The following is a 288358-nucleotide window of genomic DNA, read 5'->3' on the forward strand; positions in this document are numbered from 1 at the left end:
ACAGTTGTTGGTGACTCCCGTTTTACATTGATTGAGTTGCACAGGCAGCCAAGTAATAGGACTCACATAGCAGCCTGAAGGAGAGACCAGGTCCAGAGCTGTAGCAGTACCCTGTACAATTAAAATGGTGCAGGAGTGTAGGGTGGGGGAGTGAGAGAGGGAGGCGAGGGACTTATGGGTGGGTCTCTGAAATAATGAAATCAGAGCATTTTAGAGCATTAGAGAATCTTAAGCTATGACATAGTCCAATATAGATGAATAAATGTGGTCAAAGGAATTTGAGTTTTCCCCAAAGTCTCAATGGTTAATAATTGACTTGAAATGAGAATTCTAGTCTCCTCCCCATGAGTCAAGTCATTTCTAGCATCAGACCATGTCGTCAACTTTTGTTCATTCTTATCCTTAGCTTCTTGATTGGTTTTAGCATACTCATGTGTCTGATTCCACCAGAGTACAAGCTGACCTCCTTATCAACTTCTTAAATAAGTTGTCAAGAAAATATGCTTCTGTAAAATGCTTTACATCCTATCTAAATTCCACTTAACTAACAGAAGATATTGGAAGGAAATGCATACAAAACAATACAATAAACCAAATATAGCTGGGCTCAGCAGAGAAAATAATTTTCTACTATTGAACCATAAAATAACACAGTAAGTCTCTGACAGTGGAGATCACTTGCCACAACTCAAAAATGGACACATTTATACAGCCTCATCTTATCTGATTCTTCCTGTCCTTTAAGAACTGCTACCTTTCCCTCTAAGTTCTACCTGTTTAAATCTAGGACATCAGCACTATTATTCATAGCTATACCAGCATATTCTGTTGGTTGGAAAACCATCCTTTGTCTTTTTCCACTAGGCTAGATGTGTAGCCATCTGAGTGACATTACTTGAGAATAACTTTATAATTTAAAGTGGAAGTCTTGAAAAACTAAAAGGAAATTGCCATATTTTTCAAAGCTGCTGAAATGGTAAATTTCACTTAAATGCATTATTTTGAATTTCTCTGCTATACATGATTGTTTTAAGAAATAAAGTATGAGATTTCATATACACAGCAGAGAAAGAGGTACCAACATAAACAACAAGTGAAGCTGATATGAGTCTGAACTTCTCTTGTTGGGTGAACAACTGAAGAGTGTATAATGATGATAACTGGACTACACTGGTCAAATATTCTTGAAACTTAAAACAACCCTGAGTATGTAAACCAAGGGATGGAGAAAATAATAATAGCTCATGTATGATATTAATAAGACCACAAGGAATCGATAATAAGTAGGTACATGAAGTTTTTTAATTGTGGGAAAAAAAACCCACATAACATAGGGATTTACCATCTTAACTATTTTTAAGTGTAAAATTTAGTAGTGTTAAGTGTATTCACATTGCTGTGCAACAGATCACCACCAAGTTTTTATCCTGAAAAACTGAAACCCTGTCCCCATTTAACAATAACTCCCCATGTCTCCCTCCCCTGGTCACTGGCAACCACCCTTCTATTTTCTGTCTCTATGAATTTGACTATATTATTTCATCTAACACAATATCCTTAAGATTTATCTATGTTTTAGCTTGTGTCAGGATTTCCTTCAATTTCAAGGCTGAAAATAATTTCATTGTATGGATGGACCATATTTTTTTCCATGGACACTAACGATGCTTTTACCTCTTTTTTCTTAAAAAAAAAATTTTTTTTTATGTTTCAATTACAGTTGATGTACAATATTAATTAGTTTCAGGTGTATAATCCAGTGATTAGACATTTGTATTACTTACAGAGTGATCACCCGATAAGTCTGGTACTCATCTGACACCATACATAATTATTACAATACTATTGACTATATTTCCTATGCTGTACTTCACATCCCCATGACTATCCTTTAACTACCAATTTGTAGTTCTTAATCCATTCATCTTCTTCACGCATCCCTCTGAGCCCCCTCCCATCTGGCAACCATCAAAATGTTCTCTGTATCTGCAAATCTGTTTCTGTTCTGCTTGTTCACTTATTTTGCTTTTTAGATTCCACATATAAGTAAAATCATATGGCATTTGTCTTTCTCTGCCTGGTTTATTTCCTCTAGATTCATCCGTGTTGTTGCAGATGGCAAGACTTCATTCTTCTTTATGGCTGAGTCATATTCCATTGTATATATGCACCACTTCTTTATTCATTCATCTATTGATGGACACTTAGATTGCTCCCGTACCTTGGCTATTGCAAATAATGCTGCAATGGACATATGGATGCATACGTTTTTTCAATTTAGTGTTTTGGGTTTCTTTGGATAAATATGCAGAGTGGAATTTCTGGGTCCTTCTTTGTCTCTTGTTATATAGCCTTTGTTTTAAAGTTTATTTTGTCTGGTATAAGTATTGCTTCCTCACCTTTTTTTCATTTTCATTTTCATGAAATATCTTTTTTCTATCCCTTTACTTTGTGTTTTTTTTTTAATCTGAAATGAGTCTCCGGTAGACAGCATATATAAGGATTTTGTTTTATTATCCATTCAGCCACTGTATGTCTTTTGATTGAAGCATTTAATCCATTTGCATTTAAAGTAATTGTTGATAGATATGAATTTACCGACATCTTATTATTCATATTATTTTATTCCTCCTCTCCCTCCTACACACCCTCCCCTTCCTCCTCTTTCTTCTTCAAGACCCTTGCCCTGGCCAGGTAGCTCAGTTGTTAGAGCGTCGTCCTGATACACCAAGGTTGCCGAGTCCAATCCCCAGTCAGGGCGCGTACGCGACTCAACCAATGAATGTGTAAATAAACAGAACAACAGATTGCTGTTTCTCTCTCTCTTTCTCCCTTCTTTTCTCTCTATAAAATTCATTTTGAAAAAGACCCTTTGTGTTTAACCTTTAGCATTATAATTACGATGTGTATCGGTGTGGGCCTCTCTTGGTTTATTTGTTTGGGACTCTCTGCACTTCCTGGACTTTACCAGGTTAGGGAAGTAGTCTGTCATTATTTTTTCAAGGAAGTTTTCAATTCCTTGCTCTCTCTCTTTTGGCGCCCCCATGATGTGAGCGTTGGTACACTTGAAGTAGTCCCAGAGTCTCCTTAAACTATACCCATTTTGAATTCTCTTTTCTTTTTGCTGTTCTGATGGGGTGTTTTCTGGTACTTTATCCTCCAAATTCCTGATTTGATTCCCTGCTTCACCTACTCTACTGTTGATTCCCTGTAATGTATCATTCATTTCTGACTGGTTCCTTTCCATGTTTTCTTTCTGCATTTTTGTGTTTTCTATCTTGTTGTTGAAGTTCTCTCTACGTTCATCTACTCTTCCCCTAAGCTCATTGTGCACCCTTATTACCAGTGTTTTGAACTCTGCATCTGGCAGGTTGTTTGTCTCCACTTCGTTCAGTTCTTTTTCTGGAGTTTTGTTCTGTTCTTTCATTTGGGATGTTTGTCTCCTCTATTTGGCTGCTCCTGTGTTTGTTTCTATGTACTAGGCAGAGCCGCTATGTCTCCCATACTTGGTAGACTGGCCTTATGTAGTAGGTGTCCTATAGGGCCCAGTGGCTCAGCCTTATGAATCACCAGAGCTGGGTGTTCAGGTGCACCCCTGTGCAGGTTGTGTCTACCTCCCGTTGAGCCTTCGTTGTTGTTGACATGTCAATGGGTGGAATGTACCCCCAGGCCAATATGCTCTGAGGACTGGCCGTGATCACAGTGGAGAATCTGCTATGCAGGGACCAGCCCTGCAGAGCAGGACTCGCTTCTGCAGGTTTCTGGTACCTGACCAGTCTGCACCTTGAATGTGTCCCTCCTGGAGGTGGTTGGGTGATGCTCCAGCATGGTTTGCACTGTCCACTGGGTGTTCTGGCTCTGGGGCCTCCTGGGAGGTTCAGGCCAAGGTCAGCTTCCACCTGTGCCCTGCTCAGGGTCACCGGTTGGAGATACAATCTGAACTGCAGATGGTGTTACTTGTGCTGGGCTTGGAGGTGCCAAGGAGAGGCCGATATTCGAACCAGGGCTGGCAGCCGCTGGTGCCATGCCTCGGGCCACTTAGTGAGGGGTATGGGCATGCTGTGGCCAGATGCTGCTTGTTTGGGATTTGTGAACTTTTGAGAGCCTTAGGGAAGTCCACAGCATGAGCCACGATAGACTGTTTGCATGAAAAACCTAATGGAAAGGGCTTGGATGGGCCCACAGTTGGGTGGAGTGGGGTCTCTGCAAATCAGCAGGGTGGAGAGGACACTGTTAGCAAGGTTGATGGAGTCTTAGACACTGTGCCTGCCTACTGATTCTGATGGGGGCAGGGCTCAGCAAAGGAACAATGGCCTCTGCCAGCACTTCTGTCTGAGAGAAAGCTGCCCCTCCAACCCTCACCCTGAAGCCAAACAATTCAGTTCCTCCCTGTATGTCCCCCTAGGGCATCTTTCAAGCTGCTGTGCCAGTGCTGGAACTCAGAGGGAGTGAGTCCTAGTAAGTCTGTGTGAAAACCTGAGACACCAGGAACCCTTAGTCTCACTTAGCCACAATCCCTACCTGTTTTCACAGCCAGAAGTTGTGGGGACTTCTCTTCCTGGCACTGGAACCCTGGGCTGGGGGTTCTGATGCAGGGCCGGGACTGTCGTTCCTTAGGGGGACCTCTACAGCCAAGATATCCCTCCCAATTTTTAAACCACCGCACTTGGGTATGGAACCAGACCATTCCCCATTTCTGCCCCTCCCACCAGTCTTGAAGTGGCTTCCTCTGTATGTCCTTAGTGATAGGACTTCTGTTTGGCTAGATTCCAGGTGGTCTGCATGATGGTTTTTCTGTAGTTTAGTTGTAATTTTGATGTGGTTGTGGAATAATTTGAATACTGTGTTTACCTACTTGACCCATGATAGCAGTATTTTAAAAGACTTATTTCTTTAATTTCTTCATGTATGTGTTTTGGTAGAGATTTACTTTTTAAAACATTACTTTTACTTTCTAATTTCTAAAATAAAACATATAGTCATGTGAATCTGGAAAACACAAAAAATATGTAAATCGCCATTTTCTGTTAACTTTTAATAGAGGACATTGTTAATATACTTGATTTTTTTTTCCCAGGATGTTCATTTGTGTACAAATGTTTTTTAACGGAACACTTAATGAATTTTCATATCATCTTGTGCAGGGTCCATGCTAATCTTTGCTGTACTATTTCAGTTGCTGCTGAAGCAAACACTCTATGCACATGTTTTTCTTTTAATATATTATTTTATTGATTGTTGTAATTAGATCTTCACAAAGTTGTTCTTTCACTGTTTGTGTTCTGTTAACGTGAAATGAAATTGTAGTTATAAGTAAGGGTTGGTTGCCTAGGGAACAATAATTGTATATTCAGTTTAACAGAAATGAAAAGAATATTTGTCTTAAAATGCAATGTTGTTTGTTACATAGCCTTTCACCATGCGATTACATTATAAAAAATTTTAATTTCAAAAGTGAAAAGTACTTGTGCTGTTTGAGCTTTAAGGATTGGAATGTTTAAGTGCCATATCAGCTCCTTAAGAAGAAAATGCGAAGTGATTTGTGATATGTCTCCCCTGCAAGAGGGAATTTAGATTCACAATTAGTATGAAAATTATGTATCAGACTTCTGAGGTGGATTCTTCAGCATACCTTATTATCCAGCTTTTATTCACAGTCCGCCCTGGCTAGTTTAGCTCAGTGGATTGAGCGTCGGCCTGCGAGCTAAGTGTCACTGGTTCGATCTTCCAGTCAGGGCACATCAGAGAAGGAAAACTCTGATTCCAAAAAACCTCCGCTGCCTTGCGGGATACCTCTTCAGGGGAAAGGTTAAGGGAGTAAACCCCGACAGAAAATCTGGAGCCGGAGTCCCTAAGGCGGTTTGATGTTGTAGTCAACACCGGCAACTCCTGCGGCGCACCTGAACCCAAGCTGTATCGACTCCGTCTTTCCCTTGGACCCTTCAGCTGCGAAGAGAGGGGGGGTCTGCTGCATGGGCAACAGCAGACCCTCCATATTACCCTGCCCAGGCTCTGTAGCTTCAGCATCATCGCAAGATGTCGATTCAACACGGGAGGAGACAGATACCATGTCACTCCCGAGTCGGATTGCACAGCCATTCTCGGCGGTGCAGATAGACTCTTAAGAAGCTACACCATCGTCTCTCGAGACGGACGGCTGCCGACGACGATTCACAGTCCTAATATATAGCTTTGAAGAGGCCTAGTAAGTATTTTCACCTGGGTAGCCTCACTTTCCCCTATAATGGAAGTACATGTTCGCATGTATACATTACATGATGATAGAAAATAAGATATAGTAATTAGATTTCTAAATTTGGGTTCTAAGTCTCCTTGTTGATACCAGTAGATAAGTATGCAAGCAGTAATACTACTTAAAGAAATGCAGATAGCAAAAAATATATTCAATGATTGTGGAGGTGGTTGAGAGAAAACAAAAGCACTGATCAGCGTTACTAGAATCAATAAGGCTGTTAGGCGGCCAACAACTAAACTGATGATTCGGACCACTGGTGCCGTAGGTCCTGGTAGGAAAGTCCTCCATTTTGGGGTTTCTTCATTCTCCCCAAAGTCACTCAAAACCAAGCCAGCATTGCTTCCTTAAGTCTCAGCTCCGGGGCTCCCCATGCGCCTGGTCACCGTTCACACGTAGCTGAACCCCAGGTGCGTCTGGGATATCCGGGCGGTGGTGGGCGCTCAGACCCGGGGTGCCATACTGCTCCGCTGAAGCCCTGCTCTGCTCTTCATTTTGAGCAGCTCGGCATCCCCAGCCGCCAGTATGCTGAGGAGGCCTGGCAGCCCTGGGGACCTCTGGTCCCGGGCCCACACCCGCGCTGGAATGCAGTACGGAGGCTCCGCGGCGCCCGCAAGAAAGAAATCTTTGCGGTTGACGAGAGCCGGCGCACGGTCCCGGCTGTACTACGAGTTCCCATTCTGATCTCCGGCCTGGACTCGCGGTCACTGTCGCTGTGTGTACATCTTTTGATAATATAATTGAGTTACTTTATTTGTATTTTATCTTTCTTTTAAATTTAATATTCTATTAGCACATTTTTACTCATTAAGATCTCTTAATAAACATTTCCCTCACTAGAAATGTTGAGTTACAAAACACTTCTGTTGCTGTTTACTCATTTGTAGGTTAAATAGTATACATATCTCTGGACAATTGTGTAAATTAAATGTGATAATGTAGCAGTGCCTAGCATGTGGATTGAAAAAAATATAGCCATAAATACCTCCCATCCCTGTGTGCATGCCTTTTATAGTGTGGCTTAGCTGCCACTCTGACCAAAATAGAGCCCATCTCTTCACTTCCTTGATCTTTGGTACAGCCTCCTGACTTGTTTTGAGCAATCAAAAGTGGCAAAATGAAGTTGTGTAGCTAATGACCAAAGTTTTCAAGATGCCTTGCAGCTTCTGCTTTCACTCTATCAGAATTCTGAGACTACGATTTGAAGAACACTAGACTGGCCTGTTAAAGACACATGGCCCGGCCAAGAGCCAGCAATATCACTAGACACACAGGTGAAGTTATCTTAGACTATTTGACCCCAACCCCTCAAAGTGAACTTTCAGATAACTACAGATACAGGAGAAAAACCTGTAGAGACTAGAAGAACTGTCTATGTTCCATATTTTTACAAACCAGGGGTATGGACTTGGGGGGGATTGCTGGGGGAGGGGGGTGCTGGGTGGAGGGGAACAAGGGGGAGAAAATTGGAACTGTTGTAACAATATAATCAATAGAAGAACTGTCTAGTTGAGTCTTGCCAAAATAAAGAAATGTTTTAAGCTTGTCTGTTTTTAGGTGTTTGTTATGCAGCAATAAAAAGAAAACCAATACAGCAATCAATAAATATTAACTCATTACCATATAAACCTGAAAGGTGAGAATATGACACTGCAGTTGTTCCTAAGCACTTGAATATTTTTAAATTTATTATTGATTTTATGAAAAAGAGAGATGATAGAGAGGAAAGGAGAGAGGGAGAGACAGAAAGAGAGAGGAAGAGAAAGAGAGGAACATTGATTTGTTGCTCCATTTATATATGCATTCATCAGTTGCTTCCTGTATGTGTTCTTTTTTTTTTAAGTATATTTTATTGATTATATTGTTACAATAGTTCCAATTTTTTCCCCTTTGCTCCCCTCCGCCCAGCAACCCCTTCCCCCAACAACCCCATCCCCAAGTCCATGCCCATGGGTCGTTCATACAAGCTCTCCTGCCTCACTCTTTCACATATTCTTCTTATTTTTTTTAAATAAATAAATAAATAAATTATTATTTTAACAATAAAAAATAACAATCCGTCCCTCTCAGACTTAAGACTCTTTATAATCTTATAAAGGACAATGGGCGAAGGTCTCGAGCTCCTCTAGCTGCTTCAAGCTGGACATGGTCGTCATCCTACCTACCCTTGGGTCCAGAAATCCCTAATAAGAGTGGGGGTGTGGAGGGGAGGGTGGCCTTCCCACATGGGGAAGGATCGTGCAGACTCCAGGTTGGTTGGCTGTCCCCGGACAACGGCATGCTTGACTTAACAGGCTGGCATCCTTGTTGTATTCTGGAGGCAACAGATTTGGCAACAGGGTTAAAGAACATCATTCAATCCGTAACCACTAGATGACAAAAGACAGGTATTAATTTTTCAATGTTCCACATTAGGGAAAAGAAGGGCTTCTTTGGGGGAAGGTGTGCCAGGTACATCCCACCTATCCAAAACCCTTTTGCCCATTATACTTAGTTTGGGCTGAGGGAAATATTTTAGGTTTCCCCCCTCTCAGGCATCTGGGCTCTTTCTATCCAAGCCTTTAGGACAGAAAAGAGAAACCAGTTTCAAAGTGAAGCCCACAGACCACCCCATTCTTCACGAACCCAGTCACTTAGTTCAGCCAAACCATTGAGTCTCAGGAAGCAGCAATGCAGACAGGACTAAGTGAGGCCTGTACGTACAGACAATCACCCAGGCAATGAGATCGTAGGCTTAAACCCTTTGAAAACAGAAAACACATAGTTAATTTATGTAACATAACCCACATACAAGTCTCTAAATCTGTAGGACTGTCTTATCAGAAAGACACCCAGTTGCAAGGCACTTGACATTCTTCTTGCCTGTAAATTAAACATCCTTGATAATGCCACAGACATAGCTCAACTTTCAAATGAAAACAAATTTTAAATGAAAAGAAACCTTAAAGACAGCTAGCTGCACTACTTTACAGTCCACCACTGAGCATTGTGATTTTCCTTGAATCGCAATTTTTCTCCCTAAGATTACCCTCCTTGTCATTAAAGGGACTGCATTAAGTCCATTTTTAATTTATCCTGTTCACTTGCATAAACACAACAAGAGCAGAAAATGATCACTTATGATCTTTAGTTCTGCGTTGCTGGAACTTACACAAGGAACATTTAGGGTGACCTTCAGTCTGCCCTTCAAGGCACAGAAGCAGAACCACATACCTGGCATTCAGCCTTGCCTGTAAACACCTGTCTTTTCCAAGTCCTTCTGGTTTTCCATTGTGCCTTAAGGTCTCTTCTACCCATCTTTCAAGAAAACAACCTTCATTCCTTCCCTGGAAAGATTGCCATGGACCCTGCATCCATCCAAGGTACCAGGCCTTTTATCTCGTGGACTTTTATTACCTTTGAAAGTCAATCCCAGTTCCTCAGGGCTTTTTGGTAACAACAAAAGCCCAAGCATGTCTCCTTCAGGTATGACATTCCAGTCAAAATCTTAGTTTAAAAAAAAAAATCCTCTATTAACAACTGGTCTTATTAGTTTTATGCAAAGAAACCTATGTCATTACTTACTTCTCTAGAATGCCAAACTCTGAAGGGATCAGATAGGGAGAAAAATATACAGTGTGAAGGAAAATCCTTGTCCTTCTAATATTCACTAAACTTGCATTTCTATTCTTTATATTTTCATTTTTTCCCCCACTAAAAATTTTGTTTGTTTGTTTTTCCATTACAGTTGTCCCATTTTTTCCCCCTCTTGCTTCCCTGCACCCTGCCTCCCCTTCTCCCACATTCAGTACCCACCCAGTTGTCCATGTCCATGGGTCATTTATACATGTTCTTTGACTTGACTCTTCCCCTTCTTAGCCCCTTCTCTCCCTCCCATCTCCCCCTTTGTTACTGTTAGTTTATTCCTTGTTTACATACCTCTGGTTCAATTTTGCTCATATGTTTGTGCTGTTCATTAGTTTCCTGTAATAGGTGATAGCATAAGGTATTTTTCTTTCGTTGCCTGGCTACTTTGCTAAGCATAATTCTCTCTAGTTCCAACCATGTTGTTGCAAATGGTAGAAGTTCCTCCTTTCTTTCAGTACTTATTCATTGTCATTTTCCCCCTTTGTACTCATGTTCCTCTCTGTCTCTCTCTGTTTCTTCATCTTCTTAAAGCAGACCCTTTAGCATCCTTTGCAATGCTGGTTTGGTGGAGATGTATTCTTTTAGCCTTCTTTTGTCTTGGAAACTCCTTATTTCACCTTCCATTTTGAATGAGAGCCTTGCTGGGTAGAGTATTCTTGGTTGTAGGCCTTTGTTTTTCATTGCTTGGACTATTTTTTGCCATTCCCTTCTGGCTTGTAGTGTTTCTGCTGAGAAATCTGGTGATAGCCTTATTGGCGTTCCCTTGTATGTTATTAGTTGTTTCTCTCTTGCTGCTTTTAGGATTCTCTCTTTGTCTTTGAATGTTGCCATTTTAATTTTGATGTGTCTTGAAGTGTGCCTGTTGGGGTTCATCCTCTTTGGGGCCCTCTGTGCTTGCTGGACTTGCGTGACTCTTTCTCTCCTCATTGTTAGGGAAGTTTTCTGTCATTAGTTTTTCAAAGGTTTTCTATCCCTTGCTCTTCTTCTTCTCCTTCTGGAATTCCTATGATATGGATATTATTACGTTTTATGTTATCCTGCAGCTGTCTTAGAGCCTCTTCAGTCTTGTTCAGTCTTTTTTCATTTTGTTGCACTGTCTGGGAGTTTTTGTCTACATTGTCCTCCAGCTCCCTGATCCGATCTTCTGCTTCCTCTAGCCTGCTTTTAATTCCTTCTACTGTGTTCTTCAATTCAGAGATCATATTCTTCATTTCCTCCTGGCTCTTATTGATAGCTTCCATGTTCTTTTTCATGATGGTGTAATTCTCAGTAAGTTCCTTGTAGTTTTTCTGGAGTTCTTTGTAGTTTCCGCTGAGCTCATTGAGCTTCTCCATAATACATGCTTTCAATTCCATATCTGATAGTTGGCTCCCCTCTATTTCATTTAGCACTCTTTCTGGGGATTCTACCTTTCCTTTCGATGGGGGGTTGTTTCTCTGTCTCCCCATTTTTGTGACTCCTATTGTTTGTTGGTGCTTCTTAGAATGATCTGCACTTCCTGGATCTGCCCCTGGTGTCATCAGATCCTGTACCAGTCTGGGCCTAGGCAGCCTGTTGGAGACTTCCAGGGATCTACTGCCTTTGTCTGACTTCTTTAGTTGTTAATCTATTCAATCTGTGATTAGCCTTCAGGCTTAAGGACCGTGGGTGTGGCAGTTTAATTCCTGTAGGCAGGGCTTTTGCTTCCCCTCAGGCCAATGCCACTTGGAGGGCAATGGTCTGCCTGCAGTACTGGGGCTGAGTCAGCACTGGGACCCAGCCAGCTGCTCCTCCAGTTCTCCCCTCAAAGCCACAGCGCCAAACTCTCCCCAAGTGTCTCCAGTCCTCTCTGCCTTCCCTCTCTGCTTGAGCCCAGGGTAAGTGGGGGCAAAATATTTTCGTATGTGATCCGCTTAAGAGCTTTTTTTCTCCAGCTGTTTCTCTCTGGCTACGAAGAAACCCTGTGGCTTTTTGCTTTTCTCAGCTGGATACTATTTTACTTTCCACTCTGTTGCTGTAGGCTGGGAAGCTCAACTGGGGGTTTAGACCCTGCTCTTCTCAGGGGGAATCCCCAGCTGCTAAGCTGTTTCTCAGTCCCTTCAGCTGCCACCCGTGTGTGCCCAGCCAGCCCTTCCGCGTCTCCACACTCCCAGCTGTTCACGTTGTGATGTAGCGGCCTTTTCTGTCTCTCCATGGTTATAAGACTTCTCTCCAGCTAGTGTTCAGTTGGTTATTCCAGATTATTTCTCCAAAATTAAGTTGTAAATCCAGACTAGTTCTGGGAGGACGTTAGTGTAGCTTCCACTTACTCCTCTGCCATCTTGTTTCTCCTGTATGTGTTCTGATGGGAGTTCAAACCTGCAACCCTGAGATCTCGGGACAATGCTCTAACCAACTGAGCTACCTGGTCAGGGCTGTTCCTAAGCACTTTAAAATGTTAATTGCTTAACATATATTTTATTGTCAGGTATATATTATATAAAGGAGGGCCTTTAATTTCATTCATGTCATGGTGGACATCAAAACCACAAAGTCATCTATTCACATACATTTCCTAATCCCAAAGAACTAATAAATTATTGGAGATCTTTCTTCATATACAAACTTAGAATCAGGGCCAGAAGAGCCATCCCAAGTCTCCTAAAAAAGTACCTCATACAGGACTTTCAGTCAAGATGGCAGTGTAGGTAAACATGATCATCCTGGCAGAACATCAAAATTACAACTATAGAACCACCATTATTCAGAACCATCAGAAATTAAGCTGACTGGAAGCCCTACAATTATGGAATTAAAGAAGTAACGACATTGAGACTGGTAGAAGGGATGTAGGCACGGAATGGGCTGGTCATACACCCAGGTGCAGTGGATAAAAATGGGAAGGGATATCTCAGGAGCGAAGGGTCTCAGCCCCACACCAGGCCCCCTAGCCCAGGGTTTCAGTGTCAGGAAGAGAAGTTCCTACAACTTCTGGCTAGTGGGAATTGAGGCTGTAGAAGACAGAAACTGCTTGACTCCCTGGCAGTTCCTCTTAAAGAGCCCATACACAGACTTAATCAGACTCACCCCATCTGTGCTCCAGTGTGGGGGCAGCAGATTGAAAGGCACCACAGACATATGGGAGGAACGGAAATGTCTGGCATCAATGTGAGAAGTGGGGGACAGCTTTTTCCCAGACAGAAGTGCTGGCATAGGTCACTGTCCCTATTCTGAGCCCTTCTCCCACAAAGTCACAGAGCCTGTAGGCAGGTTCCATATCTGAGACTCCATCAACCTGGCTCACACTGTTTGCCCCATCCTGGGGATTCCCTGAGGCCCAGCCCCACCCAAGTCTCAGACCCACCTAAACTGTTGCCTGTGGCTTTTCCATACCAATGACTTGTCTTGGCCCATGCTTTAGATTTTCCTAAATTCTCTCAAACGGGCAGCATCTGGATTCAGTGAGCCTGGATGTCTTGCTAAGTTAATTCAGGCCCAGCACTAGCAGCAGCTGGCCTTGGTTCACAGCGTGGCCTCACCTGGGTATCTTCAGGCCCAGCACAAGTAGCAATAATGTGCAGATCACTTTGTAGCTTATGCTGTGTGACCCTGGACAGAACACAGCTGGTGGTTGTCCTTGGGTATGCCAACAGCAATCAAGGCTCAACTAAAACAAAACAGGAGGTTATACACAGCCCACGTGGTGGGCGCACCTCGAGTACCCGCTTTATTTGATAGGAGAGGCTGTGCCACTGGACCCTATAAGACACCTACTACATTAGGCCATGCTACCAAGCCTGGGAGACATAGCAGCTCTACCTAATACATAGGAACAAACACAATGAGGCTGCAAAAATGAGGAGACAAAGAAACATGACCCAAATGAAAAAACAGAACAGAATTCCAGAAAAAGTACTAAACACAATGAAGACAAGTAAGATACTAGATACAGTTAAAAGCACTGGTCATAAGGATGCTCAAGGGACTTAGTGAGAATCTCAGTAGCATAAAGTTCCAGTCAGAAAGAAGGATACACTAAGTAAAATAGAAAACAATTTACAGGAAATCAATAGTAGAGTGGATGAAGCCAAGAATTAAATCAGTGATTTAGAATATAAGGAAGCAAAAAACAACCAATCAAGAACAACAAGAAGAAAAAGAATCCAAAAAGAAATGAGGATAGTGTAAGGAGACTCTAGGACAACTTTTAGCATAACAACATTCACATCATGATGGTGTCAGAAGGAGAAGAGAGACAGCAAGAGATTGAAAACCTATTTGAAAGAATGAGAAAAAAGTTCCCTAACTTTGGGGAGGAAATAGACATACAAGTCAAGAATAAGTCCCACACAAGATGAACCAAAAGAGACCCACACCAAGAAACATCATAATTAAAATGCCAAAGGTTAAAGACAAAGAGAGAATCTCATAAGCAGTAAGAGAAAAGCAGTTAGTTACTTACAAGGGAACCCCCCTGAGACTGTCAGCTGATTTCTCAAAAGAAACTTTGCAGAATAGAAGGGACTGGCAAGAAGTATTCAAAGTGATAAAAAGAGAGTACCTACAACCTAGATTACTCTATCCAGCAAAGTTATCATTTAGATAAAAGGACAGATAAAGAGTTTTCCAAAGAAAAAGCTAAAGGAGTATTATGTGAAATGTTAAATGGTCTTCTTTAAGAAGAAAAAGATAAAAAATATGAACAATTAAATGGCAATACATATATATCAACAATTGAATCTAAAAATCAAAATAAATAATCAAGCAGAACAGAAGCAGAATCATATAAACAGAAACAGATACAGAGAATGTTTTGATGGTTGCCAGATAATGAGAGAGTCAGGGGGATGGGTGAATAAGGTCAAGGGGTTAATAAGTACAAATTGGTAGTTACAAAATAGTTATGGGGATGTAAATTAAAGTATAGCATAGGAAATAGAATAACCAAAGAACATATATACATGCTCCATGGACATAGACAACAGTGTGGGGATTGCCTGAGGGAGTGGGGTTGGGTGGGTGGAGTAGGGCAAAGGGATAAAATTGGGACAACTATAATAGCATAATTAATAGAATTTAATTTTTAAAAAGTACTTCATACAGATTTGATGGTTAAATACCTAACCAAATAATTCCCAGAGCCACTTTTTAAAATTTATTTATTTATTTATTTGTTTGTTTGTTTAGTTATTTTTAGAGAGAGGGGAAAGGAGAAAGAGAGGGAGAGAAACATCACTGTGTGGTTGCCTCCTCTCACTTGTGCCCCCAACTGAGGTCCTGACGTGTAGTCTAGTCATGTGCCCTGACTGGCAATCGAACCATCGACCCTTTGCTCGCAGGCCGACGCTCAATCCACTGAGCCACAGCAGCCAGGCCCATAGCCACTTTTTTTTTTTAAATTATTTATTTGTTTGTTTGTGTAGAGGGGAGAGGAGAAAGAAAGGGAGAGAAACATCACTGTATGGTTGCCTCTCACTTGCGCCCCCAACTGGGACCTGACGTGCAACCTAGTAATGTGCCCTGACTGGGAATCGAACCAGCGACACTTGGCTCGCACGCCAACACTCAATCCACTGAGCCACAGCAGCAAGGCCCATAGCCACTTTTTAAAAAACTGAATAAACATGCTCTCAGTATTTTGCAGTGATTTAAGATTAGTACATCTTTATATGAATGCGCATAAGGAATTGAGAAAGATTTATAATTAAGTAATTATGACAGCAATGCTATTTTTTCCCATAAAGTTTTCATGGAATCAGCAATCCATGGGTAATTAGTCTCTTAATGTGCCCCCCTTACCTCAGTGCAAAAGGACGTGGAATCTACATAGCGATGATGATTACAATGGTTTGCTGAGTGCTTAGAACATTGCAGACACTAAGCCAACTATTTTAGATGCATTTATTTCTCATAATAGGCTATTTGGTATTTTATTATGATAAGTTATGCATCAGGAATCTGTGACTCAGAGCAGTTAAATGATTCAAGATTAACCAACTAGCAAATGACTAAGCTAAAGTTCAAATTTAAGGTCTATTTAACTTTACAGAGTAAACTTTTTAACCATTAGTTAAGTCTTTCAGTTGCCCTCTACGACTTGCTTCTTGTATGTTGTTGACACTCTGCAGACTCTTGAGGAAGAGGATGTGTTTCAAAACCATTTTAATCTAATCATTTAAGTGCTTAAAATAGGGGGTAAAGTGAGAGATATTTCAACTCTGTGACAAGTAAATGTAACTCCTCATTCTGTTCCACTGGCTTAAAATTTACCATAAAGAAGCTGGCTCTTGGAACAACCCAAGAAGTATAATACTCGTATCTGTGAATTGTAAAGAGAAAGAGGAAGGATGCATATACTTGTATAATTTGTGTTCAGAGCTAGACCTAAAAGGCCAAGTAGGTGGATTGAAGGATGCTGAAAAGCTACCTTAACTATTATGAAATATAGCTGCAATTTCAGTGCCACAAAAAAATTGGGAAATTCCATTTTGATCAGAGCTTGTTATTTGGAAAGGCCCCAAATAAGAGCTTATATCTAAGCGAGTAAACTTCCCAATAACACCAGTGAAAGATTGTTAGGTTTTCTATCTGCACAGTTCCAAGGTTTTCCCTTTAATTGATTATAGAGTGCCCTCACGTGGCTGTATATTTATACTATGGAGGTTCTTTTTTTTGTTTTGTTTTGTTTATCTGTATTTACTATGAAGGCTTTGAAAAGGATTTAATATTTGAATCATAGCACTGGGTCAGAAATTTAAATATCTTTTAAAAACCCTGACTATTGACTGCATTCAAGCTCCCATTCCTAAGAAGTTAAAAAAAAATTTTAAAACATTGGTCTAAATCACCCACACACAAGATTATCTAAAATGTATGGCTAAAAGTAGAGAATGAAAACCCACTCCCCTCTAGTGAGAAATACGTTAGTAGTATTTGAGAAGCACCCTGGATGCCCTTCATAAATTTTATCACTCCAGCTTACTCTCAAAGGTAACACCATCTTGAATTTTATTAATCACCCCCTTGCTTCTCTTTATATCTTTACAATTTGTGTTTGTTTCCCTAAACAGTATATCTTTTGGGGGGGGGCGGAGGTGTGTTTCTATTTTTGAACTCTGCATAAATTGAATCCTATCGTATGTATTTTCCTGTGACTTGCTTCTTTTTATTTTACCTTTTAAAAAAGCATATTGATTCATTCATTTACTTTCAAGTCTATGATATTCCATTTTCTAATTATATACTTGAGAGACATTTAGTTCCTATTTAGTTATTTGAACATTACTCAATATGTTGCCTGGTGCTCATGTTTAATAATTTCTCTGGGGTACATGCATAGGAGTGGAATCGCTGTCTTACCATGTACACACATCCAATCTTTTTAGGTAACACCAATTTTTCCAAAGTGGATTACAGTAGCCTATAAAATTTCTCTATTCTCCATCTTCTTGACAGCACTTGGTTACCAGACTTGACTCTTATATTTTGGCAAATCTAGTAGAGTGAACTGTTAGCTCATGGGATTTAAATGTGCATTTCTCTGATTATTCATGAGGTTGGGCATCTTTTCATATTTACATATGATTTGTGTTTTCTTTGAAAAGCCTATATGCCCTTGGCTCATTTTTCTGTTGGATAATTTGTCTTTTTCTTATCAATTTATAGGCATTCTTTTTTTCTTTGGGGGGCTATTTTTTTTAAAAGCAACATATAGCATCATACAGAATAGTATGTAAAACATTAATGTATTGTTTAAAGAAATATTTAAAGCCAAAGGCTGTGTAATCACCACGTAGTTAAAAAAAAATTGAATGTCACCAACTCTCCAGAAGCACCTTGTTTGCCCCTCCCTGATCACAATGCCCCCCCCCCTTTTCCCTCAGAGGTAATTACCATTCTGACTTTGTGGTAATCACTGCTTTTCTTTTTAAAGTTTTATCACCTGGGAATGCATCCTGAACAATATAGTATTGCCTGCTTTTAAATGTTATTAAAACAGATTCAAATAGTATATATTCTTTTGTCTTTGGCTTGTTACCCCTACCATTATGCTTGTGAAATTCAGGTAGCTGTAGTTTCTTCATTGTTCATGTATTATGTTCCATTTTCCAATGACGTTTGATAGTTTTGTTGCTGTATAGATACCACAATCTTTGAACTATTATAATGTTGATGCACACTTGGTTATTCCTGTTATGGTGCATTCGCGAGAATGGAGAGTCCAAGACAATTTGAATTTCAAATTGTGGCATTTATTTTAGCTGGCCAGCGACTGTCCACCCATCCACAAGCCGGACTTAGGTGAACAGCCCTGACCCTGGGGACTAGGGGGCTTATAAAGCATTTCAGGTGCATTCCTGTTCCTGCAGGTGCAAGAACTTGGACAGAAATACAGCTTGTATAAACAAAAAAATTTTCTACTATTCCCCAGATCATTGCTCAAAGGAACAGGTCACTGCATAAAGGAGTAACAGTTAGGTTAAGTTCCTTGTTCTGCTTGGTCAGAACATGCAACAGTGGGGGTCCGGTTTCCAGGACCCAAGTCCAGCTAATTACCCTACTGGCTGGACATCTGAAAAATACTCTCTAACAATTCCAACTTTCTGTTCTTATAAACAATACTGCTAAGAATATTCTTGTAATGTCTCTGGATACACCTGAGCAAGATTTTCTCTGGGATAAATACCAAAGAGTGAAATTGTTAGATCTAAAGTATATCTTCAATTTTACTAAACAATCCTAAACTATTTCCAAAATGGCATACTAGTTGACATTCTCACTACTCTAGAGAATTCCCATCAGTGTACCAAAAACTGTCAGTTTCTAATTTTTGCCAAGCTATTGCGTGTAGTTCCTTTAAAACTATTCAATGAAAGCCAAACCACTGTGATTTTAATGCATTTCCTGATTAGCAATGAGCTTCAGCACCATATATATTGGCCATTTGGATTTCTCCATTTTAAAAGTAACAGTTCAATAGTTTTACCCCCGTTTCTATTGGAATGTTTGTCTTTTGTTTTAGTTCTTATATATCCTGAACACTACTGTCGTCGGTCATATGCATCCATTACGATATATTTTGAAGGTCAGGTTAATGTAATCAAATCTGTCAATCTTTCTGATTAGTGCTTTTGTCACCTATCCCTATCCATTGGCTATGAAGATGGTCTATTATGTTATTTCCAAAAACTCTTGGTTTTGCGTTTTCCACTCAGGTTTTTTGATCCACCAAAAATTGTAAGTGTGCGGTGGGGTGCTGTGCAGGGTAGGGAAGGCAGGAAGAGTCTTTCCTTTCCTCAGTACAGATTACACTCATTGTCCGCTCAGCTTTGAGTGCTTCTCTGGTCACGACCCTCGGGGACCTCGTTCGGGTCCGTATCACAATATGCTATCCATCCTCCACCAAAGACATGTTTCTTGCTTATGTACTGTCCTTAAACGTCCTGCGTTAAGGTTTTAACATTTCGTGCGAAAACGCCTTTGTGAGCTTCCTTAGCCAACAGGTTCAACGTCGTCAAGGAACCGTCCCGCCGCAGGGCGGTAGCGCCCTCCTCCTCCAGGACGACACAACGCGCAGGCGCAGCCGGCCTGGACTTGCGTACGGCACAAAGAAGTGCGCCTGTGCGGAGCAACACCCCGCCCCTCCCCACTTCCGGTCCGCTGTAAAACCTGGAGCTTCTCGCGAGACGCTTGTTCTGCTCGCTGCCGTAGGTCGGAGGTCAGAGCCAGCATCCCGCGGGCCACAGGAGGAAGATGGCGGTGGAGTCGCGTGTCACCCAGGAGGAGATTAAGAAGGAGCCGGAGAAGCCAATCGACCGGGAGAAGGTGAGCAGTCGGGAAGAGATGGCGGAGGGCTGGCGGGGCGCAGAGCGGGGCCTGCGGGAGGCATAGACCCCGTGCTGGCTGTTTTGATTCAGCTCGTGCTTTTCCTCCCACTGGCAGACGTGCCCTCTGCTGCTGCGCGTTTTCACCACCAACAACGGGCGCCACCACCGCATGGATGAGTTCTCTCGCGGGAACGTGCCGTCCAGCGAGCTGCAGATCTACACCTGGTGAGCGGGCGCGCGCGCGGTCGGCGGAGGGCGGTCTCCGCGGAGGGGGATGGGGAGCTGCCGCGCACAGGAAGGGTCTGGGCAGCTGGGCAAAAGGATTGGCCCGCCTTGTAATTCTTCTGCGGTTAATGGTGAACACTTTGCATTGTGAAGGCTGGAGGCTGCTTGTTACGAAAATGATCTGTAGACCGTTAAAACGGGGTAGACGCCTTCAAGGGGCTCCTGGTCGAGTAAATGGGTGCTGGGATTACAGGCTCAGGCGGGGAAAGCAGGGTCAGGGAGCCATGCTGTCCAGGGATATCATCCTCAAGGAGCACCTCACGTGATGTTGAATCTTAGTTGCCGTAGCATTCAGAAAAACCAACACAACCCTAGTAATTAATGATTTGATGCCGAATGGAAAAGCCCCTGACAAGTGTTCAGTGAAGATCTACATGCCCTTCAATGTTTATCCATTGTGTACTTTACCTACCCCTGAGTCACACACTGCAGACTGCCTGGGATTCCTTGGTTCGACATCACAGTATTTTTTTTTAAACCTTCACATAAGAATGTTTGTTGATTTAGAGAGAGAGGAAGGGGGGGGGGAATTGATGAGAGAGTGAGAGATGGAGAGATAAAGAGAAAAATCGATTTGAGAAACATCCCTCGGTTATGAACCCAGCCATGTGCCCCAGCTGGGAATAAAACCAGCGACATTTTGGTGCATGGGGGTGACACTCCAACCAACTTAGCCACCTGGCCAGAGCCCATAGAGGCTTTTTAGTAACAAGAAAAGGTGTATGATGATTTAGAATTTATGTTTTGGTAACATTTGCCATTTTAACTGATATTAAGGGTGACATTAAATATAATCACATTGTGCAGCAATTACCTTTATCTGTTTCTAAAACCTTTTCCCTCCAACATGAATTCTGTACCCAATAAACAATACCTCCCCATTCTTCCCTTCCACCACCCCCAGTAGACACTAACCTGCTTTCTGTGTATGAATTTGCCTGTTTTAGGCATTTCATATAAGTGGACTTATATTTGTCCTTTTATGTCTGTCTTATTTCACTTACCATAATGTTTTCAAGGTTCATCTATGTTGTAGCATAAAACAGGACTGTATTCCTCTTTATGGCTGAATAATATTTCACTTATGGATGCACCACATTTTGTCCATTTATCTATTGATGGGAATTTGGGGGTTGTTTCTACCTTTCAGCTATTGCGAATGCTGCTGCTATAAACATGGGTGTACAAGTCTCTGAGTCTCTGCTTTCAGTTCTTTTGGGTATATACCCAGAAGTGGGATTGTTAGATCATGTGTTCATTCTGTGTTTAACTTTTTGAGGCTCTGCTGAATATTTTGCACAGTAGTTTTGTATTTCTCAATTTTAAACTGTAAGCCCAATGTACTAGAACTCAGTTCTTTGAAAATTGGGACCTTATTTGTCTTTTTGAAGGTTCTTGTTAAAATTATTTCAGTTTAGCATCATTCCAGAATAAAGTTCTGGGAGGGTTGATTTAACTTAACATACAGAGAAGAACTGTTATTAATGGTTAGATAAAAACCTCTGTTAAGAGATTAAAGTGTATACTTTCTCCAACAAATAAGATTTTCTGTTTGTCAGGTGCTATGCTTCAACCCTGAGGGTATAAATTAAAGAAGTAGTGTAAGTAAACTCAATCTAGTGAGTTTAGGAGAGCACATGTATACTAAGACTTTAGAGTGAAGATGATGGGTGAGGTTGTTTAACAGACCATTGACTCCCAATCAAGAAAAAAGATTACAAAAATTCTGTCCTAAACTATTCTCTCCATAAAATGCAATCAAACAAGGAAAGATATCCTTATTCTATACCTCAAAATGGTGCCCAAAGAAGGCAGATTCTGAAAGACTGGTTGGTATGGAGGTAGCACAGAGCTCTGCCCCCAATTCCAGAAGCAGTAATGAGGGAGATTAGTTAACAAAGCTTGGGAATTCTCATTTGTAGAAGTGGACTGAGGAAGTATAAACTAGGCAGCCCTAAGACAAGTCAAGGAAAAGGAGTGGAAGTCAAGAGGAACCCCACAGAAGCAAAGCTTGCCAAAGTCCAAGTCACCCTGTGGAGTTGGAACATGCCAGATACCACAGGAGTGATATCTTTCCTGTACTTGAATGATCATCAAACAGGTTATTGAAAGAGAATTACATAGGTCACTGTATCAGGATTCAACCAAAAAAAAATAAAAACCATTAGGAGCTATATATTATTTTTTTAATGTGTTTTATTGATTATATTACATTTGTCCCAATTTCCCTTCACTCTGCTCCCCTCCACTTTGTGGTCCCCCTCCCTCCAATTGTTCCCCCCTTTTAGACCATGTCCATTAGTTGTGCATATAGTTCTTCACAACCTCTCTCTGTCTATTCCATTCCCTCCTACCATGATCCTTAATTCCTATATCATCTCCCTCCCTCTCCCCGTTCCCCCTCCCTGTTGACCTCCCCCCAATATGTTCCCCGTACCTATAGTTCTTTTTCCAGTCTCGTTGCCTGTTTAGTTCGCCTTTGTTTCAATTCCCTAGCTTCTGTTGTTTCTTGTGATGCAGTTTTCATTTTAGATTTCATAGTTTTGATCCTCCTTTTTCTAAACCAGTCCCTTTAACATCTCATATAACAGTGGTTTGGATCTAATGAACTCTTTCAGTTTTATTTTGTCCTGGAAACACTTCCTCTGCCCTTCTATTCTGAATGACAATTTCGCTGGATAGAGTATTCGTGGTTGTAGGTTTTGGATTTTCATTACTTTGAATATTTCTTGCCAGTCCCTTCTTGCCTGCAGGGTCTCCCTTGAGAAGTCAGCTGATAGTCTAATTGGGACCCCTTTGTACATGATTCTTTTCTTCTCTCTTGCTGCTTTTAAGATTCTCTCTTTATCTTTAATTTTTGACATTTTGATTATAATGTGTCTTGGAGTGGTTCTCCCTGGGTCCAGTTTTTTTGGAATTCTCTGTGCTTCCTGGACCTGTAAGTCTATTTCCTTCCCCAAGTTTGGGAAGTTCTCCTTTATTATATTTTCACTCAATTTTTCAAGTTCTAGTTCGTCTTTTTCGTTCTCTGGCAAGCCAATGATTCTTATGTTGGGCCTTTTATGGCTGTCCCAGAGGTTTCTGATCCTCTCATCGTTGCTTCCCGTTCCTTCTCTATATTCTGGTTTGTTGAGATGAACTCTGGATTTTTTTTCCTCACAATCTGTCTCGTATGTGGTTTTGTTCCTTTCGTTATGAGTGTTTTTCGCTTCTTTCTCATCTTTTTCCAGATCTTTTGTTAATTCTGTAAGCCACCTGATAACAATGGCCCTGAACTGAGCCTCTGACAGGTTTCTTATTTGTTCATCTGTCAGATTCCTCATCTGTTGCCTGGTGAGCTGCGCCACCGGGATTTCTATAGTTGTCTGCCTCATTTTGACAGATGCGTTTTGTTTTCTTGGGCCGGCAATAGGGGGCAGTGCCTGCGTACTCATTACAACCCAGCGACCAGCGCCAATCCGCAACCTTTCTTGCTGCGCCGTGGTGCTTTGTTGTCACAACCCAGCGACAGGCGCCTGTCCGCAACCTATTTCGCAGCGCTGTGGCGCTTTCTTTGGGGGCGGGGGTCCAAGATGGATTCACACAGTTATTCCGCTAGGAGACCGGGATCCGTCCTCCCGCCCCCCTGGGCCTCACTGTTTAAGGCGATGTGGTGGCTGCTTCTCCCAGCGTTGGGGTCGCGAGCCGCCGGGGTTTGACTGCAGCCGGGATTGTCCTCCCTGCCGCTGGGATTGTTCTCCCTGCCACTGTCCCTGATGCGACCGCAAACAGCACCGCCCCCTTTCGCTCGTCCTACCTGCCCAAAGGGCACCGCTGGTTTATAACTTCATACGTTGGGCTTCCGTGTAGCTTTATTTTCTGGAATTTCTAGTTATCTTTTGTTTTGAAGTAGTTGTATTCCTCTCTAGTTGTGGAGGGAGACCGAGTGTGTCCGTCTAAACCTCCATCTTGGCCGGAAGTCCAGGAGCTATATATTATTAAGAGGTTTATTGCAACAAATTAGCTTAAACAATTGTGCCTAGCCAGGCACCTAAATTCCTAATCCGTGGGGCAGGTTATCAGGAAGGGCCAGTTGGAACTCTCAAACATGAGCTAAAAAGCTATAGTTGTGGCCTGATAAGGCCCTTCCAACTTGTTGACTCAGGTGTACTTAGATTATATAGAATAATCTATTTAAAGTCCAGCTGATTACAGACTTTAATCTCATCTACAAAATACAGATGTCCCTTGACCTGCCATGGAGTTATGTCCCAATAAACCCATTGTAAGTTGGAAATATAAATTGAAAATGCATTTAATATAAAAGATTGGTTGTTTACCCTTGTGGTCACATTTCATAACTCTGCGACCATTTCAGCCTTATACAGTACATGCATTAGTGTTTGAATAACGGAGCTTTGGCTTCATCAGAATGACATGTGAAAGTGACCCCAGCAAAGACTAAAGCCCCAAGGATGCTCTTGCAATCTTCTCCCCTATATGCAAGCTTTATTATTATTTTTTGTTACTTATTTTTTGAGAGAACAGCTCTTTCTTTTTTTAAAATCCTCACCCAAGGGTATGTGGATATGTTTATTGATTGAGAGAGAGAAGGGAGGGAGGGAGAGAACCATTGATTATTGCCTACTGTGCTGTAGTCTTTTTGTGTGTGGGGATGATGATGCTCCATCCAACTGAGCCACCCAGCCAGGGAGTTTTATTTTGTTCTGTTTTTCTTTATTTGTGTGTATCTTTGTCTCTTTTCTCTCCTTTTAAACTCTTGGGGTTTTTTTGTTTGTTTTGTATTCAAACTTTATAGACTAGCGATCAGAAAGCAATACTGGCCCTCCAGCTGTTATCTGGGAAGCCAGTCCTCAGCTTGTGGGAAGCTTGTAGAGAACTTACACTGTCAAGAGTTCATAAAAGGTGTAAACCAAATTCCTCATGTTCATTATGAACAAGATGACAATGTTGACAATGTTTTTAGAAAGGAAAACAGAGTCCTTCTGGTATACATTAAGTATGTACTGTATACCAGAGAATAATTGATTACAATAAACAGCATCAGAATATCAGGTTAGAGACTTCCGGCCAAGGTGGAGGCATAGGTAGACAGGCTGTGTCTCCCTCCACAACTAAAAAGTAGTACAGCTACCTCGAAACTGGAGACAACCAGAAGTTCCAGAAAATCAAGCTGCATGGAAGTCCGTCCAACAAACAAAGATATAAAGGAGAAATACTTGTCTAGACAGGTAGGAGAGACAGAGCCAGGGCAGAGAGGATGTGGTGTGGAGGGGGACGGTGGTGGCAGCGACAGCAGCTGTGGCTGGCCAGTGGAAAGTGCAATCACACATTAAAAAGGTAGGGAGAAACACCTGGGGAGTGATTCCAGCCCCAGATCTGCTGTGCAGCTCACAGTTCCATGCCAAGGAAAATAAAGCCTCATTCCTTCTGATTGAAAACAAATAGGGATTGGGACAGAGGAAGAAACACCTGGTTTCTCATCAGAGTCCATTTGTGTAGAGAGCCCCCACGGTCCTAGAACATCTGCTGACCCTCCCACTCTGAGAAACACGAAGAGGGAAACAGCTAGAGGCGCCAGTCCTGTATGGGAAGTGGGAAAAGTGCCTGGAAGAGGAATGAGAGCTGAGCAAGCGGCATTGTTCCCTCTTAGACGCCTCCCCTGCATACAGCACCACAAGGTGGTGAAACAGGTTACCCTGCACTGACGAATACCTAAGGCTCCACCCCTTACAACGCAACAGGTGCAGAAGCTCTGCCTAAGACACAGAGGCAAACAAACACAGGAGCCTGTCAATATGAGGAGACAAGAGAAGTATGGCCCAAAAGAGGGGGCAGATCAAGGCTCCAGTGGGAGAACTAAGCGATGAGGAAAGAGCCAACCTAACAGATACAGAGTTCAAAACTCTGGTGATAAAGATGCTCACAGACTTGACAGATATGCTTGAGTACGGCAAACACAGAAGGGAAGAAGTGAAGGGTATGCTAAATGAAACAAAGGAAAATCCACACAAAACCAATGGTCAAGGGAAGGAAATCGGGGTTCAAATCAACGATATGGAACATAAGGAAGAAAAAAATAGCCAGTACAGAATGAGGAAACAAGAATTGAAAAAAAACAAGGAGAGGATTAGGTACCTCTGGGGCAACTTTAAATGTGCCAACATCTGAATCATAGGTGTGCCAGAAGGAGAAGAAGAAGAGCAAGAAATTAAAAACTTATTTAAAAAAGTAATGAAGGAAAACTTCCCAAATTTGGTGAAGGAAATAGACATACAAGTCCAGGAAGCACAGAGTCCCAAATAAGCTAGGCTCGAAGAAGACCACACCAAGACACATCATAATTAAAATGTCAAAGATTAAAGATAAAGAGAGAATCTTAAAAGCAGCAAGAGAAGAGAGTTACCTACAAAGGGGTTCCTATGAGACTATCAGCTAATTTTTCAAAAGCAACTTTGCAGGCTAAAGGGACTGGCAAGAAATATTCGAAGTTATGAAAAGCAAGGACTTACAACGAAGATTACTCTATCCAGCAAGCCTATTATTTAGAATGGAAGGGCAGATAAGATGCTTCTCAGGGAGATGAAGCTAAAGGAGTTCATCATCACCAAGCCCTTATATGAAATATTAAAGGGACTTATTTAAGAAAAAAAGGATGAAAACTATGAACATTGAAATGACAACAAACTCACAACTATCAACAACAGAACCTAAAAAACAAAGCAAAAAAAAACTAAGCAAACAGCCAGAATAGGAACAGAATCATAGGTATGGGGATCATTTGGAGGGTTATCAGTTTGGAGGGGGAAGGAGAAAGGGGACAAATGAGGAAATGGTGCGGGGATTAAGAAGCATAATTGGTAGGTACAAAATAGGGGGAAGTTAAGAATAGTATAGGAAAGGGTGAAGCCAAAGAACTTATATGCACAATCCATGGACATGAACTAAGGGCGGTGGAATTGCTGGAGAGAAGGAACGTACTGGGCGTAGAGGAGCAAAAGGAAAAATAATTGGGACAACTGTAACAGCATAATCAATAAAATATACTCTAAAAAAAGATCAGGTTACAAAATGTTATCTCCAAGACATAAACAAATCACTGGCTTCAGACTTCATGCGACCACTGGAGACCACTGGTGACAGAGTTAAAATAACCAGGGTTGCAGAATAGAATATGAACCTCAACAAAGTAAAAATAAGCTGCAAAAATATTGAATGATGAGAAGAGTAACAAAATCTTTCTCTGAAGTTTTACAATTCCTTCGATTTGACCTCAGTTTTTTCTGTTAATTTCAAGTTAAACTTAATTTGCTTTGATGAGTTACATATTTGTGTTATCTCAGCATAAATAATAGGCTTGGTAATATTAAGAAATTCTCTCTCTGTAACATTGTGTAGCCCTGGCTGGTTTAGCTCAGTGGATTGAGCGTCGGCCTGCGAGCTAAGTGTCGCTGGTTCGATCTTCCAGTCAGGGTACATCAGAGAAGGAAAACTCTGACTCCAAAAAACCTCCGCTGCCTTGCGGCATAACTCTTCAGGGGAAAGGCTAAGTAAGGGAGTAAACCCCGACAGAAAATCCGGAGCCGGAGTCCCTAAGGCGGTTTGACGTTGTAGTCAACACCGGCAACTCCTGCGGCGCACCTGAAGCCAAGCTGTATTGACTCCGTCTTTCCCTTGGACCCTTCAGCTGCGAAGAGAGGGGGGGTCTGCTGCATGGGCAACAGCAGACCCTCCATATTACCCTGCCCAGGCTCTGTAGCTTCAGCGTCATCACAAGATGTCGATTCAACACGGGAGGAGACAGATACCATGTCACTCCCGAGTCGGACTGTACAGCCATTCTCGGCGGTGCAGATAGACTCTTAAGAAGCTACACCATTGTCTCTCGAGACGGACGGCTGCCAACAACATTGTGTATATACATAAAAAGATGCCTTCCGGGAATGATGTTAATTCACTATTTATGGTTGGTGAATCTGGGATACAATATATTGCATTTTTGCATGTGTCTCCCCCTCTACCCTTAAATAATGAACATGTATCGAGCTGGGAAAGGCAGTCTTGCCCAGCTTCTCACCCTTGCAGAGGCTGCGAAGAGTGGCCTTGGGCCCAGAGTATTTCCTGTAAAGAACTAGAGCCCTCACAGCCTGTGCTGGGCATATCTCTTTGGGAGTGTCTTTTCCTGTCTGGGCTTGGTGTGTTCTTTGTTCTGCTTAAGTGTTATATGGCACTTGACCAACCCCACTGCTGTATCCGGAATCTTCCACCTGCAGCACAAAAGGGATGCATGCAGATCACCTCTCTGCATTGGTTACAGGGTGAGACCTGCTGGCAGTGGGGGGACCTACACGCACTCACTATTGAAGTTGATCCTGCTTGTCTTTGTGCCCATAAAGTGTTGTCCATGTCTTTCTTGGCAACCTGGCACGTGCAAACCATGGAGTGGGGTGAAATCCTGAATGCTGCTTCTGGTGGTAGATGTTATATACTCTTTGCCACCCTCCACACAATGGCATTCCTCCCCAAAGATGGGAACAGGTGTTGCCTGCTTGATGTAAATGTTATACAAAAATAGCAGCTTTAAAAAACAGATGAGTTAAAGTCAGCATATAGAGTTAAATAATGAAAGATTGAAATAAAACAGTAATGGTAGGGAAAGAGAAAAAAATAAATATGACCTGTATTTAGGAGGTAGATACAATAGGATAGAGATGAGAAGAATTGAACAGTGCTTAGGTCTATGACCTGGGCAACTAAGTAGGTGATGGTAGTTTTGATGGTAATATGAGAGGAAGGGCTTTTTTTGAGGGGTGGGTACTGTTTTGATCTGTTAATGGGCATAAGAGAAGGAGTTAGTCTCAGAGAATGGAGATGCTATAGTCATCCTGGATGTCTTTAGACTCATGGTTTTACTTGAGTATGATGTAGAGATTTGTAAATAGGGTGCAAAGTTAAAATCAAATGACCTCTTGGGCAAATTACTCCTTGCTTGATGATGTATTTTAGAGTTCTTATGCCTGGTATCTTTGTGTCATTTTATAGTGCTCTATAGGCAATGCTGTTTCAAGTTCTAGGTCATTCGTTTCATTTTGCCAGTTACAAAAGAAAACAGCATTACAATTTATACTGATTTGTTACTGTTTCCAAGATGCTTATATTTTAAAAGATTTTTCTAGATTGTGTCATATTAAGTTTTGAGTTTCAAATAATGATGTACAGGGCAAGAACATACATTGTGAAAGCCTGTGCTTTATTGAGAAATAGTTGTGTTTCATTTGCTTTTGGACTTGATATCATAAAACACAACATAAGATGCCTTCTTAGGAAAAACTGCATATCTTTATGAAAATGCTTTCCTGTCACATTGTTCCAAGATGTATTCCAATTCCAGAGATGCTAAATGTGGGAAAGTATGCAATTTTTTTAAGTGTTTGGATTAATTTGGACTTGTTACCCTTAAAGGGGTAAATCACTAGTCCAATAAGGTGTTACAAAGCAGCAAAAGATAGCACATATAATTCTATTGGCACTAACAGTCTGGCTTTGATTCATCAAAATGTCAAACATTGAGGCTCATAAGGGGAGTTCTGGGGAGGCAAATAGTATTATTTGATGCTTTAAAATTAACTGAATTATAAAACCTTGAGAGATTTTTACACACAGTTCAGAGGCATGTAATTAACTTTGTCCATATCCTTTTTATATTATTGCTGATTAATCAAATGTCTTTTTAAAAAATTCAGGATGGATGCCACCTTGAAAGAACTGACTAGTTTAGTAAAAGAAGTCTACCCAGAAGCTAGGAAGAAGGGCACACACTTCAATTTTGCAATTGTTTTTACGGATATTAAAAGACCTGGCTATCGGTGGGTAACTTTTTATTTATAATTCCTATAATGTCTTTTTTGTTATTTAAAACAATTTTTTTTACTTATTTTTATTTTAGAGAGAAACATCGATTTTGTTGCTTCACCCATTTATGCATTTATTGGTTGACTCCTGTATGTGCCTTGACCGGGGATTGAACCTGCATTGGTTTTGATGTTTTAAGTGATAGGGGTAACACCTTTAGTGAATCTCATTTAGTGGGGCGGGGGGAGTATAGATTTGTACTGTTTTAATACCTAGTTTACTGTGCTCTTAAGATAATGGAGCAGATCCAGTCCCGTGTTCACTGTGTAGTATGTATAGAGCTGTATAACTTGTGCATTAACAGTCAGTTTCCTTCCTGCAGAGTAAAGGAGATTGGCAGCACAATGTCCGGGAGAAAGGGGACTGACGATTCCATGACCCTGCAGTCGCAGAAGTTTCAGATAGGAGATTATCTGGACATAGCAATCACCCCTCCAAATCGGGCACCACCTCCTTCAGGGCGCATGAGGCCATATTAAATTTTGTTGACTGTTTCTTGAGTTTATTTTTCATTCATTTATGTAAAATAAATTTATGCTTTCCCTCCCCCTCATTATTGCCATTAAGCCTTTAAACGCTAAACAAATTGCAAAGCATTTATTTAGGAGTTACATTTGGCTGTGTTGTGGTATGAATATTAATAGGAAATCCATGTTTCAAGTCCTTCTGTAAAATATGAAGTACTCTTAGCATTCTATGTAAAACTGTTGTTAAATATACATGTGCAGTCAACCTGAGTGTGAAAATTAATGCAGGCATGGGAATTGGGTTTGAGTATTTGGGATTCATACTGAGAAGTGGAGGTTGGTGTATTTATTGCAAAGTAGGCAGGGCAAGAAAGCCATGGGATTATAGTAACTAAATGGCATGAGTTTGTGGCCTAGACATGGTGTGGAGTTAGAAAAAGGACCTGTATAACTGAGCATGGCAACAGAGGCATTTTGGAATAGTTTGAGCTAAGGCAACTTGAAGAACCTATCTGTGATTGAAGAAATCAGCCTGCCTGAATCATGGTACAATCAAAATAAAACTCTCCAAAAAGTTATGAAAAAAGGAGAACCAGTGCCACAGTGAGGGCTTTTTATGATTTAAAGATGGTGAGGACAGGAAACAGTATAGAGGAAAAAAGGGCTAGCACTTAAGGTAAGGGTGAAAGGTTCACCTTGAAGATGATTTGAAAATGGATGGAGGGATAGAAGAGGAATCAAGGCCAAGGGAGAAGAGCCAGGAATGAGGTCAAGCTGAGTAAGTAGGGGATATTCACACATCCTGGTAAGTGCTTGTGTAAGTGAATACAGTCGTCCTCCCTTCTCTGTGGAGGACACTTTCCAAGACTCTGAAATAGCAGATAGTACTGGACGTTATAGTACTTGCCCTGGCTGGTTTAGCTCAGTGGATTGAGCGTTGGCCTGCGAGCTAAGTGTCGCTGGTTCGATCTTCCAGTCAGGGTACATCAGAGAAGGAAAACTCTGACTCCAAAAAACCTCCGCTGCCTTGCGGCATACCTCTTCAGGGGAAAGGCTAAGGGAGTAAACCCCGACAGAAAATCCGGAGCCGGAGTCCCTAAGGCGGTTTGACGTTGTAGTCAACACCGGCAACTCCTGCGGCGCACCTGAACCCAAGCTGTATCGACTCCGTCTTTCCCTTGGACCCTTCAGCTGCGAAGAGAGGGGGGGTCTGCTGCATGGGCAACAGCAGACCCTCCATATTACCCTGCCCAGGCTCTGTAGCTTCAGCGTCATCACAAGATGTCGATTCAACACGGGAGGAGACAGATACCATGTCACTCCCGAGTCGGACTGCACAGCCATTCTCGGCGGTGCAGATAGACTCTTAAGAAGCTACACCATCGTCTCTCGAGACGGACGGCTGCCGACGACTGGACGTTATGTATATGTACTGTCTTTTCCTAATTATTTGTACCTGTGATAAAGTTTAATTCATAAACTAGGGACAGTAAGAGGTTAGCAACCATAAAGTAGTCCATAGAACAGCTGTAATTCAATCTGACAACTAAGATGGCTATTAAGTAATTGACAAGTGGGTAGTGTAAACAGCATGGATATCCTGGACAAAGGGCAGTCTTTTATAATCTCATTATGTGGAATTGGTGTATTGCAGTCAGTCAACAGGTGGAAGAGGCAAGCTGAGAACTAGATCTAGTGCCTCTTCTAGTTTACCCCAAACCTTGGTTCTTGATTCATTCTGACTAGATAGATTTGAGTACTATGAGTTATACAATTAATGTCAACCTAATCTTTTGGAGAAGAGCCATGATTGCTTCCTATTTATGGGGAAGAAACTGATTTACTGTGCAGATGAAGGCAGGAACTAAGACCTTTGCAAGCCAGTTTTTCATAGTGGTATGAACTCCTACAATGAGGGCTCACCTGTTAACTCTTGGTTATTCTCCCACTTAGAATAATGTGGGTTATTTCCTTGGTTCCAATAAGGAATATTCCCTTTACAAATTTCAATTACTAAAAGTACAGTTAACACCTAGTGAAATTATGGACTATAATGCCAAGAATCCAAAGACTTGTGTTTAGTCTTCTATTTATCTCTGGCTTTGGTAGGCACATAGCTTTGAGTGACTGAACTGTTTCCTCAAATGTAAAGTTGGAAATTAATGGTCACTGTGAGTGCACCTTGTTCAGTGCTTTAGTGTCCTGGCTGTTCCATTTGCTCGTAAGGTATTTTGGAGTTTTTTTTTTCCCCCTTTGGAGTGTTGAGTTCTAACACATGCATTATCTGCAGTAGCTTCTCAAGTTCATGCATACATGAACTCAGATTTCCAGTATTAACCAGATCCTTCATGGGAAGTCTTGATGTTAGGTTTATAGTTAAGTTTTACAGAATGTAGCTGGGACTGTTACTTATATCCAGAGAAAGCATTAGCTCAGGTGATCTTTCATATATTTATTTTGTGTGTGTGCAAGTGAGGGGAAGAGAAAGTTATTAAACTGCTAGGTGAGGTTTAAAATTCTCTAAAATTTAAATTAATTCTTAAAAGCTGAACCCAGCCTACCTCTCCACTCAAACACAAATTTAAAACTTGGTCTTTGTGAAACTGGAGGCAACACCCTAAAACTAAGCTTAGCATAATTCTAAGCACTTAGTTTTGCCAGATTCTGTGCTAAGGAACTTAACTGTGCATTATCTCATTTATTTTCACTGAGCTACAGTGACTAGTTTCCACCTGCAGGTGAAATTAAGACCTACTTTAAACAACAGGCCAGCAATAGATTAGTTGAAACTACATTTCCAAAGTGTCGTTTCATAGTTTCTTTGCAATATGGCTCCCACCTGTCCCACTGCAGTGATACTGCTCCTGTTGGGAAGTTATTCTCTACATTCATTCTGAATTGCTGCCAAGGGACAGTCACCTGTAGTTGTGGACCTGTTTGTTTTTATATAAAATAGAACACCTGTTTTTAAAAAAATGATTTTTAGAGAGAAACTTCAATTTGTTGTTCCACTTAATTTATGCATTCACTGGTTGCTTCTTGTATGTGCGCCGACAGGAGATTGAACCCACCTTTTAAAGAAATGATATGGTCATAGTTCCCATTTGAGCAGCCAAATGAGGTCTGTGTTCTTCTATTTTATGCTTAGACATGGTAGTTTTGCCAATTGCTGTAATTTCTTGGGGTCTGTACTTGGACAGTTTGAAGGAAGAATGGTTATTCTGTTATAAAGGATTAGTCATGACTAGGCAGCTATTCTATGAAGACAAAGTCACGGATTCCCCCCACCCATAAACATCTGGGCAGAAGCATACTTACTAGAGGGAGAAATAACCTAAGTCAAACTAGGTGTTTCCTCACCCTGTTCTCTCTTTAGTCCCCAGCACACAATCAAAATTAGTGCCATCATATCATCCATTTTGCCAAGTCCAATGATCAGTTCTGTCTGCATTTTACTTGGATTCTCAGCAGTACCAACAAGACCTGACCACACTCCTTGAAATCCTTTCTTCCTACTTACTGACCTCTTCTCAGTCTCCTTCACTAGATGGTCTACAAGGGTTCAGTCCTAGGACATTGGACCCTCCACAGTGCACCCATCCTGTGCATTCCATGCAGCTGTGGTAAATAGTGAGGAGGTTGGTAGAAATTTACATCCTTAACAAAAATTACAGCTACACAGTAATTCCTGGAACACAGAACAAATGGTTTTAATGACAATTTTCTGACAAAATGGAGAGTGTACAATGTCTACATTTGACTTTCAAGGCAGTCATAGAAGAGGATACTCAACTGCATCAAATTCCCCATTGCTAAGCCTGTGAAGCCTCTTGTCATGATACTTGTCAGTTGTTCCTTATTGCCAAAGTACTTTCATGAACTTAATTAGATAAAATTACTCTTCGGTTGTACTTAAATGGAAAGATCTTGATGGGCAGCAGAGTGAAGCTATCAGATAGCTCTAGACACATTGTCTCCTGGTTCCTGTGGCTATAGCTGACAGTCCAGAGAAGGGCACAAGGTTCATGAAGAGGCATTAGAATCTTCCATTGAGAGGCCTCAGGGTCTGGGTAGCCACTGGAGGGGAACTTGGAGAGGACAGCAGCCATGTGTGGAAAGAGCTGACTTGAGGGGATGAAACTGAGACCAAGTAAAAAACTGGGAGTAAAAATAAAGAAATATACACATCCTGACAGCAGTGAGTCCTTGATTCCAATGTCTGAGACCTACTACAGTGCAGTTATGCTGGCCTATAAATTCTTTTCTTAAATTAAGCTTTTGTTTGTAAATGACTGTTTTAAAAGAGCAATGTTGAAATAAAAGGTGTAAGAGACTCTGGGACAGTCATGGGAGAGATGGGATAAGGGCAGTTAGGGTTAAGGGAGAAACCATGTCTAGTAGACAGCAGTCACACTATCCAGGTCAGAGAATAGCGGAAGTGACCTTATTTGAGTAGCAAACAATAACACAAATCTGCAAAATTATTGATCCTACTTCCTAGTATTATTACTTAACCCACTGTTAGATTAGCTATGGTAAATCTGAAAATGAAACAGTAAAGTTATTTAAAAACAATTACTGAGCTACATGTCAACAAGACCGAGATTAAATCAAAACTTAATAAAAAGCGTAACGTGACATCACATCAGTGTCCATACTCATCTTTGATATGGGTTGATTTTTAGGGAGACACAAGAATGTGAAAAAGTCCAGCTTTGCTTTCATCTCATTCTGTTCAGTTTCTATAATGGACAGATGGATCCATAAGAATTTCTGCAAAAGGATAAAAGTAAAAAATACCAGATAGGTATAATTAATAACCATCAACAAAACAAATGACAGAACATTGTGGTTATATATTTTTACACTTTCTATAAAAAAAATTGGAGGTAGATTCCCCATGATATTATCAATCAAACTTGCTACAATGGGATCAGATTTAAGGATCTGTATAGAGAGAGGCTGCTAACCCAAGCTGCCAGATTTCAACTAAAAATTTTTTACTACCATTCAAATGCTAATTTTCAGATGTTCTCAAAGGACAAATGTACTTTCTTTAGGATGGTAATACAGTATTCCCTCACTTATTGCAGGTATTACGTTCTAAAACCCCCCACAGTAGGTGAAAATCCGTGAAGTAGGAACCTTACATCTGTTTTAATATTTATATATATTTTAAGGCTTTATAAACCCTTCCCACACACTTATAAACCGTTCACAGTCCCTTATTAACCTTTTCCACACTTTTATAAACACTAGTGTTCTTAAACATATTCTACACTCTTAAACCTACGTAACTTTAACAACATACGTATACAGTACCGCAAAATCCCGCAATATAGCAAAAAAACCCGTGATAAATAATTAAATAATAACACAGTATTCCCTCACTTCAGAGAAGGAAAACTCTGACTCCAAAAAACCTCCGCTGCCTTGCGGCATACCTCTTCAGGGGAAAGGCTAAGGGAGTAAACCCCGACAGAAAATCCGGAGCCGGAGTCCCTAAGGCGGTTTGACGTTGTAGTCAACACCGGCAACTCCTGCGGCGCACCTGAAGCCAAGCTGTATTGACTCCGTCTTTCCCTTGGACCCTTCAGCTGCGAAGAGAGGGGGGGTCTGCTGCATGGGCAACAGCAGACCCTCCATATCACCCTGCCCAGGCTCTGTAGCTTCAGTAGAAGCTACACCATCGTCTCTCGAGACGGACGGATGCCGACGACGACGACGATTCCCTCACTTATCGCAGGTATTACATTCCAGACCCTTTTGCGAAGTAGGAACCTTACATTTCTTCTACACTTAAACCTACGTAACTTTAACAACATACATATACAGTACTGCAAAATCCCACGATATAGCAAAAAATCCACGATACATAATTACATATATATTTTAAAATCTCGCGATAAAGTGAGGCCACGATAGGTGAACCACGATATAGAGAGGGACTACTGTATACTCACTTTCATGGGATTTGTTGCCAACATCTCAGCTGTTTTGTCCTTTGCATCCAGTAAGGAACGCTTTGCTTGGAGACATGGCCTTAACTGCTGCTGGAGTAGTAGCTAGGTTTGGGTTGTATTTTGATAAAATCTAAAACCAAGCAAAATACTTTTTATTAAGTCACATGAACAACATAAATTTGGAAGGTGTTATAAAACATTCAAGAAACCCAAGGAAAATTTGAAGGCATGGTTATTTGAAACAGTAAGAATTTATTATCAGCACAGTTCAACACCACAGAAATGATGGCAGTATTAGAAATTTAACTTGACTGTGGAGGCTTGATTTCTAAAGCCTTCTAAAATGTACACTAGGGATAATGGAAATAAAGCAGCAGTGTGTCCCTGTGAACAAATTAAGCCTTTACAAAGATGTTAGGGAAAATATATGCTCAAAAGAAAGATTGTTATATAGATTATAAAGAGTCTTAACTATCAGTTATGATCATTTTCATACATAAAGAGGTAATGCATTAAATACAAGCTTTCCCTCCTTTAACATAAAAGGGAAGTGGGACTCTTTATAATGCCTATAGACAGAAGCTGCTCCTTTCTCACTCAACTTATTATGCCCCCCAAAACAGAAAAGACAGAGAAAGGAGGATAATAAAAACCCTTTACTGGTATCTTAGGACAAGTCTGTTCTAATGGCATTTGAGTCTTTTCCCAAGTAGTTTTATCTTTCTTATAGCTTTCCATAAGCTAGGAAGGTTACTAGAATGGCTATTATAATTGCCAAACACAAGAACTCCATGGGGGGCTGGGGGACGGGAGAAAATTGAAGAATCAGAATAGCGGTTATTTAGTAGATTTGGCAGTTGTTATAAATCAGTAGTTGACTAGTATTAAATGATCTTGTACTAAAGAATCAGAGATTCTAATATATTTAAATGAGCGTTTCTCAAACTGAGGTCTAAAGACAGCTGAAGTTCAAGAAACACTGATGTAAGTTACTCATGATACCCCCCTCCTTCAGGAGAACTGCAGGATAAATGACATTACTGACCGGACCAGCAGCACCTCCCATGGAAAGAAACAGTGATCAACATGGCCACCACAGCTGAACAACTATTAGAAAATATTATAAGGACACATTTCTGAATATGAAGTTAAAAGACAAAATGCCCCAAAGGCATAAAATATAAGGACAAAACCAGCTTTTGCTCAGCTCAGAAGAATCTTAGGGAGTTTAAGAAAGGTGTAGCAGCCCAAAATTTAGATTCTCTCAGTACCCAAACCAGTACATACCCCGATGATAACAGTTTACATTAGAGATTATATAAATATCTAACTTTGAAAAAAATATAAGAAAATAGCCTGGAAAATAACCTGGAGAACATCTTCTGGAATTGTAGTTACTTTTGGAGGTGTGGGTGTTCTGAGCAGATTCTCGTAAGAAGAAATAACAGGGGAAGAGGAAGCTGCACAATTCTCAAAGCACTTGTCTGAATTTGAAATTAACGATGTATAGTCTTTCATTTCCAAATCATTTGATGAACTATTTGTTTTTGATAATCGATAACCTGTGGATATCTAATGAAAAAATAGATCATTAAATTATGGTGGTATAAAATAATTAAATAGAAATTGTTAGTTCTGTTGGGGTTGCTAAATAGGCCAGAAATGACCCTGTCTTCCCTGATTGAGTACTAAATAAAATCAAGAAAACAAAGAAATGGTATATGGAGGGCAAAGAATCATTTCTATTACCAATAATGGCTGAGCTAGAGCTTAATATGAAAAATGGACTGAACCCCACATTTAGACAATTCACCCCCCTAGTCTCAGGCAACACTGAGTGGGCAAGATGACAATCACAGCATGAATGAGCAAGTTACCTCAGGCCCTCACCCCCAAGAAGAAGAAAGCATATTTCAGGGAAGCCCAGGATATCATTTCTCTACAGGTAGTGTCCAACACAGGAGCCACAGCCACCTGGGGTTGTTTAATTAAGAAAATAATTTTTTTAAAAAAGTTCTACAGATGCACTTGCCACACTTTATGTGCTCAATAGTTGGCTGTGACTAGTAGCTACCATACTGGGCACACCAAATACAGTATATCTCCATCATTGGAGAAAGTTGTTAGACAGCCTGGTCTACCACATGGGCTGTCTTAAGTGTTCATATCAAAATTTAAAAGGGGTTAGGTTTTGATTCTACTTTGTTCACTGGGGAAATTTGGAAAAAAAAAAAAAAGCATAAAATTCACCCATAACCACAGTTTGATTTGCTTCTATTCATTCTTTTTCCTTAAAATCCACAGGGGATATATTCCAAGACCCCCAGTAGATGCATGAAACCCCAGACAGTACTGACCCCTATATGTACTATGTTTTTTCCTATACATATATACCTGTAATAAAATTTAATTTATAAATTAGGCACAGTAAGAGATAAACAATAACTAATAATAAAATAGAGCAATTTTAACAATATACTGTAATAAAGGTTATGTGACTTGAATACAAGCACTGTGATACCTTGACAGTTGATCTGATAACAGATGGCTACTAAGTGACTAACAGGAGTGACTACAGTGTGGACATGCTAGATAAAGGACTGATTCATATCCCAGATGGGATGGAGCAGGAGGGTGAGAGATTTTCTCACTCTACTCAAAGGAGCATAATTGAAAACTTTTGACTTGTTTACTTCTCAAATTTTTAATTTAATATTTTCAAATTGTGGTTTACCACAGGTAAGTGAAACCACAGAAAGCAAAACCATGGATAAGAGGACTATTGCATATGGGTGCGGATGTGTACATACACATACTTGTCGTTTTCCATAAAATTAAATATTTCTTAAAAACATTCTTTTAATATGTTCTTACCTGTTTTTCAAAAACAGGTAACACTGGACTTTACTGACCTACCTTAATATATCTCACTTCTTCTCTAACATTTGATATTTAGACTGTTTCTATGTTTTGCTCTTAAAAATAACTTCCTTGCTATAATAAATCTGTCCCATTGAGCCTTAGAATAAATTCTGAGACATGGTTAAAGGGTATAAAAAAATTTAAAGCTCTTGATAAATGCTGCTAAATAACCCTCCATAAATATACATTAAATATACAATTAAATTATGCATTTTTCTAAGTTTTTAAACAGAGTCCAGAAATAGTGTATCTGAATCATTAGGAACAATATTAGAGCTTTCAATTTTGTGAAAATTTACCAAAGCTGTACTGCTCTCTGTAGAAGGAATTTTCAAACCAGGAGTATAGAATGTAGGTGCCAAGGGAGACTTCCTATATTCGCCATCTAAAAAGACATATACAACTACATGAAAATAAAGTTGAAACACAGACTTCAACTTCTAAGTTATAATTCTTGTCAATATAATTTGTGTATTTTATTTTTAATAAATTATAACTGATGTGTGCTTGGTTGTATAGGAAAAAGCAAAACTATCATATTCATATATCTAATTATCACTAGCACTAATAGAAATTCAGCAAGGTACAAGTGCCATACACAAAAACAAGCAGTTCTAACATAAGAGCAACAAACAAAAATGTAATTTTAAGAAAGATGATTTTCACAATAACAACAAGAACCCACAAATAAATCTATTAATTGTTTAAGATCTTTATGAAGAAAATCAAACTTCTAAAAAATAAAAAGGAGGAAGAGGGCCAGAAGGTCACTTCTCTTCCAAGGTATTAGGATGTACACTCTAAAGCTGTAATAATTAAAAAGTAGTGTAGTGTTAGCCAGGGGTGGGAAACTGACTATTAGAACAAAAAAGAGATCCTAGGACTAGAACTATGTATACACATACATTTGGTATCTTTAACACATAGTATCATGAAAGCAATCTTAAAAAAATAACAAAGAGAAACAGTGAACATGTTAGAAAAGTGATCAGACTAGCAAAATTTTATTAGGTCTAACAATCAGCAAGTGCTAGAAAAGAGGGAGAAACAGGAACCCAAACACTACCGGTAAGAATAAAGCACAACAGCCACCCTTGGGGCAATTTAGCATTTTCTAAAATAAGTGATGGTGTGCCTCCCCTTTGATCTAGAAATTCTGCAACTACAGTGAGAAACACAGGTGCACAGGGATAATTTTCATTATAGCACTGCCTATAATAGTAAAAAATCAAACCAATTCAACTGTCCCTTAATATATATATATGAATAAATAAAATGGCTTATTCATACAGTGGAATACTACTGAGCAATTAAAATGGATGAACTGGATTTTCATGGATTAACATAAAAAACATACTGTGAAATGACAAAAAATAGAAATTGGATGTCACCGCTTATATGAAAATTTTAAAACACAATTATGCTATAATCATTACTTTTGAAGAGAAAAGGAGAATAATGGACTGGGTGGGAGTAGGAGACTTAGCTTTATGTGTAACTTTTAACTTAAAGCTTTGAAGCAAGTATAGCAAGATATCAACATCTATTTAATCTGTATTTCCAAATGTACATCTACACACTGGGAGTTTTAAGACAAGGCAGTTAACCTAAAGCTTGTCTGCAACGGGTAGCCCATGGGGCCCTGGCAGGGTAAGCATGAAACAGAGCTTCACAGGGCACACAGAACTTCCACTGAAAGCAACTCCATTTGAAGATGAGTTCACAGTGAAAAATTAAAATCATACGAGGAAACAAGCCCCAAGAAAGACAGAGTGATAATAAAGAGAATGAATACCTTTAAAGAGTCTTTCAGATACTGTGTTTAAAATGTTCAAAGGATAAATGGTGGCATAGAAACCATAAGATAAGAGAACGATACAGAAGAAAATTAAAAGGAACAAGTCACATCTGAAAGAAAAAACTTTTAAAACAAAAAATGTACTCACTGGAGTAAAATTTCAAGTGATAGATTAACATAATAAATTAGACTCAGTGTAAGAGGGTAAGAGCAATTGAAAGGAAGTTCTAAAGCACAAAGCACAGAGAAAGGGAAGGAAGTTATCAAACTGTGGAAGCTAAAGGGTAAGGTTCTAAAATATATTTTACAGGAATTTCAGGAGAAAAAAATTGAGGAATTAGGGGAGAGGTAATATTAAAGAGATAATGTCAGAGTATTTTCCAGAACAGATGACATGAGTCCTTAATTTGAAAAATTATACCAAATTCTAAACGTAATAAACAAGAACTACAGAGAAATGAAGAACATCAAACATAAAGACAAAAATTTTACAGACTACCAAAAAGAAAAAACAGATTTTCTACAAAGAAAAGGTAATCAGACTAACAGCCCTCTGCTCATCAGCAACAGATACCAGGTCTTAAAGGAATAATTTCTTTAAAATATTGAAGACAGACAGCTGCCAATCTAGTCATCAATATCCAGCTAAATTATCATTCAAGAGTGGAAAAAATGTTTTCAGACATACAAGAGAGTACTTCACACAGTATAGAGCTAACACCTCTGAAAGAAATGCTAAAAACTGTACTTTAACCAGAAAACTAAACCCAGAAGAAATAAGTGACCTATAAGCAGCAGTGGCAAACACAAAAAAATGGTAAACAAATTACCAAGTTTTTAATAAGTACTGACTATAAAAGTTTTTTTTAATAAGGGTTTATTTTTAAAAAGATTTTATTTATTTTCAGAGGGGAAGGAAGGGAGAAAGAGAGGGAGAGAAACATTGACTGGTTGCTTCTCACATGTGCACCCCTACCAGGGACCAAACCCACAACGTAAGCATGTGCCCCAACCAGGAATCAAACTGGTGATCTTTCGCTTTGTGCAACGTTGCTCAACCAACTAAGCCACACTGGTCAGGATGCAGACTACAAAAGGTTTAACGATAGTACTTTTGTGGCATAAAAATAGGGCCAAACAAAAAATACAACAAAAACGCTCTTAACAAGTCTCTACTTAACCAAATTGCTAATGGATAAACATTAAACTTTCAATTCCTTTCATAAAAATACTGCTGAGGGCACCCTGAAGGATCTCAGTAAGTCATAAAAGAGAGTCTCCTTTATTATGGTCCACTGCGAAGTGATTTCTGATAGTGGGAGGTGGTGGTCCAATCTCCTTTTTTAAAAACTAGGCTACTCTTCAATATAGTCATGTTTTTTCTTATAAGTTGAGCTTTAAGCACACTATAAGTGAGTTGTATTTTTTTCAGACTTGTTTATGCCAGAGGTAGTTGTTAATTTAATAACAAGTCAGTGAAATCAGTACAAAGAGAATATTTCTGAAAATGTCCAAAACATTGGAAAGACCCGATAAAGACAAGTTACTTTAAAAGATTTGCCAATAAATTTGGTATAGATCAGAAAATTATAAATAATTATTCAAAGAAATGATAAAACTGTAGGATTTTTTATTTTATACTTTCAGTCTTTTCATGTTTGCTGGGATAAATGAAAAAAAATGCATGAAAATTTTATGTTCTCGCACTCTTTAAAAAAATAAAATCTGAATGGTAGCTGATGTATTCTGGGTGTGGTTCACGTAAGAAAACGTAGAACTCTAATCAACAGACTGAAGCAGAACTAAAAAAGGATGCTTTGGCTCTATCAAAGAATGGTGAATAAATATATATTTATATGCTTTAAGTTAAAATCTAAAAAACAAAAAACACCTGACAAATGCTGAATATAACCAGGAAGAGTATGAAGGCAAGTCAGAAGATTATACATATCTTTCTCCTGTATGCAATCATGCTGAATGTGAATGGAATGGTACTTGATAGAACTTGACGTTACCAACTGAGTGAGGCTGTTAGAATACCTATGGTGAGAGAATCATTTTTGTACAAAGACCATCTACAAAGAACATAGCTGAGAAGTAACTTGAAAATACTTACCATTTTTTTCCAATTGCTTGTTTATTAGGCCAGGAGTGGCACTATCACTGGACACTGGTTCTGTTTCTATGGCTTCCTCACTGGTATGATTAATAGGGAAATTATAAGGTTATTAAAAAGTTAATATTAAACCTCTGGGAAAATTTAATCTTATTATAAATCATCAAGTCTCGACAAACATTCAGTCCTATTTTATGGAACAGAAGGCCCATGGGACAATTTTTTTTAAATGTATAAACACGACTCAAAAAAGTTTAAAAACCATTTTGTATTGAATGTTTTGACTTAGAAGACTAAGAATCTCTGACTTAAAAAGAAAGCCGTAAGTTCAACTCATTATATAAAATATTAGTCTGTTTCTGGGCTATTTCGTTCCAGTTATAGGTTCGTTCTGTGACAGTTTTATACTGTTTTACTTACTATAGCTTTATATATTTCAATATATAGTAGATCAAGTCCACTCATTACTGTTATTTTTCATTTTCTTAGCTATTCTTTTTATTCTTCCAAATAAATTTTAGAATCCTATTGTGAAAAATCTATCTCCACCTTAAAAAATCCTATAGAGACTTTGTTGTAATTACATTACACCTATAAATTAATTTGATGATTAAACCTATTAACATTCATTCAATTCAGGGATATAATATGGTTTAAATCATATAGGCCTTTCACCTATAATTGGCATGGGTATTCTACGTTTTTGTTGTCAATTTGAATGGGTTTTTCCCACTATGTTTACCAAGTAATTATTAATAAAATATAGGAAAGCATATTATTTAAGTGGTTATTTTTCATTTATCTGAACTTCCCCGATTTCTCAATACCATATGCTGTATTATTTCTAATAGCTTAAAATATAAAAAGCATAGCTCTTAGTCCCTAAATTTGTCATTTGCACTTTTGTTTAAATAAGAACCAGTTCTGAGACTGATCGATTCTACCCTTCTAAAAATCTTACTAATCATTCCCAATCTCTTCAGGATGAAATTAATCACTGAATTTCAAACTCACATTAAAATACTCAAAATTTAAGAGCACCTCTACAGGCAACACACAATATCAACATGTATCATATTACCAGTCCCTCCAAGCTACATGTAATTACTTAGTTCTCTTCCCTAGTACCATCCCAGGCAACAAATTAGAAATCTGGGATTGACCCCAGATCCCTCTCTCTTCCCAAGTCTCCATACCAAACTGAAACAAATTCTTACTAATTTTACCCTTGCTTCTCTATCTCACCAAATACCATTTTTTTCAAGGCTGTGTCACTCCTTCTATAGCATCTTACCTAAAAAAACAAAACAAAACAAAGACAGTTCACACTGAACTGATAAAATTTGTGATTGAGGGAAGTTTGCAATAAGAAGTATCTGAAAACCTCATAGTGTGAAACATTGTATTCTAGGAAAAATCAATAAATACAAAAGATATAGAAAGTTAGATAAAATGTACCTTTTAAGAAAGTTGCTTACCTTTTATTCTTCACATTTTTAAGTCCCACTGTATAATCTTCATTCAAACACATAGAATATTCAGAGATACCAAAATGCTCTAATTTAGGAGTCACACACTCAAAATCGTCCATATTTGGTGCACATTTTGGAGTTTTTAGTACTTTAACTAGTGTTTTTTTGGAAGATGGAGTTAATGTTTTTTGTTCTTCCTTTTGGTTGTTTACTGCCTGTGGAAGATTTGGTAGAACATGAGATATTAGGTACCGTTCAAGTCCAAAATCTGAAAGTTGTGGACTACACGGAATCTTCTCAGAAACAGAGCTGCTTGGAACAGGATTAGGCATATCATCCTTCACATCAGGCTTTTGAAGATTTTCATCTCTAATGGACTCTGGTTTAGAGTCAATGACTTCTTGCTCATCCTCTGGGAGAAAAAAAAAGTCATATTCTATTTAAACATCAAGTCAGGAAATCTCAAGTACTAACACCATATAAAACAGTTTCATTTGAAATGTCCAAAATTAGCAGAAGTCCTGATTTTCTCCTTAAGTCTCTAAAACTTTATTTCACTTGTACCTTTAGTAAATTTCTGACACGCACCTCTCATCCAATCATATCCCATTGTGATGACATATTAGAAAAAGGAAGTTAAAGTGTTAAAATATGAAAAAATCAATACCCATGAATATAAATCTGATTTCTTTACTTCCCCAGTCAATGTAATTTAGGAGTTGTTCTTAATATATTACAAAACTATTTTGTCACTTAATGACAGTTTACACTGTGAGATTAACTACAATCTAAATCTAATATTAAGTATAAAAACATTTTAGATATTTAACTCACAAATGCCTAAAAAGTAAAGACTGTTATACAAAGATAAATTTTAATTCTGTCAGTTTAGAACAGAAGTATCAAAAGCCTAGTGAGAGAAATAATAGTTCAACCTTTAATAGGGTTATATCTTGACCTACAGCCTAATGCTTAACTACTACACTGTGCACTTCAGACTAAATAATTGACGAACAACTATACTTTTCCCCATAGTCCTTTTGTCATTTCCTGGGTACATTACTGGTGAATGAATTTGGCGTGGGACTGAAGTTGGAGTTAGAAGAACCAGGAGAGCACCTTCAATGCAATGTCCTGTTTTGTTTCTGTTTTCTCTATCTTTTAAAGGAAGGTTGGTCTATAGTTGAAATGAGGTCTATCAGATACTGTTGGAGATCCCTGTCAAAGTGTCATGGGTCCAAAAGAAAAGGGATAAATTTAGGCTGTACATTTACTTGACCACCTAAGAGAGCCAACAGACTGGAGGGAGTGAGGAGATACACACTTTGTTTTAATCAGCAACTGGAAATTAAGCAGGATAGGGTACTATTTCTGTACATAAACCAGGACACATTAAAAAAAGTTATAATAAACTTGATTTCATGGTTTTTAGCCTTTGGAAGAGCCGGCTGCTGATACACTGAGTTCTGACAGTGTGCTTTCTGTTAATTCTTAAAATATTACAACCACCAAAAAGCTTCAAAATCATCACCACGATCACTCCCATTTCACAAGTGAGGGAAAGCAATTTAGAGAAACTGTCCACGTCACATATGTATAATGTGTGTAGACGGTGGAGCCAGTCTGAATCCGTGGCTCGTGTATACCAAAATCAGCTGAATTGCTTTCATTACACCATGTGGACTGTTTACATACCTTCCACACATCCTCAGTACATATCTGTTGAAATTAAGTAATGTTTTATTCATGTAAAAGATTAATCTTATAATGGAAATGAAGACACTGAAGCTCACTGTAATTGGTCAACCAAAGTTAAGGGCACAACAATAACAATAGTTAACAACCTGGTGATTAACGTGCCAGGTACTGTTCTCACTAAATTTTATCTCATTTAATCTTAATACAACCTGAGAGGTAAAGACTATTACATCTCCACTTTACAAATTAGAAACTGAGGTAACAAGGTTAAGTAGCTGATCAAAAACAATGCATCTAGTAAGGTGGAATCAGATTTGAATTTAGGCAGTTTTGCTCTGAATTTAAAACCACCATGCTATACTACCCTTTGTTAGAATTTAAAACTGAAAATGACCTTAGCAATTTATATAGGCAAAAATAATCTCATTCTACAGAAGAGAAACTTGAAAATAAGAAAAATAAAACATGCCTAAAGATGACATCTCATTTATTAGCAAAGCTGACTAGAAACAAACTATACTGAAGTAGCATGCTGCCCTTTCTCTTTCATACTATAACAAATGCTCTAAAATGCAAGTTATTCACACCTGAATTTTTCTTGGCACATTGATTATATCCATACTTCTGGAAAAACACTTTTATTTTCATGATATCTGCTGAATTTTTTTTCATCAGTACTTTTGTTGCCTTTATGAAACCAATGCTTTCTTGACTTTCCACATTCGCTTTATCAAGAAGAATATTGACATTATCCTTTTAGAAAGAAAGAAAGTACATTAAAATTTTATTTAGATTTTTTAAATTACCACATAAAAATGATAATATGGTCGGAATGATACCTTTAAAGCCCGAACTTCTGAATGAAGGTCATGTAAAATTCTCAATGCGTAACCCTCAAAGTCTTCGATATGAATATTGAAAGAAAAAAGTGCAATAAAGGAAAGGAGGGAAAATAGAAAATATAATTTAGTATATTTTCTTAGAATTATAAAATCCTTGTAGACATTTATTTATAATTTATATTCTGTTAATCCCAAGGCCTTAACATTAAGGCCCTTCTTTAAAACTTTTATTAAACTGTAATATATACACAGAGTAGTACACAAATTTTAAGTACATAGCTTGATGAACTTTTATAGCAAACACTTCCTCAGGAGGAAGGGAGAAGAGATGGGAACGTGGAACAATTTTTTCCTTTATGGAGAGCACTTTTTGATTCGTTTTCTAAAAATCTTTGCCAATGACAAAACTTATGTTTTCTTCTAGAGGTTTACTGCTTTCTTTTGCATTTACAGAAAAAAATCCATCTGGAATTGATTTCTATGTATGACATGAGGTATGGATCAAGATCCACTTTTTTCCCTATGAGTGCACAATTGACCTGGCACCATTTACTGAAAATATATCCTTTACCCACTATACTGTCACCTGTCTTATTAATCAGGTGGTCATATATATAGGAGCAGTTTTTTTAAGGATTATATTTCTCTTTCCTAAAACATGCGTCCTTTGAAGACCTTCTCCTTCCACCTGTTAAAAGTCAACCAATTTTGATTAGGGGAATACAAACCCATATCACAGTGATTTTCTACCTTATACATACTAGGATGTCTCTAATCAAAAAGATAATAACAAATGTTGACGATGATGTGAAGAAAATGCAACCCCCATTCATTGCTGGGGGAACTATACAATGAAACAATTTGTCAGTTCCATAAGAAGTTAGACATAGGTTTACCCAGCAATTCACTTCCAAGCATATACCCAGAGAACCAAAAACATTATATTTACACAAAAATTTGCATATGAATATAAAATGAATTACTGATACACACTGATATGGATGACCCTTGCAGCATTATGCTAAGTGAAATAAGTCAGCCACAAAAGACCACATACTGTATGGTTTCATTTATATGAAATATCCAGAATAGGCATATCTATAAAGAAAGAAGGTAAATTAGTGTTTGCATAAGGCTAGTGTGGTAGATGGAGGTGGAACTGTGGACTGTTAACAGTGACAGGTGTTTCTTTTGGGGGTAATGAAAAATCTAAACCTAATGTGATGATGGTTGTACAACTCTGTAAATATACTAAAAGCCACTGTATTGCATCCTTTAAATGGCCAATTTTATGCTATGTGAATTACATCTCAATAAAGATGTTTAAAAGTCAACCAATTTAACGTCTCGTCACTGAGATCATAAAAGGTAGAAAATTTTTGTGATTTTCTCTAATTTTCACAGTTCTACATTTTCTGTAATACCTATGGGTACGAATTTGAAAAATTAATCCAACTTTTTCTTGTAAAACCAAAAGTAAACGCAGAATTTTTGTACACAGGTAATATGCTGGTAAGACGGTAAATTTGCACAAGCTTTGTGTAAAGCAATTCAGCTACATACCAAGAATTCAAAAATGCTAATACAATTTTCTATCTTATAGCATTATCTCAACAATGTAAACAAAATCAAAGAAAAACAAAGCAACTTTAAAAATAAGAATGGTAGAAAAGCTACGAAAACACAGAGTAGTGCCTTCTGATGGTGCAGTTATAGGACATTTCTTTTACTTTTCCGTATGTCAAAATTTTGCCATGCACACATACAGGGTGGGGCAAAAGTAGGTTTACAATTGTTCATATGGTAAAAATACAATAACTAATAAATAATAATACAAGAATAAACTTTCACGTTTTCACAACTGAAAACCTACTTTTGCTCCACTGTATTTTTTTTACAGTCACAAGAATAAACATTTTTAAATGGATGCATAACCAGTCATAAAATAAAAGGACTGTGTCTACAGGGTGTAATATTTTAAGGCACATTACAATGACATTTATGAAGTCTGAACTACTCCTGCAACCTTTAAAAATCCCTAATACAAAGGTTAGTGATGAAGAATTTTGTTTTACTTACAGAAAAAGAACAGTACTGAATCCTGGTGTTTGTGCTGGCCACACGGTTTGTTGGGAAAGAGACGTTTACTGCAACCGTGGACCATCTGGATGAGACAAGTCACTATACATGTGGAGGACAGCGCTGAACAGCTGCACTGTAAAGCGAGCTAATTTTGTTCCTATTGTGTCTTACAAGTACAGATTCTAGGCAACTAGCAAGCATATCAAGTGTAAATCAGGTGCGCCTGCTGACCTCAATGTGTCAACTTGGGTTTTACTGTACGTCCCCGTATTTCATGGCTACATAGTAATAGCTCTGCTTTCCTTTCCCGAGGACCCTGGGGGCGAAGGAGGGAGTCAGGGAGAGCACCCCGGCGCCCCACCCCTGGGCGCTGCGTTCCCGCCGCTGGCCCCTTCCCACAGCAGACAAACGGCCTACCCAACCTGCGTGGGGGTTTCTACGCCAGCCGTCTGCTCCACTCACCGCTCTCTTCCCCCTCCAGCGCCCGCTGCAGCCGCGTTGTCTCGCTGTCCAGGATGACCGCCAGAGACCGCAGCTTCGCAAAGAAGATCCGGATCGGGTCCATGGTGACCGCTCCGTACCACACAGCCAGCCATTCATTTGAATCTCCGGCTCCGGAAGCGTCTCTAGAGCCTCGCCTTGCGTACGAATCCTCTCTCGCGTCTCGCGAGAGGGAGGCAGACGCCTGGAAGAAAGGGCACTTCCGGCAGTTTGTCAGCCTACGTGTGAGGAACCCGGCTGAGCCGCGGTGCTGGTGAGTTCGTTGGCATTAGCGGGCGCCCGGGACCGTGGATGGGCGCCCACTTCCCCGGGGACGCCGCTATCCCGCGGCTGGGCCCATGACCAGTCCGTTCCCGATCTCTGTTCGCAGCAGGCGCCATGTTCCTGACCGCGCTCTTGCTCCGCAACCGCATCCCTGGCCGGCAGTGGATCGGGAAGCATCGGCGGCCGCGTTCCGTGTCCTTTCATGCGAAGCAGAACATGGTCCGCCGCCTGGAGACTGAGGCAGAGAACCACTACTGGCTGAGCACACCCTTCCTTAGCGCCGCGCAGGAGTTCGGGCACGCCGCGGCCCGCAGGGCGGCTGCCTTCCAGGCTATCAAAGCGGCGGGCGAGACTAAGTTCCCACAGCACAGGCTGCTGGTCGACCAGCTCAGCCACCTCAATGTCACCAAGAAGTGGTCGTAACCCTGAGCTGCCGCACCTCTTCACGGAAACCAGAGCTGCTAGGAAAATGCGACCTTTGGACCAGAGTTGTGAGCAGACCGCTCTCCGAGCAGAACACCCGGGCTCCAAGCTCCAGCTTCCTCTCTGTCCTGTAGTGCTTCTGTCTCTAAACCTGGGTCATGGTGATGTAAGATGTATTTTGGGTGATTGCTGTGATAAATATACAAAATGTGGTTTGGTCTGTGTATGTGACGCCGAATAACAGCCTAAGCGTAAATGAAAACGTGAGCTTTAGCAAACATATTCCTAAAAATAGCATTTTCTTCTGGGACTTGCCACTAACAGTGGACATTTTATTTTTAGATTTTATTTTTAGAAGGTAGGGAGAAAGGGAAACACCAATGTGTGGTTGCCTCTCGCGCGCCCCCAACCGGGGACCTGGCGGGCAACCCAGGCATGTGCCTGGAGCGACAATTGAACCAGCAGCCCTTTGGTTTGCAGGCCGGCGCTCAATCCATTTGAATGAAGTAAAATGTGTTTATCAGAATTGCTACATGAAGGAGTATTTTGTAAAAACTTGATTGGGATAAAGTTAACATACTACACAATTCATCAGTTGCAGCAGTTATGTTTCAAATACAGGTAACCTTTTTCTGAATAAAAGTAGTCAAGCACTTTACAGGTGTCACCACCAGAGGCAGTAATCTATTGAGGCAAGTTAGTAAAAAAACTAGGAAGAAAACTGAGACAAGGGGCACTGCTGAAAAATTAACAGCCAGTTGATAAATCACAAGATTCTATCCTCCCTAAGTAGATATATATAAGAGCAGGTGGTTTAAAATCACCTTAGGGAAATAGATAACCAACAGCCAAAAAATTAGAGCGAGATTAAACCAAGATAGAAGTAAAACTAACCAGAAAATGCCCCCAAACTCCATTATATTCATTTTAATACATCATCATACTAAAGGACACACCCCAAAGTTGAATGAATATTCTGTTGAGGGCCTCCCCTGGGACCTCCCTTGAAATTCCTCCCTATAGAAAATAGATGAAACCCTCAGGACTAGGGACAACACCTTGGCTCTTTGAGCACAACCCCCCCCCCTTTTCCTCTCGCATATACTTTGTTTCTATACTAAACTAAGGGTCCAGCCAAGACTTGCACCCAGGGGAGCAATGGGCAATGGCAGCTGTACGAGGCATACCCCCTGATCCTATCTCCAAGGGCCCTTCCTTTACATCACTGTCCCAAGCCTTAATAAACTTACTCTCACTTTCACCTGGACTCTGTCTTGACATTTTTCCTGTACATGCCAAAAACCTGGAAGTCTGACACAGGAACCAGGGCCAGACCCAGGGTGGAAGCCCCCTGGTAATACTATCATTTGGGACAATTTTACCTGTGAAGAAACATTTAAGGAACTCCAAAATTACACTCAGTAAATGACAGCGACTTGGATTTGAATTGCTGTTTTATCCAGAAATCTTAGCTACTATGTGTTTTAAAAAATTTTCAAAATGCATCGAAGAAAAAAAAATTTTACTGCCTTCTGCTCGCCTCCAACTCAGGAAACAAACGTGAATGTGAGTCTGAACTTTCAAACCTCTCAGTGGGATCACATAGTACGTGTTGTTATCTATTTTTTCACTTAATGTCTTTAAGATCTTTGCCATGGTGTTACTTCAATTTTTATGAATATAAAAATACAAAACTTTTGAATGGCTTTATTGCAGTTTCAATACAGTAACATAATCTATCCAATTTCCAAATGATAGAGATTGGTTTCCCTTATTTACTGATTTTTTAAAATTTAACTCTCAAATAGCCTTATGTCTCTGGCTGGTGTGGCTCAGTTGCTTGGAGCATCCTCCTGTACACTAAAAGGCTGCAGGTTCGATCCCCAGTCAGTGCATGTTCAGGAGGAAATTGACTAATATTTCTTTTTCTCTCTCCTTGCTTGGGTGAGGATAAAAAGCTAGCTTTACACGTAGGACACAGATCTTTTTTCTTTCCACATAGGGAAAAACCTAGTTCTTCCCTTGTGTTCTGTGTTTCTCTCCAGTGTGTCTCCTTTACTATTCACACAGAACACTTCACTTATGGTCACCAAATGTGGAGGTGTTTTCCCCCACCAAGCAATTCCTCTGCAACACCAGCTGGATATTCCTACCAAGTGGTTTGCTTAACTCAGTTTGACACTATCTACCTAGACATAGATCAAATGCCAGTTTAAGGTCTCAGTCCCACAAAACTGTCCCCCACCCTGTTTCAGACGACCCTTGCAAGTAGTAGGTCCCAGGTTACCCACAAACTGAAGGCTCCCACAACCCCCTCCTCAGTTTTGATCAATTTGCTAGAGGAGCTCACAGAACGCAGGGAAACACGTCATCAATTTATTAAAGGATATGATAAAGGACACAGATGAACAGCCAGACGAAGAGATACATACATAGGGCAAAATCTGGGATGGTCCCAAGCACAGGAACTTCTGTCCGCATGGAGTTAGGGTGCCAGCCTGGAAGCTCTCCAAAACCCCAATGACTGGGATTTCTATGGAGGCTTTCTCATGTGGGCAAGTAACTGTTTCCAGCCCCTCTCCTCTCTCTAAGCAATGAGGGGTAGGGCTGAAAATTCCAAGATCCTTTTTCTAGTCTTACTGATGACCAGCTTCCATCCAGGAGCCCACCCAGTCTTCTCTTCAGAGCAAGAGATGCTTTTATGTAGTGCTCTTATTTAGGAAATTACCGAAGGGTTCAGGAGCCCTGCCAGGAACTGGGGGCAAAGACCAATATATATTTTCTTTTTTATCTCACTCCTTATATACATATCTCTTATGAACTCTTTTTTTAAAAACGATTTTATTTACTGTTTTTTAGAGAGAGGAGAAGGGAGGGAGAAAGATAGGGAGAGAAACATAGATTGATGTACGATATAGATACATTTATAAATCTGTTGCCTCTCTCATGCCCTGGCTAGGGACCTGGTCTGCAACTCAGGCATACGCCCTGACTGGGAAAGGAACCAGTGAGCTTTTTGGTTTGCAGGCCTGTGCTCAACTGAGCCACACCAGCCAGGGCTCTGTATGAATTCCAGTGCAGTTGCCAGTAGAGATTACACTGAAACTTTGACACATATTACCGCATTTTTTTTCACAGTTAAGCCATTTTACACTCCCACCAAAAATGCTTCTTTGCCCTCATCCTCAGCAACCCTGGTGATTGACTGTTAGACAAAATAATCTTATTGCTGATTTCACTTGCATTTCTTTAATGACCACAACACCCTTTTCCATGCTGTTACTGATCAGCCTATTTCCTTTGTGAATTTCTTCTTGTCCTATCTCCAATTTTACCCATTAGTGCTAGTTTTTCTCTTAAATTTTGGTGTACTCAAATCTGTTTTTATGATAACCAAAGGTATGCCTGCATAGGAATACCTTTCCTATCCCCATTACAAAACACTTTACCCATCTTTTCCTGCAGTATCTTTCTGCTTTCATTTTCTAATCAAGTCCATGAGACATCTGGAATTTGTTTTGTTGTGAGGCAAACAGTAGAAGCATCATTACCTTTTCCCCAATGACTAGCACATTAGTCCAGCTTCATGTCAAATAACCTCTTTTCTCCACTTATCTATGGACCATCTAAGGCACCATTTTTCTTTTTTACACAATATTCATTGTGTCTCCTTTCAGATATCCTGCATATGCAACTGTAAAAGTGGGACATTTGTTTTTGGTCTTTTGTTGCTTCAAATAGAACTGCAACAAATATCCTTGTAACAACTGCTCATAATGCATCAGTAAATCTATAAAACTCCTGAAAGTATAACCTGATAGGTCAAAGAATATGGGCATTTGAAAACCTGTTATTGTCAAACTGCTCTCCAGAGATACTGCACCATAAATTTTTACCACCACTAAAATGTGTGAAAGATAGTTTGACTAATATTTTTCAAGTTTGGGATAATTTTTTTTGGCTCTGGTGCCCATTTTTCTTTGAAAACTTAGGCAGCACAGCAGTTAACAAATCTAACGGATATTAAATTCACTGCAATTGTTTTCTGAATTTGTTTCATTTTAGATAGTCAGTACAAAGAAAAAGTCCTCAAGAATTTATAATCTAGTGAGTTGACTTGCAAGTATTTATAATCAATATGTGGCTAAATGAAATTGGTACTAGATAGAAGAAGTATAGGATTCCAGGCAGCACAGAAATGTAAACTTGGTTTAAAGGCCAGGGAGAGTGTGATGAAGAATGCTACAGAGTCTGAAAGCCCAGACTAGAAGAATCATATTACATGGGGAACGGCAAGGAGGACACATTCTTGGTTGAAAAACAGGATGCTCTGAATTAGGGAGTAGAAACAGCACTTCAATAGTCTTGTGTCAAAAGGAAGGCACTGAAGGGTTAAAGACAATGACAGTAACTCCCAGGATGGTTAAGTTCACCCATAAAAAGCTGTTACACAGAAGAAACTATATGTTAGTTCTCATTCTAGATACTGGGCACAGGAGTGAGTAAAACAAGTACAAGAGGCAACATCACTCAACTTTCCCAGAGTGGGTCCAAAAAGGTAGCTTATGAGAAAGAATAAAAGTAAGGCCAAAGTGATACCATAATTCTCTTTAAGAAGAGTAAAAATTTGCTCATTTTGGCCAGTTAGTAGTTAATGCTCCTCACTACCACCAAATAGTGCTAAATTAGCACCCACCCCAGACCCCTTGCCAAAGGTTGCTTCATCTCTACTGGCTACTGTGGATTCCTAGGATTCAACTCTATCTCAAATCCTTCTAGTTTCATTCAGTAACTTCAACTATTAAACTGTCCCTTTGGAGGGAAATTGGAACACAAATGCCACAAAAAAATTCTACAAAGATAAAATCTATTATTTTGAATTTTGAAAACCATAATTTAATGACTTCTAGTATTTTCAATGTGCTTACAATCCAAAATTGACTTCTGAATTGAAAATTTATGTTCAGTAAAAGCTAGGTTAAAATTTTTTTGAATAAAGCAATCTACACCTCTGGCCTAGGTAAACAATTGTTGCATTCAAATAATACCTGTCTTAGATGTGATTACCCCAAATTATTAGCTAAATTTCTTTCTCTAACACTATTTTACCAGACCTTTGACCAAAATAACAGTTATTCTCTCATTTGGTAAATGCCTTTTTTATAACAACAAACTGTTCAAATACAGGACTTTGTTATTTATTAATAAAGTATATTATGATTTTTTAAAAAACAGTTAAAAATGTTCAGCCTTCATGTTAATGTAGGTTAGGCCATCCAAAAGACAAAGCAAAGAATGAACATTTAAATCAAGGTCCAGGGTTATACTTATGAGTAACAAATGGGATTTAATAAGTAAAGATAACCAAAGTAAACTGTATTTCAAATCTGTTCATATAAAAACATTAGCATTCACTTTAAAATAATGTCCATCTTTTCTTTTAAATGGGCATAGACTTATCTGCAATCATATACAAATATAAAAAACTTGACTAATAGCTTTCTCAAGCTTTTAATACAAATATTGAGTTGGCCAAAAATCTGTGTGGTTTTTTTCTGTAAAATAAAACACATTTTTCACTTTCACCAATAACTTTATTGATTTGGGTGTTTTGAGTATGTCAGCTATCTCCTGGGTGGTATAACATTAACTGTTCTCAGTTAATGTTTCAATTTGATCTCTGTCAACTTCAACTAGTTTACCCAACTGTGGAGCATCGTCCAAACAGAAATCTCCAGCATGGAATTTTGCAAACCACTTTTGACATGTTTGATCAGTCATGGCACCTTCTCCATATATTGCACAAATCTTTTTTCTGCATTTCAGTTGTGTTTACCTTTCTTGAAATAATAAAGCATAATATGCTGAAAATGTTGCATATTTTCTTCTATCTTCAATATTAAAATGGCTACACAAAAATTCACCAACTTTGATGTTTTTTTAAATGACAGTTGTCTAAACACAATCTAACAAAATTGTTTCAAATGAAGTTAAAGACAACTAAGCGCTACTAGAGCCATCTTACAGAAAAAAATTAGCTTTCTGGCCAACCCAATACAAATTCTTGTTCCTTTATGCAACACAACAAAATAATACAAAGTGAACTCGTTAGAAAAATATGGAACTTTCTGAATCTATATTGCATTTTAAATTTAAATTTGAAAATACAGTTCAGATTATATAAAACACAGGGATTTCAAGTTTACTATTACCTGTGTTTTACATAATAGATACGGTCTTTATGTTGGCTGAAATGTAAAAATATGATTAATTTTTTCATAACAGATTAAAAATACTTCCGTTGACAACAGTGGTAGTCCTAGAACAAAATGTAAGCTAAACATACTTGTTACTGTTTGTTCAGTGCACCAAATATGCAGATCCTAACACCAACTGCTTAACATACATTTGCTTTAAAGTTTACTGATGGAAATCTCACATGGCTGATAACCTTGAATTTAAACACTTGAGTAAACAGTCAAAATCTGCTTTCTAATACAAATAAAATTCAAGTAAACATTGTGTATTTGACTTAAACTAATCTTAGTCAAATTGATTTATGACACACTGAATCATAACCATTAAATATGTAAAAAGATTTTAAAAATAATCCATATGTAAAGATAAAACTAAACTCTGTAAACATGTTCCTGTTTCATAACTACTGCAGTTGCTCTTTGGTTTGGCAAAGTGATACTGGTCAGATGCCTCAGGGACTGAGTATTAGGTAAAATCAAGTCTCCTGTCTACCTTTTTAAAATTTAATTTAATCTTTTAAAAATAGTTTATTTATTTTTATAGCGAGGGGAAAGGAGGGACAAAGAGAGGAAGAGAAACATTGATGTGCGAGAGAAACTGATTGGTTGCCTCCTGTATGCCCCGCAACCGGGGACCTGGCCCACAACTTAGGCATGTGCCCTGATTTGGAATCAAACTAGTGTCCTTTTGGTCTGCAGGCCAGTGCTCAATCCACTGAGCCACACCAGCCAGGGCTATCTTTTCTTAAAAATGGCAATGGCAAGACCTGAAATTCAACTTAATTTTCCTTAAATATCATCACATTTGTTCAAGTCTTTGAAAGACAAAAAAAAACAGTACTAATAAATTTTCATAGGACTTCGTTTTGACTTTTCTCCCTAAAGAGTGAGAGCACTAATCAATACCAGATGAAATACCAAAGAGGTAGCCATTCCCTGATACGATACCATATCACTAGGCCATTGCTGAAGGGTCATTAATGTGTATGAATTTTAAAGTCAGCCACATATTCAGAATGTGGCAAAATGTTAGCCATGAATTAAACCAAAGATAATTAAAGTAAAAGGTTTTAATTGAAAATTTCTGAAAAGGTGTTTACTGTGCTATTAAAGACGATGTTAAATAACAGAACTGAGAAGAACCGAGAAAGACTGCACTACCACAAAAGTGCCTGAATACATAAAAGGGGAAAATTGTTTCCTCACTTGTTAATCAGGTGCATGCAAATCCTTTTACCTGAATGTAAAAATACTCAAAAAAGTGCCAGACCATTTCTGAAAGTAGTAAGTTTAAAACATTTACTATTTCCTTAAAATATGCAAATGTCAAAATGAAGTGATGATTTTGGTTAGTAAATGATATCCCTTAGCTCTCATAATTAAAAGTTTTCTGGAATCAAGATTAAGACTACAGAGTTGAAATAAAGGTGGAAGAATCCATATTATATTATTGGATTTCAAACTATGATATTTTCAAAGCTAGCGCATTCAAAGGGGAAAAATGTTACATCCTTTTAAAATCTAATATTAGTATTAGGCAATGGAATTAGACAAATCCTATAAAGTGTAAACCTGGAATAGTTGACTATAAAATTTGTGACATTAGAAAATTATAGAGCTTTCTCTAGTATATTGTTTGACATACAGAAGATACTCCAAAATGAAAAGTAAGGTTATTTGCAAAATCAGAAGTCTAGGAATGTTTGAGGTCATCCAGTCTAACACATTAGTAACACCCTCACCCCTCAATCTCATGCTACACATAGGAAAACTGTAACCCTAGATAATTATAGATGCTGGTTAAAATTTATTTCTAGGGATATACAAGATGGTGGAGCAGTAAGTGGAAGCTATGCTAACTTCCTCCCAGGACCAATCTGGAATTACAACTAAATTATAGAGAAATCATCCTGAATAACCAACTTAACACTAGCTGGAGAGAAGCCTTATAACTATGGACAGACAGAAGAAACCACTTCACCACAACAATACTGGTAGGGAGTTTACAGGAGGTGCAAGAGGGTTGGATGGGCAGCCATGGGTGGCAGCTGAAGTGCAGGAAGAATATTTCAGCAGCTAGGGGATTCTCACTGAGAAATGTGGGGTCAAAATCCCAAACTGGGCTCTGCAGCATACAGCACCAGAGCTGGAAAGGAATCCAGATAATATCCAGCTGTGAAAAGCAGCCTGGTTTCCATCTGCCAGGGAGAGACAGCTACAGATGCAGATAGACTCTTCAAGAGCCAATACATGAAATTTTGTTCACAGCTACTTACCACAGGCTCTGGCAGAGGAAGGGCAGAGTGAACTAGAGACACTTGAAGAGAGTCTGGGGTTGGTGGCTCAGGGGAGAGAACTGAAGGAATAGTTGCCAGGATCCCTGTGCTGAGTCATTCCCCATGCTACAGAAGCCATCTTTCTCAGGCAGAGTACTCCTCTTCAAGTGACATCAGCCTGAGGGAAAGCAATAGCTCCCCATGTGCAGGAATTACTCTGCCCCGCCCTGTGATGCTTAAGCTGGGCTGCTTATTATAGCTTGAGGCTATATCACTGATCAGTTTAACAACTAAACCGGAAAATACAAAGCAGCAGCCAAAATGGGAAGGCAAAGAAACAGACCCCAGATAAAAAAAAACAAGAGAATTCTCCAGAAGAACTAGATGAAATGGAGGCAAGCAATTTATCAGATAGAGTAATGATTATAACGATATTCAACAGCATGAAGAAAGACATAGAAACCAGAGAAAAAGGAACAGTCCAAAATAAAGAATACAGTATCTGAAATAAATAATACACTGGAAGGAATAAACAGTAGGATAGATGAAGCAGAGGAACAAATTAGTGATTTGGAAGACAAGGTAGAAAAAATATCCCAGCAGAGCAGCAAAAAGAAAAAAAGAATTTTAAAAAATGAGTAGAGCTTAAGAAACATTTTGGACAACATGAAGTGTAACAACATCTGCATCATGGGAATACCAGAAGGAGAAGAGAGCAAACAAGGAATCGAGAACTTATTTAAAGAAATAATGACCGAAAACTTCCCTAATCTGGTGAAGGAAAAAGACAGGAACCTCAGAGTCCCAAATATGTTGAACCCAAAAAGCCCTACACTGAGACACATTATAATTAAAATGACAAAGTTTAAAGACAAGGAGAGAATCCTAAAGACCGTAAGAGAAGAGCAGGTAGTTACATACATGGGAGCACCAATTAGACTGTCATCTGATTTCTCAACAAAAACATTTCAGACCAGAAGGGAGTGGTGTGAAATATTCAAGGTGATGAAAAGCGAGGACCTAAAATTAAGACTACTTTACTCAGCAAGGCTATATTTATAATCGAAGGAAAAATAGGAGGTTCCCAGACAAGAAAAAGCTAAAAGAGTCTGTTAAACACAAAATCAGTATTGCAACAAATGTTAAAGGGCTTGCTTTAAGAAGAAGAAAGAGAGAAAGAAAAAAACAACAACAGAGGAAAATAGTCTAACAATAAAATGGCACTACATACATATCTATCAATAATCACCCTAAGTGTAAATGGTTTAAATCCTCCAGCCAAAAGACAGCATAGCTGAATGGATAAGAAAACAAGATGCATATACATCCTGCTTCTAAGAAACCTATGTCAGATCGAAGATACACACAGACTAAAAGTAAAGAGATGGAAAAAGATAACTTCATGCAAATGGAAAGGGAAAAAAGCTGGGGTAGCTTACATCTTACAAAATAGACCTAAAACCAAGGCTATAGCAAGAGACAAAGGACACTACATAATGATAAAGGGAACAATCCAACAAGAGGATATAATGTTAGTAAATATTTATACACCCCAAACAGGAACACCTAAATATGTGAAGCAAATCTTGATGGACGTAAAGGGAGAGAAAAACAGAAACAGAGTCATAGCCAGTGATTTTAACACGCCGCTGACTTCAATGGATAGATCTTCCAGACAGAAAATCAACAAGGAGATGGCGGCCTTAAATGACACACTAGAGCAAATGAAGTTAATTGATATCCTCAGAGAACTTCATCCCAAAACGACAGTATATACATACTTTTCAAATGCACATAGAACATTTTCTAGAATAGACCACATGTTAGGACACAAAACAAAACTCAATAAATTTAAGACTGAAATCACCTCAAGCATCTTCTCTGACCACACTGTACTAAAACTAGAAATCAATCACAAGAAGAACACTGAAAAAGACACAAAGACATGGAAGCTAAAGAACATATTATTAAACAATGAATGGATCGACAATGAGATCAAGGATGAAATCAAGATACCTTGAAACAAATGAAAATGAGGATACAACAATCCAAAATCTGTGGGACACTGAGAAAGCAAACCTAAGAAGGAAATTCATAGCATTGAAGGCCTATCTAAAAATATAATAAAAAGCTCAAATAAACAATCTAACTTCACATTCAAAGGAAATTGAAAAGAACAACAAACAAAGCCCACCATGAGTAGGAAATAATAAAGATCAGAGCAGAAACAAACTAGAGTCTAAAAAAAGTACAAAAGATCAATGAATCCAAGAGCTGATTCTTTGAAAAGATAAACAAGATGATAAATATTTAACCAGATTCATCAAGAAAAAAAGAGAAAGGACCCAAATAAATAAAATCAGAAATGAAAGAGGAGAAATAACAACTGACGCCAAAAAAATACCTTTAAAGGATTGTAAGAAAATATGTACTATATACCAACAAACTGGATAATCTGGATGAAATGGATAAATTCCTAGAAACACATAATTTTCCAAAACTAAATCATGAAGAATGAGAGAACCTGAATAGACAGATTATACCTAATGAAATTAAAGCAATAATGAAAAAAACTCTTAACAAACAAAAGCCCTGGACTGGATGGCTTCACAGGTGAATTTTACCAAACACTTGAGAAGAATTAACATCTCTCCTTCTCAAGCTATTTCATAAAATTCAATCAAGAGTGAAGGATCCCAAACTCATTTTATGAAGCCAGCATTATCCTAATTCTAAAACTAGATAAAGATATTACAAAGAAAGAAATTATAGGCCAATATCCCTGAAAAACAAAGATGCTAAAATTCTAACAAAGTATTAGGAAACCAAATACAGCAATACAGCAAAAAGATTATACAACATGATCAAGTGGGACTTATTCCAGGAATGCAAGATTGGCACAACATTCTCAAATCAATAAATGTGACACATCCTATAAACAAAATGAAGGCTAAAAAACAAAATGATCATATCAAGAGATGCAGAAAAGATTTGATAAAATCCAGCACCCATTTATAATAAAAACTCATAGCAAAGTGGGATTAGAGGGAACACAGCTAAACATAATAAAGGCCATATATGACAAACCCACTGCCAGCATTATACTCAGTGGGCAAAAACTGCAAGTGTTCCCCTTAAGATCTGGAGCAAAGACAGGGATGTCCACTTTTACCTCTCTTATTCAATATGATACTGAAGTTCTAGCCACAGCAATCAGACAAGAAGAAATAAAGAACATCCAAATTACAAAGAAGTAAAACTGGCATTATTTGCAGATGACATGATACTGTACATAGAAAACATAAAAAACTCCACCAAGAGACTGATACACACATTCAGCATACAAAAGTAATATCCAGAAATCAGTTGCATATTTATACACCAATAACGAACAAAGAAATTGAAGAAGATACAAATAAATGGAAGCACATAATGGGTTCACAGATAGAAATAATTAACATTGAAATGTCCATACTACCCAAAGCAATCTATAGATTCAATGCAATTCCTATCAAGATTCCAATGATGTATTTCACAGAACTAAGAACAAATATTTCAAAAATTTATATGGAACCACAAAAAGCCCCACATAGCAACAGCGATCCTGAGAAAGAAAAACAAAGTTGGAGGACTCATGCCACCTAATATCAAACTATACTACTATAAGGCTGTAGCAATCACAACAGCATGGTACTGGCATAAAAACAGACACACAGATCAATGGAACACAATAGAGAGCCCAGAAATAAACCTATACCTTTTTTTGTCAATTAGTATTTGACAGAGGAAGCAAGCACATACAATGGGCTAAAGATAGTTTATTCAATAAATGGTGTTGAGAAAATTAAGATAGATATGTACAGAAAAATGAAACTAGACCACCAACTTACACCACACACAAGAATAAATTCTAAATGGATCAAACACTTAAATGTTAGACTTGAAACCATAAAACTAGAAGAAAACATAGGCAGCAAAATCTGATATTGTTCGTAGAAAGTTTTTATTGGGTATATCTCATCAGGCAAGAAAAACAAAAGAAAAAATAAACAAATGTGACTACATCAAACTAAAGTTTTTGTACAACAAAGGAAATCATCAACAAAAATAAAACGACAACCCACAGAATGGGAAAACATATTTGCTGATATATCTGATGAGGGGTTAATATCCAAAATTCATCAAAAACTTACAAAACTCAACATCAAAAAAAAAAAAAAAAGAAAAGAAAACCAAACAACTCAATTAAAAAATGGGCAAAGGATGTGAGTAGACACTTCTCCAAAGAGGACATACAGATCACCAACAGACATATGAAAAGATGCTCAATGTCACTAATCATCAGAGAAATATAAATTAAAACCACAATGAGGTATCATCTCATACCTGTCAGAATGGCTACCATCAATAAATCAACAAACAAGTGCTGTTGAGAATGTGGAGAAAGGGGAACGCTTTTGCCTTGTTGGTGAGACTCCAGACTGGTACAGCCACTGTGGAAAGTAGTATGGAAATACTTCAAAAAATTTAAAATGAATCTACCTTTTGATCCAGTGATCCCACTTCTGGGAATATATCCAAAGGAACACAAAACACTAATTCGAAAGAACATAAGCACCCCTGTGTTCACTGTAGTGTTATTTACAATTGCCAAGATACGGAAGCAGCCCAAGTGTCCATCAGTAGATGGGTAGATAAAACAACTATGGGACATTTACACAATGGAATATTACTGGGCCACGGAAAAGAAGAAAATTTTACCCTTTGCAACAGTATGGATGGACCTGGAGAATGTTATGCTAAGTGAAATAAGCCAGTGAGAGAAAGACAAATACCATATGATTTGTGGAATCTAATGAACAAACTGAACTAAGAAGAAAAATGGGGACAGACTCATAGATAAAGAGCAGGATGATAGCTAGCGGGTCTGTGGGGGTTAGGTGAGATGGTAGAGGGATTGAGCAAAAAGGAGAAAGGAATAGACACATGTCTATGGACATGGACAACAGTGTGGTGATTGCTGGGGGAGGGAGGTATAAGAGGACTAAATGGTAATGGAAAAAGATACAATAAAGATTACATTTAAAAACATTAAAAAAAAAAGAAAGAAAGAAAAATGATCAGAGCTTTTGTAGAAGATCTGACATTTTAGCTGAGTCATCAGGTGGATGGGGGAGAGAAATACAACCAGGACCCCACTGTGTAATGACAGAGGCATGAAAGAACATGTCAGATTCTTGTGCTGTTTGTATTTTCTTGCCCTCTTTTCTCCCATCTTTTGGTTAACGACCATCTCTATCAAGTAATTTAACTCCTCAGGGCCTATAAAAATGAGGCAGTTAGATTTTGTAATTGTGAAAATGTCTTCAAGGTTCTCTCATTCACTCCTTCTCTACCTTCAAAACTTTAAGTAGACATTAATAGGCAGTCTCACAACATTTCGTATATGGCTAGCAAAGGAGTTCTAGAGTTCTTTAATCTTACCCGCTCTATAAAAATAATTTCAAAACTATCTCAGGGAAGCAATGTGGTATCGTAGGCAGAGCATAAAACTGGGATCATGGATCTGAGTTTGAAGCCAAATTTTGTCATTTACTCGCTTATGACCTTGAGAAGACACTTAAGATCTTTATGCCTCAGCTTTCTCATCTGTAAAATGGAGATTGTGATATACATCTTGCATGGTTCTTTGGAAGACTTAGTGGTACCTGTTTTTAAACACGCAGCACAGTGCTGGATACTTATTAGGTTCTCAAATAATTCACAAATGAAAAAATAAAAATTGCCAACACACACACAAGACTGATTTCTATCCACTACTGGAAGTAATTAATTATTTTGGTTTGTGTGTATATATTTGACTAAACAGTATAAACAAGGATTAACATTTATAAGATACTGTGTTTTTATAAGTAATGCAACAATTCTTGTCACTTAGACTGGATTTCAAAAAGGAAAGAGGGTGTATGTCTAGGCAGAAAGACATTGCTGTTAGGAGTTCAGATTTAGTATTTTGCATTTAAGAGTGGAATCCACCTCTCAGAGACTGAAAGTTTCAAATGACTACTCAAGTTAAAATTTCTTTCCTGAGAGCAGTCTTATTGCTAAACAGCTTCACTCTAGTTGAAACTGCATTTTAAATCATTGTTTAAGCTGTTATAGGATTACTAAGAAGTTTCATAGTAATTTTCAATACCTAAATTGAAATTTGAAAGTCAATTCAATAGCATGTTGCATTCTACATACCTTAGAACAGAAAATATTTTAACAGCTTACAACAGCCTTTTTCTTTACTTTTAGCCACTTCTACCTATTCCTACTTTTTCCAATATTTCTACAGCCAATGTACCTTTGTGTTTGCCTGCATGTATACTAATAAAAATTCAACAAAAAGTAATTTTAAGGCAGAAACAAAAATATTTCTTATACTCCAAGTTTCCTTTAAGCCTTGAGCACAACACTATACAACACTGTTGTATTAATGCTTAGAACTAAGAAAAAATGTGCTCTATGTTTTAAATTATTATATTTAGATATCTTAATCCTTCTGAGTGTTACTGTATAGCCAACAATAAAAAATCTTTATTAAGAATGTTGAAACATATAAAACAATAATTATAAATTATCAAACACCCAATTTTCAAAAAGCAGTTATTGTCGTTTCCTTACATAGTACAAGCAACAATAATTTGGATATTATTAATCACTTTCAGCCACCAGTTAAGACCAGTTTTTAGCCTGTATTTCTAGATTGACAATTCACATGGACACTAAGAAACAACTGATAGTGTAATTTAGGTATTAAAAAATGCATATGCCATGTTAACATGTGATTGAATATACTATAACATCTTATAACAGGTAAGCATTATTTGCAAAGTAAAATTAAGTCACTCTTGTAGCTGTAAGTCAATTGAAATTATTTGAGATTAAGGCATCTTCCCACTCTGCAGTAGCGCTTCTGTGGATCCAGCGATCTCTACAAAGATTTCTTTGAAAAAATATATCGTCTGCTATACTTCAATTATTTCATCCCATTGCTAATTTTCTTGCAAATAATACTGAAAATAGCAGTCCATAATGTTTTTAAAAACCTATAAAACCAGAAACAACTGAGTTATTGGTTAAAACTTGATTTTACATGTCTGAATACGAGATTTAGTAAATGGTTCTAAGGGCTAAATTTTAAAGTTAATACAACAAAATAGGAAAGAAATGCTTTCATACTACTAAATAGGAAAGAAATACCTTAATACTACTATACTGTAATAATAGTAAGGATTTTTATAAGCAGTAAGTAAGAGAGCATTTTACAACAGGCAGATTCTCAATGTTCTTCCTTACTGTTAACTGGGACATGATCTGAGGAGATAATCTTATCCACACCTTCCCAAGACTGCTGTGGGGGTTAGGAAAGACCCTCAACAACCATTCTAGGAACTTCAGCTGTAGATTCTCCACCACCACTGGCAGTAGACACTATCCCACCTATAGTAAGAAGAAACAAAGCCAGGACTGAGGTCTCCCATCTGAGACCCACATGCTGTCAGTGGCACTGACCAGGGCTGTGACCACTACAAGCACTCCTGCTGTTTGCCTTCAGAACCCAGCCTGAGTGCCTGTGTTCTGATTCTGTCTGGGTCTCAGGCTTTGGCATAATTCTGGACCAGGGTCTAGGTTCTTGGTATGGAATAGAATGCTTGCAACAAATGCCATGCAAGGAAGCAGAGGGAGGCTTCCCTGAGAGTGCAGATGACAACCCTTTTAAAAAATGAGCTCATGGCAATGGGAACCATGGTAATGAATGTTAGTTGTCTGAAGCTGCTAGACTTGTGAGCATTCGTTACAGAGCAACAGGTAACCAAAAACACTCTATAAATAGGTTTATCAAAAATTGAACACCTTCACAAGATGCTTCTACACACTGAGCTCAGCTCCTCATTAAGTGCATACAGCTCTATCTTTGACTTTAGCAACAGAAGAGACTTCACTACTTCCTGGCAGTTCAACTTAATGTTAGCCATTACCCTCATTGCTCAGACCGCTGATCCACGGAGACTGCCCTTGACAGCTCCGGTCTCTGGACACACAGTAAAGAGTACTCATCCATGTGCTTGCCTATTGTAAATTGTTCTTTTGCTGTTTCTTTTACAAAGTAAATAACATCAACAAACTTCTTAAGTCATTTTATCAGCCTTTAATGTTAGTCACTTCTCTGGATCAAATTTCTTCAGTAATGGGCAAAAGTCACCTTTTTCCCTTAAACTAATTAATAATGTACTGTTTACTAAAAAGGTCAGTTGTCCATATACCAATCCTAGACAAATTTTACCAGTTTCTTCATTAATCTACCAATAATTATTTGCTAAAATTGTGCTAGGGTTGGTAAGTTAAATGAGATTTAGGCAGCTTTCTTTCGATTCCTCCTGAACTACATAATTCTGCTGATGTAACTGAAAGAGTAAAAATTTGAACTGCAAATTGTTTTAAGACCGTGAAATATGCAAATAAACTGCATTGTTCAAGGAAATCTCCTTTGTACTGTCTTACCTTCTTATTCAATCAGTTAGTAATGAGCATGTGGTACTCAATTTTCTATTGCCAATGTAACATGGTTCTTTGTCCCTGTAAGCACATAATTACACATGACATGATCAAAAAAACAATGTATTAAGATTATGGCTAAATAGCAAAATTGATGATTAAAGTAAAAGCAACTCTTATGTACGCACTAAACAGGCACGTAGTGCCAACCATTTGTCATCCTGTGGAACCCAGAAGAAAAGCTATGCTAAGAGCTAAAGGTCTGGTTTTATTTGTGTGTGTGTGAAAATGTCAATTGGCTTTAAAGACATTCACCAGTGCCCTGGCTGGTGTGGCTCAGTTGGTTGGACCATTGTCCCATAAATCAAAAGGCTGTGGGTTCGAGTCCTGTTCAGGGTACACGCCTAGGTTATGGGTTCAGTGCCTGGTTAGGGTTTTTACGAGAGGCAACCAATCAGTGTTTCTCTCTCACATCAACATCTCTCTCTCTCTCTCTCTCTCTCTCTCTCTCTCTTTCCCTCCCACCCCACCCCGACTCTAAAATCAATAAACATGCCCTTGGGTAAGGATGAAAAAAAAGTGAATCTTTCTCTTCTTATACAAGGAGTCTAATGATTCCAATGATAGTAGTTTTAGAGAATAATTTAAATGCTATGAAAATCCAAAAAGATAAAAAAATCAGAAAATGTGACAGCAAGTTTTGAAATTTTAGGTTATTTCTTGTAGTAAAAATTGATTTGAATGTTCAAATTTTTTCTGCAGTGCAAAGTGACAATGTTATTAAGAACTATCACAAATACATTTTAAGCTATAACATCAGTAAATGGCCAGATGATATTATAGACCTAGGCATGATGCAAAACTCCACTTCTTTTAAATTAGTTTATTTATTGATTGATTTAAGAGAGAAAGGGAGAGAGGGAGGAAGTGAGAAGAGGATGAGGAGGAGGGAGAAGGAGGGAGGGAGAGAGAGACAGACAGACATTGGTTTGGTTGCTTCTTGTATGTGCCTTGACCAGTGATCAAACCTGCAACCACAGTGAAATCGGGATGGTGCTCTAACCAACTGAGTGACCCAGCCAGGGCCCAAAAGCTTACTTCTATCCTTTCAACTGTTCTATAATGCATTCATCATTCATAAAATGATGGCGTCATCAAGAAAAGGTTAAAGTAGCCCTGACTGGTGTGGCTCAGTGGACTGAACGCTGGCCTGCGAACCGAAAGGTCATCAATTTGATTCCCTGTCAGGGTACAAGCCTGGACTGCAGGCCAGGTCCCAAGTTGGAGGTGTGTGAGAGGTAACCAATCCATGTTTCTCTCCCTCTCTTCCCCTCTCTCAAAAAATTAATAAAATCTTTTAAAAAAAGGTTAAAATACATTCAACTGCACTCTTTTCATAACAAGGCAGTGAGAGTATAATGATTTTTGAAAAACTTTTCAAATAGGCAAAAGCTAGGACCCTAAAGAATAACCTTGTTTAAGCAGGTTCAGGTGTACAACCCTACTGCTTCTCGGCCTTTTGGCTAAGATCAAGTGTAGTATCTGTTCTTATCAGGTGTACAACCCTGTGATTAGACATTTATATAACTTAAAAAATGATCACCCTAATAAATCTAGTACCTATCTGAAATAATATATAGTTACTAGAATATTATTGACTATATTAATTTATTGTACATCACTGTGACTATTCCATAACTACCAATCAATACATCACAATGCCTTCAACTTTTTCGCCTAGTTCCTCAACCCCTCTCCTATGTGACAACCGTCAAAATATTGTTATCTATGAGTCTGTTTCTGTTCTGCTTGTTCGTTTGATTTTTAGATTCCACATATAAGTAAAATCATATGGCATTTGTCTTTCTGACTTATTTCCCTCAGCACGATTCCCTCTAGTCCCACCCATGTTTCAGATGGCAATATTTCATTATTTTTTTATGGCTGAGTCATATTCCATTGTATATATGCATGACTTTTTGTTTGTTTGTTTTAGGATTTTACACCAGGTTTATTGAAGGAAAGGAGGAAAAGGGGTTAGAGGTAAGAGGGAAACTCCCGGTCCAACTCAAGGGCCCATAGGAGCAAGGGATGGGGGAAATAGGAAAGGGGGAAAGGAGAAAGAGGGAAGTGGGAAAAAAAGGGGAGAAGAGACTCCTGGCCCACCTCGAGGGCCCGTAGCAGTCCTCTTACACACCACTTTTTTATTCATTCATCTATTGATGGACACTTAGATTGCTTCCATACCTTGGCTAGTGCAAATAATGCTGCAATGAACATATGGTGCATATGTTTTTTCAATTTAGTCCTTTGCGTTTCTTCGAATAAATACCCAGAGTGGAATTTCTGGGTCCTTCTTTGTCTTGTTATAGCCTTTGTATTAAGAGTCTATTTTGTCTGCTGTAACTATTGCTACCCCACCTTTTTGTCTTGTTTTGTTTCCATTGTCAAGAAATACCTTTCTCCATACCTTTACTTTCAGTCTGTGTGTACCTTTCAATCTGAAGTCAGTCTTTTCTAGACAGCATGTGTAAGGGTCTTGTTTTGTTATCCATTCAGTAACTGTATGTCTTTTGATTGGAGCACTTAATCCATTTGGATTTAAAGTAATTGTTGAAAGATAGGTATTTATTCCCATTTTATTATTCATGTTTTTAATCTTTTTTCTTCTTCTTAAATAAAGCCCATTACTGTTTTTTGTAATATTGGTTTAGTGGTGATGAACTCCTTGTCTGGGAACCTCTTTATGAGTACTTTTATACTAAATGAAGGCTTTGTTGGGTCAAGTAATCTTGCTTGTCGGTCCCTGCTTTTCAACACTTTGAATATCTCCTGACACTCACTTCTGCCTTGCAAAATTTGTGTTGAGAAACCAATTTATAGTCTTATGGGACCCCTTGCAAGTAACTAACTGTTTTTCTCTTGCCACTTTTAAGATTCTCTCTTTGTCTCTAACCTTTGGCATTTTAATTATGATGTGCCTTGGGGTGGGCCTCTTTGGGTCTGGCTTGTTTGGGACTCTGTGCTTCCTGGACTTGTATGTCTCTTTCATTCACCAAATTTGGGAAGTTTTCCTTCATTATTTTTTCACATAAGCTTTCAATTTCTTGCTCTTCCTCTTCTCCTTCTGGCACCCCTATGATTCAGATGTTGGCATGTCTAAAGTTGTCCCAGAGGTTCTTTAGCCTCTTCTCATTATTTTCTATTCTTGTCTCTTCATTCCATACTGGTTGATTTTTTTCTTCCTTATGCTCCAAATTATTGATTTGAACTCCAGTTTCCTTCCCTTCACCATTGGTTTTTTGTGGATTTTTCTTTGTTTCTCTTAGCATAGCCTTCACTTCTTCCCTTCTGCATTCGCCGTACTAAAGCATATCTGTCAAGTCTGTGAGCGTCTTTATCACCAGTGTTTTGAACTCTACGTATGTTAGGTTGGCTATCTCCTTGTCAGTTCTCCCACTGGAACCTTGATCTGTTCCCTCTTTTGGGCCATACTTCACTGTCTCCTCAACTTGACAGGCTCGTGTTTCTCTCTGTGTCTTAGGTAGAGCTGTTGCACCTGTTATGTTGCAAGGGGCAGAGACTTAGGTATTCATCAGTGCTGGTGATCCCTCTCACCACATTGTGGTGCTGTGTGTGGGGAAGGGGTCTGAAAGGGAACAATGTCACCTGCTCAGTACTCGCCCCTTTCCAGGCACTTCTCCCACTTCCCGTATGGGATTGGTGCTTCTCTAGCTATAGCCCTCCTTGTGGTTTCCAGAATGGGTGGGTCTCCAGATGTTGTAGGACAATGGGAGCCTCCAAACATATGGACTCTGCTGAGATACTGACAGTTTCTTCCTGTGCCCCAACTCTCACTGGTTTTCACAGCAACGAGGCTTTATTTTCTCCAGCACTGGAACCGTGAGCTGCATGGTCTGGCCTGATGCTGGGACCACTCCCAAGGTGTCCCTCCCTACTTTTTAAAATCTGTGACTGCATTCTTCTCCAGCCAGCCACAGCCACTGCCGCTGCTGCCTCCACCACACTTGAGTCCTCTTGACCCCAGCTCTGCCCCTCCTACCTGTCTGGATGAGTATTTCTTCTTTACATCTTTTTTTGTTGGACTTCCATGCAGCTTGATTTTCTGGAACTTATGGTTGTCTCCAGTTTTGAGGTAGCTGTAATCCTTCTTAGTTGTGGAGGGAGACGCAGCATGTCTACCTACCTCCATCTTGGCCTGAAGTTCACTTCTTTATATCTTTGTTTGTACTTCCATGCATTTCAATTTTCTGGTAGTTCTGGTTGTTTAGTTGTGAGATAGTTATATTTCCCCTTATTGTTGTGGAAGGTGGCAAAGCACGTCTACCTATGCCTCCATCTTGGCCAGAAGTGCCTTTAGTTGTAATTTTGATGTGGTTGTGGGAGGTTCCAAGTACCACGTTTACTTATGCCACCATCTTGACCAGAACTCACCTTGTTTAAGTTTTATTCAGAATATTATGCCAAAAGAACCCTCTATGTCTGAGGTAAAGAAATACATAGCTGCGTTGAAAAAAACAAACAAAGACCCAACAGTGAACCAAACAAGACACAGTAACAGTCACTACACTTCCTCATCAACTCCCTTTTCCATAAAAGCTACCAATAACCACTATCATCCCATATGTATTTTTTATTTAAAAGTTTCACATATTTTTATATTCAATTTTGTTAATCCTCACTCAAGAATTTTTTTTCTATAGCATTTTATAGAAAGGGAAACATCAATGCAAGAGAGAGGTATCAATCGGTTGCCTCCTGTATGCACCAGGACTGGGGATCACATGTGCACAATGCCAAGCCTGCACTGGGGCCAGAACTTGCAACCCAGGTATGTACCCTGACTGGGAATTGTAATCACACTCTTTGGTAAAAGTACAACACTCCAATCAACAGAGCCACACTGACCAGGGCATATTTTAATATTTTAAAATATCACATTATTTTGATTTTTATACGTTTATTAAATCTGGTTTCATTTTTACCTCTTGAAGCAGTATTTTCAGATGACATGTATTACCTGATCTCAGAGTGCCTTCCTCAGATCCATTTTCTGTCCACTGAGAATCACTGTCCAGCAATCGGTTTTTTGACTCACTAAGTGGTTTGATAGGAAAAGGTTGATTTAAGCCAATACTGAAAAGAAGAACAAATAATTTAGTAAACAATTTAATGCTCAATTAAGAATACTTAACTAATAAGCTGCAAATTAGTACTACTCCTAAACATGTGAGAGCAACTTAAAAGATCTCATCACTCTGAAAAAACCTCTATCTTAAAAGAAAAATATGCCCCATTTCCCCACTAAATGGCTCTCCCAATCCAAGAATATGTACTACAACATTGCCAATGAAAACAATTAGGCAAAAGAAATAAGTTTCAGAAGCCAGCCTGAAACATTTTTAACATATGTTAATCAGCACAAGGACAGGTGAGGATCTGTGTTTGTGGCCAGGACAAAAAAAATTACCGGTCATTTCACAAGTTTTCTGTTTCTACCTCTGCAGTTTAGATCTAAAATGACTAAGTGATTTAATGTAGAGTTATTTTTCTAGCTAACAGAACCAGGGAGGGAAGGAATGGAGCAATGAAAAAGGAGGAAAAGGGAACTAATATGTATTGTGTACCTGCCATGGGCCAGACACTGTGTGAGGTACTGTATACACACTATCTCAACTTTTATAAAAAACCTTGCAGGTAGGTATACCTTAAAACTGAGGCTCCAGTAGTTTAAACGACTTGTTTAGACCCACAATAAATGTTGGAGCTCTAAGGTCTTAAAATTAAAATGCAAGCTTGTACTTAATAATACCTCTCCCTCAATCAATTTCTGCAGTAAATAAGCTCCAACTTTTTCACTTTGACAGAAGTATCTCTATTTTCTTTACAATATCATTTAAAATAAACACTGAATGTGTGAATCAGTTTGCTTGCAATGCAAATATGGAAAAAATACCCTCTAAGATGAATGAATGAGAGAAAATTTTATATTTGTATTTTTGAATACTTAATATTATTTTCACACTACAATTAAAATCTGTTTATCAAAATAAAATGATGAATAGAAAAATGATTAATTTCTTTGAAAAAATATAGCATATAAACCAATTAAGTCAAATCTTGAAGGAATGTCTTAGTCTCTAGGAAGATGCAGTATATTTAGAGCAGTGATGCTTCCTTGTTTGCCCACAAACTTCCAGTTTTATGTAATTGTTCTGGTTCATCCAGTAAGAGCAAGCATCCTCTTTCTTACTCAGAAAAGTGTTCTAGTTTGGAGGACAAAAAGTATGGTTATCCTAAGCATATTAAATAATATGATTAAGCATAAATATTACATAACAATATAATTTTAAATATATATATTATTACACATTAATATTGTTAAAATTTTTAAATAGAATTTCTCTTTTGTTAAATTACTACTGTATTTACCTATAAGGTATGTATCACACACATATATAGTTTACTTTATAATGAATACTGGAAAACTTAATGACAAGAAGCACACCTTCTGGCATGTTCATTTTGGTTTGTAACAGAAGCTTGTTCTGAATCCATTGTCACAAGACGAGCTGGAAAACTGCAACCATCACCCAAACTACAGAATAAAAAAAATCAATAATAATTTAAATCATATTCACTTAAATCAAAGTTTTCAAATTTACCTCCCATTTTTCAGAGACATGATATAAAGAAATTATCATAATTTGTCATTTCAGAGAAAATTTCTTAGGATTTCTTATTTTGTATATTTTATTGATTATGCTATTACTTACAGTTGTCCCAATATCTTTTCCGTTTGCTCCCCTTCACCCAACACCCCCGCTCCCTCCATCAATCCCAGCCTCCTTAGTTCATATAAATGGGTTGTGCATAGAAGTTCTTTGAGTTTGTCCTTTCCGATACTATTCTTAACATCCCCCTGTCTACTCTGCACCCTCCAACTATGCTTCTTAATCCCTGCACCATTTCTCCCTTTCTCCACCTTCCACCTCCCAGCTGACACCCTTCCACATGCTTCCCATATTAAGATTCTGTTCGCATGCTGGTTGTCTGCTTAGTTTGTTTTTATTTTTTTAACATTTTACTTAATTTAGTTTTAAGAGAGAGGAGAAAGGAGAGAGAAAGAGAGGGAGAAAAAAATCAATGTGTGGTTACGTCTCACGAGCTCCCACAACTGGGGACCTGTCCTACAACCCAGGCATGTGCCCTGACTGGGAATCAAACCTGCGACCCTTTGGTTTGCAGGCGGGTGCTCAATCCACTGAGCAACACTAGCCAGGGCTCTTTTTATATTTAGGTTCTGTTGTTAATAGTCGTGAGTTTGTTGTAATTTTAATGTTCATAGTTTTGATATTTCTCTTTTTAAAATTTATTTTTATGTTTTTGTCCTCTCCCCAGGACATTTTTTTATAATTGTTTTTCTATTAAAGTTGTCCCAATTTTCCCCCATTGCTCCACCCCGCCACCCAGCCCATCCCTTCTCCCACAGTCAATCCCCACCTTGTTGTACATGTCCATGGGGTATTTATACTAGTTCTTTTACTAAACCCTTCCCCTACTTACCCCACTTCTCTCTCTTCCGCCCTCCCCTCTAGTAACTATTACTCTGGTTCCTTGTTTACATGCCTCTGGTTCAATTTTGCTCATTTGTTTGTGTTGTTCATTAGTTTCCTGTATTAGGTGATATCATATGGTATTTTTCTTTTGTTGCCTGGCTTATTTCGCTAAGCATAATTCTCTCTAGTTCCATCCATGTTATCGCAAATGGAAGGAGTTCCTCTTTTCTTTCTGTTGTATAGTATTTCATTGTGTAAATGTACCACAGTTTTTTGATCCACTCATCTACAGATGGGCACTTAGGATGTTTCCAGCACTTGGCTATTGTAAATAGCCCTGGAATGAACAAAGGGGTGCATAGGTTCTTTTGAATTGGTGTCTCAGGATTCTTCAGGTATAATACTAGCAGTGTAATTGCTGGATCAAAAGGCAGTTCCTTTTTTAGTTTTTTTGAGGAAATTCCATACTGTTTTCCATAGTGGCGGCAGCAGTCTGCATTCCCACCAACATGCACTAGGGTTTCCATTTCTCTACATCCTTGTCAGCACTTGTTGTTTGCTGATTTGTTGATGGTGGCCATTCTGACTGGTGTAAAGTGGTATCTCATTGTGCTTTTTATCTGCATCTCTCTGATGGTTAGTGATGTGGACCATTCTTTCATATGCCTATGGACCCACTGTATGTCCTCCTTGGAGAAGTGTTTGTTCAGGTCCTCTGCCTTTTTTAATTGGGTTGTCTGTCTTCTTGGTGTTGAGATGTGTAAGTACTTTATATATTTTGGAGATCAATCCCTTCTTTGAGGTATCATTGGCAAATATGTTTTCCCATATGGTTGGTTCCTTTTTCATCTTGCTGATGGCTTTTTTTTTTTTTTTTTTTTTTGCTGAGCAGAAACTCTTTAGTTTGATGTAGTCCCATTTGTTTATTATTTCCTATATTTCCTTTGCCTTAGGAGATTTATCGGTCAAAATATTGCTACATGGGATATATGAAATTTTCCTGCTTATGTTTTCTTCTAGGATTTTTATGGTGTCACGGCTTACATTTAAGTCTTTGATCCGTCTTGAGTTTATTCTGGTATGTGGTGTAAGTTGGTGGTCTGGTTTCATTTTTTTGCATGTCCCTATCCAGTTCTCCCAGCACCATTTGTTGAAGAGGCTCTTCTCACTCCACTTTATGTTCCTTCTCCCTTTGTTGTATATTATTTGACCATATGGACTGGGGTTTATTTCTGGGCTCTCTGTTCTGTTCTATTGATCTATATGTCTGCTCTTATGCCAGTACCAGACTGTTTTGATTACTGTGGCTTTGTAGTATAGTTGATGTTAGATATTGTGATTCCTGCTACTGTGTTCTTCTGTCTCAAGATTGCTGTGGCTATTCGGGGTCTATTTTGATTCCATATAAATTTTTGAAGTATTTGTTCAAGGTCTGTGAAATATGTCACTGGTATTTTAATTGGGATTGCATTGAATCTATAAATTGCTTTCGGTAGTATGGACATTTTAATGACGTTGATTCGTCCCATGCAAGAACATAGTATATGGTACCATTTATTTGTATCTTCCTTAATTTCTTTCTTCAGTGTTATGTAGTTTTCCAACTACAGGTCTTTTATCTCTTTGGTTAAGTTTATTCCTAGGTACTTTATTTCTCCTTTTGCTACAGTAATTGGGATTTTTTTTTTCTAGTTTCTACCTCTGATACTTTATTGTTGGTCTACAGAAATGCCTTAGATTTCTGTATATTTATTTTGCACCTTACTATTTTGCCAAATTCACTTATTATATCGAGTAGTCTTTTAGTGGACTCTGTAGGGTTTTCTATGTACACTATCATGTCATCGGCAAGTAATGACGGTTTTACTTGCTCTTTTCCAATTTGGATGCCTTTTATCTCTTTTTCTTGTCTGATTGCTGTGGCTAGAACTTTCAACAGTTGAATAGGAGTCGAGAAAGTGGACATCCTTGTCTTGTTCCTGATCTCAGGGGGAATGCTTTCAGTTTTTGTTCATTGAGTATGATGTTGGCTGCAGGTTTCTCGTATATGGCCTTTATTATGTTGAGATATTCTCCCTCTATTCCCATTTTGCTGGGTGTTTTCATCATAAATGGGTGTTGTACTTTTATCAAATGCTTTTTCAGCATCTATTGATATGATCATGTGATTTTGTGTTTCATTTTGTTTATTTGATGTATTATGTTTATTGATTTGAGAATATTAAACCACCCCTGCATTCCTGAAATGAATCCCACTTCATCATGATGTATGATCTTTTTAATGTGTTGCTGGATCCGGTTTGCCAATATTTTGTTGAAGATCTTAGCATCTAGTTCATCAGTGATATTGTCCTATAGTTTTCTTTCTTTGTTGTGTCTTGACCTGGTTTTGGAATTAGGGTAATACTGGCTACATAAAAAGAGTTTGGAAGTCTTCCCTCTTCTTGGATTGTCTGGAATAGTTTGAGAAGGGTAGGTGTTAGTTCTTCCCTAAAATTCGCCTGTGTAGCCATCCGGTCCAGGGTTTTTCTGTGCTGGAAGTTTTTGATTACTGCTTCAATTTCACTTTTTGTTATCAGTCTGTTCAGGCTTTCTGCTTCTTCTTGATTCAGTTTTGGAAGATTATATGTCTCTAGAAATGTCTCCATTTCACCTAAGTTGTCAAGTTTCTTGCCATACAGTTGTTTGTAGTAATTTCTTACAACCCTTAGTAATCTTGTGGTATCCGTTGGAATTTCTCCTATTTCATTCCTGATTTTATTTATTTGGGTCCTCTCTTTTTCTTGATGAGCCTTGCTAAAGGCCTGTCAATTTTGTTTATCTTTTCAAAGAACCAGCTCCTACTTTTGCTGATCTTTTGTTTGCTTAGTCTCTATGTCATTTAATTCTGCTCTCATCTTGATAATTTCCTTCCTTCTATTCACTCTGGGCTTTGTGTGTTATTCTTCTTCTAGTTCCTGTAGCTATAGGTTTAGATTTTTTATTTGAGATTCTTCTATCCTTTTTAGGTAGGCCTGTGTTGCTATGAACTTTGCTCGCAGGACTGCTTTAGCTGTGTCCCATAGGTTTTAGGTTGTGTGTATTTATTATCATTTGTTTCCAGAAACTTCTTGATTTCTTCCTTGATCTCACTGTTAACCCATGTATTATTTGATAGCATGTTATTCATTCTCCATGAGTCTGAATGTCTTCGAGTTTTTTCCTTGAAGTTGATTTCTAGTTTCAAGGCATTGTGTTCTGAGAAAATGCTTCATATAATTTCAATTTTCTTGAATTTGTTGATGCTTGTTTTGTGTCCTACCATATGGTCTATCTTTGAAAATGTTCCATGTGCACTTGAAAAGAATGTATATTTTGCTTCTTTGGGGTGGAAAGTTCTATATAAAACAACTAAGTCCATTTAATCTATAGTGCTGTTCAATGCCTCAATATTCTTGGTGTTTCTTTGCTTTGAAGAACTGTCCATTTTTGACAAAGGGATGTTAAAGTCCCCTACTATGAGTGTGTTGCTGTTGACATCCTTCTTGTAGTCTTCCAATATTTTCCTTATATAGTTAGGTGCTCCTATGTTGGGTGTGTATATGTTCACCAGGGTTATATCTTCTTGATGGATTGTTCCCTTAAGTATTAGGAAATGACCTTCTTTGTCTCTTTTTATGGCCTTTGCTGTGAAATCTGTTTTGTCTGATATAAGCATCGTTACCCCAGCTTTGTTTTCAGGTCCATTTGCTTGGATTACTTTTTTCCATTCCTTCACTTTCAGTCTGTGTAGATCTTTTGTTTTGAGGTGTATCTTTTGTAGATAGCATACATGTGGGTCACATTTTTGTATCCACTCCACTACCCTATGTCTTTTGATTGGAGCATTTAATCCATTTACATTTAGGGTTATTATTGACATGTATTTATTCATTTCTTTTTGTACCCATGTTTTTAGTTTTGAGGTGGCTGTAAATTCCTTCTTAGTTGTGAGTGAGACGCAGTGTGTCTATTTAAGAGGGTGATTATCCTCCATGGGAAAAGAAAACGTTTTTCTTTTCTTTTTTATGGGCATTAACTACATATATTGTGGTAATCATTTCACAGTATATACATATATTGAATCACCATGTTGTATTATACACCTGAAACTAATGTAGTATTATATGTAAATTGTATCACAATAAAAACAAAATCAGATAAACATACCACAGGAAATTTAAATAACAAAAAAAAAGCATACTGTCAATTCTGCAAGTATCTTTGGAGACATTAAATATATAGTGCTCAATTATATCACCGGAATCTTGATACAAATTGCATTGAGTCTGTAGATTACTTTGGGTAGTACAGACATTTTAATGATGTTAATTCTTCCTACCCATGCACATGGTATGTGCTTCCACTTATTTGTATCTTCTTCAATTTCTTTCTTTAGTGTCATGTTTTTCAGAGTACAGGCCTTTTACATCCTTGGCTAGCTTTATTTCTAGGTATTTTATTCTTTGTGTAGCAACTGTGAAATGGCATTGTTTTCTTAGTTTCCATTTCTGTTAGCTTGTTACTAAAAATATTTTTCTTTTATCACCCTGGTCAGGAAGCTCAATTGGTTAGAGCATCAGCCCATCACCAAAAGGTTGCAGGTCCAGTCCCCGGTCAGGGCACATATCTAGGCTGTGGGTTCAATCTCAGTTTGGGATGTGTCTGAGAGGTAACCCTCTCACATCAATGTTTCTGTCTTCCTCTCTCTCTAAAAATCAATAAACATATTCTTGGGTGAAAATATTAAGAAATTAAAAATTTTCTTTTATCATTTACATATAGTTAAAAACAGTATCTTTTGTAATATTGTATGCCAACTATAATACAAAAAATTATCTTCCGTGACCATTAAGATTATGATACCTGTGAATATTAGGATATCTCAAACACAAGTATTCAAATATTTGGGTAACAGACCTGATCCTCACAATTATTTAAGACATCATAAAGTCTCAAGTTGGAATTCAAGATATAAGTTCCACACATATTCTTTCACCAACATTCATTAATCAAATATTTACTGACTGCCTATGATACTCAGGGTACTATTTTAAGTGCTAAGGATAGAGCAGTTAACAAAATAGTAGGAAATCTCTGCCCTCAAAATGTTGACAATCCATTAAGTATAGATATGCTTTCTTTCACATTCTAGAAACATTAAAGTTGCATACAACAAGAACATTCACTTCCAGCCAAGATAGATTAACCAGGAAATCTGACCTTCAGTCTTAAACAATTGGAAAACTAAACAGTACATTCAATACTGATTTAAAACAGTTAGCACAGAACTGTGGTACGTGAAAGAAGAGAAGTGACCGAGTGAGTTCCAGCCTCTGCCAGGCAAAGAGGGGACACAAGAGCAAGGTGGTCTCACTGAACTGAGGTGACAGAGAGAGGAATTTCAAGAGGTTAAGATAACTTGAATCTATCAGATAGAGCTGAGGAATAGGGAGATATGCAGAAGCTGAAGCATAAAACATAACTGTCTGCCACAACAAAATCTAACATTCTTTAAAAGGAGACAATATTTAAACACTCAGATTCAAAATGTCCACCATCCAATAAAATATTACTGGCATAGAAAGTAGCAGGAAAGTTTGATACACAATTAAGAAAAAAAAAAAGTAAACAGAAAAGAATTAGAAATACAGACTTTAAAATAGTGATTGTAAATGTCTTTAAAAGTAGAAAAAGTAGATATAATGAAAAGAGAAATTAAGATATAAAAAAGAGCCAAACTGAACTTTTACAGCTGAAAAATATAATATTTAAAATGAAAAATTAACTGGATTAGCTTAATAGTAGAGTAGACATTACAGAAGAAAAAACAATGAACTTAAAAACATAGCAATAGGAACTATCCAAACTAAAGCAAAGAAAAAAGATGGGGGAGGGAAAGAGAGGGCAGAATAGAATAACAATGGCCTGTGAGTTACAATCAAGCAATTTAACATATGTACATTTATCAGTATCTGAAAAGCTAGTGGAGGGGAGGGCACAGGAAGAATAAAAGCAGGCAGCAGAAACAACTGAAGACATATGATGAAAATTACTCAAAGTGGATGAAAATTATAGTCAGATTTAAGATTCCTGATTAAGCACAGAAGGATAAACATAAAGAAAACCATACCAAAGAACATTATCATCAAACTGCCTAAAACCAGCTGAAAAAGATAAAATCTTCAAAGTAGACAGAGGGAAATTTACAAACAGTGCAATAAAGGTAAGAGTGGGGCTCATTCTTGTCACAAGCCAGAATATAATGGAACCACGTATTTAAAGAAAAGAAAAAACAAACCAAAAAAAAACCCCTTAATGTTGAAATATTTTTTTAAAGAACAAAACCTTCCCCCCAAAAAGGGCAGGGTTCCAACCAGAGTGAGAAAACCTTGCAATACACAAGACAAAAGATAAAGTACACAGAAGAGATTAGCTCTTGAAGATATAGAAATAGGATCTATCCAATGACACACAGAAAAAAAGATAACAAAAAAATAGTGCGTTAATGAGCTGTGGTTAGAACTTCTTTGAGTGGATACATGTTATTGCGTCTCTGCAGTAATAAGGAGAGGGGGATGTGAAAAGAAATAGTTGAAGATATAATGGTTGAAATATTTTCCAAATCTTATGAAAATTATAAAATTACAGCTCTAGGAAGCTCAATACTTCCTAAGCACAAGAACACGAAGAAAGCTATAACAAGGCACATCAAAATCAAATTTCATGAAACTACTTACAAACAGAAAATTTTTAAAGCAGCCAGAGAAAAAAAGACTTAACATACAAAGTAAAAAATATAACAGTTACCACAAACTTCTCATCAGAAAAAACGCAAGCCAGCAAACAGTGAAGAAACATGTAGAATTCTACACCAAGGAAAAATGTCTTTCAAAAATGAAGGCAAAATAACCCACTTTCACAGAAAAATAGGCAATGCAGTTATTTAAGAAACCCATAACATTCACAAATATGTCACCTGAATTTCAAATATTTTTTCCTCTTCTATAATGACGTTTGTATATAGGTAGCCTAGGATGGCTACAAATTTGGAAGTAAAGGAAACTATATAACATCTCAGGCAAATATTCTCATTTAGATTTGAGTAAAAATTACATTTTGTGTTGGGTCTTCTTTAAGGCAAAACAGAATATATAATCTGTGATGGTATTTTTAAAGATATATCTAACAAGTAATAGATTCTTATGCTTCTCTACTTCAAATAACTTATTTTCATTTTGCAGGAAAAAGTGATTATTTCTTATGAATCATCTTTTTTTCAACTTTCCACTCAAATAAATGTCTGAACTCTCCTTTACCCTAATAAAAAAACAAAAAACAAAACATTTAACATAATCAAGTTTTTTCTGGGTTTTCATACTTAAAGCTAAGAATGTCATTATATATTATATCCTCTGAATCTTGACATTTAACTAAAATAGCTATAATTTCTGAGGCTTGAAATTTATAAATTACCTTGAAAATATTGGAAGTAGCCAGTATTTCTTTTCATCGCCGAAGACTTGTCTCCAATTTTTACTGTATCCAAGAGAGAAACCATTTCCATCAGGTCCATATGAAAATGTGGGTGCACGGAATGATTCTGTTATGTGTGTACATAAAAAAATAAGTTATTCTATTTAAAATTATATGAGGAATGAAAGTACCTATCTTCTTGTTTTATATCTTTGATATCAAGTTATAAATATAATTTAAAAATAAATATTTGTAACAAAAGATAAATTTCTGAAACTTACTACAGAAAAATATCACCTCTGAATATACTATTACTCTTATATAAAATGAAAATGTCAAACTAATTACCTAATATTACTGAAAATCTACTAAAGTGTGTTTACTATGTCTTATTTTTCTTTTTTAATATTCTTACTCTTCAACTTCACTCATTCATTATATATACATTTCCTACTCTGTGCCTGATGACCAGGTTTGAGATCCAAAGATGAATTAGATAAAATTCTTAACCAGAGAAATAAAATCTAACCAAATTACAATGTAATAGATACATGTGTGTTTTGGGGAGGGTGGTAGGGGAAGATAAAACATGGGGGAGGTAATACTTGAGAATGATCTTGTACAAAGAATAACAGAAGAGAAAGCAGATGGTGATTAAAGACCATTCTTTTAAGCTTGGTTGTAAAGTGATGTAGTTTGAGGGTTAGAGAAAGACTTAAGTTTTTTTCTTTTTACTTTAAAAATAGACTGCATTTCAGCATGCTTTATAAGCTACAGATAAGAAGCTAGGGAGAGTGTGATTGGGGAAGGTTGGTAATATAGAAAACTAGTGTAAAAATTGATGGAAGGAAATTCTAGAAGAAATGGGATGGGCTTAGAAGAGTTCTAAAGATTAGCCTTAGATTATAGAAAAGACATCTTCAGAAGACACAGGAAGGGTTTCAGTGATGGGTTTGAAAGTAGAAATGTTTGTGTGAGGTTATAAAGTTAAGAAGATAAGAATTTACTTGTGACAACTTGATTCTTCTATGTAGGGATCAAAATGCATAAGAAAATTAGAGAACGGTGAAAGTCTGGAATTATTGTTGTAGGTAATGGGTGACCAACCTGATCAGAAACATGACATTACTGCCACATAGAGGTGAGAGCCTAAGAGAGGGCTGAGGCTAAATTTGTAGTTGTAACAATCTCTATGGGAGTGAGGTCATCTTTACCAGCTTTCTACAGCTCAGATGCACATGTAGATCAAATGGACAGCTGAAGCAACCCAGGTCATGGATTAGCAAATACATTACAGGAGAAAGCTTAGGGGCCAGGTGTAACAAGAGGGAGCTGTCAAGAATTGTTAAAGGCATTTATTTAATACTATAGGATCTATAATGGAAAAGAGTGGGAAATGAAACCAGAAGGGAAAGAAACAGTTGGAAATAAAGCGTTGGAAAACAGAGAACTCAGTAACCTAAAAAAAGGAGTTAGAGTACAGAAAATAAAGAGCTGAAAGGACAAAGACTACGATCAGAGAATGGAAATTTAAGTTGGAAATTTCAGGGACTCTTTGGCGTCAAGCAATGAAATTTCAGAATTTAGTTATGGAAATGACTGGCCTCTAGAATCAAAGAGACTAGCCTGCCTGTTTGGGATCATAGTAGTTTGACGAAAGAAACACTTAACATGGGGAAATTATCTCAAGGTATGTAGATGACAATTATGAAGAAGGGTAGAGGTGATACCCCAAAGGACAGAATAAGATACCTTCAAAGTACAGAAAGACAACAATTTGGAAGTAGCAGTGGAGAACCAGCCAAAGCCCAGGGGTGTAGAGGGAGAGGCTGTAAGGGAGAGTGATGTGCTAGGGTAATGTTTTTTCTTTAAACATTTTTTTTTAGAGAGAAGGGAAGGGAGGGAGAAAGAGAGGGCAAGAAACATCAGAGAGAGAAATATCAGTTGGCTGCTTTCCATATGTGCCCCAGTGGATCAAACCTGCAACTCAGGCATGTGCCCTGACTAGCAATCAAACTGGCAACCCTTCATTTGAGGGATGATGCCCAGCCAACTGAGCTACACTGGCCATGGTATGTACTTTCAAAGTGTGGGTTAAAATACCTTAATAGGCTTCAAAATTAATTCAGTGGTTTGTAACCACAGCATTATTTAAGGAACTAGAACAGACAATATTAACATACACTACACATAGTAGAGCTGAATAATATTGTGTGAAATTTTTGTTCACTTGTGTAACTTTATAAATACTTGTGTATGCACTGGGTTGTAGGAAATGATGTATTTCTTACATAGTCACCAGGAAAAAAAATTTCGGAAAACACTGTTTAAAAGGAACAATACATTTCCCAGGAAGCACTGATCTCTTAAATACCTACACGGGTTGGGTGGGAACTATGGCAAATTAGTGTTCATGCTCCATTTAAAGCTGTCAACTGTTATTTAGCTCTAACTGAATGAATTTGGGTGGGAAAAGGAGCCCAGAATATCATATAAATCAGTTTTGAAAAGAAGAAATCTACTTTCCTATGTAAAATCTCTAAGTTTTTAACTGTTGGAGATCTTAAGGGCTAGATTTTGCATGCAGGCTGCACTTTGTCATCTCTGATTAAGGATAAGAAAATGGCAGGATATTTTATGAAGAAAAAATTAATGGATATAATTAAGTTTATTTACACAGAAAAGGGATGAAGTCATGATGCAACTGGAGAGCTCAACAATGAAGAGTGAGCTGAGGTAGAAATAGCACAGGAATTCTTTACTCTAGAAACCTATAATCACTTAACATGACTCAGCTGGACAAGTTTAAAATGTTCCTAAAATGTCTTCATCTGTCCCCTTCTAATTCACCTGGCAGACACATGGTTTTAGACGGCAGGGCAGGCTTTAACTTTCTTATAAAACATGGTACATTAGCTGATACCTAAATATTTCAATTTTAGCACAGTGGTGCTCCTTACGTGCAAATAGCTCAGTTTAAGCAATGCCATAACACATTGTTTTTGAAATGTTTGTCCAATTATTTGAATACTTTATTGAATTCTTCCCCTATATTTTCACTTTTAAAAATTAGCAAAATAAGACACCAGAGTGCGCGACCACTACGACCGCCATGAACAGCATGGGGGGGGGGGGGGTGCACTGACATGAAGTGTGAGTATGATCAGTGCTTTAATCGCTGGTTTGCCAAGAAGTTCAAGGCAGGCACCTCCAGGGACCCATGCACCGACCTATTCAAGCACTAACAGCAGTGTATTCAAAAAGCAATAAAGGGGAAGGAGATTCCCATTGAAGGACTATGGTAGAGAAAAGCCTTAAAGCTCTTCTTGACCTTGGCAATCACCATAAAAACAGACTACTTAAATCAAGAAATTGAGCACTCTCTGTTTTGTCAATTAAAGCTGTGAAGATAAGAGACTTTCGGCCAAGATGAAGGTTTAGATAAACATACTGCGTCTCCATCCACAACTAAGAAGAAATACAACTACCTAAAAACCAGAGACAACCAGAAGTTCCAGAAAATCGATGTGCATGGAAGTTCAACAAACAAAGATATAAAGAAGAAATACTCATCCAGACAGGAAAGAGGGGCGGAGAGGGGGTAGAGAGGAAGCTAAAACAGTTTATCATCACCAAACCATCAGCATATGTATGAAATGTTAAAGGGACTTATTTAAGAAAAAGATCAAAACTATGAACATTGAAATGACAACAAACTCATTCTAGTGTTTATAGTTTTGATCTTCTTTTCCTTAAATAAGTCCCATTAACATTTCATACAATAATGACTTGGTGATAATGAACTCTTTTAGCTTTACCTTGTCTGGGAAGCACTTCATCTGCCTTTCCATTCTAAATGATGGCTTTGCTGAATAGAGTAATCTTGGGTAGGTCCTTGCATTTCATCACATTGAATACTGCTTGCCAGTCCCTTTTTGCCTGCAAAATTTCCTTTGAGAAATAATCTGACAGTCATAGGCACCCCTTTGTAGGTAACTCTCTGCTTTTCTCTTGCTGCTTTTAAGATTCTCTCTTTGTCTTTAACCTTTGGCATTTTAATGATTATGTTACTTGGTGTGGTCCTCTTTGGGTCTCGCTTGTTTGGGACTCCCTGTACTTCCTGGACTTGTATGTCTATTTCCTTCGCCAAATTTGGGAAGTTTTCCTTCATTATTTTTTCACATAAGCTTTCAATTTCTTGCTCTTCCTCTTCTCCTTCTGGCACACCTATGATACAGATGTTGGTACGTTTAAAGTTGTCCCAGAGGTTCATAAGCCTCTCCTCATTTTTTTCAATTCTTGTTTCCTCATTCTGCACTGGTTGACTGTTTTTTTCTTCCTTATGTTCCAAATCATTTCTATGAATCCTGGTTTCCTTCCCTTCACCATTGTTTTTTTGTGGATTTTTCTTCATTTCATTTAGCATAGCCTTCACTTCTTCCCTTATGCGTTTGCCGTACTCAAGCATATCTGTCAAGCCTGTGAGTATCTTCTTCACCAGTGTTTGGAATTCTGCAACTGTTAGCTTGTCTATCTCCTCGTTGCTTAGTTCTCCCATTGGAACTTTGATCCGTTCCCTCTTTTGGGCCATACTTCTCTGTTTCTTCATCCTGACAGGCTCCTGTGTTTGTTTGCCTCTGTGTCTTAGGTAGAACTATCGCTCCTGTTCCATTATAAAGGATGGAGCCTTAGGTATTCATCAGTACAGGGCGACCTGTTTCACCATGTTGTGGTGCTGTATGTGGGGGAGGGGTGAGAGAGGGAACAATGCCGCTTGCTCAGCACTAGTCCCTTTTCCAGGAACTTCTCCCACTTCTGTGTACGACTGGCACCTCTCTAGCTGTTGTGCTGCCCGTCATTCCCAGAATGGGTGTGTCTGAGGACGTTCTAGGACTGTGGGGACCCTTTAAACAAGTGGACTCTGCTGAGAGACCGGCAGTTTCTTCCTCTGCACCAACCCCCACTGGTTTGCACACTCAGAAGCAATGAGGCTTGATTTTCCCCAGCGCTGGGACAGTGAGCTGCGCAGTCTGGTCAGGAGCAGGGAACACTCCCCAGATGTCCCTCCCCACTCTTTAAAATGTGTGACTGCGATTTCCGCAGAGCTGCTGCCACCGCTGCCACCACACTGCATCCTTTCCATAGTGGCTCCGCTCCCCCATCCTATCTGGATGAGTATTTCTACTTTATATCTTTGTTGGACTTTCATGTAGCTCGATTTCTAGAACTTCTGGTTTTCTCTAGTTTTGAGGTAGTTGTATTCCTTCTTAGTTGTGGGTCATAGATTAATTTTTCAAGACATCGTATAAATGCAGGAAACAACTCCTATTAACATTTATAAAATATGGTTTGTTATCTACCTATAAATACAATGTACTATTAAAAATATATATAACTTTCTCAACCTTCTTTAAAATAATGAACATTTATATTTACATATACCCATTGTTCCTGTCCAGTGACAGTGAATTTTCGTACACAATTATTTTACACTTCTTTATTATCTACTGTCGTTCTCTAGATTTCATATTCATGGCTCGTCATTTTTGCAAAAATTATGATTTATTTTGATCTCCTTACCTATTGTTGTTCTGTTTTTCCCCACTAACCAGCAGTGGTAGCTGAAAAGCGACAGGACGCTGATGAAGAACATTGTTGACACAAAGAAAAGAAACAGTACGTGGAATTTGGCATGTGTATCTGTGAGTTCATTCTAAGGAAAAAAAAAGTGTTAACTTTGGAGACAGTCAACCTCTAAAATGTACCCTTATTATTTGGTTTTCCTAAAGATTATTGAATCCACCAAAATCTTACCAGATATGAGGATTAATAAAATAAATTATATATCCAAAAACATTTTGAAAGCAGAAAACTGGTATTATCAAAGGAGCTTGCTTACATAAATCAGAGCCACTTAAAAAATTGCTCTTCAACATTAAAAATTTTAGCAATACTTACAGTAATAAAATAAAAAGATGGATTCTATCCAAAATTTTTCTTTTGTACTTTATGCACATATGGAAACCTTACCCCCAACATCCAGGATATAGGAGGGTTTCCCCATCAATGCTAAAGTATCTGCTTATTTTAATTATATATGCTGCTAACCAGAAATTAATTGATAGATTTTTGCACTTTTCTAATCTTTATTCTTGGAACACCACTGCAAATATGCCTATCCTCTCAGCTGCTTCGATTCCTACCTTTTTAATCCTTGCTCCATTCCTACAAAGCCTTCTTTTTTTGGTAATTAGCAATTTTGATAAATGAGTTTAACATAAGGTAAGAGGAAATGAAAGCAGTTTCTCAGTTACCCATTCTTATCGCTATGTTCATTTTAACAGAAGCAAAGTCTTAACTTATAAGACATTAGTTTCTCTTGATAAGAGGAGGAAGTTTTTAAAGAGTTAGCTCTTATAATGATAACACAGAAGCTACTACAACACAAAGTGGTCCTGCTTGATTTAAACACTGTTTACAGGCTAAAATATTTTTAGCGTTACATCATTCTGATATTTATCTTTTTCTCTTCCCTCCCAGAGTAACCACAATACCTTGCAAATACATCAAGTGATTCTCCTATCCATCTTGTGAAGCAAATGAGTATTTTTTATATATATACTCACTATAAACGTCATAAAATAGATGACAAGAATGTTATGGCAGTAATGTATTTTACCTTTAGACAACTCTCTGTAGATTTCCTGCGGCAAAGCTTGTACAAATAAAGACAATGCATTAAGACACCTAATTTTTATACCATTTTTCCTGAACACTAGTCTTAGAAATCTTTTGTTTTGAAGGAACACTAAGACGTTTGCTCTCTAAAGGTCATCAACAACATTTTCTCAAAAAACAGAAAACAGACGAAAACATTTAGCTCTTCAAGCACATTTCAGGTACACTTTAAATATACACTTTTCCACTCAGTTTTTAAAAGAGATTTATATCTAGGATAGAATAAAATTAAATTTTTTAGCAAATAGCTTTGAAAAAAACTTCTGATTAGCCATTTTTAAGAGCCAAATATGACAATTTCTTATCACCTTATTTGCCATTGCAAAAGCCTTCTAAGAGGTTGTCACATGCCCTCCTCTGGTCTAGTGCCAGCACAGCAATCAGTGATCCTTTAAAAGTCAGAACACAGCACTGCTCTGTTCCCATTTCACTGAGTAGAAGCCATGGTCCTTATAACACTTTCAACGGGTCTTTTATTTTGGGGGCCCATCTCCAAGACATTAACCTCACTCTTGCTCATCCCCTCCAGCTACACTAGCCTCCTTCCTGCTTCTGAAATATGACAGGGAAGCTCCTAACTTAGTCGTTTCCTCTGTCTGAAATGTTAGTCTCTCAGATATTCCCTAACTCCCATCAAGCCCTTGCTCAAATATTACCTTACTTAGGTCTACCCTGATCACTCGTTCCTTTTCCTTATTTGAGATATACATGACATATAACATTATATTAGTGTTAGGTGTCCAACATAACAATTTGATATTTGTATACCAAATGTGAAATGACCACCACAGGAAGTCTACTTAACATCTGTCATCTAATATAGTTACAATTTTTTTCTTGTGATAAGAATTTTTAAGATCTACTCTTAGCTACTTCCAAATATTCTTATTAACTATAGTCACCATGGTATCTGGTACATCTCCAGAATTTATTTATTTTGACCACCTTCACTCACCTCTCCCATTCCTGGCCTCCTACTTATGACAACCACCAATCTATCTATATATGAGCTGTTTTTTTTTATGTTCATATATAACAGAAACCATACAGTGACTTACTGCACTTATAAAAACGCATTCAAGGTTCATCTGTGTTGTCCCAAATAGCAAGGTTTCCTTTTTTATGATTGAGTAATATTCCACTGTATAGATAAATCTTCTTTACCCATTCATCTGTTGATGGCACTTAGGTTGTTGCCATGTCTTGGCTATTGTAAATAATGCTACTGTCAACATGGAGGTACAGATACCTCTCTGAGATAGTATTTTTATTTCCTTTCACTACATTTCCAGAACTGGAATTGCCAGGAGGTATGGTAGTTCAATTTTAACTTTTTGAGGAAACTCCACAGTGGATGCACCGATTTACATTCTTAGCAACAATGCACAAGTATTCCTTTTTTCCACATTCTCACTAACACTTATTTCTTGTCTTTTTGATAAAAGCCACTCTAACAGGTGTGAGGTGATATCTCATTGTGATTTTGATTTGCATTTCCCTATCTGATTAGTGATGGTGAGCATTTTTTCATATACCTGTTGGCCACCTGCTTGTCTTGTATGGAAAATTGTCTATTCAGGACTTCTGCTTACTTTTAAAATCTAATTGGACTTTTTGCTATTGAGTTTATTAGTTCTTTATATATTTTGGATATTAGCCCCTTATCAAATATATGGTTTAAAAATATTTTCTCCCATTCAGTAGGCTGTCTTTTCATGTTGTCAATGGTTTCCTTTACTGTGCGTAAATTTATTTTGATGTAGTCAAAATATATTAATTTTTGCTTTTGTTGTTGAATCCAAAAAATCATTACCAAGACCTGTGTTTTCTTTTAGGAGATTTACAATTTCAGGTTTATGTTTAAGTTTTTAACCCATTTGGATCTGTGGAGTTTTGTGTGTGTATAGTGTAGGGGTTTAGTTTCATTCTTTTGGATGTGTATCTCCATTTTCCCAGCACTATTTATTGAAGTTACTGTCTTTACCCCATCATATATTATTGCTTCCTCTGTCACAGATTGACCATAGAGAGATGAATTTCTGGGTTCTCTATTCTGTTCCATTAATCTATGTGTCTGTTTTTATGCCAGTACCATGCTGTTTCTATTGCTACAGCCTTTTTTTTTAACACTTTTATTTTTAGAGATAGGGGAAAGGAGGGAGAAAAACATCAATAGGTTGCCTCTTGTAGGTCGCCAACTGGGAATCTGACCCACAACCCAGGCATGTGCCCTGAGTGGGAATTGAACCTGCGACCTTTCAGTCTGGGGGACGACTGCCAACCCACTGAGTCACACCAGTCTGGGTGATTGCTACAACTTTGTAATATAGTCTGAAATCAGAAATCATAATGTCTCCAACTTTCTTTTTTTTCTTCAAGATTGCTTTGGCTATTTGGACTCCTTTCTGGTTCCACACAAATTTTAGGATTGCTTATGTCTGTGGAAAATGCCATTGGAATTTTGACAAAGATTAAACTCAATCTACTGATTGCTTTTGGTAGCATGAATATTTAATTCTTCCTATCTATGAACACAAACTTATCTTTCCATTTGTGTCCTCTTCAAATACTGTCATCAATGTCATAGCTTTCTTTTAAAAAAGATTTTATGTATTTATTTTAGAAAGAGGGGAAGAGAAGGAGGGAGAGAAACACTAATGTGAGAAACATCAGTTGGTTGCCTGTCACATGTACCCCAACCCGAGTCTGGGCCGGGACTCAAACAAGCAACCTTTCATTTTGCAGGATGCTGCCCAACCAACTAAGCCACACTGGTCAGGGCTTGATGTCTTAAGTTTTCAGCGTAACAGGTCTTTCACCTCCTTGACTAAATTTATTCCTAGCTGTTTTATTCTTTGCAATGCAATTTTAAATGGGATGGTTTTCTTAAGTACTCTTTCTCATAATTTATTATTGTATAGAAATGCTACCGATTTTTGTATCCTGCAACTTTACTGAATTTATGAGTTCTAAGTTTTCTGGTGGAGTCTTCAGGGTTTTCTATATATACTATCACATCATCTGCAAAGAGAGAGTTTTACTTCTTTCTTCCCAATATCATGTTTTTATTTATCTTGCCAAAAAGCTCTGGCTAGGACTTCCAATATTATGTTGAGTAGAAAAGTAAGCATCCTTGTCTTATTCCTTATATTAGAGAAAAAGTTCACAGTTTTTCAGAGTTATGATGTTAGCTGTGCTCTTGACATATTAGGATATATGACCTTTATTATGGTGTGGTATGTTCCCTCTATACCCACTTTGTTGGGAGTTTTATCATATAGATGTGGCACTTCGTAAAATGCTTTTTCTGCATTTATAGAGATGAATATATAATCTTTATCCTTCATTTTGTTAACATGGTATATCACATTAATCAATTTACAGACAGTGAGGCATCCTTGCACAGCTGGAATAAATCTCACTTGATCGTGGTGCGATTATTATTAATGTATTGCTAAATTCAGTTTGCTAATATTCTGTTGAAGACTTTTGTATCTATGTTCACTAGGGATTTTAGCATGTAATTTTCTTTTCTTGTAGTGCCCTTGTCTGGTTTCTGTGTCAGAGTAATGCTGGCCTCATAAAGTGAGTTTGGAACTATTCCCTCTTCTCCCATTCATTGGAAAAGTTTGAAAAGAATTGGTGTTAGTTCTCCTTTAAATGTCTGGTAAAATTAATCAGTGAAGCCAACTAGTCTTGGACCTCTGTTGTGAGGCTTTTGATGACTGATTCAATCTCCTTATTAGTAATTAGTCCCTTCAGATTTTCTATTTCATCATGATTCAGTCTTGGAAGGTTGTAAGTTTCTAGGAATGTATCCATTTCATCTAGGTTGTCTAATTTTTGGCATATAATTGTTCATAGTAGTTTCTTATAATGCTCAGTAATTCTGTGATATCTGTTGTAATGTCTCTCCGCTTTCACTTCTGATTGTATTGAGCGTTTTTTTCTTGGTGAATCTAGGTAAAGGTTTGTCTATTTTGTTTCTCTTTACAAAAAAATCCACCTCTTTCACTCATCCTTCTGTTGTCTTTTTAAGACTATTTCATTTATTTCTGTTCTGATCTTCCTTATTTCCCTCCTTCTGCTGACTTGGGCTTTGTTTATTCTTTTTTTTCTAGTTTTTGGAGGTGTAAAGATGGGTTGAGATCTTAGTTTTATTTATTGTTTTGAAAGAGACAGAGGAGGAAGAGTGGGGAGAGAGAGAAAAAGAGTGAGAGGAAGAGAAACATCGATTTGTTGTTTCACTTATTTATGTATTCATTGGTTGATCCTTATATGTGCCTGAGTGGGAACTGAACTCTCAGCCTTGGCACATCGGGACAATGCTCTAACCAACTGAAGTACCTGGCCAGGGCTCTTTCTTTATTTCTTGATAGGCATTTGTTGCTGTGATCATCCCTCTATGGACTGTTTTTGTTGCATTTCATGAGTTTTGGTGTGTTGTACTTATATTTTCATTGTCTTAAGATTTTTTTTATATCTTCTTTTACTCACTGGTTTGTTCAGTACTATGTTATGTCCACATGTTTGTGAATATCCCAGTTTTCTTTCTGTAATTGGCTTCTAGTCTCAAACCACTGCGGTTGGAAAAGATGCTTTGTATGTCAATCTTCTTAAATTTCCTAAGACTTGTTTTATGAACTAATAAAAGACATATTCTAAGATAACAATGTTCAATGTGTGCTTAAGAAGAATGTGTATTCAGTACCTTTTTGATGAAGTGTTCTGTACACATCTGTTAAATACATATGGACTAATGTATCACTTGAGGTAGATGTTTCTTTATTGATTTCTTTTTGTTTGGATGATCTATCCACTGATGAAAGTGGAGTATTAAAGTTCCCAGCTATTATTGTATTGCTGTCTAAATCTACCTTTATATCTTGTTAATATTTACTTTATATATTTAGGTGCTCCTGTGTTGGGTGCATAAATGTCCTTCTCTCAGATTTCCACTAACTTCCCTCAAGTCTTTCCTCAAAATTTCTTACTGAGGTCTACCTGATCACTCTTTAAATGCTGCAACCTGTCCCTATCCTACCCATTCCCACACACTTGCCACATTCCCTTACCCTAGTTTATTTTTTTCCATAGCATTTACTTCCTAATATATAATATAATTTACTTATTTATTATGTTATTTGACTTCCTCTTCTCAAAAGTAAATTCCAAAGACATGACTCTCTGTTTTGTTCACTGATATATCCCAAGTACCTAGAATACTGCCTGGCACATTATAGGCGCTAAGTAAATATTTGTTGAATAAATGAAGAAAAAGGTAGATTTAAGTTTACTACTATTTCCTTAACATAATTAATCTAAGAGTTAATAAATAGCTATTCTTTAATTGATAAATCATTACATGCAAATAGTGCTAAAGTTTCTGATAAAGAAATGTGAAATTCTATACTTTGGACTTCATTCATTGGGCACTGAATCATCTTCCTTTAAACACTGAACAAAGATACCCAGGTAAGAAAACAATAGAGGCCAAAATTCATTAGGCTAAGACCACACAGAAATGGGGTAGTCTTTTCTAATATGCACAAAGGCAATGCCAGCATCCTCTGGTTTTCAATATTCAAACTTTAAAAATCTAATAATGTTTTAAATAAAATCCTTCCAAAATGTTTTAGATATTTCCTGAAAGAATAATTGTGTTTTTCCCTGGCTGGTGTGGCTCAGTTGGTTGGAGCGTCATAAAAGTTTGTGGGTTTGATTCCTGGTCAGCACACATACCCAGGTTGCGGGTTTGGTCCCCAGTTGGGGTGCTTACGAGAATGCAACCGATCAATGTTTCTCTCTCACATCGGTGTTTCTTTATCTCTTGATTAAAAAAAAAACAAAAAACAAAAATTAAAGGTTTTAAATGTGGAAAAAAACAATAAAAATTCCAGAAGAAAACATAGATAAATATTTATATATATTTCTGCAAATAGACTAAAGCCAGAAATCATAATTTAAAAGTATAACTTTTAAACTAAAAAACCATATAATCTGAAGTCGTAAAAGTACTGCTTTAAAATATAAAACTTTGATTTAATAAAAACAAAACAGGATTATAAGACAAAAATTGAAAATGTGGAAAAAACATTTCCAACTCATAACAGAAAAAGGATTAATGTCTATAGAGACAGGAAAGAGATTAGTGATTATCTACGCTGTGAATATCACTTTGATTACTATAAAACTGTAGTCAGTCTCATCAACTCAAATAGAATTACTTCCCTAAAATTGGTATGTCTATTATTAGAGTGTGGCTGAAAACAGTTTGAATCATTAAAAAGCTCACAATATCCTGTTTAATATTCATTATTTACAAATAAACATGTATATATGAATGTAAATATTAACTCTACCCTCTAATCCATTATAAATTCTAAGTCATAAAATTAAAATAAACTATACCTACTTAAAATAGAGAATAAATTCTTTATGAATAAAGCACTTTAAAAAGTCTTAAATACATGTTTTAGGATAGAAAAAGACTTACCGTCCAAAATTTTATAAAGTACTGTAAAACTGTTGTAGCCACGAAAAGACAATATAATAGGGAATACAATAAAAACAGCAGGAAGAATTTGTAATTAGAAAATCCCACACAGTTATTCACCCTAGAAGAACACAGAATGTCACACTGTAAAAATAAGACAAATCCATAAACTCACAGAAACAAAAACTAGAATGTTTGCCAGGGATTGGGGGAGGGGAAATGAGAAGTTGTTTAATGTAGACAGTGTTGCAAGATGAAAAAGTTCTGAAGACTAGTTGCACAATGTGAACATACTTAACACTACTGAACACTAGAAATGGTTAAGATGGTAAACTGTATGGTTTTCTTTACAGTTCACCATATCTATAATAATAAATAAGACATTTCAAAAACCTTAATTATTATTTGGAAACAAGTCATTTGGGAAGTAGGGCACATGTCTTAATTGTGGATATGTGTTTTTATTAAATTCTATAAAAAATTCTAAATTTTAATGTTAATTCTTAATATATAATTATTTGAGTAAAAAACATCAGATAATATTTTTAAAGGAAAACATTTAATATAAACACGTGCATACATATGTGTACATGTACATATATATAAGTAGATCGATCTTGTTGTGTATGAATAATTAAATTGTCCTTGAAAATTTAGGAATGCTGAGATTTTTAAATCACTAAATTCTCTCCTTCCTGCCTCCCCACACCTATATGTGACTTCCTCTATCTTTATACATACCAAGGACAGTGATGATCCATCTTAAGAATACATCTAAAAAACAAATAAGCATAAGAAAATCCATGTAAAATATTATCCTAATTCTAATTGCTGATAATTTTCCTTAAATTTTCGCTTTTACAAATACATTTGGAAAAACCAACCCAGTAAACGCTAGAGAAAATTTATGCCATTTCCACCAATATTTTCATAGATAAGAGGTAACAATTTTTTTATACCAGAATTCAGCTGAGCCTAGCCAGTTGCTTTGGACCACATCAAATGAGATTTTAATATACAGATGTGGTACACAGAGCATTTGGTACATTAGCTAGTACAATTCACAAGTCAGCTGAAGGAAATAAAGTGAAATACAGACAATCCTTATTTTAAACATGTACAAGTCATAAAAATATAACTTTAGAAGCAACTATGTTAAAATATTAATACTGATGGGTTATTTTTTCCATGTATTTTATAAAATTCCATCTCATGGATAAGCACTATTGTACCTTTTATAATCAGAAAAAAAAATCCCAAAATTTGCCTCCCCGCCCATATATGTAACCTATATATAAAATCAGACCACAGATCACCTCAAATAACATGATAAATGAGTAAACTAATACCTAGAAGGTTAAATAGCTTGTCTAACTCAAGTTCAAGGATTAACTGGGATTTCCAAACTAGGATCCTTCCTTCCACACACTACCTTCTCACAAACACACAAGGAATAAAATCTTTCGAGTTTTTCTGGGAACAATGTTACAGATGGAAATTGAAAAAATATTTTTGTGTGTGTGTTTTTTTAGGTTTTAATATCAACATTAATAACAAAAAACAAGAAACTTATCACTTTGGTCTTTTTAATCCAGGAAATAAAGTTATTATTAAGAGGGTTATTACTTACTTGCCCATCAATATTATATTAAGCATGAACATACAAAGTATACTTAAAGAAAATCCTATCAACCAGCACAGGAACTGTTATCAAAGATTACTCCAAAGTATATTCTAGCTTATGGGAATATTTATGTTAGCCCACCTATGTAAAAAATAATGGGAGAGGATGAAGTGTTTTTGCTAAGTATAAAGCATATAAAATGTTTCTTCCCCTTTTGTTCTCCTGTTACCAATTTCCAAAGCTGGGGTTAAAGGGAAGCAAATAAGGGTAACACTTACATGTCACATGCTGAGCAATGATGCGCACGATCAGGTTTAATCAACTGACATCTTTCACAATACCTGATGGCTACATTTAAGAATTAAAAGGAAGTTGTTGAAGGATGTACAAGTTTAGTGGATTTGACTATAAAATTTGTTTTCATTTCTTGCATAAACAACTCTGGGGAAATTGACAACTAATAATTCTGTCATCAGGTTTGATAATAATTCTCTGACTAGCTGGTGACCTCGGGTCAGTAACTTGCTTTTTAAAAGCCTCAGTTCCCTCTTCTGTAAATGCAAATTATAATACCAAGTGCAATGAACTATTTTTCAGATTAAAATGAAACCTTCTAGGACATATCAGATTCTCAATAAATCAGTAATCATTACATAAAATTATTATTTCTAATAAAATATAAAGTCATACTCTATGATGAGAAAATTAGTGAGGGAGAGAAAACCAGGGAGATTAAAAAGTGTACAAACAGCCATAGTGGAGAACACCCAGGAATAGTTTTACTCCACAGATATCTCCCGAGGCCTATTTAGTGAAACAGTGTGTTAGAGACCATGGGAGAACTCCAGGCTGTCAGAGGCTTAGATAAAGTCGATGAGGTGAGATTGACATTGATAATTAAAAGGCAGTGGCTTGTCGTCTACAAGGTAGAAATTTGAGGTGTTCAGAGAAGACTCTCTAAGTCACTTCGTGTTAAAAATGAACAGAAGTTGAATAGAGGTGGACAGTGAATTCAAACTTTAAACTGGGTTTAGTGAGGAGAAAAGAATCATTCCAGGCAGAAAGAAAGACAAAAAGAAAAAAAAAAAAATGGAGAGGGGCAACATGTTAGCAGAGCTAAACTGCTGGTTGAATCAAAACTAGAAGGGAGAAGGTTTAGGAAAAGACATTTTGTTTCCTGAATAGATAACAATATGTCCACATCGCTTGAAAAAATACAAAGAGGAATTCAGTGAGAAGGCCCCACCCTGGTGCGTGGGCCCCCAACTCCCTCTGTGAAGGTAGCTCCGTTACTTTCAACGATCTCAACATGTATTCTGTAATTGTGTTCTTTAACGATGAATGTGTAGTGCTTCTATAGTAAGAAAAAAAAAGAAGAAGCCCTAGCGTTTGGGATTCTAAGCAGTAGAAATCCAGTATAAAATGGGTCCCCAGGGCAGTCAGAACATAAGGCACAAGTCCCAGACCTGGCCATTGGGGACCACTGCACCTCACATCTTCATCTCTAAAATGCAGACAAGTGCAGCACCCATGTCAGAGCTGTTCTGAAGATTAAACAATCACCAATAAAGTGCCTGGCATGATTCTAGTGTAGTTTTCAATTCACAAAGGGCATTGTTCAGATTAGAGGACAGCTACTATAAATTATGAAAAGCAGTAAAGCTTTAAGAAAAAAGATTTTAAATCATGCCTCTTAACTTTTTGTGGTACATGTACTGTGCTGAAAATCAGATATGAACAGGTTACTTGAAAAATGACCCAAAATTTTGTGTATAATCTCGGGACTTCATAAATTCTCTGAAATCTTACACCCTGGATTAAAAACATCTAGTCTGCAGAACTATAACTACTAACAATTATTATAAACCAGACCTTTCATAATTAAGTATAAAAAAGGATTATTTTAAATTAGCTATCATTTACTAAAAATTTATTACATATAAAGTTCTATACTAAATGCTTATCTCATTTATGAATCTCATTTAATACTTCCACTAACCCAGAGGTAGGTATTATCCTCATTTTAAAATGAGGTAACTAGGGCTTAGAAAGTTTAAGTGACTCTCATTGTACTAGTAATGGAAAAGTTGAGGTTTGATCTGAAATCCATGTTTTCATTCCATATGGCAATATACTAGTTATCCAAAAAAAAAGAGCAAAAAATGCATTAAAAGTTAAAAACTTGGTCAAGTATATCCTCCAAAAATCTTGTGCAAACTTGTACTTTTTAAATTCACAATATGTATATAACTATACAAAATGGAAGTCCTTTTATTTTCCCTTGGAGTTGACAAGCATGGTGGGTTCTGAAGTCAGAGTACTTTGATTTAAACTTGTTTTTTCACATTGTCTGACCTTGAAAAAGTTATTGAGTACTTAAGCCTTTTGGTATCTCCCTTTCCTATTCTACAAAGTGGAGACAACAATATCATCCACACAGGACTGTTGTGAAGTTTAAATTAGTTCATACACACAAAGCACTTAGAATAATTGTTTGTTATTACTATTATCTGGTATTTGAATGAATTAATGAGTTATGTAATACATAATTTAAAACAATTTCCTGTATTTAAATGACCAGTTTGTTGACTCATAGTTTCAACCCTATCATAAGGCTCTTCCCTTGAGGAAAGGAAGCTGCTGCTGCTGTACTCACACATCTCTCAATGGAGGCAGTGGGACAGTGGAAATGTGAACAGCTCTGGGACCACTCAAACCTAAGTTCAAGTTCTGGCTTTATAACCCTGAACAAGTTTTTTGCCCCTCTGTGTCTTACTTCTCTCCCTTCCTAGTTAGCACATTCTTGATTTTTTAAGAACTACTCAGTGATAATGCACAATATTCAAATTCAACCCCAAATTTCCAAATGACAGTTTACTAAGAATAACTGAAATTTTTAGTCATAAAGTTGGAAAAAAATATGCAAGAAAAAGAGACTCATATTAAAGTGAGCCTCTTAAAAAAATCTGTATTCTGTATCAATATATGTACACAGCTATATCTAAAGCACCACAAAATACAAACACAGAGAAATCTTGTTCTTGCCCATGTTATTTGGGGAATCAGAATAACCATTTATTAATTAAATTATGTATATATATCTTGGCAGGAATGACCATATTTTAAATATTCTTGAGTGGGAAAGCTTAATATTAATTTTTCTTACTCCTTGAGCCTGACGTGGTGTAAACAGGTAAGTCCCTTGCTGTTCTTCTCAAAATTTCTTGTTGTCGTTCTTGGCTGAATTCTTTTTCATAATGTTCCCTTTCAGAATTGGACAAGTAGAACTATAAAAGGAAAAATATTTATTAATTCTTTTTATAACCATAATTAGGAACTATCATGCCCACAAAGTTTATCCAGAACAGAAAAAAATACCCTCAAAATTTTTTCTACAAAGGCAAAACTTTTTCTCAAATTTCTTTAAGACAAATCAATTACATTTAACAAAATTTATACCTCTGACACATTAAAAAATCTTTGGCTCTAACTTAATGATGAAAAAGAACATGAACTAAATATTTCTATATCTTCTTTTTCTTTTTACAGAGGAAATTCCTCCATCAAAAAGGTAATTTTCTGGCCAAATGTCTCAATGAGGTCAACAAATCATTCTTTTATTACTCTGTTTCAGAGTTTAAAAAGCTAACCAAATAAGAATATTATTTCCAGAATTATTTAGGACTGTCAGGACAATCATAGTATCTTTTTCTCAAGCAGAGACTACTTTACGAAGTCGTTTCTAGTTTTCATTTAAGTATTCCCATGGTGTAACCTGCCTGTAGTTCATCTCTTAAACAGCATTTTCCCTTCAAAGGACTTCAGTTGCTCTTCTTTTGATGTCATTCTAGCAACTGAAGGAACCCCAATTTTATAATTCTATTCCATGTAACCAGGAACTTTATGTTTCTATCAGTCTTTATTTCACAGAAGTTTTTAAAAACTAAAAATGGCTTGAGACTTGCTTTTGATTATGCTTTTTATTTTAACAATACTGTTCCTCAGTTTTTATTTACTTACACAGTTTTGCTCGAAAAGTCCTAAGGAATCATGACTGGAATTTTATCTTTTTTTATTTACATATTATGGTCTGCCTGTTAGCTCAAATACCAAAACTCCCCATACTTAAAAAAATTTTTTTTTTTTTAATCCTCACCTGAGGACATGCACATTGATTTTAGAGAGGGGGGAGGGAGAGATGGGAAACATCAATCTGAGAAAGAAACATTGATAGGCTGCCTCCCATACGTGCCCTGATTGGGGATTGAACCCGCAACGTAGGTATAGGCCCTGACTAGGAATTGTAGCCACAACCTTTCAGTTTACAGGGCAATGCTCCAACCGAGCCACACCAGCCGAGGCTAAAATACCTTCCCATACTTTTTTTAAAAAATTAATTAATTTATTTATTGTTTTTCGATTAAAGTTCTCCCACTTTTCCCCCAATGCTCCCCCTACACACAGCCCACCCCTTCTCCCAGTCAAACTCCACCCCGTTGTCCATATCCATGGGTCATTTACACTAGTTCCTTGACTAGACCCTTTCTTTTTCCCTCCATCACCCCAAATCCTGGTCATTGTTAGTATGCTCCTTGTTTACATGCCTCTGATACAATTTTGCTCTTTTGTTTGTGTAGGTCATTAGTTTCCTGTATTAGATGATAACATATGGTATTTGTTTTTTGTTGTATGGCTTATTTTGCTAAGCATAATTCTCTCTATAGTTCCATCCATGTTGGCGTAAATGGTCAGAGTTCCTTCTTTCTTTCTGCTACATAGTATTCTACTGTGTAAATGTACCAGTTTTTTGATCCATTATCTACAGATGGGCACTTACGCTGTTTCCAGCACTTGGGTTTTGTAAATAGCACTGCTATGAACATAGGGGTACATAGGTTTTTTGAATTAAGTGTTTCAATATTCTTCAGGTATAATCCTAGTAATGGAATAGCTGGATCAAAAGCAGCTCCATTTTTAGTTTTTTGAGGAAATTCCATACTACTTGCCATAGTGACTGCACCAGTCTGCATTCCCACCAAAAGTGCACTAGAGTTCCCTTTATTCCGCATCCTCACCAGCACTTGTTTGATGATTTGCTGATGGCCATTTCGACTAGTGTGAAGTGGTATCTCACTGTGCTTTTTATTTGCATCTCTCTGATGGCTAGTGATGTTGAACATTCTTTCATATGCCTACGGACCCTCTGGATGTTCTCTCTGGAGAAGTGTTTGTTCAGGTCCTTTGTCCATTTTTTAATTGGGTTGTCTGTCATCTTGGTGTTGACACATGTTAAGTTCTTTATATATTTTGGAGATCAATCCCTTCAGTGAGGTATTGGCAAATATGTTTTCCCACATGGTTGGTTCCCTTTTCATCCTGCTGATGTCTTCTTTTACTGAGCAGAAACTTTTTAGCTTCATGTAGTCCCATTTATTTGTTCTTTTCTTTATGTCCCTTGCCTTAGGCGATATATTGGCGAAAAAAATTGCTACATGGGATGTCTGAAAATGTCCTGCCTGTTTTCCTCTAGGACTTTTATCGTCTTACAGCTTGATTTAAGTATTTGATTCATCTCGAATTTATTCTGGTGTAGGGTGTAAGTTGGTGGTTTAGTTTCTTTTTTCTTTTTTTTTTCTTTGCACATCCCTGTCCAGTTTTCCCAGCTCCATTTGTTGAGCTCTTTTCATTACATTTGATGTTCCTTCCTCTTTGTCAAATATTAGTTGACCATAGAGACCTGGATTTATTTCTGGGTTCTCTGTTCTGTTCTATTGATCTATATGTTTGTTCTTACACCAGTACCAGATATTTTGACTACAGTGGCTTTGTAGTATAGTTTGACATCAGGCATTGTGATACCTCCTGCCATGTTCTACTTCCTCAAGATTACTGTGGCTATTTGGGGCATTTTTGGTTCCATATAAATTTTTGAAGTATTTGTTCTAGGTCTGTGAAACACGTCACTAGTACTGTATTAGGGATTACACTGAATCTATAATTTGCTTTGGGTAGTTTGGACATTTTAATGATGTTGATTCTTCCCATCCATGAACATCGTATATGCTTCCATTTATTTGTATCTTCCTTAATTTCTTTCTTCAGTGTTATGTAGTTTTCCGAATACAGGTCTTTTTATCTCTTTGATTAAGTTTATTCCTAGGTACTTTATTTTTCTTGTTGCAATAGAAAATGGGATTATTTTTTTTCTAGTTTATATCTCTGATCTTTTATTGCTTGTATACAGAAATACCTTTGATTTCTTAATATTGACTTCGTACTCTGCTATTTTACAAAATTCACTTATTATGTCGAGTAGTTTTTTGGTGGAGTCTATAGGGTTTTCATTGTACACTATCATGTCATCTGCAAATAATGACAATGTTACTTGCTCCTTTCCATTTGGATGCCTTTTATGTCTTTTTCTTCTCAGATTGCTATGGCTAGAACTTCCAAGACTACGTTAAATAGGAGTGGAGAGAGTGGACATCCTTGTCTTGTTCCTGATTTCAGGGGGAATGCTTTCAGTTTTTGCCCATTAAGAATGATGTTGGCTTCAGGATTCTCATATATGGCCTTTATTATATTGATGTATGCTCCCTGTATTCCCATTTTGTTGCGTGTTTTCGTCATAAATGGGTGTTGTACTTTATCAAATGCTTTTTCTGCACCTATTGAAATGATCACGTGATTTTTGTTTTTCTTCTGTTTATGTGGTGTATTACATTTATTGATTTGACAATATTAAACCATCCTTGCATCCCTGGGAAGACTCCCACTTCATTATGGTGTATGATCTTTTAAATGTGTTGCTGGATCCAGTTTGTCAATATTTTGTTGAGGACTTCAGCATATCTAGTTCATCAGCAATAATGGCCTGTAGTTTTCTTTCTTTGTTGTATCTTGACCGGGTTTTGAAATTAGGGCTTCATAAAACGATTGGGAGTCTTCCCTCTTCTTGGATTTTTTGGAATAGTTTGAGAAGGGTAGATGTTAGTTCTTCCCTAAATGTTTTGTAAAATTCACCTGTGAAGCCATCTGGTCCAGGGGTTTTGTGTGCCGGGAGTTTTTTGATTACTGCTCCAATTTCATGAGTTGTTATCAGTCTGTTCAGGCTTTTTGCTTCTTCCTGATTCAGTTTGGGAAGATTACGTTTCCAGAAATTTGTCCATTTCATCTAGGTTGTCAAATATCTTACCGTACAGTTGTTTGCAGTAATTTTATACTCCTTTGTATTTCTGTGGTATGGGTTGTCATTTCTCCTCTTCTGTTTCTGATTTTCTTTATTTGGGTCCTCTCTCTTTTTTTCTTGATGAGCCTGGCTAAAGGCTTGTCAATTTTGTTAATCCTTTCAAAGAAGCAGCTCATGGTTTTATTGATATTTTGAATTGTTTCTTTTATCTCTATACCATTTAATTCTGCCCTGATCTTGATGATATCCTTCCTTCTGCTCGCTCTGAGCTTTGTTGTTCTTCTAGTTCTTATAGCTGTAGGGTTAGATTTTTTATTTGAGATTCTTCTATCCTTTGAGTAGGCCTGTATTGCTATGAACATTCTTCTCAGGACTGCTTTTGCTGTGTCCCATAGGTTTTAGACCGTTGTGTGTTCATTATCACTTGTTCCCAGAATGTAAGTTTCTTCCATCATGTTATTGTTAACCCATTCATTATTTAATAGCATGTTATTCATTTTCTATGAGTTTGAATGTCTTTGAGGTTATTCCGGGAGGCTGATTTCCAGTTTCAGCCATTGTGGTCTGAGAAGATCCTTGATATAATTTCAATTTTCTTGAATTTGTTTAGGCTTGTTTTGTGTCCTATTACGTGTTCTATCTTTAAAAATGTTCTACGAGCACTTGAAAAGAATGTATATTTTGCTTCTTTGGGGTGGAAAGTTCTATATATTTCAACTAAGTCCATTAGATCTAGAGTGCTCTTCAATGCCTCAATATCCTTGGTGTTTCTTTGTTTCAACGATCTCTCCATTGTTGACAATGGGGTGTTAAAGTCCCCTACTATGAGTGTGCTGCTGTTGATATCCTTCTTGTAGTCTTCCAATATTTTCCTTATATAGTTCGGTGCTCCTATGCTGGGTGCACATATGTTTACCAGGGTTATAACTTCTTGATGGATTGTTCCCTTAAGTATTATGAAATGTCCTTTTTTGTCTCTTTTTATGGACTTTGCTGTGAAATCTGTTTTGTCTCATATAAATATTGCTACCCCAGCTTTTTTTTTGAGGTCCATTTGCTTGGATTAGTTTTTTCCATCCCTTCACTTTCAGTCTGTGTATATCTTCTGTTTTAGGGTGTGTCTCTTGTAGACAACATATATGTGGGTCATGTTTTTGTATCCATTCTGCTACCCTATGCCTTCTATTTGGAGCATTTAATCCATTTACATTTAAGGTTATTATTGACAAGCATTTATGCATTTCCCTTTGTACCTGTGCTTCTCTCCCCTTTTTTTCTTCTTTTCCTTAAAATATTCCCTTTAGCATCTCTTTCAATGCTGGTTTGGTAGAGATGTATTCTTTTAGTCTTCCTTTGTCTGAGAAACTCCTTATTTCACCTTCCATTCTGAACGAGAGCCTTGCTAGGTAGAGTAGTCTTGGTTGTAGGCCTTTGTTTTTCATTGTTTGAAATATTTTTAACCATTCCCTTCTGGCTTGTAGTGTTTCTGTTGAGAAATTGGTCGATAGCCTTATCGGAGCTCCCTTGTATGTTATTTGCTGTTTTTCTCTTGCTGCCTTTAGGATTCTCTATCTGAATGTTGCCATTTTAATTATGATGTGTCTTGGACTGGGCCTCTTTGGGTTCATCTTCATTGGGACCCTCTGTGCTTCCTATACTGTGAGACTTTTTCTCTGTTCATGTTCTGGAAGTTTTCTGTTATTACTTTTTCCATTAGGTTTTCTATCCCTTGCTTCTCTTCTTCTCCTTCTGGTATCCCTATGATATGGATATTGTTGCATTTCATTCTATCCTGAAGCTCTCTTAAACCCTCTTCATTCTTTTTAAGTCTTTTCTCATTTTTTTGCACTGTCTGGGAATTTTTTTTTATGTTGTCCTCTACCTCGCTGATCCGGTCCTCTGCTTCATTTATCCCACTTCTGATTGCTTCTATTGTGTTCTTCAGTTCAGAAACTGTATTCTTCATTTCTTCCTGGCTCTTATAGACAGTTTCTATGTTCTTTTTCATGCTGGTGTAGTTCTCAATAATTTCCTTGTAACTTCACTTAAGTTCTTTGTAGTTTCCCTGGAATTCCTTGTAGTTCCCCTGGTTTCATTTTAGTTTTTTCTCAGTCTGTTGAGTTCATTGAGGTTCCTCATTACCATTTTTTGAATTCCACGTCTGATAGTTTGTTTGCTTCTGTTTCATCTATCCCTCCTTTTGGGAATCCCTCCTTTTCTTTTGTTGGGGTGTTATTTCTCCTTCTCTACATTTTAGGTAGCTATTCTTGTTTTTTCTGTTCTTAGATTGACCTGCTTTCATTTTCTGCCTTTGTGGTGTGACAGTTGTTGAGCTGCTGCCTCCAGCTGATACCACTTGGAGGGGAGTAGTCTGCTTAAGAGATTTCTCCTGTAGCACCGGGGATGATTCTGCAATGGAATCTAGTCCACTGCTCTCCCAGCTCTTTTTTCAGAGCGAGCACCCAAAACTTTTACAAAGCGCCTCTAGCTCACTTCACTCTCCTTTGGCCTTAGCCAGGGGTGATTGCGCTCCCTCACACAGGCCAGGTTGGGCGTCCTGTAGTAGGGCCACTTGAGCGAAAGGGCAGGTGGGTTGTGGGCTCCTCTGCTTACTGTCCTGGGCCGGCCGCAGGATGACTGCTTGTGCACGGACTGCAGGTGTTTCTGTGACCCAGCCTGGGAAGGCTGGTTGCGCGCAAGGGTGGGCAGTCCCCTGGCGCTTCTCCATCCCAGTCTGAGCGGGCTGATTGCGCTCCGGGGTAGGCAGACTGCGGTGCTCCCACGCTCGACCAGGGGCAGAGGTTCTGGGGTTGTGGGGGTAGTGCGCTCCTACACCCCTGCATGCCCATTCCTCAAGAATCTCGCCCGGCCCCTAGCTTTTCCTCCCTGGTCCGTAAAAAACAATCAAAAGAAAAACACACGCACACACACACACACACACACACAGAAAAAAACGCTGCTCCTTTCCTCTCAGAGCCAGATGCCACCTGGCCCACTCCTGGCTCTGCCAGGGGGCAGAGCCTCCCTCTCCACCCAACTCCTCTCAGGGGAAACACAGGGGCACTAAAAAATCTTTGCACACTGCCAGCCACAGCTCTGGAAGCCAAACAAGCCAGAACTTGCATCTTGCCCCTTTCTCCTCCATGATCCTCACCAGACAGGTTGCTCTGAGACAGTCTCCTCTGCTCCCAGCAGCATCAAGGCTCAACTCCTGCCAGTATCCAGTTGTTAACTGAGCTGCTCTGCCCACAATTAGCCTAAACTACAGACAGGTCTCAGGAGCAAGTAAGCACAGCCTCCCCTCACTCCTCCACCATCTTAATCTGAAAGATCTCTTCCCATACTCTTGATGCCTCATCATCAATAAGAGATTTAGCTTATCAATGTAGCCTATTCTATTATAAATAAGGTAATAATTTGGCATAGAAAAAAGAACTGTGGTTGAGGAAACTGATCCCAATAGGCTCAGGTTACTGTCTGAAAGTGCACAATTACTGGCAGACCTGATACTAAATTCAAGTCTTTTGGGTTCTTCTCTGCCATGTTTCCCTTGGTACTGCTGATGTAAAATGAATGCTGTTGCTTTTCATAGACAATTAATCTAACTAGACCAAAACACCACAATGTACGAAGTGGAAGAGTCTATTTAGATTACCTGGCCTGGCTCCCACAACCCAGTCTTGATGGTACAAGCAATCCAAAATTACTAACAAAAAACAGTAAGTTACACAAATAAAGAGGACAGAAAGAAGTGAGAGAAATTTCCCCTGACCTTATAGCTGAGACTTAAGGTCACTTTAACCTCAGGCAGACAAGAATCTTCAAACCACATTTCCAAGATCTAGTCCTCTTGAATTTTTCTGGTACAGAAATACTTACCTACTTTGCAAGATGGCCCATTCCCTTAAAAGGAATTGTAACTTGTTAGAAAGTCCTTCCCTGAAAGGCCATGTCTCTGAAACATTCATAAGTAAAGAATAAAACTCTTATGGTATGACTGAGAGAAGGACCTAGGCCTGAGACCCCAAGGACACCAGATAGCCAAAAGGAAACCCAGATGGCAAAAACGTAACCCTACTCAGAAATGCAGAGGTAGCTATTTTTACCTCCCTTCTAACTGTAGATGCATGAACTACCACACTCTCATCTGCAGCTGATGAAAGTTTGACCACTATTCCGACTTCCTGGGGTGGTGGTAGTGAACAGTCTGACATCTTGGCCCTCACAGCCCAGGGGCAAAGATAGCTGTTAAGCAACTTAACAAAAGAGGATGTAGTAGACAGACCGTGAAATAAAAAATTCTTCAAGCCCATCTTTTCCAAAAAGCCTGTCTTTTCATAAAGCCCACTATGTCCTCAGCTTATAAAAACAGCCAAGAGCCCAGTTTAAAGGACGTTCTTCTCCTCCTTGCTGCCTCTCTTGTGCTCAAGCATAAGGTTAATAAAAATCTGCCTAGGAGGCCTCTGGTCAAGATGGCAAAGTAGGTAATCACTGTACTAACCTCCTCCCAAAAATACATCAAAATCACAACTAAAATACAGAACCACCATCATTCAGAACCACCTGAAACCTAGCTAAACAGAAGTCCTACAACTAAGGATATAATCAAGAAGCCAGTACAAGACTGGTAAAAAAGGTAAAGACGAAGAACAGACTCCTCACATGCTCATATGTGGCAGTCAAAAGTCACAAAGGTGCAGAGTTCTCCCCTTGTAACTGGCAGCATGGGGTCCAGCCACTTGTTGCCTCTGTGTATAAGCATAACATGAAGATTTGTGGGGACGGAAATAAGTTTTCATTCACAAGGTTCCCAATTTGAGGGGGTGGGGAGTATTCCTGCTCTGAACTGACTGAGCTGAACTCTCCTGCAAAGCATAGAAAACCAGCCATCCTCAGGAAGATTAAAAGTTCAGAGTCCAGACCAGCTCGATCCGCAAGGAACTTCCCAGCTCATGCTTCCATGTGCTAATCTCAGGGCAAGAGAGTGGAAGCAGTCCAGGACCAGTGTACCATGCTGCAATGGGTAGTGGTGTCCCAAGAGCTGGAGCCCAGTGAGGGACGTATCCCAGCATGGTACCTTGCCTCCCAGAGCTGGTTTCCAACCGTGCAAGGCATAAGCCCTGAGTGCTCTCCAACCAGGGGCACGAGGCAAGCAAAAGAGCCCAAGAAGCCAAAATGCCAAGAGGCCCAGAGGCCAGGGGCCAAGAATGAACTTTTGCCTGCCTTTTATTTAAAAGTCCTCTCCCTAAATCCCATGCGCACAGAAAGCCAGTGGGAGTGTTCAGCCTTTCAATCAATGAGGGCAAATGTCAGCCATATCTGCTTTTGCCCCTCTTCCAGCCAACATGTTTAGGAAGGGGCAGTCTTGAACCACGCAAGCTCTGTGGAAGCTCCCTTCTGATGAGTCACAAAGCTACTTGTCTACCTCAGGCAATCTCCCTCTTACACTGGCCCCTCTCTTTATATGAAATGCAAGCCACTTTTAATCTTCAATTCCACCTTGGGTTTTTTTTCCCTGCTCATGCCTTCCCCAGGAGCAAGAGGTCCCAGCTCCACACTATGCAACACTCCCCTCCAAAAGGTTCCAGTGATGGAAAGAGCCTTCCCCATAACTTCTGGCTGTAAAAACCAGCAGAGATTGTGGCTGAGTGAGGCCAAGGACTCCTGGCGTCCCAGGCAGCTACTCTTAAAGGGCCTGTGCATGAACTTGCCAAAGATCGCACTCGCTCTGAGCTCCACCGCTGAGGCAACACTTGAAGTTTCATATGAGGACATCCAGGGAGGGACTGAATTGTCTGGCTTCAGTATGAGGACTGGATGGGCAGCTTTCTTCCAGATTTCTCCCAGAGAGAAGTGCTGGCAGAGGCCACTGCTTCTTTGCTGAGCCCTCCCCACATAAAAGCAGCAGATGGGCACCATATCTGGTTCACACTGTTCTCTCCACACTGCTAATTCCCAGAGGCCCCACCCCACTGAAATTGTGGGCCTACCTAAGTCATTTTCCCGCGGCTTTTCCATACACACAGCCTATCTTGGCTAATGCTTCAGACTTTCCTGAAATCTCTCAAACAAGCAGCATCTGGCCTCTGCACTCTGTACCTCTTGCTGTGATCCCAGGCCTAGCACTAGGAACAGCTGCCAATCCCAGCACAAGTAGCAGCCATTCGCTGACAGCTTTGTAGGTTGTACCTACTGGTCCTGGGTAGGACACAGGCAACTGAACCAAGCCTCCACTTCGGGAGATGACCCATAGTTAGTGCACCCGCCAGACAACTTCAGACCATGCTAAAGCACTACACAACCACCTCTGTGAGCAACACATACAAAGGGCACTCAGAAAACACCAGAGCCCCCCTAAAATGAGTACTGCTCTATGGGGTTGACTGATGCACAGCAGATCCTCCACGATCATCACAGCCAGTCCCAGAAGCCAATCAGCCTGGGAATAAATCCCTCCCATTGACATGCCAACACCAATCAACGCTTAACTATACAAGGAGGGTGCACACAGCTCACATGAGCACCCAGCTCTGATGACCAGGAAAGCTGTGCCACTAGGCCCTAGAGGACACTTAACATAAGGCCACCCTACCAAGACTGGGATATATAGAAGCTCTACCTAATTCAAACACAGGGAAGAAGCAAAAGTGAGGAGATAAACCTACCAGGTGTAGAATTCAAAACACTGGTTATATGGATGCTCAACCTCAAAATTATAACTACAGAACAACAATCATTCAAAACTGCCTGAAATATGGCTGAATAAAAGTCCTACAACTACGGATTTAAAGAAAAAGCCACATCAAGACTGGTAGGAGGGGTAAAGGGGTAGAGATGTGGAACAGGCTGGTTCTACACCCATATGCAGCAGAGAAATATCAGGAGGGCTATCTCTACTGTAGAGGCCTCCCATGAGATTTAAGGGGTCCAAGCCCCATATCAGAAGGGTTCCATTCCAGGGTTCCAGTGCCAGGAAGAGAAACCCTCATAACTTCTGGCTGTAAAAACCAGTGGAGATTAAGGCTGAGGAAGACAGAAGCCTCTGGCGTTCCAGGCAGTTCCTGATAAAGGGCCCATGCACAGACTTACTTAGACTCATTTCTTCTGAGCTCCAGTGCCAGGATGGAAGTTTGAAAGGCAACAGAGATATATGCGGAGGCACTGAATTCAAGAAAATAAAACTACATGGAAGTCCAACAAACAAAGATATAAAGAAGAAATGTCCATCCAGACAGGCAGGAGGGATGCAGCTGGAGTGGAGAAGACGCGGTGTGATGGTCACAGAGGCAGTGGCAGCAGCAGGCCAGTGGAAAGCAGTTACACGATCTAAAAAGTCAGGAGGGACACCTGGGGAGCGTTCCCAGCTCCTCACCAGACCGAGCAGCTCATGGTCCCAGCACTGAGGAAAATCAAGCCTCATTGCTTTTGACTGTGCAAACCAGTGGGGGTTGGGGTGGAGGCAGAAACTGCCAGTCTCATCAGTTTAAAGGGCCCCCACAGTCCTAGAATGTCTGAAGACCCACCCACTCTGGGAACAACAGCCAGGGCAACAGCTAGAGACGCCAGTCCCATACAGAAGTGGGAGAATTGCCTGGAAAAGGGGTGAGTGCTGGGCAAGTGGCATTGTTCCCTCTCAGATCCCTCCCCCACAAACAGCGCCACAATGTGGTGAAGCAGGTTGCTCTGTACTGACGAGTCCCTAAGGATCCACCCCTTACAATGTAACAGGAGTGACAGCTCTACCTGGGATGCGGAGGCAAACAAACACAGGAGCCTTTCAGAATGAAGAGACAGAGAAGTATGGCCCAAAAGGGGAAACAGATCAAGGTTCCAGTGGGAGAACTGAGCGATAAGGAGATAGTCAACCTAACAGATGAGAAGATAGACAACCTAACAGACGCAGAATTCAAAATACTGGTAATAAAGATGCTCACAGGCTTGACAGATATATTTGAGTACGGCAAATGCATAAGAGAAGAAGTGAAGGTTATCCTAAATGAAACAAAGGAAAATCCACACAAAATCAGTGGTGAAGGGATGAAAACCGGGGTTCAAATCAATGATTTGGAACATAAGGAAGAACAAAACAGTCAACCAGTGCAGAATGAGGAAGCAAGAATTGAAAAAAATGAGAAAAACTTCCCAAATTTTACAAAGGAGATGGACATACAGGTCCAGAAAGCATGGAGGGTCCTGGACGAGCTGGACCCAGAAGGGACCACACCAGGACGCATCATGATTGAGATGCTAAATGTGGAAGATAAAGACAGAGTCCCAAGGGCAGCAAGAGAGAAGCAGAGAGTTGCTTACAGGGGGCTGCCTATAGGACTATCAGCTGAATTTTCAGAGGACACTTTGCAGGCAGGAATGTACTGGCAAGCAGTATTCAATGTGTTGAAAGGCAACCTGCTACCATGATTACTCTATCCAACAAGGCTATCATCTGGAATGGAAGGGCAGATGAAGTGCATCCCAGACAAGGTGAAGCTAAAGAGCTCCTCATCACCAAGTCATTATTATATGAAATGTCAAAGATACTTACTTAAGAAAAAGAAGGTCAAAACTATGAACACTAAGATGACAACAAACTCACAAATATCAACAACTGAATTTAAGAAATAAAAACAAAATCCAACTAAGCAATCCAGAATAGAAACAGAATCATAAGTATAGGGATCATTTGCAGGGTTATCAGCTGGGAGTGAGGAAGCGAAGAAATGGGGAAATGGTTCAAGGACTAAGAAGCATAATTGATTGGTTTGTATGAAATAGACAGGGGGATGTTAAGAATAATATAGGAAAGGGTGAAGCCAAAGAACTTATATGTACGACCCAGGGACATGAACTAAAGGGGGTGGGATTGCTGGAGGGAAGGGGGTCACTGGGCCGGGGTGGAGCAAAGGAGGGAAAACTGGGACTACTGTAACAACATAATCAATATAATATACTTAAAAAAAATTTTAAACTTATGTGAAAAAATAATGGAGGAAAACTTCCCAAATTTTACGGAGAAAACAGACATACAAGTCCAGGAAGCACGGAGAGTCCTGAGCGAGCTGGACCCAGAGGGGACCACACCAGGACGCATCATGACTGAGATGCCAAAGGTGAAAAATAAAGAGAGAATCCTAAAAGCAGCAAGAGAGAAGTGGAGAGTTGCCTATAAGGGGCGCCGATAAGACTATCAGCTGATTTCTCAAAAGATACTTTGCAGGAAAGAAGAGACTGGCAAGCAGTATCCAATGTGATGAAAAGCAAGGACCTACCATCAGGATTACTGTATCCAGCAAAGCTATCATTTACAATGGAAGGGCAGATGAAGTGCTTCCCAGACAAAGTGAACTAAAAGAGTTCTTCATAACCAAGCCATTATTATAAGAAATGTCAAAGGGACTTACTTAAGAAAAAGAAGATCAAAACTATGAACACTAAAATGACAACAAACTCACAACCAACAATCACTGAAATCTATAAAATAAACACGAAATCCAACTAAGCAAACCAGAATAGGAACAGAATCATAGCTATGGGGATCATTTGGAGGGTTATCAGCTGGAAGGAGGAAGGGGAAGAAATGGGGAAATGGTGCAGGGATTAAGAAGTATAATCGGTTGGTACAAAACAGACTGGGGGAAGTTAAGAATAATATAGGAAAGGGTGAAGCCAAAAAAGTTATATGCATGACCCATGGACATGAACTAAGGGAGATGAGATTGCTGGTGGGAAAGTGGGTACTGGGCAGAGGGGAGCAAAGGGGGAAAAAACTGGAACTACTATAACAACATAATCAATAAAGTATACTTTAAAAAAAAAAGAGCTGCCTGCTTGCCCTGGCTTGTGTGACTCAGTGCTTTGGGTGCCAGCCTGTGAATCAAAGGGTTGCTGGTTTGATTCCCAGTGAGGGTATATGCCTGGGCTGCGGACCAGGTCCCCAGATGGGGGCATGTGATAGGCAACCAGACATCGATGTTTCTCTCCATCTGTCTCCCTTCCCTTCCTTCTCTAAAAATGAATAAATAAAATCTTTAATTAAATAAATAAAATAAAATAAAATGCCAAAAGTTAAAGACAGAATCTTAAAAGCAGCAAAAGAAAAATAGTTACCTACAAGGGAGCTCCCTCCCGTAAGACTGTCAGCTCAGTTCTCAACAGGAACTTTGCAGGCCAGAAGGTATTGACAAGAAATACTCAGAGTGATGAAAACTGAGTACCTATAATCAAGATTTCTAGACCCAGCAAAGCTATCATTTAGAATCAAAGGACATATAAAGAGTCTTCTAGATAAGAAAAAGGTAAAGGAGTTAGTTCATCACCACCAAACCAGTATTATAAGAAATCATAAATATTCTTCTTAAAGGAGAAAAGATAAAAAATATAAATTAAAAAATGGCAATAAATACGTATCTTTCAACAATTACTTTAAGTGCAAATGGATTAAATGGTCCAATCAAAAGACACACGGTGAATGAATGGACAACAAAACAAGACCCTTACACATATGCTGTCTACAAGAGACTCACTTCAGATTGAAAGATAAAGAGACTGAAAGGTATGGAAAAAGATATTTCATGACAATGGAAACAAAGCAAAAAGAAGTTGGGGTGGCAATACTTATACCAGACAAAACAGACTTTAAAACAAAGGCTCTAACAAGAGATAAAGAAGGACCCAGAAACACCACTTCTGAGTATCTGAAGAAGCCCAAACACTAAATCAAAAAGACATATACACTCACATGTTCATTGCAGCATTATTTTGTAACCAAGATATGGAAGCAATCTATGTGTCCATCAATAGCTGAGTGGATAAAAAAGAATGATGCATACTACATACAACTGAATATGACTTAATCACAAAAAGAATGAAATCCTGCCATCCACAACAACATGGATGGTCCTAGAGGAAAATGTGCTGAGTGAAATAAGTCAGACATAGAAAGACAAATGTAAGATAATTTCACTTATATGTGGAATCTAAAAAACAAAATAAACAAACAAGCAGAATAAAAAGAGATTCATAGATACAGAGCACATTTTGATGACTGCCAGTTGAAAGAAGTTTGGGGGGATTGGTAAAAAGGTAAAGGGATTAAGATGTACAAATTGGCAGTTATAGAACAGTCATGGGGATGTAAAGTACAGCATAGGGAATATAGTCAATATTTTAATAACTAGGTATGGTGCCAGGTATACCAGATTTATTGGTGTGATCATTTCATAAGTAACTAATCACTAGGTTGTATACCTTAAACTAAGATGATATTGTACGCCAACTGTAACCTAAAAATTTTTTAAATAATTAAAAAAAATCTCTGTTCCTCTGGCTCAGTAGGTCAGTTGCTTAAAGCATGGTCCTGATATGCCAAGGTTGCAGATCCACCTCCATTCAAGGCACATACAAGAATGCATTAATAAAGGGACTGGCAAGAAATATTCAAAGTAATGAAAATCCAAAACCTACAACCACGAATACTCTATCCAGCGAAATTGTCATTCAGAATAGAAGGACAGAGAAAGTGTTTCCAGGACAAAATAAAACTGAAAGAGTTCATTAGATCCAAACCACTGTTATATGAGATGTTAAAGGGACTGGTTTAAAAAACAGAAGCTAGGGAGATGAAACAAAGGCAAACTAAACAGGCAACGAGAGTGGAAAAGGAACTGTGGGTACGGGAAGCATATTGGGGGGAGGTCAACAGGGAGGGGGAGTGGGGAGAGGGAGGGAGATGATATAGGAATTGGGGATCATGGTAGGAGGGAATGGAATAGACGGAGAGAGGTTGGGAGGAACTGTATGCACAACTAATGGACATAATCTAAAAGGGGGGGACAACTGGAGGGAGGGGGGCCACCGGGTGGAGGGGAGCAGAGGGAAGGGAAATTGGCACAAATGTAATATTTTAATCAATAAAACACATTAAATCTGAAAAAAAAATAAAAATAAAATAAAAATAAAAATTGGAGCATCACTAAGAAAAAAAAAAAAAAAGAATGCATTAATAAGTAAAGCAACAACTTGATATTTCCTGCTCCTCCTTCCCCCACCTTTCTCTCTTGCCCAAAAATCAATAAATAAAAACATTCCTTATATCTGTCTGAAAATTACTCTGGGGTTTCCTCTTGATTTCTATCTTGGGGAACCTAAGAACCCCAATGCCAGTAACATGACACTAAATACATATCTGGATAGGAAATGCTCTAACCAAAATTTAATTTCCTTGTAAAATCTGAACAAATTTTTCTAGGCTGTCCTATTTGTAGCCTGCCATAGTATTCCAGGCCTCAACATCATTATTTTTCCTTAAGAACTAAGATTATAAATTATGAAAAGCTTAAACCAAATGAAAATCTAGAGATGCCAGAATTTTTAATGAGGAATGGAATAAAACAAAATTTAAGATGAATTAGAATTTTGAAATTACTAGAGATCTATTTTCCATTAAAAGCTACTGAACAGAATTCAAACTATGAAATGTCATTTTAAATTCAGTGTTCAGACAGTTCAACTTAAATATATATTGACGAGATTCTAAAGGGACTCCTAGCCAAGATAGTGGCGTAAATACACACACTGCATCTCCTCACAATTAAGAAGAAATTTACAACCACTTCAAAACTAAAAAAGCCCAGAAAAATCCAGAAAATTGTAACTACAGGGAAGTTCAGCAAAGAAATAAAGAAGAAATAATCAGCCAGAAAGATAGGAGAGGTAGAGCTGGGGCAGAGCTGGGACATAGAGAAAAAGGAGTGGAGCAGTAGCTGCTGGGGTGGTGCTTGGCAGGCAGCACAGCTGGTTCAATGTCTAGAGGCAGTGCAGCTGGCAGGAGCAGGCGGGCAGGCACGGCTAGCAGTATAGCGACTGTAACCGTGACAAAAAACACAGTCATACAGTTTAAACCCGAGAAGTGATCCTAGTCTCAAACCAGATGGATCCCAGCCCCAGACCAGACTGCGTAGCTTGCAGTTCCAGGGCCAGGGAAAATAGAGCCACATTGCTTCTGACTGTGAAAGCCAGTTGGGGCAGAGGAAGAAGCTACCGGTCTCAAAAAGGAGGCAGCTTGCTTAGAGCGGAAAGGGGGAGAAGTGCCTGGAAAAGCGGCAGCAACTGGCGCTGTTCCCTCTCAGATCTCTCCCCCACACACAGCACTAAAATGAGGTGAAACTGGTCACCAGCACAAATGAATACCTAAGGCTCCGCCCCTATAACATAACAGGTGCGACAACCCTAACCAAATCACAGAGGCAAACACAGAAAGCTGTCAAGATGAGACAGAGAAGTACAGCCCAGAGGGGGTGCAAATCAAGGTCCCGTTGACACAACTAAGCAACGAGCAGATAGCGAACCTAACAGATGAGGAGATAGCAAATCTAACAGATGCAGTTTAAGACACTAGTGATAAAGATGCTCACAGACTTGACAGAAAAGGTTAAACAGGACTGGGAAAGAATGAAGGCTATCCTGGGTGAAATGAAGGAAAACCCACAAGGAATAAGTGGTGAAGGAAGGAAACTAGGGTTCAAATCAACAAATTGGGAAATAAGGAAGAAATAAACAGTCAACCAGTACAGAGGAGGAAATGAGAATTGAAAAAAATGAGGAGAGGCTTAGAAACCTCTGGAATAGCTTTAAATGTGCCAACATCCGAATAATAGATTGCAGAAGGTAAAGAGGGAGAGCATGAAATTGAAAAATTATGTGAAAAAATAATGAAGGAAAACTTCCCTAATTTGGGGAAGGAAATGGACATATAGGTCCAGGAAGCACAGAGAGTCCCAAACAAACTAGACTCAGGGAGGAACACACCAAGACACATTATAATAAAAATTCCAAAGGTTAAGGATAAAGCGAGGTTCTTAAAAGCAGCAAGAGAGAAGAGGAGAATTACCTATAAAGGGGTACCTATAAGACCATCAGCTGACTTCTTAAAAGAAACTTTGCAGGCAAGAAAGGACTAGCAGGAAATACTCAAGTGATGAAAAGCAAGGACCTACAACCAAGATTACTCTATCTGGCAAAGCTATCATTCAGAATGTAAGGGCAGAGAAAGTGCTTCCCAGACAAGGTAAAGCTGAAGGAGTTCATCATCACCAAGCCATTATTATATGAAATGTTAAAGGGACTTATTTAAGAAAAAGAAAATCAGAACTATGAACATTAAGAAAACAGTATCACAACTACCAACAACAGAAGCTAGGGAACAGAAACAAAGGCAAACTAAGCAGACAACCAGAGTGGGAACAGAATCATACGTATGGGGACAATGTGGGGGGCGGTCATCTGGGAAGGGGAAGGGGTGAGAGGGAGGGAAATGGTGCAGGAATTAAGAACCATAGTAGGAGGGTGCAGAATCGACAGGGGAATATTGAGAAGAGCTTTTATGCACAACCCATGGACATGGACTAAGGGGGGGTGGGGGAATGCCAGAGGGAGGAGGCGGGTTGCTGGGTGGAGGGGAGCAAAGAGAAAAGAAATTGGGACAATTGTAAAAGCATAATCAATAAAACATACAAAAATAAATAAATAAATAAATAAATAAATAAATAAATATATATATTGCGTTGGTCAGAGTGTCATTCCAATATGCCAAAGCTGTGGGTTTGATCCCTGATCAGGGCACATACAAGAATCAACCAATGAATGCATAAATAAGTAGAGCAAGAAATCAATATTTTTCTCTCTCTCCCCCTTCTTCTTTCTCTTAAATCAATTTTTAAAAAAGTTTCTTAAATATACATTAAATACCAATTAAGAGCTTGGCACTGTCCCAGGTATCAGGGACGTAAAGACCAATGGAAATACAGACCTTACCTTCCAAAGTACATTCATACAGTGTAGAAATGTTAGCCATGTAAACAAAGAACTACAAATTACAAATCAGCAAACAAATACATTAACTTTATAAGTAAGATAAAAGCTCCTTTGGGGGTGGGGGCTGTCAATGAGTTACCTGGAAGAACTGGTATCTAAGATGGGTTCTGAGAGATAAAAGGAATCTATCAGGAAGACAGAAAGGGAAAGAGAATCTTGGCAAAAAGAACAGGGTATAGGAAGCATAAAGATGTTAAAACCACAGTATGTTCAGAGAAATACTACATTACTTGAGTACAGGGTTCCAAGAAAAAGGAATGGAGATGAAGCTTGTAAGACTTTAGTTCATGAAGCATCTTGTGTACCATGCAAATGAGCAGGACCTTTATCTTGTAGCTGATGGAAAACCTCTGACACTTAGTGATGGAAGATGCCTACCAGCTCTTCATATGCTACCTCCTCACCATTCCTTCCTTCCCTCCTTCCTTCATTCATTCATGTATTTAGCAATCTGTCCATTATACACTAGGTCTGATTCTAGATAATGAGGAAACAGCAATAAATAACAAAGGTCTCGCCCTGACCAGTGTGACTTGGTTGGGTGTTGTCCCGCAAAGTGAAAGGTTGCTGGTTCAATTCCTAGTCAGGGCACAAACCTGAGCTGCAGGTTCAGTCCACAGCTGGGGCATGTGCAAGAGGCAGCTGGTCGATGTTTCTCTCCCTCATTTTCTCCCTCTCTTCCCCTCTAAAAATAAATGAATAGAATCTTTAAAAAAAAAAAAAGAAAGAAAAATCTCTGCTTAATTGTCACTTCTTCAGAGAAGGCTTCTTTGATCATACTATCTAAGATAGCTTTTTATTATAATAGCTTTTACTATTCTGCTTTACCACATGAAGTTCTTTTTCTAAATTTATCACAATTTATAATTATTTGTTTACTTATCATCCATCTCTACCTTTAAAGGCCATACCTGTCTTATATTTTTATTCCCACAGCCTACCAGTCTGACAAACAGTACTCAGTAATTACTTGCTGACTTAAAGAATGAAAACAATACTTATATTTATAACTTAACTTTCCTAAAAGTAGAGTTTTTGCATTATAGACCCACTCAATTCCCCTAGATTTTGATCCCCAATTGTTGCTCTAACCTTTGAACTTACCAATTCCTTTTAATATAGTTATAGTAGCACATACTTCACAGCTTTGTAATAACTTAGAGAGTATCTCAGTTAGCACCCTGTACTCTTACATAGAAAGAGAACCTTAAATTCTTGTCCTTGCTTGTCAAGGCAGCTTAGCTTAGCAGGCCCTCAATGATTTAATAATTAATTCATTCAGTAATTACTGAACACACACTATGTGCTAAAAAGTGGGGAGAGGAATCCAGTGGAAAACATGATATAAATGATTCCTTCCCTCAAAAAGCTGAAAAGTTTAATAGGGTGATACATACAAGTAAAACAGGCAATTACAATACTCTATAGTAGAGCCATAACAAGGAAGGTAGAACATGCCAAGCAGGGCCCCTGGATGCAGAATTGGGCAAGAAGCTAAACTTGTAGAAATAGGGAAGTAGTGGCTACAAAGACTTAAGCCCCTGGGCAGAAGGCTAAATGGGTGCAATGTGCCAAAAACAACCACCACAAAAGAAGATAACGACATTTAGATGGCACTCGTTGTGTGCTACGCATTCTTTGAAGCACTTTATATACAATACCATGTATTACTATAAATTTATTAATCACATATGTTATGAATTGATTCAACCGTTACAGCAATCCTATAGATATGTGCTACTGTCATCCTCATTTTACAGAGAGGTCTGAGCTACAGACAGCTAAGCAGAGCCTCTGCCATCACATGGCTGCTCAATGGCAGTGGTAAGAGTTGAACCTGACAGTCTGAAGCTAGTCTGAGTTCTTAACCTCTACTTTATACTGCTTCTCAAAAGTATTACCTATTGATTTTCTTATTATATTTTTTATTTCCTGTAATGAGAACTAAACTCTCATGCGTGCTATGTTTTCAATAGCTATCACAACTAGTAATTGATTAAATAAAATCAGGTCCTTTTCAACTTAGACATTAAGATATGGACGGCATAACTCTAAGGGTTGATTATTACCAAATTTCTGAAGAATATATTTGAAGAAACACTAAGATTTATTAGTAGTTTATAATACCCCTTAAAACAAAAGCACACAATAAGAAAAATGAGCAAAAATGTTTGGTATTATCTACTAATGCTCAATGTATATACAACTTATGATCCAGTGATGTGTGTGTGCATTTGTCCATGCACTAGAATGTTCACAGCAGCACTATTTGTAGTGACCTTAAGCTGGAAGCTACCCAGATGTTGGTGCCCACAGACCACAACTAAATACAACCAATAAGAATCAGTGATTCACAGCTATATACAACAAAGACAAATCTCACAAATAGGATGTTAATGAAAGAAGACACACACACAAGCATTTGTCCTGTATGACTCCATTTATGTAAAGTACAACACCAGGCAAAACGAAACCCATCAGTGCTGCTGGCACGGCTTTCCATGAAGTGGGTGAGCGAACGGGAGTATGAGACTGCGGGAACCTGGTAATGTTTTGCTTCTGACCTCAGTGGTGGACACTCAAGTGTGTTCAGTCCGTGAAAATTCATCAAGTGTACACTTATGGAATGTATAATTTTCTGCATATATGTTCTTCTATAAAAAGTTAAATGGAAGTTGATATTTTAAACATCTGGTCTATAATTTTTAATGAATTTAATATGAAGAGAAATAATTACATTATCATCATCATTAATATCTGAGTGCTAACCATGTGGCAGGTACTTCTGCCTTACATGAATCTCACTTAATTCTCACAAACACCCTACAGAGACAGGCATTATTATTAACTTTATTTTCCAATGAGAAACTGAGGCTCAGATTCATTAAGTAATGTGTTACAGCAGAAAAACCAAACTCGGACAATCCTAATATTAGGGAATATAGTCTTAACCATCTAGCTGTACTAAATTCTAGGTAAAGGAGAATTCAGGTGATGTCAAGGCAACAGAGAGACACTGGTCTCAAAACTTGCTTCACATGAACGTTCAGTCATATTATTTTCCAGGTGGAATCTTCAACTAGCCAGATTAAGGTGTAATAAGCAACAGACTAGACAATTTGTTCTCACAATCAAATCATTCTCTTCAGTTGCAGCATATTTGTTCAGACTTGAGAAAATACAATTGTTAAAAGGTTTCTACAACTAAACCCCACTTTCCTAACTCCTTTCTATCCCTTAAGATCTTTTGCTCCAGTGATATACAGTATGTCTTTAATTTAATATAACATGGTAGAAGAATATTAGTACAGCTAAACTTTAACACATCATTAATCTTTAACTATGCTGTGTTAGTGGGGTTGTAGCTGAGAATAGGCTGATAATCACATCTACAATGCAGAATTAATAAGGACTTTCATGGATGGAAACAGAACAAATGCATCACGTAATAAAGTTTTTACAAAGCGAAGTACAGGGAAAATAATTCCATAATTAATTATAGCATTTGTCAATTTACTAACATTAAATTTACCTCTTTGGAAGGGGAAGCGGGAGAGGTGAAAATTGTCATCCAATAGGACCATACAAACATAACAAAGAACAGATGAAAAGCCACAAGGTAAACAACAGCCTTTCCTGGTAAATAAAAACAACATTTCATTGAATCCTGGTGAAAACAGGAAAAAGCATTATATTAAAACACAATATTTAGGGTCAGGGGGTTTAATCTAACAAAAATAATAATTAAAACATACTAAAGACATCAGATATATTAGGTCCTTTATATGAGGTAAAGTTACAGATATGAAGAAGCATTTTGTATTTAAGGGTTATCAGTCTGATTTATAAGTATTATAAGATTGGCTTGAGATTAGATTTGATTTTATTGAGTTGCTGAAGATATAAGTTGAAAACACCTCTTTCACTGATGGCATTTCAAAGTTTTTCCTAAAAGTTAGACTTTAAATTATTTAAAACAGATTCCATTACTATGAACATTACATCCAATAAAATATGAACTGAAAATAAAGTTCCTATCACAGCAAATAATCATTACATTAGAAAAACTCAGTTCCTGGATTCTTCAGAAAAGGTACCATAAATTTTATTCTCCTTTTTAACACAGGGTAACCAAAAACTCTTAGCCACTTGGAATTTCTGCTGTAACTTTCCCAAGTGGATTAGTGTAACATTCCAACATCTTTATCTCAAAATATGCATTCAGTTCAAAATACTGTTCTTCCTTTGGTCTGAAGTTATTTTTCCTTATGTTTTTGGTTTTAAAAAATGTTCTTTCTAAAGAAAAAATTGACATCTTGGACCCCAGCATTTTCTTTGCAATTATCCTGCAGGAGACAGGAAGGAAGCATGCAAGAAGCCAGGGCTCAATGACTCCTCACATCCTACAGCTCATCAGTAGAAAGTACTTCAAATTCTAGCTCCTAAAATCTCTTTCGAAGTAAATTTTTCGTTACTTTCACTGCCAGTGCAACAGTTCATAAACTTGCTTATCTCACTTGGATTAATACAAAAGTCAACTGGTCTCCCCAGTCCAGTCTTTCTTGATTCCAACCCAACTCAGTGGACAGTGTAAAATGTGTTGCTGAGTCCCCACCCTTGGCAGTGAAATTCCTGGGGAGTAACTCCATCTATATAACTAATGAACGCATTCTAAAACTCTGGGACTTCCTAATAACCATATCTGACTACAATTATTCAAATCACCACTCTGCCACTGAAAGTCTATGAGAAGGCATATAATAAGGTAGACCTGACCACTAACCCTCACAACAGTCTGGTAAGATATTCTTTCAGTTTACAAAGGAAAAAGTTGAGGCTCAGGGAATTTAATATCTTGCCCAATTTCACTTAGGAACTAAATGAGAAACCCAGATTTCAAACCCGTATCTGCTTGATAAAAATCCAAGGTTTTCTCTGTGTCACACCTAAAGTAATATTTTCCCCCACTTCTTTGAACCATGATCAAGGTGTTAGTGTAGATAGCCAGTTAGGTATTAACAAAGGAGAAGGAAGCAAAACTGGCTAAACCAGATTAAATCAGGAAGCTACTACTTCACAGACACCCCAGGGGACCGCCCCATCCTCCACCAAAGGGATGTTAATCCAGGAGCAGACAGGAAAGAGCCTGGGCAGGGTGATATGGCTTTCCAACCTCCCTTGGGGGAACAACCCATCAATTTGCAGGGATTGGGGAGGGAAGAATAAACAGTAAGGGAAAATTCCTCTGCCGAGGTATGTACAGTAGGAGCAAAAATAGTGACCATAAAGGGAAGGAGGAAAACGTAAGAAAAGGATTGGCTACGGGGAGGTACCAGCATAGCCTCAGGAAGATCCAGGAAAGAGAATGGGTAGTTTGAAGTTTAGCCCTTCCGAAACCCAAGGAAATATAATCAAAGCTTAACAAAGCTCGAATGTCTCTCTCTGTCTCCGTCCCTCTCTCCCTCCCTCCCTCCTTCCCTCCCTCCCTCTTCTCCCTTTCTCTCTCTTTCTTTCTCTCTCTTTCTCTCCCCTCTCCCGCAGCTGTGGGGACTGGACAGGAGCCTCAGACGCTGGATGCTGGGCTAATGGCACCGTAGCTCCGGGCCCTGGTTCTCCTCCTGGACTCAGTGGGGACAAGTGCAGGCCTCCAACCCCAGAGGCTGGACTTCTTCTAAAGTGAGACAGAGCTGATCCACCTGGTTGTAGAAGAGGCAGTGCAGTACTCTCTTCAGGAACATCTATGTCCCGTGTGACCTTCCACTAAACCTTGCTACTATTGTTCAAATCCTCCTACATTTGAGTCCCCAAATTTCATTTCCTGAGACTTTAGCAAGACCTATTTCGACTGGTTTACCTCCAGCGACAACAGCAATCATAGCCTACTTCAAAGTCAACATTTGATGCCAAGATAAAATCCTAACTACAACCTCCTTCTATTTCAAATTTGCTTTCTTTCCACTTCCATTAAAACTGATCATCATCCTCATTGAAAATCCTAGTTTCTCAAAATCTGCATTTTGCATTGTCTCAGTTCCCTCCATGTTGAACCCCATGGCCTACCCAGTAGATTCAGTATCATTCTTTTTTTCCCCCCTTTGGAAAAGTATGCTGGAGCTCAGTCTCTTACTGTTGCACCATCTGTGATCTTCACATAGCTCACTTTACTTATATTTTTGCCTGGCCTGATATTCAGTCAAGTTCGTCAGTCCTCATCTATGCACTATTGTATAGCTTTGAAATAAATGGTAGCCCAGAGTTACTTTAAACTTCTTGATCATTTAGTTACTTACAATTAAGGCTTGAATGTAAAACAATAGAGTCTAAAAATATTTTTTAAAACATTTAACATATTTTTAGAGTATTTCTGTTCTCCATAAGAACAAAAACAAAATGGCTTTTGTTTGGAAAAAACTGTAACCAAAACACAGGTAAAATAAATCTCAGCATAATGTCTGGAATAAAGTAAAAATAACAGGTTATTATTATCAAACTAATACAGGACAGGTGCATGAGAACTATATAAATTAACTAAGTCAAACAAAGTTAAGTCAGGCACATGCTACATGCTGCCTGACACAGAACCCAGTGACCAGATGCCAGTAGACCATGAGGAACCTCTGGACAAAGAAAATTCAGGCTAAGATTAATTAATAGCTACTCACCCATACCTTATTGTTTACCACTACCATAAAGGGAGAATACAACACCACAAAATATAACTTGTGAAGGTTAAAGTTAACCTCAACCTCTTTCCACTCTATTTCCCTATACCAGCAATTTTCCATAGAAGCTACAAACATAACCTCAACCTCTAAGAGACGGTCAAGGCTCTCATCCTTTTGTGAGGAGTGTCCATTACTCTGTGGAGTGGCTTTTCTTGCTTGTTCCCTCTTCTCAATAAAACCTGCTTTTCCACTTTAACTTCTTGTCTGGCTTGAGTCTTAAATTCTTTCCTCTTGGCTTGGATCTCGAGTTCCCACTAGGGGACTTTCCCCTCCAGCATCAAAATTATGATGTAAAAAATAATAGAAAATATTGCTTTTAAACAAGTTTGAATTAATGTTACTGCTAATAACAAACTTCTGGTCACATATATGTGCTAGAAGAAACATATAAAGTTAACTAAGCAAATTAAATCAAAGCTGAAAGAAAAACTGAACTTATAAATCAAAAAGTCTGATTCAAAAATCACCTGTTACTGAACTAAAAAAAACAATAAGCAAAGAAAAAACTTCATCAAACGACTCTTTGGAAGACATGGGGAAAACAGCCCCAAGAAATAATGATACAAGTTAAAAGTTCTGTTGTAAGAATAGAAATTCTCTGTTTCAATAGTGTTCATTCAACATATGGGACATGGTTTCGATTTAAAGGAAGAAAAACAAGCCTACCAAGATTGAGTCTATGTTTATTCTGTTACTGAGAAATCAGATTCTAAGGCAACTTTAGATTTACATAATTAATGCCTAATTACTTTCAGTAATAAGAATAAATATTAATTTCTAACTGTTTAAATGTTCTAGAAATTCCCTGGCTTTCTGTATCTCAAATCAAATTTATTTCTGAAATTTGATCTCAATACACCCAAATTTTTATTTTATCTCTGTGAATTTTGAGCAAATATTTTTCCCTCTAGTCATTGTCTTTGACTAGTCATGATATAAACTTTTAATTCCCTTTCAAAGTGAACTAGTAACACAATTTACAAAATTATAGTCTGACTATTTAACTAAATGTCTATGAGTAGGAAAGTACTATTCTTAATAATTGTATAAACAAGAGAAAATAAAATCCCTTCCTCCACCCTTGATATTAAATATCTTTGAACTATACTACAGAGTTCTGAAGAACAGACGAGACAGAAATATGTACACATCAAAAAGACTGGGTACTAGACGCCTTACAAAATAACTATTTCAATTTATCTAAATAATGCCAACAAGAATATAATAAATGTACAGAAATACACCCAGTATTACATCTCATTTTAATTACTTAAACTTAAAAAATATATTGTCTTCCTGAAAACAAAAACATGGTCATCACTAAATAAAAAGAACATGGGTTGCAATTATGATACCATAAGTAGTCTACTTAAACTGAGACTAAAAGTGCCTTACCATTTTCTCCATTTCCAGAAAGTGTAACTAGAATAGAAAAAAAAAAAAAGTTAATTAACATACTTTAAACATTTTGTGCATAATTTTTATCACAGATTGACTATTTACCTTAATATAATTTTCATAAAAATAAAGTTGTTATAAAATGTAAACACTAATACAAATTCAGGATTGCACACTCAAAAAATCCTAAAAACACTAAAATGCTAAAACTCAAATTCTTCTTTATCATTGACACTGCAATCACATTAAACATTTTTTTCAGACCTTTGTTAATTTTAGGTGTATTTATATGGTTATAGTTATGCTGTTTCTTTAGCTCTTTCCTTTGTGCTTACCTTGAACAAGACTCCTCTATGGCACTCACAGTTACTTAATTAGTCTGAGATGTACCTCTGTAGTTTTTTCTCAATTTCTTTGGCATAATATTTGCATCTCTTTGCTTTTACAATGAAAACCTTAGCTCCTAACTAATTTACTGATTTGGTTTATCCTAAAATATACATAAAATAGTTTAAAAACTGCATACTAGTTTAAGATTTCTTTGCAGCTTTTAAATTTTATTTTGCTTTGGCTTTAAACTATATCCCATTAAGGAGTACTATGTTTAAAAGTCACTTGAGGCCGAGACCAGGTAACTCAGTTGGTTACAGCATCACCGCGATGCACCAAGGTTGCTGGTTCGAACCCCAGTCAGGGCACATACAGGAAGCAACCAATGAGTGCATAAATGGGTGGAACAACAAATCAATATTTCTCTCTCTCTCTCTCTTTCTCTCTCTCTCAAATTAGTAATCTTTTTTTAAAAAGGAAAAAACAAAAAATAATAATTTAATAAATTAAGTTCATTTATCATGATTTCAAATTTTAGAGTTCGCTTTTTCCCCCTCTTTGTTTTAATTTTATTTTTTCAATATACATAAAATGTCAATAGTTTAAAAGTCAATACTATATAAAAAGGTACTCAGAAAGGCCTGGCTTTCATTTTTCATCCCGTTATCATTTTTGTTAGTATTTGTTTTATCTTTCTTATACTTTTATCAAAAAAAGTAAGTACATACATGGTGGGGCAAAAGTAGGTTTACAGTTGTTTGTATGAAAAAATAACACAATAATTAATAAATAATAACATAAGAATAAACTGCTTCACATACAACCGTAAACCTACTTTTACCCACGCTGTATTTCTAATTTCTCCATTTACAAACCATTCTACACATTGCTTTTTTTATCACTACACATTAGTACATAGACACAACCATGGTTTGTTTGAAAAAAAAAAAAGTGCAGTGCTCCATTGTGTGGGGGTTTCAGTAATACAATCAGGCCTCTATTGACAGACATCTGGGTAGTCTCCAGTCTTCTGCTGCTACAAACAATGTGGCAATGAATAACCTTATGGATGTGTTAGTTGTGGAAGTTCATTTTCAGTGTAGATTTCTAATAGTAGTATTACTGGACAAAAAGTATATCTGTCAGCTTATCCCCCAAATTCTTGTTATAGAGGTTGCACCATTTTACACTCCTACCAGAAATGCATGAGACTCCCCGTTTCTTCATAGTATACCCAATAGTGTTTTCAAATTTTGGTACTGCAGGGTAATTTTACTTTGCATTTATTTGTGAGAGTAAGTATCTTTTCATAAGTTTATGAGCCATTTTCATTTTTTTTACTCTGAACTATCTATTTACATCACCAGCCACTTTTTTTCTATTGGGCTTTCCTTAATCCCTGGTTATAAGATCATCCACTCACGCATTCTTCTAGTACTTGAATGTTTTTATCTCTTACGTTCAGATTTGGTCCGCTTTGCAATGGCAGATTCCAGGGGCAGGAAAAGTATCAGATAAGCCTAAAAAATCGCATGTTGACAGAAAGTAAGGAAGAAATAAAATGATGGGGACATGTCAAAAGGACAGAGAAATCAAATTGAAACAGATCCTATTGGCCAAATCTGGGACAATCTGAGCAGCAAAAGAAATGATAAGATTATAAACCATAAAATAAGAATCCACAAGAGCATGCTGATATCAATGAATAAATGGCCCCTGGTGTGGCTCAGTTGGTTGGGCATCATTCTGCAAAGCAAAAGGTCAATGGTTGGATTCCCAGTCAGGGTACATGCCTGGGTTACAGGTTCAGTCTCACGTCAGGGCATGTACGAATAATTTACTCTAATGTCAATGTTTCTCCCTCTCTTCCTCCCTCTCTTCCCTCACTCTCTGAAAATAAATAAATATACTTTTTAAATAATAAATGTTTAACTAAAATTAGGAAACCTCTTGCTTACAGTAGAATTCTCATAGAGAAGAAATCATGGAATTAGAAAAATCACCATTTGGCAATCAGCACAATAATATCTGTTTTAAGCAAGAATCCTCAGAGATGCTAAAAAGAGTAGGTAAAAGAAATCAGAAACAGATCTGCCCACAAAGATACTGTCTAAGTTTCTCTGGAATCAGGTGCTGAAATAAAATGTAGGGTATAAAATATTTACTGAGGATCAACGTATGTGAAAGTAAGGGGAGGAAACAGAGGAGGATTCTAATTGTAATGCAGGCCTATCTGAGCCTGGGCTGGAGCACAGAAGTAGTCCCTCAGGTACAGGAGGCATGCTGCTTCCGGGAAGGGTGTGGCCTTGGGTGAGGTGAACCAGGTTAGAAGGGCTGACAGCTGTCTGCCGACCTTGCTTGCCACAACTGAGCAGCAAGTCCTTTCTTGAAGAGGGATCTGTGTAGTGTACCTAGGTCTACCAGAATACTTGTTAATTATAAAGAAAAACTGAACCTTTACAGAATGCAGAAACTTGGCACATACCACTTGAAGTGGTGGATACAGTTAATAGTCCCCAGACTTCCAGCCAAGATGGAGGCATAGGTAGACACACTGTGTTTCCCTCACAACTAAGAAGGAATTTACACCACTTCAAAACTAAAAAAACCCAGGAGATCAAGAAAACCGAACTACATGGAAGTTCAACAAAGAAATAAAGAGGAAATATTCAGCCAGACAGTTGGAGGGACAAAGTCAGGATGGAGAGAATGAGGTGTGGCGCTGCAGCAGTGGCTGCAGAGCTGGTGCCTGGCGGCGGCGGCAGCTGGTGGCACAGCTAGCAGCTGTACAGGGACTGTAGCCACAGTGAAAAGTGCAGTCATACATTTTAAACTTGGGAAGCAATCCCAGCCCCAAACCAGACCACAGAGCTAATGGTTCCAGCACAGGGAAAAGAGTAACATTGCTTCTGACTGTGAAAACCAGTAGTGGCTTGGGGCAGAGGAAGAAACTTCCGGTCTCTCAATGGAGGAACCTTGTTTAGTACAAGAAGGAGAAGTAGTGCTAGAAAAGGAGTGCGTGCAGGGCAAGCCACACTGTTCCCTCTCATACCCCTTCCCCACATACAGCACCACAACATGGTGAAACAGGTCACCAGGGTGACGAATACCCTTACAATAAAACAGGTGCGGCAGCTCTACCTAAGACACAGAGGCAAACACAAAAAGCTGTCAATATGAGGAGACAGAGAAGTACGGCCCAAAATGGGAAGCAGACCAAGGTTCCAGTGGGAGATGTGAGTGACGAGAAGATAGCCAACTTAACAGATGCACAGTTCAAAGCACTGGTGATAATGATGCTCACAGACTTGACAGACAAAATTAAGTATAACAGGGAAGAAATGAAAGCTATACTAAGTGAGATGAAGGAAAATCCACATAAAACTACTGGTGAAGGGAAGGAAACCAGGGTTCAAATCAATGAATTGGGACATAATGAAGAAATAAAACAGTCAACCAGTACAGAAGGAGGAAACAAGAACTGAAAAAAGGAGGAAAGGCTTAAGAATCTCTGAGACAACTTTAAAGTTACCAACAACCGAATTAGAGGGGTGCCAGGAGGAGAAGAGGAAGAGCAAGAAATAAAAAATTATGTGAAAAAATAATGAAGGAAAACTTCCCTAATTTGGGGAAGGAAATAAACATATAAGTCCAGGACGCAAAGAGAATCCCAAACAAGCTAGACCCAGAGAGAACCACACCAAGACACATCATAATTAAAATACTAAAGGTTAAAGATAAAGATATAATATTAAAAGCAGCAAGAGAAAAGAAGAGAGTTACCTACAAAGGTGTACCTATACGACTATTAGCTGATTTCTCAAAAGAAATTTTGCAGGCAAGAAGGGACTGGCAAGAAGTATTCAAAGTAATGAAGAGCAAGCACCTGCAACCAAGACTACTCTATCCAGAAACGTTATCATTTAGAATGAAAGGGCAGAGAAAGTGCTTCCCAGACAAGGCAAAGATGAAAGAGTTCATCATCACCAAGCCATTATTATATGAAATGTTAAAGAAAACATTTAAGAAAAATATCAAAACTACGAACAGTAAAATGACAACAAACTCACAACTATCAACAACAGAATATAAAAAAAAAAAAAACAAAAAAAAAAAAAACTAAGCCTACAACCACAGTGGGAACAGAATCATAGGAATGGAAAGCATGTGGAGGGGTGTCAGCTGGACAGGGAAGGGGGAGAAGGGGGGAAATGGTCCAGGGATTAAGAAGCATAGTAGGAGGGTGAAGAATAGACAGGGGGATATTAAAAATAGCACAGAAAAGGATAAAGTCAAAGAACTTCTATGCATGACTCATGGACATGATCTAAGGGGGGTGGGACTGCTAGAGGGAAGTGGGGTGCTGGGCAGAGGGGAGTGAAGGGAAAGGAAATTGGGACAACTGTAAAAGGATAATCAATAAAATATACCCTGCCCCAAAAAAGGGCAAGGGACCTGAATAGACACCTCCCCAAAGAGGATATACAGGTGGCCCATAGACATATGAAAAAATGCTCAATATCACTAGCCACAAGACAGATGCAAATTAAAACCACAATGAGATATCACCTCACACCTGTCAGAATGGCTATCATTAATAAGTCAACAAACAACAAGTGCTGGCGAGGATGTGGAGAAAAGGGAACCCTACTGCACTGTTGGAGAGAATGTAGACTGGCCCAGCCACTGTGGAAAACAGTAGAGAATTTCTTCCAAAATTAAAAATGGAACTGCTTTTCGACCCAGTGATTCCACTGTTGGGAATATATCCTAAGAATCCTGAAACACCAATTTAAAAGAATTTATGCACCCCTATGTTCATAGCAGCACCACTTACAATAGCCAAGTACTGGAAAGAGCCTAGTGCCCATCAGGAGGTGAGTGGATTTAAAAACTGGTACATTTACATAATGGAATACTACCCAGAAGAAAGGAGGAATTCCTACCTTTTGTGACAGCATAGATGGAACTAGAGAGTATTATGCTAAATGAAATAAGCCAGTCAGTAAAAGACAAATACCATATGATCTCACTTATAAGAGGAATCTAATGAACAAAATAAACTAATGAGCAAAACAGATCCAGACATTGTTCCAACTGCCAGAGGGGAGGGGGTATGGGGGGAATGGTGGAAAGAAGGGGAAGGAATTAATGAAAGAACATGTATGAATGACCCATGGGCATGGACAACGGTGTGGGGATTGACTGTGGAGCAGGGGGTGAGCTGGGCATAGGAGGGCAAAGGGGGAAAAAGTGGGACAACTGTAATAGAATAAACAAAAATAATAAAATAAAGTGGAACAATTAGATGTTTCTCTCAAATAAAAAAAAAGAAAGGTATTAAAAATGGTAACTACATGGTAAATATGTAACATTTGTTTTCATATTATTTAAATCTCTTTTTTTAAAAAGGTTTTATTTATTTATTTTTAGAGAGAAGGGAAGGGAGAGAGAAAGAGAAACATCAGTGTGTGTTTGCCTCTCTCGCATCCCAAATGGGGACCTGGCCCACAACCCAGGCATGTGCCCTGCCTGACTGGGAATCGAATCAGTGACCCTTTGCTTTGGAGGCTGGCGCTCAATCCACTGAGCCACACCAGCCAGGGCTATTTAAATCTTTTAAGACGAAAATAAACTTTTTAAACAAAGTAACAGCAATATACTGTGAGTTTTACAACATATAAAATGCATGATAACAATAGCATAAAGGCTGGGAGGGAAGAAACAAAGGACTGCTTTTATAAGGTACTGTATGTAAAGTAGTTTATCACCTGAAGATAAGTTATGATATGGTAAGGATGTACACTATAAATCCTAAAGCAGCATTCACCAATGTAGTTCAGTTGGTTGGGCACTGTCCTGTAAAGCAAATGGTTGCTGTTCATTCCCCCATCAGGACACATGCCTAGGCTGCAGATTTGGTCAGTGATGTTTCTCTCTTCCACATCAATGTTTCTCTTCCTCTCTTTCTCCCTCTTCCCACTCTCAAAAAAATAAAATAAACATTTGAACCCTAAAGCAAGCACTAAAATAACAGAGTTCTAGCTAATAAGACAGCAAAGAGAAAATCATCATAAAAATAACCTCAAAAAATTTTTTTTTACTTTATTGATTTTAGAGAGGGAAGAGGGAGGGAGGGAGGGAGGGGGACGGAGAGAGAGAGACATCGATTTCACAGGGGAACAATTTTTAACATAATTCCTGTTGAGTTCGATTTTTCAGCTGTTTTAGACTTAAATAGGCATGCTAATTTCAAAACTGCAGTTAGTTCTCTGCTATCACGTCAAGTTTTTTCTCTACAGCTTCTCTTAATGTGACCAGTCTAGGCTGGATGGAGCCTGGATTGAGTGAAGCACTAGTGCTCTCCTATTGGCTGAGAGCAAACCTCCCTCGAGTGGGGAGCGGTGGTGGACAACCTTGGAGACCAGCGACAGGTTCATACTCATTTAGGCTATTCAGTTACACATGAGACAGTGTGGTGAGAGGTTGTATGCCACTCGATATAGTGAATCATATTCCCAGTGTAGTCCGAGTTCTTGTCTGTATACAAGGAGTTAGAATTTATTTTTTTATTTGCATACATACTTATTTCCTTCCCTTCAGATCATGTCTGCCTCTGCTATTTCTCATCGTAAGTGCCTAAGCAACCCTGACTCGTTTTGTCATATCTGTGGCAATTTCACCATTCCCAGTCAAAGGACAAACATCAGCGCATTTGTCAGGCAAGCCTATTTTGCGTCTTTTTTTTTTTTAATAATTTGTTTGTTTGTTTATTTATTTTGAGAGAGAAGGGAAAGGAGAAAGAGAGGAAGAGAAACATCACTGTGTGGTTGCCTCTTACTCACGCCCCCAACTGGTGACCTGACGTACAACCTAGTCATGTGCCCTGACTGGGAATAAATCGGGACACTTGACTCGCAGGCCGATGCTCAATCCACTGAGCCACAGAAGCCAGGTATTTTGCATATCTTAAAGTAAAATTTGGTGATCAAGATATGTCTTTGGCCCCTCACAGGTGTGCAGTGTTCTGAGAGTTTATAGATGTGGACGAAGGGAACACGTGATAAATCGCCATTTGGTGTATCTATGGTTCGGCAAGAGCCCAAACATCATTCAAGTGACTGTTACTTTTGTATAGTGAAAACGTCAGGATATAACAAGAAAAGTAAATGTAAAATAGAGTATCCTAGTCTACATTCAGCTGAAATTCCAGTGCCAGTTTTCATTCAACTACCCTCTTTTGAAAAACAGGAGTACGGTGAAGAATTAAGTGACAGCAACGATGAAGATTTTGAAATTGAAGATGACTCAGTTCATAAGGAATTTGATCAGCATGAGTTGAATGATTTGGCACGAGATTTGGGACTATCCAAAAAAGGCTTCAGAACTCCTAACATCAAAACTGCACAAGAAAAATCTGCTTAAAAAAGGAGCGAAGGGTCCTGGCTGCTGTGGCTCAGTGGATTGAGTGTCGGCCTGCGAGCCAAATGTCGCTGGTTCAATTCCCAGTCAGGGCACATGACTAGGTTGCACGTCAGGTCCCCAGTTGGGGGCGCGAATGAGAGGCAACCACACAGTGATGTTTCTCTCCCTCTCTTTCTGCATTCCCCTCTCTCTAAAAATAAATGAACAAACAAATAAATATATTTAAAAAAAAAAAAGGAGCGAAGGTATCCTACTTTCGATCAAGAGAAAGTACATTTCTGCACTACTTTCAGAGTGATGGTGGCTTTGTGCATTGCCATAACATACATGGTTTAATGGAGGAATTGGGAATTCTAATCTTGAATACAACTGAATGGCAACAGCTCAAAGCGGAGCTTGAAGTGTGTCCTCCTCCACAATGGCAATTTATTTGGTGCAGTCCCAGTTGACCATTCAGTTTGTTTTCGTGAAGAATATGAAGACAAAAAGAGAATCATTGATCTGTTACAATATCACAAGCACAATTGGATCATCTGTGCTGACCTTAAAATGGTCTGCTTCCTTCTTGGTCAGCAACACGGACACACCAAGTACCCCTGTTTTCTGTGTATGTGGGACAGCAGCGCTCGTGAGAGGCATTGGTTGGAGTCGAATTGACCTCCAAGATCTGACCTCAAACCTGGTGATCCAACATTCTACATGAGCCACTTGTTGACAGAAAGATCATTATATTCCCACCTCTGCACATAAAACTGGGTCTCATGAAGCAATTCATTAAAGCTTTGCCAACTGAAGGAGACTGTTATAAGTATCTCATTTTGGCACCTCCTAGCCTGTGGTTTGAAAAGATAAAATACCTTAATATGTATGTTTGGTAGCAGAACTTTACTACTTGTACACAATTTGACTTACAGTAACAATAAATAGCCTTTATATGAATAAAATAACTCTAAAAAAACAGTACATTCAGGTAATTTTTTATTTTCCTTTGTACATACATTTTGTATGGCTTTTGGGCCAAAGGGAGGGTATTCTGTACCTTAAAAAGTTGATGTGATAGCAAAAAACGGGGGTCATTTTTGGATTCAGATGCCAAAAGTTAGTCAAAACAAGTGTCAGATCTAACTCTGATAATTGTGTTCCCCATTGTTTGCTGTTCCACCCACATGTGCATTCACTGGTTGATTCCTGTATGTGCCCCGACGAGAGAACGAACCTACAACCCTGGCACATTGGGACAACACTCTAACCAACGAACTATCCAGCCAGCATAATTCAAAAATTTTAAACCATTTAAAAGCTGATTAATTCAAAAGGCCGAAGAAGGAGGACAAGGAAACAAAGAACAGATAGAACAGATTTTAAAATAGCAAATGGACTTCCAGCCAAAATAAAGGCGTAGACAGACATGCTGTGTCTCCCTCCACAACTAAGAAGGAATACAACTACCTCAAAACTAGAAACAACCAGAAGTTCCAGAAAATCAAACTGCATGCAAGTCCAGCAAACAAAGGTATAAAGAAGAAATACTCATCCAGACAGGTAGGAGGGGTGGAGCCGGGGCAGGGAGAGGACACGGTGTGGTGGCAGCAGCAGTGGCAGGCCAGCAGAAAGCCCACACACATTTTAAAAGTCAGAAAGGACACCTGGGGAGCGTTCCCAGCTCCTCACCGAATCTTGCAGCTCACAGTCCCAGCACCAGGGAAAATCAAGCCTCATTGCTTCTGACGGTGCAGACCAGTGGGGGTTGGGGTGGAGGCAGAAACTGCCGGTCTCAGCAGAGTCCGCTTGTTTAAAGGAACCCCAAGGTCCTAGAATGTCCTCAGACCCATGAACTCTGGGAACGACGGCCAGGGCAGCAGCTAGAGGGGCGCCAGTCTGGTGCAGAAGTGGGAGAAGTGCCCAGAAAGGGGGTGAGTGCTGAGCAGGCGGCATTGTTCCCTCTTAGACCCCTCCCCCACATACAGTGCCACAACGTGGTGAAACAGGTCACCCTGTACTGACGAATCCCTAAGGCTCCGTCCCTTACAATGTAACAGGGACAACAGCCCTACCTGAGCTGCGGAGGCTAACAAACACAGAAGCCTGTCAGAATGAGGAGACAGAAAAGTATGGCCCAAAAAGGGAAATGGATCAAGGTTCCAGTGGGAGAACTAAGCGACAAGGAGATAGCCAACCTAATAGATGAGGAAATAAGACAACCTAACAGACTCAGAATTCAAAATACTGGTGATAAAGATGCTCACAGGCTTGACAGATATACCTGAGTAGGGCAAATGCATAAGAGAAGTGAAGGCTATGCTAAGTGAAACGAGGGAAAATCCACACAAAACCAATGGTGAAGGGAAAGAACCTGGGGTTCAAATCAGTGATTTGGAACATATGGAAGAAAAAAATAGTCAACCAGTGCAGAATGAGGAAGCAAGAATTGAAAAAAATGAGGAAAACTTCCTAAATTTTACAAAGGAGATGGACATACAGGTCCAGGAAGCATGGAGGTTCTCGGGCGAGCTGGACCCAGAGGGGACCACACCAGGACACATCATGACTGAGATGCCAAAGGTGAAAGATAAAGACAGAGTCCTGGGGCAGCAAGAGAGAGGCGGAGAGTTGCCTATAGGACTATCAGCTGATTTTTCAGAGAACACTTTGCAGGCAGGAAGGGACTGGGAAGCAGTATTCAATGTGATGAAAGGCAACCTGCAACCAGGATCACTCTATCCAACAAGGCTATCATTTGGAATGGAAGGGCAGATGAAGTGCTTCACAGATAAGGTGAAGCTAAAGGAGTTAATCATCACCAAGCTATTATTGTATGAAATATCAAAGGGACTTACTTAAGAAAAAGAAGATCAAAACTATGAACACTAAAATGACAACAAACTCTCAACTATCAACAACTGAATCTAAAAAATAAAAACAAAATCCAACTAAGCAAACCAGAATAGGAACAGAATCATAGGTATGGGGATCATTGGGAGAGTTATCAGCTGGGAGTGGGGAGGGGGTGAAATGGGGAAATGGCGCAGTGACTAAGAAGCATAATTGGTTGGTACAAAATAGACAGGGGGATATTAAGAATAATATAGGAAAGGGTGAAGCCAAAGAACTTATACGCACTAACCATGGACATGAATAAGGGGGGTGGGATTGCTGAAGGGAATAGGGTGTACTGGGCAGAGAGGAGCAAAGGGAAAAAAAGTTGGAACTACTGTAACAACATAATCAATAAAATATGGTTAAAAAAATAGCAAATGATAAGGCTGAAACTTAACTATGTCAATAATCACATTAATTGTAATTGGTCAAAACTCCCCAATTAAAAGGCAGAGATTGTATAGCATGGTTACTATTGTTAATTCTGTACTATATATTTGAAACTTTCTAAGAGTAAATCTTAAAAGTTCATATCACATGGAAAAAAATTTGTAATTATTTGTGGTGATGAATGTTAACTAAATTTATTGTGGTGATTATTTTTCAATATAGATAGATATGAATATTATGTGGTAGACCTGAAGCTAACACAATGTTTCATGTTAATATTTTAAAAAAACAGAGATTTTCAGGATGGATTTAAAAAATAAAACCTAATTATATGCTGCTTACCTGAGAGGCATTTTTTTTTTAAGGTTTTATTTATTTATTTTTACAGAGAGGGGAAGAGAGGGAAAGAGAGAGGGAGAGAAGCACTGATGTGCCAGAGAAGCTTTGATCAGTTGCTTCTCGCATGTCCCCAATTAAGGACCTAGCCAGTAATTCAGGCATGTGTCCAGACTGGGAATTGAACTGGTGACCTTTCAGTTTGCGGTATAATGCCTATCCCACTGAGTCACACCAGTGAGGGCCAACAGATGCATTTTAAATGTAAAAATATAGAAAGGTTAAAGTAAAAGGACAGAGAAAGACATACCATGCTAACACTAATTAAAAGAAAGGTTACGAATGTCAAGATGGTGGCATAGACAGAGACATGGCTCCCCTCTTCACACAACCACATCAAAATTACAACTAAAATATAAAATAAACATTGCTCAGAACTGTCAGAAATTGAGTTGAATGGAAGTCAGACAACTACGGAATTTAAAAAACCACATCCATCTAGACTAGTAGGAGGGGCACACACGTGAAATGGGCTAGTCCCTCACCCTCATGTGGTGGATAAAAATTCAGGAGGGATATCAGGAGCAAGGAGTCCCAGTCCCACACCAGGGCCCCAGCCCAGGAAGATAAGTCCCCAGAACATCTAGCTGCAAAAAAAAGTGGGGATTGAGTCAGCAGAAGAAACTTCTGGAGTCCCAAACAGTTCCTCTTAAAGAACACACACATGGACTCACCTACTCAGACTCACTCCCTCTTAACTCCAGCACCTGGGTAGCAGCTTGAAAGGCACCAGTGGCTTACTAGGAGAAACTGAAGTGCCTGGCATCAAGGTGAGCATGGCATCCAGGAAAGCAGAGGCCACTGTCCCTTTTCTAAATCCTCCCCCAACAGAGCTGCAGAGCCCAAGCTGGTGCCCTATCTGAGACTCCATCAACCTGGCTACGTAACTCTACTTGACCTGCTTTGGAGATCCCCAGAGACTCTGTCCCACCCAAGTTCCTTTTCCATATGAATGGCTGGTCTTAGCTCATACTGCAAAACCTCCTACTCTCTCAAACAAACAACACCTGGTCTCAGTGAGCCACCAGCCTGGCAATAGCAGCAGCCAGCCTAGATTCTCATCTTGGCTTTGCCAGGGAATCTCCAAGCCCAGCACAAGTAGCAGGCATTTCAGATTCCTTTATAGTTCAGGCAGGTGGCCCCAGGCAGAACACAGCTGGGAACTGACCTTGGCCTGCACCACCCAGGAAACCCCAAGGCCAGCACACCCAGTGGACAGCTAAGGACCACGTCGGAGCACTAACACCCTGCCCCGACAAAGCTAATCCTCCACGAAGGGCAGAGGTTGGTGGTAAGTGGTCACAGACAATCCTTGCAGCTGACTGGCTTGGGTAAATCCCTCCCATTGATCTGCCAACAGCAATCAATGCTCAACTACAAGAGGAGGGTGTACTCAGCTCACATGTAGGGCACATCTCAAGTACCCAGCTTGGGTGATAAGGGAGACTGTAGGTGTCCATTAGGCCACACTACCAAGACACAGAGTCAAAGCAGCTCTACCTAATACACAGAAACAAGCACAGGGAGGCTGCCAAAACAAGGAGACAAAAAAACATGGCCCAAAGAAAGAACAGATCGAAACTCCAGAAAAGGAACTAAACAAACTGGAGATATGCAATCTATCAGATGCGGAGTTCAACACACTGGTTATAAGGATCCTCAAGGAATTTAGTGAGGACCACAGCAGTAGCAGTATAAAACAGATCTAGTCAGAAACAAAGGGTACACTAATTGAAATAAAGAACAATTTACAGGGAAACAACAGGAGAGTGAATGAAGCAAATGACCAAATCAATGACTTGGAACATAAAGAAGCAAAAAACTACCAATCAGAACAAGAAGAAAAAGAGTTTTTTAAAAATGAGGACATGTAAGCAGCCTCTGGGACAACTTCAAGCATTCCAACATTCACATGATAGGGATGTCAGAAGGAGAAGAGAAAGAGCAAGAAATTGGAAATCTATTTGAAAAATAATGAAAGAAAACTGCCCTAATTGGGTTAATGAAATAGACATGGAAATCCAGGAAGCACAGAGTCCCAAACAAGATGGATGCAAATAGGCCCACTCCAAGACACATCATAACTAAAATGCCAAAGGTTAAAGATAAAAAGAGAATCTTAAAAGCAGTAGGACAAAAGAAGTTAGTTACCTACAGGGGTGTCCCCATAAGACTCTCAGCTAACTTCTCAAAAGAAACTTTGCAGACTAAAGGGATTGGCAAGTAATATTCCAAGTCATGAAAAGCAGTGACCTACAGGCAAGATTGCTCTACGCAGCAAAGCTATCATTTAGAATCGGAGGGCAGATAAAAGAGCTTCCAAGACAAGAAAAAACTAAAGGAGTTTATTACCACCAAACCATTATTATATGAAATGATAAAGGGACTTATTTAAGAAAAAGATCAAAACTATGAAAAATAAAATGGCAATAATATATATCTTTCAACAATTGAATCTAAAAAACAAACTAAGCAAACAAGAACAGAGACAGAATCATGGATACGGAGAGTATATGGGGAATGAGTGAAGAGGTGAGGGGATTAAGACGTACAAATAGTTAGTTACAGAATAGCCATGGGGATGTAAAGTACAGCATAGGAAATGGAGTAATCAAAGAACTTATATGCATGACCTGTGGGCAAGAACAGTGGTGGGGGCATTGCCTGAGGGAGAGGAGGGTGCTGGGTGGAGGGGGTCAAAGGCAGAAAAATCAGGACAACTGTAATAGCATAATCAATAAAATATAATTAAAAAAAGAAAGATTAGTGGACATGTTAATATTTGCCAAAGTAAATTTCAAAGTAAACAATATCATCAGGGACGAGAAAGTCATTTCACAATGAAAAAGGGTCAATTCTTCAAGAGGACACAATTCTAAACATTTAATGTACCTACTTACAATGTTGCAAAATGCATGAAGCAAAAACTGATAGAACTGGAAGGAGAAACAGACAGATCCACAAATATGGTCACACCTCTCTCAACAATTAATTGACAGACTAGAAATCAGCAAGAACATAGAAGACTTACACATTACCAACTTCCCTTAATTGACATTTATGGAGCATTAGGACATAATAGAATACTCTACCCAACAATGAACAGCAAAATATACTGCTGGATATAGAATACATTTTTCTCAAATGTACATAGAACACTTCTAAGACAGACCACATTCTGGGCCATAAAACAAGCCTGAATACATTTTTAAAGAACTTAAGTCACGCAGGGTGTGTTTTCTGACCACATGGAATTAAATTTGAAATCAATAACAATACCAGAAAAATCCCCAAATACTGTAACTCCAAACTACATGGCATACTTCTATACTAACCCGTGGGTCAAAGGTAAAAACAACAGTGAAATAGGAAAATAATTTGAATTTAATAAAAATACAACATATCAAAACTGATGGGGTGCAAACAAATCAGTATTTAAGGATAAATTTATAGGATTAAACATCTAAGAATGGATCCAATAATGTCAGTTTCCACATTAAGTACAAAAAAGCAAATTAAACACAAAGTAAAAGAGAATAAATATCAGATTAGAAATAGATGAAATTGAAAACAGAAAAATAAAGAAAAATCACATCAAAAGCTGGTTCTTTTGAAATCAATAAAATATTAGAATCAACTGTGTTGAGACAGTGTGCTCAGTGTTGATGTTTAAGTTATTTTTTTGTCTCATTCTAAATTTGAAGAAATTATGAAGGTGACAAAAGGAAGTATAAGATACCTAGACTCAGAGGTTTCCATTCTAATCTACATATTTTTCTCTGAAAAATATAAAAGGCATATTGATTCCTGGACAAACCACACAGCTCTTCCAAATAATAGTTTTCTCAGAAATAAAATAAAGGGATTGAATTATAAAATCTCTAAAATCTCTTTAAACTCTAATATCCTCTACATGCCAAATAAAAGGTACACATCTACTACTAACAGCTATAAATGACCTGAACAAGATGCTCTGATAAAACCCTGGGAACCTGGGGAGATGTTGTTCAATCCACCTGTAACTAAATTCGTATGTTTAAATATCAGCCTTGAGGGGCATCAAAGGAGAATTTCAGTTCAATTTAAAACCAAAGACAAATTTAAAAAATAAATAAATAAATAAAATAAAATCAAAGACAAATTAATCACTTCTCTGCTTATTACCCCTGTGAGAAAGCCATCTTAGATGTATGACTTCTTAGTCAATTTTTGTTCTCAATCTTACTCCTTCCAGTAATATGAGTTCTTGACTAATATATGAGGTCTGTCCAGAAAAAGTTCAGATATCATTAATATGAGAATGGTTTGTGTGACATCAATGTAATGTGGGAGCCAAGGAGAGAGGACTGGAACGTGCATGCATGAACAATGAGGACTTCACTGTACTAGTCAGTGTGGGTGATAGATGCCATTGAGTGAGCATGTGTACTGTGTGGCCATCACACTCAAAATGACTGAGCAAGTAGAGCAATGAATCTGCAACCAATTTTGCCTTAAGATTGAACATTCCTCCATTCCATGGAAACTATGTGGATGATTCAGAAGGCAGCAACTATGGGTGACTGGTGATTGACAGTTTCATCACAATGATGCACCTGCTCATGCATAGCATCTTGTGCAGTTTTTTGGCGAAACATCAAATCACCCAGGTGACTCTGCCCCACTACAGCCTAGATTTGGCACCCTGTGACTTCTGGATTTTCCCAAAACTAAAATCACCTCTGAAAGGGAAACGATTTCAGACCGACAATGAGATTCAGGAAAATATGACCAGGCAGCTGATGGCGATTAGAACTGTGTGAGGTCCCAAGGTGCCTACTTTGAAGGGAACTGAGGCATCACTGTCCAATGTACAATGTTTCTTGTATTCTATATCTTCTTCAATAAGTATCTCTATTTTTCATATAATGCGGCTGGATACTTGCTAGACAGACCTGGTATATACCTATATATAGATATAGATATATATAGTGTATGTACATGAAATTACAAAATGAGGAAGTTAGAGAAGCTGGGAAGAAATGGCCCCTCATAAACAATTTATTTGTTCAAATGTCCTACTGTGAGCCAGGCATTTTTATTGTTTAATATTTAGAAAACTTCTGCTGCGACCTTTTAGGAGAATATGCAAATATGTCATAAATAATACTAAAGTCTCCCCTGAGTGTCCAGGCCTGGATAAACAACTAGTCTTGCATAGTTGTCAATTTTAAAAGCATGGACTCTGTAGCCATACCATTTGAGCTCCAATTCTGATATGCCATGTACTAGTTATATGACCCTGGACAAATTATTTAACTTTACAGAGATTATTATAAGTATTAAATAAATCAACAGACTTCCGGCCAAGATGGAGGCGAGACAGACATGCTGTGTCTCCCTCCACAACTAAGAAGGAATACAACTACCTCAAAACTAGAAACAACCAGAAGTTCCAGAAAATCAAACTGCATAGAAGTCCAGCAACCAAAGGTATAAAGAAGAAATACTCATCCAGACAAGTAGGAGGTGCAGAGCCGGGGCAGAGAGAACACGGTGTGGTGGCGGCAGCAATGGCAACAGCAGCAGCCAGCGGAAAGCGCAGTTACACGTTTTAAAAAGTCAGAAGGGATGCCTGGGGAGCGTTCCCAGCTCCTCACCGGACCTCGCAGCTCACCGTCCCAGCACCAGGGAAAATCAAGCCTCATTGCTTCTGACTGTGCAAACCAGTGGGGGTTGGGACAGAGGCAGAAACTGTCGGTCTCTCAGCAGAGTCCGCTTGTTTAAAGGGACCCCACGGACCTAGAACATCCGCAGACCCACCCGTTCTGGGTATGATGGCCAGGGCAGCAATTAGAGGGGCGCCAATGCGGAAGTGGGAGAGGTGCCTGAAAAAGGGGCGAGTGCTGAGCAAGCAGCATCGTTCCTTCTCAGACCCCTCCCCTGCATACAGTGCCACAACGTGGTGAAACAGGTCGCCCATTACTGACGAATACCTAAGGCTCTGCCCCTTACAACGTAACAGGAACAACAGCTCTACCTGGGACATGGAAGCAAACAAACACAGGAGACTTCCGGCCAAGATGGAGGCCTAGACTGACACGCTCCATCTCCCTCCACAACTAAGAAGAAATACAACTACCTCAAAACCAGAAATAACCAGAAGCTTCAGAAAATAAATGGAAGTCCAATGTATGAAGTTACAAAGAAGTGGTGCTTGTCTGGACAGGCAGGAGAGGTGAAGCCGGGGAGGAGAGTTCAAGCTGTGCTATCCGAGGCAGCAACAGTAATGGAGGCAGGACAGCGGTAAGCACAGACACCGCATTTAGGGGGAGGCGAGAAGCACCTGGGGAGCACCCCCGGCTGCAGACCAGACCCCTCAGCTTGCAATTCCAAAGCCGGGGAAGGCAGACCTCCATTGCTGTGGACTGTGAGGCCCAGAGAGGGTGGGAACAGAGAAGGCTCCTGGTCTCTCAGCAGAGAGTGAACGGCAAGAATCCATCTTGGACCCCCACCCTCGCAGAAAACGCCACAGTGTGGTTAGACGGGTCGTCCAGTGTGACGAGTGCACAGGGCTCTGGCCCCTATAGTGTAGGAGGTGTGACAGCCCTGCCCAGGAAGCAAAGGTAAACACAAAACGGCCAGGATGGCACAGGTCATGACAGAGATCCTGGTGACGCAGCTGACCAGACAGCAAATATCTAACGGCTCAGCAGATAGGAAATCTTTCTGAGGCTCAGTTCAGAGCTTTGATTATAAAAATGCTTACAGACCTAATAGCAGATCTTAAACAAGACGGGGAAGGAATGAAGGCTAGTCCTGCTGAAATGAACAAAAACACATACGAAACTAGTGGTGAGGGAACGAAAACCTGGGATCAAATCAACAAATCGGAACACAGGGATGAAATAAGCAGTCAACCAGTGCAGAAAGAGGAAATGAAAAGTGAGGAAAATGATTAGAGGCTCAGAAACCTATGGGACAGCTATAAACAGGCCAGCATCCGAATCATAGGGCTGCCAGAAGGTGAAGAAGAAGAAATAGAAATTGAAAAATTATGTGAAAAAATAATGAAGTAGAACGTTCCGAACTTGGGGAAGGAAATAGACTTACAGATCCAGGAAGCACAGAGAGTTCCAAAATAACTGGACCCAGGGAGAACCACTCCAAGACACATTATAATCAAAATGTCAAAAATTAAGGATAAAGGGAGAATCTTAAAAGCATCAAGACAGAAGAAGAGAATTGCATACAAAGAGGTCCCAATAAGACTACCAGCTGATTTTTCAAAAGAAACCCTGCAGGCAAGAAGGGACTGGCAAGAAATACTCAAAGTAATGAAAATCAAAAACCTACAACCACGATTACTCTATCCAGCAAAGCTGTCATTCAGAATAGAAGGGCAGAGAAAGTGCTTCGAGGACAAAGTAAAACTGAAGACGTTCATCAGATCCAAACCACTGTTATATGAAATGTTAAAGGGACTTGTTTAGGAGAGGGAGGATCCAAGCTATGAACATTAAAATGAAAACTGTATCACAATAACCAACAAAAGAAGCTAGGGAATTGAAACAAAGGCAAACTAAGTAGGCAACGAGAGTGTGAAAAGAATTATAGGTATGGGGAAAATCTGGGGAGGAGGTCAGTGGGGAGGGGGAAAGGGGAAAAGGGAGAGAGATGGTACAGGAATTAAGAAGCATAGTAGGAGGGAGTGGAGTAGACAGGAAGATGTTGAGAAGAACTATATGCACAACCAATGGGCATGGACTAAGGGGAGGGTAACTGGAGGGAGGGGGGTCACTGGGTGGAGGGGAACAAAGGGAAAAGAAATTGGGACAACTGTAACAGCATAAACAATAAAGCATATTAAAAAAAGAAAATAATAATAAATCAAATACTATCATCCTCTCCCATCTAGTTTTATAAAGAACATCAGAAGCTATAAAAATTTTGTAAGAATTATTGAAATAGCACACTAAGTAAAACTTACACTTCTCTTAATTTCAAGCTCCTATTAAGTTATATATTGATGTATTTCAGTGGAAGAACCTGTGCTTATGAAAATATAAATATACATAAGTAGTTTAAAGAACAGTTTTAATATGAGACTCAATGAGCTTTCATGCTCAACTATGTAATCCAGTGATGCTGCAGACCTCCCATATTCTCCCTAAACTCGTATAATTTAGCAGTATTAAATGCATGCTCTATGTAAGACCTTTCACCTTCAGTATTTTAAAATACCCTCATGGCTCACTAAATGTTACATGCTAAATAGAAAGATGTGGGTCACATTCTCACAGCCACTCAGCAATTGTGTGGCCTAACAGAAGGGCCTATTTCCAAACTTTCTGAGCCAAAGCACTCTCTTCCATGCGCAGAACTCGGTTTTTGCCAAGTACTTCTCTGAGAGCTGTGCAAACCTAGAGCCACAATGGGGAGTCCTGGTTGTGACACCTTCAAGTGGAGTGGGGGGCATAGCTTTCCATTCGTACAATCCCTGTCTTACGCGGCTCTCTTTCGATAATGTGGAATCAGTGCGGACACAAAGCCTAAGGATACCAAGGGTCTGCTTTCACAAATGGCACTCACCATGTGGCCCCAAGTCCTCACGAAGAAAGGAGGCAAGAAGCAGACCAGAACCCAGAGGCCAGTGCAAATCTGAAACAACTGCACAAAGCCGACCCACTACTTCCTTAATCAATCAATAGTCAATCAGTGTTTTCATTGACAGCCATTTCCTTCCATCTTAAGGACAACCTAAATAAACCGGTACCATAAGTCCTTCAAGTGTACTGGGATGTTCGTCCCCTTTTCCACGGAATCAAGTGAGAACTACCGAGGGAAACGGCAGTACGGACGAGCGGACTAGAAATCTCCGTAAGAAAACAGCCGCAGAAAAGAATCAATCGTCTCACTCATCCTTTGACTAAAAGCAGCACTAAGTCAGAGTTACTGACTCTTGACTGGGAAGAACGAACTTCCCAAGGGCCGGCGGCTGCGCGGACCCGCGGCTCACTCCGCTCCATGGTCCGCACGGACGCCGCTCAGCAGGCCCGAGTCTTCACTGTGAATGATACCAACGCAGGCGCGGCCGCACTTCCGCAACCGCTCCGCCCCGGGAAAGCCCTTGGAGAGCCGCGGCGGGCACCGCCCGCCCAGTACTCACACACGCATAGCTCCACCACGTACGCGTAGTAGGACCAGGCCACCACGAAGGCGATGAACAGTACCGGGACCCAGCCTACGCCTCGCTGGCAGCAGCGCCAAAACCGGCCTGGGGCCATGTCCCGGGGTGACTGCAGCACCACAACCAAAGGAGCACGGGCTGGTGAGCGAGGCGGCAGGCTCCAACTACCGATGGCCCGCCGCAGCTGCAGGCCCCGCCCCCGCACCAGGCCCCGCCCCCGCGCCTGCCTACGCCTCACTGGGCGGCAGGGCTCCTGTGGCTAGAACCAGTAGGCCCGCGCTGGGAGTGGGCCCTTGACTCCGGACGGCCTAGGGGCGGGGCGGCAGGAGCGGGCGGGGGAGGCTTTGTAAGGAGCTCGAGTAGCTGGGTGCCTTTCTGGGGTGTGCTGAACTGGAAAGCACTTCCTGGACCGCCGGGCGGAGTCGTAGGCCTGCTCTGTGTGCACAAACTACCCACTCGGGTCCGTTTTCAAAATAGGGAGAGGTCGTGCCCCAGCAGGTGAAGGCGTGGGACGCCCGTTATTGTAAGGCTCCTTCAGGGATGGCGATGTGCACCTCTGATTAAGAACCCTGAACTTTTTAATCCTTAGATCCGCGTTTCAGGCCTAACCCCTCCATTTTTCGAAGATGGAATCTGTAGATTCCTGAGATTTAGCATGGAAGCCTGTAGAGTGTTTCAGTTTGATTTAAAACACAAACTGAAGACTGAGTTGTAAGGAGAGCAGCTGCCCTTTCCCTGACCCGCAAAAGGCACTACTGAAATTTCGAGAATTTATTTACAACTGGAGTATTCAGCTAAACTGTTTGGAATAATAATAGAACCTAAAAGCAGCACTGCGAATATGTCATAATACAAGTAATTCCAAATTGCGTTTCCTGATACTGTCAGGTCTACTTTGGTTAGACTAAGATTTAATTAGTTGCTGCTCAATAAGGTCTCCATGAAGCACACTTCCTCCTTTTATGGTGTGATATAGAAGTTACAAAAGCAAATAATATTTCTAGCACCAAAAATTCTAAAGGGTGTGTAAATATTTTGTTATCAAAGATTCTATACCTTGAAAGTCATGTTGGTGTCAAAACTGACAGTACCTTCAAGGCATTAAAGTGAAACAAATTCAGCTTGTTTTCCAGAGATCCTGCTTTAAAGGGTCAGGCTTTCAAATGGAATTTGGATTATTGACAGGAAAACTGTAACTTAAAGCCCTTTCCCTTCCTGCCATCTCTAAAGCTCAGCACAAATGTCATGTCCTGTAGAAGTCTTTCCTGATCACATTGTCTGGAAATGATTTTTTTACTCCCATTTTGCTTGGAACACATCTGTTAGTTTCCTGGTGCTGCCATAACAAAGTACCACAAACTGGGTGGGTGGCTTAACAAAAATGTATTGTGATGGTGGCCTGATCTGGAGCGTGGCAGTGATAAGGAAGCTGTTTAGGACTTCAGCTTTGATGTAACCTCTCTGCTCCAAAAACAGCGATAGTAAATGTAAATCTAAAAATAGAAAAGCAACAAACTCAAGCTCAAGGCTCCATCCTACCCAGGCCCTACAAATGAAACAGAAAAATATTGTACTAATCAACCCCTAGAATCGTGATTTTTAATAGAGACTGGAGGACACACAAGCTCCCTGACCTGGAAGTGAACCAAGCTGTAAGCTGGCCTGGTGACTAGATATATGGTGTCCCCATTATTACCACCAGACTGAAACTTCAACATGTCATCTTAAGTTCTAGTTCTGAACTTAGAGCTGGGGTAAAATAAGGGCAACTAGAGGCAGCTATGAAACTATTTGGCAGGGTTTATGGAAACCATGTAGCAGTCAAGAAAATAGAGAAAATTTCTTCAGTCCGAAAGAAGATAGGAAATGAAAGGGAGAAAAAAGCAACAACAACAAAATAAAAAGATTAGAAACAGAAAATAAACAAGATGATGTGCAGGTCCAGCTCCCCACCTATTTGAAAGTCATATTCGAGAGGCAGGTGTTGATGTAAAAGACAGTGGTTTTATATAGGTGTTGGCAGCCTGGAAGATGAGGGACCCTCATCTCAAAGCCCATCCAAATATCTCAGTGTAAGCAGGTGTTTTTATGGGAGAGAGAGGAACAAGGAGAACAAAGAAATCAGAGGGAGAGGCTGTGGACATGCAGGCATTGTCCTTGCTGGTCCTGATATGAATCTTTAATGTCAACATCCTGGAACTGGTTAGTGCCAGCCAGATTCCTAGAGTTGGGAGATCTGCATCAACTGAAAGTGTGGTCAAGGCTGTTTCATGTACAAGCAGGAACTGGAACTGCTGGCACTTGCAATATGCTTACAAAGAAACTGTTGGTATATGAGTTCTTTCCATCAGCTTGTTAGTAGATTTTATTCTAATTTTATTTCATGGTAAGCCAGAGTAGTATAAAGTTTTTATTCCCTGTTATAATTCCCCATTGTCAATTTTCCCTCCATATCTATGGAGCTTTTGATGTCCTCTGAATCTTCTGAGGGAATGAAAAACCCGAGTCTTTTGTGAAGCAAAATTTCATGAGTTAAAAGCATGTGTATTTTTTTTAGAGGCATCTATTGAGCAGTTACAACTTTTCTAGTTTGGGGAAAAATAAATCATAAGGATGTTTAAAACAGTAAAAATAAGCATTATAAAGAAGATCCATGGATATAAACAAAGATGGGGGGACTGCCTGAGGGGTGTGGGGGTGCTGGGTGGGTGGGGCAGAGGGGGAAAAATTGGGACAACTGTAACAGCACAATCAATAAAATATTTTTTAAAAGAAAAGTTAAACCTAAATTAAAAATTCCTCCTAATATGGATCTGAGTCCTTGTGGTATCCATGAAAATAGACTCACAAACCAATCTCCAGTTCCCTCAAAGAGGGAACTAGATGCTCCAGTGCTTGTGTTACAGAAACAGGGGAGTCCAAAAACAAACACCAGAGTTTGTGGCTGGGAGATAGGGAGCAGGAAGCAGCTTTCAGGATGCCCTTGCATGCCTGGAGCTAGTGGCTGGAAACATTGTTGCAAAGATCCGATTTACTTCCAAGACTCAGGAAGATGGGAGGGATCTTGGACTCTGGGCTGGTACGGAAGAAGCAGACTGAGCCTAGGTAGGGTTCTGTGAATGGTCAGGACGGTTTGCAACACCCACTGCATGAGAGGATGCAGGGAGAGAGGAGGCAGGGAGGAAGGGAGGAGCTGCGGACATTTTGGGCTGGCTCTGGCTCTAGGAGTCTCTCTCTCTCTCAGGCTCTCTCAGGCCCTCACGCCCTCACTCTCTGGCTCTTGTGGGCTCCCGCCATGTGACTTGGAGAAGGGATCTCCAGGCTGCTTAAAAAACCGCCAGGTGGTTTTGAAGAAAGGAGATCCACGCGGTTTACAGGAAGAAGGCAGTTTGCAAGGAGGCTGAGAATCAAGGCGGTCCTGCATTGAGAGCTAGAGGGCACCACAGCACAGACAGGACCTCCCCAATCAGAACTGAGTGATTGGCAGCCACTGGTAAAGCTGAACTGTGCCTAGTAAGTAGGGAAACGGTGTTTCTGACTTTCCTAAGACTGGCCAGGTCTGGGTGGGGGGAGGCAGGACCATGTGTAAATAAACAATTCTTTTTTTTTTCACCAAACTCTGGTATTAAGAGTTATAATTCTGGCGGCGGGCAATCGGGCCCCTAACTAAAGAGCCTGTGGGTTCTGTTTCAATCAGAGCAGCCCAGGGGTTCTGTTACACTTGTTGAAGTCAGGTAACCTGTTGCCTAATTTTTGTGATGCTTCTTTCCACCTGAGCTGAGGTGTCAATGTAAGTACAACAAAAGGAGCTGATGGTTATGCAAACTCCTCCTTGTTCTGCTAGTATGTAGTCTAAGGTAGGGGTCCCCAACCCCCGGTATCAGTCTGTGGTCTGTGAGGAACTGGGCTACTAGCGAAGCTCGCCTGAGAGCCGCCTCCTGTCTCCTCCTATTTCTCCCACAGCAGCTCAGCAAGTGAAGCTCACTTGAGCTCCACCTCTTGTGTCAACCCCCACCTTCGCTGCTGTCTTCCATGAAACCAGTCCCAGGTGTCAGAAAGGTTAGAGACTACAGGTCTAAGGCAATTTGATTATCGAAGACAACCTTAGCTCGAGTGCAGAGATTTCTGAATATTAGCAAGTAAGGTGACAGTTTTATTGGCTATGGTGATTAAAGTCTTGGAGAGATTCCAAAGTACAGGTTGATGTGGAGTCACTGCCCCCAGGGTAATAGAGTACCTCTAAAGAAATAATCATCATTGGCTGGAATTTCTCCAGCGAGATCTCAGGCCATTCAGTTGAACATTGATTGCTTGCGCTGGAGTCCCATCAACCCAGACAGTTTTATTTATTTACTTGTAGACCTCAGGAGGGAACAGCTCTCCTCTGGGTTCCCCTCGTCGGCAGCCGTCCGTCTCGAGAGACGATGGTGTAGCTTCTTAAGAGTCTATCTGCACCGACGAGAATGGTTGTGCAGTCCGACTCGGGAGTGACACGGTATCTGTCTCCTCCCGTGTTGAATCGACATCTTGTGATGACGCTGGAGTGTCCTCTCCAGTGAAGCTGAAGCTACAGAGCCTGGGCAGGGTGATATGGAGGGTCTGCTGTTGCCCATGCAGCAGACCCCCCCTCTCTTCGCAGCTGAAGGGTCCAAGGGAAAGACGGAGTCAATACAGCTTGGTTTCAGGTGCGCCGCAGGAGTTGCCGGTGTTGACTACAACATCAAACCGCCTTAGGGACTCCGGCTCCGGATTTTCTGTCGAGGTTTACTCCCTTAGCCTTTCCCCTGAAGAGGTATGCTGCAAGGCAGCGGAGGTTTTTTGGAGTCAGAGTTTTCCTTCTCTGATGTACCCTGACTGGAAGATCGAACCAGCGACACTTAGCTCGCAGGCCAACGCTCAATCCACTGAGCCAAACCAGCCAATGATACATCTGATAAGGGGTTAAGATGCAAAATTTATAAAGAACTCAAACAACTAAACACCAAAAAAAAAAAAAAAAAGGAAAGAAAGAAAGAAACAATTCCATTAAAAAGTGGCAGAGCACATAAATACTTTTCCAAAGAGGATTACAGATGGCAAGTAGACATATGAAAAGTGGCTCAATGTCACTTATCATCAAAGAATTCCAAATTAAAACCACAGTGAGGTATCACCTCACACCTGTTAGAATGACTATCATCAGTAAATCAACAAACAACAAGTATTGGCAAGGATGTGAAGAAATGGGAATCCTCATGTACTGTTGGTGGGAATGCAGACTGGCGCAGCCGCTATAAAAACAATATGGTGGTTTCTAAAAAAAATTTAAAATGGAACTGTCTTATGATCTAGCAATTCCACTTCTGGGTATACATCCAAAGAAATCTAAAACACTACTTCAAAAGAATATGTGCATGTCTATGTTCATTGTAGCATTATGTACAATAGGCAAGATATGGAAGCAACACAAGTGACCATCAATAGATGCATGGGTTTAAAAATGGTGGTATATATTTACAATGGAATATTACTCAGATGCAAAAAGAATGAAATCTTACCATTTTGCAACACCATGGATTGAAACCTAGAGGGTACTATGCTAAATGAAATAAGTTAAGTCAGAGAAAGAGAAACACCACATGACTCCACTTACACGTGGAATCCAAAGAACAATGTAAATGATCAAACAAAATAAAAACACAGAGATACAGGGAACAGACATGGTTTCCAGAGGACAGTGGGGTTGGGGGGTTGAGTAAAACAGATGAAGGAACTAAGAAGTACAAATTGGTAGTTACAAAATAGTCACAGGACTATAAAGTATCACATAGGGAATACAGTCAATAATGTTGTAATAACTACATATGTTGCCAGGTGGGTCCTGGAAATTTCGAGGGGAACACTTGTAAAATATATGATTATCTATCCACTATGCATACCCCTGAAAATAATAGAATACAATATTGAATGTAAATTGTAATTGAAACATTTTTAAAAAGAAAAGGATTGTGTGTGTGTGTGTGTGTGTGTGTGTGTGTGTGTGTGTGTGTCACTGTCTGGGACACACCTGGTAATCCTGGAGAGAGAACTCCAGTAGAGATAAGAGGAGGGATTATGCAGAAAAAAATCACATTGTGAGAAGCTGCACTCTAAGTGGATGGTTAGAAATGGAGGGAGTCTGATAAACTATGCTTTAAAAAACTTGGCTGCCTCATTGAGAAAACATCTTTCAAGTTCTGACTACGTGCCAGGTGCTTTTGCAGAGAATTAAAGAGGAAAGTAAGTCATAAATGTCATCCTGATGGACCATGGAATGGTTCTAAGGACAGGATTTTCTTAAACTTTCCTTCTTTCCTGAAAAGTGACTAGTGGTAGGAGAAAACCATTGAGTCAGAGAGCCCTGAAGTGTGGTGAGAAGATAGAATTGAGGACAGAAATAATAGGTTTAAAATATGTATTTGTTTAAAGTCAGTAAAATTAGAGACTTCTGGCCAAAATGAAGGCCTAGACAGACATGCTGCATCTCCCTCCACAACTAAGAAGGTATACAACTACCTCAAAACTAGAGACAACCAGAAGTTCCAGAAAATCAAACTGTGTGGAAGTCCAACAAACAAAGATATAAAGAAGAAATACTCATCCAGACAGGTGGGGGGGGGGGGCAAACCCAGGGTGGAGAGGATGCAGTGTGGTAGTGGCGGCAGCAGCGGCAGACTGGCGGGAAGCACAGTCACAAGATTTTTAAAGTAGGTAGGGACACCTGGGGAGTGATCCCAGCACCAGAACAGACTGCACAGCTCACTGCCGCAGTGCCAGGGAAAATCAAGACTCATTGCTTCTGGCTGTGAAAACCAGTGGGGGTTGGGGCGGAGGCAGAAACTGCCGGTCTTTCAGCAGAGTCCACTTGTTTAAGAGTCCCCACGGTCCTAGAACGTCCGCAGACCCACCCACTCTGGGAACGATGGCCAGGGCAACAGCTAGAGAGGCCAGTCCCATATGGAAGTGGGAGAAGTGACTGGAAAAGGGGATAGTGCTGAGCAAGTGGCATTGTTCCCTCTCAGACCCCTCCCCCACACACAGTGCCACAATGTGGTGAAATGGTCACCCATACTGATGAATAACTAAGGCTGCGCCCCTTACAAACATAACAGGTGTGACAGCTCTACCTAAGACAGAGAGGCAAACAAACACAGGAGCCTGTCAAAATGAGGAGACAGAGAGGTATGGCCCAAAAGAGGGAATGGATCAAGGTTCCCGTGGGAGAACTAAGTGATGAGGAGATAGCCAACCTAACAGACGTAGAGTTCAAACACTGGTGATAAAGATGCTCACAGGCTTGACAGATATGTTTAAGTACAGCAAAAGCATAAGGGAAGAAGTGAAGGCTATGTCAAATGAAATGAAGGAAAATCCACATAAAACCAATGGTGAAGGGAAGGGAACTGGGGTTCAGATCAATGATTTGGAACATAAGGAAGAAAAAAGACAGTCAGCCAGTGCAGAATGAGGAAACAAGAATTGAAAAAAATGAGGAGAGGCTCAGGAACCTCTGGGACAACTTTAAACATACTAACACCTAAATCATAGAGGTGCCAGAAGGTTCAGAAGAGAAAGTGCAAGAAATTGAAAGCTTATGTGAAAAAACAATGAAGGAAAACGTCCCAAATTTGGCAAAGGAAATAGACATACAAGTCTAGTAAGCACAGAGAGTCCCAAACAAGCTAGACCCAAGGAGGACCACACCAAGACACATCATAATTAAAATGCAAAAGGTTCAAGATAAAGAGAGAATCTTAAAAGCAGCAAAAGAAAAGAGTTACCTAAAAAGGGGTGCCATTAAGACTGTAAGCTGATTTCTCAAAAGAAACTTTGCAGGCAAGAAGGGACTGGCAAGAAGTATTCAATGTGATGAAAAGCAAGGACCTACAACCAAAATTACTCTCTCTGGCAAAGCTGTCATTTAGAATGGAAGGGCAGATGAAGTGCTTCCCAGACCAGGCAGTTAAGAGTTCATTATTGCCAAGCCATTATTATATGAAATGTCAAAAGGACTTACTTAAGAAGATAGAAACTATGAACACTAAAATGACAGCTCATAACTATCAACACTGAATCTAAAAAATAAAAACAAAATCCAACTAAGCAAACCAGAATAGGAACAGAATCATAGATATGGGGATCATTTGGAGGGTTATCAGCTGGGAGGGGGGAGGGGGAGAAATGGGGATATGGTGCAGAAATTAAGAAGCATAATCAGTTGGTACAAAATAGACAGGGGGAAGTTAAGAATAATATAGGAAAGGATGAAGCCAAAGAGCTTATATGCACGACTCATGGACATGAACTAAGGGGTGTGGGATGGCTGGAGGGAAGGGGGTATTGGGCAGAGGGGAGCAAATTGAAAAAAATTGGGGCTACTGTAACAACATAATCAATAAAATATACTTAAATAAATAAATAAATAAATAAAGTCAGTAAAATAAGCCCTGGCTGGTGTGGCTCAGTGATTGAGGACCAGCCTGTGAATCAAAACGTCACCAGTTCAGTTCTCCATCAGGGCACATGCCTGGGCCGTGGGGCCAGGTCCCCAGTTGGGGGCGTGCATGAGAGGCAACCTGTCGATGTTTCTGTCCCTCTCCTTCTCCCTCCCTTCCTCTCTCTGTAAAAATAAATGAGTAAAATCTTTAAAGTCGGTAACATAACCTTCATCTTTAGATCAGCCAATTTTGTCTGAACACACACACACACAAACACAAGTTATCAAAAGGTGCTCTCTAAATTCAAAGTGTAATCCCCATATGGCCATAGTAAATTCTTCCAGCATTCAAGGATATTGCTATTATTTAGTAGAGTGGCCATAGAATTTATTGAAAAAGCTTTTAATTGGAACACTGGGTGTAAACCAGAACTGTCTTATGTAAACGTGCATGAATTACAGTTTCAGTTTTTTCTAAGCCTAGAGCAAAAGACAAACTTCCAGGTTTCTTAAAGATGCCAAATGACCTTTACATCAGAATTTCCCGAAGGTGGTGTGTGTGCAGATGTGCATGCATATGCTCACACACACTGCACATCAATCTCGCTTATGAGTATTGATGCAAAACCCTTCAAAAAAATACCATCGAACAGAATTTAGCAGTACATTACATAAATATCATACCAGGTAGGGTGCATCACAGGAATCTGAGCTTGACTCAATACTGGAGAAGCCAGTCTCCATATCAGATGGATCAATAATGAAAACTCTATACAGTCATCTTCATAGGTGCCAAAAATGCTTTGCTAAAATTCTATATACAGTGATACATATACTGAGGCAGTAGTACCTGACTAATATACATTTCTCAAAACTCATTGAGCTATATTCTTTAAAAGGGTGAATTTTAGTTCTTATAAATTATGTCAATAAAATTAACTTTTAGAATAATAAATAAAACCAGTCTACGATAAGGGAAAAATTATCCAACACACATTCCTGATTAAAAAGAAAAAATTAAAACTTGGTATATTTGGAATAAGTAGAATTTGTTATTTCTATTGCTTTTTTAAAAAGATATATAGTCTAATACCAAACCAATATCATATTTTGTGAAACATAAAAAGCATTTCTATTTAAACTTAATGTATGATAAGAATGCTCACTTTTATAAATCTGACTTAGAAAATACCAGCCAGGAGATAATAGATATAAACATTAGTGGGAATTGCAAACTTATCATTATTTGCAGATATTTTAAGTGTATACCTAGAAAGTAGAGAATCAACTGCAAAATTATTAGAAACAAGCACAGAGAATTCTTTTTAGCCAGGAAAATCTTTTGGTTCTTTGACACATCATTAAGATTAATTGAGCCTTTAAGTTTTACAGATTCCAAAAGCAAATTAAGTAGGAAAAATGGAACAGGTTTTCACTATCACTTATGCTGTGGGGGTTTTGTGTGTGTGTGTGTATGTGGTGTGTGTGTGTGTTTCCCCCTAGCTTATATTCTGTGTCTGGCTGTCAGATTTGCTAGATATTCTAGAAATTATAGCATTAATTGCCTCCTTCCTTCATTTTGGCTGAAAAAAGTTGGAAGTTTTCCTATCGACAGTGATGGAGCTGATTAAACATAAGCAGCACTGTGAAACTAACTAGCTAATATATATAAAGGAAGGAAAATGTAATTTCCACAAAATTGGCTGGGTTCCCCTAAACTGATTAAAAGTACGTGGAGCTGGAGTGAATGTTCTGGTGGGACCTGCAGGTAAGCTGCTGCTTTTCAGGAGAAAAGGCTACTTGGTGGAGTGGGGGGGTGGGGGGTGGGTGCAATTTACAGAGCAAGTCCTGTCCCAGCAGAGTGATGGGACATTCAGGCAAACAGAGGAAGCTGAAGAACCTGTGTGATAACTTAAAATCCCTGAGCTGGTATTCTAACAGCTGGAGGGAAGCTTGTTGCTGCATTCATCTCATTACCCCTACAGCTGAGATTGTTGTGTTTTGTTTTGTTTTTAGTCAATTTGATGTTTAAAACAGAATATGTAGCTCCCATGTCTACTAAAACTCAGTCAACTTGTTCCCCATTGTCAATTGTCTCTGGGGCTCCTGTGGTGAAATAATAATGGGTTGGGAGGTGTTTAGAGGAACTTTAGGCTTCCTCATTTATATCTGAGTCATCATTCCATTTCATCACCTGCCTGTGTGTCTTTTGTTCATTTCATGTGTCTTTCCCATGTCTGTTGCTAGGCACTGGAGCTTTCTGCCTTGGTGACCTTCTGCAACTGGTTTATCGCTCTTGTTCCAATCTTGTCTGTACATAAGTGAAAATAAAGCTTTGAAGACAATTAATTGAACTAGAATTTAATGTACATAACTGTGTGTTATAGAGTCTGTTGAAATAATTTATCCCCCTAAAGTCACCCTCATTTTTATTGAAGAGCCAAATCAAGACCAATTCATTTATTGTATTAATTTCCAGTTTCAATTCTGCTTCATTATTTGCGTAAACACAACAGGAATAGCAATTGATCACATAGGTTCTCTTAAATGTGCTTTTCTGGAATTTTTGAAGAAATTTCCAGACTGAGTTTTAATTAACCCCACAGGGTGGAGAAATCAAGCCACCCAGTTGCCATCAGGCTTTGCCTGCAAGATGTATAATGTTGGGTAAGTTCCTGAAGTTCTTGAGTTCCCCAAAATGTCTTGAGGTTCTCCCTTGCCATCTTCTAGGAAAGTAACTTTCACTCCTTACCTGGAAAGACTGCCATGAACCCTATGAATGAGCAATGGGCTTTTATCAGCTTCATAGTCAATCTTCATCCTTAAAGTTTTCTGGTGACAACCAAAGTCTAAGCATGTCTCTTTCAGACATTATACTCCAGTCAAAATCTCAGTTAATAAAACCACAATCGAAAACTGGCTTTATGTGTCCTATTTGAAGAAATCAGATTCCTATTGGATTTATGTAAACAAACATATTGTCAGGGAAATAATATTATTCACTCATTAAGGGTTTTCAAATTCTTGAGAGATCAGGTAGGGAGAAAAATATAAATATCTCAATATTGCTTATGAAAGTATAATTTACCAATTTGTTTTTAGAAAGACATTATGTCTGAAAAACAAAAAAATTAAAATCAGCAATAGTTTCTTTCTTTTTTAAAAAAATACCTGTTTATTTATTTATTTATTTTAGAGAGAGGAGAAGAGAGGGAGAAACAAACATTGATTGGTCACCTTTTGTATGTGCACTGACCAGGGACTGAATCCACAACTCAGGCATGTGCCCTGACCAGGAATCGAAGTGGCGACCTTTTGCGTTGTGGGACAATGCCCAATCAACTGAGCCATGCTGGTCAGGGCAAAAGAATAAGCAATATTTTAAACAAAAAGTTACAAAACTGTAATCATCTTCAGTTCATTCTTTCTCATAATCAATTTCTGCTTATGTTGATTACTTGCCAGTATTTCTATAAATCCAGTTATTCCATAGAGTTTCAGTAATCTCCATTCAGTTCAAAAATATGATCTAAAAATTTATTCTCAGAAATATTTAATTTAGAATAAGTCAGAGACCTTTCCATGGGTTTTTCTGAAGATATAATATATTGTAAATTCATCAGGATAAAACAAAGAATGTCTCTAAATGACAAAAAAAAAAAACCCTAAAATAACATGGTTATAGAGCCGATTATAATGCAATTGACAGAGGAATTTGCTTTTCTGTAACAACATTTTAAGATAACACTAGAATTACAAATGAAAGTATATCAGACCTTTGTAGACCAGGAGATTTTGATATCATTTCTAGAACATCCATTTTATTTTTTAAAGATTTTATTTATTTATTTTTAGAGAGAAAGGAGGGGAAAAAGAGAGAAACATTGATGTGTGAGAGAAACATGGATTGGTTGCCTCTTGCACACCTCCAACTGGGGATCTGGCCCACAACCCAGCCATGTGCCCTGGCTAGGAATAGAACCAGTGACCCTTCAGTTCATAGGCCAGTGCTCAATCCACTAAGTCAGGGTTAGAACATCCATTCTAATAATAAAAATATGTTTATACAAAGAGAACACAATTATTATTTCTTTATTTGACAAAGATTCCCATGTTCTTTAAATATATCAAATAGGCCTAATTAGTTCAGAATTTCTTCTTCATAAGGAGAAAGAACAAATCCCTGTGGCATTCCAAGGACCCATTGGAATGACCCAAAGCAATATTAGGTCAAGAAAGCTTTTTAAAACTTAAACTCTGGGAAGGTTGTCCAAACATATTTGACCAAAAGATTATATCTGATTGTAAAACAATATTAAATTCTTTATTTACTCAAGTGATGATAAAAGTATCAAACATAAATATAAGCCTGGCCCTGGCTGGTATGGCTCAGTGGATTCAGTGTCAGCTTACCAACCAAAAGCTCACTAGTTCTATTGTTGGTCAGGGCACATGCCTGGGTGTCATGGGTCAGGTCCCCAGTTGGGAGTATACTAGAGGCAACAGCCAATGTTTTTCTCCCTCTTTTTCCTTCCTTCCCCTCTCTCTAAAAAAACAAAACAGGTCAGCAAAACTAGTTCTTACAGTAAAGAATATAGGTTTTTAAGTAATTAAGTACTTGATTAACACAATATAACACATAGCTATTTTTAAAAAAAATAGAACCTTTGCTTTCTAGGCAGATACAGGAAAAACTTTTTTTCCTTTTAACATTCTGAAGTAACCAAACAAATTCTGTATTAGCTTACTTTTGATATTTAGATTCATTTACCTAATTAAATTTATTTTTCAGCTTAACTATATAATTTGTTCTCAAGATCTTTCTTTACAAGCCTTCTTCAATTTGCACACACTTTCTGCAATGTACACAATCTTTCTGCAATTTATACAGTTCCTTTTAGTTTACTTTTTAAAAAATTCATTCAGAAATAACAACTTTAGAACAAATTATTTTCTTCTTTTTCTTCAACAAGTGTTTTCATATTATATACTTTATATTATCAAACCATACAATTTCTTTCCAAACTAATCAGAATTCTTAATTCTTAGAAACCTTGATTTTTAGTGACAACTAAGTAAGTAGTTATCATTCTTTAGATTGATACTTTTATGAATACATTTTATAACTTTTAGAAACAGGTTTTTTCATTGGCAAACACATTCACATTTTCAAGAGATGTATTTCAAATAAAGTACAGGATATATTTATTAACAAATCCAGATCTATTTTCTAGCGTCTCTGCAATAAGAAGCCAAAGTAGGTAAATTCAGATAAATTAATATTCAGAAACCTCTGGACTCTCTAGCTAAAGTTATCTTAGATCATCAAATTGCCTTAGACCACATATTTGCAGAACAAGGAGTTTGAATCACCTTCAACTCCTCTTGTTGTACTTACATTGACATCTCAGCTCAGGTGAAAACAAGCATCACCAAAATCAGGCAATAGGCTACCTGGCTCAACAAACATTGGACTCAAAGCGGGAACTGGAGGTTGGTTTGTGAGTTTATTTTCATAGATACCACAAGGACTCAGGTCCATATTAGGAGGGATTTTAATTTTATTTAACCATTCTTTTCTTAATAATGCTTGTCTCTATTGTTTTAAACCTCCTTATAACTTATTTTTCCCACACTAGAAAAATTGTATCTGCTAAACAGGTGCCTCTAAAAACTATATCTTCTTTTAAATCATGAGCTTTACTTTACAACAGGCTAAAGTTTTTCATTCCCCCAGAAGATTCAGAGGACATCAATAGAAATGGAGGAAAAATTGACAGTAGGGAATTGTAACACTGATTGAGTAAACATAATGTACTAATTAGGTAATAATTATAGAATAGGCTGTAGTAACAAATTCATAGAATATTCATGTATTAAAAGTTTCTTTATAAGTATTTTATAGACATCAGCAGTTGCCACTTCTGCTTAACAAAAGAATGACCCTGACCATAAGAATTTGGTCAAGTGTCAGTGACTCATATCAGAACCAACAGAAATGCTGTTTGCACATCCTATTTTCAGGTATCAGCAGATAAACTATGGATGGATCAATGAAACTACATGATAATGCACCCAGGAGTTAACATTGAAACTACTGAGAGCAGAGCTGAGAAACTGTACATCACCAGAAATTCTTTAGTCCCCCTCTTCCCATGGTTCTCCTATATAAAGTAGCCCTGGTTACCTGAGATGCTAAGAAGGGCATTGAGATGAGAGTTCTCCATCTTCCGGATTGCTGGCACCTAAGTAAAACCATTTTCCTTTACATCAGCACCTGCCTCTTGAGTAATGGCTTTTGAAGAGGTGGCCAGCCAGACCTTTATTCGGTAACAAGTACTGTAAATATAAACAGAATAATGCTACATTTTATTTTATTTTAAAAAACTTTATTGATTTTAGAGAGAGAGAAAGAAGAGAGACAGAGAGATAAGTTAATGGAAGAGAAACACTGATTGGTCACCTTCCATAATGTAAGGGATAAAGAAGCCAGTGACTCTCAAACCAGTAGGAGATAATTAACAGATGAATCATGGAAAAGGGGAGAGAAAGAGACATTCCGCAGCTCCTCACACATCTCTGGGATCAAAAGGAAGAAGATTGTCATCACCAAACACAGAGAAATGGGAAGATGTAGCTAGATAACTTTGCAAATAAGTTGGAGATAGACCTATAACTACATTACCCTTAGTTAATCACACCCTTAATTAAGTAGTTAGTCGCATTAGAGTGTAAACCTGGATTAACCAGTAATGGAGAAATGGGAGAGAAGGTGAGAGGAGGGGGAGCTAATCGCATTAATATAAAACCACTTTACTTTGTCTACTTTACAAGCGCATGGCCTTGGCTGGCTGTGCACACAACTGCAGACTCATGAATAAATGCCTTGCTTTGCTGCTGAAGTCCTGTGTCTGGTGTTTTATTGTGAGCATTTCTCACTATTTGGAGGCTCATCTGCAATCCTCTGCCTGTGTGTGGGAAGGGGCTCTGAGCCGAGGCAGGGAGACGCGTCCTCCCAGTTTTGGGGTGGCCCACTCGACCCAGGGCTCACCCACCTCACAGTGTCCAGAAATGGACCTGAGACTTCTTGTTGCAACAGCAGTAGACCAACACAGGGGAGAAACAAAGACAAACACCACAGTAACCAGACAACCTTGTGCATGGACCAAAATAATAAAATTGGGTTAATTATTGCCTTCGTGGTAGGGCATCCTCGAAGATCAAATGTGTGTGTGTGGCTGAGACGTATCTCAAGATACAAAGTGAGTGCGGAGTCCCAATCCACGGTTCCATTCTCCCTAAAGGTAAACGGCCGGAGATGGACGAAGTGAATCTTGGGCTGTGTGCAAGAAATCTCCAGTAAGAGTGGTTGAGTATATGGTGTCTGTATACAAGAAACTTCCAGTACGAGGAGTTGAGTGTACAGAGTGTGAGAAAGAAACCTCCAATAAGGGGGGCTGAGTTCATGGGCTGTAGGCAAGAAACCTCCAATACGGGGAGTTGAGCTCATGGCGTTTCCACACACAAAAAATCTCCAGTAAGTGGCGTTGAGTATACAGGGTCTGTATACAAGAAACTTCCAGTATGGGGGGTTGAGTATACAGGGTGTGAGCAAGAAGCTTCCAATATGGGGGGTTGAGCTCACAGGTTTGTGTGCAAGAAATCTCCAGTAAGGGGGGTTGAGGACACAACCAGATTCAGCCACAGCCACAGGAATTGACTAAGGGTGGGAAATTAAAATTCTAAGCCCAGGGAAACTAAAGAATTAGGGAAAATGTTAGAGCATTGGGGAGAAGATCCGCAGACCCAGACCCAGAATAAGAAAAAAACAGAAAATGGTAAAACATTGCTATCTCCTTTGGTCTGAGAAACCCAATAAGGGGCAATCTGTTTTTGACCCCAATTTGAGTCTGATGAAACCTGGGTTTCTCAGGTCCTGATCTTATATGTGAGTGATTAGGCATCAGCTTCTAAGGAAGAGAAGGAATATACTCTCTGCAGGTTGCAACCTACCGGCAGGTCTATAGGTCTCTTCCCTGTAAAAGAAAAAGAAGATAAAGCCTGGACCCTCTGTCCTGTCTCCCACAGCCCTGACCAGATGGACACAGGCACCGCAGACAGACAGTACAGATGAATCAGGACAGGGACAACTAACAGGTGCCCAGATGGTAGCCATGCCCATGACACCCATGGCACGGGTGGGAACTTACTCTAGAAAGAAAAGAATGAGAACAATGTTAGCAAGACCTGAAGAACTTCCCCATTCCCACAGAGCAGCCGATGTTTCCCCTTAGGGAGGTCTCCATGGTCCCAGGACAAATTGGATATGTCAGTTCTCCTTTAACAAGCATTGAATTTAGAAACTTCAAGGTGATATGAAGCACTTGTAGAGGATCCCTACGATTGGCAGAATAATTAGATCAGTTCCTTGGATCCAGAATATACATGTGGATGGAATTAATGTCTATACTAGACATCTTCAGTGGAGAAGAGAGACAAATTATCAGACTGGGTGCTATGAGAATATGGGAAATGGAACATCCTCCTGGTCAGGGAATTGTCCCGGCCAAACAAAAGTTCCCCAATATAGACCCTGAATGGGATAATAATAGGCCAGAGGATAGGGCTCAGATGAGAGACCTTAGGAGCCTCATCATCAGGGGAATCAAGGAGTCCATTCCCCAAGCACAGACTGTCTCCAAGGCATTTGAAATACAGCAAGAAAGAGATGAAACTCCATCAACATTCCTACAGAAGCTCATGGACCAGATGAGAAAGTATTCTGGTCTAAATCCAGAGAACACTGCAGGGCAGAAACTCTTAAAAGTCACCTTTGTAACAGAAGCTGGCAGATATTTGAAAGAACTACAGAAGGTAAATGAATGGGCCAGATAGAACAATTGAAAAACTTCACAGGAAAGCTCAGAAAGTGTATGTTAGGAGAGTGAGTGTTTCTCACAATATGTGCCCAAATTGGAAATTAAACCTGCAACCCAGGCATGTGCCCTGACCAGAATCAAACCCCTAACCCCCAGGTATACAGAGACAATGCTCCAACCAACTGAGTCACACCATCCAGGGCAGTACATTTTATTTTTTATACAAAGGTGAATGGGCAAAAATTGTGCGAGAAATGCTCACAATAAAAAACCAGGACACAGGACTTGAGCAGCAAAGCAAGTCATTTACTCGAAAGTCTGCAGAGTTGGGCACACCGCCAGCCAGGAGAATATGAGCGCAAAGTAGACAAAGAAAACTGGTTTTATACTAACACGATTAGTTCCCTCTCCCTAACACAACTAGCTCCCCCTCCCCTCTCCTTCTCCCCCATTTCTCCATTACTGGTTAATCCGGGTTCACAATCTAACACAATTAACTACTTAACTAAGGGTGTGATTAACTAAGGGTAATGTAGTTATAGGTCTATTCCAACTTATTTGCAAAGTTATCTAGCTACATCTTCCCATTTCTCTGTGGTGACAACAATTTTCTTCCTTTTGATCCCAGAGATATGTGTGAGGAGCTGCAGAATGTCATTTCCTTGCCCCCTTTCCATGATTCACCTGTTAATTATCTCCTAGTGGTTTGAGAGTCACTGGCTTCCCCATTACTTACAGTCCCCCCTGTCTCTTTTGGAAAATTGACTACTCAAACCTCTAATTTGTCCCTTCAAACCTCATGAGGATTTCTCAACTCTCTGCCTCATAGCAAGTATTTTCTTCAGCCTCCTGGAGGAGATTATTCTGTTGGTAAATTACTGGCATCTGTTTAGTTAGTGCAGTCTCAATTTATCTCTGAAATAAACCTCTGATGCAGGGAATAAATAATACAGCAGCCTAAAGCAGTAAGGACGCCTGCTACTACTATGAGGGAGACAAGAGCTGATGTGATCATTCCTTTCCAATTGTCAAACGAGTTTTCTAACCATCCTGTTATACGATTGTCGATGCCTGAGTTTTCTGCTAGTTCATTTGCTAGGGTGGTCAGTCCCTGTAGAGCCTTAGTGATAGTCCCATCAGAGGCTGTATAATTGGGGATAAAAGTGCAATGCTGTCCCCCAAGCACTACACATACACCTCCTTTCCTGCTAGCATCATATCCAGTGCCATCCTATTCTCCTAGTTCATTTGGCTGGTGACATCTAACTGTTGAGCTATTTCTTCTATAACATTCCTGATATAATTAATAAACCTCTGTTGATTATAATAAATATAGTTTATCCAATCAACACTCTTATAAATTGTTGACCACCAGAAGAGGACTGACCCACACCCTGCCACTATTTGATTTCTAGCCTTAAACTCATCTGGAACTCCTTTAGGGACCCCAGTGGCATCGATATAGATGTGAGGATCGAATGATCTACCAGGGGCTGTTGCCTTCCGTTTCATTACCATTTTATAGTCAAATTCCCTCCCATATCCTTGGGACCTTGGAAGAACCAAAGCCATTTGTATAACTAAGATACTAGCTACCAGCCATAGCTATGCAAAGGCATCTTGAAAGCTGTCTTCATCCCCCAAACCCCCAATTGCAGGCTCTGGGGAATTTTGGGGGACCTTCATTTGTTACAATTCCCTCTCTCAGACTTAAGATCCATTATAATTTTATAAAGGACAATGGGTGAAGGTCTTGTGCTCCTCTAGCTGCTTCAAGCTGGCTATGGCCATTGTCCTACCTACCCTTGGGTCTAGGAATCCCTAATAGAGTGGGAGTGAGGAGGGGAGGATGGCCTTCACACATGGAGAAGTATTTTTTAAAGTCCAGGTCAGTTGGCTGTCCCCGGGCAGCGGCATGCTCAGTTTCCAAGGGCTGGCACTGCTGAACAAACTGGAATCCTTGTCTTATTCTGGGGCCAAAAGATTTGGCAATAGGGTTAAAAGGCATAATTTAAATTATAACCACTAGATGACAACAGACAGGGATTAATGTTTAATATCCCACATCAGAAAAAAAAAACTGGCTTCTTTGGCAGAAGGTGTGCAAAGCATGTCACACCTGTTGAAGCCCTTTTGCCCACTAAGCTTAGTTTGGGCTGAGTGGAATACTTTAGGATTTCCCCCTTCTCAGACCTCTGGGCCCTTTCTGTCCGAGCTATGGGACAGAAAAAGAGAAACCAGGACTTTCGGCCAAGATGGAGGCTTAGACGGACACGCTAAGTCTCCCTCTACAACTAGAGAGGAATACAACTACTTCAAAACAAAGGATAACTAGAAATTCCAGAAAATAAAACTACACGGAAGCCCAACATATGAAGTTATAAACCAGCGGTGCCATTCGGGCAGGTAAGAGTTAAAGAGGGCAAAGCTGCTTGCGGAGCGGCGGGGGGCGAAAAATCCCGGCGGCAGTCAAGCCCCTGGCGTGCGCGACTCCAATCAAGCCCCTGGCGTGCGCAACCCCAGCGCTGGGGAGAGCAGCCACCGCATCACCTTGAACAGTGAGGCCCAGGGGGGCGGGAGGACGGATCCCGGTCTCCTAGCTGAATAACTGTGTGAATCCATTTTGGACCCCCACCCCCAAAGAAAGAAAGCACCACAGGGCTGCGAAATAGGTCGCAGACAGGCGCCGGTTGCTGACTTGTGACGCCAAACGGCGCCGGTCGCTGGGTCATTACGAGTACACAGGCACTGCCCCCGACAGCCGGCCCAAGAAAACAAAACGCATCTGTCAAAATGTGGCAGACAACTATAGAAATACCGGTGACACAGCTCACCAGGCAGCAGATAGAGAACCTGACAGATGAACAGATAAGAAACCTGTCAGAGGCTCAGTTCTGGGCCATTGTTATCAGGTGGCTTACAGAATTCACAAAAGAGCAGGAAAAAGATATGAAAGAAGCGAAAAACTTTCATAACGAAAGGAACAAAACCGCATACGAAACAGATGGTGAGGTTCATTTCAACAAACTGGAATATGGAGAAGGAACAAGCAGTCAACCAATGCAGCGAGAGGAAATGGGAAGCAACAATGAGAGGATCAGAAACCTCTGGGACAGCTATAAAAGGCCCAACATAAGAATCATTGGTTTGCCAGAGAATGAGGAAGATGAACTAGAACTTGAAAAATTGAGTGAAAATATAATAAAGGAGAACTTCCTAGACTTGGGGAAGGGAATAGACTTGCAGGTCCAGGAAGCAAGAAGAGTTCCCAAGAGACTGGACCCAGGGAGAACCACTCCAAGACACATTATAATCAAAATGTCAAAAATTAAAGATAAAGAGAGAATCTTAAAAGCAGCAAGAGAGAAGAAAAGAATTATGTACAAAGGGGTCCCAATTAGACTATCAGCAGACTTCTCAAGGGAAACCCTACAGGCAAGAAGGGACTGGCAAGAAATATTCAAAGTAATGAAAATCCAAAACCTACAACCACGAATACTCTATCCAGCGAAATTGTCATTCAGAATAGAAGGACAGAGAAAGTGTTTCCAGGACAAAATAAAACTGAAAGAGTTCATTAGATCCAAACCACTGTTATATGAGATGTTAAAGGGACTGGTTTAAAAAACAGAAGCTAAGGAGATGAAACAAAGGCAAACTAAACAGGCAACGAGAGTGGAAAAGGAACTGTGGGTATGGGAAGCATATTGGGGGGAGGTCAACAGGGAGGGGGAATGGGGAAAGGGAGGGAGATGATATAGGAATTGGGGATCAAGGTAGGAGGGAATGGAATAGACGGAGAGAGGTTGGGAGGAACTGTATGCACAACTAATGGACATAATCTAAAAGGGGGGGACAACTGGAGGGAGGGGGGCCACCGGGTGGAGGGGAGCAGAGGGAAGGGAAATTGGCACAAATGTAATATTTTAATCAATAAAACACATTAAATCTGAAAAAAAAAAGAAAAAAGAAAAGGAAAAAGAGAAACCAGTTTTAACGTGAAGCTCACAGACTGCCCAACACTTTACCAACCAAACACTTAGTTGAGCCAAACCACTGAGTCTCAGGAGGCGACGAAGCAGATGGGATTCTTAAGTGAGGCCTATATGTACAGGCAATTACTCAAGCAATGATATTATAGGCTTATGCCCTATGCAAGCACAAAAAAGAATACACATGTTAATTCACAAAACATAACCCATAAACCAGCCTCTGAATCTGTAAGACTGTGGAGACAGCCAGTCACAGGGCCCTTGCTGGAATGATATTTAACAGTAGCAATTTGACAGGTCCTCTTCACTTGTAGATTGAACTTTTTTGATCCTAATTTTAACTTCCAAATGAAAACAAACTTTTAAAGACAGTTACACTACTTTATAGTCTACCACTGAGCATTGTGATTTTCCTCATATCATGATTTTTCTCAAGATTATCCTCCTTGTCATTAAAGGGACTGCATTAAGTCCAGTTTTAATTTAGCCTGTTCATTTGCATAAACACAACAGGAACAGCAATTGATTACATATCATCTTTTAAGTCTGTTTTGCTGGAACTCATAGGAGGAACCTTCAGGTTGACTTTCAGTCTACCCTCTGGGCACAGAAGGTGAGCCACACACCTGCCATCTGGCCTTGCCTGTAAAACCCATGCTTTTTACAAGTCCTTCAGGTTTTCCATTGTGCTTTAAGTTTCCTCCTAGCCTTCTTTCAAGAAAGCAACCTTCATTCCTCCCTAGAAAGACTACCGCAAACAGCACAACCAACCATGATATTAGGCTTTTTCCTCCTTGGCTTTCATTAGCGTTGAAAGTCAACTCCCATTCCTCCAAGGCCACCAGAGCCTAGGCATGTCTCATTCAGGCATGACATCTCAGTCAAAGCCTCGGCTGACAAAACCACCATTAGCAACTGATCTTATTAGTTTTATGCAAAGGAATCGTATGTCATCACTTACTTCTTTAGAATGCGAAATACTGGAGGGTTCAGGTAGGGAGAAAAATATAAAGGTGTGAAGGAAAATCCTCGTTCTTCAACATTGCATTTCCATGCATTATACCTTCCGTTATTAAAACCACACAATTTCTTTTCAAAACTTAAATAAACTTCTAACAAACCTTTTTCATTTTCATGCCTTACACCTTCCCTGGATCCCTTTCTTTTGTGTGAAGTTTTAACTTTCCTTGGGAAACCTCAATGTTTCCTTTCAGAGGATTAAAAAGCAATAATTCAAAACACAGATAGCTAGGCCCTTTCTCTCCAGTATGTTCACTGGCCTCCTAGAGAAACATGTCCTTGGCAGAGACATGTTCGCTTGCCGAGGCTGGAATGCTCATCAGCCCTGAATGACCCTTCCTGGGCCCTGGGTTTCAAAAGGAATTTTTGCCGACCGGTTTACAGATGACCTTTCTTAGGTCTCATTGGTCAAAAACAGGTACAGAGAATTCCACAACAGAACAGATCAAAATACGCTTTTATAAAATCAGAACACAAGCAGTTGAGGTTTCCTTTTCCCAGGTTTAAAACTTCCATAACTGTTTCCTTTTTACTATTATGACTTTCCACAGACCTTCTGCAATATTCACAGACTTTCTAAATACCCTTTACTTCTTTAGATTTAACCATAACATGCTTCCGATCCTGTTCTTTTCCACATTGTGAAAAACTATATGCACACTCAGTATCTGGCAGCTAAAAGTTCCTAGATTTGTAGAGATAGCCTGCACCTTGTTGAAGTTCCTGCTTCTCCTCCTCTCTTCTAATATGCACTTTCTGAGCTTTCCTGAGGAGTTTTTCAATTGTTCTATCTGACCCATTCATTTACCTATCTTCTGAAATTTCTTTTTTTATTTTATTTCTTTATTTTTCAATTACAGTTGTCCCATCTTCACCCCATTGCTCCCCCCATCCAGCCCACCCCTTCTCCCACAATCATATCCCTCCCCGTTCTCCATGTCCATGAGTCCTCCATACATGTTCCTTGACTAAACCCCTCCCTCACTTATCCCCCTTCTCTCTCTCCCCTTCTCCCATATTGACTGATATTCTGCTCCTTGTCCTATTTAGTTCGTTTGTTTATGTTGTTCTTTAGTTTCCTGTATTAGGTGATATCACATGGTATTTTTCTTTCTTTGCCTGGCTTATTTCTCTAAGCATAATTCTCTCTAGTTCCATCCATGTTGTTACAAATGGCAAGAGTTCCTTCTTTCTCTCTGCTGCATAGTATTCCATTGTGTAAATGTACCACAGTTCTTTGATACACTCATCTACAGATGGGCACTTAGGCTGTTTCCAGCACTTAGCTACTGTAAACGGTGCTGCTATGAACATAGGGGTGCATAAGTTTCTTTGAATTAGGGTTTTAGGATTTTTCGGGTATAATCCTAGCAGTGGAATCGCTGGTTCAAAAGGCAGTTCCACTTTTAGTTTTTTGAGGTAATTTCATACTGTTTTCCATAGTGGCTGCACCAGTCTGTATTCACAACAGCAGTACACCAAGGTTCCCATTTCTCCATATCCTCACCAGCACTTGTTGTTTGCTGATTTGTTGATGATGGCCATTCTGACTGGTGTGAAGTGGTATCTCATTGTGCTTTTTATTTGCATCTGTATGATGGCTAGTGATGTTGAGCATTTTTTCATGTGTCTATGGACCTTCTGTATGTCTTCTTCGGAGACATGTTTGTTCAGTTCCTTTGCTCATTTTTTAATTGGGTTGTCTGTTTTCTTGATGTTGAGTCGTATAAGCTCGTTATATATTTTGGAGATCAGTCCCCTGTCTGAGATATCATTGGCAAATATGTTTCCCATATGGTTGGTTTCCCTTTCATCTTGCTGATGTTTTCTTTAGCTGACCAGAAACTCTTTAGTTTGATGTAGTCCCAATTGTTTATTTTTTCCTTTATTTCTCTTGCCTTAGGAGATGTATCCATGAAAATATTGTTACGTGGGATATCTGAAATTTTCCTGCCTATGTTTCCCACTAGGATTTTTATGCTGTCATGGCTTACATTTAAGTTTTTGATCCATCTTGAGTTTATCCTCGTGTGTGGTGTAAGTTGGTGGTCTAGTTTCGTTTTTTTTGCACGTCCGTGTTTAGTTCTCCCAGCACCATTTATTAAAGAGGTTCTTCTTACTCCGCTTTATGTTCCTTCCTCCTTTATCAAATATTAGTTGACCGTAGATTCCTGGATTTATTTCTGGGCTCTCTATTCTGTTCCACTGATCTATATGTCTGTTCTCATGTCAGTACCAGACTGTTTTGATCACCGTAGTTTGATGTCTGGTATTGTGATTTCTCCTACTGTGTTCTGTCTCAAGATTGCTTTTGGTATTCGTGGTCTTTTTTGGTTCCATATGAATTCTTGGAGTATTTGTTCTAGTTCTGTGAAATCGTCGGCAGCCGTCCATCTCGAGAGACGATGGTGTAGCTTCTTAAGAGTCTATCTGCACCGCCGAGAATGGCTGTGCAGTCCGACTCGGGAGTGACATGGTATCTGTCTCCTCCCGTGTTGAATCGACATCATGCGATGACGCTGAAGCTACAGAGCCTGGGCAGGGTGATATGGAGGGTCCGCTGTTGCCCATGCAGCAGACCCCCCCTCTCTTCGCAGCTGAAGGGTCCAAGGGAAAGACGGAGTCGATACAGCTTGGGTTCAGGTGCGCCGCAGGAGTTGCCGGTGTTGACTACAACGTCAAACCGCCTTAGGGACTCCGGCTCCGGATTTTCTGTCGGGGTTTACTCCCTTAGCCTTTCCCCTGAAGAGGTATGCCGCAAGGCAGCGGAGGTTTTTTGGAGTCAGAGTTTTCCTTCTCTGATGTACCCTGACTGGAAGATCGAACCAGCGACACTTAGCTCGCAGGCCGACGCTCAATCCACTGAGCTAAACCAGCCAGGGCCAGTTCTGTGAAATATGTCATTGGTATGTTAATAGGGATTGCACTGAATCTGTAAATTTCTGCGGGTAGTATGGCCATTTTGATGATGTTGATTCTTCCCATCCAAGAACATGATATTTGCTTCCATTTATTTGTATCTTCCTCAATTTCTTTCTTCAATGTTACCTAATTTTCACAGTACAGGTCTTTTATCTCTTTGGTTAAGTTTAATCCTAGGTCCTTTACATTTCCTGTTGCTATAGTAAATGGTATTTTCTTCTCTGTCTCTCTCTCTGATACTTTATTGTTGGTGTACAGAAATGCCTTAGATTTCTTTATATTTATTTTGCACCTTACTATTTTGCCAAATTCACTTATTATATCCAGTAGTCTTTTAGTGGAGTTTATAGGGTTTTCTATGTACACTATCATGTCATCTGAATATAATGATAGTTTTACTTCTTCTTTCCCAATTTGGATGCCTTTTATTTCTTTTTCTTGTCTGATTGCTGTGGCTAGCACTTCCAAGACTATGTTGAATAGGAGTGGAGAGAGTGGGCAGCCTTGTCTTGTTCCTGATTTCAGGGGGAATGCTTTCAGTTTTTGTCCATTGAGTATGGTGTTGGCTTCAGGTTTCTCATATATAGCCTTAATTATGCTAAGGTATGCTCCCTTTATTCCCATTTTGCTGAGAGTTTTCATCATAAATGGGTGTTGTACTTTATCAAGTGCTTTTTCTGCATCTATTGATATGATCATGTGATTTTTGTCTTTCATTTTGTTTAGGTGATGTATTATATTTATTGATTTGCAAATATTAAACCATCCTTGTATCCCTGGGATGAATCCCACTTGATCCTGGTGTATGATCTTTTTGATGTATTGCTGGATCGTTTTTGCCAATATTTTGTTGAGGATTTTAGCATCTATATTGATCAGTGATATTGGCCTGTAGTTTTCTTTCTTTGTTGTGTCTTGACCTGGTTTTGGAATTAGGGTAATACTGGCTTCATAGAAAGAGTTTGGGATTTTCCCCTCTTCTTGGATTTTTTGGAATAGTTTGAGGGAGGTAGGAGTTAGTTCTTCCCTAAATGTTTTGTAAAATTTGCCTGTGAAGCTATCCAGTCCAGGGCTTTTGCGTGCCGGGAGATTTTTGATTACTGTTTCAATTTCCTTCTTTGTTATTGGTCTGTTGAGACTTTCTACTTCTTCTTGGTTCAGTTTTGGAAGATTATATGTTTCCTGAAATTTGTCCATTTCTTCTAGGTTGTCAAATTTCTTGCCATACAGTTGTTTGTAGTGATTTCTTACAACTTTTTATATTTCTGAGGTATCAGTAGTGATTTCTCCTCTTTCATTTCTGATTTTGTTTATTTGGGTCCTCTCTCTTTTGTTCTTGATGAGCCTGGCTAAAGGCTTGTCGATTTTGTTTATTTTTTCAAAGAACCAGCTCCTAGTTTCGTTGATCTTTTGAATTGTTTCTTTGGTTTCTATGTCATTTAATTCTGCTCTGACCTTGATGATTTCCTTTCTTCTTCTTGCCCTAGGCTTTGTTTGTTGTTGTTGTTCTAGTTCTTGTAGCTTTAGGGTTAGATTTTGTATTTGAGATTCTTCTATGTTTTTCAGATATGCCTGTATTGCTATGAACTTCCCTCTTAGGACTGCTTTTGCTGTGTCCCATAGGTTTTGGGCTGTTGTGTGTTCATTATCATTAGTTTCCAGAAATTTCTTGATTTCTTCTTTGATGTCTTTGTTAACCCATTCATTATTTAATAGCATGTTATTCATTCTCCATGCGTTTGGGTGTCTTTGATTGTTTTCTCTGAGGTTGATTTTTAGTTTCAAGACATTGTGGTCTGAAAAGATGTTTGATATGATTTCAATTTTCTTGAATTTGTTGAGGCTTGTTTTGTGTCCTATCATGTGGTCTATCTTTGAAAATGTTCCATGTGCATTTGAAAAGAATGTATATTTTGCTTCTTTGGAGTGAAAATTTCTATATATATCAGTTAAATCCATGTGGTTTAGTGTGTTGTTCAATGCCTGTATATCATTGGTGTTTCTTTGCTTTGAAGATCTGTCTATTGTTGATAATGGAGTGTTAAAGTCCCCTACTATGAGTGTGTTGCTGTTAATATCCTTCCTGTGGTCTTCTAATATTTTCTTTATGTATTTGGGTGGTCCTATGCTGGGTGCATATATGTTTATCAATGTTATATCTTCTTGATGGATTGTTCCCTTAAGTATTATGAAATGTCCTTCTTTGTCTCTTTTTATTGCCTTTGCTTTGAAATCCGTTTTTTCTGATATGAGTACTGCTACCCCAGCTTTTTTTTCATGTCCGTTTGCTTGGAATACTTTTTTGTATCCCTTTACTTTCAGTCTGTGTAAATCTTTTGTTTTGAGGTGTGTTTCTTGTTGACAGCAAATATGTGGGTCTTGTTTTCTTATCCATTACGCTACCCTATGTCTTTTAATGGGAGCATTTAATCCATTTACATTTAAGGTTATTATTGACATGTATTTATTCATTTCCCTTTGTACCTGTGTTTCTCTCCTCCTTTTTTCTTCTTTTTCTTAAAATATTCCCTTTAGCATCTCTTTCAATGCTGGTTTGGTGGAGATGTATTCTTTTGGTCTTCCTTTGTCTGGGAAACTCCTTATTTCACCTTCCATTTTGAATGACTGTTTTGCTGGGTAGAGTAATCTTGGTTGTAGGCCTATGTTTTTCATTGCTTGAAATATTTTTGACCATTCCCTTCTGGCTTGTAGTGTTTCTGTTGAGAAATCATTCGATAGCCTTATGAAAGCTCCCTTGTATGTTATTTGCTCTTTTTCTCTTGCTGCTTTTAGGATTCTCTCTTTGTCTTGGAATGTTGCCATTTTAATTATGATTTGCCTTGGAGTAGGTTTTTTTTGGGTTCCTCTTCATTGGAACTCTCTGTGCTTCCTGAACTTGTATAACTTTTTGTCTCATTAGGTTGGGAAAATTTTCTGTCATTATTTCTCCTATCAGCTTATTTATTCCTCATTCCTCTTCTACTCTCTCTTTAATTCCGATGACTCGGATGTTGTTTTTCCTCATGCTATCCTGTAATTCTTTTACATCTTCTTTTTAGTTTTTTGATCTTTTTTCATTTTGTTGTATTGTCTGGGAATTTTTTTTCTGCATTGTCCTCTAACTCACTGATCCGATCCTCTGCTTCCTTTAGCCTGCTTTTGATTGATTCTACTGTGTTTTTCAGTTCAGAGATTGTATTCTTCATTTATTGCTGGTTCTTATTAATAGTTTCTATGTCGTTTTTTATGCTGGTGTGGTTCTCCATAAGTTCCCTGTAATTTCTTGGAGCTGCTGGTAACTTCCTTGGAAGTTGTCGTAGTTGTTTTTGAGGTTGTCGAGTATATTGAGCTTCTTCACGATCATTGTTTTGAATTCCATGTCTGACATTTAGGCTATGTGTATTCCATCTACCTCTCTTTCTGGGGATTCCTCTTTTCTTTTCATTGAGAGGTTGTTTCTGTGTCTTCCCATGTGGGATTCTTCCTGTTTGTTCTGTTTTTGGGTTTGTCTGCTTTGACTTCCCACCTTTGTGGTATGAAACTCTTTATAGGAGATCTGGGAATTTCAGTGGTGCAGTCTCTTTGATCTCCTGAGCCTGATGTTCTTGGGTTACCCTTTATGTCATTTGCTTATGCTGTCTGGTTATATTTCAGATGCTCTTTGGTGGGATCTTCCCTCTTGTTAGTTGATTGAGAGTCACTCTTTCCACTTTGTCTTGAGTTCTTTTGTGGAGATGCTGTTAAAAACATAAACACACAGCCCAGGCAAGAAACCCACACCCTCAAAAATATCCCCCACCCTCTATCCCGCTATCGTCAGTAAATGAGCCAGTATTAGTATAAATGTAGAGAGGTTAGGGCTTTTATACTATAGGAAGAATAGATAAGAGTTGTTTTTAATGAGGAAAAATATGATTTTTGAGAGAGGGGATGATAGATTAGTAATAGTAGCAAGTAGTGTCAAGACTATGCAAGATAGTATAAAATATTCACATTATATGTTAATAATAATAAAAGAAAAAGAGGGAAGAATGCAGAATATAGCAAGAAAGTGGAATTGTATAGTATTAGATTTATATAGTAGTTATATTCTATTTATTTAGTGTGAAAGGGAGGCTAAACAAAACAGACAAACAAATAAACAAAAATTAAAGAGGAAGGATGAGGAGAGATGGTATGAAACAAATTAAAGAGATAGTTTAAACAATTTTTTTAAATAAAAGTAAAAACTTAAATTAAAATAAATAAGAAATAAAAAAATTAAAATAAAATAAAATACAAATAAAAAACTGAAATAGAAATAAAAATTTAAAAATACATATATACAAAAGGAAAGTTTTTACTCAGTTTAGTCTTTGTGTGTCATCTTCTTTTTCTGGATCCACAGCTGGTCTAATGAGGCGGGCCAGAGGTTCCTGATCTTTGCAGGTTTGGTGCCTGTTTGGAGCCGGCCTGGGTACTCGTGCACGAGTGCATGTGCGGGCGCTAGCCTCAGGCCTGCCACACCGCGTCCCGGGGAGTTGGTCTTTTGCCCCTTGCAGCAGGGCCCCGGACACTTGTGCACGGTGAAAGTGAGTGTCTGTGATTCGCCATCACCCGCTGTTCTGGCGCTGCAGCCGTCCACCATTCCTGCACCCGCCTGGGCGGGCATAAGCAGAGCCCTAGCAAGTGGTCTGCGCTGCAGCCTGGTGTCCACTGGGGCTGACCAGGTGTGTCTGCGCCCGGTCTTCTGCGTGCCCAGCGGCCTTTCCTGCGCCATTTGGGGCACTGATCTTATGTCTGTTGGGGTGTGTCTGAGGGGCAGCCAGACGCTAGGCCAGCGAATTAGTTGCGTGCCTCCTGGGCCAATGTTTGAGGTCACTTCCCTGTGCCCACCTGCGCTACCCAGGGGGAGGGTTGGGGAGTGGGCAAGTGCACTTCTGTGCCTGTGCTCCTCAAGAATGTCCTATCACCCCCAACCTTTCCTACCCTCTCCACAGTATACAAGAGAAAAAAATAAAGGAAAATCACATTCTCACATGCACAGCAGTACGTTGTTTCTTGTCTTTCAGCGCAAAATGTCACCTGGTCCTCTCCTGGCTCTGCCAGCAGGCAGAGATCCACTCTCCTCCCGATTCCTCTCTGGGGAAGCCTGTGGTCACTAAAAAGTCTTTGTGTACTTCCAGCCGCAGCTCAGGGAGCCACCCCAGTCAGAAATCCCATCTCATCCCTTTTTCCTCCGCTATCTTCACCAAACAGGTTGCTTCCAGATGGTTTTCTCTCATCCAGCAGTGCCAAGGCTCGACTCCTGCCAGTGTCCAGCTGCTCACTGAGATGTTCTGTCTGCAATTAGCCCAAACTACAGATGGGTCTCGGGAGCCAGAAAGCGCAACCTCTCCTCACTCCTCTGTCATCTTCTCCTCCCCTTCTGCAATTTCTTACAAATATCTAGCCAGCTTCTGTTACAAAGGTGACTTTTGAGTCCTCGCCCTATAGCATTCTCTGGATTTAGACCAGAATACTTTCTCATCTGGTCCATGAGCTCCTGCAGAAACGTTGATGGAGTCTCATCTCTTTCTTGCTGTATTTCAAATGCCTTGGAGACAGTCTGTGCTTGGGGAATGGACTCCTTGATTCCCCTGATGATGAGGCTCCTAAGGTCTCTCCTCTGGCATTTATTATCCCATCCTGGGTCTATATTGGGAAACTTTTGTTTGCTTGGGACAATTCCCTGACCAGGAGGGTATTTCCTTTCCCATATCCTCATAGCAGCCCATCTGATCATTCCCCTTTTTTCCCCACTGAAGATGTCTATACTAGACACCTGGAATTGATGTCTATGCTAGCCATCCATTCACTTGTATATGCTGGACCCAAGGAACTGTTCTAACAGTTCTGCCAATCCAAAGGTGTCCTCTACCAAGCACTTCATATTGGTCTTGAAGTTTCTAACTTTAGTGCTTGTTAAAGGAGCATTTGAAATATCCAATTTGTCCTGGGCCCATGGAGACCTCCCTAAGCAGAAACATCAGCTGCTCTGTGGGAATGGGAAAGTTCTTTAGGTCTTGCTTACATTGTTCTAATTCTTTTCTTAATCTAGAGTAAGTTTCCGCCAGTGCCATGGGTGTCATGGGCATGGCTACCATCTGGGCACCTGTTAGGAGTCCCTGGCCTTATTCGTCTGTACTGTCTGTCTGCGGTGCCTGTGTCCAGTTGGCTGCTGGTCGGCCAGGGCCATAAGGCAGAGGGAGACAGGACAGAGGGTCCAGGCTTTATCTTCTTTTTCTTTTGCAGGGAAGAGACCTGTAGACCTTCTGGTAGATTGTAACCAGTAGAGAGCATATTTCTTCTCTTCCTTAGAATCTGTTGCCTAATCACTCACATATAAGATTAGGACTTGAGAAACCCAGGTTTCATCAAACCCAAATTGGGGCCAGAAAACAGATTGCCTTTATTGGGTTCCTTGGCCAAACGTGATAGCAATATTTTACCACTTTCTGTTTTTTGGTTGTTTTTTTTTTTAATTCTTAAATTCTGGATCTGGGTATCTTCTCCTCAATGTTCTAACATTTTCCCTAATTCTTTAGTTTTCCTAGGCTTAGAATTTTATTTCCCATCCTCAGTTGATTCCTGTGGCTGTGGCTGAATTGAATCTGGTTGTGTCCTCCACCCCCTCTACTGGAGATTTCTTGCACACAAACCTGTGAGTTCAATCCCTCGTATTGGAAGTTTCTTGGTTACATTCTGTATACTCAACCCCCCATACTGGAAGTTTCTTGTATACAGACCCGGAATACACAATCCCCGTTACTGGAGATTTATTGTATACAGAAATGCCATGAGCTCAACCCCCTGTATTGGAGGTTTCTTGCCTATGCCCTGTGGACTCAACCCCCCTTATTGGAGGTTTCTGTTCCATGCCTTGTGTGCTCAACCCCCCATACTGGAGATTTCTTGCACACAAACCTGTGACCTCAAACCCCCTTATTGGAAGTTTCTTGCTCACAGCCCTCAGCCACACATACACACTCGATTTCTGAGGATGTCCGACCACTATGGCAGTAATTAACCCAATTTTCTTACCTTGGCCCATGCGTGAGTTTTCCTGGTTACTGTGGTGTTTGCTTTTGTTTCTCCCCTGTGTTGGTTCTCCTGCTGTCCCAACAAGAAGTCTTGGGTCCCTTTCTAGACACTGTGAGGCAGGTGGGCCCTGGGTTGAGTGGGCAATGCAAAAGCAGGTAGGACATGTCTCCCCACCTCAGCTCAGAGCCCCTTCCTGCACACAGGAGGGGGATCCTGGACAAGCCCCCAAATTGTGAGAAACGCTCACAATAAAACCTGGGACACAAGACTTGAGCAGCAAAGCAAGATGTTTGTTCACAATTCTGCAGAGTAGGGCACACTGCCAGCCAGGAGCATGTGCGCACAAAGTAGACAAAGAGAACTGGCTTTATACTAACACGATTAGCTCCGTGTCCCTAACATGACTAGCTCCCCCTCCTCTCTCCTTCTCCCTCATTTCTCCATTACTGGTTAAGCTGGGTTCACAATCTAATGTGATTAACTACTTAATTAATGGTGTGATTAACTAAGGGTAATCTAGTTATAGGTCTATCTCCAACTTATTTACAAAGTTATCTGGCTACATCTTCTCATTTCTCTGTGTTGGTGATGACAATTGTCTTCCTTTTCATTCCAGAGATACGTGTGAGGAGCTACAGAACGTCATCTCCTCGCCCTTTCCATGATTCATCTGCCAATTATCTCCTACTGGTTTGAGAGTCACTGGCTTCCTGATTCCTTACAATTGAAAGCTAAATGTTAGCAGTAGCAGTTGTTGTATTTTCCACAGTTCTGCAAAAACATGTGATACTTTCACAATCATTTTTAAGAAGACAATGGCTGACATACAGTAACAGGGGGTACTTAATATCATAATTGAAAGTACTGAGACAGGTGTCTGTTTTGGCTCTCTGCTGCAGTGGGGAGAAATACAAGTATTGGTCACAGTCTTTTGAATATGTTAGAGTGTGGGGGGGGTAGCAGAAACACACACACAAAAAACCCCCCCCCATCAAACTCTGTTTTTTATTTCTGCTGATAATAAAAATAATCTTCAAGATCTTCAGAGGGCTGTGTCTTGCATAGGAACAAATGAGCCGGGGAAAGTTGCAAGTCTCCATTCTTTAATGATGGGCTCAGAGTGTTAGAGCGTGGACAGAAGCCTCAGAATTTTGGGGATGGGACTCGGTGGAATACAGTCATTTTCGTGACAGATACCTAGTTTCCTAGTCATGCAAATGGATATGGCTTCTCCATGCCCCCAGGCGATGGGAGGGGCTTTGTCCATAGAATGGTGACAAAAATGCTTATGCTAGATTCTGTAAGTAGCTAGGACCAGTCACCACACTTACTACATCACAGGCTGCAGTCAGGGGTTTAAAATGAGGTGGCAGCCATTTAAGGGGGAAAGCCACGTGGTTTGAAAGGAGGTAGAAGAGAACCACATGGTTTGAAAAAAGGTTGGAGGGAGCCATGTGGTTTTGAAAGGATAAGAAAGAACCGGGCAGAAGAAAAGGCAGCAGGCATTTGGTGCGCTGGGCCATATGGTTTGAAACTGCTGCAGAGGGACCGCACCTGCCCACCATGAGGTCTGGCGTGTAAGGAAGAGAGTCATTATGTAGCAGCTAAGCAGCTTTGTAGTAGAGCTGGTCGGCCATAGGAGAGGGTCATGTGGCCTGGGCTAGTAAGAAAGCAAGCACATTGCTTTGATCGTTCCTGCTCCAGCTGACTCAAAAGCCACCAAAGATTTCATTTTGCAGATCTGGACTCTATCTGGACTCTTGAAACTCGGAATATATGGAGAGGATTCTCTCATTACTTGTGCCTTTCCTAGACTTCACCATGATCCAGAGTAGCATGGCACATGCTTTCCTGGACTGTTGTATGGAGGCTGATGACATCATACCCCAGATCCTGAAGGAGAGAGCTGGCTGATAAGGAATGGGGAATTTCTGGGCATGTTTTTGGCTTATAGCTCTTTAGGGAGCAAGGGAAGTGCTGGGTCTCATGGGTGAACAGGGCTCTGAGCTGAAGTGCTCACAGCCTCCCTCCACCCCCAGGTTGTAATATTGTAAATAAATACCTGTTTTTCTCAACACTAATTGTTAAGTCTTATATTAAGGTGCCACATGAATGAACCCAACTTTGCTTGGTAACAAGAGAGAGGAGAGGGAGCAGGTATGGGGCAGGGAGTTAATTGGAGAAGCAGAGGCATCACCAAGACTAGAGGCCCCTGATACCACAGAAATACAAAGGATTGTAAGAAATTACTACGAACAACTATATGACAAGAAGCTTGAGAACCTGGGTGAAATAGACACATTTCTGAAAACATACATCTTCCAAAACTGAATCAAGAAGAAGCAAAAAAACTAAATAAATCAATAACAACTAGTGAAATTGAAGCAGTAATAAAAAAACTCCCAGCACACAAAAGCCCCAGACCGGGTGGTTTCACAGGTGAATTTTACAAAACATTTAGGGAAGAACTAACACCTACCCTTCTCAAACTATTCCAAAAAATACAAGAGGGAAGACTCCCAAACCCTTTCTATGAAGCAGCTATTACCCTAATTCCAAAAGCAGGTCAAGACACAACAAAGAAAGAAATCTACAAGCCAATATCACTGATGCACATAGATGCTAAAATCCTCAGCAAAATATTGGCAAACCGGATCCAGCAACACATAAAAAAAGTCATACACCATGATCGAGTGGGATTCATCCCAGGGACGAAAGGATAGCTTAATATTCTCAAATCAATAAACATAATACACCACATAAACAAAATGAAAGACAAAAATCACATGATCATATCAATAGATGCTGAAAAAGCACTTGATGAAGTAGAACAACAATTTATAATGAAAAAATTTAGCACAATGGGAATAGAGGGAGCATACATCAACATAATAAAGGCCATGTATGAGAAACCTGAAGCCAACATCATACTCAATGGAGAAAAACTGAAAGCATTCCTCCTGAGATCAGGAACAGGACAAGCATGTCCAGTTTTTCCACTCCTATTCAACATAGTCTTGGAAGTTCTAGCCACAGCAATCAGACAAGAAAAAGAAATAAAAGACATCCAGATTGGAAAAGAGGAAGTAAAACTGTCACTATTTGCCAATGACATGATAGTGTTCATAGAAACCCTATAGATTCCACTAAAAAACTATTCGACATAATAAGTGAGTTTGGTAAAATAGTAAAAAGTCAATATTCAGAAACTGAAGACATTTCTGTACTCCAACAATAAAATATCAGAGATAAAAACTAGAAAAAAATCCCATTTGCTGTAGCAACAAGAAAAATAAAATACTTAGGAATTAAGTTAACCAAGGAGGTAAAAGTCCTGTACCTGGTAAACTACAGAACACTAAAAAAAGAAATTAAAGAATAGGAAGAATTAACATCATAAAATGTCCATACTGCCCAAAGCAATTTATAGATTCAATGCAATCCTTATTAAAATACCAATGACATATTTCACAGATCTAGAACAAACACTTCAAAAACTTATATGAAATAAAAAACGACACTGAATAGTCTCAACAATCTTGAGAAAGGAGAACAAAGAAGGAGGAACCACGATACCTGATATCAAACTATATTACGAGGCCACTGTAATGAAAAAGTCTGGTACTGGCATAAGAACAAACAGATCAATGGAACAAAATAGAGAGCCCCAAAATAAACCCTGGTCTATGGTCAATTAGTATTTCACAAAGGGGACAAGAGCATAAAGTGGAGTAAAAATAGCCTCTTCAACAAATAGTGTTGGGAGAACTGGACAGGTACATGCAAAAAAATAAAACTAGAGCACCAACTTCCACCATACACCAGAATAAACTCAAGATGGATCAAAGACTTAAATGGAAGCTGTACCACCATAAAAGTCCTAGAGGAAAACAGGCAGGAAAATTTCAGATATCCCATGTAGCAATGTTTTTGCCAATATATCTCCTAAGGCAAGAGAAATAAAGAAAAGAATAAGCAAATGGGACTACATCACACTAAAGAGTTTCTGCTCAGCAAAAGAAAACATCAGAAGATGAAAAAGGAATCAACTGTATGGGAAAAAATATTTGCCAGTGATACCTTGGGAAAGGGTTTGATCTCCAAAATAGGTAAAGAACTTATACGACTCAACACCAGGAAGACAGTCAAGCTAATTAAAAAATGGGCAAATGACCTGAACAGACACTTCTTCAAGGAGGACATACAGAGGGCCTATAGGCATATAAAAGGATGCTCAAATCACTAGCCATCAGACAGATGCAAATTAAAAGCACAATGAGATACCACCTCACATTGGTCAGAATGGCCATCATTAACAAATCACAAACAACAAGTGCTGGCGAGGATGTGGAGAAAAGCGAACCCTAGTGCACTGTTGTGAGGAATGCAGACTGGTGCAGCCACTGTGGGAAACATGGAATTTCCTCAAAAAACTAAAAATGGAACTGCCTTTTTGATCCAGCGATTCCACTGCTGGGAGTATACCTGCAGAATCCTGAAACATCAATTCAAAAGAACCTCTGCACCCCAATGTTCGCAGCAGCGCTATTTACAATAGCCAAGTGCTGGAAACAGCCTAAGTGCCCATCTGTAGATGAGTGATCAAAAAACTGCGGTTCCATTTACAGAATGGAATACTATGTACATAGCAGAAAGAAACAAAGAAATCCTACCTTTTGCGACAGCATTGATGGAACTGGAGAGTTTTATTCTAAGTGAAATAAGCCAGGTGGCAAAGAGAAATACTATATGATCTCACCCAATATAGAAACCTAATGAACAAAACAAGCACATGAGCAAAATAGAACCAGAGGCATGTAAACAACAGTGAGAGTGACAGTGACCAGAGAGAAGGGAGGAGAGGAAGGGGGAAAGAAGGGGGAGGACTAATCAAGAAACTAGTATAAATGACCCATTGAAATGAACAACAGGGGGGGATTGACTGTGGGAGAAGGGGCGTGCGTGGGATGGGGGAGAGCAACGGGGGGGGGAGTGGGACAACTGTAATATCACAACAATTTTTAAAAATGTACAGATAAAAAAAAAAAAAAAGACTAGAGGCCCATGACCCTCATTCTGTTAACCTGTCCTGTGGGTCCTGTGCCTCCTTCCCCCTCATTGGCCTCCTCCCTGTTCTCCCCACACTGACAGTGTTGTCCTCCAACCATTCTACAAATCTGTTCCTTCCTTAGTCACTCCTCCAGCAAACATTTCCTGATGGCCTGCTTTGTGCCAGGCACTGTTCTAAGCATGGACAAGAGAAATAAAATCTTGACTCTAATGCTGCTTTTGTTCTTTCTGGTATTCTGTTCAACTTCGTGCCATGGTCAGAGTGAGCTTTTGGAAAATCAGATCTGCTTGTTGCACTTGAATGATGTGAATGCAGCTGGAGGGCTTCAAAGGCCCTGCAGCCCTATAGCCATCCTACATCACCTCACCTCACCTGCCTCCTCAGCTCTTTCTTTCTGGCTTGCTCTAGGCTTGCCCCCCCTTACTCACTTTCTCCCCAACCCCCAATGGCTTCCTTTCTTCTTGAACCTCAGCACAAGCTTCCTCAGGTTCTAGCCCTGCTGCTTTGCCCGGTGTCCCTTGCCCTGGTATTTCCCACCTTCCCCACTTCAGATCTAGCTCATCTCTGCCTCAGGGGAGCCTTCCCTGAGTCCCATGTGTCCTGGCTGCTAAGGAATTGCATCCAAGTTTTGCATGTCTGACCTCCCCTCCACATGGACTTTGCTGAATATAAAAGTAACATTCCCTTTGCTTAAACAGCACAAATGCTATATGCATGAGTAGAGATGGGTTCCAGTTTAAGGTGGCTTTTTCCCCTTTTCTTTTCAAATCTTTTTATTTTGAAATAATTTTAAATTTGCAGAAGAGTCATTAAGAGTGCAGAGAGTTCCTATGTACCCTTTACCCAGTTTCCCCTAATGTTAACATCTTACATAACTGAGGTAAAATATATTTATCAAAACTAAGACATTAACATTGGTACAATACTTTTTTTTAAAGTATATTTTATTGATTATATTGTTAAAATAGTTCCAATTTTTTTCCACTTTGCTCCCCTCCACCCAGCACTCCCCCTCCCCCAGCAATTCCCCCCCCAAGTCCATGCCTATGGGTCGTACATACAAGCTCTCCTGCTTCACCCTTTCATATATTCTTCTTATTTTTCTTTTTAATAAATAAATGATTAATTAATTATTTTAACAATAAAAAATAACAATCCGTCCCTCTCAGACTTAAGACCCTTTATAATCTTATAAAGGACAATGGACGAAGGTCTCGAGCTCCTCTAGCCGCTTCAAGCTGGACATGGTTGTCGTCCTACCTCCCTTGGGTCCAGAAATCCCTAATAAGAATGGGTGTGTAGAGGGGAGGGTGGCCTTCCCACATGGGGAAGGATCGTGTAGACTCTAGGTCAGTTGGCTGTTCCCGGACAACAGCGTGCTTGGTTTAACAGGCTAGCATCCTTGTTGTATTCTGGTGGTGGTGGTGGTGGGGGGGTACAATACTTTTAACTAAACTTCAGACTGGTTTTTACCAGTTTTTCCAGTAATGTCCTTTTCTATTCTGGAATCTCACATGGCACTTACTTGACATATCTTTTTGGTCTCTTCTAATCTCTGGCTGTTTCTCAGTTTTTCCTTGCTTTGCATGGAAAAACATGTTTGAGAAGGACTAGTCAGATATTTTATAGAATGTCTCTCAATTTGCATTTGTCTGATGTTTTCCTGTGAGTAGATTGGGGAATGGATTTGGGAGAAAACCACAGGACTATGACCCCCTCCTCATGTCCTGCCAGAGTGGACATGATACAACACGCCTTCTTAGTGTTGATATATTAGCCTTGATCACTTGATTAAGGGGTTGTCTCCAGTATGTAGTCACAATTTCCCCCTTGCCCTATACTACTCATTAGAAAACAGGCATCAAGTCCCGTCATACTCAAAGGGAGAAGAGTTAAATTAAAATGGAGGGAGGATTGTCAAGAAATTGTGGACATCTTTTCAAACAATTGTAGTAATTATTAAGTATCTGGGGCAAGGTCTTGAGGCCATGCAAATATCCTCTCTCTGTAAAGTTTCTCCCACTAATTTTAGCACCCATGAGTGGCCTTGGCTACTGCAGGGTCTCTTTCTTTTCCTTTGCTGCATATTTCACTAATAAACCATTTCTTGACTAACAAAATACAGCCAAAAAGAGAGTTCAGAGATTTAGCTGACATGCTAGGGTGACAGAGATTCCTGACTTTCATTACAGTAAGAGTTTGGTTAGATTTGTGTTTGGACATCTGAAAGTCTGCCCCCTGGAAAGCTCCTGGCCACTTGTCCCTTGGTCAGTGCAGGTTTTGTAGATGAGTGGATCAAAAAGCTGTTGTACATTTATACAATGGAATACTATGCAGCAGAAAGAAAGAGGAACTCCTACCATTTGTGATAACATGGATGGAACTAGAGAGAATTCTGCTTAGTGAAATAAGCCAGGCAAAGAAAGAAAAATACCATATGATATCATCTAATACAGGAAACTAATGAACACAAACAAAAGAGCAAAACTGAACTAGAGGCATGTAAACAAGAAGCAGACTAATAGTTACCAGGAGGTAGGGGAGAGAGGAGAAAAGTGGGGTAAGTAGGGGAAGGGTCTAGTCAATGAACTAGTGTAAATGACACAAGGACATGGACAATGAGGTAGGGATTGACTGTGGGAGAAGGGGTTGGCTGGGGGTGAGTAATGGGGGAAAAAGTGGGACAACTGTAATAGAAAAAAATTAATTAATTAAATATGGGAAAAAAGTGCTAATAGAATTGAAGATTGAGTTAACATAAATATTAAGCCAAGCAGCATATCAAGATAAGGGAAACAATTATGAATGACTAGAACTATTATAATATTTTGCATGTAATTATCACTAAATAAATTAGATATATTTCAATAAATCTTCACTATTAGGCATATTTTTATTCAATGAGATAGCAGGAAAGTGAAAATAAAATATTGAACAAGTAGGTTAGGTGGAACTTTGTAGAAAAATGGTGATTTATAGTAAAGACTACTGTAGCAATTAATACATCATCAAATCTCAGAGGTTTGTGCTTTCCAAGTAAACAGACTAGCAATTTCAGGAACTTAATAAATGTTCAAATAATGAAGCCAAAAAGAAACAAACACAATAAAGTCCCAGTAAGGCCAAGATAGTATTGTGCCCAAGAAGAGAAAGAAAATATACTTACTTATAGCTGCCACATTTAATATAGGCATGAATATCACTGTCGAGTATTTGAGTTGTTCTTCCATTTGTAAGTTCAATGATTCTCTGAAGGGAGTTCATTATTTTTAACAAAGTACTTTAATGTAATGATGCTACTGGCTCTATTTTAGCCATTTCCAAAATCATAGCAAAGTATACAATATTAAATGGAACTTTAAATTTTTAATGACCAAATTCTGCCCAATCTGGAATAGCTAAATTTAATGAATGGAAATGTAGAGTTGATTTGCAATGACATTCTTAAATTGTTGAACTGCTTTTGTTTTGTTTTGTTTGTTTTGTTATATTCTACATGGAAAACAATTTAGCATTTTGAAAAAAATCTAGCTTTTTGATCTATATCAATGTGCAGAACCTCAAAACTGGAAAGGTATGCAGTACCTGTACTAAAATAGCAAATATAACAAATACAACAAAATGGCACATCTTCAGCTCTTAGAGTGAAGCTAGCTTTATTTCAAGAGGTTTGAAAGCATTCTTAAAAGAGTATTTATCCCCACTAATAATACACATCCCACCTGGCCCATTAAGACTTCCTCAGAGAATAATCTGAGATGAAAACAGCCTCATCTTTATTATTTTGGTTTTTTATCTGCATCTCACTTCTGAAATGCTTTTGAAGTTTCAACTTCTTCCTATTATCTATCAGAAACCTGCCATCAGGATCAGAATTTGAGAGTGAAGAGGCAGTCCTTAGAAGATATGAATAACCAACAAAAGAACATTTTTATTCCTCCAGAATTTAACAGAAGCTGATTTTTCATTTGGGGTTTACAATTCTAATACACTGGCTCTAAAACAATAAACAGTATAATTCAGTAGATCAGTCTTGCTGAAGATATGTAAAAAGTATGGTCATAGGTGATTAGTTGCCCTTGCCATTTGGATATTAGACAGAAATAAGAACTCAGTGATTGAGATGGAAAAGGATATCAATTTAAAAAATCAATCAGTTAATTAATCCATCTCCTTTAAACCCATAAATGTATTGTAATTCCTAGTTTTAGGGAATTTTTAAAAGTCTGGTCTAAAATGCCACAGCCACATTAGCAGAAACATTTAAAGCTGTTAGCAGCTTCCAGCAGATTGTATTATTTATTACGTGCAGGCTCCGGAGGCTAAGAGCAGCTGAAAGGATGGGAGTGCCAACAGCGGAAAATGAAGACTGTAAATAAAGGGCCAGTTGCCATTTAGCCTGATGTGCAAAGAATTGAAAAAATAGTAAAACTCCTGTGAAAACAGAGATCAGTCTTTTTATCCTTGTGTAACTTAAAGAAATGTTTGTATGTTATTTCCAAGGGTAATCTTAAAAATAGATATTTATCTCTCCTCATGAATGAGAGGACTGTGATGAACAATAAACTGGGTAAATGTGAAAGTACATTTTCGATCACGGAGCATTCTGCAAATGTGTGCTTTTAGTATCATTATTAATGTGATCGTGTAAAATAAATGCCATTCATACTTATTTGGTATAGATGAATTCCATACATTTCTAGCAAGTTTCTGAACTTCTTTCCAAAACAGAAAACTGCTCTTTTTATGTACATAAGTACTTCACGCTTATGAATGAAAGAGTGTATCGGGGGTGACATTATGGTATGGCACAAAGGGGTATTGCAAAGTAAAGAAAACGTGTTTCCCATCTTTCAATTAGGTCAACCCTCTTTTGTCCAGGCACGCATGTAAAAATTGGGAAATATGAGTTCTTAACCTGAACTAACATTTTCAACCAGTATAATTATATTTGGTGAACCAGAGGGACAAAATTTAATAAAATGATTAAAAAGTTTATTGTCCATCTCTCCTTGAAGTTTTAGAAGTGTGGCCCAAAATTATTTATTTATTTTTTAAAATAATGCTTTAGTGAAAATGTCTTGCTATACTTTCAAACAAGGGTCTTAGTTATAAAATTTTATTTTTTAAATTTTTACTAAGCTCACATTTTTCTGTATAACTCTAACAACAATGTCTAGATTTATGATTTGAGGTTTTCGTAACATCCATATGCTTAAATCCCTACATTTCTAGATTAGCAGAAATTTCAAATTTCAATCTAAGTTCGTTAAATTTAGAAATTCTCATCGTCTTAAAAATGTGCATACACTGGGATATGTTGGGCAGTTGGGGTTCTCTCTGGAAAGGAAGACTGTGCATAAGAGCTGGTAGGAAGACAGGCAAGGGGATTATCTTGATTGGAAGGAGAAATCCTACTTATTCCAGAATATCTGTATGTGTAGGCTTCAGATAAATGCCATTTAAGCCTGGGCAATGCCAGAGTTACTTCCTCCTGAAGTAGCTACTGTGGAAACTGTTACAAAGCAAGTCTGGAGGGACAAATTTCTCACTGCTAATCTCCTGTTTCCAGGGGATTCTTTGAGGGAGAACTATTACATCACCTAGAAAAACATTAAGTCCAAGAGTTCTATAGCCATAGGGATCTGGGTTCTCTTTGCAATTAGGAGTCTTTAATTCCCTCTACAGCTGTGTAATGATGAAGAATAGCATATTTTCCAGAAAGATACTATGCTTTACTAACTTAACACAGATTTCTGTGTTTTGTGATATTTGTAGCATTTATCATTTAAAAAATATATAATTGCTTTCCTCATTCTCATGAAATATTTACTTTCATGCACACTTCATATTTTGTTCTTTAAGGAGTATCACCCACATTACACTAATATTGTCTTTAACAAAAGAGAATTACCTAAGGTAAGACAGACAGATTGCACTGTTTCTGTAGTATATATCCAAGTTAGTGTTACTGGGACTGAATCACTTACTTCTCTGCTCTGTCTCCAACCAGACATACCATGCAGACTCCTGATTCAGCCATAAATTTTGTCCAAGGAGTAGAAATTAATACTTTTTCTTTGCTAAGTAGTAATAACTCCATGCCAATTTGCTTCATTCATATAATCACTGTTAGGGTGTTTGATGAAATTCCACCCATCTTTATGAATCCTTAACTATTAATTTTTTAGTTTTAAATTTTATGCTTTTCCTGAGGTTTTCTGCAAAAATTCCTGCAGTGATGAAAATGTACTTTCATTCAAAGCACAGACTGAATGTCTAGAGAAACCATATCTCTGTCAGCGGGAATTGGTTTCCCTGGAAAATTACAAAAGTTTATACAATTATATGAATGTATCAGTGTTTCAAGTACAGGCAAGAGAACAAATCTGGAGACTATCACTTAACTGTCAAAAGCACAGGATTTTCTAAAGGATTCCATCCAAGTTGCTCAGATTAAGCCAGATAAGCAGAAGGACTTAGACCTGGGCAGAACACTGGTCCCTGGTAGAATTGCCTGTGTATAATTGTGAGCACTGGTTGGGGGTGTTGTTCATTGATTAAAATTGGATATTCTTCCTGAGAATAGCTAGAAATTTTATTCTCTACTTTTATTAGGAATAGTAGTCATACTATATAAAATAAACTATTACTTTTTATCTCATAAATTAGTAAATAACATGAAAACCACTTTGCTCTCTTGTGGTGACTTTCACTTACAGGCAAATTTATGGCTCACCCTTGCAGATATACTTGTATTTCATAGCCTTGTCTTCTATATTGATCTCATTTATATTTTAATCTGTTTCCCTTCCCCCTCATTTCTTACCTTTTAAAAATGTTATCTTATTTCTTGTAAGCCACATTAAAGCATTTTTAAAGAAAAAAATTAATATAGAAGTAAATGTATCTCCTTACATTCCAATATAAACAAGTAAAAGTCTAACAGGAAGAAAGCCATCCAAAGTCCTCAGGAAGATAAATCAGGACAGTGATCCATACAGGACATGGTCAAATATAGAGGAAATAGAATTTGTGCCTGGTGTTAAAGATTTATTTATGCAGCAGCTTACAAGTAACGATCCCTTTTGCCCTAATAAATAATATAATAGTGATAAAATCTGGATGGGGAAAGAAGACATACATGATCTGTCAGGAAAAATTTCAACCATTGTTAATATAACAAGAACTGTTTGCATAACTTCAGTGTAACCTGGCAGCCAATGAGAGTGGACTGGAATGCACATGCATGAAAAATGGTGACTTCATTATTCTAGTCAGTGGGGGTGGTAGACACCACTAAGTGAGCATGTGTCCTGTATGGCCGTTGCATTCAAAATCATTGAGTGAGCAGAGGAATAAATCTGCATAAAATTTTACATTAAGCTTGAACATTCTTTTGTGGAATTATTCAGATGCTTCAGAAGGCCACAGCTATGAACAACTGGTGATTGGCAGCTTCATCAACGTGCTTGTTTATGCATCACGTCTCATGCAGAGTCTTTTTGTGAAACATCAAATCACACAGGTGACTCAATCCCACTACAGCCCAGATTTAACACCTTGTGACTTGTGGCTTTTCCCAAAACTAAAATCACTTTTGAAAGGAAAGAGACTTCAGACCATCTATGACATTCAGGAAAATACAACAAGGCAGCTGACAGTGATTGGGAGAACTGTGTGATGTCCCAAGGTGCCTACTTTGAAGGGAACTGAGGTGTTATTGTCCTATGTACAATGTTTCTTGTATCTTTTTCCATAAGTGTCTCTAATTTTCATATTACATGACTGGATACCTTCTGGGGAGAATTTTTTTGCCCATTAAAAAGTATATCACCAAATATCAGTTGAAATCTATAATGTTTTAACTAGACTAATATAAAATACTCTGAAAGGTAAACTGATATAATGAACTAAAAAAAAAGACAGTGTCTCATTTCTCTTTATTTGATTAATTGTTTATAATATTTACAGTTCACATACAATATACCAAGTATGTTGGAGGACATACTGGGACACTGAAAAGCAAGATCCACATGCCCTATGTCTTCACGGGGTTTGAAGAGCAGAAAGAAAGACAGAGAATGTGACAGAAAGGCAAAGACTGAGAGCAAATAAACACCCAAATTCATTATTGTGCAATAAATGTGAATGAAATAGTTTCTAAGTGTCAATTGCTGACTGTAGATTCTAGAACTATAATAATAAACAAGATAGATAATATCCTGTTCTCACAGAACTTTCATTTTAATGAGATATGTAAAATATATAAGTTGGATGGGAGATAAACAAGAACATAAAGTAACCGAATATAATTAGAGAATAGAGAATGGTAGGGGGAATGTTCTATTTTAGATATGATATATTTTCTCTACTTATTAAAAAATTTCTTGACCTTGGCCTATTCATTGACTTTCTTTAGTACACTGTGTCAAGAATGAATGAGGCCTAGTGCTGAACTGAGATGGCAGTGGAGTGAAAAATTGACTGGAATTGCTATTATTTTTATTCAATAGTTTAATAGTGTAATTTGATTTATCTTCATAAGATGTCATTTGTAGATAGCAGATAGAGACATTTTTTGAACATTGTAAGGATTTACACCAAAATGCTAGCAGGGATAAATTTTTACAAACCTTTAAATCTGATAGAGTTGTAATTAGTGTCCAGTATGTAAAGATACTCAATAATTTTTTTAATTAATAAATTAAAGCCTAAGAATTGAAAGTTCCATAACACTGCTATTTTTAACTTGTTTTAAATGGACCTCAACTGTACAAAATTGAATTATCCATAATCTTTGCTTTATCTCACACTATTATCATTGATCCAAGAATAGTCTTTTTTTTTAGTCACTTTTATTTTGTAATTTGCCTAGCAAGCTATAGTTTACAATATCACATGTGCTGTCAATATAAGTTTATGAGAAACTTTGTGTTATTTTTATCAGCAGATATAATAAGATTTCAACAAACTATGCAAGTGAATAAACTTTCCAATAAGAAAATAACAGATCCTGGTCTGCTTCTAATGCTTGTGTTCCTTCCACTACATTACAATGCCTTTCCTAGACCTCTTTCAAGTTTCAAAGAGATTATGATAGGTGGCTGGTGTATACTGAAAATTGCAATCAATGAGATTTCAATCCTTAGATAGGTTACCAGCAGAGATTATAAACACAGAATGTAAAAATGGTGACAGATTGAAGAAAACAAATATGAGCTAAGTGTAAGAGCTTGGAAGGAGATAACAGGATTAGAGAGAATGGACAAATGGGAGATGTGGACCCCTAACAGAGACAACAGGGTCATGGGAGTGAAGGTCTCATGAGAAACAGCATGTTTAAGCCCAGAACAGATCCATCTCCCAGCCCAGTATGCAGATATGGTCTTCTGGGAGAATGTCGGGATTTAGTTAAGGTGAGGAGGTGAAAAACAGAGGAGAATAAATGGTAAGTACAGACAAGGCTAATATATACAGATTTTCTTTACAGTTTGTGAGTGTAGGCAGCATCTAAACTGCTCAGGAATTTAAAAGTGTTTTAAATGAAATTTGGCTTTAAATAGATGCTACCAAGCTGAACAGTTTCTGTGCAACATAAAATAAAATCAATAAATTATAGGAAAAAGTTAAAAAACTTGAAGAATCTCGAACTCATAAACAAAAGGGAAACTGATATGTTCATTATGTGGAGAAAAGCCATAGTTGGTTAGCTACCTAAATGAAAGTAGGTATCAAATGAATCCAATTTTTTTTTTCTGGCTAGCCATACTGCTTCTCTATCATGAACACATTTCCTGAATAGAAATGGTGGTGTCAAAGTTTCACTTCTCCTTTGTTTTCCTTAATTTTCTTATATGATACATAAATTAATAAAATACCATACTCTGTATTTTAAAATCTTTATTTCTCCTTTGCATATGATGCCTTCAGGGAGAGAAAGAATGAGAAGTTTGTATTCATTGGACAATCTCTAGATTATCAAGTTGTACAGGGATCATCTTATTCATATATTATTTAAACTATTCTAACCTTAGTTTTATCTACTATAAAATGTAGACAATAAACTATATTTAATTCATTATATTATTGTAATGATCACATGTGATAACATGTATAAAGTCATTAAATAAATGTCTGGCCTACATGAGTTAACCATATGTATTTTTAATAAAAATTCACTCAATATTAAGTATGATAGCACAGATTCTAGATACGGGTGACCCATGTTCAAATTCTTGCTTTCTCATATAGTATCTGGGTGATCCTGGGCACATTACTAAGCCTCTAACCCAGTCCTCTCATGTATAAAGTGGAAATGGGATTATAGCTCATAATACTGTTAAGACTATTAAATGTTATTGAGATAATTGTCAACTCATTATTAGCATACAGTGAGAAAAAATAATAGTGATTGTAGACAGAAACAGTAAGTTTTAGATTTTTTGTGCATGATAGAATGCCTTGTGCTAAGATGATAAACTTTTTGAATCTTTCCCCAATGAAAAAGAAAAATATAAATTATATCTCTAAACATATTCACATAAATTTTCAAATTAATTTAAGAATTCATGAGCCCTTTGTAGCCCATCTGTGGATTTCATATTATGAGATCCAAGTTTAGATAATATTTTGCACAAACTACTTTATAAATGATAGAATAAAAGGACAAGTACATGTTTTACTTATGTTATATAGTATAAAATATTGTGAAAATATTTCACTTATGAAATTTGGGAGCAAAAATAAATGAATGTAAGATAATCTAGAAAGGTTTACAATTGATGTAATTTATAAAAATACATGATGGAACTTACAAAAATATATATCTCAAGTCCTCAGATGCTAAATTCCTGGAACTTAGTTTTGCTGAGGAAAAGAACAGGATGGCTCAGCATGACAAAAGTAATACACAAGCTCCATTCTTCAAAACACCCCAAACCAGCCAAACAAAGCAACATGAATGTTGGGGTTTGGCCCAAAATTAAGTTATTTATAATGGTACACAAAGTTCCATAAAAGTCCCCCAATATTTAGGTAGTATAATTCTAACATCAATACTATATTGAATGCATTCTTCATCTTCTTTCCAGAGAGACAAAAATTATGATGTAGTTATAGTTTAAAACACACATTACAATTTGCACCTTGATTAAACTTTTTGAAAACAGTGTAAGTTCTGGAGAAGACAATAAAATTTCAATTAGTTTTTAATATCAGCACTGCTTTATACAACTAACATAATAAAGAGCAAAACTAGTTTTCTTTTCATAAGTGAGAGATTTTATATTTGCTCTAACACAAATCTTCATAGCACCTGCAAGTAAGAATGATCTATAAGATCAAGGCAGTTACTGACTGTGGATGCGCTGAAGTCTACATCTAACTGACATTAGTGCTGTCTGAAAGTGGAATGGGGCTGCTTGTGATGCAATGGGACCCTTATCTGTAAAGGGAGGCCAGCAGAGGTTAAATAACAGATTATAAAGGGTATTTTATGAAAAAATAACAAAGAACATTATATCACCTTTAGGGTACTTCTAAACCTTTCCCCTAACCAAAAACATATATCATCAATCAGATCAATACTCATAAGGACCTTCCATACCCAAGGCAATAAACAAGACAATAGGAGTGAAATAATAAACCAGATGGATTGGTTTGCTTTCTAATGTGGCACTAAGTATAAATAAATAACTTAATATGTTATGTGTTATATAAATTTATTAAATTATTACAAGAGTATAATGCTTTAAACCAGATTTTAAGGGTTACATTTCAGAGAAGGTTGACTATAAGCTGAAAGGCATTAGCTTTTTGGAGAAGATTAAATATCAGAGACAGTTTTTAATCACAGGAAACTACCTGTGCCTAGCTCTGGAGTAAAAGGAAACCATAAGTTTACTGAGAATTGAGGGCAGGGCAGGGCAGGGCAGGGGGTCCTCCAGCAAAGTTGGAGCTGAGAAAGTTGGGGAGAGCAATCTGAAAAGAGAATGAAGAGCCATGCAATGTGATTTAATCATAGATAATTGTAGGCCACATTATCAACTTCATATTTCCTTCTAGAGCTAAGCCATTAAAGAACATCATTAGAGAATGATGTAGTAAGACATGCATTTATGAAATAATTTTTATATGTAAATCTATATACATTTTATGGATTTAAAGAGTATATATATTATATATTAACATTATTAATGTATAAAACATTTATGATTCATATCAATCAGCAATATATCAAAAGTAGAAATAGGTTTAACTAAAAGTTAGATCATGTACCAAAGGGATTTAAGCTTTCCTAACTGGAGAATGCACCTTAGTTTTAGAATAGGTCTCTTAGCTAATAAAATATTAAAATATTCCTATTAGCTCAACCCAGCTGCATGGAAACTTGAAAGAGTAGTATTACAAATTAGGAAGGACAAACATTTGGAGGGGCTGAAAAAAGAACAAAGTCACAGAGAAAATATGCACTCTTTTAATGGAAAACAAAGTTCAAAAATAAAAATGGTTATAAAGATGCCTTATACATAAGTCTACAACAATTTTCTTCTGTCATATCAAAAATTACCACTCTGATTCTCCATAGCATACTTACTCTCCCTTTCCCTTTCTCCCCCCTTCTTCTTTTTCTTTCTCTTTTGTTCCATTTCTCTCTCTCTCTCCCTCCCTCCCTCTCTCACACATAATGAAGCAGAGACCCTTTTGTTAAATTTGTCTAAAGAAACTAAAGTCAAAGACTGAAAGTCAATATCCTAAGATAATTCTTTCATAATACCTATGAAGAAAACCCAAAGAATAACAAGGAAACAACCAATAATACACATAACAGAATTCTCAAAACTGTTGATAAAACATGACATTTTCATGTTAGAAATGAATTAGTGATATAAGCCATGTTTTATGAGGTGACCTCGCCATTTGTCTCTCCTTTGAAGTTTGTTATATTTGCCAACAATTGTATGTAAATGAACAATGAGACCAAGCTTTCCAAAATTGTCTTTTGGTTTCTGTTTATGTATTGAATTTTTTTCCAACAATGCTCAATAAGTTTTAAATAAAAGTAATCTAATTATAATTTCATAGATTATGTTCTATTAGTATATTTTTTCTATTTGAGATTTCAAAGGACATTTAAAATATTAATTCAGTTTCAAATCACATAGTATTCCTGCAATCAACATTTTACAGATAGTTAAGCCATATCGCCAACATGTTAAGTGACTTTTCTAAGGTGTCTGTAATTGGCAAAAATGGAATATAAAAATCCTGGTGTGTGTTTATATTAACCCATAGACATTTCATACTTTAAAAGTGGTCATACAAACCAAAAATAAATAAATAAATAAAAATAAATAAAAAGCTTTCCTTTCCTTTTTTTAAATTTTAATATTTATTATATTTTTATCCATTAACCATTTAGTCCCTTTATACTCTATCCCCCCAACAATCATCACACTATTGTCCATGTCCATGAATCCTTTTTCCTTTTTGCTCAATCCCTCCATCCCCTCACTTCCCCCTACCCCCTGGGTGCCATCCTGCTCTCCATCTATGAGTTCTTTCATTTCTTTATGAAACAATTTAAGGTCTTTTTATGTTATGCCTGGAAAATGGGGAATATGTTAATATCACATCTAATGACCATAAGTAAATGAAATAAAACAACTACTTACAAATGAATTTTAAAATAGTGTCTGCATATTGATGACTAAACATATTACAGAAAAATGGCAATATTTTATCAACCTTCTTAGTTATAGTGGAAAGAGAATAATATTGGATTTCCATAGCATTTTCCAAATTTGTAAGCTATAGTACAGTGTTGAACATTGACCAAAGCTAAGTGCAAGAACAATCACAGAATTTAATACTTTGAAAAAATATATGTTCTGCACATATAATATACTTTTACTATTTACAACGATGGCAATGTCTTTGAAATATGAAAATAGAATATTATTGTAAACTGATTAAGTAAAAGTTGTTTAGATAAAATGTTATATAGCCTAACAGAAATAGATAAATAGTATAAGATATATATCACCAAAGAAAGCTACAAATAACTAGTAAGTATGTGAAAAAAATCAAATTAAAGTAACAGTGGATTCATTTATCTATTAATTTAATGAAATAAATATAGATGCATTGTTGTACATATATAGAATATTTATATTAAACACATGTTTTAACAATAATATCCAGTGGTTTTGAATATGTAAATATGTAAGACAATTTATATATTCCTGGTGGGGACTGTACATTGGTACAATGAATCCTAAAAGAAATTATTCCAGATATTTCAAAAAAAATTTAATATGTCCAATTTTTAATCTAGAACTTCTACATCTAGAAATTAATCCTAAATAAGTAATATCAGTTTATATAAATAAAGTTCTTTAAGAATCTTTATTACAACTCTGCAATAATAAAAATAGGAAACTAATTAAATTCCTAACAATTTCTTTAGAAGTTATGGTGTTTTCACATATATTTTTTTACATACATATTTAAAATGATGTGGAGGAATACTTAATGATATGGTAAAACATTCACAATTATGATGTTTTTAAGAACATATTACAAAATAATATTTATTACATGCATGAAAAGATAGAAAAATGTGTACGCAAGGATATTAACAGTAGTTATCCCTGTGTGAGAATTAATTCTACTTTTTATATCTTTTGGGCTTTTATTTACTTTCTTAATTTTCTACAATGTCCTTGTGCTACTTGTTAAAAGTTTTTAATAAGCTAGGTTTATTATTTTTCTTATATCTTATTTTTCAGAATCAAAATATTCTCAAGAAATCCTGAATTTTCTTAACTTTACTTTTTATATTTTCAACTTAAAAATTATTATATATTTATAAGCAGTTGAAAATTAATATAAAAGGATGTTTCCTGAATCATTCTCCCAAGCTCTGTGAATATTATCATCTTTCAGAATTATAATGCAATATCAAAACCAGAAAGTTGATACAAGTCACAGAAGTGATTTAGATTATACCAGTTACATATGCATGCACTTATCTGTGTGTGCGTGTGTGTGTGTGTGTGTGTGTGTGTGTCCCTATGTAAGTTTATCAAGTGTAGCTTTGTGTACCTACATCCACTATCAAGATATATGACTGGACCATCATCAGAATTCTTCTTCAGGATACCCTTTTGTAACCACGCACCTCCTGCAATTTTACTTGAAATTATTAATCAATATCCATCTCTATACTTATGTTATTTCATAAATGTTGTACAAATAGAATCATACAGTATCTATCATTTTGAGGTTGCCATTTTTCACCTAACATAATTTACCTGATGTTCATCGAAAATTTTAAATGTATCGAAATCTCATTCTGTTTATCCCCGAGTCATATTCCATGGTATGGATAAACTACAGTTTGTTTAACCATTAACAACTGAAGGACAGGAAAGTAGGTTTCAGTTTCATGCTATCACAAATAAAACTTCTTTGAATATATATGTATACATTTCAACATGACAATAAGTTTTCATTTCTCTGGGATAAATATGTAACAATTGCTAGGTATTATGCCAAAATATTTGCCCAAGTGATTATATCATTCAACATCTCTACCAGGAAAGTACAACTGATCAGCTTTCTCCAATTTTTGAAAGAATTAAGTTGGAAGACTTAACAATATCTAATTCAAAACCTGCTGTCATCAGGATGCTCAGAGAAATTATTTAATAGGCCACAAAATAGAGGAAGAATTGAAGGCTATACAAAGTGGAATAAATAAAAAATACACAGGGAACCAACAGTGATGGGAAATAAGCCTGGATTCAAATCAGCAAGTTGAAATAAATGGAAGGAATTAACATTACCTAGAACAGAAAGAAGAAACAAGAAATGAAAAAAAAAATGAGTGACTTAGAAACCTCTGGGACAATTATAAACAAACCAACATCCAAATCATTGGGATGTCAGAATGAGAAGAGGAAGAGCAAGAAATTGAAAACTTATTTGAAAAAATAATGAAAGAAACTTCCTTAATTTGGCAAAGGAAATAGATATACAAGTCCAGGAAGCACAGAGAGTCCCAAACAAGTTGGAACCAAAGAGGAGCACAACAAGACACATCATAATTAAAATGACAAATGTTAAAGATAAAGAATCTTAACAGCAGCAAGAGAAAAGCAGATAGTTACCTACAAAGAGTTCCCATAAGACTATCAGCTGATTTCTCAAAGGAAACTCTGCAGGCAAGAAGAGACTGGCAAGAAGTATTCAAAGTGATGGAAAGCAAGGTCCTACAACCAAGATTATTCTATCCAGCAAAGCTATCATTTGGAATGGAAAATCAGGTAAAGTGCTTTCCAGACAAGATAAAGCTAAAGGCATTCAACATCACCAATCCATTAAAACACAAAATGTTAAAAGGACTTATTTAATAAAAAGGAGAAGATCAAAATTATGAGAATTAAAATGACAACAAACACAACTATCAACAACTGAATCTAAAAAAATAAAAACAAAGACAAACTAAGGAAACAACCAGAAGAGGAACAGATTCATAGGTATGGAGATCATTTAGAGGTTGATCAGTTGGGAGGAGGAAGAGGGAGAAAGGGGGAAGTGGTGCAGGTATCAAGAAGCATAATTGGTAGGAACAAAATAGGGGGATGTTAAGGATGGTATAGAAAAGGGTGAAGTCAATGGACATGAACAAAAAAGGGGGATTGCTGTAGGGAATGGGAGTTTCGGGTGGAGGGGGAAAAATAAAAATGGGGATCACTGTAAGAGCATAATCGATCAAATATATTTAAAAATAGAAAAAAAGACAATATGGTAGTAGCATAGGATAGATCCATAAATAAACGAAAGAGAATACAGAGCTAAGAAATTAACTCACATTTTTGGTCAACTGTTTTCAAGAAAAATGTCAAAACTTTCAATAGTATTTACTAAGTTCTGAAACAATTGAGTAACCAAATTTAAAAAAGTTAAAAATACCTCTTTCTCACACTATACACAATATGCTCAAAATAGATTATAGACATGTAACATATGGAAAAATTAAAATTATAAAACGTCTGAACAACAACAATTAGGCAAAAATCTTCATGACCTTGAGTTAGGCAGAGTCCTTAGAATTCCTAAAGCATTAGTCATTTAAAAAATGAAAGCTCAGACCTCCTTAGAATTATAAACCTTTTATTTCAAGATATACCATTTAAAATTAAGACACCCACACCATTCTGGGTGACATATTTGCAAAAAAATCTCATATGCAAAACATTTAAGGAACACTTAAAACACAATAATAAGACAAGTAAGAAACTGAACAAAACATTTGAAGACATTTTAACACTGAATACATACAAATAGTTGATAAGGACATGAAAAGGTATTTTATATCATTTGTTAATAGGGGAATGTGAATTAAACTACAATGAGATAACTCCCAATAGAAAATCTTATAATTGAAGGACAGTCCATACCAAGGACTGGCAAAAATGCAAAGAAATTAGAGCCTTTATGAATCACAGTGTGTGGGGGGGGGGGGCGGAGGAGGGATGTAAAATTGTATAGTTACTTCAGAAAACATTTTCTCAGTTTCTAAAAAAAGTTAAACAAAAAGCTCCAAATGACCCAGCAATTCCAATCCTAGGATCCTATCCAAGAAAAATGAAAACATCTGTCTACACAAAGACGTGTAAGTAAATATTCTTAGCAGCATCATTTATGATAGCCCAACTCTGGAAACAATCCAATTGTCTATCAGCTGGCAAATTCATAAACAAAATGTTGTATAATATATAAGAGTACTCTTCAGCAATAAAAAGGATTAAACACTAAGTGATATATGATATAGTATGTATGAACATCAAAAACATTCTAGATGCACAATTTTAGATGTTATATGATTCCAATTATTAAAATGTTCAAAAAGGCAAATTAATCATATTCTATTATTTATAAAGACTGGAAAGAAGATAAGGATTGCCTGGAGCTGGAGTAGGAATAAGGAATAATTACGAATATGCTCAGGAAGATTTTTAGTGTGATGTAAATATTCAAAAACTGAATTGTGGCAATGATAGCACAACTCTACTTAAATTATCAAATTGGACAGTTACATTGGCTGAATTTTATGATATGTAAATTATGCCTCATTAAAAATATTTTTTTATTTTAAAATGTCTTATATATTATTTCATGCCAAAAATGATCATTGGGAGGAAGTGAGCACTAAGTAGTTGGATATAAGGCTGGAGAGTCAAGCAAGAGGCATTTTAAATGTCAAGGTAATTGTCTTTTTAAAATTCTGAATGCTATGGGAAATATGTAAATAATAAAGGGTAGAGATGACATGAACATGTTTGTGTTGTAGGAAGCTTCTTCAGTGATATGGAAAATAGACTAGGAGTGGTCTATGAAAACCAATGAGGAAATTGTTGCAGAATCAAATATAAAAATGAGAGTCTGAGACAAGGGGAAAATACAAATGCATTTAAAAAAAAAACAGCAGCAAAAATATTACCGCTAGAGATGTCTGAGCTTTTACTACCTGTGTTTTCTTCTAGGATTTTATTATTTCATAACTTACATTTAAATCTTTTATCCATTTTGAGTTTATTCTTGTGTATGGTGTAAATTGGTGGTCTAGTTTCCCTTTTTTTAATGCACCTAATAGCATAAAACAAAGACCATATGATCTCACTTATATGTAGAATCTAATAAACAAAATAAACTGACGAACAAAATAGAGACAGAGTCATGGATACACGGAACAGACTGAGAACTGTCAGAGGAGAGGAGGGAGTGGAGACTGGATGAAAGAAAGTGAAGGGATTAACCCAAGAATGTATTTGTAATCCATAGACTCAGATAATAGTGTGATGAAGGCTAGAGGGAAGAGGGGGTGGGGACTGGGTGGAGGGGGCAAAGGAGGAAACTGGGAGCATTTGTAATATTGTCAACAATAAAAATACAGCATTGGGCCTGGATGAAAAATTCAATACCGACCAATGGAGAGAGCAATATGTATGAACATTTTCATTTGCTTAGAAAACTAAGTGGGTAGTTGTGATATTTGGTACAGTATTTCCTCACTTATCGTGGGTATTACATTCTAGACACTCCCGCGATAAGTGAAAATCCATGAAGTAGGAACCTTACATTTATTTTAGTATTTATATATATTTTAAGGCTTTATAAACCCTTCCCACACACTTATAAACCATTCCCAGTCCCTCATTAATCATTTTCACACTTTTATAAACACTACTTATGTTCTTAAACATATTCTACACTCTTAAACCTACATAACTTTAACAACATATGTTTACAGTACTGCAACATCCCACGATATAGTGAAAAATCCGCAATAAATAATTAAATATTTTTTAAAATCCTGCGATACAGTGAGGAACAATGTACCCCTGAAAATGGAGTTATTACTTAGATGGGGATATTTTTAAAAAGTAGAGCTACCTGCATAGACTCTAAGTGTAAAAGTTTTCTAGGTCGTTGGCTATATGAATGAGCCAGGAAACTGTCACATGGTTGGGAGGCAAGAGATAAGCGTATTATCAATTTATATTCAGGAGCTAAGTTTCTCTATGGAGACCCAGCAAAAATGAATAGAATGAGAATAACACAGGGGTAAGGAAAGAGACTTAGGCTACAGGGAAGACTGAAAATAAATTGCTGGAGAAAAGAGTGGTGTCTAAAAAGTAACTGCCTTGAGTTCTACAAAGATTTTAAATAATATATCAGAGAAAAATCTTGGTGATATGGGAACATGTCAAGTAATCATTTCCCAAGCAGTTTTTTTTTTTTGAAGTAATTTTTGAGATCTGGGAAGATCTTTATTACTTATCTAGCACCTTAGCTATATAATAAAATAAAATATACAGACTGGAGATCTTATGGGACCCATAAAAAATAGTTTTGAAGCTTCTTGGTTGAGATTTCTCTCTCATTTATTTTTTTCTCAAAAATTCTAGTGTTTTCCTGGTTTTAAATAAAATATTTACTTTTACCTACTCAGATGGTATAAATACATTTTGGGGTGGGGGGAGAAGGAAAGAAACAGTAAAAAGTAAATTGCAGAAAAAACAGAAGACTTCTTGAAAGAGTCTTATCCCCCTCCCTGAGATAAATACTATTAGAATAGCATGTACTTTGTATGCTTTTAAGCATATGTGATAGAAATATATGCTTAACATGTGATTTTTTTCTTTATAGAAGTTACATGTTACTCTATAAATTTTATTTGACTGAAGAGTATGCATCTATGCCCGTATATTTAGAATGTCTCATAGAACCCACAATTAACATTTTTCAATGTTGTGATTAACTTAACAAATACAGTATGCATTGCTCAACTCTATCCTAACCTCTTATTTTGAAATACTTGCTTCATTCGTTTTCAGAAGTAAAATATTAATCACTGAGACCACTTGTATACTCTTTTTGAACCCATTGTCCTTTACAGGTAACCATCTTGCAAATTTGTTATTTAACTGTCAATGCATGCTTTTGTTCTACTATAATATGTCTGGATATTTAAATATATATCTACATATGTATGCAGTATATATAATTGGGTATATATACTTATTCTTCTTGCTTACATACATTTTGGTGTATGGATATTGCATGTGGTTTTTCAGTTGGTATATATTTATGTTGATTTCAATTTTCCAACAGAACAAAAATGCTATTATGAATCTTCTTGTAGCATTCTCCTTAAGCATGTCTGTGATTTTTAAATAATATAAAATTGAAGTTACTCAAAGAATGAATAATTTGACACAGTATATAACAAACCATAATAATTGAGTCATTTTTTACTGTTGAATTTTAAGGGTTTATTCTATATTTTGAATATAAGTTCTGTATCAGTTGTAAACATTTTCTCCCAATCTATGGCTTGCCTTCATTCTCATACTAGTGTCTTTTGCAGAGCAGAAGTTCTAATTTTAATGATGTTTCACTTATTTTTTCTTTCATCAATTATGTTTTTGATATTACATCTAAAAAGTCATTATTAAACCCAACAATGACAAGAATTTCTCATAAGTTTTCCTCTACAAGTTTGATAGTTTTGAATTTTACATTTAGGCCTATGATCTATTTTGAGGGAATTTTTTGGAAGATATAAATTCTGTGTCTAGGTTTACTAATACACTTGGAGGTTCACTTCTTTCAGCACCATTTGTTGGGAAAGACTATCCTTTCCCCTGTCCAATTGACTTTACTCCTTTGAAAAAAATCAGTTGTATATATTTGTGTTGGTCTGTTTCTAAACTTTCTATACTATTCCATTGATTTTCCTACTTTTTTGGCCAATGCCGCACTTTTGATTAGTATAGTTTGATACTACATCTTGAAGTCAGGTACTATAAGTTTTCCTACATATTTTTGTCCTTAATATTGTTAGCTATTGTGTTTTTTGTCTTTCTTTGTAAGCTTTAGAATTATTATTTTTTTAATATTCACTAAATTTTTGATTCATATTGCATTGAATCTGTATAAATCAGGTTGGGAAGAACAAGCATCTTAGCCATATTGAATTTCACTATCTATGTATATAAAATATTTGCCAAATTTTTATATCAACTCCTTTTTTCTCACAGTTTGTAATAGTCCTCATATCGATCTTGAACATATTTTAGTAGATTTATACTGAGATAAATATTTTTAGAATGATAATATAGTATTATGTTTTTAATTGAAAATTCGAATTGTTTATTAATGGTTTAAAAGAATATTGGATTTTTAAAATAACTTTCAATCCTGAAACCTTACTAGTATCACTTAGTTGTATAAGCTTTTTGTTGTTGCTGATGATACTTTGGGATTTTCTACATAGACAATAATATCATCTGCTAACAAACACAGCTTTATTTGTTCTTATTTTATACATTTATTTTCTATTATCATCTAGTTATATTAACTAAGACTTATAGAATATTTTGAAAAGGAGTGGTGAGAGGGGGCATCTTTGACTCGTTCCCAATCTCAAAAGGAAAGCATTTAGCATTTACCACTGAATATGATATCTGCAAATTGGTCATAGATATTTTTTATCAAGTTGAGAAAATTAACCTCTATTCTTAGTTTTCTCAGAGTTTTTACCAAGAATGGCTCTTGGGTTTTGTCAAATGCTCTTTATACATCTATTGATATTGCATCATTTTACTTCTTCAACCTATTGATGTCACAGATCAGATCAAGTGATTTTTTTGAACATTGAACCAACCTGGGATATATCCCACTTTGTGGTGATATATAAATGTTTTTATACAGCATTGGATTGGATTTGCTAATATTTTGTTGAGGGCTTTCGCATTTGTTATGATGGATATTAATCTGTAGTTTCCTTTCTGGTAACATCTTTGTATGTTTTTTATATTAGTGGAATGAAGGCCTCATAGAATGAATGTATTAAGTATTTTCTTTGCTTCTATTTTCTGGAAAATATTTATAGAAAATTGGTACCATATGTTCCTTAAATGATTGGTATTATGCATCAGTGAAACCATCTTGGTCTGAAGGTTATTATTTATTGAATACGTTTTTGTAATAGATGCAGGCCTTTTCAGGTTATGTGTTTCTCCATCTGTGAGACTGGGCAAACTGTGTCTTTAGAGGAGTTGGTCTATTTCATCTAAGTTATCAAGTTTATGGACACAGACTTTTTGTAATATTTATTTATTATTGTTTAATGTTCACAATCTCAGTAATGATTGGCCTTCTCTTATTTCTAATTTTAGCAATGTCTTTCTTATCTCTTTCTTTTTTCTTAGTTGATTTTTTAAAGAATAATTTATTTAACATGGGACTCTTACTTCTAAGCTCTATTTAGTTTTATTGGCAAATTTTTAATAGAGTATGTTAATTCTAAATATATTGGTGTTTTACATATAACATTAATTCTGAGTTTTGTTTTTTTGTTTCTTTTTTCTTTTAATTTTTAAATTTTAGGAAGAACACATTACATAATAATGTACAAAATATAAGTGTGGTGCTAAATTATTTATCACAGTATGGATAAGATTATACCACAAAATATATAATTTACAATAATTTATAATCCATAATTTATCTTATCTATATTTGAATATCTTTCAGGTTGTTTTAAGTTTGAGCCATTAGAACTAATGCTGTTCTAAGCATTCTCACATATCTCTCTTTTTTTAAATAGTAACCTTTGCCTTTTTAATTGAATTTATTGGGGTTACATTGGTTAATAAAATTACAATTTTTTGTATTGTACAATTTTATGATACCATATAGTGTGTTCACCATCCAAAATGTAGTCTCCTTTCATTACCCTCATCTATCTGCCCCTACACCCTTCCCTCTGGTAATCATCAAACTGTTGTCTGTATCTATGAGTTGTCTTTGTTGTTATTGTTTTGTTTTGTTTTGTTTTTGCTTAATCCCTCCAGCTATTTTACCCAAGCCCCTAGTCCTTCTCCCCTCTGAAAGCTGTCAGTGTGTTCTCTGTATCTATAGTTTTTTATTTTGTTTGTTTATTTTGTTCATTAGATTTCACATATCAGTGAAATAATGTTTTTTGTCTTTCTTTAACTACCTTATTTCTCTTTGCATAATACCCTCCAGGTCTATCCATGCTGTTGTAAAGGGTAAGATTTTCATTTTTTTGTGGCTGAGTACTATTCTACTGTGTAAATGTACCATAGCTTCCTCTTGATGCACATATAGAACTATTTCTGATTTGTGTGCAAGAATCAAATTTCTACTATTAATATGTGGATATCCACCAGACTCAGTATCCAAATGAAAAAATTATCTTCCAGTTTTCAGAAATATAATCTGTGTCATAAATCAAGTGTGTATAAGTATATATAACACATTTTCTGGACCCTCTATTCTTTCCATTGTTCACTTTATCATTGTTTTCTTAATTACAGCATTTGTAAAATACAAAATGGTATTAGATAAAGATCTTTTCATCTTGTTCTTTTTAAATAGTGTCTGTCCCTCTAGATTTCAATTTAAAGTATGAAATTAACTTTTCAAATTTCAACTCTTAACAAAACTATGTATTTTTATAGACATTTCTTTTTAATCTCTAAAGCAATTTGGGGCAAATTGACTTTATCATCACATTATTACATTATTACATTTTGCATTCCATGAATGTGGTATATCCCTTCATTTTATTTGTCATCTTCAACTTCCTCCAAATGTGTTTTATTTTGCACAGAGTTTTTTGTAACATATTTTTAGGATGATTTATATTTAAAAAATATTTTTGAGGCTATTTTAAATTGTATTTTTTAATTCAGTTAATAAAAGAAAAATAAATAAACAAACTGGACTACGTCAAACTACGGTTTTTGCAAAGCAAAGGACACAATCAACAAAATGAAAAGACAGCTTACTGAATGTGAGAAAATATTTGCCAATGATACATACCATAAGAGGTTAACAGACAAAATTTATAAATAATGTATACAATACAACACCAAAACTACAACAACAATCCAAATAAAAAACAGGCAGAGAACCTAAATAATCACTCTCCAAAGAGGACATACAGATGGCCAACAAACATATGAAAAGATGCTCAATGTCACTAATCATTAGGAAAATTCAAATTAAAACCACAATAAGATATCACCTAACATCTGTCAGAATGGCTATCTTCAATAAACCAACAATCAAAAACTGTTGGTTAGGCTGTGGAGAAAAGGGAATCCTCATGCACTTTGGTGGGTATAGGCACTATGGAAAACAGTATAGAGGTTCCTTAAAAACATTAAAATAGAGTTGTCATATAGCCCAGCAATTTTACATCCCTATATCCAAAGAAACCTAAAACACCGATTTGAAAAAAAATATTTTCACCTGTATGTTTATTGCATCATTATTTACAATAGCTAAAATATGGAAGCAACTCAGTGCCCATAAGTAGATGAGTGAAAAAAAAAGCTGTGGTATTCAACTATAAATATTACTCAGCCATAAAAATAATTAAATACAGACTTTGCAACATGGATTGACCTAGGGATATTATGCTAAGTGAAAAAAGTTACACAGAGGAAGAGAAACAGCATATAATTTCACTTTTATGTGAAATCTAAAGAATAAAACATACAAACAAAACAGAAACAGACTAATAGATGCAGAGAACAAACTGATAGCTGTTAAATAGAAGATGGGTTGGGGACTGGGTTAAAAAGTGAAGGGATTAATAACTACAAATTAGTAGTCAAAAATAGTCCTGGGGATATAAAATAGAGCACAGGAAACATAGTCAGTAATATTGTAATAATGATGTATGGTGTCAGGTGGGTACGTGAATTATCAGGATGGAGGAATCACTCCGTAAATAATTATATAATTGTTTAACCACTAGGCTGTATGCCTGAAACTAATATAAAATAATATTGAATGTCAAAAAAGAGGCTAATTGTTTTTGATAATAAAAATATAGCCAAATTTATCTACTTTTCTAAATGCTTAATTTATTAGTAATTTCTATAATATTCACTTATGATTTTAGTGCCTTCATGTTCTACAGTGATAGCATCTTTTTCTTCTTAAACATTTGTACAGAGGCTTATTGGTTTTATTACTTTTTATTTTTATTTTTTATTATTTTTACCCTTTTTATTATTGTTATTTTATAGTTACCTAATTTTCCCCCAGTTGCTCTCCTCTTCTATTTAGTGATCCTCTATATTTTATATTTCCACTATTTTATTAACTTTTATACTTAGGTCTTTATGCTTTCTTTGCTTTTACTTTTTTGAGTTTTTATATGTTGCCGTTTCTATGACTATGGGCTGGAATTCAGTATTATTAACTTTCAAGTCATTCTTTATTCATGTACATAGTTATTTTCCTCTAAGCACAAATTTAGCTTAATTCTACAAGCTTTGATATGTAACTTTACTTCTAATTCTATGCAAAATATTTTTAAATTTATAATGTGATCTCTTACTGACCCATGAGTTATTTAAAATTATGCTTTCTGTTTTAAACATATAGAAAATTTCTACTTATTTTCTTGAAATTTAGTTTCCAGCTTTTTATTCTTTTTTTTTTTTTTTTGCAATGTGGTTAGAGGACATACTAGTATCTAGTAGCTTCCTAAAGGTCTGGAGTTGGGGAGAATTCATGCTTAATTCCCAGAGTCCTTGCTCTCAGTTTGTCTCAAAAAGCTTTTTATAGTTGAGTGAATGGATGAACACGATAACAAAGACTCAAGCTCCAATGTGGAGATCAATAATTCTATTTATAAGTTTTATTCTATTTTTAGAGTCTACTTTTTTCCTTTCATCATATTGAATAATTACTTTATCATTTAGAAATTAGAATTATTCTTTGAATTTCTCTCTTGCCTTAATAAAATCATAGTTGTATAACTCAAACCCTGAATGAAGCTGCTAGTTTCTTTCAAAACCACAATATTTGAGTTACCTGACAAAGAATTGGCAGCAAAATGAACTAGAGAATATTGAAAAGATTACACAGGTTTAACATGTACACATTCTGTGTAAATGTTCACAGTGCTCCAATATTTTGTTAATGACTTTAAAGAGCTAATAAGAAAAGAAAAGAAAACAAACGAATATATTGCCATGATGAAATCTTTAAAAGCAATAGAGACAGGAGGAGCAGAGGAATAAATACATATATAATTATAGGAGTTCACACCTGAATTTAAGATCTAAGACGTATTTATATTAAAAAGCTGCATTATATATAATTAGATAAAGCCTATGTTTGAAAAATAGAATATATTAGTAAAAATACTAACATTAAAATCTGCCCTTTTCACATTTTTTTGTGTCATTAGGAAATACTAAATGAAAATTATTCTGCATGCAAGTAATGTTCACATTAACTCAATAATTCATTTCCAAATTAACTTACTGAAGTAGTTAGGGGTATTTAAGTCCTCATTTTATTTAATTGTTCTTTCACATCATCTAGAATTTTAATAGGTAGGGTAAAACTCTGAATTTCACACAAAATTTTGGCCGGAAATATTTTAAAAGGTGTCCAGGATTGCTATTATGCTATGGAACTTTTATAGAACTACATGTTGCATATTCTCTCATTAATTATGTGGTATAAAAGTACAACTTAGTATGACTTTTTTCTGTAAAAACAATAGCAGATAAAGCTGTAGCTAACCAATATTTTAAACTAACCAAAAGTCAACTTCCTTTGAGTTGAACAAAGAAAAACTTTAGTCAAGGTGAAGATGTGAGAATTTCAATGCCCCAAGTCTGATAATCCAAATGAGAAAACATGCGAAGTTAAGTCAATCAAGCAAAACATAATGACGAATTGTTTAAGAAAGAATATCCGTCTATATTGATAGACTGCTAGTCTCGGAAACACTGAACTGATTTCATGTAAATAGGCACCGCTGCTCTCAAGAGACCTGAATTAACAGTGGAGAAGAGGAAATGCCATTTAACTTATGAACTGCACCCATTGTTGGAAAGAGTAAAATGAAAGTTAATGTGTGTGTGTGCATGTGACCATATATATCTGATCACACAATAATATATGGAAATCAAAACTGACCTTTTAAAAAAAATCTAGCTTTCAATTTTTATGTTCACAAAGTATGAAATAAGAACATTAGATACTATGTGTACTGAACAAAATGTTTCATTTAGTTATTCGATCAGAAAATGCCAAAATTTATTTAAGACTTATTATACAGGGTGGGGCAATAGTAGGTTTACAGTTGTTTGTATGGAAAACAATAATAATTAATAAATAATAATACAAGAATAAATTCTGTTTCACACACTCACAACTATAAACCTACTTTTGCCCCATTACATGTATCAGATGCGGCCTTTGTAATTGTGATTATATACAAAGAAGTATAAAATATAGTTTGTATTTTAGTAATGCAAAAAACAATTTAACACAGTACTATAACACTCTACTGTGCATACTTTCAATTCTATCAGCATTCCTATATCTGTGGCTTTGTCATCCTCTAAGGTTGTTTGGACCAAACAAACAAACAAACAAACAAAAAAGCATGAAGACCGTAGCAGGAAGCCTGGAGCAGAGCACTTCAGTTCATCTTTCATTGAATAAAACATGGTCACATGACCTCGCTTAGCTACAAGAAAATGTAACAAACTGGAAAAATTAATTTATCCCAAAAAGAAGTAGAAAATGGTTTAGGAAAAATATCTAATATATTTTGCAAGTTATTTAATACCCAATAAATATATTAGCATTTGCTAACAATGAGGATTTCAAAATGAATAAAACTGTTCTATACTAAAGTTGGGTAGAAGAAAATGACACAAAGACAATTCCTATACAATGAGTTAAGTACCTGTTGGTGTATACATTTTGTTTTATATCCCACTCAGGAAAATAACCACTAAGCCCAAGTATGGATTGTTTCACTATGAATGAGGCAATTATTAAAACTGACTTTCAAAGTAAAAATTTTGTATTCATAATTTTTGAGGAACTTCTATACTGTTTTCCAGAGTTACCATGTGATCCAGCAATCTGTCCTCTGGGTATCTACCCCAAAATTTGAAAACTTTTATTCATAAAGATGTCCACATCCCACATTCACTGCAGCATTATTCACATTGGCCAAGGCTTGGAAACAATCAAAATGTCTTTCAATAGGTGATTGGCTAGGCTGTAGTACATATGTAAAAAAGAATACTACAAAGCCATAATAAAAATTGAAATCCTGCCATTTGCAAGAACACGAATGGATCTTGAGAATACTATGCTAAGCGAAAAAGTCAGCTAGAAAAAGTTAAGAGCCATATGATTTCACTCATATGCGGAATACAAAACTGAAAGCAACAAATGAACAAACAAGAAAAACAAACAAAACCTCACAGACACAGACGATAGTATGGTGGTTACCATATGGTAGGTGTTGGGGTGTAGTAAAGGGTAAAGGGAGCCAGATATATAGTGACAGAAGATGTGACTTTGTGTGGTGGGCACACAATGTGATGTACAGATTATGTATTATAGAATTGTACACTTGAAACCTATATAATACTATTAACCAATGTCACTCCCATATATTTCATAAAAAGAAATAAATAGTTAAAAAAGAAAAATTTACAAACAGCTAAATATATAAAAAAAGATGTTTCAGGAATATACCAGCTTCAAATCATTGGGTAATTTTGGACACAACATTTATATAAACCAAAATTAATTTTAGACTGTAATATATAATATTTGTTTGTGTAAAGGGAGCTGCAGCCAGGAAACACAGATTCATGTAGCAACCTAAACTGTTTCACTAAGACAAAGGGGAGCCCATCTTTACAGAAAAAGTTCCCACCCAAGTTCTCAATAAGGTCTATTTTATGTAAATGAGGTATCCAAATTGTGCAATTCTGATTGGATAAGGCAGTCTCAGCTCGTTAGCAGGAAGACAAAACCAGGGTTTCCCTGCAGTGGTTGACTCAGACAACATAAATAAGTGGAAAACGGTGCAGTAAGCCAAGTGTACAATTAGAGTTCCCTCTCAGTATAGAGTATGTGAGGGGCCCCTCTCAGAGAGTGATTTCTGACTCTTATTATTCACAAAATTTGGGCCCTAAGTTTTACACAGGAAGTCTATCTCAGCTGATAAATTCCTTCTGAAGGTACACATAAAATGAAACTTTATTCTTGGGGCCTATATTAGTTATAAACTAATTCCAAATTTGAAAGTGGTCAAGGACAAGGAATCAATTAGAGTATGTAAGCTTGCTGCCATTTTGTGATTATACTTTAGACTGTGAATAACAGGCTATATTAATAAATTTTAAGCAGAATGGGACATGATCAAGAGTCATCAGAAGAAATTAAAAAGAAGTTGATAAGTTAAGTTATTCTAATATTTGACTCAGGTAATAACAGCCTAAAATAAGTTGATCAGCAGTAAAAATAAAACCAAAAGCAGAATTCAAAATACAGTAAAGAGTTAAAATAAACAGATTTAGTGATGGGTTGAAAGAAAGGATATGGTGGAAATTCCTCAGATGTCATTTTCAGTTGACTAGACATTAATTTATCAAAAAAAGAAAAAAAGAAAAAAACACCTTTAGCATGGACAGGGAAAGGTTGCTATTTTCATATTTAAGTAATTCATATTTTTGTTATTAACTCTTAATTTGATTTGTTATAAATTATATTGATTCTTACAAACTATTAAATCCTACATCTATAGTTAATGTAATTATTTTCCTGTAGATATTATAGAAAGGTGATTTTAAATAATTCTTTATTCTATTATTTTGCCAGAAGTACATTTTTCAGGTAAATCAGATTTAACACTGAAATAAATGTGCCTTTTATATTATCAAAACATAAACTTACTAGAATTTTTTTATTAATAAATATTAGTTCTCATTGTATTTTAGGTAGCTACATGTCTTATATCATTAGATATTTTCCTACTAGCTAGCTGAATTTAATATCTGACCACACGATTAATAAATACATAGTTTCTTTTTGAGGTTTTTGTCTGAAATATCATTTTCTTTTTTACACTTCTGTTTTTATGCTGATGCTTTAAAACATTTCATACTTTCTTTTTAATTGAATTTATCAGGGTGACATTGGTTAATAAAATTAAATAGATTTTAGGTATACAATTGTATAACACATCATCTGTATATTGTATTATGTGTTTACTACTCCAAGGCAAGTCTCCTTCCATTACCATCGTACCCTCTTCTACTTCCCTCCCCACCCCTTTTCCCTCTGGTAATCACCATACTGTTTTCAGTATTCATGAAAATTTTTTTCTTAATCCTTTAACACGTTTTGGCCAGCCCCACACTCCTCTCTCTGACAGTGGTTAAGTACAACAAATCAGAGGCTAAGGAACACATTTAAATGCTGAGGTACTAGTTTCTGATCAGACACCATCAATAAACATCACATGTATAGGTATTTCTAAAATACTAATGATTTAACTTGATCCCAGTTGAGCCAAAACTTCATAGATTGGTTTGGAATACAAAAAGAAATATTTAAAATTCCAGAATATTGAGCTACAGCCATGTACCATGATGTTATCTCTGAATAAAGGCAACTGTATTTCCCCCTTCTAAAGCATGCCTCCATCCTCAGGTGACTACAACTGTGTTTTTCCAGTGGCTCCTGTCTAAATATGATTGATACATGCTTGCTATTATGATTATTGCATATTGAAAATATAATCCATTCTATCAGAAACTCTAAGAAAACAGTTAGTTTTGTTTTATACATAAATTTCTAAACATAAGTGACCATACCACTTGTTTTAACTATAAACACATAAAGCACACTCTAGAAAACAATGATCTAGAAATCTACAGTGTTCTCACTCTTGTTTTTTTCTAACTTTACTGTCATTTCAGTGGGTAAAAACTGCTCCAAAGTGTCTGCATTCACTACAGCTCTTTTCTCATGACTTTTATATTCTCTTCCCAACACACACTGATTTAATAGTTTAAGGGCTTAAGTAGTAAATTGTCTTTTTCACTCATCTGTGCATGAAGTCGTCTGTATTCACATATTCACTATGTCAGAAAAACAAAAATAAGGAAGAAAAAGACACAAGGAGGAGAATGAAGAAGAGAGGGAGGAGAAAGAAAGGAGGAGGAAGATTAGAAGAAGAAGAGAGAGGATAAGAATAATTATTCAGAGTACTAGGCAATATTAAAGAAAGTGAAAGCTGTAATTTTGAAAAGAATTTAATTGTGAAGAAGAGATAAAAAAGATAAGTACTATTAGAAAACAGACTGGTGCTTACCAGAAATGGGGAGTACTTGGGCGTAGGCAAAATAGGTGAAGGTGATTAAGATGTACAAACTTCTAGTTATAAACTAAATAAATCCTGAAGATGGAATGTACATCACAGGGGATATAGTCAATAATCCTATAATATGATGACAGAATAGTAACTAGACTTATCATGAGGATTATTTTATAATGTATATAAATATTGAATCACTATGATATATACCTGAAACTAATGGGATACTTATGTCAATTACACATCAATTTTTTAAAAATGTCATCTGTAACAGACAGAGACAAGGGCATAGCACAGCCAACAGAAGAAACTGAAAGATTGATAGTGTTGAATATGATAAGGAAAATATTAGGTAAAGGTGTAAAATGATCACAGATTCAATGTCAATAAATAGATGCTATTGAACTTAACAGTTTGACCCTTACAAGGTCACTAAATTCTTGGGCAAGAACAGATCCAGTAACAAAGTGCTAGCAATTCAAATGCAGAAATATATAAAATGAATTATATAACATGATCATGTAGAATTTATTCCAGGAATACAAGATTGGTTTAAAAGTCCAAAATTAATAAATGTAATGCAGTCTAACAATAGACTAAAGGACACAAACCACACAATCATATCAATAGATGAAGAAATGGCTTTTGAAAGAATATAACACCTTATATGATTTTTTAAAGTATCAACAAACTAACAATACAAGAGACATTCCTTATCCTTATAAAGGGCATATAAGAGAACCCACTTTTAACATTATACTTAGTGGTGAAAACCGAATACATTTTTCTTTAAGTTAAGAGCAAGACAAGAATGCTGGATATTGCTGCTTCTATACACATTTTATTGGAAGTTCTAGTCAAAGCAACTGGCAAGAAAAAGAAAAAGGCATCCTGACTGGGTAGCTGAATTGGTTATTGTTGTCCTACTATGTCAAAGTTGAAGGTTTGATGCTTGCTCAGGGCACATACAAGAAAAAAATGCATAAATAAGTGGAATAACAAATATATATATATCTTTCTTCCCCTTATCTCTCTCTAAAATCAATGAATAAAATTTAAAAAAAAAAGAAAAAGGCAACTGTAACTGGTTTGGAAATAAATGACTAAAATTATTGGCTAATTATACGATTTTGCATATAGAAAATCTTAAGTAGTGCACACACACACAAAGAATTAATAAGTTCAACAGGGTTTCAGAACACAGAATAAATATAGTAGGTATGATTGTACCTAGAATATATAAATAGCTCTTAAAACTCAGGAGAAAAACAAATTTAAAAAATATCTAATTAGAAAATGGGCAGAGACATGAAGAGATAGTCCACTGAAGAGTATAACTAGATGGCAAAAAGGCAAACGAAAAAATATTGTACATCATTAGCCATCAAGGGAATATAAATCAAAACCAAGCTGAGATATCATTTTATACCTCCTTTAATGGTTATAGTCACAAAAAAGATAATAGCAAGATTTGGAGAGAATATGGATAAATTAGAATTCATACCATGCTGGCGGGAGTGTGAAATGATAGAGATGCTTTGGAAAATATTCTACCAGATCTTTAAAATGTTAAGCATAAGATATTATATGACCCAGAAATTTCACTTCTACATGTAAACCCAAGATAAATAAAAAACATATGTTTACATAGAAATATATACATATTTATAACATTATCATAGTAACAAAAAGTGGAAACAACTAAAATGTCCATCAAATGATAAAAGGATGGACAAAAGGTGGTATATCCATACCACATGTTATTTTGACATTCATACATAAAAAGTAATAAAGAACTGGTATATGAAAAAACATGGATAAACTTTGAAAATATGCTAAGTGGAAAAAAAACAGGCATAAAAGATCACATATCATACAATTATTTTATATGTGGAATATCCAGAATAGGAAAACCTATAGTCAGAAAGTTTGTGGCTTCCTAGGGCTAGGGCAATGAGGGTTAGTTGCGGGGAAATGGAGAATGCATACTTATAAGTGAGGTTACTTCTAGAGATTGTGAAAATGTTCTAAATTAGAGAGTAGTGATGGTTTAATAACTATGAATGTATTAAAAACTATTGAACTTTATAAATAAATGGGTAAATTTTAAGTATATAAATTACATCACAATATAAAGCTATTTAAAAAGCAATTCCAGTTGATTAAAACAGGCTGTGATATATATGCCAAGAGAAGGTCTGAAAAAATGGTTCTACCTGAAGGCCTTGAGCTCTGTCATATTTCACAGAAACTTACCTGCCCAGTTTCCTTTTCTTCAAATTCCACACGTCCTCACCATGTGATGCCAGCAGTTATTGGAAGTAATTTGCTAGGACAGACAGTCCACACTGTGCTCCTTATGGATTTGTTATATTAGCTGCTTTGAAACTCTACCAATTTCTGATATATAAGTACTTGCATACTTTAATTTAATAATGTCTTTAATCAACATCATGGTGATTACCAAAGGGAAATGGGGGAAAGAGGAGGTAGGACAGGGTAAATTGGGAATAAATGGTGATGGAAGGGGACTTAACTTAGGGTAGGGAACACACAAAACAGTGTACAGATGATGTATTTAAATAGTAAATAAATAAATAAATAAATAAATAAATAAAGTCTTTGGAAATGACTTACCTTTACCCAAGTTTAATGTATTTTAGTCTTTATGAAATTACAGATCTACAGTGCAACTACTTTACATTTGAAATACTCAGTATCAGGTAGTCTCCCTAATTTTTAATTGTCTACTTACTGTCTTCTCAGAATGCAATAGCACATTCAGTCTACTCAGGTTTTATCTGCTGAGCAATTCACTTGTTTAATCTCCATTTGAAACACTCCTAGTAAGTTTGGCATTGAACAAGAATATATGAACCAAATTATTATTTTTTCAACTTATTTCTGTATCTTTGGTATTGTGTTCCCATAGGAACTCTTTTGTAGCTAGTATCTATGGACTCCTAACTGGTACTGATACAAATATTCTCTAGAATGTTGCTACAGTTGTTCCCTAGGGGCCAATGCATTCTGTAGAGGGGACTGGATTGCTGTTGGACTTCTCAGCATACCAAAATGCACTAAGAATCTTAAAAAGAGAAAAAATAAACTGTGGCACAATATTAAAGCACATAGGGTTTTTAATGAGAAAGACCTGTGTTCAAATTCTAGCTGCAATTACAAATAGACTACCATATAGTCCAGCAATTTCATTTCTGGTTGTATATCCAAAGCAAATGAAACTACTATGTCGAAGATACATTTGTACCCCCATGTTCATTGCTGCAGTATTTACAAAAGCCAAGACAGGGAAACAACCCAGGTGTCCACTGACAAAATAATGAAGCCACACACACACTGTGGAATACTATTCAACCATAAAAAGGAAATGCTGCTATTTGTGACAATAAGGGCATTATGCTAAATAAAATCAGTCAGAGAGAGAAAGACAAACACTGTATCATCTCACTTTTATGTGGCATATAAACACAAACCAAACTTATGGAAATAAAGATCAGATCTGTGATTACTAGAGGTGGGGAATGAGGTGTGGGAGAAGTGGATGAAGGCAAAAAGTGGAATGTTCAATTATAGAATAAATAAGTACTTGGATATAATGTACAATGGGATGCTTATAATTAACATTGCTGTATGTTACATTTGAAAGTTGCCAAAAAAAATCCTAAAAGTTATCATGAGGGAAATTTTTTTTTACCAATATACAAATAAATTAATGCATCTTCTTGTATAGGAGCCTCTTTCTCCCCATCAACAGAGTCAAGTGCAAATGGGTCCGGTAGCAGTAAAGATTAAAAAAGAGCAAGGAATTGGAGCCAGCCAGACCTGAGTTCCAGTTCTAGCTTCACCTTTCATTATTTAGGTGACATTTGGGACTTTATGAACTTTCACGCGAGGCTTCTATCCATTTCGCCCCATCCCCCCGACCCCCACAGCCGCAGGGATTATGAACTCTCCTCCTTGAATAGCAGGGGGTGAAGGTCCAACAAGATGCTCTGTGCACACAGGGCTTGGAATGGGCCCTCTTAGACCTTCCCTTCTGCTCCTTGGGAGTGGCTCTGTGGCTGACAAAAGCCCCAAGGCTGTAAGACTTGGCAGAGTAATTAGGACCCAGAGCCAGACCAAGAGGTTCTGAGAAGGTGGGCAGGCCCCTCCCTGAGGCCAAGTGCATTGGAAAGTCAAACAAGAGAGTTGGGGAAACTAGGTAAGTGCTACCAAACAGACTCCGCGCTGCCGAGTGAATTTTCTAATTTTCTTCCATTCTCCTACCCAGCTTTTTCACCATTGCTTACTCAGACGCTTTGCCTCCGTCCAGCACATCACCATCTTCGCGTCTCTAGACTGCCTTCTCGTAGGGTTGCTAACGGTAAGTAAGCCCTGAATCTTTTTGCTGTTGTGGAGTCTACTCTCCTTAGGCAGGTTGGAGGACCTCACCAGCTCGATTTTCTAATGACTAACCCCCCAGCTTAGAGCTTCATTCCTTTGGCTTAAATCGATACAGGTATCTTAGCAGAGATAATAAATGAAGCTTTATGAACCATGTACACGTTAGTATGAATGAGTTCCTCAGCTCCTTTCCAGAATGTAAATTTTGAGACAAGGAAGGATAGAGGGATCGTGGTGTGCTGAGGAAGATATGAAGAAATGTTGTCAGGAAGAGGAGAACTGTCGAAAAATAGGGGACAAAGATATTTATTCCACAGGAAAACAACTGGAAATACTCATATGTTCCATTTGAAAGGAATCGTAAATGTATCATGGAGCGCCCGTACAAAGGCCCACTGTGCAGCCTGTATAAAGGAAGTTTATGAAATGTCTGATAGAATAGGATTGCACATTATAGTGTTATGAAAAAATTAAGATTACAATTGTATATAGTTTGTTCACAACTCTGTAAAGCAAACGTAGAACACTGAACCACGAACTTAGCAAAAAGTCCGGAAGTAAATCCTCCGAAATTTTCACAATGGTCATCTGTCCGGCCAGAAGGCCCCGCCCTGTGATTAGAGGTCAAGGATTAGAGCCCAATCTCTGGGGCGGGGAGGAGCCTGGAGGTTGAATTCCACCGCGTAGCCAGTGATTGCAAAGACCCTGCCTACTTATTGCAACCCTAAGGGAAACACAAGTCACCAAATCTCAGGTGAGCTTCTGTGGTGGGGGAAGCACATCTGTGTGCGGTGAGGGAGGCACACCCAGAGGACACGGGAACTTGGTATCTGGGACCGTCCCGGCGTTCTCCGACGATGCCGTCTCCCAGGAGGCTTTGCTTTCCTCCGTGACCCGGTGTTCCGGTTATGAGCCCCTCCCTCTGGACGCCCGCCCCACTTAACAGACTTATTTCTTCCTGTATTCTCTCTTTTTTTTTTTTTTTCCCTCCAGGGTTTCTGGGACACCTTCACTTGTCTCCCACGGTTCCTAGCCCACCGCAGGCTCGAGTGTGCTTCAACCACGTGAAGCTGGAATTGGAGGTTGTGAAAAGGACGCCCATGAGGGATAAGGTAGTGACCACTGTGTGTGTCCTCTCGTGCCGGGGGTCTGCTTGTCACAGCCCATTTGCCGGAAAGCGGGTCGCGTGGAGTCCCCTGCGCTTTGTTTTCAATTTCAGGTTATCGTCTAGGTGCCTGTGGTGCTTTCTTCCTTCTCTCTGCTCTTCCCCTTCTGCTGCTGCAGTACCGCGCTCTTCTCTCCTGCTCTCGAGCTCTCAGGCTTAGGCTCTGCCTCAGCGTCTTGTTCTTCCCACTGACGTGCAAAACAATTCAGGGTTACTTTTCAGAATTTAAGGAGTTTGGTGGAGTGACCGCAACCCCACGAAGCTCCGTTATCACTTGACAGTGAAGAGCTAATCAAACCGATCCAGCGACACACATCACAAAGGTGAGAACTTCATCTTTATCATATGTCCTCAAAAGAGGCATTGCACTGTGCTCTTCAGTGATGTAAGATAACGTACAGACGTGTCACGTGGGCTAGCTAAAAAATGACAGTGAATTCCCACAACTCGGTAACAGATACCGAAACAGAAAAACTTATATTGATGACAATATGGGGGAACTACCTACCTAGCGGTACGATGGTTAAAATTACATAACAGATAAAACCCCCAAAACCCCTCTTGAAAGTGTAAACAATTAAATGTACCTGTATGTAACAGATATATGAGTTATAATCAACTCAGTAGGAACAGTGTGTTTTCAAAACTACAACTATTTCCAAACTATTTAACAGAAGTATATAAATATTAACCAAGAGAATAAATATAATAATCCTATGGGAACATACTAAGAATAAATTAGGAAAATAGATGGTATATACACAACTCTCACGTTCGTAGGGCTCTCTTAATTTTATACTTTACTCCTCTGCTGACCCCTAAACTCCACCTTGCGATGGCCCTCGACTATTGCAAACGGGTGTGTGAGAAATGGGACCTCTAGCTTCAACCTCGGTGAAGATAGGACTGAAATGATCTGAAATTTTGGGTGTTGACTGAGAAAGGGGCAAAATCTGAAAACACCCTGGTTTCTTGTTGTCCTTAAATGGATTCCTAGAAGCGTTCCGCAGAGCAGGACGTGACCGTCCAGCTCATGGGAGAATATTCTGGGCCCTGTTAGATTGTCTGCGCAGGAGGCTCCTCTTTCCCTTCCTCCTGCCTGTCATTGGTGAACCTGCATTCACGTCCTGCTGTGCACCAAACCTCCCGTGGCCTCAGCAACCTAGAAGTAAGAGAGAGAGACATTTCAAACACGCCACTCTCCAGGTAGGAAGATTGCCTCAATTCTCGGTCACTTGTAGCCCGAGTGTAGACTACCCTATAAATCCTATTTTATCTCTAATTCTCCATCCTCAACCTCATTCAGGAACCATATGTATATACACACACACACACACACACACACATATATATATATATATACACACACACACACACACATATATATATATATATATATATACACACACACACATATATATATATATATATGCCCTGGCTGGTATGGCTCAGTGAATTGAGCGTCGACCTGCGAGCTAAGTGTCGCTGGTTCGATCTTCCAGTCAGGGCACATCAGAGAAGGAAAACTCTGACTCCAAAAAACCTCCGCTGCCTTGCGGCATACCTCTTCAGAGGAAAGGCTAAGGGAGTAAACCCTGACAGAAAATCTGGAGCCGGAGTCCCTAAGGCGGTTTGACGTTGTAGTCAACACCGGCAACTCCTGCGGTGCACCTGAAGCCAAGCTGTATTGACTCCGTCTTTCCCTTGGACCCTTCAGCTGCGAAGAGAGGGGGGGTCTGCTGCATGGGCAACAGCAGACCCTCCATATCACCCTGCCCAGGCTCTGTAGCTTCAGCTTCACTGGAGAGGACACTCCAGCGTCATCGCAAGATGTCGATTCAACACGGGAGGAGACAGATACCGTGTCACTCCCGAGTCGGACTGCACAGCCATTCTCGGCGGTGCAGATAGACAATTAAGAAGCTACACCATCGTCTCTCGAGACGGACGGCTGCTGACGACGACTGGCAGTGCTGGTGGTTTACTTTTGGTGGCGGGTCATTCGAGATGTCTGTGTGTGCACTTTGTCCTCTCACAGCGCCAGATAGAGCCCAAAAGCTCCGTCGGGACGATGGACAACCTGGAGAGGACCTAAACAATGATCTCCTGGTGGGTACCAGTTTTGAGGTCCTGATCGCCCCTGCGGTGCCTGCCACCCGCCATCCGTTTGGGCGACCAGGGTGTGTGCCTGCCCAGAAGAGAACACCTATATTGAAGCCAGCGACGTTCCAATACAAGTCGATGAACTCAGATGGTCACCGGGAACGTGGCAGCCACAGTAAGAGAACCCCATTAGATGACCTAACAGATATGGAGTCTGTGTCCAAGGCTGAGGAGTTGAGGGAGACGGGGACAAATTTTGGGAGTAGTTACAACCAGCTGACATGGAGAGTTGCATGCCAGACATGCAGGGAGCACCAAGTGTGGCTGGCCTGGAGCGGGGAATGGCCTCTGATCAACTGTCTGCTGGCATGTCTGCAGGGATGGTTTCTGGGATTGGTTTTGAGTGTGGCTTCTCTGGCAGTGCTGGCTGTTTACTTTTGGTGGCAGGTCATTCCAAACGTCTGTGTCACTTTCTCCTCTCTCAGCTCCAGAGCAAACCCAAAATCGCCGGCTTGACAACGGACAACGTAACAACATCTCGAACAATGACCACCTGGCAGGCACCACTGTTGAGTCCCTGAGAGCCCCTGCTCTTCCTGCCATCTCGCAGCAGTGTGGACAACCAGGACCTGTGCCTGGCCGGATCTGTACAGCACTATTGAAGCCACCTGGGTCCCACAATAAGTCAACTATCTCCAACTGTCACCTAGAACGTAGTACCCATATTAAGAGAAACCAGTCAGATGGCCTGCACTGTAAGGAGTCTGTGTCCAAGGGTGAGGAATGGAGGGAGATTGGGATAAATTGTGTGAGTAGTTACAACCAGCCTACCTAGAGAGTTGCATGCCAGGCAGACAGGGAGCACGAACTGTGGCTGGCCTGGGTGGAGGAATGCCCTCTGAACACACATGTGCTGGAATGTCTGCTGGGAGGGTTCCAGGTAGGGTTGTTAGTTTGGCTTCACTGGCAGTGCTGGTGGTTTACTTTTGGTGGCGGGTCATTCGAGATGTCTGTGTGTGCACTTTGTCCTCTCACAGTGCCAGATAGAGCCCAAAAGCTCCGTCGGGACGATGGACAACCTGGAGATGACGTAAACAATGATCTCCTGGTGGACACCAGTTTTGAGGCCCTCATCGCCCCTACGGTGCCTGTAACCCGCCATCCGTTCGGGCGACCAGGGTGTGTGCCTGCCCAGAAGAGAACACCTATATTGAAGCCGGCGACGTTCCAGTACAAGTCGATGATCTCAGATGGTCACCGGGAACGTGGCAGCCAGAGTAAGAGAACCCCAATAGATGACCTAACATCTATGGAGTCTGTGTCCAAGGGTGAGGAGTTGAGGGAGACTGGGACAAATTTTGGGAGTAGTTACAACCAGCTGACATGGAGAGTTGCATGCCAGACATGCAGGGAGCACCAAGTGTGGCTGGCCTGGAGCGGGTAATGGCCTCTGCTGGCATGTCTGCAGGGATGGTTTCTGGGATTGGTTTTGAGTGTGGCTTCTCTGGCAGTGCTGGCTGTTTACTTTTGGTGGCGGGTCATTCCAAACGTCTGTGTCACTTTCTCCTCTCTCAGCTCCAGAGCAAACCCAAAATCGCCGGCTTGACAACGGACAACGTAACAACATATAGAACAATGAGCACACGGCAGGCACCACTGTTGAGGCCCTGAGAGCCCCTGCTCTTCCTGCCATCTCGCAGCAGTGTGGGCAACCAGGACCTGTGCCTGGCCGGATCTGTACACCACTATTGAAGCCACCTGGGTCCCACAGTAAGTCAACTATCTCCAACTGTCACCTAGAACGTAGTACCCATATTAAGAGAACCCAGTCAGATGGTCTGCACTGTAAGGAATCTGTGTCCACGGGTGAGGAATGGAGGGAGATTGGGATAAATTGTGGGAGTAGTTACAACCAGCCTACCTAGAGAGTTGCGTGCCAGGCAGACAGGGAGCACGAACTGTGGCTGACCTGGGTGGAGGAGTGCCCTCTGAACACACATGTGCTGGAATGTCTGCTGGGAGGGTTCCAGGTAGGGTTGTTAGTTTGGCTTCACTGGCAGTGCTGGTGGTTTACTTTTGGTGGCGGGTCATTCGAGATGTCTGTGTGTGCACTTTGTCCTCTCACAGCACCAGATAGAGCCCAAAAGCTCCGTCGGGACGATGGACAACCTGGAGATGACGTAAACAATGATCTCCTGGTGGGCACCCGTTTTGAGGCCCTGATCTCCCCTGCGGTGCCTGTCACCCGCCATCCGTTTGGGCGACCAGGGTGTGTGCCTGCCCAGAAGAGAACACCTATATTGAAGCCGGCGACGTTCCAGTACAAGTCGATGATCTCAGATGGTCACCGGGAACGTGGCAGCCAGAGTAAGAGAACCCCAATAGATGACCTAACATCTATGGAGTCTGTGTCCAAAGGTGAGGAGTTGAGGGAGACTGGGACAAATTTTGGGAGTAGTTACAACCAGCTGACATGGAGAGTTGCATGCCAGACATGCAGGGAGCACCAAGTGTGGCTGGCCTGGAGCGGGGAATGGCCTCTGCTGGCATGTCTGCAGGGATGGTTTCTGGGATTGGTTTTGAGTGTGGCTTCTCTGGCAGTGCTGGCTGTTTACTTTTGGTGGCGGGTCATTCCAAACGTCTGTGTCACTTTCTCCTCTCTCAGCTCCAGAGCAAACCCAAAATCGCCGGATTGACAACGGACAACGTAACAACATCTAGAACAATGACCACCTGGCAGGCACCACTGTTGAGTCCCTGAGAGCCCCTGCTCTTCCTGCCATCTCGCAGCAGTGTGGGCAACCAGGACCTGTGCCTGGCCGGATCTGTACACCACTATTGAAGCCACCTGGGTCCCACAGTAAGTCAACTATCTCCAACTGTCACCTAGAACGTAATACCCATATTAAGAGAACCCAGTCAGATGGTCTGCACTGTAAGGAGTCTGTGTCCAAGGGTGAGGAATGGAGGGAGATTGGGATAAATTGTGGGAGTAGTTACAACCAGCCTACGTAGAGAGTTGCGTGCCAGGCAGACAGGGAGCACGAACTGTGGCTGGCCTGGGTGGAGGAATGCCCTCTGAACACACATGTGCTGGAATGTCTGCTGGGAGGGTTCCAGGTAGGGTTGTTAATTGGGCTTCACTGGCAGTGCTGGTGGTTTACTTTTGGTGGCGGGTCATTCGAGATGTCTGTGTGTGCACTTTGTCCTCTCACAGCGCCAGATAGAGCCCAAAAGCTCCGTCGGGACGATGGACAACCTGGAGATGACGTAAACAATGATCTCCTGGTGGGCACCCGTTTTGAGGCCCTGATCTCCCCTGCGGTGCCTGTCACCCGCCATCCGTTTGGGCGACCAGGGTGTGTGCCTGCCCAGAAGAGAACACCTATATTGAAGCCGGCGACGTTCCAGTACAAGTCGATGATCTCAGATGGTCACCGGGAACGTGGCAGCCAGAGTAAGAGAACCCCAATAGATGACCTAACATCTATGAAGTCTGTGTCCAAAGGTGAGGAGTTGAGGGAGACTGGGACAAATTTTGGGAGTAGTTACAACCAGCTGACATGGAGAGTTGCATGCCAGACATGCAGGGAGCACCAAGTGTGGCTGGCCTGGAGCGGGGAATGGCCTCTGCTGGCATGTCTGCAGGGATGGTTTCTGGGATTGGTTTTGAGTGTGGCTTCTCTGGCAGTGCTGGCTGTTTACTTTTGGTGGCGGGTCATTCCAAACGTCTGTGTCACTTTCTCCTCTCTCAGCTCCAGAGCAAACCCAAAATCGCCGGATTGACAACGGACAACGTAACAACATCTAGAACAATGACCACCTGGCAGGCACCACTGTTGAGTCCCTGAGAGCCCCTGCTCTTCCTGCCATCTCGCAGCAGTGTGGGCAACCAGGACCTGTGCCTGGCCGGATCTGTACACCACTATTGAAGCCACCTGGGTCCCACAGTAAGTCAACTATCTCCAACTGTCACCTAGAACGTAGTACCCATATTAAGAGAACCCAGTCAGGTGGTCTGCACTGTAAGGAGTCTGTGTCCAAGGGTGAGGAATGGAGGGAGATTGGGATAAATTGTGGGAGTAGTTACAACCAGCCTACCTAGAGAGTTGCGTGCCAGGCAGACAGGGAGCACGAACTGTGGCTGGCCTGGGTGGAGGAATGCCCTCTGAACACACATGTGCTGGAATGTCTGCTGGGAGGGTTCCAGGTAGGGTTATTAGTTTGGCTTCACTGGCAGTGCTGGTGGTTCACTTTTGGTGGCGGGTCATTCCAAACGTCTGTGTCACTTTCTCCTCTCGCAGCTCCAGAGGAAACCCAAAATCACCGGCTTGACAACGGACAACGTAAGAACATCTAGAACAATGAGCACCCGGCAGGCACCACTGTTGAGGCCCTGAGAGCCCCTGCTCTTCCTGCCATCTCGCAGCAGTGTGGGCAACCAGGACCTGTGCCTGGCCGGATCTGTACACCACTATTGAAGCCACCTGGGTCCCACAGTAAGTCAACTATCTCCAACTGTCACCTAGAACGTAGTACCCATATTAAGAGAACCCAGTCAGATGGTCTGCACTGTAAGGAGTCTGTGTCCAAGGGTGAGGAATGGAGGGAGATTGGGATAAATTGTGGGAGTAGTTACAACCAGCCTACCTAGAGAGTTGCGTGCCAGGCAGACAGGGAGCACGAACTGTGGCTGGCCTGGTTGGAGGAATGCCCTCTGAACACACATGTGCTGGAATGTCTGCTGGGAGGGTTCCAGGTAGGGTTGTTAGTTTGGCTTCACTGGCAGTGCTGGTGGTTTACTTTTGGTGGCGGGTCATTCGAGATGTCTGTGTGTGCACTTTGTCCTCTCACAGCGCCAGCTAAAGCCCAAAAGCTCCGTCGGCACGATGGACAACCTGGAGATGACGTAAACAATGATCTCCTGGTGGGTACCAGTTTTGAGGCCCTGATCGCCCCTGCGGTGCCTGTCACCCGCCATCCGTTTGGGCGACCAGGGTGTGTGCCTGCCCAGAAGAAAACACCTATATTGAAGCCGGCGACGTTCCAGTACAAGTCGATGATCTCAGATGGTCACCGGGAACGTGACAGCCACAGTAAGAGAACCCCAATAGATGACCTAACATCTATGGAGTCTGTGTCCAAGGGTGAGGAGTTGAGGGAGACTGGGACAAATTTTGGGATTAGTTACAACCAGCTGACATGGAGAGTTGCATGCCAGACATGCAGGGAGCACCAAGTGTGGCTGGTCTGGAGCGGGGAATGGCCTCTGCTGGCATGTCTGCAGGGATGGTTTCTGGGATTGGTTTTGAGTGTGGCTTCTCTGGCAGTGCTGGCTGTTCACTTTTGGTGGCGGGTCATTCCAAACGTCTGTGTCACTTTCTCCTCTCGCAGCTCCAGAGGAAACCCAAAATCACCGGCTTGACAACGGACAACGTAACAACATCTAGAACAATGAGCACCCGGCAGGCACCACTGTTGAGGCCCTGAGAGCCCCTGCTCTTCCTGCCATCTCGCAGCAGTGTGGGCAACCAGGACCTGTGCCTGGCCGGATCTGTACACCACTATTGAAGCCACCTGGGTCCCACAGTAAGTCAACTATCTCCAACTGTCACCTAGAACGTAGTACCCATATTAAGAGAACCCAGTCAGATGGTCTGCACTGTAAGGGGTCTGTGTCCAAGGGTGAGGAATGGAGGGAGATTGGGATAAATTGTGGGAGTAGTTACAACCAGCCTACCTAGAGAGTTGCGTGCCAGGCAGACAGGGAGCACGAACTGTGGCTGGCCTGGTTGGAGGAATGCCCTCTGAACACACATGTGCTGGAATGTCTGCTGGGAGGGTTCCAGGTAGGGTTGTTAATTTGGCTTCACTGGCAGTGCTGGTGGTTTACTTTTGGTGGCGGGTCATTCGAGATGTCTGTGTGTGCACTTGGTCCTCTCACAGCGCTAGCTAAAGCCCAAAAGGTCCGTCGGCACGATGGACAACCTGGAGATGACGTAAACAATGATCTCCTGGTGGGTACCAGTTTTGAGGCCCTGATCGCCCCTGCGGTGCCTGTCACCCGCCATCCGTTTGGGCGACCAGGGTGTGTGCCTGCCCAGAAGAGAACACCTATATTGAAGCCGGCGACGTTCCAGTACAAGTCGATGATCTCAGATGGTCACCGGGAACGTGACAGCCACAGTAAGAGAACCCCATTAGATGACCTAACATCTATGGAGTCTGTGTCCAAGGGTGAGGAGTTGAGGGAGACTGGGACAAATTTTGGGAGTAGTTACAACCAGCTGACATGGAGAGTTGCATGCCAGACATGCAGGGAGCACCAAGTGTGGCTGGTCTGGAGCGGGGAATGGCCTCTGCTGGCATGTCTGCAGGGATGGTTTCTGGGATTGGTTTTGAGTGTGGCTTCTCTGGCAGTACTGGCTGTTCACTTTTGGTGGCGGGTCATTCCAAACGTCTGTGTCACTTTCTCCTCTCGCAGCTCCAGAGGAAACCCAAAATCACCGGCTTGACAACGGACAACGTAAGAACATCTAGAACAATGAGCACCCGGCAGGCACCACTGTTGAGGCCCTGAGAGCCCCTGCTCTTCCTGCCATCTCGCAGCAGTGTGGGCAACCAGGACCTGTGCCTGGCCGGATCTGTACACCACTATTGAAGCCACCTGGGTCCCACAGTAAGTCAACTATCTCCAACTGTCACCTAGAACGTAGTACCCATATTAAGAGAACCCAGTCAGATGGTCTGCACTGTAAGGAGTCTGTGTCCAAGGGTGAGGAATGGAGGGAGATTGGGATAAATTGTGGGAGTAGTTACAACCAGCCTACCTAGAGAGTTGCGTGCCAGGCAGACAGGGAGCACGAACTGTGGCTGGCCTGGTTGGAGGAATGCCCTCTGAACACACATGTGCTGGAATGTCTGCTGGGAGGGTTCCAGGTAGGGTTGTTAGTTTGGCTTCACTGGCAGTGCTGGTGGTTTACTTTTGGTGGCGGGTCATTCGAGATGTCTGTGTGTGCACTTTGTCCTCTCACAGCGCCAGCTAAAGCCCAAAAGCTCCGTCGGCACGATGGACAACCTGGAGATGACGTAAACAATGATCTCCTGGTGGGTACCAGTTTTGAGGCCCTGATCGCCCCTGCGGTGCCTGTCACCCGCCATCCGTTTGGGCGACCAGGGTGTGTGCCTGCCCAGAAGAAAACACCTATATTGAAGCCGGCGACGTTCCAGTACAAGTCGATGATCTCAGATGGTCACCGGGAACGTGACAGCCACAGTAAGAGAACCCCAATAGATGACCTAACATCTATGGAGTCTGTGTCCAAGGGTGAGGAGTTGAGGGAGACTGGGACAAATTTTGGGATTAGTTACAACCAGCTGACATGGAGAGTTGCATGCCAGACATGCAGGGAGCACCAAGTGTGGCTGGTCTGGAGCGGGGAATGGCCTCTGCTGGCATGTCTGCAGGGATGGTTTCTGGGATTGGTTTTGAGTGTGGCTTCTCTGGCAGTGCTGGCTGTTCACTTTTGGTGGCGGGTCATTCCAAACGTCTGTGTCACTTTCTCCTCTCGCAGCTCCAGAGGAAACCCAAAATCACCGGCTTGACAACGGACAACGTAACAACATCTAGAACAATGAGCACCCGGCAGGCACCACTGTTGAGGCCCTGAGAGCCCCTGCTCTTCCTGCCATCTCGCAGCAGTGTGGGCAACCAGGACCTGTGCCTGGCCGGATCTGTACACCACTATTGAAGCCACCTGGGTCCCACAGTAAGTCAACTATCTCCAACTGTCACCTAGAACGTAGTACCCATATTAAGAGAACCCAGTCAGATGGTCTGCACTGTAAGGGGTCTGTGTCCAAGGGTGAGGAATGGAGGGAGATTGGGATAAATTGTGGGAGTAGTTACAACCAGCCTACCTAGAGAGTTGCGTGCCAGGCAGACAGGGAGCACGAACTGTGGCTGGCCTGGTTGGAGGAATGCCCTCTGAACACACATGTGCTGGAATGTCTGCTGGGAGGGTTCCAGGTAGGGTTGTTAATTTGGCTTCACTGGCAGTGCTGGTGGTTTACTTTTGGTGGCGGGTCATTCGAGATGTCTGTGTGTGCACTTGGTCCTCTCACAGCGCTAGCTAAAGCCCAAAAGGTCCGTCGGCACGATGGACAACCTGGAGATGACGTAAACAATGATCTCCTGGTGGGTACCAGTTTTGAGGCCCTGATCGCCCCTGCGGTGCCTGTCACCCGCCATCCGTTTGGGCGACCAGGGTGTGTGCCTGCCCAGAAGAGAACACCTATATTGAAGCCGGCGACGTTCCAGTACAAGTCGATGATCTCAGATGGTCACCGGGAACGTGACAGCCACAGTAAGAGAACCCCATTAGATGACCTAACATCTATGGAGTCTGTGTCCAAGGGTGAGGAGTTGAGGGAGACTGGGACAAATTTTGGGAGTAGTTACAACCAGCTGACATGGAGAGTTGCATGCCAGACATGCAGGGAGCACCAAGTGTGGCTGGTCTGGAGCGGGGAATGGCCTCTGCTGGCATGTCTGCAGGGATTGTTTCTGGGATTGGTTTTGAGTGTGGCTTCTCTGGCAGTGCTGGCTGTTCACTTTTGGTGGCGGGTCATTCCAAACGTCTGTGTCACTTTCTCCTCTCGCAGCTCCAGAGGAAACCCAAAATCGCCGGCTTGACAACGGACAACGTAACAACATCTAGAACAATGAGCACACGGCAGGCACCACTGTTGAGGCCCTGAGAGCCCCTGCTCTTCCTGCCATCTCGCAGCAGTGTGGGCAACCAGGACCTGTGCCTGGCCGGATCTGTACACCACTATTGAAGCCACCTGGGTCCCACAGTAAGTCAACTATCTCCAACTGTCACCTAGAACGTAGTACCCATATTAAGAGAACCCAGTCAGATGGTCTGCACTGTAAGGAATCTGTGTCCACGGGTGAGGAATGGAGGGAGATTGGGATAAATTGTGGGAGTAGTTACAACCAGCCTACCTAGAGAGTTGCGTGCCAGGCAGACAGGGAGCACGAACTGTGGCTGACCTGGGTGGAGGAGTGCCCTCTGAACACACATGTGCTGGAATGTCTGCTGGGAGGGTTCCAGGTAGGGTTGTTAGTTTGGCTTCACTGGCAGTGCTGGTGGTTTACTTTTGGTGGCGGGTCATTCGAGATGTCTGTGTGTGCACTTTGTCCTCTCACAGTGCCAGATAGAGCCCAAAAGCTCCGTCGGGACGATGGACAACCTGGAGATGACGTAAACAATGATCTCCTGGTGGGCACCCGTTTTGAGGCCCTGATCTCCCCTGCGGTGCCTGTCACCCGCCATCCGTTTGGGCGACCAGGGTGTGTGCCTGCCCAGAAGAGAACACCTATATTGAAGCCGGCGACGTTCCAGTACAAGTCGATGATCTCAGATGGTCACCGGGAACGTGGCAGCCAGAGTAAGAGAACCCCAATAGATGACCTAACATCTATGGAGTCTGTGTCCAAAGGTGAGGAGTTGAGGGAGACTGGGACAAATTTTGGGAGTAGTTACAACCAGCTGACATGGAGAGTTGCATGCCAGACATGCAGGGAGCACCAAGTGTGGCTGGCCTGGAGCGGGGAATGGCCTCTGCTGGCATGTCTGCAGGGATGGTTTCTGGGATTGGTTTTGAGTGTGGCTTCTCTGGCAGTGCTGGCTGTTTACTTTTGGTGGCGGGTCATTCCAAACGTCTGTGTCACTTTCTCCTCTCTCAGCTCCAGAGCAAACCCAAAATCGCCGGATTGACAACGGACAACGTAACAACATCTAGAACAATGACCACCTGGCAGGCACCACTGTTGAGTCCCTGAGAGCCCCTGCTCTTCCTGCCATCTCGCAGCAGTGTGGGCAACCAGGACCTGTGCCTGGCCGGATCTGTACACCACTATTGAAGCCACCTGGGTCCCACTGTAAGTCAACTGTCTCCAACTGTCACCTAGAACGTAGTACCCACATTAAGAGAACCCAGTCAGATGGTCTGCACTGTAAGGAGTCTGTGTCCAAGGGTGAGGAATGGAGGGAGATTGGGATAAATTGTGTGAGTAATTACAACCAGCCTACCTAGAGAGTTGCTTGCCAGGCAGACAGGGAGCACGAACTGTGACTGGCCTGGGTGGAGGAATGCCCTCTGAACACACATGTGCTGGAATGTCTGCTGGGAGGGTTCCAGGTAGGGTTGTTAGTTTGGCTTCACTGGCAGTGCTGGTGGTTTACTTTTGGTGGCGGGTCATTCGAGATGTCTGTGTGTGCACTTTGTCCTCTCACAGCGCCAGCTAGAGCCCAAAAGCTCCGTCGGCACGATGGATAACCTGGAGATGACGTAAACAATGATCTCCTGGTGGGTACCAGTTTTGAGGCCCTGATCGCCCCTGCGGTGCCTGTCACCCGCCATCCGTTTGGGCGACCAGGGTGTGTGCCTGCCCAGAAGAGAACACCTATATTGAAGCCGGCGACGTTCCAGTACAAGTCGATGATCTCAGATGGTCACCGGGAACGTGGCAGCCAGAGTAAGAGAACCCCAATAGATGACCTAACATCTATGGAGTCTGTGTCCAAGGCTGAGGAGTTGAGGGAGACTGGGACAAATTTTCGGAGTAGTTACAACCAGCTGACATGGAGAGTTGCATGCCAGACATGCAGGGAGCACCAAGTGTGGCTGGCCTGGAGCGGGGAATGGCCTCTGCTGGCATGTCTGCAGGGATGGTTTCTGGGATTGGTTTTGAGTGTGGCTTCTCTGGCAGTGCTGGCTGTTCACTTTTGGTGGCGGGTCATTCCAAACGTCTGTGTCACTTTCTCCTCTCGCAGCTCCAGAGCAAACCCAAAATCGCCGGATTGACAACGGACAACGTAACAACATCTAGAACAATGACCACCTGGCAGGCACCACTGTTGAGTCCCTGAGAGCCCCTGCTCTTCCTGCCATCTCGCAGCAGTGTGGGCAACCAGGACCTGTGCCTGGCCGGATCTGTACACCACTATTGAAGCCACCTGGGTCCCACAGTAAGTCAACTATCTCCAACTGTCACCTAGAACGTAGTACCCATATTAAGAGAACCCAGTCAGGTGGTCTGCACTGTAAGGAGTCTGTGTCCAAGGGTGAGGAATGGAGGGAGATTGGGATAAATTGTGGGAGTAGTTACAACCAGCCTACCTAGAGAGTTGCGTGCCAGGCAGACAGGGAGCACGAACTGTGGCTGGCCTGGGTGGAGGAATGCCCTCTGAACACACATGTGCTGGAATGTCTGCTGGGAGGGTTCCAGGTAGGGTTATTAGTTTGGCTTCACTGGCAGTGCTGGTGGTTTACTTTTGGTGGCGGGTCATTCGAGATGTCTGTGTGTGCACTTTGTCCTCTCACAGCGCCAGCTAGAGCCCAAAAGCTCCGTCGGCACGATGGACAACCTGGAGATGACGTAAACAATGATCTCCTGGTGGGCACCAGTTGTGAGGCCCTGATCGCCCCTGCGGTGCCTGTCACCCGCCATCCGTTTGGGCAACCAGGGTGTGTGCCTGCCCAGAAGAGAACACCTATATTGAAGCCGGCGACGTTCCAGTACAAGTCGATGATCTCAGATGGTCACTGGGAACGTGGGAACCACAGTAAGAGAACCCCATTAGATGACCTAACATCTATGTACTCTGTGTCCAAGACTGAGGAGTTGAGGGAGACTGGGACAAATTTTGGGAGTAGTTACAACCAGCTGACATGGAGAGTTGCATGCCAGACATGCAGGGAGCACCAAGTGTGGCTGGTCTGGAGCGGGGAATGGCCTCTGCTGGCATGTCTGCAGGGATGGTTTCTGGGATTGGTTTTGAGTGTGGCTTCTCTGGCAGTACTGGCTGTTCACTTTTGGTGGCGGGTCATTCCAAACGTCTGTGTCACTTTCTCCTCTCGCAGCTCCAGAGGAAACCCAAAATCACCGGCTTGACAACGGACAACGTAAGAACATCTAGAACAATGAGCACCCGGCAGGCACCACTGTTGAGGCCCTGAGAGCCCCTGCTCTTCCTGCCATCTCGCAGCAGTGTGGGCAACCAGGACCTGTGCCTGGCCGGATCTGTACACCACTATTGAAGCCACCTGGGTCCCACAGTAAGTCAACTATCTCCAACTGTCACCTAGAACGTAGTACCCATATTAAGAGAACCCAGTCAGATGGTCTGCACTGTAAGGAGTCTGTGTCCAAGGGTGAGGAATGGAGGGAGATTGGGATAAATTGTGGGAGTAGTTACAACCAGCCTACCTAGAGAGTTGCGTGCCAGGCAGACAGGGAGCACGAACTGTGGCTGGCCTGGTTGGAGGAATGCCCTCTGAACACACATGTGCTGGAATGTCTGCTGGGAGGGTTCCAGGTAGGGTTGTTAGTTTGGCTTCACTGGCAGTGCTGGTGGTTTACTTTTGGTGGCGGGTCATTCGAGATGTCTGTGTGTGCACTTTGTCCTCTCACAGCGCCAGCTAAAGCCCAAAAGCTCCGTCGGCACGATGGACAACCTGGAGATGACGTAAACAATGATCTCCTGGTGGGTACCAGTTTTGAGGCCCTGATCGCCCCTGCGGTGCCTGTCACCCGCCATCCGTTTGGGCGACCAGGGTGTGTGCCTGCCCAGAAGAAAACACCTATATTGAAGCCGGCGACGTTCCAGTACAAGTCGATGATCTCAGATGGTCACCGGGAACGTGACAGCCACAGTAAGAGAACCCCAATAGATGACCTAACATCTATGGAGTCTGTGTCCAAGGGTGAGGAGTTGAGGGAGACTGGGACAAATTTTGGGATTAGTTACAACCAGCTGACATGGAGAGTTGCATGCCAGACATGCAGGGAGCACCAAGTGTGGCTGGTCTGGAGCGGGGAATGGCCTCTGCTGGCATGTCTGCAGGGATGGTTTCTGGGATTGGTTTTGAGTGTGGCTTCTCTGGCAGTGCTGGCTGTTCACTTTTGGTGGCGGGTCATTCCAAACGTCTGTGTCACTTTCTCCTCTCGCAGCTCCAGAGGAAACCCAAAATCACCGGCTTGACAACGGACAACGTAACAACATCTAGAACAATGAGCACCCGGCAGGCACCACTGTTGAGGCCCTGAGAGCCCCTGCTCTTCCTGCCATCTCGCAGCAGTGTGGGCAACCAGGACCTGTGCCTGGCCGGATCTGTACACCACTATTGAAGCCACCTGGGTCCCACAGTAAGTCAACTATCTCCAACTGTCACCTAGAACGTAGTACCCATATTAAGAGAACCCAGTCAGATGGTCTGCACTGTAAGGGGTCTGTGTCCAAGGGTGAGGAATGGAGGGAGATTGGGATAAATTGTGGGAGTAGTTACAACCAGCCTACCTAGAGAGTTGCGTGCCAGGCAGACAGGGAGCACGAACTGTGGCTGGCCTGGTTGGAGGAATGCCCTCTGAACACACATGTGCTGGAATGTCTGCTGGGAGGGTTCCAGGTAGGGTTGTTAATTTGGCTTCACTGGCAGTGCTGGTGGTTTACTTTTGGTGGCGGGTCATTCGAGATGTCTGTGTGTGCACTTGGTCCTCTCACAGCGCTAGCTAAAGCCCAAAAGGTCCGTCGGCACGATGGACAACCTGGAGATGACGTAAACAATGATCTCCTGGTGGGTACCAGTTTTGAGGCCCTGATCGCCCCTGCGGTGCCTGTCACCCGCCATCCGTTTGGGCGACCAGGGTGTGTGCCTGCCCAGAAGAGAACACCTATATTGAAGCCGGCGACGTTCCAGTACAAGTCGATGATCTCAGATGGTCACCGGGAACGTGACAGCCACAGTAAGAGAACCCCATTAGATGACCTAACATCTATGGAGTCTGTGTCCAAGGGTGAGGAGTTGAGGGAGACTGGGACAAATTTTGGGAGTAGTTACAACCAGCTGACATGGAGAGTTGCATGCCAGACATGCAGGGAGCACCAAGTGTGGCTGGTCTGGAGCGGGGAATGGCCTCTGCTGGCATGTCTGCAGGGATGGTTTCTGGGATTGGTTTTGAGTGTGGCTTCTCTGGCAGTACTGGCTGTTCACTTTTGGTGGCGGGTCATTCCAAACGTCTGTGTCACTTTCTCCTCTCGCAGCTCCAGAGGAAACCCAAAATCACCGGCTTGACAACGGACAACGTAAGAACATCTAGAACAATGAGCACCCGGCAGGCACCACTGTTGAGGCCCTGAGAGCCCCTGCTCTTCCTGCCATCTCGCAGCAGTGTGGGCAACCAGGACCTGTGCCTGGCCGGATCTGTACACCACTATTGAAGCCACCTGGGTCCCACAGTAAGTCAACTATCTCCAACTGTCACCTAGAACGTAGTACCCATATTAAGAGAACCCAGTCAGATGGTCTGCACTGTAAGGAGTCTGTGTCCAAGGGTGAGGAATGGAGGGAGATTGGGATAAATTGTGGGAGTAGTTACAACCAGCCTACCTAGAGAGTTGCGTGCCAGGCAGACAGGGAGCACGAACTGTGGCTGGCCTGGTTGGAGGAATGCCCTCTGAACACACATGTGCTGGAATGTCTGCTGGGAGGGTTCCAGGTAGGGTTGTTAGTTTGGCTTCACTGGCAGTGCTGGTGGTTTACTTTTGGTGGCGGGTCATTCGAGATGTCTGTGTGTGCACTTTGTCCTCTCACAGCGCCAGCTAAAGCCCAAAAGCTCCGTCGGCACGATGGACAACCTGGAGATGACGTAAACAATGATCTCCTGGTGGGTACCAGTTTTGAGGCCCTGATCGCCCCTGCGGTGCCTGTCACCCGCCATCCGTTTGGGCGACCAGGGTGTGTGCCTGCCCAGAAGAAAACACCTATATTGAAGCCGGCGACGTTCCAGTACAAGTCGATGATCTCAGATGGTCACCGGGAACGTGACAGCCACAGTAAGAGAACCCCAATAGATGACCTAACATCTATGGAGTCTGTGTCCAAGGGTGAGGAGTTGAGGGAGACTGGGACAAATTTTGGGATTAGTTACAACCAGCTGACATGGAGAGTTGCATGCCAGACATGCAGGGAGCACCAAGTGTGGCTGGTCTGGAGCGGGGAATGGCCTCTGCTGGCATGTCTGCAGGGATGGTTTCTGGGATTGGTTTTGAGTGTGGCTTCTCTGGCAGTGCTGGCTGTTCACTTTTGGTGGCGGGTCATTCCAAACGTCTGTGTCACTTTCTCCTCTCGCAGCTCCAGAGGAAACCCAAAATCACCGGCTTGACAACGGACAACGTAACAACATCTAGAACAATGAGCACCCGGCAGGCACCACTGTTGAGGCCCTGAGAGCCCCTGCTCTTCCTGCCATCTCGCAGCAGTGTGGGCAACCAGGACCTGTGCCTGGCCGGATCTGTACACCACTATTGAAGCCACCTGGGTCCCACAGTAAGTCAACTATCTCCAACTGTCACCTAGAACGTAGTACCCATATTAAGAGAACCCAGTCAGATGGTCTGCACTGTAAGGGGTCTGTGTCCAAGGGTGAGGAATGGAGGAAGATTGGGATAAATTGTGGGAGTAGTTACAACCAGCCTACCTAGAGAGTTGCGTGCCAGGCAGACAGGGAGCACGAACTGTGGCTGGCCTGGTTGGAGGAATGCCCTCTGAACACACATGTGCTGGAATGTCTGCTGGGAGGGTTCCAGGTAGGGTTGTTAATTTGGCTTCACTGGCAGTGCTGGTGGTTTACTTTTGGTGGCGGGTCATTCGAGATGTCTGTGTGTGCACTTGGTCCTCTCACAGCGCTAGCTAAAGCCCAAAAGGTCCGTCGGCACGATGGACAACCTGGAGATGACGTAAACAATGATCTCCTGGTGGGTACCAGTTTTGAGGCCCTGATCGCCCCTGCGGTGCCTGTCACCCGCCATCCGTTTGGGCGACCAGGGTGTGTGCCTGCCCAGAAGAGAACACCTATATTGAAGCCGGCGACGTTCCAGTACAAGTCGATGATCTCAGATGGTCACCGGGAACGTGACAGCCACAGTAAGAGAACCCCATTAGATGACCTAACATCTATGGAGTCTGTGTCCAAGGGTGAGGAGTTGAGGGAGACTGGGACAAATTTTGGGAGTAGTTACAACCAGCTGACATGGAGAGTTGCATGCCAGACATGCAGGGAGCACCAAGTGTGGCTGGTCTGGAGCGGGGAATGGCCTCTGCTGGCATGTCTGCAGGGATTGTTTCTGGGATTGGTTTTGAGTGTGGCTTCTCTGGCAGTGCTGGCTGTTCACTTTTGGTGGCGGGTCATTCCAAACGTCTGTGTCACTTTCTCCTCTCGCAGCTCCAGAGGAAACCCAAAATCGCCGGCTTGACAACGGACAACGTAACAACATCTAGAACAATGAGCACACGGCAGGCACCACTGTTGAGGCCCTGAGAGCCCCTGCTCTTCCTGCCATCTCGCAGCAGTGTGGGCAACCAGGACCTGTGCCTGGCCGGATCTGTACACCACTATTGAAGCCACCTGGGTCCCACAGTAAGTCAACTATCTCCAACTGTCACCTAGAACGTAGTACCCATATTAAGAGAACCCAGTCAGATGGTCTGCACTGTAAGGAATCTGTGTCCACGGGTGAGGAATGGAGGGAGATTGGGATAAATTGTGGGAGTAGTTACAACCAGCCTACCTAGAGAGTTGCGTGCCAGGCAGACAGGGAGCACGAACTGTGGCTGACCTGGGTGGAGGAGTGCCCTCTGAACACACATGTGCTGGAATGTCTGCTGGGAGGGTTCCAGGTAGGGTTGTTAGTTTGGCTTCACTGGCAGTGCTGGTGGTTTACTTTTGGTGGCGGGTCATTCGAGATGTCTGTGTGTGCACTTTGTCCTCTCACAGTGCCAGATAGAGCCCAAAAGCTCCGTCGGGACGATGGACAACCTGGAGATGACGTAAACAATGATCTCCTGGTGGGCACCCGTTTTGAGGCCCTGATCTCCCCTGCGGTGCCTGTCACCCGCCATCCGTTTGGGCGACCAGGGTGTGTGCCTGCCCAGAAGAGAACACCTATATTGAAGCCGGCGACGTTCCAGTACAAGTCGATGATCTCAGATGGTCACCGGGAACGTGGCAGCCAGAGTAAGAGAACCCCAATAGATGACCTAACATCTATGGAGTCTGTGTCCAAAGGTGAGGAGTTGAGGGAGACTGGGACAAATTTTGGGAGTAGTTACAACCAGCTGACATGGAGAGTTGCATGCCAGACATGCAGGGAGCACCAAGTGTGGCTGGCCTGGAGCGGGGAATGGCCTCTGCTGGCATGTCTGCAGGGATGGTTTCTGGGATTGGTTTTGAGTGTGGCTTCTCTGGCAGTGCTGGCTGTTTACTTTTGGTGGCGGGTCATTCCAAACGTCTGTGTCACTTTCTCCTCTCTCAGCTCCAGAGCAAACCCAAAATCGCCGGATTGACAACGGACAACGTAACAACATCTAGAACAATGACCACCTGGCAGGCACCACTGTTGAGTCCCTGAGAGCCCCTGCTCTTCCTGCCATCTCGCAGCAGTGTGGGCAACCAGGACCTGTGCCTGGCCGGATCTGTACACCACTATTGAAGCCACCTGGGTCCCACTGTAAGTCAACTGTCTCCAACTGTCACCTAGAACGTAGTACCCACATTAAGAGAACCCAGTCAGATGGTCTGCACTGTAAGGAGTCTGTGTCCAAGGGTGAGGAATGGAGGGAGATTGGGATAAATTGTGTGAGTAATTACAACCAGCCTACCTAGAGAGTTGCTTGCCAGGCAGACAGGGAGCACGAACTGTGACTGGCCTGGGTGGAGGAATGCCCTCTGAACACACATGTGCTGGAATGTCTGCTGGGAGGGTTCCAGGTAGGGTTGTTAGTTTGGCTTCACTGGCAGTGCTGGTGGTTTACTTTTGGTGGCGGGTCATTCGAGATGTCTGTGTGTGCACTTTGTCCTCTCACAGCGCCAGCTAGAGCCCAAAAGCTCCGTCGGCACGATGGATAACCTGGAGATGACGTAAACAATGATCTCCTGGTGGGTACCAGTTTTGAGGCCCTGATCGCCCCTGCGGTGCCTGTCACCCGCCATCCGTTTGGGCGACCAGGGTGTGTGCCTGCCCAGAAGAGAACACCTATATTGAAGCCGGCGACGTTCCAGTACAAGTCGATGATCTCAGATGGTCACCGGGAACGTGGCAGCCAGAGTAAGAGAACCCCAATAGATGACCTAACATCTATGGAGTCTGTGTCCAAGGCTGAGGAGTTGAGGGAGACTGGGACAAATTTTCGGAGTAGTTACAACCAGCTGACATGGAGAGTTGCATGCCAGACATGCAGGGAGCACCAAGTGTGGCTGGCCTGGAGCGGGGAATGGCCTCTGCTGGCATGTCTGCAGGGATGGTTTCTGGGATTGGTTTTGAGTGTGGCTTCTCTGGCAGTGCTGGCTGTTCACTTTTGGTGGCGGGTCATTCCAAACGTCTGTGTCACTTTCTCCTCTCGCAGCTCCAGAGGAAACCCAAAGTCACCGGCTTGACAACGGACAACGTAACATCTAGAACAATGAGCACCCGGCAGGCACCACTGTTGAGGCCCTGAGAGCCCCTGCTCTTCCTGCCATCTCGCAGCAGTGTGGGCAACCAGGACCTGTGCCTGGCCGGATCTGTACACCACTATTGAAGCCACCTGGGTCCCACAGTAAGTCAACTATCTCCAACTGTCACCTAGAACGTAGTACCCATATTAAGAGAACCCAGTCAGGTGGTCTGCACTGTAAGGAGTCTGTGTCCAAGGGTGAGGAATGGAGGGAGATTGGGATAAATTGTGGGAGTAGTTACAACCAGCCTACCTAGAGAGTTGCGTGCCAGGCAGACAGGGAGCACGAACTGTGGCTGGCCTGGGTGGAGGAATGCCCTCTGAACACACATGTGCTGGAATGTCTGCTGGGAGGGTTCCAGGTAGGGTTGTTAGTTTGGCTTCACTGGCAGTGCTGGTGGTTTACTTTTGGTGGCGGGTCATTCGAGATGTCTGTGTGTGCACTTTGTCCTCTCACAGCGCCAGCTAGAGCCCAAAAGCTCCGTCGGCACGATGGACAACCTGGAGATGACGTAAACAATGATCTCCTGGTGGGCACCAGTTGTGAGGCCCTGATCGCCCCTGCGGTGCCTGTCACCCGCCATCCGTTTGGGCAACCAGGGTGTGTGCCTGCCCAGAAGAGAACACCTATATTGAAGCCGGCGACGTTCCAGTAGAAGTCGATGATCTCAGATGGTCACTGGGAACGTGGGAACCACAGTAAGAGAACCCCATTAGATGACCTAACATCTATGTACTCTGTGTCCAAGACTGAGGAGTTGAGGGAGACTGGGACAAATTTTGGGATTAGTTACAACCAGCTGACATGGAGAGTTGCATGCCAGACATGCAGGGAGCACCAAGTGTGGCTGGTCTGGAGCGGGGAATGGCCTCTGCTGGCATGTCTGCAGGGATGGTTTCTGGGATTGGTTTTGAGTGTGGCTTCTCTGGCAGTGCTGGCTGTTTACTTTTGGTGGCGGGTCATTCCAAACGTCTGTGTCACTTTCTCCTCTCGCAGCTCCAGAGGAAACCCAAAATCGCCGGCTTGACAACGGACAACGTAACAACATCTAGAACAATGAGCACACGGCAGGCACCACTGTTGAGGCCCTGAGAGCCCCTGCTCTTCCTGCCATCTCGCAGCAGTGTGGGCAACCAGGACCTGTGCCTGGCCGGATCTGTACACCACTATTGAAGCCACCTGGGTCCCACAGTAAGTCAACTATCTCCAACTGTCACCTAGAACGTAGTACCCATATTAAGAGAACCCAGTCAGATGGTCTGCACTGTAAGGAATCTGTGTCCACGGGTGAGGAATGGAGGGAGATTGGGATAAATTGTGGGAGTAGTTACAACCAGCCTACCTAGAGAGTTGCGTGCCAGGCAGACAGGGAGCACGAACTGTGGCTGACCTGGGTGGAGGAGTGCCCTCTGAACACACATGTGCTGGAATGTCTGCTGGGAGGGTTCCAGGTAGGGTTGTTAGTTTGGCTTCACTGGCAGTGCTGGTGGTTTACTTTTGGTGGCGGGTCATTCGAGATGTCTGTGTGTGCACTTTGTCCTCTCACAGCGCCAGATAGAGCCCAAAAGCTCCGTCGGGACGATGGACAACCTGGAGATGACGTAAACAATGATCTCCTGGTGGGCACCCGTTTTGAGGCCCTGATCTCCCCTGCGGTGCCTGTCACCCGCCATCCGTTTGGGCGACCAGGGTGTGTGCCTGCCCAGAAGAGAACACCTATATTGAAGCCGGCGACGTTCCAGTACAAGTCGATGATCTCAGATGGTCACCGGGAACGTGGCAGCCAGAGTAAGAGAACCCCAATAGATGACCTAACAGATATGGAGTCTGTGTCCAAAGGTGAGGAGTTGAGGGAGACTGGGACAAATTTTGGGAGTAGTTACAACCAGCTGACATGGAGAGTTGCATGCCAGACATGCAGGGAGCACCAAGTGTGGCTGGCCTGGAGCGGGGAATGGCCTCTGCTGGCATGTCTGCAGGGATGGTTTCTGGGATTGGTTTTGAGTGTGGCTTCTCTGGCAGTGCTGGCTGTTCACTTTTGGTGGCGGGTCATTCCAAACGTCTGTGTCACTTTCTCCTCTCGCAGCTCCAGAGGAAACCCAAAGTCACCGGCTTGACAACGGACAACGTAACATCTAGAACAATGAGCACCCGGCAGGCACCACTGTTGAGGCCCTGAGAGCCCCTGCTCTTCCTGCCATCTCGCAGCAGTGTGGGCAACCAGGACCTGTGCCTGGCCGGATCTGTACACCACTATTGAAGCCACCTGGGTCCCACAGTAAGTCAACTATCTCCAACTGTCACCTAGAACGTAGTACCCATATTAAGAGAACCCAGTCAGGTGGTCTGCACTGTAAGGAGTCTGTGTCCAAGGGTGAGGAATGGAGGGAGATTGGGATAAATTGTGGGAGTAGTTACAACCAGCCTACCTAGAGAGTTGCGTGCCAGGCAGACAGGGAGCACGAACTGTGGCTGGCCTGGGTGGAGGAATGCCCTCTGAACACACATGTGCTGGAATGTCTGCTGGGAGGGTTCCAGGTAGGGTTGTTAGTTTGGCTTCACTGGCAGTGCTGGTGGTTTACTTTTGGTGGCGGGTCATTCGAGATGTCTGTGTGTGCACTTTGTCCTCTCACAGCGCCAGCTAGAGCCCAAAAGCTCCGTCGGCACGATGGACAACCTGGAGATGACGTAAACAATGATCTCCTGGTGGGCACCAGTTGTGAGGCCCTGATCGCCCCTGCGGTGCCTGTCACCCGCCATCCGTTTGGGCGACCAGGGTGTGTGCCTGCCCAGAAGAGAACACCTATATTGAAGCCGGCGACGTTCCAGTAGAAGTCGATGATCTCAGATGGTCACTGGGAACGTGGGAACCACAGTAAGAGAACCCCATTAGATGACCTAACATCTATGTACTCTGTGTCCAAGACTGAGGAGTTGAGGGAGACTGGGACAAATTTTGGGATTAGTTACAACCAGCTGACATGGAGAGTTGCATGCCAGACATGCAGGGAGCACCAAGTGTGGCTGGTCTGGAGCGGGGAATGGCCTCTGCTGGCATGTCTGCAGGGATGGTTTCTGGGATTGGTTTTGAGTGTGGCTTCTCTGGCAGTGCTGGCTGTTTACTTTTGGTGGCGGGTCATTCCAAACGTCTGTGTCACTTTTTCCTATCGCAGCTCCAGAGGAAACCCAAAATCGCCGGCTTGACAACGGACAATGTAACAACATATAGAACAATGACCACACGGCAGGCACCACTGTTGAGGCCCTGAGAGCCCCTGCTCTTCCTGCCATCTCGCAGCAGTGTGGGCAACCAGGACCTGTGCCTGGCCGGATCTGTACACCACTATTGAAGCCACCTGGGTCCCACAGTAAGTCAACTATCTCCAACTGTCACCTAGAACGTAGTACCCATATTAAGAGAACCCAGTCAGATGGTCTGCACTGTAAGGAATCTGTGTCCACGGGTGAGGAATGGAGGGAGATTGGGATAAATTGTGGGAGTAGTTACAACCAGCCTACCTAGAGAGTTGCGTGCCAGGCAGACAGGGAGCACGAACTGTGGCTGACCTGGGTGGAGGAGTGCCCTCTGAACACACATGTGCTGGAATGTCTGCTGGGAGGGTTCCAGGTAGGGTTGTTAGTTTGGCTTCACTGGCAGTGCTGGTGGTTTACTTTTGGTGGCGGGTCATTCGAGATGTCTGTGTGTGCACTTTGTCCTCTCACAGCGCCAGATAGAGCCCAAAAGCTCCGTCGGGACGATGGACAACCTGGAGATGACGTAAACAATGATCTCCTGGTGGGCACCCGTTTTGAGGCCCTGATCTCCCCTGCGGTGCCTGTCACCCGCCATCCGTTTGGGCGACCAGGGTGTGTGCCTGCCCAGAAGAGAACACCTATATTGAAGCCGGCGACGTTCCAGTACAAGTCGATGATCTCAGATGGTCACCGGGAACGTGGCAGCCAGAGTAAGAGAACCCCAATAGATGACCTAACAGATATGGAGTCTGTGTCCAAAGGTGAGGAGTTGAGGGAGACTGGGACAAATTTTGGGAGTAGTTACAACCAGCTGACATGGAGAGTTGCATGCCAGACATGCAGGGAGCACCAAGTGTGGCTGGCCTGGAGCGGGGAATGGCCTCTGCTGGCATGTCTGCAGGGATGGTTTCTGGGATTGGTTTTGAGTGTGGCTTCTCTGGCAGTGCTGGCTGTTTACTTTTGGTGGCGGGTCATTCCAAACGTCTGTGTCACTTTCTCCTCTCTCAGCTCCAGAGCAAACCCAAAATCGCCGGATTGACAACGGACAACGTAACAACATCTAGAACAATGACCACCTGGCAGGCACCACTGTTGAGTCCCTGAGAGCCCCTGCTCTTCCTGCCATCTCGCAGCAGTGTGGGCAACCAGGACCTGTGCCTGGCCGGATCTGTACACCACTATTGAAGCCACCTGGGTCCCACTGTAAGTCAACTGTCTCCAACTGTCACCTAGAACGTAGTACCCACATTAAGAGAACCCAGTCAGATGGTCTGCACTGTAAGGAGTCTGTGTCCAAGGGTGAGGAATGGAGGGAGATTGGGATAAATTGTGTGAGTAATTACAACCAGCCTACCTAGAGAGTTGCTTGCCAGGCAGACAGGGAGCACGAACTGTGACTGGCCTGGGTGGAGGAATGCCCTCTGAACACACATGTGCTGGAATGTCTGCTGGGAGGGTTCCAGGTAGGGTTGTTAGTTTGGCTTCACTGGCAGTGCTGGTGGTTTACTTTTGGTGGCGGGTCATTCGAGATGTCTGTGTGTGCACTTTGTCCTCTCACAGCGCCAGCTAGAGCCCAAAAGCTCCGTCGGCACGATGGATAACCTGGAGATGACGTAAACAATGATCTCCTGGTGGGTACCAGTTTTGAGGCCCTGATCGCCCCTGCGGTGCCTGTCACCCGCCATCCGTTTGGGCGACCAGGGTGTGTGCCTGCCCAGAAGAGAACACCTATATTGAAGCCGGCGACGTTCCAGTACAAGTCGATGATCTCAGATGGTCACCGGGAACGTGGCAGCCAGAGTAAGAGAACCCCAATAGATGACCTAACATCTATGGAGTCTGTGTCCAAGGCTGAGGAGTTGAGGGAGACTGGGACAAATTTTGGGAGTAGTTACAACCAGCTGACATGGAGAGTTGCATGCCAGACATGCAGGGAGCACCAAGTGTGGCTGGCCTGGAGCGGGGAATGGCCTCTGCTGGCATGTCTGCAGGGATGGTTTCTGGGATTGGTTTTGAGTGTGGCTTCTCTGGCAGTGCTGGCTGTTCACTTTTGGTGGCGGGTCATTCCAAACGTCTGTGTCACTTTCTCCTCTCGCAGCTCCAGAGGAAACCCAAAATCACCGGCTTGACAACGGACAACGTAACATCTAGAACAATGAGCACCCGGCAGGCACCACTGTTGAGGCCCTGAGAGCCCCTGCTCTTCCTGCCATCTCGCAGCAGTGTGGGCAACCAGGACCTGTGCCTGGCCGGATCTGTACACCACTATTGAAGCCACCTGGGTCCCACAGTAAGTCAACTATCTCCAACTGTCACCTAGAACGTAGTACCCATATTAAGAGAACCCAGTCAGGTGGTCTGCACTGTAAGGAGTCTGTGTCCAAGGGTGAGGAATGGAGGGAGATTGGGATAAATTGTGGGAGTAGTTACAACCAGCCTACCTAGAGAGTTGCGTGCCAGGCAGACAGGGAGCACGAACTGTGGCTGGCCTGGGTGGAGGAATGCCCTCTGAACACACATGTGCTGGAATGTCTGCTGGGAGGGTTCCAGGTAGGGTTGTTAGTTTGGCTTCACTGGCAGTGCTGGTGGTTTACTTTTGGTGGCGGGTCATTCGAGATGTCTGTGTGTGCACTTTGTCCTCTCACAGCGCCAGCTAGAGCCCAAAAGCTCCGTCGGCACGATGGACAACCTGGAGATGACGTAAACAATGATCTCCTGGTGGGCACCAGTTGTGAGGCCCTGATCGCCCCTGCGGTGCCTGTCACCCGCCATCCGTTTGGGCAACCAGGGTGTGTGCCTGCCCAGAAGAGAACACCTATATTGAAGCCGGCGACGTTCCAGTAGAAGTCGATGATCTCAGATGGTCACTGGGAACGTGGGAACCACAGTAAGAGAACCCCATTAGATGACCTAACATCTATGTACTCTGTGTCCAAGACTGAGGAGTTGAGGGAGACTGGGACAAATTTTGGGATTAGTTACAACCAGCTGACATGGAGAGTTGCATGCCAGACATGCAGGGAGCACCAAGTGTGGCTGGTCTGGAGCGGGGAATGGCCTCTGCTGGCATGTCTGCAGGGATGGTTTCTGGGATTGGTTTTGAGTGTGGCTTCTCTGGCAGTGCTGGCTGTTTACTTTTGGTGGCGGGTCATTCCAAACGTCTGTGTCACTTTTTCCTATCGCAGCTCCAGAGGAAACCCAAAATCGCCGGCTTGACAACGGACAATGTAACAACATATAGAACAATGACCACACGGCAGGCACCACTGTTGAGGCCCTGAGAGCCCCTGCTCTTCCTGCCATCTCGCAGCAGTGTGGGCAACCAGGACCTGTGCCTGGCCGGATCTGTACACCACTATTGAAGCCACCTGGGTCCCACAGTAAGTCAACTATCTCCAACTGTCACCTAGAACGTAGTACCCATATTAAGAGAACCCAGTCAGATGGTCTGCACTGTAAGGAATCTGTGTCCACGGGTGAGGAATGGAGGGAGATTGGGATAAATTGTGGGAGTAGTTACAACCAGCCTACCTAGAGAGTTGCGTGCCAGGCAGACAGGGAGCACGAACAGTGGCTGACCTGGGTGGAGGAGTGCCCTCTGAACACACATGTGCTGGAATGTCTGCTGGGAGGGTTCCAGGTAGGGTTGTTAGTTTGGCTTCACTGGCAGTGCTGGTGGTTTACTTTTGGTGGCGGGTCATTCGAGATGTCTGTGTGTGCACTTTGTCCTCTCACAGCGCCAGATAGAGCCCAAAAGCTCCGTCGGGACGATGGACAACCTGGAGATGACGTAAACAATGATCTCCTGGTGGGCACCCGTTTTGAGGCCCTGATCTCCCCTGCGGTGCCTGTCACCCGCCATCCGTTTGGGCGACCAGGGTGTGTGCCTGCCCAGAAGAGAACACCTATATTGAAGCCGGCGACGTTCCAGTACAAGTCGATGATCTCAGATGGTCACCGGGAACGTGGCAGCCAGAGTAAGAGAACCCCAATAGATGACCTAACATCTATGGAGTCTGTGTCCAAGGGTGAGGAGTTGAGGGAGACTGGGACAAATTTTGGGAGTAGTTACAACCAGCTGACATGGAGAGTTGCATGCCAGACATGCAGGGAGCACCAAGTGTGGCTGGCCTGGAGCGGGGAATGGCCTCTGCTGGCATGTCTGCAGGGATGGTTTCTGGGATTGGTTTTGAGTGTGGCTTCTCTGGCAGTGCTGGCTGTTTACTTTTGGTGGCGGGTCATTCCAAACGTCTGTGTCACTTTCTCCTCTCTCAGCTCCAGAGCAAACCCAAAATCGCCGGATTGACAACGGACAACGTAACAACATCTAGAACAATGACCACCTGGCAGGCACCACTGTTGAGTCCCTGAGAGCCCCTGCTCTTCCTGCCATCTCGCAGCAGTGTGGGCAACCAGGACCTGTGCCTGGCCGGATCTGTACACCACTATTGAAGCCACCTGGGTCCCACTGTAAGTCAACTGTCTCCAACTGTCACCTAGAACGTAGTACCCACATTAAGAGAACCCAGTCAGATGGTCTGCACTGTAAGGAGTCTGTGTCCAAGGGTGAGGAATGGAGGGAGATTGGGATAAATTGTGTGAGTAATTACAACCAGCCTACCTAGAGAGTTGCTTGCCAGGCAGACAGGGAGCACGAACTGTGACTGGCCTGGGTGGAGGAATGCCCTCTGAACACACATGTGCTGGAATGTCTGCTGGGAGGGTTCCAGGTAGGGTTGTTAGTTTGGCTTCACTGGCAGTGCTGGTGGTTTACTTTTGGTGGCGGGTCATTCGAGATGTCTGTGTGTGCACTTTGTCCTCTCACAGCGCCAGCTAGAGCCCAAAAGCTCCGTCGGCACGATGGATAACCTGGAGATGACGTAAACAATGATCTCCTGGTGGGTACCAGTTTTGAGGCCCTGATCGCCCCTGCGGTGCCTGTCACCCGCCATCCGTTTGGGCGACCAGGGTGTGTGCCTGCCCAGAAGAGAACACCTATATTGAAGCCGGCGACGTTCCAGTACAAGTCGATGATCTCAGATGGTCACCGGGAACGTGGCAGCCAGAGTAAGAGAACCCCAATAGATGACCTAACATCTATGGAGTCTGTGTCCAAGGCTGAGGAGTTGAGGGAGACTGGGACAAATTTTGGGAGTAGTTACAACCAGCTGACATGGAGAGTTGCATGCCAGACATGCAGGGAGCACCAAGTGTGGCTGGCCTGGAGCGGGGAATGGCCTCTGCTGGCATGTCTGCAGGGATGGTTTCTGGGATTGGTTTTGAGTGTGGCTTCTCTGGCAGTGCTGGCTGTTCACTTTTGGTGGCGGGTCATTCCAAACGTCTGTGTCACTTTCTCCTCTCGCAGCTCCAGAGGAAACCCAAAATCACCGGCTTGACAACGGACAACGTAACATCTAGAACAATGAGCACCCGGCAGGCACCACTGTTGAGGCCCTGAGAGCCCCTGCTCTTCCTGCCATCTCGCAGCAGTGTGGGCAACCAGGACCTGTGCCTGGCCGGATCTGTACACCACTATTGAAGCCACCTGGGTCCCACAGTAAGTCAACTATCTCCAACTGTCACCTAGAACGTAGTACCCATATTAAGAGAACCCAGTCAGGTGGTCTGCACTGTAAGGAGTCTGTGTCCAAGGGTGAGGAATGGAGGGAGATTGGGATAAATTGTGGGAGTAGTTACAACCAGCCTACCTAGAGAGTTGCGTGCCAGGCAGACAGGGAGCACGAACTGTGGCTGGCCTGGGTGGAGGAATGCCCTCTGAACACACATGTGCTGGAATGTCTGCTGGGAGGGTTCCAGGTAGGGTTGTTAGTTTGGCTTCACTGGCAGTGCTGGTGGTTTACTTTTGGTGGCGGGTCATTCGAGATGTCTGTGTGTGCACTTTGTCCTCTCACAGCGCCAGCTAGAGCCCAAAAGCTCCGTCGGCACGATGGACAACCTGGAGATGACATAAACAATGATCTCCTGGTGGGCACCAGTTGTGAGGCCCTGATCGCCCCTGCGGTGCCTGTCACCCGCCATCCGTTTGGGCAACCAGGGTGTGTGCCTGCCCAGAAGAGAACACCTATATTGAAGCCGGCGACGTTCCAGTACAAGTCGATGATCTCAGATGGTCACTGGGAACGTGGGAACCACAGTAAGAGAACCCCATTAGATGACCTAACATCTATGTACTCTGTGTCCAAGACTGAGGAGTTGAGGGAGACTGGGACAAATTTTGGGAGTAGTTACAACCAGCTGACATGGAGAGTTGCATGCCAGACATGCAGGGAGCACCAAGTGTGGCTGGTCTGGAGCGGGGAATGGCCTCTGCTGGCATGTCTGCAGGGATGGTTTCTGGGATTGGTTTTGAGTGTGGCTTCTCTGGCAGTACTGGCTGTTCACTTTTGGTGGCGGGTCATTCCAAACGTCTGTGTCACTTTCTCCTCTCGCAGCTCCAGAGGAAACCCAAAATCACCGGCTTGACAACGGACAACGTAAGAACATCTAGAACAATGAGCACCCGGCAGGCACCACTGTTGAGGCCCTGAGAGCCCCTGCTCTTCCTGCCATCTCGCAGCAGTGTGGGCAACCAGGACCTGTGCCTGGCCGGATCTGTACACCACTATTGAAGCCACCTGGGTCCCACAGTAAGTCAACTATCTCCAACTGTCACCTAGAACGTAGTACCCATATTAAGAGAACCCAGTCAGATGGTCTGCACTGTAAGGAGTCTGTGTCCAAGGGTGAGGAATGGAGGGAGATTGGGATAAATTGTGGGAGTAGTTACAACCAGCCTACCTAGAGAGTTGCGTGCCAGGCAGACAGGGAGCACGAACTGTGGCTGGCCTGGGTGGAGGAATGCCCTCTGAACACACATGTGCTGGAATGTCTGCTGGGAGGGTTCCAGGTAGGGTTGTTAGTTTGGCTTCACTGGCAGTGCTGGTGGTTTACTTTTGGTGGCGGGTCATTCGAGATGTCTGTGTGTGCACTTTGTCCTCTCACAGCGCCAGCTAAAGCCCAAAAGCTCCGTCGGCACGATGGACAACCTGGAGATGACGTAAACAATGATCTCCTGGTGGGTACCAGTTTTGAGGCCCTGATCGCCCCTGCGGTGCCTGTCACCCGCCATCCGTTTGGGCGACCAGGGTGTGTGCCTGCCCAGAAGAAAACACCTATATTGAAGCCGGCGACGTTCCAGTACAAGTCGATGATCTCAGATGGTCACCGGGAACGTGACAGCCACAGTAAGAGAACCCCAATAGATGACCTAACATCTATGGAGTCTGTGTCCAAGGGTGAGGAGTTGAGGGAGACTGGGACAAATTTTGGGATTAGTTACAACCAGCTGACATGGAGAGTTGCATGCCAGACATGCAGGGAGCACCAAGTGTGGCTGGTCTGGAGCGGGGAATGGCCTCTGCTGGCATGTCTGCAGGGATGGTTTCTGGGATTGGTTTTGAGTGTGGCTTCTCTGGCAGTGCTGGCTGTTCACTTTTGGTGGCGGGTCATTCCAAACGTCTGTGTCACTTTCTCCTCTCGCAGCTCCAGAGGAAACCCAAAATCACCGGCTTGACAACGGACAACGTAACAACATCTAGAACAATGAGCACCCGGCAGGCACCACTGTTGAGGCCCTGAGAGCCCCTGCTCTTCCTGCCATCTCGCAGCAGTGTGGGCAACCAGGACCTGTGCCTGGCCGGATCTGTACACCACTATTGAAGCCACCTGGGTCCCACAGTAAGTCAACTATCTCCAACTGTCACCTAGAACGTAGTACCCATATTAAGAGAACCCAGTCAGATGGTCTGCACTGTAAGGGGTCTGTGTCCAAGGGTGAGGAATGGAGGGAGATTGGGATAAATTGTGGGAGTAGTTACAACCAGCCTACCTAGAGAGTTGCGTGCCAGGCAGACAGGGAGCACGAACTGTGGCTGGCCTGGTTGGAGGAATGCCCTCTGAACACACATGTGCTGGAATGTCTGCTGGGAGGGTTCCAGGTAGGGTTGTTAATTTGGCTTCACTGGCAGTGCTGGTGGTTTACTTTTGGTGGCGGGTCATTCGAGATGTCTGTGTGTGCACTTGGTCCTCTCACAGCGCCAGCTAAAGCCCAAAAGGTCCGTCGGCACGATGGACAACCTGGAGATGACGTAAACAATGATCTCCTGGTGGGTACCAGTTTTGAGGCCCTGATCGCCCCTGCGGTGCCTGTCACCCGCCATCCGTTTGGGCGACCAGGGTGTGTGCCTGCCCAGAAGAGAACACCTATATTGAAGCCGGCGACGTTCCAGTACAAGTCGATGATCTCAGATGGTCACCGGGAACGTGACAGCCACAGTAAGAGAACCCCATTAGATGACCTAACATCTATGGAGTCTGTGTCCAAGGGTGAGGAGTTGAGGGAGACTGGGACAAATTTTGGGAGTAGTTACAACCAGCTGACATGGAGAGTTGCATGCCAGACATGCAGGGAGCACCAAGTGTGGCTGGTCTGGAGCGGGGAATGGCCTCTGCTGGCATGTCTGCAGGGATTGTTTCTGGGATTGGTTTTGAGTGTGGCTTCTCTGGCAGTGCTGGCTGTTCACTTTTGGTGGCGGGTCATTCCAAACGTCTGTGTCACTTTCTCCTCTCGCAGCTCCAGAGGAAACCCAAAATCACCGGCTTGACAACGGACAACGTAAGAACATCTAGAACAATGAGCACCCGGCAGGCACCACTGTTGAGGCCCTGAGAGCCCCTGCTCTTCCTGCCATCTCGCAGCAGTGTGGGCAACCAGGACCTGTGCCTGGCCGGATCTGTACACCACTATTGAAGCCACCTGGGTCCCACAGTAAGTCAACTATCTCCAACTGTCACCTAGAACGTAGTACCCATATTAAGAGAACCCAGTCAGATGGTCTGCACTGTAAGGAATCTGTGTCCACGGGTGAGGAATGGAGGGAGATTGGGATAAATTGTGGGAGTAGTTACAACCAGCCTACCTAGAGAGTTGCGTGCCAGGCAGACAGGGAGCACGAACTGTGGCTGACCTGGGTGGAGGAGTGCCCTCTGAACACACATGTGCTGGAATGTCTGCTGGGAGGGTTCCAGGTAGGGTTGTTAGTTTGGCTTCACTGGCAGTGCTGGTGGTTTACTTTTGGTGGCGGGTCATTCGAGATGTCTGTGTGTGCACTTTGTCCTCTCACAGCGCCAGATAGAGCCCAAAAGCTCCGTCGGGACGATGGACAACCTGGAGATGACGTAAACAATGATCTCCTGGTGGGCACCCGTTTTGAGGCCCTGATCTCCCCTGCGGTGCCTGTCACCCGCCATCCGTTTGGGCGACCAGGGTGTGTGCCTGCCCAGAAGAGAACACCTATATTGAAGCCGGCGACGTTCCAGTACAAGTCGATGATCTCAGATGGTCACCGGGAACGTGGCAGCCAGAGTAAGAGAACCCCAATAGATGACCTAACATCTATGGAGTCTGTGTCCAAAGGTGAGGAGTTGAGGGAGACTGGGACAAATTTTGGGATTAGTTACAACCAGCTGACATGGAGAGTTGCATGCCAGACATGCAGGGAGCACCAAGTGTGGCTGGCCTGGAGCGGGGAATGGCCTCTGCTGGCATGTCTGCAGGGATGGTTTCTGGGATTGGTTTTGAGTGTGGCTTCTCTGGCAGTGCTGGCTGTTTACTTTTGGTGGCGGGTCATTCCAAACGTCTGTGTCACTTTCTCCTCTCTCAGCTCCAGAGCAAACCCAAAATCGCCGGATTGACAACGGACAACGTAACAACATCTAGAACAATGACCACCTGGCAGGCACCACTGTTGAGTCCCTGAGAGCCCCTGCTCTTCCTGCCATCTCGCAGCAGTGTGGGCAACCAGGACCTGTGCCTGGCCGGATCTGTACACCACTATTGAAGCCACCTGGGTCCCACTGTAAGTCAACTGTCTCCAACTGTCACCTAGAACGTAGTACCCACATTAAGAGAACCCAGTCAGATGGTCTGCACTGTAAGGAGTCTGTGTCCAAGGGTGAGGAATGGAGGGAGATTGGGATAAATTGTGTGAGTAATTACAACCAGCCTACCTAGAGAGTTGCTTGCCAGGCAGACAGGGAGCACGAACTGTGACTGGCCTGGGTGGAGGAATGCCCTCTGAACACACATGTGCTGGAATGTCTGCTGGGAGGGTTCCAGGTAGGGTTGTTAGTTTGGCTTCACTGGCAGTGCTGGTGGTTTACTTTTGGTGGCGGGTCATTCGAGATGTCTGTGTGTGCACTTTGTCCTCTCACAGCGCCAGCTAGAGCCCAAAAGCTCCGTCGGCACGATGGATAACCTGGAGATGACGTAAACAATGATCTCCTGGTGGGTACCAGTTTTGAGGCCCTGATCGCCCCTGCGGTGCCTGTCACCCGCCATCCGTTTGGGCGACCAGGGTGTGTGCCTGCCCAGAAGAGAACACCTATATTGAAGCCGGCGACGTTCCAGTACAAGTCGATGATCTCAGATGGTCACCGGGAACGTGGCAGCCAGAGTAAGAGAACCCCAATAGATGACCTAACATCTATGGAGTCTGTGTCCAAGGCTGAGGAGTTGAGGGAGACTGGGACAAATTTTGGGAGTAGTTACAACCAGCTGACATGGAGAGTTGCATGCCAGACATGCAGGGAGCACCAAGTGTGGCTGGCCTGGAGCGGGGAATGGCCTCTGCTGGCATGTCTGCAGGGATGGTTTCTGGGATTGGTTTTGAGTGTGGCTTCTCTGGCAGTGCTGGCTGTTCACTTTTGGTGGCGGGTCATTCCAAACGTCTGTGTCACTTTCTCCTCTCGCAGCTCCAGAGGAAACCCAAAATCACCGGCTTGACAACGGACAACGTAACATCTAGAACAATGAGCACCCGGCAGGCACCACTGTTGAGGCCCTGAGAGCCCCTGCTCTTCCTGCCATCTCGCAGCAGTGTGGGCAACCAGGACCTGTGCCTGGCCGGATCTGTACACCACTATTGAAGCCACCTGGGTCCCACAGTAAGTCAACTATCTCCAACTGTCACCTAGAACGTAGTACCCATATTAAGAGAACCCAGTCAGGTGGTCTGCACTGTAAGGAGTCTGTGTCCAAGGGTGAGGAATGGAGGGAGATTGGGATAAATTGTGGGAGTAGTTACAACCAGCCTACCTAGAGAGTTGCGTGCCAGGCAGACAGGGAGCACGAACTGTGGCTGGCCTGGTTGGAGGAATGCCCTCTGAACACACATGTGCTGGAATGTCTGCTGGGAGGGTTCCAGGTAGGGTTGTTAGTTTGGCTTCACTGGCAGTGCTGGTGGTTTACTTTTGGTGGCGGGTCATTCGAGATGTCTGTGTGTGCACTTTGTCCTCTCACAGCGCCAGATAGAGCCCAAAAGCTCCGTCGGGACGATGGACAACCTGGAGATGACGTAAACAATGATCTCCTGGTGGGCACCCGTTTTGAGGCCCTGATCTCCCCTGCGGTGCCTGTCACCCGCCATCCGTTTGGGCGACCAGGGTGTGTGCCTGCCCAGAAGAGAACACCTATATTGAAGCCGGCGACGTTCCAGTACAAGTCGATGATCTCAGATGGTCACCGGGAACGTGGCAGCCAGAGTAAGAGAACCCCAATAGATGACCTAACATCTATGGAGTCTGTGTCCAAAGGTGAGGAGTTGAGGGAGACTGGGACAAATTTTGGGATTAGTTACAACCAGCTGACATGGAGAGTTGCATGCCAGACATGCAGGGAGCACCAAGTGTGGCTGGCCTGGAGCGGGGAATGGCCTCTGCTGGCATGTCTGCAGGGATGGTTTCTGGGATTGGTTTTGAGTGTGGCTTCTCTGGCAGTGCTGGCTGTTTACTTTTGGTGGCGGGTCATTCCAAACGTCTGTGTCACTTTCTCCTCTCTCAGCTCCAGAGCAAACCCAAAATCGCCGGATTGACAACGGACAACGTAACAACATCTAGAACAATGACCACCTGGCAGGCACCACTGTTGAGTCCCTGAGAGCCCCTGCTCTTCCTGCCATCTCGCAGCAGTGTGGGCAACCAGGACCTGTGCCTGGCCGGATCTGTACACCACTATTGAAGCCACCTGGGTCCCACTGTAAGTCAACTGTCTCCAACTGTCACCTAGAACGTAGTACCCACATTAAGAGAACCCAGTCAGATGGTCTGCACTGTAAGGAGTCTGTGTCCAAGGGTGAGGAATGGAGGGAGATTGGGATAAATTGTGTGAGTAATTACAACCAGCCTACCTAGAGAGTTGCTTGCCAGGCAGACAGGGAGCACGAACTGTGACTGGCCTGGGTGGAGGAATGCCCTCTGAACACACATGTGCTGGAATGTCTGCTGGGAGGGTTCCAGGTAGGGTTGTTAGTTTGGCTTCACTGGCAGTGCTGGTGGTTTACTTTTGGTGGCGGGTCATTCGAGATGTCTGTGTGTGCACTTTGTCCTCTCACAGCGCCAGCTAGAGCCCAAAAGCTCCGTCGGCACGATGGATAACCTGGAGATGACGTAAACAATGATCTCCTGGTGGGTACCAGTTTTGAGGCCCTGATCGCCCCTGCGGTGCCTGTCACCCGCCATCCGTTTGGGCGACCAGGGTGTGTGCCTGCCCAGAAGAGAACACCTATATTGAAGCCGGCGACGTTCCAGTACAAGTCGATGATCTCAGATGGTCACCGGGAACGTGGCAGCCAGAGTAAGAGAACCCCAATAGATGACCTAACATCTATGGAGTCTGTGTCCAAGGCTGAGGAGTTGAGGGAGACTGGGACAAATTTTCGGAGTAGTTACAACCAGCTGACATGGAGAGTTGCATGCCAGACATGCAGGGAGCACCAAGTGTGGCTGGCCTGGAGCGGGGAATGGCCTCTGCTGGCATGTCTGCAGGGATGGTTTCTGGGATTGGTTTTGAGTGTGGCTTCTCTGGCAGTGCTGGCTGTTCACTTTTGGTGGCGGGTCATTCCAAACGTCTGTGTCACTTTCTCCTCTCGCAGCTCCAGAGGAAACCCAAAATCACCGGCTTGACAACGGACAACGTAACATCTAGAACAATGAGCACCCGGCAGGCACCACTGTTGAGGCCCTGAGAGCCCCTGCTCTTCCTGCCATCTCGCAGCAGTGTGGGCAACCAGGACCTGTGCCTGGCCGGATCTGTACACCACTATTGAAGCCACCTGGGTCCCACAGTAAGTCAACTATCTCCAACTGTCACCTAGAACGTAGTACCCATATTAAGAGAACCCAGTCAGGTGGTCTGCACTGTAAGGAGTCTGTGTCCAAGGGTGAGGAATGGAGGGAGATTGGGATAAATTGTGGGAGTAGTTACAACCAGCCTACCTAGAGAGTTGCGTGCCAGGCAGACAGGGAGCACGAACTGTGGCTGGCCTGGGTGGAGGAATGCCCTCTGAACACACATGTGCTGGAATGTCTGCTGGGAGGGTTCCAGGTAGGGTTGTTAGTTTGGCTTCACTGGCAGTGCTGGTGGTTTACTTTTGGTGGCGGGTCATTCGAGATGTCTGTGTGTGCACTTTGTCCTCTCACAGCGCCAGCTAGAGCCCAAAAGCTCCGTCGGCACGATGGACAACCTGGAGATGACGTAAACAATGATCTCCTGGTGGGCACCAGTTGTGAGGCCCTGATCGCCCCTGCGGTGCCTGTCACCCGCCATCCGTTTGGGCAACCAGGGTGTGTGCCTGCCCAGAAGAGAACACCTATATTGAAGCCGGCGACGTTCCAGTACAAGTCGATGATCTCAGATGGTCACTGGGAACGTGGGAACCACAGTAAGAGAACCCCATTAGATGACCTAACATCTATGTACTCTGTGTCCAAGACTGAGGAGTTGAGGGAGACTGGGACAAATTTTGGGATTAGTTACAACCAGCTGACATGGAGAGTTGCATGCCAGACATGCAGGGAGCACCAAGTGTGGCTGGTCTGGAGCGGGGAATGGCCTCTGCTGGCATGTCTGCAGGGATGGTTTCTGGGATTGGTTTTGAGTGTGGCTTCTCTGGCAGTGCTGGCTGTTTACTTTTGGTGGCGGGTCATTCCAAACGTCTGTGTCACTTTTTCCTATCGCAGCTCCAGAGGAAACCCAAAATCGCCGGCTTGACAACGGACAATGTAACAACATATAGAACAATGACCACACGGCAGGCACCACTGTTGAGGCCCTGAGAGCCCCTGCTCTTCCTGCCATCTCGCAGCAGTGTGGGCAACCAGGACCTGTGCCTGGCCGGATCTGTACACCACTATTGAAGCCACCTGGGTCCCACAGTAAGTCAACTATCTCCAACTGTCACCTAGAACGTAGTACCCATATTAAGAGAACCCAGTCAGATGGTCTGCACTGTAAGGAATCTGTGTCCACGGGTGAGGAATGGAGGGAGATTGGGATAAATTGTGGGAGTAGTTACAACCAGCCTACCTAGAGAGTTGCGTGCCAGGCAGACAGGGAGCACGAACTGTGGCTGACCTGGGTGGAGGAATGCCCTCTGAACACACATGTGCTGGAATGTCTGCTGGGAGGGTTCCAGGTAGGGTTGTTAGTTTGGCTTCACTGGCAGTGCTGGTGGTTTACTTTTGGTGGCGGGTCATTCGAGATGTCTGTGTGTGCACTTTGTCCTCTCACAGCGCCAGATAGAGCCCAAAAGCTCCGTCGGGACGATGGACAACCTGGAGATGACGTAAACAATGATCTCCTGGTGGGCACCCGTTTTGAGGCCCTGATCTCCCCTGCGGTGCCTGTCACCCGCCATCCGTTTGGGCGACCAGGGTGTGTGCCTGCCCAGAAGAGAACACCTATATTGAAGCCGGCGACGTTCCAGTACAAGTCGATGATCTCAGATGGTCACCGGGAACGTGGCAGCCACAGTAAGAGAACCCCAATAGATGACCTAACATCTATGGAGTCTGTGTCCAAAGGTGAGGAGTTGAGGGAGACTGGGACAAATTTTGGGAGTAGTTACAACCAGCTGACATGGAGAGTTGCATGCCAGACATGCAGGGAGCACCAAGTGTGGCTGGCCTGGAGCGGGGAATGGCCTCTGCTGGCATGTCTGCAGGGATGGTTTCTGGGATTGGTTTTGAGTGTGGCTTCTCTGGCAGTGCTGGCTGTTTACTTTTGGTGGCGGGTCATTCCAAACGTCTGTGTCACTTTCTCCTCTCGCAGCTCCAGAGGAAACCCAAAATCACCGGCTTGACAACGGACAACGTAAGAACATCTAGAACAATGAGCACCCGGCAGGCACCACTGTTGAGGCCCTGAGAGCCCCTGCTCTTCCTGCCATCTCGCAGCAGTGTGGGCAACCAGGACCTGTGCCTGGCCGGATCTGTACACCACTATTGAAGCCACCTGGGTCCCACAGTAAGTCAACTATCTCCAACTGTCACCTAGAACGTAGTACCCATATTAAGAGAACCCAGTCAGATGGTCTGCACTGTAAGGAGTCTGTGTCCAAGGGTGAGGAATGGAGGGAGATTGGGATAAATTGTGGGAGTAGTTACAACCAGCCTACCTAGAGAGTTGCGTGCCAGGCAGACAGGGAGCACGAACTGTGGCTGGCCTGGGTGGAGGAATGCCCTCTGAACACACATGTGCTGGAATGTCTGCTGGGAGGGTTCCAGGTAGGGTTGTTAGTTTGGCTTCACTGGCAGTGCTGGTGGTTTACTTTTGGTGGCGGGTCATTCGAGATGTCTGTGTGTGCACTTTGTCCTCTCACAGCGCCAGCTAAAGCCCAAAAGCTCCGTCGGCACGATGGACAACCTGGAGATGACGTAAACAATGATCTCCTGGTGGGTACCAGTTTTGAGGCCCTGATCGCCCCTGCGGTGCCTGTCACCCGCCATCCGTTTGGGCGACCAGGGTGTGTGCCTGCCCAGAAGAAAACACCTATATTGAAGCCGGCGACGTTCCAGTACAAGTCGATGATCTCAGATGGTCACCGGGAACGTGACAGCCACAGTAAGAGAACCCCAATAGATGACCTAACATCTATGGAGTCTGTGTCCAAGGGTGAGGAGTTGAGGGAGACTGGGACAAATTTTGGGATTAGTTACAACCAGCTGACATGGAGAGTTGCATGCCAGACATGCAGGGAGCACCAAGTGTGGCTGGTCTGGAGCGGGGAATGGCCTCTGCTGGCATGTCTGCAGGGATGGTTTCTGGGATTGGTTTTGAGTGTGGCTTCTCTGGCAGTGCTGGCTGTTCACTTTTGGTGGCGGGTCATTCCAAACGTCTGTGTCACTTTCTCCTCTCGCAGCTCCAGAGGAAACCCAAAATCACCGGCTTGACAACGGACAACGTAACAACATCTAGAACAATGAGCACCCGGCAGGCACCACTGTTGAGGCCCTGAGAGCCCCTGCTCTTCCTGCCATCTCGCAGCAGTGTGGGCAACCAGGACCTGTGCCTGGCCGGATCTGTACACCACTATTGAAGCCACCTGGGTCCCACAGTAAGTCAACTATCTCCAACTGTCACCTAGAACGTAGTACCCATATTAAGAGAACCCAGTCAGATGGTCTGCACTGTAAGGGGTCTGTGTCCAAGGGTGAGGAATGGAGGGAGATTGGGATAAATTGTGGGAGTAGTTACAACCAGCCTACCTAGAGAGTTGCGTGCCAGGCAGACAGGGAGCACGAACTGTGGCTGGCCTGGTTGGAGGAATGCCCTCTGAACACACATGTGCTGGAATGTCTGCTGGGAGGGTTCCAGGTAGGGTTGTTAATTTGGCTTCACTGGCAGTGCTGGTGGTTTACTTTTGGTGGCGGGTCATTCGAGATGTCTGTGTGTGCACTTGGTCCTCTCACAGCGCCAGCTAAAGCCCAAAAGGTCCGTCGGCACGATGGACAACCTGGAGATGACGTAAACAATGATCTCCTGGTGGGTACCAGTTTTGAGGCCCTGATCGCCCCTGCGGTGCCTGTCACCCGCCATCCGTTTGGGCGACCAGGGTGTGTGCCTGCCCAGAAGAGAACACCTATATTGAAGCCGGCGACGTTCCAGTACAAGTCGATGATCTCAGATGGTCACCGGGAACGTGACAGCCACAGTAAGAGAACCCCATTAGATGACCTAACATCTATGGAGTCTGTGTCCAAGGGTGAGGAGTTGAGGGAGACTGGGACAAATTTTGGGAGTAGTTACAACCAGCTGACATGGAGAGTTGCATGCCAGACATGCAGGGAGCACCAAGTGTGGCTGGTCTGGAGCGGGGAATGGCCTCTGCTGGCATGTCTGCAGGGATGGTTTCTGGGATTGGTTTTGAGTGTGGCTTCTCTGGCAGTGCTGGCTGTTCACTTTTGGTGGCGGGTCATTCCAAACGTCTGTGTCACTTTCTCCTCTCGCAGCTCCAGAGGAAACCCAAAATCACCGGCTTGACAACGGACAACGTAACAACATCTAGAACAATGAGCACCCGGCAGGCACCACTGTTGAGGCCCTGAGAGCCCCTGCTCTTCCTGCCATCTCGCAGCAGTGTGGGCAACCAGGACCTGTGCCTGGCCGGATCTGTACACCACTATTGAAGCCACCTGGGTCCCACAGTAAGTCAACTATCTCCAACTGTCACCTAGAACGTAGTACCCATATTAAGAGAACCCAGTCAGATGGTCTGCACTGTAAGGGGTCTGTGTCCAAGGGTGAGGAATGGAGGGAGATTGGGATAAATTGTGGGAGTAGTTACAACCAGCCTACCTAGAGAGTTGCGTGCCAGGCAGACAGGGAGCACGAACTGTGGCTGGCCTGGTTGGAGGAATGCCCTCTGAACACACATGTGCTGGAATGTCTGCTGGGAGGGTTCCAGGTAGGGTTGTTAATTTGGCTTCACTGGCAGTGCTGGTGGTTTACTTTTGGTGGCGGGTCATTCGAGATGTCTGTGTGTGCACTTGGTCCTCTCACAGCGCCAGCTAAAGCCCAAAAGGTCCGTCGGCACGATGGACAACCTGGAGATGACGTAAACAATGATCTCCTGGTGGGTACCAGTTTTGAGGCCCTGATCGCCCCTGCGGTGCCTGTCACCCGCCATCCGTTTGGGCGACCAGGGTGTGTGCCTGCCCAGAAGAGAACACCTATATTGAAGCCGGCGACGTTCCAGTACAAGTCGATGATCTCAGATGGTCACCGGGAACGTGACAGCCACAGTAAGAGAACCCCATTAGATGACCTAACATCTATGGAGTCTGTGTCCAAGGGTGAGGAGTTGAGGGAGACTGGGACAAATTTTGGGAGTAGTTACAACCAGCTGACATGGAGAGTTGCATGCCAGACATGCAGGGAGCACCAAGTGTGGCTGGTCTGGAGCGGGGAATGGCCTCTGCTGGCATGTCTGCAGGGATTGTTTCTGGGATTGGTTTTGAGTGTGGCTTCTCTGGCAGTGCTGGCTGTTCACTTTTGGTGGCGGGTCATTCCAAACGTCTGTGTCACTTTCTCCTCTCGCAGCTCCAGAGGAAACCCAAAATCACCGGCTTGACAACGGACAACGTTACAACATCTAGAACAATGAGCACACGGCAGGCACCACTGTTGAGGCCCTGAGAGCCCCTGCTCTTCCTGCCATCTCGCAGCAGTGTGGGCAACCAGGACCTGTGCCTGGCCGGATCTGTACACCACTATTGAAGCCACCTGGGTCCCACAGTAAGTCAACTATCTCCAACTGTCACCTAGAACGTAGTACCCATATTAAGAGAACCCAGTCAGATGGTCTGCACTGTAAGGAATCTGTGTCCACGGGTGAGGAATGGAGGGAGATTGGGATAAATTGTGGGAGTAGTTACAACCAGCCTACCTAGAGAGTTGCGTGCCAGGCAGACAGGGAGCACGAACTGTGGCTGACCTGGGTGGAGGAGTGCCCTCTGAACACACATGTGCTGGAATGTCTGCTGGGAGGGTTCCAGGTAGGGTTGTTAGTTTGGCTTCACTGGCAGTGCTGGTGGTTTACTTTTGGTGGCGGGTCATTCGAGATGTCTGTGTGTGCACTTTGTCCTCTCACAGCGCCAGATAGAGCCCAAAAGCTCCGTCGGGACGATGGACAACCTGGAGATGACGTAAACAATGATCTCCTGGTGGGCACCCGTTTTGAGGCCCTGATCTCCCCTGCGGTGCCTGTCACCCGCCATCCGTTTGGGCGACCAGGGTGTGTGCCTGCCCAGAAGAGAACACCTATATTGAAGCCGGCGACGTTCCAGTACAAGTCGATGATCTCAGATGGTCACCGGGAACGTGGCAGCCAGAGTAAGAGAACCCCAATAGATGACCTAACATCTATGGAGTCTGTGTCCAAAGGTGAGGAGTTGAGGGAGACTGGGACAAATTTTGGGATTAGTTGCAACCAGCTGACATGGAGAGTTGCATGCCAGACATGCAGGGAGCACCAAGTGTGGCTGGCCTGGAGCGGGGAATGGCCTCTGCTGGCATGTCTGCAGGGATGGTTTCTGGGATTGGTTTTGAGTGTGGCTTCTCTGGCAGTGCTGGCTGTTTACTTTTGGTGGCGGGTCATTCCAAACGTCTGTGTCACTTTCTCCTCTCTCAGCTCCAGAGCAAACCCAAAATCGCCGGATTGACAACGGACAACGTAACAACATCTAGAACAATGACCACCTGGCAGGCACCACTGTTGAGTCCCTGAGAGCCCCTGCTCTTCCTGCCATCTCGCAGCAGTGTGGGCAACCAGGACCTGTGCCTGGCCGGATCTGTACACCACTATTGAAGCCACCTGGGTCCCACTGTAAGTCAACTGTCTCCAACTGTCACCTAGAACGTAGTACCCACATTAAGAGAACCCAGTCAGATGGTCTGCACTGTAAGGAGTCTGTGTCCAAGGGTGAGGAATGGAGGGAGATTGGGATAAATTGTGTGAGTAATTACAACCAGCCTACCTAGAGAGTTGCTTGCCAGGCAGACAGGGAGCACGAACTGTGACTGGCCTGGGTGGAGGAATGCCCTCTGAACACACATGTGCTGGAATGTCTGCTGGGAGGGTTCCAGGTAGGGTTGTTAGTTTGGCTTCACTGGCAGTGCTGGTGGTTTACTTTTGGTGGCGGGTCATTCGAGATGTCTGTGTGTGCACTTTGTCCTCTCACAGCGCCAGCTAGAGCCCAAAAGCTCCGTCGGCACGATGGATAACCTGGAGATGACGTAAACAATGATCTCCTGGTGGGTACCAGTTTTGAGGCCCTGATCGCCCCTGCGGTGCCTGTCACCCGCCATCCGTTTGGGCGACCAGGGTGTGTGCCTGCCCAGAAGAGAACACCTATATTGAAGCCGGCGACGTTCCAGTACAAGTCGATGATCTCAGATGGTCACCGGGAACGTGGCAGCCAGAGTAAGAGAACCCCAATAGATGACCTAACATCTATGGAGTCTGTGTCCAAGGCTGAGGAGTTGAGGGAGACTGGGACAAATTTTCGGAGTAGTTACAACCAGCTGACATGGAGAGTTGCATGCCAGACATGCAGGGAGCACCAAGTGTGGCTGGCCTGGAGCGGGGAATGGCCTCTGCTGGCATGTCTGCAGGGATGGTTTCTGGGATTGGTTTTGAGTGTGGCTTCTCTGGCAGTGCTGGCTGTTCACTTTTGGTGGCGGGTCATTCCAAACGTCTGTGTCACTTTCTCCTCTCGCAGCTCCAGAGGAAACCCAAAATCACCGGCTTGACAACGGACAACGTAACATCTAGAACAATGAGCACCCGGCAGGCACCACTGTTGAGGCCCTGAGAGCCCCTGCTCTTCCTGCCATCTCGCAGCAGTGTGGGCAACCAGGACCTGTGCCTGGCCGGATCTGTACACCACTATTGAAGCCACCTGGGTCCCACAGTAAGTCAACTATCTCCAACTGTCACCTAGAACGTAGTACCCATATTAAGAGAACCCAGTCAGGTGGTCTGCACTGTAAGGAGTCTGTGTCCAAGGGTGAGGAATGGAGGGAGATTGGGATAAATTGTGGGAGTAGTTACAACCAGCCTACCTAGAGAGTTGCGTGCCAGGCAGACAGGGAGCACGAACTGTGGCTGGCCTGGTTGGAGGAATGCCCTCTGAACACACATGTGCTGGAATGTCTGCTGGGAGGGTTCCAGGTAGGGTTGTTAGTTTGGCTTCACTGGCAGTGCTGGTGGTTTACTTTTGGTGGCGGGTCATTCGAGATGTCTGTGTGTGCACTTTGTCCTCTCACAGCGCCAGCTAGAGCCCAAAAGCTCCGTCGGCACGATGGACAACCTGGAGATGACGTAAACAATGATCTCCTGGTGGGCACCAGTTGTGAGGCCCTGATCGCCCCTGCGGTGCCTGTCACCCGCCATCCGTTTGGGCAACCAGGGTGTGTGCCTGCCCAGAAGAGAACACCTATATTGAAGCCGGCGACGTTCCAGTACAAGTCGATGATCTCAGATGGTCACTGGGAACGTGGGAACCACAGTAAGAGAACCCCATTAGATGACCTAACATCTATGTACTCTGTGTCCAAGACTGAGGAGTTGAGGGAGACTGGGACAAATTTTGGGATTAGTTACAACCAGCTGACATGGAGAGTTGCATGCCAGACATGCAGGGAGCACCAAGTGTGGCTGGTCTGGAGCGGGGAATGGCCTCTGCTGGCATGTCTGCAGGGATGGTTTCTGGGATTGGTTTTGAGTGTGGCTTCTCTGGCAGTGCTGGCTGTTTACTTTTGGTGGCGGGTCATTCCAAACGTCTGTGTCACTTTTTCCTATCGCAGCTCCAGAGGAAACCCAAAATCGCCGGCTTGACAACGGACAATGTAACAACATATAGAACAATGACCACACGGCAGGCACCACTGTTGAGGCCCTGAGAGCCCCTGCTCTTCCTGCCATCTCGCAGCAGTGTGGGCAACCAGGACCTGTGCCTGGCCGGATCTGTACACCACTATTGAAGCCACCTGGGTCCCACAGTAAGTCAACTATCTCCAACTGTCACCTAGAACGTAGTACCCATATTAAGAGAACCCAGTCAGATGGTCTGCACTGTAAGGAATCTGTGTCCACGGGTGAGGAATGGAGGGAGATTGGGATAAATTGTGGGAGTAGTTACAACCAGCCTACCTAGAGAGTTGCGTGCCAGGCAGACAGGGAGCACGAACTGTGGCTGACCTGGGTGGAGGAATGCCCTCTGAACACACATGTGCTGGAATGTCTGCTGGGAGGGTTCCAGGTAGGGTTGTTAGTTTGGCTTCACTGGCAGTGCTGGTGGTTTACTTTTGGTGGCGGGTCATTCGAGATGTCTGTGTGTGCACTTTGTCCTCTCACAGCGCCAGATAGAGCCCAAAAGCTCCGTCGGGACGATGGACAACCTGGAGATGACGTAAACAATGATCTCCTGGTGGGCACCCGTTTTGAGGCCCTGATCTCCCCTGCGGTGCCTGTCACCCGCCATCCGTTTGGGCGACCAGGGTGTGTGCCTGCCCAGAAGAAAACACCTATATTGAAGCCGGCGACGTTCCAGTACAAGTCGATGATCTCAGATGGTCACCGGGAACGTGACAGCCAGAGTAAGAGAACCCCAATAGATGACCTAACATCTATGGAGTCTGTGTCCAAAGGTGAGGAGTTGAGGGAGACTGGGACAAATTTTGGGAGTAGTTACAACCAGCTGACATGGAGAGTTGCATGCCAGACATGCAGGGAGCACCAAGTGTGGCTGGCCTGGAGCGGGGAATGGCCTCTGCTGGCATGTCTGCAGGGATGGTTTCTGGGATTGGTTTTGAGTGTGGCTTCTCTGGCAGTGCTGGCTGTTTACTTTTGGTGGCGGGTCATTCCAAACGTCTGTGTCACTTTCTCCTCTCTCAGCTCCAGAGCAAACCCAAAATCGCCGGCTTGACAACGGACAACGTAACAACATCTAGAACAATGACCACCTGGTAGGCACCACTGTTGAGGCCCTGAGAGCCCCTGCTCTTCCTGCCATCTCGCAGCAGTGTGGGCAACCAGGACCTGTGCCTGGCCGGATCTGTACACCACTATTGAAGCCACCTGGGTCCCACAGTAAGTCAACTATCTCCAACTGTCACCTAGAACGTAGTACCCATATTAAGAGAACCCAGTCAGATGGTCTGCACTGTAAGGAGTCTGTGTCCAAGGGTGAGGAATGGAGGGAGATTGGGATAAATTGTGGGAGTAGTTACAACCAGCCTACCTAGAGAGTTGCGTGCCAGGCAGACAGGGAGCACGAACTGTGGCTGGCCTGGGTGGAGGAATGCCCTCTGAACACACATGTGCTGGAATGTCTGCTGGGAGGGTTCCAGGTAGGTTTGTTAGTTTGGCTTCACTGGCAGTGCTGGTGGTTTACTTTTGGTGGCGGGTCATTCGAGATGTCTGTGTGTGCACTTTGTCCTCTCACAGCGCCAGCTAAAGCCCAAAAGCTCCGTCGGCACGATGGACAACCTGGAGATGACGTAAACAATGATCTCCTGGTGGGTACCAGTTTTGAGGCCCTGATCGCCCCTGCGGTGCCTGTCACCCGCCATCCGTTTGGGCGACCAGGGTGTGTGCCTGCCCAGAAGAAAACACCTATATTGAAGCCGGCGACGTTCCAGTACAAGTCGATGATCTCAGATGGTCACCGGGAACGTGACAGCCACAGTAAGAGAACCCCAATAGATGACCTAACATCTATGGAGTCTGTGTCCAAGGGTGAGGAGTTGAGGGAGACTGGGACAAATTTTGGGATTAGTTACAACCAGCTGACATGGAGAGTTGCATGCCAGACATGCAGGGAGCACCAAGTGTGGCTGGTCTGGAGCGGGGAATGGCCTCTGCTGGCATGTCTGCAGGGATGGTTTCTGGGATTGGTTTTGAGTGTGGCTTCTCTGGCAGTGCTGGCTGTTCACTTTTGGTGGCGGGTCATTCCAAACGTCTGTGTCACTTTCTCCTCTCGCAGCTCCAGAGCAAACCCAAAATCACCGGCTTGACAACGGACAACGTAACAACATCTAGAACAATGAGCACCCGGCAGGCACCACTGTTGAGGCCCTGAGAGCCCCTGCTCTTCCTGCCATCTCGCAGCAGTGTGGGCAACCAGGACCTGTGCCTGGCCGGATCTGTACACCACTATTGAAGCCACCTGGGTCCCACAGTAAGTCAACTATCTCCAACTGTCACCTAGAACGTAGTACCCATATTAAGAGAACCCAGTCAGATGGTCTGCACTGTAAGGGGTCTGTGTCCAAGGGTGAGGAATGGAGGGAGATTGGGATAAATTGTGGGAGTAGTTACAACCAGCCTACCTAGAGAGTTGCGTGCCAGGCAGACAGGGAGCACGAACTGTGGCTGGCCTGGTTGGAGGAATGCCCTCTGAACACACATGTGCTGGAATGTCTGCTGGGAGGGTTCCAGGTAGGGTTGTTAATTTGGCTTCACTGGCAGTGCTGGTGGTTTACTTTTGGTGGCGGGTCATTCGAGATGTCTGTGTGTGCACTTTGTCCTCTCACAGCGCCAGATAGAGCCCAAAAGGTCCGTCGGCACGATGGACAACCTGGAGATGACGTAAACAATGATCTCCTGGTGGGTACCAGTTTTGAGGCCCTGATCGCCCCTGCGGTGCCTGTCACCCGCCATCCGTTTGGGCGACCAGGGTGTGTGCCTGCCCAGAAGAGAACACCTATATTGAAGCCGGCGACGTTCCAGTACAAGTCGATGATCTCAGATGGTCACCGGGAACGTGACAGCCACAGTAAGAGAACCCCATTAGATGACCTAACATCTATGGAGTCTGTGTCCAAGGGTGAGGAGTTGAGGGAGACTGGGACAAATTTTGGGAGTAGTTACAACCAGCTGACATGGAGAGTTGCATGCCAGACATGCAGGGAGCACCAAGTGTGGCTGGTCTGGAGCGGGGAATGGCCTCTGCTGGCATGTCTGCAGGGATTGTTTCTGGGATTGGTTTTGAGTGTGGCTTCTCTGGCAGTGCTGGCTGTTCACTTTTGGTGGCGGGTCATTCCAAACGTCTGTGTCACTTTCTCCTCTCGCAGCTCCAGAGGAAACCCAAAATCACCGGCTTGACAACGGACAACGTAACAACATCTAGAACAATGAGCACACGGCAGGCACCACTGTTGAGGCCCTGAGAGCCCCTGCTCTTCCTGCCATCTCGCAGCAGTGTGGGCAACCAGGACCTGTGCCTGGCCGGATCTGTACACCACTATTGAAGCCACCTGGGTCCCACAGTAAGTCAACTATCTCCAACTGTCACCTAGAACGTAGTACCCATATTAAGAGAACCCAGTCAGATGGTCTGCACTGTAAGGAATCTGTGTCCACGGGTGAGGAATGGAGGGAGATTGGGATAAATTGTGGGAGTAGTTACAACCAGCCTACCTAGAGAGTTGCGTGCCAGGCAGACAGGGAGCAAGAACTGTGGCTGACCTGGGTGGAGGAGTGCCCTCTGAACACACATGTGCTGGAATGTCTGCTGGGAGGGTTCCAGGTAGGGTTGTTAGTTTGGCTTCACTGGCAGTGCTGGTGGTTTACTTTTGGTGGCGGGTCATTCGAGATGTCTGTGTGTGCACTTTGTCCTCTCACAGCGCCAGATAGAGCCCAAAAGCTCCGTCGGGACGATGGACAACCTGGAGATGACGTAAACAATGATCTCCTGGTGGGCACCCGTTTTGAGGCCCTGATCTCCCCTGCGGTGCCTGTCACCCGCCATCCGTTTGGGCGACCAGGGTGTGTGCCTGCCCAGAAGAGAACACCTATATTGAAGCCGGCGACGTTCCAGTACAAGTCGATGATCTCAGATGGTCACCGGGAACGTGGCAGCCAGAGTAAGAGAACCCCAATAGATGACCTAACATCTATGGAGTCTGTGTCCAAAGGTGAGGAGTTGAGGGAGACTGGGACAAATTTTGGGAGTAGTTACAACCAGCTGACATGGAGAGTTGCATGCCAGACATGCAGGGAGCACCAAGTGTGGCTGGCCTGGAGCGGGGAATGGCCTCTGCTGGCATGTCTGCAGGGATGGTTTCTGGGATTGGTTTTGAGTGTGGCTTCTCTGGCAGTGCTGGCTGTTTACTTTTGGTGGCGGGTCATTCCAAACGTCTGTGTCACTTTCTCCTCTCTCAGCTCCAGAGCAAACCCAAAATCGCCGGATTGACAACGGACAACGTAACAACATCTAGAACAATGACCACCTGGCAGGCACCACTGTTGAGTCCCTGAGAGCCCCTGCTCTTCCTGCCATCTCGCAGCAGTGTGGGCAACCAGGACCTGTGCCTGGCCGGATCTGTACACCACTATTGAAGCCACCTGGGTCCCACAGTAAGTCAACTATCTCCAACTGTCACCTAGAACGTAGTACCCATATTAAGAGAACCCAGTCAGGTGGTCTGCACTGTAAGGAGTCTGTGTCCAAGGGTGAGGAATGGAGGGAGATTGGGATAAATTGTGGGAGTAGTTACAACCAGCCTACCTAGAGAGTTGCGTGCCAGGCAGACAGGGAGCACGAACTGTGGCTGGCCTGGGTGGAGGAATGCCCTCTGAACACACATGTGCTGGAATGTCTGCTGGGAGGGTTCCAGGTAGGGTTGTTAGTTTGGCTTCACTGGCAGTGCTGGTGGTTTACTTTTGGTGGCGGGTCATTCGAGATGTCTGTGTGTGCACTTTGTCCTCTCACAGCGCCAGCTAGAGCCGAAAAGCTCCGTCGGCACGATGGACAACCTGGAGATGACGTAAACAATGATCTCCTGGTGGGTACCAGTTTTGAGGCCCTGATCGCCCCTGCGGTGCCTGTCACCCGCCATCCGTTTGGGCGACCAGGGTGTGTGCCTGCCCAGAAGAAAACACCTATATTGAAGCCGGCGACGTTCCAGTACAAGTCGATGATCTCAGATGGTCACCGGGAACGTGACAGCCACAGTAAGAGAACCCCAATAGATGACCTAACATCTATGGAGTCTGTGTCCAAGGGTGAGGAGTTGAGGGAGACTGGGACAAATTTTGGGATTAGTTACAACCAGCTGACATGGAGAGTTGCATGCCAGACATGCAGGGAGCACCAAGTGTGGCTGGTCTGGAGCGGGGAATGGCCTCTGCTGGCATGTCTGCAGGGATGGTTTCTGGGATTGGTTTTGAGTGTGGCTTCTCTGGCAGTGCTGGCTGTTCACTTTTGGTGGCGGGTCATTCCAAACGTCTGTGTCACTTTCTCCTCTCGCAGCTCCAGAGCAAACCCAAAATCACCGGCTTGACAACGGACAACGTAACAACATCTAGAACAATGAGCACCCGGCAGGCACCACTGTTGAGGCCCTGAGAGCCCCTGCTCTTCCTGCCATCTCGCAGCAGTGTGGGCAACCAGGACCTGTGCCTGGCCGGATCTGTACACCACTATTGAAGCCACCTGGGTCCCACAGTAAGTCAACTATCTCCAACTGTCACCTAGAACGTAGTACCCATATTAAGAGAACCCAGTCAGATGGTCTGCACTGTAAGGGGTCTGTGTCCAAGGGTGAGGAATGGAGGGAGATTGGGATAAATTGTGGGAGTAGTTACAACCAGCCTACCTAGAGAGTTGCGTGCCAGGCAGACAGGGAGCACGAACTGTGGCTGGCCTGGTTGGAGGAATGCCCTCTGAACACACATGTGCTGGAATGTCTGCTGGGAGGGTTCCAGGTAGGGTTGTTAATTTGGCTTCACTGGCAGTGCTGGTGGTTTACTTTTGGTGGCGGGTCATTCGAGATGTCTGTGTGTGCACTTGGTCCTCTCACAGCGCCAGCTAAAGCCCAAAAGGTCCGTCGGCACGATGGACAACCTGGAGATGACGTAAACAATGATCTCCTGGTGGGTACCAGTTTTGAGGCCCTGATCGCCCCTGCGGTGCCTGTCACCCGCCATCCGTTTGGGCGACCAGGGTGTGTGCCTGCCCAGAAGAGAACACCTATATTGAAGCCGGCGACGTTCCAGTACAAGTCGATGATCTCAGATGGTCACCGGGAACGTGACAGCCACAGTAAGAGAACCCCATTAGATGACCTAACATCTATGGAGTCTGTGTCCAAGGGTGAGGAGTTGAGGGAGACTGGGACAAATTTTGGGAGTAGTTACAACCAGCTGACATGGAGAGTTGCATGCCAGACATGCAGGGAGCACCAAGTGTGGCTGGTCTGGAGCGGGGAATGGCCTCTGCTGGCATGTCTGCAGGGATTGTTTCTGGGATTGGTTTTGAGTGTGGCTTCTCTGGCAGTGCTGGCTGTTCACTTTTGGTGGCGGGTCATTCCAAACGTCTGTGTCACTTTCTCCTCTCGCAGCTCCAGAGGAAACCCAAAATCGCCGGCTTGACAACGGACAACGTAACAACATCTAGAACAATGAGCACACGGCAGGCACCACTGTTGAGGCCCTGAGAGCCCCTGCTCTTCCTGCCATCTCGCAGCAGTGTGGGCAACCAGGACCTGTGCCTGGCCGGATCTGTACACCACTATTGAAGCCACCTGGGTCCCACAGTAAGTCAACTATCTCCAACTGTCACCTAGAACGTAGTACCCATATTAAGAGAACCCAGTCAGATGGTCTGCACTGTAAGGAGTCTGTGTCCAAGGGTGAGGAATGGAGGGAGATTGGGATAAATTGTGGGAGTAGTTACAACCAGCCTACCTAGAGAGTTGCGTGCCAGGCAGACAGGGAGCACGAACTGTGGCTGGCCTGGGTGGAGGAATGCCCTCTGAACACACATGTGCTGGAATGTCTGCTGGGAGGGTTCCAGGTAGGGTTGTTAGTTTGGCTTCACTGGCAGTGCTGGTGGTTTACTTTTGGTGGCGGGTCATTCGAGATGTCTGTGTGTGCACTTTGTCCTCTCACAGCGCCAGCTAAAGCCCAAAAGCTCCGTCGGCACGATGGACAACCTGGAGATGACGTAAACAATGATCTCCTGGTGGGTACCAGTTTTGAGGCCCTGATCGCCCCTGCGGTGCCTGTCACCCGCCATCCGTTTGGGCGACCAGGGTGTGTGCCTGCCCAGAAGAGAACACCTATATTGAAGCCGGCAACGTTCCAGTACAAGTCGATGATCTCAGATGGTCACCGGGAACGTGACAGCCACAGTAAGAGAACCCCATTAGATGACCTAACATCTATGGAGTCTGTGTCCAAGGGTGAGGAGTTGAGGGAGACTGGGACAAATTTTGGGATTAGTTACAACCAGCTGACATGGAGAGTTGCATGCCAGACATGCAGGGAGCACCAAGTGTGGCTGGTCTGGAGCGGGGAATGGCCTCTGCTGGCATGTCTGCAGGGATGGTTTCTGGGATTGGTTTTGAGTGTGGCTTCTCTGGCAGTACTGGCTGTTCACTTTTGGTGGCGGGTCATTCCAAACGTCTGTGTCACTTTCTCCTCTCGCAGCTCCAGAGGAAACCCAAAATCACCGGCTTGACAACGGACAACGTAAGAACATCTAGAACAATGAGCACCCGGCAGGCACCACTGTTGAGGCCCTGAGAGCCCCTGCTCTTCCTGCCATCTCGCAGCAGTGTGGGCAACCAGGACCTGTGCCTGGCCGGATCTGTACACCACTATTGAAGCCACCTGGGTCCCACAGTAAGTCAACTATCTCCAACTGTCACCTAGAACGTAGTACCCATATTAAGAGAACCCAGTCAGATGGTCTGCACTGTAAGGGGTCTGTGTCCAAGGGTGAGGAATGGAGGGAGATTGGGATAAATTGTGGGAGTAGTTACAACCAGCCTACGTAGAGAGTTGCGTGCCAGGCAGACAGGGAGCACGAACTGTGGCTGGCCTGGTTGGAGGAATGCCCTCTGAACACACATGTGCTGGAATGTCTGCTGGGAGGGTTCCAGGTAGGGTTGTTAGTTTGGCTTCACTGGCAGTGCTGGTGGTTTACTTTTGGTGGCGGGTCATTCGAGATGTCTGTGTGTGCACTTTGTCCTCTCACAGCGCCAGATAGAGCCCAAAAGCTCCGTCGGGACGATGGACAACCTGGAGATGACGTAAACAATGATCTCCTGGTGGGCACCCGTTTTGAGGCCCTGATCTCCCCTGCGGTGCCTGTCACCCGCCATCCGTTTGGGCGACCAGGGTGTGTGCCTGCCCAGAAGAGAACACCTATATTGAAGCCGGCGACGTTCCAGTACAAGTCGATGATCTCAGATGGTCACCGGGAACGTGACAGCCAGAGTAAGAGAACCCCAATAGATGACCTAACATCTATGGAGTCTGTGTCCAAAGGTGAGGAGTTGAGGGAGACTGGGACAAATTTTGGGAGTAGTTACAACCAGCTGACATGGAGAGTTGCATGCCAGACATGCAGGGAGCACCAAGTGTGGCTGGCCTGGAGCGGGGAATGGCCTCTGCTGGCATGTCTGCAGGGATGGTTTCTGGGATTGGTTTTGAGTGTGGCTTCTCTGGCAGTGCTGGCTGTTTACTTTTGGTGGCGGGTCATTCCAAACGTCTGTGTCACTTTCTCCTCTCTCAGCTCCAGAGCAAACCCAAAATCGCCGGCTTGACAACGGACAACGTAACAACATCTAGAACAATGACCACCTGGTAGGCACCACTGTTGAGGCCCTGAGAGCCCCTGCTCTTCCTGCCATCTCGCAGCAGTGTGGGCAACCAGGACCTGTGCCTGGCCGGATCTATACACCACTATTGAAGCCACCTGGGTCCCACAGTAAGTCAACTATCTCCAACTGTCACCTAGAACGTAGTACCCATATTAAGAGAACCCAGTCAGATGGTCTGCACTGTAAGGAGTCTGTGTCCAAGGGTGAGGAATGGAGGGAGATTGGGATAAATTGTGGGAGTAGTTACAACCAGCCTACCTAGAGAGTTGCGTGCCAGGCAGACAGGGAGCACGAACTGTGGCTGGCCTGGGGGGGAGGAGTGGCCTCTGACAAACCATCTGATGAAATGTCTGCAGGGAGCGGTTTCTGGGTTTGTTTCTGAGTGTGGCTTCTCTGGCAGTGCTGGCTATTTACTTTGGGTGGGTTATCATTCAAAATTTCTGTGTGTGAGCTTTCTCCTCTCAAAGCTCTAGATAGAGCCCAAAATCTCCAGCTGGATAATGGACAACCTAGGAACGTCCTAATCAATGACCACCTTGTAGGCATTGATATTGAGGCCCTGAGAGCCCGTGCTGTACCTGTCATCTCCCAGATCTATGGGCTACCAACAGTTTTGCGTGGCCGGGATAGTTCACCTCTATTGAAACCGGCTATGTTCCAATATATGTCGACTAAATCCTAGAATGTGATACCTACATTAAGATACCCTGGTCTGATGACCTGGAGCGTAAGGAGTCTGTGTCCAAGGGTGAGAAATTGAGGGAGACTGGGTTGCGTTGCGGGAGTAGTTACAGGCCAGCTTACGTGGAGATTGCATGCCAGACACACAGGGAGCACCAACTGTGGCTGGCCTGGAGGGAGAAATGGCCTCTGAATACACATGTGCTGCAATGGCTGCAGGAAGGGTTTCCAGGTTTGGTTGTGAGTGTGTATTCTCTGGTAATGCTAGCTCTTTAGTTTTGTTGGTGGGTCATTCAAAATATCTGTGTGTGAACTTTGTCCTCTCACAGCTCCAGATCCAGCGCAAAGTCTCCATCGGGACATCAGAAAAGCTAGCGACGGCTTAATCAATGACCACCTGGTGAGTACCAATATTGAGACCCTAGTGCCCCTGCTGTGCTTGTCACCTCCCAGCAGTATGGGCAACCAGGGCCTGTGCATGGCCGGAAAAGAACACCTATATTGAGGTCAGCTACATTCCACTATAAGTCTATTATTTCTGACTGTCTGACTGGAATGTGGTACCCACATTAAGAGAACCCCATCAGATGACCTAAAGTCTTAGGAGTCTGCCCATCGGTGAGGAATTGAGGGAGACTGGGATAGGTTGTGGGAGTAGTACTGGCCAGCTTATGTGGAGGGTTCGGTGCAGTTCCAGACACACAGGGAGCATCTGCGGAAGCTGGCCCGGAGCAAAGCCTGGCCTCAGGCCACCTGTGTGCTGGACTGTCTGACAGAGGGTGTCAGGGTATTGTCCCAGGCTTTGCCTACTGGAAGTCTCAGGTTATAATCCTTCTTTGGAGGATTTATGGAAATGCAGGCATGTGGGTGACATTTTCTTTTTTTGCACTTTATCAGAAGCCCAGGAAGCTGAGCCAGACCCCAATTTCTAAACCTGTAGTGCATCCAGGAGACCTCAATGCAGGGACAGTCTAATAGGCTGATCCACTACTGGAAGCCTCCATCAACCGGCCTTGGTAGCATCCCAGACCTGAGCAAGGCCCCCTCTACATTCTGAAAGAATCCTTTTTCTTTTTCTTTTTCTTTTTTTTATGTGTTTTATTGATTATAATATTACATTTGTCCCAATTTCCCTTCCCTCTGCTCCCCTCCACCTTGTGGCCCCCCTCCCTCCAGTTGTTCCCCTTTTTAGATCATGTCCATTAGTTGTGCATATAGTTCTTCTCAACCTCTCTCTGTCTACTCCATTCCCTCCTACCATGCTCCTTAATTCCTATACCATCTCCCTCCCTCTCCCCCTTCCCCCTCCCTGCTGACCTCCCCCCAATATGTTCCCCGTACCTATAGTTCTTTTTCCACTCTCGTTGCCTGTTTAGTTTGCCTTTGTTTCAATTCCCTAGCTTCTGTTGTTTCTTGTGATGCAGTTTTCATTTTAGATTTCATAGTTTTGATCCTCCTTTTTCTAAACCAGTCCCTTTAACATCTCATATAACAGTGGTTTGGATCTAATGAACTCTTTCAGTTTTATTTTGTCCTGGAAACACTTTCTCTGCCCTTCTATTCTGAATGACAATTTCGCTGAATAGAGTATTTGTGGCTGTAGGTTTTGGATTTTCATTACTTTGAATATTTCTTGCCAGTCCCTTCTTGCCTGCAGGGTCTCCCTTGAGAAGTCAGCTGATAGTCTAATTGGGACCCCTTTGTACATGATTCTTTTCTTCTCTCTTGCTGCTTTTCAGATTCTCTCTTTATCTTTAATTTTTGACATTTTGATTATAATGTGTCTTGGAGTGGTTCTCCCTGGGTCCAGTTTTTTTGGAACTCTCTATGCTTCCTGGACCTCTAAGTCTATTTCCTTCCCCAAGTTTGGGAAGTTCTGCTTTATTATATTTTCACTCAATTTTTCAAGTTCTAGTTCGTCTTCTTCGTTCTCTGGCAAGCCAATTGGAAACTATTTGAAAAAATAATAAGTGGGAAGTTCCCTGATTTGGTGAAGGAAATAGACACGCAAGTCCCAGAAGCACAGAGAGTTGTATGCAAAGTGCCCACTCTAAGACACGTCATAATTAAAATACCAAAGGTTAAAGATAAAGCAAGACTCTTAAAAGTAAAAAGAGAAAGGGAGAAAGGAGTTTAGTTACCCACAGGGGAATTCCCACTAGACTGTCAGCTAATTTCTCTAAAGAAACTTTGCAGACGAGAAGGTATTGGTAAGAAATATCCGAAGTCATGAAAAGGAGGAATCTACAGCCAAAACTGCTCTACCCAGCAAAGCTATCATTTTGAATTGAAGGGCAGATAAAGAGCCTCGCAGAAAATTAAAAAAAACGAGGGGTTCATAATCACCAAACAATTATTAGAAGAAATGTTAAAGAAACTTCTTTAAGAAAAAGAAGATCAAAACTATGAGCAATAGAAAGGCAAAAAATACAAATTTGTTAACAATTGAATCTAAAAAACAAACGTAGCAAACAAGGAGAGCAGAGATTGAATTAAGGATCCAGATAACGTTCTGGTGGTTGCCAGATGTGAGGGGGGTTTGAGGGAATGCGTCAAGAGGTAGGGGATTAAGAAATACAAATAAGTAGTGACAGAGTAACCATGGGGCTGTAAATGACCGTGTAGAACATGGAGTAGACAAAGAACTTGTGCATGACCCATGGACATGAACAATGGTTAGGGACTGCCTGAGGAAGTGTGGAGTGTTGGATAGAGAGGATGTAAAGTGGGAAAAACCAGAACGACTGTAATAGCCTAATTAATAAAATACAATTTAAAAAATATCAAAAATAAAACTTATTTATAATTTATAATAAATTGTAATAATAAATCACACCAAAAGAAAATAAAGAAAAATCAAAGTAAGAAAAAGTTATAGGGGTGGAAGAAAACAAATTCTGGTAGGAGAGGCTGTACAGGTTTAACAAGTGGCTCTAGATGTGGCCCTGAGACATTTCTAAGACACAGCTCTGCTGCTGCTGTTGCTAAAACCAGAGCAGGTACAAGAGAGGGATATTCAGGCAGGGTCCCTGGACTTATCAGGAAGTAAAGTCACGTCTCTTGTCTGAGTAGTCCCTCAGGGTAGGGGACCCAGGCAGTGACCTCACTTCTTGAAGTCATAGACCAAAAGAACTTGTAACCCCGGTAGCGAGACAGCAAAATTCTAAAGCTGCCCCTAGCTGACTCACTTTGGCTACAGAGTTGGGACAGACAACATGTCCCTTTGTTGTCTCCCAATTCCTTGACGCCAAAAACTAAAAAAGGCAGGAATATGAGTTTGGACCGCCGCTGCCACCGCAGGATCCAACCTAAGCATAGAAGGCTTTGGCCTGTTTCAAAGAAGAACTCACAGGTAACACAGAAACGCTCAGGGTGGTTTTCTTTGGGCCAGGCCACCACTCAGATCCCACCTGGGCTGATCTATGTCAACCTCGTGTGTGTGTGTGTGTGTGTGTGTGTGTGTGTGTGTGTGTGTGTGTGTTGTTGTGGAGCAAGTGCGAGAACCAAATGGTTGGAGACAATCAAATTAGAATTTAAAGAGCCTTTATTAGCTGGCTAGCGACTGCCCACCCGTCCACAAGCCGGACTTAGGTGGACAGCCCCGACGTTAGGGATTGGGGGATTTATAAAGCATTTCGGGTGCATGAACTTGGACAGAGATACAGCTTGTACAGACAAAAATTTTCCACTATTTTCCAGGTCATTGCTCAAAGGAATAGGTCACTGCTCAAAGGAATAACAGTTAGGTTAAGTTCCTTGTTCTGCTTGGTCAGAACATGCAACTGAGGGGGTCTGGTTCCCGAGACCCAGGTTCAACTGATTACCCTACTGACTGGACATCTAAGAAATACCCTTTAACATTCCCCACTGGTTTTATTTGGGGGTTCAAATCCTTGAGTCCTAGGTGTTTAAAGGATGATATTGTGACCTTAGGACCAAAACTCTTCTAGGCCCTTATGGAATGAAGCCCCTGTATAATTCCCCTTCTTAGACTTAAGACCCTTTATTTTATAGAGGACAATGGGCCAAGGTCTCGTGCTTTTCTAGCTGCTTCAAGCTGAACATGGTCGTCGTCCTACCTACCCTTGGGTCTAGGGCTTTCTAATAAGAGTGGGGGTGGAGGGGAGGGTGGCCTTCCCACATGGCCAGCTGCTCTTATCTCATTTTAAAAATGCAGCACATAAATTTCAATTCTTTATAAAATAAAGGATATATAATATAAATAAAAAACTAATATTTGAAGACTACTAATAATTAGGTTTCCCTTATATTAGTTGTTTTTCAAAATAATAATTTCTGTATATATCCTATGAAATAAAAATTCAGGGAGAGAAATTGGGGGAAAAGGGGACAACTGTAATTGAAAAACCAAAATAAAAAAAAAAAAAAAAAAAAATTCAGTGTATGCTTAACTTCATAAATTTTTATTTTTGGAATTAAAATTCTAATAATTATATTATTTTCATCTTAGAATGTTTGATAGAAAACTCTCATATAACACCTGTTTAATATTTTGCTACTAATTACTCTCTGGGAAACTCTTTTCCTAGTGCCTTCTTATACCTTGAAATATCTAAAACACCTTGTTAGTGTTGGTAGATTTAGAAAACAATGATACAGGACACCCAGTTTTATTTGAACTTCACATAAACCACAAATCAAATTTTTAATACAAATATAGCATAGTAGTTCAATACTTGGGACATAGTTATGCCTAAAATTATAACTTATTTGAAATTCAGAACAATTAGGTGGCCTCCATTTTATCTGATAACCATACATCTGGTATTCTTTCTAAAAAGGAACCTTCATTTTAGCTAGAGTGTCCTTGAAAATTATAACCTAACAAGTCATGGCTAGAAAAGCAGTACCCATTTCATTGTACAGCTACATCAGGGTTTCATAATCATATTACAATAGTTAAAAAGTTAGTATTTTCCACTGTCTAATTTCTGTAATCTTCTTAGTTTAAAGCACATAAACAACTAATGAGAAATTTTGTTTTTCTATTGGAATTGTCTTTTAAAAAACAACAAAAAAGTTTGATTCATCAATTTACAGAAATTTCTTTGTGTTAAAATTCTATATTCTCCTAAGTCATTTTCTCAAAAATAAAACTCTGTTATACTTTACACTTGTTATAACTTAATAGGAAGATAGGATATAAAAACTTGAAAGTAAGTGTTTGTTTATTTTTAGAAATTATGTTTTTTTCTTTACTATTTTATCTTCAGTACCTGCTTGCCTACTCAGAGTTCTTAGTCTGTTAATAATGTGGGAATTTTTGTCTGCTTAGGTGGTATGTGCATTAAGGTTGAAACAAAAAATGAAGACTTTGCTATTTTTCTTTTTTTTTTTTTTTTCTTGTCTTTTCTCTGACTACCCACCATCATGAAATGAAGGTTTTAAAAGTTTTAAGTTATGTGCTTGAAATTATGTATAAATTCAAAGAAAGGCATGCCACCAGTTGGTTTGTCTGGTAGAGGACTATTAAGATTGGGCCGTCATCCTTGCTTTAATATGATAGACCTAACATTTTGTCTTTCTCTTAACAATATAGAAGCAAGGGACTCTCAACAAAGAGAGCATACATGACATCTACACAGATGAAAAAAGTGATACACCTGAGTGTTTTGAAATGCTGTTTTGTAACATATCAGAGACCCTGTGTATATGCATATATGGAATATAATATGCCTGGTGCTTAACTATATGGCCAACATGCTACCATAGGGAATGTCTATTTCAGGTGAATCCCTTCTTTCAAGCATCCTAGAGCATACAACTCCTCTTAACTGCTGAGCACTTAGGTGCCAAGACTAGATTGTTTTACTTATGCTACTGCAATATCTTTTAACTCTAAAATATATTGAGAAATAAAAAGGAAAAAATATCTCTCAATTTATCAGGTCGCTTTACTAATTTCTCTTCTAATTGGTATAAAATGATGTAGTTACAGAGAGATTAAAAATCCTGAAGACATCATTTCTTAATCTGATTTGACTTTAATAAGTCCACTTACACTCCTTGTAAGGAAGTATTTAATACTTATATACATATTTATATACACACATAACTATAAGTATGCATATTTACGTACTTATTCAAGAATTCCATTTAATTATTGCTCTACTTTAAAAAAAGTCATGATTTTTTGGTTCCATTCATTCATTTAGCAATTTTTGTTTTATGCAACCATTCCACTGGATTCCTATTCATCAATTTTATCTCAAGATACTGAAAAAAAATGTTCATGTATCAAAAGTAGTGTAGGGGCTATATTGGAGTCTTGTAGATATTGTAATAAATTACAACAAACACAATGGCATGAAACAACAGAAATATATTCTCACACATTCCTGGAGGCCAGAGTCCTAATCAAGGTATCACCAGGACAACACTTCTTCTAAAGCTCTACAAGAGAATCCTTTTTCTTGTTTCTTTCCATATTGTGGGACAGCATTTCTGGGCTTGTGGCCAGATCACTCATTTCTACCTCTACCTTCACTTTGCCATCTCCTTTGGGTGGCTGTCTAATTTCCCTCTGCTTTCCCTTATAAATATACTTGTAAGTATACTTGTAAGCATCGAGGGCACACAGGATCATCCAGAGTCATCTAAAGATCTCTACCAGAGTCAAATTGCCAAACACTAGTTTCCTAAATAAGGTAACACAAAAATCAAGGGATTATTATGTGAACATATTTATGAGAACATTGGTCATCCTACTACAGGGACCTGGTTAAATCTAAGACTATAAGCAAGCATCATTCAACTAAGCAATAAATAACATGTGACTTTTGGCTTTTATCCAAGGGAGTTCTCATGACAGAACACTAATGGTTCTTTGACATGTACTTTATATGGCCCACTCAAGTGAGGATTGAATGGTTTGTAAATACTAACTGGGGTCTTTTGCAGGACCTGGGTACTGGTGATTGATAAAACTGTCAAGAAGTTGAGAATCTGTGAAAACTAACTAGGTCTACTTAGAAAACTAATGTGTTGCACATCAACTCCTTTCTCACCTTTTCTTCACTTCTACTTTCTGACTCATTGAAAATCTGTAACTCTTCTTGAAAATTAGAGTTTTGGAAAAATTGGCTCCTACTGCATCTGACTCCTGTGAGTAAGAAACAAATCCTGAACTCTGATTAAGGTTTAATATTTGATGGAAATAATAAAATGCTTTTATCCTACTATATGAATAAGACCTACAAAATTTCTATCAGATTGAATGAAGGTTGCTAATAACATATTTCATTAAAAAAAACAAATACAAATATTTTGCGTGGTAATGAACATACATGACTGCTTTATAGTAATAACCCTTCAAAGGAAGACTATATTATTTCTTACATTACATTTAACAAATAGTTTTGGAAAATATGTCCTAATGAACATATTTGAACTTATCTATGAACAATGATAATTTTTGAATATTCCAGACTTAGTGTTTAGGATCCAAAACATTAACAGAGATTGAAAATTTATAAGGATATGGCATACATACTCACTCACAGAAACAGTGGAATTATTTTCATGACTAATACTTTTGGATCAATTCAGTTCAATTTCTCTTTTAATGACTTTATTGATAGCTCTAGTTGACTTGGTTACGCATGATTATAAAACAGAAAAAAATGGGCAAGTTATTTCACATTTTGCAACAATTTTCTAGGTTCATCATGGGCTAATTTTCCTACAATCTTCAGTTTATATTGAACATAGGTTTTATTGAAAATTTTTGAATGTGGCATTTTTGTTTTTATTTTATACATTATCCATATACACATTATTCATTTAAAATAAATTTATTTAACAGAACTACCTCTTCAATGTAGTCAGGCATGTTCAATATGGACTATGTCCATTCAAAATAATTTTACAGACCATGTGAGTAAGGCCATAATTAAGACACAAATTAACATAAGGGACCACAACCATCTCTTTATTAAGAGAGAGATTGAAAGTACCCATAGGATACATTATTTGGTCTGAGAAGTTTTATATTCTGGTTTTCTTTTTCATTGTGGAAATTCTACTCTCATTGTTGGTAACTAAGATAAACTCAACAATATTTTGCTTCATAAAGTGAGAGAAATTCATTATAAATGTACAGATGTATCTTGAAGAACCTGTAAGATAACCTGCTTACAGATGGATTCCCCTGGTGTCTCCTCTGCTGGGCTATCCATGCCACCCAGATCACATCTGCTGCCTTTGCCTCCTCAGCCTTCCCTCTCTTGCCAGAGCCTGTTTGGAATGACATGTATTCTTATCAGTCATATTCTCTCTACATGTCTTGCGAATCCACTTTCTTCATTTCAAATAGACATATAAGCAAAAACAGGTTTCATCTTGTAGTACAGACACCCAAAGGGGAAAAGTAGCTATACCCAGATAATGATTACCAGGGATTTTGTGGTGACACTTGACTGAGCTTCCTATCCTTGCACATTTTCAATATGGTCATATGGACAGGGTCTCATGACTTCGAGATGGTATCTCCATAATGATCACGTGGGTCAAGTGAAAGAGGGGTTGTTCTGGAAGGAACGTTGCTAGGCAGACATCCTCATATGTGCCCACCATTCTACTGATCAACACCACTGCTGTTAGTTTCTAAGATCTTGGCTCATAAACAGCCAAACTATGTCACACCTACTCTTATTGTTCCTTGGGATTTATTCTCAGATGCAAGTTTGATACAGTATCTACACATCAATAAATGTGATACACCGCATCAGCAAAATGAAGCGTGAAAGTCAAATGATCATTTCAATAACAACGCAAAAAGCATTTGTAAAATCAAGCACCAATTTAAGTTAAAAATTCTCAGAAAAGTAAGAATAGAGTGGACATACTTCAACATAATAAAGGCCATATATGACAAACCCACAGCTAACATCATACTCAATAGGCAAAATCTAAAAGTGCTTCCCTTAAGATCAGGAACAAGATAGGGATATCCATTTTCATCACTCTTATCCAGCATAGATGTCATAGCCATAGGAATTAGAAAGGGAGAAATAACAGGCATCCAAATGGAATAGAAGAGGTAAACCTCATTATTTGCCCATTATGTAATACTTTGTTTAGAGAAGCCTAAAAATTACACCTAGTAACTACTAGAACTGATAAATGGATTCAGTAAAGTACCAGGATAAAAAAATTAAATCTATTGCAATTTTATATACCAATAATGAACTCTCAGAAAGGGAAACTAAGAACGCAATCCCATTTACAATTGTATCCACAACGATAAAATATTAGGAATAACTTTAACCAAGTATGTAAAAACCTCTACTCAGAAATTTATAAGACACCAAAGAAAGAAATTGAAGAAGATACAAATAAGTGGAAGTCTTTCATGTGTTGATAGATAGGAAAAATTAACATCAAAAAAAGGTCTGATTTCAAACTTTCCTTTTTGTTAAGTATATTTTATTATGTTGTTACAGTAGTTCCAATTTTTCCCCTTCTCTCTCCTCCACCCAGTACCCTCTTTTCATCCAGCAAACCCACCCCACCAGGTTCATGTCCATGGGTTGTGCATATAAGTTCTTTGGCTTCACCCTTTCCTATGTTATTCTTAATTTCCCCTGTTTATTTTGTACCAACCAATTATGCTTCTTAATCCCTGTACTATGTCCCCATTTCTCTCCCTCCCCACTCCCAGCTGATAACCCTCCAAATGATCCCCATACCTTTGATTCTGTTCCTATTCTGGTTTGCTTAGTTGGATTCTGTTTTTATTTTTTAGATTCAGTTGTTAATAGTTTTGAGTTTGTTGTCATTTTACTGTTCATAGTTTTGATCTTCTTTTTCCTTAGTAAGTCTCTTTGACATTTCATATAATAGTGGCTTGGTGACGATGAAGTCCTTTAGCTTTACCTTGTCTGGGAAGCACTTCATCTAAATGATAGTTTTGCTGGATAGAGTAATTCTGGTTGCAGGTTGCCTTTCCTCACATTGAATGCTGCTTTCCAGTCCCTTCCTGCCTGCAAAGTGTCCTCTGATAAATCGGCTGATAGTCCTATAGGCATTCTCCTGTAGGCAACTCTCCACCTCCCTCTTGCTGCCCCCAGGACTCTGTCTTTATCTTTCACCTTTGGCATCTCAGTCATGATGCATCCTGGTGTGGTCCCCTCTGAGTCCACCTCACCCGGGACCCTGTGTGCTCCCCAAACCTGTATGTCCATGTCCTTCACAAAATTTGGGAAGTTTTCCTCATTATTTTCAATTCTTGCTTCCTCATTCTGCACTGTTTTTTTTTTGTTTGTTTGTTTTTTTCCCCTTATATTCCAAATCAT

General features: G+C 41.0%; 4 protein-coding genes, 1 non-coding gene and 2 pseudogenes across 9 annotated transcripts; 4 read left to right on the forward strand and 3 right to left on the reverse strand.

Moving 5' to 3' along the window:
• Positions 1-5100: 5100 nt before the first annotated feature.
• Positions 5101-5202, reverse strand: LOC150012651 (U6 spliceosomal RNA). Its single transcript, XR_016510944.1, has one exon. It is a non-coding gene; the product is annotated as a U6 spliceosomal RNA (small nuclear RNA).
• Positions 5203-19490: 14288 nt separating this feature from the next.
• Positions 19491-30362, forward strand: SAP18 (Sin3A associated protein 18). Its single transcript, XM_090273911.1, has 4 exons — positions 19491-19663; positions 19781-19890; positions 29694-29816; positions 30185-30362. Exons 1-4 carry the CDS (start codon positions 19592-19594, stop codon positions 30339-30341), a joined length of 462 nt encoding a protein of 153 aa, XP_090130037.1. The 5' UTR covers positions 19491-19591; the 3' UTR covers positions 30342-30362.
• Positions 30363-35036: 4674 nt separating this feature from the next.
• Positions 35037-49876, reverse strand: SKA3 (spindle and kinetochore associated complex subunit 3). Its single transcript, XM_090273910.1, has 9 exons — positions 49685-49876; positions 47138-47199; positions 46886-47051; positions 44607-45012; positions 43129-43208; positions 39514-39599; positions 37661-37864; positions 36293-36422; positions 35037-35102 (listed from the first exon to the last, which is right to left on the reverse strand). Exons 1-8 carry the CDS (start codon positions 49785-49787, stop codon positions 36318-36320), a joined length of 1212 nt encoding a protein of 403 aa, XP_090130036.1. The 5' UTR covers positions 49788-49876; the 3' UTR covers positions 35037-35102; positions 36293-36317.
• Positions 49877-49889: 13 nt separating this feature from the next.
• On the forward strand, positions 49890-50622 carry MRPL57 (mitochondrial ribosomal protein L57). Of its 2 annotated transcripts, none has more exons than XM_090273912.1 (2): positions 49890-49976; positions 50094-50622. In XM_090273912.1, the coding sequence occupies exon 2, from the start codon at positions 50102-50104 to the stop codon at positions 50408-50410; it is 309 nt and encodes a 102-aa protein (XP_090130038.1). In that variant the 5' UTR covers positions 49890-49976; positions 50094-50101; the 3' UTR covers positions 50411-50622. The 2 variants fall into 2 exon arrangements, with proteins under 2 accessions (XP_090130038.1, XP_090130039.1); XM_090273913.1 differs by having other exon boundaries at positions 50097-50622.
• Positions 50623-65505: 14883 nt separating this feature from the next.
• Positions 65506-148355, reverse strand: ZDHHC20 (zDHHC palmitoyltransferase 20). 4 transcript variants are annotated; one of them, XM_090273914.1, is made up of 13 exons: positions 148166-148355; positions 127597-127623; positions 123009-123112; positions 100586-100706; positions 97698-97767; positions 96537-96569; positions 95796-95916; positions 88142-88274; positions 82562-82688; positions 74017-74106; positions 72529-72644; positions 67494-67568; positions 65506-66037 (listed from the first exon to the last, which is right to left on the reverse strand). In XM_090273914.1, the coding sequence occupies exons 1-12, from the start codon at positions 148281-148283 to the stop codon at positions 67531-67533; spliced, it is 1098 nt and encodes a 365-aa protein (XP_090130040.1). In that variant the 5' UTR covers positions 148284-148355; the 3' UTR covers positions 65506-66037; positions 67494-67530. The 4 variants fall into 4 exon arrangements, with proteins under 4 accessions (XP_090130040.1, XP_090130042.1, XP_090130043.1 ...); XM_090273916.1 differs by having other exon boundaries at positions 123009-123143; positions 148166-148225; XM_090273915.1 differs by lacking the exon at positions 65506-66037 and adding an exon at positions 66205-66431.
• LOC150012656 (U2 spliceosomal RNA) lies at positions 68991-69095 on the forward strand (annotated as a pseudogene).
• On the forward strand, positions 83151-85891 carry LOC150012657 (TP53-regulated inhibitor of apoptosis 1 pseudogene; annotated as a pseudogene).
• Positions 148356-288358: the final 140003 nt, after the last annotated feature.

This window comes from Furipterus horrens, unplaced genomic scaffold, assembly GCF_987537825.1.
Source record: "Furipterus horrens unplaced genomic scaffold, mFurHor1.1.pri manual_scaffold_4, whole genome shotgun sequence".
Lineage (NCBI taxonomy): Eukaryota > Metazoa > Chordata > Mammalia > Chiroptera > Furipteridae > Furipterus > Furipterus horrens.

Bases quoted from the DNA above. Each gene is read 5' to 3' on its own strand.
- ZDHHC20 (XM_090273914.1), bottom strand. From the start codon at position 148,283: ATGGCCCCAGGCCGGTTTTGGCGCTGCTGCCAGCGAGGCGTAGGCTGG. The intron at 96,570-97,697 runs GTAAGTGTTACC...TTTGTTTTTTAG, and splicing joins CATTGCTCAGCATGTGACAT to ATGTATTCTTAAGATGGATC. The intron at 95,917-96,536 runs GTATGTATAAAG...GTGTTCTTCTAG, and splicing joins ATGGATCATCACTGTCCTTG to GGTGAATAACTGTGTGGGAT.
- SAP18 (XM_090273911.1), top strand. From the start codon at position 19,592: ATGGCGGTGGAGTCGCGTGTCACCCAGGAGGAGATTAAGAAGGAGCCG. The intron at 19,664-19,780 runs GTGAGCAGTCGG...TCCCACTGGCAG, and splicing joins AGCCAATCGACCGGGAGAAG to ACGTGCCCTCTGCTGCTGCG. The intron at 29,817-30,184 runs GTGGGTAACTTT...TCCTTCCTGCAG, and splicing joins ATTAAAAGACCTGGCTATCG to AGTAAAGGAGATTGGCAGCA.
- MRPL57 (XM_090273912.1), top strand. From the start codon at position 50,102: ATGTTCCTGACCGCGCTCTTGCTCCGCAACCGCATCCCTGGCCGGCAG.
- SKA3 (XM_090273910.1), bottom strand. From the start codon at position 49,787: ATGGACCCGATCCGGATCTTCTTTGCGAAGCTGCGGTCTCTGGCGGTC. The intron at 43,209-44,606 runs GTAAGCAACTTT...TAATCATACCAG, and splicing joins AAAAATGTGAAGAATAAAAG to TGAGGAAGCCATAGAAACAG. The intron at 36,423-37,660 runs GTTATTTTCCAG...GCTTGGTTTTAG, and splicing joins TTCCAGAAGATGTTCTCCAG to ATTTTATCAAAATACAACCC.